This window comes from Pseudophryne corroboree, chromosome 8, assembly GCF_028390025.1.
Source record: "Pseudophryne corroboree isolate aPseCor3 chromosome 8, aPseCor3.hap2, whole genome shotgun sequence".
In the NCBI taxonomy this organism is placed as follows: Eukaryota; Metazoa; Chordata; class Amphibia; order Anura; family Myobatrachidae; genus Pseudophryne; species Pseudophryne corroboree.
This window is the reverse complement of record NC_086451.1, coordinates 239,233,812-239,522,169: the sequence shown is the minus strand read 5'-3', so window position 1 is coordinate 239,522,169 and position 288,358 is coordinate 239,233,812. Positions and strand designations below refer to the sequence as shown.

The window sequence follows — 288,358 nt, the reverse complement described above, 5'->3', positions numbered from 1 at the left end:
AATCCCTGGAGTTTCCAAACCTCTCTGATGCCAACCTATTCGGTCCGCAGTTTATAGAGGAGGTCAAAACTCTGCACAAAGCCTGGAAATCCTTTTCTGACCTTAAAAAGGGTGACACAAGCTTCAAGAGGCCCTTTCCCCATGGGGGTCGGACTTCAAAAGCCACAGGTCCGGCCCGAGACTTTCAAGGCACAAGAGGAGCCCATAGAGGAGGTTTCATCAACAGGCCTAGAGACAACTCTAGAGGATCAACCTCAGGCGCAAGAAGCAATGCCAGAAAAGGCCACAACTACGGTAAGTTTACCCATATGCCTTTCTCCCCACAGAACTCCCAGGGAATCATATCCAGAATGGTTGAACATAACCACAGACAGGCGGTTACTAAGAACAATCCAATCCGGTTTATGTCTCCCTATAATTCGATTTCCATACCAAATACAAATTACGGATTCAAGAAATTGCAGTCCTCTGTTAGACGAGGCACTGACAAAGCCCTAGAACAGGGAAAAATAGAGCTGGCAGACTCCACGGCAAAAGGCTGGACCAGCCACCTATTTCCGGTTACGAAACAGGATGCTTCAATAAGACCGGTTCTTAACATAAAAGCGTTAAATCGCTATCTAAAAACAAAGAGGTTTCATATGGAAGGGATAGCAGACATTCCCTATCTACTCACAAGGGACTGTTTCTGTATAAAAATAGATTTAAAAGAAGCCTTGCATTCTATTTCGGTACACCCCAATCACAGATGTCTTCTTAGGTGCTATTGTAGAGACGGAATATATCAATAGACGGTTATGGTATTCAGCCTTTCCTTCGCCCCTTATACCTTTACACGAGTTATGAAAGCAGTGGTACATCAACAGAGCGTTCATTGCATTGTCTACCTAGATGACATGCTACTCGTGCACTCAGATCTTGAGACCTTAGCGAGGCACAGACATTTAACCCTTTCCTTAATAACCAGCTTGGGGTTCATAGTAAATGTGCAAAAGTCAATACTGATACCAACCAAAACAATTACTTTCCTAGGGTTCGATCTAGATACCCATTCTTACTCACTAAGAGTACCAATATAGAAATGGCTAGAGACAAAAAACTACATACATATAATCTCCCAAAAAGCAGACTGTCTCTCTGCACTTTGGCAGGGATCATTGGAATAATGATTGCAAAGTCCCCAGGCTTTTGGCATGTTCCCCTCTTTTGCAGAGAATTGCTGAGTCTTCTCAGGACTCTAATTCACTCAAATTACTCCTGAACAGATACAATATGTGTTTCCTAAAGGGTAAAACAAGAACTGTCCATATAGAACAGTCTTCCCATTCCTCCCCCTCGCTCCCTCTTAGACGATGCACTCTCAATGATAATTACAACAGATGCTTCCTTAACCAGTTGGGGAGGTTCTCACAGGACAGAGCAGTGAGGGGCACCTGGTCAGACCAAGAATCCCGACTGTTTATAAACATTCTGGAATTACGAGCAGCAAAATTAGCTCTCAGAGCTCTGGTACCCAGACATATGAGGGGGTAGGCATCCAACTATGTTTGGACAATACTACCGCAGTATCCTACATAAATAAGATGCGGGGTACCAGGTCAATATCTCTATGCAGGGAAGCATTAGAAATCGAGTTGGGCAGTTCAGAGGGACATAATTCTGACAGCTACCTACATACCAGCGGAGCTGAACTAATTAGCGGATTCCCTATCTCGCGAAAAAATATCCCTGAATTCAGTAGCACTGAAAACACAATTTTTCCAGAAAATGGTCCAGTCCTTCGAAACCTTGGACATAGATCTGTTTGCCAACCCCACCAATGCGCAGACCCCTCGCTTTGTATCCAGAATATGGATGAAGGGAGTCTGGAAAATGGATGCAATGTCCTTTCCCTGGACAGACCTATCCTGCCCCTATGCCTTTCCCCCTCCTGCTCTTTACTGAAGGTCTTACAAAAGATCAGGGAGGACCGGGTTCCTCAGATTGTGTTGGTATATCCAATATGAACATCCAGAGTCTGGTTTTCCCTAATCAACCAATTGCACATAGGACCAAAAATCCCTTAGGATTATCCACAGAGTGCTTCCAGGGTACCATGGACATTCTTCAACACTTCTCCAGTGCATGTGGATGGCAATATTACTGGGTTGCTAACAGACGCTGCACTAGCATCTCCCACAAAAGCTCTTATCAATGCCTCCTTAAGGCCCCATATGAGAGTTAGATACTGCACAATCATCAATGAGTTTAACCACTGGCGATCACAAATCGCTTCTACCAGCCAACCATCGTTGCTACACATGGCACTAGACTTCTTAGCATCAAAATACTAGTCAGGTTTAGCCTCAGCTACTATTAAGTCATATGGGTCCACTCTGGCCCAAACTAACAGACAGTAAGCTGTATATCTGCCTTTTAAGAGGTATATACCTCTCCAGACTCATTTTACCCAAATACTCCCACACATGGGACATTGAGCTTTTCCTCTCCTTCCTAGCATCTTGGGAAGCAGATTCCAACATTTACCTCCTATCTCTTAAGTTGGCGTCCTTATTGGCTCTGGCCATAATGGCCAGCAGAGCCGTACTGGCTCTGATTCACATATCTGACCCATGGTTGTCACAGACCCCAACAGGCTTTCACATAATACTCAAGGGTCACACTAAAAATTCCTCTTTTAATAATCCTATAGTTGAATTCGACATTGTACAGGATCTTACAGAACCTCATCTATGTGTAGTCTCTTGCTTGTCCTCTTACTTGGCTCTCACAGCCCCTGTTAGAGACGAGATCACCCAGCTTTTCTTCACTTATAGAAAGCCATTTCGCCCCCAAGATCATTTACCATCAGAGGGTGGATTGTAGCATCCATGAAAGAGGCAGGAATAGATACTAACCAGTTCAAATGCTACTCCCTGTGGGGAGCAGCAGCCACAAAAGCAGCAGCTAAAGGAATACCTTTACAATCAATCATGCTTGCAGCAAGGGGGTCCTTAGCCTATACCTTTGCTAAGCATTATTGGATACCGACCGATCTGCAAAAGATCGAGTTTCTCAGAGCAATCACCAGGTATGTGGTAGTTTACCCACCTGCTGTTGCTAGGTGGCAAGCCTTCCCAAAGAATAAAAAAATAGTTTGGAGGAATCTATGACCTGCAAACTGGATTTGTTCTAGGGAACGGATTGCCACCTAGCAACAACTCCCACCATTTTCTCACCCTACTGTACTGTTTTCAAAAGACTGTTGTTTCCTCTGGTACACCTGGGTCAGTCTCTAATACCTTTCTTCTTTATTGCTCCCAAAAGTGCAGCAAAAGGTCAAAAGAAGCCTCAACCAACCACCAGTAATGAGCAGAAGTAACCTTCACTTCCCATCATTGGGACTACTTCGTGCAGTTTAAAGCCAACAATGTCTTCACAGTTCTTCTACCTTCCAGTTTGAACAAACATGCAATCTCAGTTCTTTAGCTTGCATTCAAAGTTTAATAAATGTTTGTTTTCTGCTTGCATACATGGTAGTAACTGTGTCCTTTCCTTCCTTCTGTCCTGGTAGACACACTCAGTAATGCGTCAATTGTCAGGCCAATACTTAACGTAGTTCTCTACTATCTCTGTAGGGGGAGGATTTGCCAACAGTGAGCTTTAGGAAAAATCTGATCAGCGGACCTGGCGTGCGCATGCACGTAGCCGCGAGTGTGCGTGCGCGAGTAGCCGCGAGTGTGCATGTAGCCACAGGCGTGCGTGCACGGTCCATTTTGTAGGCAGGGGGAGTGAATTTCTTTTTATTCACTCCCCTCTGCCTCAGCATATTCCGGGAAGGCTTGCTTCCTACCCACCTGCTGTTGCTAGGTGGCAATCCGTTCCCTAGAACAAATCCAGTTTGCAGGTCATAGATTCCTGCAAACTAGTTTTTTTTTTACAAATTCACAGTAATATGACATGGGAACAAATTATTACACTTTATATGACTCCAAATGTCACTCTTTTAGTAAACATTTATAGAATACAGTACACCCAAAAGAACAATGGAACTATGAAAGGAACAAATATCAGGGCAACTGAAGTTCAAAATAACAGAAATGAGAACAAAGGTAAAATAGTTTCCAAACATTTGCTTTGTACCAAACAAAAGATGGCATTTGTATGATAACAGTAATAAGTGGTGAGAGAGATGTGTGTTTCAGCAAAGCCTTCACAAAACAAGAACTTTAGTGAATCCTGCGGCCTGGAATAGACGATAGACCCCATGGCATAGACAATTATCTATGGAGGCAGAGAAGACTGCTAGTGGTAACCTTTACAATAGTTGCCAGGCAAAGTAATGAGCTATGCTTAATGGTGCATCTTGTTTAACTGGAGGCATTTTCTGAGCTGTGGATCAAATGAATGGATGTGAAGAATATGCCTGAGCTTCCTTGAACTGAGCCAGTTCTCATTATTCAGCCCCAAGGCATAAGTATTCTATCTTAATGCATGATATAACTGAGCTGTGCCAGTGCCCTAGGAACAGAAGCATATTGTATATATTAGGGCTCATACACACTGGTAATGAATAGCAATGCTACTATAAAGTATAGATAAAACCTTATATGTTGTCCTTGATTTAGAAGAGTGTTAGAAGCATCTTCATTACCGTATCGCAAAGCTTCCCTGCAGAATAGTGTACTCACTGTGCACTTAGATGAAGATTCAAATAGAATCCGATTATATTTGACTGAGTGCTTCTGCAGTCAGTTTTAAGTTGAAATTAATGTTTGTTCAGTATCAGTATCAGACTGGCCCACTGGTATACCCATGTTCATGTAGTGCACAGGATTGCAACACCCAGTCCCTGTAATATTTCTGTCCTGCTATCCCAGATCCCATTGTACAGTATCTCTCCCACATTGTGCCAGATCTCGCTGTGTCTGGGTAGGTCACCCCACAGCGTCAGTGAGACCCAGCCATTCATCTGTTCAGATGCTTGAAGCCACGGCAATACAATTACAGAGCTGAGTCAATGAATTGTTCCACATTAGTTTGACCATGTTCATGTGGGTTTACACTAGAGATGAGCGGGTTCGGTTCCTCGGAATCCGAACCCGCCCGAACTTCATGTTTTTTTTCACGGGTCCGAGCGACTCGGATCTTCCCGCCTTGCTCGGTTAACCCGAGCGCGCCCGAACGTCATCATGACGCTGTCGGATTCTCGCGAGACTCGGATTCTATATAAGGAGCCGCGCGTCGCCGCCATTTTCACACGTGCATTGAGATTGATAGGGAGAGGACGTGGCTGGCGTCCTCTCCATTTAGATTAGAAGAGAGAGAGTGAGATTGATTTGAGACAGAGACACTTGATTTACTGGAGCTTAGGAGTACTGTAGAGAGTGCAGAGTTTAGTAGTGACTGACCACAGTGACCACCAGACAGTGCAGTTTTATTTAATATAATCCGTTCTCTGCCTGAAAAAAACGATACACAGTGACTCAGTCACATACCATATCTGTGTGCACTGCTCAGCCCAGTGTGCTGCATCATCTATGTATATATCTGACTGTGCTCACACAGCTTATAATTGTGGGGGAGACTGGGGAGCAGTGCCAGTTATAGGTTATAGCAGGAGCCAGGAGTACATATTATTAAAATTAAACAGTGCACACTTTTGCTGCAGGAGTGCCACTGGCAGTGTGACTGACCAGTGACCTGACCACACTGACCACCAGTATAGTTAGTAGTATACTATATTGTGATTGCCTGAAAAAGTTAAACACTCGTCGTGTGACTTGTGTGGTGTTTTTTTTTTTATTCTATAAAAAACTCATTCTGCTGACAGACAGTGTCCAGCAGGTCCGTCATTATATAATATATACCTGTCCGGCTGCAGTAGTGATATATATATATTTTTTATATCATTATTTATCATCCAGTCGCAGCAGACACAGTACGGTAGTTCACGGCTGTAGCTACCTCTGTGTCGGCACTCGGCAGTCCATCCATAATTGTATACCACCTACCCGTGGTTTTTTTTCTTTCTTCTTTATACATACATACTACATCTCTTTATCAACCAGTCTATATTAGCAGCAGACACAGTACAGTACGGTAGTCCACGGCTGTAGCTACCTCTGTGTCGGCACTCGGCAGTCCGTCCATAATTGTATACCACCTACCAGTGGTTTTTTTTTCTTTCTTCTTTATACATACAAACTACATCTCTTTATCAACCAGTCTATATTAGCAGCAGACACAGTACAGTAGTCCACGGCTGTAGCTACCTCTGTGTCGGCACTCGGCAGTCCATCCATAATTGTATACCACCTACCCGTGTTTTTTTTTTTCTTTCTTCTTTATACATACATACTACATCTCTTTATCAACCAGTCTATATTAGCAGCAGACACAGTACAGTACGGTAGTCCACGGCTGTAGCTACCTCTGTGTCGGCACTCGGCAGTCCGTCCATAATTGTATACCACCTACCCGTGGTTTTTTTTTCTTTCTTCTTTATACATACATACTACATCTCTTTATCAACCAGTCTATATTAGCAGCAGACACAGTACAGTACGGTAGTCCACGGCTGTAGCTACCTCTGTGTCGGCACTCGGCAGTCCGTCCATAATTGTATACCACCTACCCGTGGTTTTTTTTTCTTTCTTCTTTATACATACATACTACATCTCTTTATCAACCAGTCTATATTAGCAGCAGACACAGTACAGTAGTCCACTGCTGTAGCTACCTCTGTGTCGGCACTCGGCAGTCCATCCATAATTGTATACCACCTACCCGTGGTTTTTTTTTCTTTCTTCTTTATACATACATACTACATCTCTTTATCAACCAGTCTATGTTAGCAGCAGACACAGTACAGTAGTCCACGGCTGTAGCTACCTCTGTGTCGGCACTCGGCAGTCCATCCATAATTGTATACCACCTACCCGTGGTTTTTTTTCTTTCTTCTTTATACATACATACTACATCTCTTTATCAACCAGTCTATATTAGCAGCAGACACAGTACAGTACGGTAGTCCACGGCTGTAGCTACCTCTGTGTCGGCACTCGGCAGTCCATCCATAATTGTATACCACCTACCCGTGGTTTTTTTTTCTTTCTTCTTTATACATACATACTACATCTCTTTATCAACCAGTCTATATTAGCAGCAGACACAGTACAGTACGGTAGTCCACGGCTGTAGCTACCTCTGTGTCGGCACTCGGCAGTCCGTCCATAATTGTATACCACCTACCCGTGGTTTTTTTTTCTTTCTTCTTTATACATACTACATCTCATTATCATCCAGTCTATATTAGCAGCAGACACAGTACAGTACGGTAGTCCTCGGCTGTAGCTACCTCTGTGTCGGCACTCGGCAGTCCGTCCATAATTGTATACCACCTACCCGTGGTTTTTTTTTCTTTCTTCTTTATACATACTACATCTCATTATCAACCAGTCTATATTAGCAGCAGACACAGTACGGTAGTCCACGGCTGTAGCTACCTCTGTGTCGGCACTCGGCAGTCCGTCCATAATTGTATACCACCTACCCGTGGTTTTTTTTTTCTTTCTTCTTTATACATACTACATCTCATTATCAACCAGTCTATATTAGCAGCAGACACAGTACGGTAGTCCACGGCTGTAGCTACCTCTGTGTCGGCACTCGGCAGTCCATCCATAATTGTATACCACCTACCCGTGGTTTTTTTTTCTTTCTTCTTTATACATACATACTACATCTCATTATCATCCAGTCTATATTAGCAGCAGACACAGTACAGTACAATAGTCCACGGCTGTAGCTACCTCTGTGTCGGCACTCGGCAGTCCATCCATAATTGTATACTAGTATCCATCCATCTCCATTGTTTACCTGAGGTGCCTTTTAGTTGTGCCTATTAAAATATGGAGAACAAAAATGTTGAGGTTCCAAAATTAGGGAAAGATCAAGATCCACTTCCACCTCGTGCTGAAGCTGCTGCCACTAGTCATGGCCGAGACGATGAAATGCCAGCAACGTCGTCTGCCAAGGCCGATGCCCAATGTCATAGTACAGAGCATGTCAAATCCAAAACACCAAATATCAGTAAAAAAAGGACTCCAAAACCTAAAATAAAATTGTCGGAGGAGAAGTGTAAACTTGCCAATATGCCATTTACCACACGGAGTGGCAAGGAACGGCTGAGGCCCTGGCCTATGTTCATGGCTAGTGGTTCAGCTTCACATGAGGATGGAAGCACTCAGCCTCTCGCTAGAAAACTGAAAAGACTCAAGCTGGCAAAAGCACCGCAAAGAACTGTGCGTTCTTCGAAATCCCAAATCCACAAGGAGAGTCCAATTGTGTCGGTTGCGATGCCTGACCTTCCCAACACTGGACGTGAAGAGCATGCGCCTTCCACCATTTGCACGCCCCCTGCAAGTGCTGGAAGGAGCACCCGCAGTCCAGTTCCTGATAGTCAGATTGAAGATGTCAGTGTTGAAGTACACCAGGATGAGGAGGATATGGGTGTTGCTGGCGCTGGGGAGGAAATTGACCAGGAGGATTCTGATGGTGAGGTGGTTTGTTTAAGTCAGGCACCCGGGGAGACACCTGTTGTCCGTGGGAGGAATATGGCCGTTGACATGCCTGGTGAAAATACCAAAAAAATCAGCTCTTCGGTGTGGAAGTATTTCACCAGAAATGCGGACAACATTTGTCAAGCCGTGTGTTCCCTTTGTCAAGCTGTAATAAGTAGGGGTAAGGACGTTAACCACCTCGGAACATCCTCCCTTATACGTCACCTGCAGCGCATTCATAATAAGTCAGTGACAAGTTCAAAAACTTTGGGCGACAGCGGAAGCAGTCCACTGACCAATAAATCCCTTCCTCTTGTAACCAAGCTCACGCAAACCACCCCACCAACTCCCTCAGTGTCAATTTCCTCCTTCCCCGGGAATGCCAATAGTCCTGCAGGCCATGTCACTGGCAATTCTGACGAGTCCTCTCCTGCCTGGGATTCCTCCGATGCATCCTTGCGTGTAACGCCTACTGCTGCTGGCGCTGCTGTTGTTGCTGCTGGGAGTCGATGGTCATCCCAGAGGGGAAGTCGTAAGCCCACTTGTACTACTTCCAGTAAGCAATTGACTGTCCAACAGTCCTTTGCGAGGAAGATGAAATATCACAGCAGTCATCCTGCTGCAAAGCGGATAACTGAGGCCTTGACAACTATGTTGGTGTTAGACGTGCGTCCGGTATCCGCCGTTAGTTCACAGGGAACTAGACAATTTATTGAGGCAGTGTGCCCCCGTTACCAAATACCATCTAGGTTCCACTTCTGTAGGCAGGCGATACCGAGAATGTACACGGACGTCAGAAAAAGACTCACCAGTGTCCTAAAAAATGCAGTTGTACCCAATGTCCACTTAACCACGGACATGTGGACAAGTGGAGCAGGGCAGGGTCAGGACTATATGACTGTGACAGCCCACTGGGTAGATGTATGGACTCCCGCCGCAAGAACAGCAGCGGCGGCACCAGTAGCAGCATCTCGCAAACGCCAACTCTTTCCTAGGCAGGCTACGCTTTGTATCACCGCTTTCCAGAATACGCACACAGCTAAAAACCTCTTACGGCAACTGAGGAAGATCATCGCAGAATGGCTTACCCCAATTGGACTCTCCTGTGGATTTGTGGCATCGGACAACGCCAGCAATATTGTGTGTGCATTAAATATGGGCAAATTCCAGCACGTCCCATGTTTTGCACATACCTTGAATTTGGTGGTGCAGAATTTTTTAAAAAACGACAGGGGCGTGCAAGAGATGCTGTCGGTGGCCAGAAGAATTGCGGGACACTTTCGGCGTACAGGCACCACGTACAGAAGACTGGAGCACCACCAAAAACTACTGACCCTGCCCTGCCATCATCTGAAGCAAGAAGTGGTAACGAGGTGGAATTCAACCCTCTATATGCTTCAGAGGTTGGAGGAGCAGCAAAAGGCCATTCAAGCCTATACAATTGAGCACGATATAGGAGGTGGAATGCACCTGTCTCAAGTGCAGTGGAGAATGATTTCAACGTTGTGCAAGGTTCTGATGCCCTTTGAACTTGCCACACGTGAAGTCAGTTCAGACACTGCCAGCCTGAGTCAGGTCATTCCCCTCATCAGGCTTTTGCAGAAGAAGCTGGAGACATTGAAGGAGGAGCTAACACGGAGCGATTCCGCTAGGCATGTGGGACTTGTGGATGGAGCCCTTAATTCGCTTAACAAGGATTCACGGGTGGTCAATCTGTTGAAATCAGAGCACTACATTTTGGCCACCGTGCTCGATCCTAGATTTAAAACCTACCTTGGATCTCTCTTTCCGGCAGACACAAGTCTGCTGGGGTTGAAAGACCTGCTGGTGAGAAAATTGTCAAGTCAAGCGGAACGCGACCTGTCAACATCTCCTCCTTCACATTCTCCCGCAACTGGGGGTGCGAGGAAAAGGCTCAGAATTCCGAGCCCACCCGCTGGCAGTGATGTAGGGCAGTCTGGAGCGACTGCTGATGCTGACATCTGGTCCGGACTGAAGGACCTGACAACGATTACGGACATGTCGTCTACTGTCACTGCATATGATTCTCTCAACATTGAAAGAATGGTGGAGGATTATATGAGTGACCGCATCCAAGTAGGCACGTCACACAGTCCGTACTTATACTGGCAGGAAAAAGAGGCAATTTGGAGGCCCTTGCACAAACTGGCTTTATTCTACCTAAGTTGCCCTCCCACAAGTGTGTACTCCGAAAGAGTGTTTAGTGCCGCGGCGTACGAGGTTACATCCAGAAAATGTGGAGAAGATGATGTTCATTAAAATGAATTATAATCAATTCCTCCGCGGAGACATTGACCAGCAGCAATTGCCTCCACAAAGTACACAGGGAGCTGAGATGGTGGATTCCAGTGGGGACGAATTGATAATCTGTGAGGAGGGGGATGTACACGGTGATATATCGGAGGATGATGATGAGGTGGACATCTTGCCTCTGTAGAGCCAGTTTGTGCAAGGAGAGATTAATTGCTTCTTTTTGGGGGGGGGTCCAAACCAACCCGTTATATCAGTCACAGTCGTGTGGCAGACCCTGTCACTGAAATGATGGGTTGGTTAAAGTGTGCATGGCCTGTTTATACAACATAAGGGTGGGTGGGAGGGCCCAAGGACAATTCCATCTTGCACCTCTTTTTTCTTTTATTTTTCTTTGCGTCATGTGCTGTTTGGGGAGGGTTTTTTGGAAGGGCCATCCTGCGTGACACTGCAGTGCCACTCCTAGATGGGCCCGGTGTTTGTGTCGGCCACTAGGGTCGCTTATCTTACTCACACAGTCAGCTACCTCATTGCGCCTCTTTTTTTCTTTGCGTCATGTGCTGTTTGGGGAGGGTTTTTTGGAAGGGCCATCCTGCGTGACACTGCAGTGCCACTCCTAGATGGGCCCGGTGTTTGTGTCGGCCACTAGGGTCGCTTATCTTACTCACACAGTCAGCTACCTCATTGCGCCTCTTTTTTTCTTTGCGTCATGTGCTGTTTGGGGAGGGTTTTTTGGAAGGGACATCCTGCGTGACACTGCAGTGCCACTCCTAGATGGGCCCGGTGTTTGTGTCGGCCACTAGGGTCGCTTATCTTACTCACACAGTCAGCTACCTCATTGCGCCTCTTTTTTTCTTTGCGTCATGTGCTGTTTGGGGAGGGTTTTTTGGAAGGGACATCCTGCGTGACACTGCAGTGCCACTCCTAGATGGGCCCGGTGTTTGTGTCGGCCACTAGGGTCGCTTATCTTACTCACACAGTCAGCTACCTCATTGCGCCTCTTTTTTTCTTTGCGTCATGTGCTGTTTGGGGAGGGTTTTTTGGAAGGGCCATCCTGCGTGACACTGCAGTGCCACTCCTAGATGGGCCCGGTGTTTGTGTCGGCCACTAGGGTCGCTTATCTTACTCACACAGTCAGCTACCTCATTGCGCCTCTTTTTTTCTTTGCGTCATGTGCTGTTTGGGGAGGGTTTTTTGGAAGGGACATCCTGCGTGACACTGCAGTGCCACTCCTAGATGGGCCCGGTGTTTGTGTCGGCCACTAGGGTCGCTTATCTTACTCACACAGTCAGCTACCTCATTGCGCCTCTTTTTTTCTTTGCGTCATGTGCTGTTTGGGGAGGGTTTTTTGGAAGGGACATCCTGCGTGACACTGCAGTGCCACTCCTAGATGGGCCCGGTGTTTGTGTCGGCCACTAGGGTCGCTTATCTTACTCACACAGCGACCTCGGTGCAAATTTTAGGACTAAAAATAATATTGTGAGGTGTGAGGTATTCAGAATAGACTGAAAATGAGTGTAAATTATGGTTTTTGAGGTTAATAATACTTTTGGATCAAAATGACCCCCAAATTCTATGATTTAAGCTGTTTTTTAGGGTTTTTTTGAAAAAAACACCCGAATCCAAAACACACCCGAATCCGACAAAAAAAATTCGGTGAGGTTTTGCCAAAACGCGGTCGAACCCAAAACACGGCCGCGGAACCGAACCCAAAACCAAAACACAAAACCCGAAAAATTTCCGGCGCTCATCTCTACTAGTAACACACTCCCCCCTTTCTCTGAAGCAACATATTTCCATTGTAAAAACCCATTCCCGAGCCACCCCTCCATACTATCACAATAGTACACTGACTCCCCTCTCCTCTGCATTTCCTTGCACATACATCTTACCTGTACTCATGGGCAGCAACAAAGGGGAGATTTATGAAACCTTGTATGAAGTTTGGAATTTTATGTTCGTAGCTCATGTTCCCGTTTCACTGTTCAAAATAAAAAATGCCAAAATCAATTAGAATTTAACGTTTTCAGACATATGCCATGTGTGTAAACTAGAGATGAGCGCCGGAAATTTTTCGGGTTTTGTGTTTTGGTTTTGGGTTCGGTTCCGCGGCCGTGTTTTGGGTTCGACCGCGTTTTGGCAAAACCTCACCTAATTTTTTTTGTCGGATTCGGGTGTGTTTTGGATTCGGGTGTTTTTTTCAAAAAACCCTAAAAAACAGCTTAAATCATAGAATTTGGGGGTCATTTTGATCCCAAAGTATTATTAACCTCAAAAACCATAATTTACACTCATTTTCAGTCTATTCTGAATACCTCACACCTCACAATATTATTTTTAGTCCTAAAATTTGCACCGAGGTCGCTGTGTGAGTAAGATAAGCGACCCTAGTGGCCGACACAAACACCGGGCCCATCTAGGAGTGGCACTGCAGTGTCACGCAGGATGTCCCTTCCAAAAAACCCTCCCCAAACAGCACATGACGCAAAGAAAAAAAGAGGCGCAATGAGGTAGCTGACTGTGTGAGTAAGATAAGCGACCCTAGTGGCCGACACAAACACCGGGCCCATCTAGGAGTGGCACTGCAGTGTCACGCAGAATGTCCCTTCCAAAAAAACCTCCCCAAACAGCACATGACGCAAAGAAAAAAAGAGGCGCAATGAGGTAGCTGACTGTGTGAGTAAGATAAGCGACCCTAGTGGCCGACACAAACACCGGGCCCATCTAGGAGTGGCACTGCAGTGTCACGCAGGATGGCCCTTCCAAAAAACCCTCCCCAAACAGCACATGACGCAAAGAAAAAAAGAGGCGCAATGAGGTAGCTGACTGTGTGAGTAAGATAAGCGACCCTAGTGGCCGACACAAACACCGGGCCCATCTAGGAGTGGCACTGCAGTGTCACGCAGGATGGCCCTTCCAAAAAACCCTCCCCAAACAGCACATGACGCAAAGAAAAAAAGAGGCGCAATGAGGTAGCTGACTGTGTGAGTAAGATAAGCGACCCTAGTGGCCGACACAAACACCGGGCCCATCTAGGAGTGGCACTGCAGTGTCACGCAGAATGGCCCTTCCAAAAAACCCTCCCCAAACAGCACATGACGCAAAGAAAAATAAAAGAAAAAAGAGGTGCAAGATGGAATTGTCCTTGGGCCCTCCCACCCACCCTTATGTTGTATAAACAGGACATGCACACTTTAACCAACCCATCATTTCAGTGACAGGGTCTGCCACACGACTGTGACTGATATGACGGGTTGGTTTGGACCCCCCCCCAAAAAGAAGCAATTAATCTCTCCTTGCACAAACTGGCTCTACAGAGGCAAGATGTCCACCTCATCATCATCCTCCGATATATCACCGTGTACATCCCCCTCCTCACAGATTATCAATTCGTCCCCACTGGAATCCACCATCTCAGCTCCCTGTGTACTTTGTGGAGGCAATTGCTGCTGGTCAATGTCTCCGCGGAGGAATTGATTATAATTCATTTTAATGAACATCATCTTCTCCACATTTTCTGGATGTAACCTCGTACGCCGATTGCTGACAAGGTGAGCGGCGGCACTAAACACTCTTTCGGAGTACACACTTGTGGGAGGGCAACTTAGGTAGAATAAAGCCAGTTTGTGCAAGGGCCTCCAAATTGCCTCTTTTTCCTGCCAGTATAAGTACGGACTGTGTGACGTGCCTACTTGGATGCGGTCACTCATATAATCCTCCACCATTCTTTCAATGTTGAGAGAATCATATGCAGTGACAGTAGACGACATGTCCGTAATCGTTGTCAGGTCCTTCAGTCCGGACCAGATGTCAGCATCAGCAGTCGCTCCAGACTGCCCTGCATCACCGCCAGCAGGTGGGCTCGGAATTCTGAGCCTTTTCCTCGCACCCCCAGTTGCGGGAGAATGTGAAGGAGGAGATGTTGACAGGTCGCGTTCCGCTTGACTTGACAATTTTCTCACCAGCAGGTCTTTCAACCCCAGCAGACTTGTGTCTGCCGGAAAGAGAGATCCAAGGTAGGTTTTAAATCTAGGATCGAGCACGGTGGCCAAAATGTAGTGCTCTGATTTCAACAGATTGACCACCCGTGAATCCTTGTTAAGCGAATTAAGGGCTCCATCCACAAGTCCCACATGCCTAGCGGAATCGCTCCGTGTTAGCTCCTCCTTCAATGTCTCCAGCTTCTTCTGCAAAAGCCTGATGAGGGGAATGACCTGACTCAGGCTGGCAGTGTCTGAACTGACTTCACGTGTGGCAAGTTCAAAGGGCATCAGAACCTTGCACAACGTTGAAATCATTCTCCACTGCACTTGAGACAGGTGCATTCCACCTCCTATATCGTGCTCAATTGTATAGGCTTGAATGGCCTTTTGCTGCTCCTCCAACCTCTGAAGCATATAGAGGGTTGAATTCCACCTCGTTACCACTTCTTGCTTCAGATGATGGCAGGGCAGGTTCAGTAGTTTTTGGTGGTGCTCCAGTCTTCTGTACGTGGTGCCTGTACGCCGAAAGTGTCCCGCAATTCTTCTGGCCACCGACAGCATCTCTTGCACGCCCCTGTCGTTTTTTAAAAAATTCTGCACCACCAAATTCAAGGTATGTGCAAAACATGGGACGTGCTGGAATTTGCCCATATTTAATGCACACACAATATTGCTGGCGTTGTCCGATGCCACAAATCCACAGGAGAGTCCAATTGGGGTAAGCCATTCTGCGATGATCTTCCTCAGTTGCCGTAAGAGGTTTTTAGCTGTGTGCGTATTCTGGAAAGCGGTGATACAAAGCGTAGCCTGCCTAGGAAAGAGTTGGCGTTTGCGAGATGCTGCTACTGGTGCCGCCGCTGCTGTTCTTGCGGCGGGAGTCCATACATCTACCCAGTGGGCTGTCACAGTCATATAGTCCTGACCCTGCCCTGCTCCACTTGTCCACATGTCCGTGGTTAAGTGGACATTGGGTACAACTGCATTTTTTAGGACACTGGTGAGTCTTTTTCTGACGTCCGTGTACATTCTCGGTATCGCCTGCCTACAGAAGTGGAACCTAGATGGTATTTGGTAACGGGGGCACACTGCCTCAATAAATTGTCTAGTTCCCTGTGAACTAACGGCGGATACCGGACGCACGTCTAATACCAACATAGTTGTCAAGGCCTCAGTTATCCGCTTTGCAGCAGGATGACTGCTGTGATATTTCATCTTCCTCGCAAAGGACTGTTGGACAGTCAATTGCTTACTGGAAGTAGTACAAGTGGGCTTACGACTTCCCCTCTGGGATGACCATCGACTCCCAGCAGCAACAACAGCAGCGCCAGCAGCAGTAGGCGTTACACGCAAGGATGCATCGGAGGAATCCCAGGCAGGAGAGGACTCGTCAGAATTGCCAGTGACATGGCCTGCAGGACTATTGGCATTCCTGGGGAAGGAGGAAATTGACACTGAGGGAGTTGGTGGGGTGGTTTGCGTGAGCTTGGTTACAAGAGGAAGGGATTTACTGGTCAGTGGACTGCTTCCGCTGTCGCCCAAAGTTTTTGAACTTGTCACTGACTTATTATGAATGCGCTGCAGGTGACGTATAAGGGAGGATGTTCCGAGGTGGTTAACGTCCTTACTCCTACTTATTACAGCTTGACAAAGGGAACACACGGCTTGACAAATGTTGTCCGCATTTCTGGTGAAATACTTCCACACCGAAGAGCTGATTTTTTTGGTATTTTCACCAGGCATGTCAACGGCCATATTCCTCCCACGGACAACAGGTGTCTCCCCGGGTGCCTGACTTAAACAAACCACCTCACCATCAGAATCCTCCTGGTCAATTTCCTCCCCAGCGCCAGCAACACCCATATCCTCCTCATCCTGGTGTACTTCAACACTGACATCTTCAATCTGACTATCAGGAACTGGACTGCGGGTGCTCCTTCCAGCACTTGCAGGGGGCGTGCAAATGGTGGAAGGCGCATGCTCTTCACGTCCAGTGTTGGGAAGGTCAGGCATCGCAACCGACACAATTGGACTCTCCTTGTGGATTTGGGATTTCGAAGAACGCACAGTTCTTTGCGGTGCTTTTGCCAGCTTGAGTCTTTTCAGTTTTCTAGCGAGAGGCTGAGTGCTTCCATCGTCATGTGAAGCTGAACCACTAGCCATGAACATAGGCCAGGGCCTCAGCCGTTCCTTGCCACTCCGTGTGGTAAATGGCATATTGGCAAGTTTACGCTTCTCCTCCGACAATTTTATTTTAGGTTTTGGAGTCCTTTTTTTACTGATATTTGGTGTTTTGGATTTGACATGCTCTGTACTATGACATTGGGCATCGGCCTTGGCAGACGACGTTGCTGGCATTTCATCGTCTCGGCCATGACTAGTGGCAGCAGCTTCAGCACGAGGTGGAAGTGGATCTTGATCTTTCCCTAATTTTGGAATCTCAACATTTTTATTCTCCATATTTTAATAGGCACAACTAAAAGGCACCTCAGGTAAACAATGGAGATGGATGGTTACTAGTATACAATTATGGATGGACTGCCGAGTGCCGACACAGAGGTAGCTACAGCCGTGGACTATTGTACTGTACTGTGTCTGCTGCTAATATAGACTGGATGATAATGAGATGTAGTATGTATGTATAAAGAAGAAAGAAAAAAAAACCACGGGTAGGTGGTATACAATTATGGATGGACTGCCGAGTGCCGACACAGAGGTAGCTACAGCCGTGGACTACCGTACTGTGTCTGCTGCTAATATAGACTGGTTGATAATGAGATGTAGTATGTATAAAGAAGAAAAAAAAAAAAACCACGGGTAGGTGGTATACAATTATGGACGGACTGCCGAGTGCCGACACAGAGGTAGCTACAGCCGTGGACTACCGTACTGTGTCTGCTGCTAATATAGACTGGTTGATAATGAGATGTAGTATGTATAAAGAAGAAAGAAAAAAAAAACCACGGGTAGGTGGTATACAATTATGGACGGACTGCCGAGTGCCGACACAGAGGTAGCTACAGCCGTGGACTACCGTACTGTACTGTGTCTGCTGCTAATATAGACTGGATGATAATGAGATGTAGTATGTATAAAGAAGAAAGAAAAAAAAACCACGGGTAGGTGGTATACAATTATGGACGGACTGCCGAGTGCCGACACAGAGGTAGCTACAGCCGTGGACTACCGTACTGTACTGTGTCTGCTGCTAATATAGACTGGTTGATAAAGAGATGTAGTATGTATGTATAAAGAAGAAAGAAAAAAAAACCACGGGTAGGTGGTATACAATTATGGATGGACTGCCGAGTGCCGACACAGAGGTAGCTACAGCCGTGGACTACTGTACTGTGTCTGCTGCTAATATAGACTGGTTGATAAAGAGATGTAGTATGTATGTATAAAGAAGAAAGAAAAAAAAACCACGGGTAGGTGGTATACAATTATGGACGGACTGCCGAGTGCCGACACAGAGGTAGCTACAGCCGTGGACTACCGTACTGTACTGTGTCTGCTGCTAATATAGACTGGTTGATAAAGAGATGTAGTATGTATGTATAAAGAAGAAAGAAAAAAAAAAACACGGGTAGGTGGTATACAATTATGGATGGACTGCCGAGTGCCGACACAGAGGTAGCTACAGCCGTGGACTACTGTACTGTGTCTGCTGCTAATATAGACTGGTTGATAAAGAGATGTAGTTTGTATGTATAAAGAAGAAAGAAAAAAAAACCACGGGTAGGTGGTATACAATTATGGACGGACTGCCGAGTGCCGACACAGAGGTAGCTACAGCCGTGGACTACCGTACTGTACTGTGTCTGCTGCTAATATAGACTGGTTGATAAAGAGATGTAGTATGTATGTATAAAGAAGAAAGAAAAAAAAACCACGGGTAGGTGGTATACAATTATGGATGGACTGCCGAGTGCCGACACAGAGGTAGCTACAGCCGTGGACTACTGTACTGTGTCTGCTGCTAATATAGACTGGTTGATAAAGAGATGTAGTATGTATGTATAAAGAAGAAAGAAAAAAAAACCACGGGTAGGTGGTATACAATTATGGACGGACTGCCGAGTGCCGACACAGAGGTAGCTACAGCCGTGGACTACCGTACTGTACTGTGTCTGCTGCTAATATAGACTGGTTGATAAAGAGATGTAGTATGTATGTATAAAGAAGAAAGAAAAAAAAAAACACGGGTAGGTGGTATACAATTATGGATGGACTGCCGAGTGCCGACACAGAGGTAGCTACAGCCGTGGACTACTGTACTGTGTCTGCTGCTAATATAGACTGGTTGATAAAGAGATGTAGTTTGTATGTATAAAGAAGAAAGAAAAAAAAACCACGGGTAGGTGGTATACAATTATGGACGGACTGCCGAGTGCCGACACAGAGGTAGCTACAGCCGTGGACTACCGTACTGTACTGTGTCTGCTGCTAATATAGACTGGTTGATAAAGAGATGTAGTATGTATGTATAAAGAAGAAAGAAAAAAAACCCACGGGTAGGTGGTATACAATTATGGATGGACTGCCGAGTGCCGACACAGAGGTAGCTACAGCCGTGGACTACTGTACTGTGTCTGCTGCTAATATAGACTGGTTGATAAAGAGATGTAGTATGTATGTATAAAGAAGAAAGAAAAAAAAACCACGGGTAGGTGGTATACAATTATGGATGGACTGCCGAGTGCCGACACAGAGGTAGCTACAGCCGTGAACTACCGTACTGTGTCTGCTGCGACTGGATGATAAATAATGATATAAAAAATATATATATATATCACTACTGCAGCCGGACAGGTATATATTATATAATGACGGACCTGCTGGACACTGTCTGTCAGCAGAATGAGTTTTTTATAGAATAAAAAAAAAAACACCACACAAGTCACACGACGAGTGTTTAACTTTTTCAGGCAATCACAATATAGTATACTACTAACTATACTGGTGGTCAGTGTGGTCAGGTCACTGGTCAGTCACACTGGCAGTGGCACTCCTGCAGCAAAAGTGTGCACTGTTTAATTTTAATAATATGTACTCCTGGCTCCTGCTATAACCTATAACTGGCACTGCTCCCCAGTCTCCCCCACAATTATAAGCTGCGTGAGCACAGTCAGATATATACATAGATGATGCAGCACACTGGGCTGAGCAGTGCACACAGATATGGTATGTGACTGAGTCACTGTGTATCGTTTTTTTCAGGCAGAGAACGGATTATATTAAATAAAACTGCACTGTCTGGTGGTCACTGTGGTCAGTCACTACTAAACTCTGCACTCTCTACAGTACTCCTAAGCTCCAGTAAATCAAGTGTCTCTGTCTCAAATCAATCTCACTCTCTCTCTTCTAATCTAAATGGAGAGGACGCCAGCCACGTCCTCTCCCTATCAATCTCAATGCACGTGTGAAAATGGCGGCGACGCGCGGCTCCTTATATAGAATCCGAGTCTCGCGAGAATCCGACAGCGTCATGATGACGTTCGGGCGCGCTCGGGTTAACCGAGCAAGGCGGGAAGATCCGAGTCGCTCGGACCCGTGAAAAAAAACATGAAGTTCGGGCGGGTTCGGATTCCGAGGAACCGAACCCGCTCATCTCTAAATTAGTTACAGGTTGAGTATCCCATATCCAAATATTCCAAAATACGGAATATTCAGAAATTCTGAAGTTATTGCGTGAGACTGAGATAGTGAAACCTTTGTTTTTTGATGACACAATGTACACAAACTTTGTTTAATACACAAAGTTATTAAAAATATTATATTAAATGACCTTCAGGCTGTGTGTATAAGGTGTATATGAAACATAAATGAATTTTGTGTATGTACACAGACTTTGTTTAATGTACAAAGTTATTAAAAATATTCGCCAAAATGACCTTCAGGCCGTGTGTATAAGGTGAAAATGAAACATAAATGCATTCTGTGCTTAGACTTAGGTCCCATCGCCATGATATCTCATTATGGTATGCAATTATTCCAAAATACGGAAAAATCCGATATCCAAAATACTTCTGGTCCCAAGCATTTTGGATATGGGATACTGAACCTGTGCATGTGTGTGTGTGTGTGTATATATATATATATATATATATATATATATTAGTGATGTGCACTGGCCATTTTTCGGGTTTTGTGTTTTGGTTTTGGATTCGGTTCCGCGGCCGTGTTTTGGATTCGGACGTGTTTTGGCAAAACCTCCCTGAAATTTTTTTGTCGAATTTGGGTGTGTTTTGGATTTGGGTGGTTTTTTTTACAAAAACCCCTTAAAAACAGCTTAAATCATAGAATTTGGGGGGTCATTTTGATCCCATACTATTATTAACCTCAATAACCATAATTTCCACTCATTTCCAGTCTATTCTGAACACCTCACACCTCACAATATTATTTTTAGTCCTAAAATTTGCACCGAGGTTGCTGGATGACTAAGCTAAGCGACCCAAGTGGCCGACACAAACACCTGGCCCATCTAGGAGTGGCACTGCAGTGTCAGACAGGATGGCACTTAAAAAAAATAGTCCCCAAACAGCACATGATGCAAAGAAAAAAAGAGGTGCACCAAGGTCGCTGTGTGACTAAGCTAAGCGACCCAAATGGCCGACACAAACACCTGGCCCATCTAGGAGTGGCACTGCAGTGTCAGACAGGATGGCCGATTTAAAAAATAGTCCCCAAACAGCACATGATGCAAAGAAAAAAAAAGGTGCACCAAGGTCGCTGTGTGACTAAGCTAAGCGACCCAAATGGCCGACACAAACACCTGGCCCATCTAGGAGTGGCACTGCAGTGTCAGACAGGATGGCCGATTTAAAAAATAGTCCCCAAACAGCACATGATGCAAAGAAAAAAAGAGGTGCACTAAGGTCGCTGTGTGACTATGCTAAGCGACCCAAGTGGCCGACACAAACACCTGGCCCATCTAGGAGTGGCACTGCAGTGTCAGACAGGATGGACGATTTAAAAAATAGTCCCCAAACAGCACATGATGCAAAGAAAAAAAGAGGTGCACCAAGGTCGCTGGATGGCTAAGCTAAGCGACACAAGTGGCCGACATAAACACCTGGCCCATCTAGGAGTGGCACTGCAGTGTCAGACAGGATGGCCGATTTAAAAAATAGTCCCCAAACAGCACATGATGCAAAGAAAAAAAGAGGTGCACCAAGGTCGCTGGATGGCTAAGCTAAGCGACACAAGTGGCCGACATAAACACCTGGCCCATCTAGGAGTGGCACTGCAGTGTCAGACAGGATGGCCGATTTAAAAAATAGTCCCCAAACAGCACATGATGCAAAGAAAAAAAGTGGTGCATCAGGGTCGCTGGATGACTAAGCTAAGCGACCCAAGTGGCCGACACAAACACCTGGCCCATCTAGGAGTGGCACTGCAGTGTCATACAGGATGGCACTTCAAAAAATAGTCCCCAAACAGTACATGATGCAAAGAAAAAAAGAGGTGCAATGAGGTAGCTGTGTGACTAAGCTAAGCAACACAAGTGGCCGACACAAACACCTGGCCCATCTAGGAGTGGCACTGCAGTTTTCTAGCGAGAGGATGAGTGCTTCCATTCTCATGTGAATCTGAACCACTAGTCATGAACATAGGCCAGGGCCTCAGCCGTTCCTTGTCACTCCGTGTCGTAAATGGCATATTGGCAAGTTTACGCTTCTCATCAGACGCTTTTAATTTAGATTTTTGGATCATTTTACTGAACTTTTGTTTTTTGGATTTTACATGCTCTCTACTATGATATTGGGCATCGGCCTTGGCAGACGACGTTGATGGCATTTCATTGTCTCGGCCATGACTAGTGGCAGCAGCTTCAGCACGAGGTGGAAGTGGATCTTGATCTTTCCCTATTTTACCCTCCACATTTTTGTTCTCCATTTTTTAATGTGTGGAATTATATGCCAGTAATATATCAATAGCAATGGCCTACTACTATATATACTGCGCACAAAACTTAAATGCACCACAGGTATGGATGGATAGTATACATGACGACACAGAGGTAGGTAGAGCAGTGGCCTACTGTACCGTACTGCTATATATTATATACTGGTGGTCAGCAAAATTATGCACTGTCCTACTACTATATATATACTGCGCACAAAAACTTAAATGCACCACAGGTATGGATGGATAGTATACTTGACGACACAGAGGTAGGTAGAGCAGTGGCCTACTGTACCGTACTGCTATATATTATATACTGGTGGTCAGCAAAATGATGCACTGTCCTACTACTATATATATACTGTGCACAAAAACTTAAATGCACCACAGGTATGGATGGATAGTATACTTGATGACACAGAGGTAGGTAGAGCAGTGGCCTACTGTACCGTACTGCTATATATTATATACTGGTGGTCAGCAAAATTATGCACTGTCCTACTACTATATATATACTGTGCACAAAAACTTAAATGCACCACAGATATGGATGGATAGTATACTTGACGACACAGAGGTAGGTAGAGCAGTGGCCTACTGTACCGTACTGCTATATATTATATACTGGTGGTCAGCAAAATTATGCACTGTCCTACTATATATATATATACTACGTACAAAAACTTAAATGCACCACAGATATGGATGGATAGTATACTTGACGACACAGAGGTAGGTAGAGCAGTAAACTACTGTACCGTACTGCTATATATTATATACTGGTGGTCAGCAAAATTATGCACTGTCCTACTACTATATATATATATACTGCGCACAAAAACTTAAATGCACCACTGGTATGGATGGATAGTATACTTGACGACACAGAGGTAGGTAGAGCAGTGGCCTACTGTACCGTACTGCTATATATTATATACTGGTGGTCAGCAAAATTATGCACTGTCCTACTACTATATATATACTGCGCACAAAAACTTAAATGCACCACAGGTATGGATGGATAGTATACTTGACGACACAGAGGTAGGTAGAGCAGTGGCCTACTGTACCGTACTGCTATATATTATATACTGGTGGTCAGCAAAATTATGCACTGTCCTACTACTATATATATACTGCGCACAAAAACTTAAATGCACCACAGGTATGGATGGATAGTATACTTGACGACACAGAGGTAGGTAGAGCAGTGGCCTACTGTACTGTACTGCTATATATTATATACTGGTAGTCAGCAAAATGATGCACTGTCCTACTACTATATATACTGCGCAAAACTTAAATGCACCACAGGTATGGATGGGATAGAAGTATACTTGACGACACAGAGGTAGGTAGAGCAGTGGACTACTGTACCGTACTGATATAATTCTGGTGGTCACTGGTCAGCAAAATACTGCCCTGTCCTCCTACTATATACTACAATGCAGCACAGATATGGAGCGTTTTTCAGGCAGAGAACGTATAATACTGGTGGTCACTGGTCAGCAAAACTCTGCACTGTCCTCCTACTATATAATACTGGTGGTCCCCAGTCCCCACAATAAAGCACACTGAGCACAGATATTTGCAGCACACTGAGCACAGATATGGAGCGTTTTTCAGGCAGAGAACGTAGATATTTGCAGCACACTGAGCACAGATATTTGCAGCACACTGAGCACAGATATTTGCAGCACACTGAACACAGAAACTGAGAGAACGCCAGCCACGTCCTCTCACTATCATCTCCAATGCACGAGTGAAAAATGGCGGCGACGCGCGGCTCCTTATATAGAATACGAATCTCGCAAGAATTCGACAGCGGGATGATGACGTTCGGGCGCGCTCGGGTTAACCGAGGAAGGCGGGAGGATCCGAGTCTGCTCGAAACCGTGCAAAAATGGGTGAAGTTCGGGGGGGTTCGGATCCCGAGGAACCGAACCCGCTCATCACTAATATATATATATATATATATGTACAGAATGGTAGAACCCAGCACCTTCTGTGTTATGCAAACTCCAAGTGCAAACTTAAATAGTTATATGCGTACCGCATCCCATGTGGATATCAAGCATGTGATATAAATCGTAGTTCTCCTGATGTCGGTCCTGTAGCTTTCCCACTAACTTTGTGGACGGTCCGTATGAAAATGAGAAGAATACCACAAAATAGTGTAATATTGCCAGCATATATGAAGGTGTGCATAAGTAAATTTTCTAATGTGATTAATAATGGTGCCTTTAAATAAACAGTGCACCCAGTGTCATAATGAAATGACTGTGAGAAAGTGCCCACCGCCTGTAGTAATATATATAAGTAAGCCTCAGGACTTGTAAAACTTGCATGTAGGAGTAACTTTGTATGGTTTTTCTCCTGTGGTTCTTGTTGGGGACCCTTAGAAATAAAATAGAGTCTCCCAAAATCGGGAAGAAGAGCCCATAGTGTAGTACTTTTGAAATTTAATATAGACAAAAACATATAAAACACATAAAAAAACATAAGAATTGGACCCGTACAATGTAAAAAATTATAAAAGCTTATCTGTAATCCTTTTAGAGGAGTGGATCATCTACCCAACGCGTTTCATCCTTTTGGTTTTCTAGGACTTCATCAAGGGGTAATTTGGGAGGCTCTGTATGTTCAGAGTATTTAGGAGGAATTAGAATATTGGGATGACTGGTTAATTACTGACCATATACTGGTATTCATCCTTGGTAACGATTCCCTTTTTTAATGCTTCCAAAAGTGAATCGTTACCAAGGATGAATACCAGTAAATGGTCAGTAATTATCCAGTCATCCCAATATTCTACTTCCTCCCAAAGATACATAAGAATCTGCAAAATCCTCCTGGGCGACCAATTGTCGCGGACATAGATTCTTTAACAGCAGCTATCTCTGAATATGTAGAGATCTTTTTGCATAAATACGTTGTTTCTCTGGAATCGTATGTCAAAGATACTACGACCATTTTACAAAAGCTCGAAGTCTTCCCCTGGAAAGAGAATTACAGATTGGTTACAATTGATGTACAGTCTCTGTATACCACCATTATACATAAGAAAGGAATAGAATCATGTAGGGAATACCTTCTTCAAGATCAAAGTTTAACAATTGAACATAAGGACTTTATATGCACATTAATAGAGTTCATTCTTCAACATAATTACTTTAAGTTTCTTGATAATTTCTTTCTCCAAACATGTGGGACTGCAATGGGAACAGTATTCGCGCCTAGCTTCACGAACCTCCATATGGGCAGCTGGGAAACGACAAACATATACCAGAATAACCCCTTTAAGAACAATATCGTTCTATATCAAAGGTACATAGACGATATCCTTATTATATGGCAAGGAGACAATACAACGTTTATGGAATTTATGGAATACATTGGACATAATGGATACAACCTTTCGTTCACTTATAAAATAAATGAGAATGAGATTGAATATCTGGATCTAGTGCTAACGACAGACCATGGACGGATAATAACAAAGAACTATGTGAAAGAGGTAGATAAAAACAGCTACTTGCACTTCAAAAGCGGACATCTGAACAGCTGGAAGACCAACATCCCCTATTCACAATTCTGCAGCATTAAAAGAAATTGTAGCAGAAGTAATGACCTGGAACAACAACTGGATTTGTATTCAAAGAGGTTCATAGAAAGAGGATACCCTGCAGACATTATAGACAGGGCACAAAGAAAAACACATGATACAGCAAGGAGCAAACTTCTGACATATAAAAGTAAAAAGAAAGTCGATAAAAATTTAGATTTCATTACTACATATAATGGAGGAGAAGACTACATCAAAAGTACCCTGAACAAGCACTGGAACATATTGAAAATGGATAATATTCTTTGGGGATTTACTACCGGAGAAACCTAAGATTATCTTCAGAAGAGCTCGGAACCTAAAAGAGATATTAGCACCCAGTATGCTGAGGCCAACCCCTAGGAGGAAAGAACCTATTTGGAAATCCGAAATTAAAGGCTTTTTCAGATGCAACCATTGTTGCATATGCAAATACACACACAAAGACACCAAACGGTTTACTAATTCTGATTTCACTAAAACACATATCATAAAAGAAATGATGAACTGCTCCACCACTAATGTAATCTATCTGTTAGAATGCAGCTGTGGTTTAAAATATATTGGTAAAACAAAGAGACCCTTGAAAATAAGAATTCAAGAGCATGTTCGATCTATCAAGAATAAGGTCTTAAACCATACGATACCGAGACACTTCAATGAATACCATCATGGCAATCCATCTGAATTAAGCTTTAAACCCATTGAACATGTTTTACCGCATGAAAGGGGTGGAGACCCAGAAAATAGACTTGCCAGGAGAGAAATGTATTGGATACATGTTCTGAACACCCTCACGCCAAATGGTCTAAATGACCACTATGAACTGGCCCCATTTCTTTGATCAGTTGGAATTAGAATAGGAAACTTCTCACTCCCCCCACGACTCTTACATTTTATCAATTAAGTGTACAGATTCATTATTAATAGATTTCATATATTTTTTCATTTATTTATTTACAATAATATAAATGTCTGTTCCAGATATAGGCAATGTTTCAACTCATAATTCACGGATCGCGACAGTGTATATTTACATGGATATATTTTTATACATATTTTCAAATTAATAATATCTTCTCTTGTCCATTTGTTCTATAATATGTTTAAATTAATTATATATTGTAACTCTATATCAGTTTATTTTAGAATATACTGTCATATATTAATATGTCCATCATCTATATGTATACTATGACTACTGCCAAATGTTATATTTCCATCTGTATGTTGGATTGTAAAAAGATGGCACCGCTGTACTTGAATGAAAGACGTCATCTTTCCCACCAATATGAATAGACCTGTCTTTCATTTCTTCTAAGTTGCCGCGCATGCGCGATGGGAAAATGGACGTTGGTTCCACGCTCGGACCCATCAGCGCATGCGCAGAGTCCGAGGCCGCTATCGCGGCACTCTAAGTTCTTACGCATGCGCGGGACATGCCGAGAACGGGATCAGCACCACCACTCTCGCGGGAACGGTAAACTCCCGCGCCTGCATACTGGGAAGTGCGGGAAAACACCCCACACGTGCGCGCAGATGAACACAAACCATTAGTCACTCTCCTATAAATACTCTGAACATACAGAGCCTTCCAAATTATCCCTTGATGAAGTCCTAGAAAACCAAAAGGACGAAACGCGTTGGGTAGATGATCCACTCCTCTAAAAGGATTATAGATAAGCTTTTATAATTTTATACATTGCACGGGTCCAATTCTTATGTTTTTTATGTGTTTTATATGTTTTTGTCTATATTAAATTTTCAAAAGTACTACACTATGGGCTCTTCTTCCCGATTTTGGGAGACTCTATTTTATTTCTAACGGTCCCCAACAAGAACCACAGGAGAAGAACCATACAAAGTTACTCCTACATGCAAGTTTTACAAGTCCTGAGGGTACTTATATATATTACTACAGGCGGTGGGCACTTTCTCACAGTCATTTCATTATGACACTGGGTGCACTGTTTATTTAAAGGCACCATTATTAATTACATTAGAAAATTTACTTATGCACACCTTCATATATGCTGGCAATATTACACTATTTTGTGGTATTCTTCTCATTTTCATACGGTTCGTATGAAAATGAGAAGAATACCACGAAGTTAGTGGGAAAGCTACAGGACCGACATCAGGAGAACTACGATTTATATCACATGCTTGATATCCACATGGGATGCGGTACGCATATAACTATTTAAGTTTGCACTTTGAGTTTGCATAACACAGAAGGCGCTGGGTTCTACCATTCTGTACATTTTATCTATTTGGAGTTTTGAAATAGAGTTCATACAAGAGGACCCTATTAGCAGCCCCCCTAAATAGGGAAGTGTTTTTGACTGTTTTAGTTATTAATGATACTAGTCTTGTAATTTAGGTAGTAGCACTATTTTGCACTATTGTTTCATATATATATATATATATATATATATATAAATCCATCCGCTCCATGTAACTCCAACAGGGGCTCAGGCACAGATCAGACCAGCACACTTGTTAATGCAAAAACGTGGTTTATGTTTAAGTTCATAACAGCAGCACATGAAAGGATTGCAGCATAGCATACTTTACATAACGATTTATCCCATGGTTTACATGCTGAGATAAGAAAACGAATGTGATGAAGTCAGCTCATCCCTACAGCTGTTTCGGTCTCACGCCATCATCAGGGGAGAGTCACATATACAATGCTCCAAGTGCCGGTATTTAACCTGTGTGCATTAGCACAATTACGTTCACCTGTCCAGTTGCTGCACAGCGGTCCACTCTCCCCCGGCCCGAGATAACACGTGCAAGATGCCAGTGCGACGCGGTCCACAGCTCTGATGACGTTATCGCTGAAATGACATCCCCAGCATCCGCGTCTCCAGGCAACAGCACCGCGCTTATATATACAAACAAATGGAAAACAACTGTGCTGATACAAATAATCACAATAATAGATTTACTGAAAAATTGATTAATATCTGAATGTTTAATAAAATTCTTCTAAAAACAATAATGGTCATGTAGGTGCATATACACACTTAAAATAAAAAACTATATAGGCCAATCTCTGACCAATATTTATAAACATATACTTAAAATCAAGCCATATAAGCCAATCTCTGACCGTAGTTAGTCTCTCTTAGGGCAGTCTCTGTACAAAAGCTACTGATGTGCAACCAGTGCCAATTGTGATGGAATTAGGTCCTGCAGGACAGATAATGTATGGATTTTTGTGACATCCAATTCGGAGATCAATAATTACCAAGTCCCTTGTGGTCTTTCTGCCGGGTATTCCACCTAGTGGGTGTTCGGAGTATCCCTCCTTGCTCCAACACAGTAGTGTGGTGGTTCTCCCTTTGTTAATATCCACAAAAAGGGTTTTGGAGTCTCCCAAGATGTATAGTAAGCAGAGTCCTGTGGAATTCTCAGCAATGCCCTGGTCAGAGATAAGGCTCTCTAATGCATTTCGCTGTCAATTGGCAGCTTTATCAAGGTAGCTAGAACTCTGCTTAATATACATCTTGGGAGACTCCAAAACACTTTTTGTGGATATTAACAAAGGGAGAACCACCACACTAATGCGTTGGAGCAAGGAGGGATACTCCGGACACCCGCTAGGTGAAATACCCGGCAGAAAGACCACAAGGGACTTGGTAATTATTGATCTCCGAATTGGATGTCACAAAAATCCATACATTATCTGTCCTGCAGGACCTAATTCCATCACAATTGGCACTGGTTGCACATCAGTAGCTTTTGTACAGGGACTGCCCTAAGAGAGACTTACTACGGTCAGAGATTGGCTTATATGGCTTGATTTTAAGTATATGTTTATAAATATTGGTCAGAGATTGGCCTATATAGTTTTTTATTTTAAGTGTGTATATACACCTACATGACCATTATTGTTTTTAGAAGAATTTTATTAAACATTCAGATATTAATACATTTTTCAGTAAATCTATTATTGTGATTATTATTTTATTTATTTTATTTTATTAACAGTTTCTTATATAGCGCAGCAAATTCCGTTGCGCTTTACAATTTGAAATAACAATTACAAACTGGGTGATAACAGTCATAGAGGTAGGAAGGCCCTGCTCGCAAGCTTACAATCTATAGGCATATGTACATAAGGAAAGGTGCTATCTATTGCATAGAATGAGAAGACATGTGAGGATATGTGTGGACTGTACAGAGTGGATGTAATTTGATAGCAAGGTTTATGAAAGTTATGTGGGCGGTTCAGGAATTTGATACGCTTGCCTAAAGAGGTGAGTTTTGAGGGAACGCTTGAAGGTTTGGAGACTAGAGGAGAGTCTTATTGTGTGTGGTAGGGCATTCCACAGAGTGGGTGCAGCCCGATGAAAGTCCTGCAGTCGTGAGTGGGAGCGAGTAATGAGTGTGGATGAGAGACGCAGGTCTTGTGAAGAGCGCAGAGGTCGGGTTGGGAGATATTTTGTGATAAGCGAAGTGATGTACGTTGGTGTAGTTTGGTTGATGGCCTTGTGTGTGAGTAAAAGTATTTTATATTGAATGCGGTAGAATACAGGTAACCAATGGAGGGACTGACAGAGTGGATCTGCAGACGATGAACGTCTAGCGAGGAAGATAAGCCTCGCCGCTGCATTCAGAATGGATTGTAGTGGTGAGAGTCTCGTTTTGGGAAGACCAGTTAGGAGACTATTGCAATAATCAATGCGGGAGATAATGAGAGCGTGGATTAGAGTTTTAGCAGTGTCTTGTGTAAGGTATGGTCGTATTTTGGATATGTTTTTTAGATGCATGTAACATGATCTTGAGACAGATTGAATGTGGGGAACAAAGGACAGATCAGAGTCAAGGATGACACCAAGGCAGCGAGCTTGTGGGGTAGGGTAGATAGTCGAGTTTTCAACAGTGATAGAGATATCAGGTTGGTGCCTACTATTGGCCGGTGGAAATATAATTAACTCTGTCTTTGAAATATTAAGTTTGAGGTGGCGAGATGTCATCCAGGATGAGATAGCAGAAAGGCATTCAGTGACACGGTCCAGTACAGATAGGGACAAGTCAGGGGAGGATAGGTAGATTTGAGTATCATCTGCGTACAGATGATACTGAAAACCAAAAGAGCTGATTAGTTTACCAAGAGATGAGGTATAGATAGAGAAAAGCAGAGGACCCAAGACTGAACCTTGCGGTACTCCAACTGAAAGAGGTAGCGAAGAGGAGGTAGATTCAGAGAAGCGAACACTGAAGGAGCGATTAGATAGGTACGAGAGGAACCAAGAAAGGGCTGTGTCTTTAAGACCTAGGGATTGTAGTGTCTGTATGAGAAGAGAGTGGTCTACAGTGTCAAATGCAGCAGATAGATCTAGAAGAATAAGTAGTGAGTAGTGGCCTTTAGACTTCGTAGTGACCAAATCATTAACCACTTTAGTCAGTGCCGTCTCTGTGGAATGTTGGGAACGGAAGCCTGACTGAAGTGGGTCCAACAGAGTGTATGAGTTAAGAAAGTGTGTGAGTCGAGTGTAGGCAAGTCTCTCAAGTAGCTTCGAGAGACAAGGGAGCTGAGAGATAGGGCGGTAGTTTGAGAGAGCATTAGGGTCAGAATTTTGTTTTTTTAAAATGGGAGTAATAACTGCATGCTTGAAGAGTGAAGGAAAAATACCAGTAGAGAGAGAGAGATTACAGATGTTAGTTAAGGTAGGGATGAGCACCAGAGACAGAGCTTTACTTATTTGTGAGGGTAAAGGATCAAGAGGAGAGGTAGTAGAGAAGCAGGATGAGAAGAGTGATGATACTTCATCTTCATTTGTGGGATCAAATGAAGAAAGAGTGCCAGAGGGTTCAGGTAAAGAACGGAGCAGGTCACTGGCTGCCGAAGAGCATACCATTTCATCTCGGATCTTATCAATCTTCTCCTTGAAGTAGGAAGCAAGATCCTGTGCCTTGATAGTGGCTGGTGGGGTAGGTGCGGGAGGATTCAGAAGTGATTTAAATGTATTAAAGAGTCGTTTGGGGTTAGAGGCTTGAGCAGAGATAAGAGTTTGGAAATATGTTTGTTTGGCAATGTCCAGGGCATTTTTATAAGAATGGTAGACTGTCTTATATGTGAGGAAGTCACTTGAAATACGAGATTTACGCCACTGACGTTCAAGTTTTCGTGTGAGTTTTTGTAGTTGTCTTGTTAATTTGGAGTGCCATGGTTGACATCTAGGCCTACGTGGAGTGTGATGGGTAGCTGGAGCCACTTCATCAAGGGCTAGTTCTAGAGTCTTATTAAGGTGTGATACAGCCATCTCAGGAGAGGTGAATGCAGAAATAGGTGAAAGCAGTTGTTGGAGTGAAGTGGAAAGTTCTTGAAGATTAATTGTGCTAATATTTCTGCGAGTTTGAGGAAGATTGGAGAACTTCCGCAACACAGGGTTTGAATTAACAGAGGAAAGCATGCAGGTGATAAGGTTGTGATCTGATAGGGGGAAAGGAGTGTTAGTGAGTTCAGAGATGGAGCATAGTCTGGTGAATATTAGATCAAGGCAGTGGCCCGCCTGATGAGTAGAGGAGTCAGTCCATTGGGAGAGGCCAAGAGAGGAGGTTAGAGAGAGTAGTTTGGAGGCATGCGCAGCAGATTTTGGACAATCAATAGCAATATTGAAATCACCCATGATAATGGTGGAGATGTCAGAGGATAGAAAGTGAGGGAGCCAGGCAGAAAAATCTTCCAAAAATTGTTTTGGATGCCCAGGTGGGCGGTAGATAGCTGCAACACGCAGAGAGAAAGGAGAGTAAACCCTAATGGAATGTACTTCAAATGATGTAAATGTGAGTGATGGAACCTGTGGTAGAACAGTATATGCAAAAGATTGTGAAAGTAAAAGTCCAACTCCTCCTCCTTTATGGTTATCGGGTCTGGAGGTGTGTGTAAAGTGGAGACCACCATGTGCCAGTGCTGCAGGGGAGGCTGTGTCAGATTGTGTGAGCCAGGTTTCTGTTATAGTCAGCAGATTGATGTTGTTAGATATGAAGAGGTCATGGATAGATGTTAATTTGTTACAAACAGAGCGTGCATTCCATAAGGCACATTTTAGTGATCTGGAGGGTGATGGAAGACATGTGATGTTTATGAGGTTAGCTGGATTTCTATGTTGCTGTGAATCAGGTGAATGCGAGTGATGCAAGTGGCTGGGTCCTGGATTTGGTGAAATGTCACCAGCTATCAGAAGCAGAAGAGAGAGATAAATGTGGGTGTCAGAGGTTTGTGAAAGTTTTTTATGGTGAGAGGTTGTAGAGGTTATTGTCAATGAGTATAGGGAAGTAAAAAGCTCATGAGTGCTAATAAGAGGGGAGTGTAGAATTGAGGGGGCAATATGTACAGAGGGCTGAGTTGCTGGGAGACTGAATGATGCAATGGCCTTTATGAATACTCCATGAAGAGCAATGCAGAAAATCAATTTGTGGAACATAGTTAGTTTGAGATGAAACCAGTGTTTTCTAGGCTGAGAGTGTAGGGTTTTACCTGTTCAAGTTAAAAGTGCAGGTGCCTATTTACTGGTTTATTTGTATCAGCGCAGTTGGTTTCCATTTGTTTGTATATATATGTTATGTTTTGAGGTGATTGACTACCACCCTATCCAACAGCGCTTTTGAGAACCAGCTCAATTACAGCGCCTGTACCTTTACCAATACTTGGTAAAAAATTCCTTGCAACAGCACCGCGCTTCCTGGTAACCAGATTATCTGTGAAATCACGGCTTGGCAACCATATATATATTACAAAAACACAGTATAGTGATCACGATTGGTTGCCCACACGTTGCCATATCACTCAATAGTATGTATAATGGTTATTAACTATGAATTATACCCCTTTTACACTCGCACACCCGGGTCACTCCCGGGATGCTTCCCGGGATGCGTCCCAGGATGCATTCCCGGGACTGACCCCTTCCACACTGCACTAAGACCTGGGATCGACCCGGGACAGCCCCATTTACACTGATCCCGGGATATCCCTGCAAATGCATATGTATGTCATTAGAAATGGCCTTTTTCTGGCTCACATAGATGAGGTCACAGTAGTCAACAAAGGGAGGGGTGGTGCCTGCTCACACCATTGCTGCAGTCATGGCCGACGGAGTATCAGTGTGTATGCCTGAGCTCATGATTCTTTCTGCTTTGCAGATGTTTCATACAGCCAGTGACAGCATGATGCAGCTTGTCACACTGTGTAGTATACTGCACATATATTTTATGAGGAGGAGGAGGGCGCAATTTATGGTGGATAGGGCTACTAGTCGCCGCCAATATTTGCGCAGGAGGAGAGCCCTCATATCATCCAGGATGAGTACCATCCTGAGCGTGAGTATGGGGCCTAACCGGTCATTTTGGTCCAGAGATCGCCGGCACGGAGAAGCCTTTATGAGGAGCGTGGAAGCTTACCAGGATGAGGAGTGGATGGCTAACTTCCGTGTGTCTCGTGCAACCTTTAACTACATCCTGGAATTATTTACCCCAGCACTTGACATGCAGACCACCAGGCTTAGGAGACCCATCGAGGCACGCAGGAGGCCTGCTATTGCATTGTGGTGGTATGCTACCCCAGGAGAGTACCGCTCAGTCTCATGCTTGTTCGGTGTTGCGATCTCCACCTGCTGTGTCATAGTCCACCAGGTGACTAAAGCAATTGTATCTACCTTATACAAGCGCTTCATATCTCTACCACAAGGACAGCGCTTACAGGATACCATCAAAGGATTTGTGAAGCGAGGCTATCCGCAGTGTGGAGGAGCGATTGATGGGACACACATCCCCATTATTGCCCCACGTGACAACCATGCTGACTATTTTAATAGGAAGGGCTGGCACTCCATCATATTACAGGCTGTTGTGGACCACAAATATTGGTAAGTGTTTATTTTTGGGGTGGTGGGATGAGTTGCATGTGTGAGTTTTACATTCTAACTTTTTTAAATTTTACTGTTCTTTAGTTTCCTAGATGTGTTTATTGGCTGGCCAGGCCGATCTCATGACTCCCGAGTTCTTGCCAATTCTGACCTGTACAACATCGTAGAGGAGAAGCAGGGAGGCTGGCTGTACCCCAAAGAGTGTGCAAAGATTGTGAATGGGGTGGAGATCCCTGTCCACATCATCGGGGATGCTGCATACCCTTTATGCCCCTGGATTATGAAAGGCTACACCCAACAGGTCCAGTTAACCCCAGAGCAACAAACCTATACTCACACCCTGAGTTCAGCAAGGATGGTAGTTGAGAACGCCTTTGGCAGGTTAAAAGGAAGATGGCGTTGTTTGATGAAGCGCAATGATGTGGACCTAAAGAATATGCCTAATGTAGAAGCTGCGTGCTGTATACTGCACAACATCTGTGAACTGAAAAATGAGGTATTCCTTCCTGAGTGGACTGTGCTGGAAGGTGCTTTGTTTGGGACTGCCTCAAACTCCGCTGCAGAACAAATACGCCACACTATTACATCCAACCTTGCAGCACTGGTACAATAGTGTTTAAGAATCAGCACAACATGTTTGGTGAATTACATTTTTTTTATTTTGTATTCCACCTTTGATCTTTGGTTTCAATATTTATGATTTTCAAAAAAAAACACATTGCCAGCAACTGTGTATATATGGAGAAACAATGTAGAAAACACTGAAAACATGGTCTACTGTTACGCACAAGTGGGAATGTTATGCATAGATTTGCAATCAAGTTTTGATTGGCATAAAAAAAAAAACACTGGTAGGCTTGTAGATACAACACCATAAACCACAGTGTCCCTGCAGTATATTATTACTGTGTAAAAAATAAATAAAAAGTGCTTTAATGTAGACACTATACAAAACAGAACATAGAAAAAAATTTAAAGAAAGCACAAACAGTTGTGCATAAACACTGACCACACTGTGGTTATTTAACAACAAATAACAACAATAAGAAATTCACTGTGTTTCACGGCAAATTGCGCAATACAGTAAACTCTGTGCTTTGCGCGCTAGATGGTGCAGTATTTGGGGCATAGTATGGGCCAGGTTTAAATGATGAAAAAACCCTGCTCAGGGTATTGTGAGTTGTGGTGTTGGATTGGTGCTCTTGAGGTATTGCTCATACGCTCATAGAACGCCATGTTCATTTGGTGCAATTCCCTGTGCCGGTCATACTGCTCTGTACTCATGCGTTCCTGCATTGTCATGACTTGGGAAAAAAATGCATCATGCATTTGGCGCTCTGCCTCTATAAACCTGTCGAGCCTTGCATCCTCCTGTGCGGACATTGTAGCGTCCATCTCTCGGAGTTGATCGACAAGGACATTGACATGGCTTTAGCCACTTGCTCCGCTCTGCTCAGTTTCTTCCTTCTAGGCGGTACGATGTAAACTGTGAAGAGAAGAAATACAAAATGAGCGTATATAAAAATAGCAGCGTTAGCAAACATGTGTTTGTGGCATTAATCCACCTACACACTAGCTACTCTGCAACATTGAACTATTTATAAAAATGCAAAGCCCCCCTGGGTGGGGGCAGAAATTGCAAAGCGTGCCACCGTGCCAGCAACGTGATGAGCGCAGTGATCCTGCAAGGGGCTCATTTGCGCTCGCCACGCTGCCGCCACACTGGCCACTCATACTACACACATAACCGGATGATTAACAATTGTGGATTTGTGCTATGAGTGTTAATTTCTAAACATGTACTTACTGTTTTTCTGTAAAGTTGGGGTGACGGTGACAGCACTTTGTACAGTCCCACTGTCACTGGTCTGAGCATCCACGACGTCTTCAATGGTTGCAGTTATGCTGTCGTCGTTTCTGGATGTGTTTATGGACGGCTGGGAGGATGTGTCGCTGTCCTCAGGTGTGTCGTCAATTAACAACGGTGATGACGGACAGATGTCACTGCTTGTCTGCGTCTCTTCTGGAGTGCCTTCTGTAGCTGTGTACTGTGAACTGGAAGACAGACTCACCGGACTGCATATAGCTGTGTTTCCAAAGATATTGGCGCAGATGTCATAGTACTGCCGGTCGATACGGCTAACCCCGCTCTTTTTCCTGTTGTTGTTGTTGTCATGCACCTTCAGGAACTGCTTTTTAAGAGTTTTTATTTTGTTTAACACTTGCTGCTGTGTGCGGATGATTCCTCTGGCTTCCAGCATCTTGGAGATGTTTTTATAAATCACTGCATCTTTAACTGTGCCTGTGATCTGCCTCATTATTTCCTCCTCTCCCCTAATGCTCAGCAACTCTCTAACCACCTGGTCTGTCCAGGTCGCCATGCTGCCTTCCTCACACGCATCCAGGACGCTCCCCAGGGCTCTGGAAGATGACATCATCTTTTCTGAGCCCATGAAAGCTCCAATCGGAGGCCTTTTAACAGTCCCGGGTAGTGAATCCCGGGACGGGCCCTTTCACACTACCCAGCTTCCCGGGACGGTCCTGGATTCAACCCTGGTCGAGACCTGGGTTGAAATCCCGGGATGCTCGACCCGGGAAATTGTCCCTGTACCATTTCACACTGACAAAAAACCCGGGATGATGCGCATTCACGTGCAATATCCCGGGATTTTCATGCGAGTGTAAAAGGGGTATTATTGGCCTTCAAAAAGAATAAGTTCAGAAAAGTTAAGGAGGATTATAGAGAGCATAGGGTTTATCCCTGGCTGACCACACAGTCTAATAGGCGTCCTTGGAGGACTACAAAAAATTTCCGTAGAAAGAATGAACGCCAATTCACTGATATAGATTCACATACTTCATTAAGTGACTCAGATCAATCTGGGAGCTATAGAAGCTGTTTTTTAGGCGAAAAGGTACATACAGCAAAGTGGCACTGGACAAGTTTAAAGAAACCCTGCAGGAGAGGGGGTGTCAAACACAAAAGGTTTAAAAATAAAAAATCCCAAAACAGGCAGGAGATAGTTGTGTTTAATCTATCAGATCATACTCTTACAGAATCTGAATCCACAGTTCTGGCGAGGGGGTCTGTCTTTTGTAGAGACCCATCGACAGAACACTTTTGATTATGAGACTGAATTGTTTAGATTCCATAGACAATTTCGGTTAAAAAACTTCTTTGGCAATAAGGAATCTGTTAAACAAAATAAGACACCATTCAAGGTACCGAATACTTTTGATCCACCTGTTACTAATGATTCAATAGAAACTTTTATGTGCTTGGTAAGAAGGGACACGCTCCCTATTTTTCAAAAAGCTAGAATACGTTACTCTAATTTGACAAATGATAAGAAAGCAGCAATTACCTCACTGTGCGAGAACAATGATATAACCATCCGTCCAGCTGATAAGAGCGGAGGGATGGTTATATTAAATAAATCGGACTATATATAGAAGAAGTGATGCACCAACTTTCTGATGCGAAAAACTATAAGAAGTTAACTTTTGACACTGACAGATTAAAAACGGAGATTGACTCGGTTATTCAACTTGGACTATCTAATGGTTGGGTAGAAGAACAGACAGCAGAATTTTTAAGCCAAGATTTCCCCAGAAATCCATTAATGTATATTTTATCTAAGATACACAAAAGTTTGATAAGACCACCAGGGAGACCCATAATTTCTTTGATGGGTTCCCTTGGTCAGCCATTATCGCAATTTGTGGATTACTATTTACAGCCTATTGTGAATAACACTTTGTTTTATATCAAAGACACATCTGATTTTTTGAAAAAACTCAGCAACTTTGGTAATCCTCCAGAAGGGTGTATACTAGTGACTATGGATATAACTAGTTTGTACACTAATATCAGTCATAGTGAGGGAACTAGAGTGGTGAGGGAAGCTATTTTAGCCAGTTCCAAATATGAGGGTTGACAAAGTCAAAAAGATATTGCAGTACACACATCACGTACAAACAACTCACAGATGGCCTCCGCGCATGTACTTGTTCTGCTGTGCGTGCACATATTCTCAATTTGCGTATGGTCGCTCCTGCGGTCGTACGCGTCAGCGCGTGGTATGGGTATTTACGGTAGAGTTTGTGAACGCATGGAGAGCTATCAAAACACATTACATATTTAATCCAAATAGTGCACAAAGTACACATAGTCCCCCTGCACCACATATGAAATTAACAACAGTTTAAATGGTTTCAGAACAAAGGGATTCACCTTTACTGAATAGGAGGGGACAGAACAAGGTCATAAGGTGGTGTTTGGTATCCAGCTGTAGGGTATTTTAAGGTTTAAAGTGTTTTATCATTGCATTGTATTACTGTGAAGGTTTAAAGTGTATCTCTGGGTGTGTGCGCGCTGTGTGTACTTTGTGCCCCCAGCACGGCGTTTGTACGCTAAATCCGTACGGTGATACGGGACTCCGTACGCAAACACTGTATAAAGTACGTAGCGTGTGTACTAAGTTTAGCGGCCGCAGCGGCTCCATGGTAAAGTGTATTCTTAGTGTGTATAAGGTATAGCTTTCTTTCATGTAAGATAATCAACATTATCAATTGGGGGCTCTCCGGTTTTCCACATACTCACTACCTAACAGGTCACAGCAGACGTAATCTATCAGCAAAGGGTGGGAAGTAATCCTACGTATCCTTTTCTTGGTCGATGGATGCACTGAAAACCCTACTTAATTGCTGATTAGATGGCGTCTGCTCTGTATGGTCTGTAGAGATGCTGGTAGAACTCGTAAGGTAAATAGGAAAAAAGCTATTTAAAATCTGTGAAATTTCTTTTGGTGCCAAAAGCGTACACAGCACCCATACTCTTTGCATACTCTCTCACAGTGTTGCCATAACATTCAGATTGCTAGATTCATTTAAACTTGTGTGAAACCGGAGATATTTGTTGCTATATAGTTAAAACTAAAACTAAAATAAATGTTAAGGAAGTAAGTGTAAGACACACACGCATCCTGGCCTAGTTATAAAGGTTTATACAGAAAGAAACTGTGTGTTGTGTTAAGTGAGCAATTATAGTTGGTATTGCCCACATTTATAGAAGTTGTGGAATTTGTTTAATTGCGGACGTACGGTTTTGTACATGTGTCTAGGACAAAGTACGGGACTGCGTACGCAGCGTAAGAAGACACGCACGATCGCGTGCTTACTCAAATTGCGTAAGAAATACGGTCGCTAAGTACAAATTACACAATAGTTCATTTAGTTTAAAGGTGGGACAGTAGCTACGCTACAATAGCTTCAAACTACCCGGTTTCTAAAGAAATTTAATATAAAAACAAAATTTAGTATAAATATTTTTTTTAAATTGCCTCTGGGGGTAAAGCTGCCAACTTGAATGAATCCTAATTTTCTGTACAGAAAAGAAAAATAACATGTACTTGAGTGAGCGAATGCAGGAGTGAGTGGATACTGAACCCAAGAACTAAGTGGTCTAAGTGGACACACTGGGTTACTAGAGGCCCGGTGGCGTAGGGTTCGCAACCCTGCGTTATTAACTAGGTGGTCTTAGTGGACTGAGTGGTATCCCATACAACTCTTAGTGGTCTAGGTGGTCTACAGCAATCGTAGGGCATATAGATAACTAGTATCTATAGGCTGTGCTTTTGCATCACATGTCCGTTTGTTCAGCACAGAGCAACGTGATATTATTGTGGAAGAGCATATGCAGACGTGATTGTATAGACAAAGGGGTTTTTCTTTGATAACTTCGGGAAATCTCCCTGGTGGGCTTCACTGGAAAGGGTGAAAGATAGTTATCTAATTTCTCTGTTTTTCACTCTACAAACAATTCCAGTTGAAAGATACCGAAAAGGAAATTTTCACTGCCTCTCTCAGGAAAATATTCCAAACAGAACTTCCACCGAATTAAATTACGGTGTAAGGTCTGATAGGAGCCCTAAGTTGGGTACATTGCGATCCGCTATCAACAGTGTATCGTTGTATTGGCCGGCATGGGTGAGAGCGAGTGGAAGGCGCTCAGGTATACTTCCACCGTCTACTTATATTGAGTATTTTGGTGTTTGTGGGAATTTTTTTTAAAGATATTAGAAGAGACCCACAAATATGGGAGCCAGTTGCTCAAGTAAAAGACGTTTAGACAGGGTTCAGGCAGAATTATGGCCAAAAGGCTCAGCAAGGTTATCATGTGTGATCGCAGTCCCCAATGGGAAGACTGACGCTCAGGGAGTAACTCCCGTCAGGAACATCGCCATGCATTGTCCCTGGTCCCGGACAGAATTAAGGTCAATTATGTCAGAATTTCCCGATCCCAGAAAAGATCTATTCGCATGCCAGAGGTTCATTAAAGAGTTAGGTAATGCCACCGAACCCACAAACAAAGATTGGCAAACAGTGCTACGGGTATGTTTACCCTCAAATATTGACCCCGCAAAATGTATAACTGATTGCAACTTAGACGCAAAAGTACCTCTCACTGATGAGTACACTCAGGAGAATGTACAAATCAATATGCAATTAGGAATATATTTCCCTACTGTTGTCACATGGAATAAAATCTTTTCCATAAGAAAAGGAAGGGGAAACGGCTTCCGAATATTTCCATCGAGCACTGCAGGAAATGGCTAGATACACTGGGATCGAGGACATTAGAGACAATGTACATCACAGGGAGGTAGCTGTTTCAGTATTAATGGACGGGTTGAAGGAGGCACTCAGAACAAGGGTACAGACTTCTCTACCAAACTGGAGAGGTATCTCGGTGGCTGCATTGAGAGAGTCCGCTATCGAGCACGATAGGAACGTCATTAAACACAGGGAGTCACAGGGGGAAAAACTGATGATGGTAAGTATACAGGCCCTTCCGGCAAAACCCCATCAGCTGAAAACCCGGACCCCTGTTGTTTTGAACAGACCTAGAACATGTTACACTTGTAGGAAGGAAGGGCATTTTGCCAAAGACTGTAAGAGTAGTAGAGCGCATAGCCAAGATAGACCCCTAGACAGAAAATATGAACCACACTACTACTCACATAATTGGGATCAGGGACCACATAGGAGAAGTTACGAGCCACATGCAGGGGAAACAAGGAGGTACCCACCAAGGAGAGATGGGCAGACCTCCGAAATTTCTCAGCTACCTCCCGCACATATCGTAGCTGCCAATGCGCTGCGGGAGGGTCTCACCACACAATAGGGGTTGGGCCACACCTGTAGTCTGCAGCCAGTGAAGTTGATTGCTAGCCTTGGTAGTGAACCTGAGGTCACGGTTGATGTAGCTGGTGTACCATTACCTTTTCTTGTAGATACAGGGGTGGCCAGGTCAGTGCTAAATTCGACTGTAGGTATAGAAACCACGGGTAAAACAATTTTGGCAATGGGAGTAACAGGAACGGTGCAACACTACCCTTTGAGTAGACCGGCAGAGATTACGATAGGGCCCCTGCAGACCAAACACTCTTTTCTGCTGGCTGCATCGGCTCCGACTAATCTGCTCGGCAGAGATTTATTGTGTAAAATGCGGTGTGTCATATACTGTACTCCTGAGGGTGTCATCTTGGATATACCCGAGAATCACGTTCAAGAAGTGCAAGATATATTAGACACCCCTCAAAGGCTAATGTCGCACTCTGCTGTTATAGACAAGTGTCCATCAAAGGTAGAGGAAATGATCTCACAAATACCGGGTTCCCTTTGGACCAAAGATGGACAAGACACTGGATTGATGGCGAATGTAGCTCCAGTAGTAGTGCAAGTAAAAGATGGTAGGATAGCTCCAAAAATCCCTCAGTATCCTCTAAAGCCAGAGGTAGAATTAGGAGTGTACCCCATCATAGAGCGGTTGCTACAACAGGGCATCCTAGTCATGACGTCCAGCACTGCCAATAGTCCCATCTTCCCTGTGAAAAAGAGTGGGGGGAGGGGTTACAGGCTAGTGCAGGATTTAAGGGGGATAAACAAGATAGTTGAGAGCCAATTCCCCGTAGTGCCCAATCCAGCTGTCATCCTCATGCAAATTCCCCCTATTGCGAAATTTTTCACTGTTATTGACCTCTGTTCTGCTTTCTTTTCTGTCCCTCTGCACCCTGACAGCCAATACCTCTTTGCATTTACATACAGGGGAGTACAGTACACATGGACTCGTCTCCCCCAAGGTTTCATTGACAGCCCAAGTATTTTCTCCTAGGCTTTGCATGACAGTTTACAATCCTTTCAACCTGAGAGTGGATCAGTACTAATACAGTATGTCGATGACTTATTGTTGTGTTCTGACTCACTCGAATCGTCCTTGAAAGACACGAAACAGCTTCTGTTTCATCTTTCCCAAACGGGACACAAGGTTTCAAAGGATAAGTTGCAGTTGTGCCGGACCAGGGTAAAATATTTGGGACATTGCTTGACCCAAGGACTTAGACACCTCACCGCTGATAGAATACAGGCGATTCGCGACATGACTCTGCCACAAACCCAGCAACAGATCCGCACTTTCCTTGGAATGTGTGGGTACTGCCGAAACTGGATCCCAGGGTTCTCCATACTGGCTTTACCTTTGCAAGAGATGGTCTTTTCGAACAAACCAGATCGGTTCTCGCACACAGATGAGTCCGAGCTGGCATTTGAGAGACTCAAACAGTGCCTATTGTTATGATTCCCGTACTCCAGACCAGAGGAGATCTTATGGCAGAGGTCTGAGTACAGGAAAGATATACTGGTTTGTGGGAGCAGGAGAGCCTAGTAACCCCTGGCGCCCTAACGCCGTTGTCTCGCCCGTGTTATCAGAAATCCCCTGCGAGACTATGGTTGCTTGAGCCCATGGCAGCCGCGTTCGAAGGGCGGATTATGTCTGCCCAACCCCGATGCCCCCTCAGGTCTTAATGGGAGACAAAGGGAAATCCGAGACAGGGTGATAACAAGGGGCCCTCTGACTAAGCAACCAGGCCAGGGGTTACAAGCTAACTAACTTAACCAAAGAAGTATGTGCGGACTAGCCGCCAGGGAAAAGGACAACCAAAGATCCACTGATCCGTCACTCCTATCCAGCACCGCTGGACACCAGAGTGGACCAGGGAGAGCGGAATCCTCCGCAAAAGCTCCAGAACACAAAGATACAAAATAATAAACAGTAAGCGGTCAAGCCGCAACACACGGCTATGCCGCGACTCACGAACACCACAGGATGTTAAAGGTGCTCGGTCAGACTCCAGGAATAGATGACAAACTTCCGAGTACAGGATCACTGAGGACAGGAACAACCGGATTGAGCAGGACTGGAAACTCTCTGTAACTGACACAGGCAAACAGGAAGCTATCACCGGCGTCTGTGAGAAGTCCAAAGGGTGCTTATAACTGTGAGCTCCCCAATCAGGAGCCAGACTGGGTAATCACAAGTAATGCCGTGCAGCTTGCATGCTGCACGGCCAGCACACCATTAATACAAATGAGAAAAGACCCAGCAACGGGGAACGCGGCCCGAGGTTTGTCGAAGTTTAATGTTGCGAGTCGACAACCATACCCTATCTCCTACTTTAAAAGTGCACGGCCGCCGGAGCTTGTCAGAAAATCTCTTTTCCTGAAATGCCGCTTTTCTGAGAGCCAGGTGCACTTTTCTCCAAATGAGCCTAAGATGAGAGGTCAAGGTCAGTGAGGAGACAGAGGAATGTTGAAAAAAGGAATTTGCTCTGGGGTGAAAACCAAAAACTGCAAAAAATGGAGACACATTGGTGGAGGAATGACAGGCATTATTGTAAGCGAACTCCGCCAATGGAAGAAACTCAGACCAGTCATTTTGGAGTTTGGCCGAGTACAAACGCAAATATTGTTTTAGTGATTGATTAACTCGCTCAGTCTGCCCGTTGGATTGGGGATGGTAGCCTGACGTTAAAGATAATTTCATCTTCAATGAGACACAAAAAGATTTCCAAAACTGTGCAATGAATTGTGGACCCCGATCAGAAACAATATCAGTGGGTAACCCATGGAGTCTGAAAACATGGCGGAGGAACAAGACTGCCAATCCCTGGGCAGATGGCAATCGGGGAAGAGCAATGAAATGGGCCATTTTGCTAAAACGGTCCACTACCACCCATATGACTCGGCATCCGGCTGACAGAGGGAGGTCCACCACAAAATCCATGGAGATATGAGACCATGGCCTAAGAGGAACATTCAAGGGCATAAGCTGACCGATAGGCAAAGAACGGGGAACTTTATGCTGTGCACAGACCTGACACGAAAAAACAAACTCTTTAATGTCAAAACAGTTGCTCTCAAAAACTCAGGGACAAAAAGACGACCAGCAGGAGTATTTCCAGGAGCTTGATGTTGAAGCAGCTTTAACTGGGTAAATAAATCCTGTGTGAGGCCTGCCCGAATGACTGAAGACGGAAGTATGGGAGTAACAGGACTGTTGTCTTGAACTGGAAGAAAACTGCGTGACAGGGCATCTGCCTTGGTATTCTTGGAACCTGGCCTGAAGGTGATAATGAATTTGAAACGAGTAAAAAATAAAGCCCAACGAGCCTGCCGGGCATTCAGTCGTTTAGCTGATTCAATGTATTGAAGATTTTTGTGATCAGTCAAAACTGAAATGATATGAGTCGCTCCCTCAAGCCAATGCCTCCACTCCTCGAAAGCCCATTTAATAGCCAGCAATTCCCGGTTACCAACATCGTAGTTGGATTCAGCAGAAGAGAATTTCCTGGACATAAAGGCACAAGGATGTAATTCAAGGGAATCCGGATCCTTCTGAGACAGGATAGCCCCTACTCCAACCTCTGAGGCATCAACCTCAACAATGAAAGGCAATTCTGGGTTGGGGTGTCTGAGGACAGGGGCTGAGACAAAGGCTTGTTTCAAGGCCTGAAAAGATAACTCAGCTTCACGTGACCAATTGGTAGGATCTGCTCCCTTTTTAGTCAGTGCCACAATGGGAGCAACTAGGTCAGAGAAAGAGTGAATAAATCTTCTATAGTAGTTCGCAAACCCTAAAAAGCGCTGAATTGCTTTTAAGTTGGTGGGTTGCGCCCAACTGAGGATGGCTTGGAGCTTTTTTGGTTCCATACGGAATCCCCGAGGGGAAATAATGTATCCTAAAAAGGATACCTCCGTGACATGAAATTCACACTTCTCCAGCTTGGCATATAGGTGATTTTCACGTAATTTTTTTAGAACCTGACGCACCTGGGTAACATGTTGTTCTACCGAGTCAGAATAAATCAAAATATCGTCTAAGTAGACTACAACGAATTTTCCAAGAAATTCACGGAGCACATCGTTAATGAGATCCTGGAAAACTGCCGGAGCGTTAGACAGGCCGAATGGCATAACCAGATACTCATAGTGGCCTGACTGAGTACTGAATGCCATTTTCCACTCATCCCCTGACTTGATTCTGATGAGGTTATATGCTCCTCTCAGGTCAATCTTAGAAAAAATCACAGCCGAACGTAGCTGATCAAAGAGGACAGAGATCAGTGGCAGAGGGTAAGTATTTTTTACTGAGATTTTATTCAAGGCTCTAAAGTCAATGCAGGGTCTGAGTGAACCATCCTTCTTCTCTACGAAAAAGAAGCCTGCACTTAAAGGGGATTTAGATGGCCTGATAAATCCTTTCCCTAGGCTTTCTTTAACATACTCATTCATGGCCACGGTTTCAGGTCCGGACAATGCATATAACCTTCCCTTAGGCAAAGTGGCACCAGGAATTAGCTCAATAGCACAATCATAAGGCCGATGGGGAGGCAGAATATCCGCATTGCCTTTGGAAAAAACATCAACAAAATCCTGGTATTCCACAGGAATGGGTGCGGGAATGGCAGCAGCTATTCTGATGGGAAGCGTAATACATTCTTTATTACAGATGGTACCCCATTGTGAGATCTCCCCCGACTGCCAATCAATGATGGGATTATGAAAGGCCAGCCAAGGGTGACCCAGAACCACTGGAACTGCTGGGCAATGGGTGAGGAAAAACTCAATTTTTTCAGAATGCAGAGCTCCTACCGAGAGTAGAACAGGAGGTGTACAGAGAGAAATAACCCCATTGGACAAGGGACTCCCATCTAAACCATGCATGGTGATACACCTACCCAAGGCTAACTGAGGAATACCTAAGGTCTTGGCCCATGTTAAATCCATAAAGTTCCCTGCAGCTCCACTGTCCACAAAAACAGAGACCGAGGAACAGAGGCTGCCAAAGGAAACTTTAGCTGGGACTAACAGTGAATTATTTGAGGAGATAAGCTGCAGACCAAAGTGAACCCCCTCACAATTCACTTGGTCGAGACGTTTCCCGACTTGTTCGGACAACTACGGGCAAAATGTCCCTTACCTCCACAGTATAAACAAAGACCAGAATTTTGCCTTCTGGTTCTTTCTTCAGGAGACAGTTTGGAGAGACCTATCTGCATAGGCTCCTCTATGTCTACAGGGATGGAAAAAACACAAGGAGTTGACCCGACAGATGCTCCTTTTTCAGCCCTCCGCTCTCTGAGCCGACGATCAATCTTAATAGAGAGCTCCATGAGTTTATCGAGAGTCTCAGGAGCGGGATACTGAAGGAGACTGTCTTTTATAGACTCAGATAAGCCGAGGCGAAACTGACTGCGCAGGGCTGGGTCATTCCATCCACAGTCATTCGACCAACGGCGAAACTCCGTACAATAATTCTCTGCGGGATTCCTACCCTGTCTGAGAGCACGCAACTGAGTCTCGGCGGATGCCTCTCTATCAGGGTCGTCATATAACAGTCCTAAAGACTTCAGAAAGGCGTCTACAGAAAATAAAGCCGGATCGTCTGTCTTTAAACCAAAAGCCCAGGTCTGAGGATCCCCCTGAAGCAGAGAAATAATAATTCCAACCCGCTGAGCCTCCGTACCTGAGGAGACTGGTCTCAAACGAAAATAAAGTTTACAAGACTCTTTAAAATTAAAAAACTGTTTTCTATCCCCAGAAAAACGGTCAGGCAGATGCATTTTTGGTTCAGGAATGACCCTTGGGGAAGTCCGTAACAGATCTTCCTGTGACCTCACCCGAAGGGACAGATCCTGAACCATCTGAGTAAGTTCTTGAATCTGGCTAACTAGAAGCTGGCCAGGATTTGGCCCGACACCGGTGGGATTCATGAGGCCGACAAATCTCCCAACTGAACAAGGGAAAAATTAACTCCTGTTAATTTTAAATTTTAGTCTGGCCGGTGATAATGTTATGATTCCCGTACTCCAGACCAGAGGAGATCTTATGGCAGAGGTCTGAGTACAGGAAAGATATACTGGTTTGTGGGAGCAGGAGAGCCTAGTAACCCCTGGCGCCCTAACTCCGTTGTCTCGCCCGTGTTATCAGAAATCCCCTGCGAGACTATGGTTGCTTGAGCCCATGGCAGCCGCGTTCGAAGGGCGGATTATGTCTGCCCAACCCCGATGCCCCCTCAGGTCTTAATGGGAGACAAAGGGAAATCCGAGACAGGGTGATAACAAGGGGCCCTCTGACTAAGCAACCAGGCCAGGGGTTACAAGCTAACTAACTTAACCAAAGAAGTATGTGCGGACTAGCCGCCAGGGAAAAGGACAACCAAAGATCCACTGATCCGTCACTCCTATCCAGCACCGCTGGACACCAGAGTGGACCAGGGAGAGCGGAATCCACCGCAAAAGCTCCAGAACACAAAGATACAAAATAATAAACAGTAAGCGGTCAAGCCGCAACACACGGCTATGCCGCGACTCACGAACACCACAGGATGTTAAAGGTGCTCGGTCAGACTCCAGGAATAGATGACAAACTTCCGAGTACAGGATCACTGAGGACAGGAACAACCGGATTGAGCAGGACTGGAAACTCTCTGTAACTGACACAGGCAAACAGGAAGCTATCACCGGCGTCTGTGAGAAGTCCAAAGGGTGCTTATAACTGTGAGCTCCCCAATCAGGAGCCAGACTGGGTAATCACAAGTAATGCCGTGCAGCTTGCATGCTGCACGGCCAGCACACCATTAATACAAATTAGAAAAGACCCAGCAACGGGGAACGCGGCCCGAACGTGGCGTCCCCGTTGCTAGGGTCTGAGCGGCTCCGTGCGCCCGGCGTCCAGCGTTGCCAGGGAGCCGGCGGCTGTACGCGCACGGCGTCCCTGGTTGCTAGGCGCCGGGCCGCACCGACGAGCGGACCCCGGCGCCTAACACCTATCACAGGCACTTGCATTAGGTATGCCAGATTATGGGAAACCCTTCAAATTATACGGTACAGAAAGTGCAGGGTGCACAGCAGGAGTTTTTAACCCAGAGACATGGTGATGCCAGCAGGCCGGTAGCTTACTACAGTGTACAGTTGGACACCGTAGCACGGTCTCTCCCCACATGCTTGCGAAGTGTTGCAGCGATAGCTTTGCTAGTAAGTAAAAGCGAAGACGTAGTGTTAGGTCACAACCTGACCATCCATACACCTCATGCTGTATCAGCCTTACTGAACTCCGCCCAAACCAGACATGTCTCATCCGCGCGGTTTACAAGGTGGGAATTATCACTGATGGCCCTAAATCCTGCAACTTACTTGCCAAGTGTGCCTGGACAGGCACAAAGGGTGGAGGATGAGAATGATGGTGAAGGAGGATTTAGTGCAGACACATACACATGACTGTATGGAATACCTGAATCAGACTTTCACTGCGAGACCTGACATTAGTGACAACCCACTGGAAGGCGTAGATTTTACCTTTTACACTTATGGTAGTTGCCTTAGACAGACGGACTCGGGAGACCTGTGTACTGGATACGCAGTTGTAGATGACAGAGGTATCATAGAAGCTGAACCCCTGGGCCCACCGCACTCAGCACAAGTTGCTGAGTTGGTCGCCCTAACCAGAGCGTGTGAATTGGCCAAGGGTAAGTCAGCTAATATATACACAGATTCTAGATATGCCTTTGGAGTGGTGCATGATTTCGGGGCCCTATCGCACCTCAGAAATTTCATGACGGCAGCTGGCACACCTGTAGCGCATGCGTCCCACATAAAAAGGCTCCTAGCAGCGATACAGGAACCAGACAGAGTGGCTGTTATCAAGTGTAAAGCACATACTTACAACCAAGACCCAATTTCACTTGGTAACAGCCGGGCAGATGAAGCAGCTAAATCAGCAGCCAGCACCCCCATACAAATGAACATCACATCACTGATGCATTTAACACGATCAATACACAACAATTAATTGAAATGCAAGATTTGTGTTCTTCACAGGAAAGGGCAGTCTGGAGATCAAAGGGATATGGCCAGGAACCTTCGGGACTGTGGACAGGTGGACAAGGTAAGCCAGTAGCCCCCAGAGCATATCTTCCAAGCTTAGCTGAGGCGGCACACGGTCTGACTCATCTGGGTAAAGAGGGTATGTGTAAGCTGGTGAGAGCCTACTGGTGTGCGCCAGGATTCTCTTCTCATGCAGGTAAGAGAGCAATGACATGTTTTACTTGCTTGAGGAAGAATATTGGAAAGTCAATACCAACAGAGCCATCCCATATCCCTCCGACAGACGGTCTTTTTCAGGTAATACAAATCGATTTCATATAGTTACCACCCTGTAGGAATTGAAGATATGTGTTAGTTTGTATTGACGTATTTTCAAATTGGGTAGAAGCGTTCCCTGCTGCCACAAATACCGCTACGTTCACTGCAAAGAAAATTGTGCAGGAATTTGTGTGTAGATATGGTATCCCTAGAATAATTGAAAGTGATAGGGGTACCCATTTTACAGGTGAAGTCTTTCAGGTGATGTGCAAACTGATGGGAATTAATAGCAAGCTGCATACTCCGTACCGTCCACAGGCGAGTGCAAAGGTGGAGAGAGTGAATAGCACTATTAAGAACTAGCTGAGCAAATTAATGGTTGAAACTGGATTGTTGTGGCCAGAAGCTTTGCCACTAGTGTTGTACAGCATCAGAACCACTCCCAGGTCTCCCCTTAACCTATCACCTGTTGAAATTCTTTTTGGTCGACAACCTCATGTAATGATAGACCCCCAGGATGATTTGAAATGTAATAATGTAGTGACTGTAAAATATTTGGTTAGGATGAGCCAGCAGCTGGAAAATCAACAAAGAAATTTAAAGCTGGTGATTCCTGACCTGCCGAACAGTTATTGTCATGACATTGAACCTGGGGATTATGTGATGATTCGAAATTTTTGACGCTCAGGTTGCCTTATAGACAGGTAGGAACGACCATATCAAGTATTGTTAACCAGCACAACAGCATTGAAAGTCGCCGAAAGAAAGACGTGGATCCACTCGTCCCACTGCAAGAAGGTCGCTGACCCGGAGAGAACCCGTGACAAAGAGCAGAGTGTAGAGAACACCGTATCACTGGAGTGTCTGTTCCGGGAAAGTTGAGAGGCAGGACTGTTAAAAGGCATCTGAGCACAGAGAGTAACAACAGCTAGAACGGTTGTCGTACCACTTTCTTTTTTTCACCTCCCCCTGCATTTTTCCTTTCTTTTCTCCTTCTTATTTTCCTCCTTTCCCCTAACGAAATGGATCGATCACAAGAGACTGCGTTTCGGGTTCTGTTAGTAATTCTGGTTTTGATAAGGACAGTTTGTTTTGGTGAGGGTCCCAGAGAGGTCGAGCAGGGATCTGGAATGGGTTCTGATGGCAAGTACGAATTTGTAGGATCTCAGGATCAGCACATCATTTTGGTAAAGGCTGGCATCAGTAAGCGCTCTGGTAGTCAAGGAGCTCGGAGGCACTGTGAGGGGTTATTGTCTGATGAATATTGTATTTGTAGGAATTGTGAGAATATAGTTGAGGATGGGTGCATCCAGAGATGTCAGTCCAACCTTAATATCGACATGGACCGGCATCCGTTGAGTGATTACCACTCACTAGTGGGTAAGGTCTTAAACCAGACAGAATGCTGGGTGTGCTCACAGGTACCTCAAGGTCAGAGCAAGTCAGGATTAGTACCGTACCCTTTAGCAATAGATGAGGTACTCGAATTGCGGGGTGGGAGACCGGTGGACAAGAAATTCAATATTTCTAGGCCCCCTAGTTTGAAGCTCCACCAGTATCATGTAGATAGATCCTTATTGTGTTTTAATATTTCCAATTACCGAAAACCGGGAAATTGGGAAGTAACGTGGAATAACCAGACAATGACCTTTTCACACAGAGCTGATAGGATACCCATAGACTCTGAACTTGTACGCCAAATAGCCAACAGTGGGAGGTATTTTCGGTATAGGCATACTCGTGGAAGCAAGACCATGTGGGTTGGAAAAGTATCGCCAGGGTATTGTGCTCATATCATCCAGCCTGATACTTGTACTGAGCAGATGGGAGAACTGGGGATGGGTTTCTTTACTTGGAAAGTTTGTAATATGGTGATGTTATATTTTGTCCCCTATGTTCTCCCAGATGATGCCTATTTCATATGTGGGAGGAAGGCGTACAAGTGGCTTGCCCCGAGCTCAGAGGGATTGTGTTATATTGGGAGAGTACTGCCAGAGGTCATGACCATAACCCATGATAAGATGAAAGACGTTCACCGCAGTGCTCAGGCTCCTTATACTCATACTCACTATGAACACATCGTCAAGAGACACCTCATAGGACAGAGCACGCAGCCTCTGATTTGATCCACGAATCCACCGGGATTCAATTCCTTCTCGCATTAGACATCACCCGTACTGCCAGAGGAATTATAAATTATAGGTATATCCATGCGCTAGCAAACTTGATAGATAATATCACTGAGATGTATGACGACACCTTCAGGTATACGGGAAGGGAGTTACAAGCTTACAAGAAGGAACTGATTCAGCACAGGATGGTCCTGAATTATATCACAGCCGTGACAGGTGGGTACTGTGTTACTCTGGCAACTCAATATGGGGTGAAGTGCTGTACGTATATTACAAACAGCACTGATGACCCAACGGAGATTATCGATCAAAAGATGGACGATATCTTACAGTTGAAGTGGGAGTTCAGGAGGAAACACAACCTTACCTTGGCGACTGTGAGTAATGAACTGACCGGCTGGGTCTCATGGTTGAACCCACGAAATTGGTTCTCAGGTTTAGGAGAGTGGGCTCAAAATGTTATGAGTGTAGGGAAGTTTCTCCTTTGTATCCTGGGAGTCGTCATAATTATTGGTTTGATATTTAGGTGTGTTCGAATTCTGACGCAGCGCAAGCACGGCACAAAATTGATGAGTCTAAGGAGCAAGAGTGCTGTAATAGCAGCAGATTTAATTTATGACCCATCCATAGAGACAGTGTTATGATAAGGATTGTATATGAATTTCATGGCCTGTTTCTTTCACCCGTTTCTCTTGTGTTTCCCCCTCTGCCCAGATACATCCATCCTGAAAAGACATCTGCCCTAATCAAAATGTTTATGTGAATGTATTTTAGATATGTGTGACTTATCTTCATCTCTGCAACCTCCAGTTAATAGCACACATAGTCGACAGGTGATATCCACATATACTAGCACTCACATATGTCTCCCCTCCGTGTATCATCAACTAAATGTGCACCCCATTTGTTGGAACAATCCGACAAGAGCTCGGTAGTGTTTGTTGGCCCATTTACAGACCCTTAGTATGGGATGAGAAGGATTTAATGTATACTTCGCAATACCTCGAAGCTTATTTAGAACATATACGGCACGATGATACATGCCCCTCAGACACGGATTCATACATACATGCTTTTTACTATCCCACTAGGTCATACATTTCCTACCTACCCCTCTCTCCCGACTATCCAAACTTATGTAGATACAGTATTTTGAAGATATTTTTCTGTTTAGTGATTAGATAGTGGCAGTTATTGGTGACTGCCAAAGGGTGGACTGTCAAAGTAAAAAAAAATATAGCAGTACACACATCATGTACAAACAACACACAGATGGCCTCTGCGCGTGTACTTGTTCTGCTGTGCGTGCACATATCCGCAATTTGCGTATGGTTGCTCCCGCAGTCGTGCACGTCAGCGCGTGGTATGGGTATTTACGGTAGAGTTTGTGAACGCATGGAGAGCTATCAAAACACGTTACATATTTAATCCAAATAGTGCACAAAGTACACATAGTCCCCCTGCACCACATATGAAATTAACAACAGATTAAATGGTTTCAGAATAAAGGGATTCACCTTTACTGAATAGGCGGGGACAGAACAAGGTCATAAGGTGGTGTTTGGTATCCAGCTGTAGGGTATTTTAGGGGTAACATACCGGTGTTGGTTTGAGGAAGATCGCATGTTCCTGCGGATAGTTATGTGCAGAAGCAGAATATAGATATAAACTGTATTTACTGTACATTATGTATGTGGCGGGAATCTAGAGGAGACCACCCACAAGAGCAGTTGGGAAAGACATCGCCTACCTATTCAAACCGACCTATGACCTCTCCTGTACTGTAAAAGTGCATTCCTGTGTCCAATGGACAAAGGGATTACAGTATCCATTGTATTGCTTTTGGAAGAAGTGTATAAAGAGAGCCTGCTTCTGGCCTGGAAAATCACAAGACTCACAAAGTTATCTATTTGATGACCGAGGACCGGACCAGGAAGCGCAAGCGAATCTACTCACGTATGTAACATTGACTGTAGCCATTTACTCTGTTATATTGTATTGTATTATTTGTATTGTAACCCCCTTTCAGCAATAATCCACTGTGGTGTCGGAACCCAGCGGTTAAATCACAATTGGTGTCGTGTCTTCTTTGCCCTGCTAAGGTTTAAAGTGTTTTATCATTGCATTGCATTACTGTGAAGGTTTAAAGGTTATCTCTGGGTGTGTGCACGCTGTGTGTACTTTGTACCCCCAGCGCGGCGTTTGTATGCTAAATCCGTACAGTGATACGGGACTCCGTACGCAAACAGTGTATAAAGTACGTAGCGTGTGTACTAAGTTTAGCGGCCGCAGCAGCTCCATGGTAAAGTGTATATAGTGTGTATAAGGTATAGCTTTCTTTCCTGTAAGATAATCAACATTATCAGGGTCCACCCAATGAATTTTTGCTGTTATTACTAGAAATTATTTTACATAAAAATTATTTTTCATTTAATAATTCATTTTATTTACAGCTCAATGGTACAGCGATGGGGTCAAACATGGCCCCATTGTATGCCAACTTATTTATATTTGAAAACACATTTGATGGCAGATATTGATTTTTCTAAATTTATTGTTTTTTATGTACGGTTTATAGACGATTTGTTCATGATAAGGACTGGTGGTGAAACAGCCTTGCATCTATTTGTTGATAGGTTGAATGCTAAACCAGGATATATCAGGGTCACCTGCAATCACAGTATCCACAGTATTGAATTTTTGGATGTTTTGATTATGAATGAAGGGGGAAGGTTCTCTACTGAAATATTTAGAAAATCTACAGATAAGAATACACTGTTATCAGCCGTGAGTTTCCATCCTCAATCCCTAAAGAAGGGGCTACCATTTTCACAGATGGTGAGAGTGGCACGTATCACTTCTGACATGGACAAACTACCAGGGGCTCTTTATTGAACGTGGTTACGATCCCAATGAAGTTCACATGGCAATTGAGAGATGTATGAAATGTGACCGCGAAGAACTTTTAAAACCACGAGCGAGGGATAATGAAGTAGAACATCTTGTGATTGCTAGCACGTTCTCCATTTCATCCGGATGTGTAAGAAAAGCTATTCTGCGACACTTGCACATTGTACAGACCGATCCTAGTATGAGTAGATTCTGCGAAAATACTCCATTGTTTTGCTATAAACGGAGCAGGAATCTTAAGGAACGGATCTCGAGCTCGGATATAAGCCCAAGGATACCTGCGAATAATAATTGGTTGGGCTTGCAAAATGGAGTATTCAAATGTGGCAGTTGTGTTAACTGCAGATTCATGTATACTGGAAACACGTTTGTGCATCCTACTCGTGGTAATAAATATCGATTACAGCACAGGATGAACTGTGAGACCAAGTTTGTAACATATGTGATCATATGCCCTGTCGTAGGCTGTATGTGTGCAAGACTATACGCATGGTCAAAGAGAGCGTGGCTATGCATCGGTCATCTATTAAAAAAGCAACATTAAAATTGGAGACCACAACTCCCCCTGTGGCGAGACACTTTGTTCAACATGGACATACATTAAAGGACTTTCTATTTATGCCAATAGACCATGTGCCACCACTGCGGAGAGGCGGTGACAGGCACAAATTATTGTTGAGACAAGAATCTCATTGGATATATTTACTTAAATCCATGGTTCCTGAAGGTCTAAATGAGGAATTTACACTTACAGCATATCTTTAGAACTTTTACTGTGATTAGAAAGAGGAATACTATGATGGCCCTGATAATAGATTTTATGTCTCTTTGCTTACATGCATCTATTTTGTATCCCTATTCTTTAACTTCATTTATTTGTTATGTATTGTTCATACTTGTTATGTCTATGAATTAATCTCTCTATGAGGTTGGTTTATAGGTGATAGATGATTGGCTGCCCCCAGGGCCATCTTAACAGCAGTATAGGCCCCTGGGCACAGCAATGCACTGGGACCCCAACCCATCCTCCAGTGGTAGGGGTGGGGGGTGCTATCAGTGGCAGCTTTGATGTCCTGCAGGCGGTAGGGGGTGTTCTATCTTTCGCTCAGCATGTAGGACCTGGAACAGTAATTTCTGCTAATTACTCCTTTACTGCACAGATGGGGCTAAACTGAAGAAGGGGGCATTGGGCTGAATGAAGATGCCCTGGTACATGACTTCCATGTTTGTAGGGGGTGTTTAATATGTAGGGGAGGGGTGGATAGTGGAGTGGGCTTAATATTTATCATTTTCCAGCGGGAGGGCAGTTTGCTTGACTGCAGATATCTCAAGTTCCTGAAAATATATTTCAAAGCATTCAAGGAGATACAAATCTAGAGAGTGCCACCTTTCAGGAGGCACTAGGGACTTGGGGATCAGTGTTCAGGAGCCAGAGCAATCCACCAATGACAATATAAAACTGCATACCAGGTGTGTTGGGCTGGAGCAGGGACCACGTGCTGGAAGGCTGATATCTCTGGTTCAGGGCATAGTAGAGACAAGCTGCCAGTGTCCAGCGAAAGGGAAGAGTCCCAGCTTTTGGACAATCTCTAAGTCAGACAGAATCCGAGATATCTGGCTCAGAAGAGCAATTAACAGGCTTGGATTGGGACCACTACTTTCAAGTCGGATATCTCCGGTTCCCCAGAGCCGATATTTAAAAATCTGATACCCCTGGAAAGAGGGGACCCCAAGCTATCTGCCTAAGGCCCTTATACTCCTGGGGTCCTTGGGCAAGAGCCCACTGAGCCCATATGAAAAGACAGCCCTGGCTGCCCCATGAACTGTTATATATTAATGTACGAGATAAATATAGTTAATAACCAATATAGATACTATTGAGTGATAGGGCTACGTGTGGGCAACCAATCGTGATCACTATGTTGTGTTTTTGTAATACATATATGGTTTCCAAGCCGCAAATTCAAAGAGAATCTGTTTACCAGGAAGCGCGGTGCTGTTGCCTGGAGACACGGATGCTGCGGACATCATTTCCGTGATGACGTCGTCAGTGGTGTACCGCGTCGCACTGGCGTGTTGCACGTGTTATCTTGGGCCGTAGGAGATTGGACCGCGGCGCGTCAACTGGACAGGTGAACGTAATTGTGCTAATGCACACAGGTTAAATACCGGCACTTGGAGCATTGTATATGTGACTCTCCCCTGATGATGGCGTGAGACCGAAACAGCTGTAGGGATGAGCTGACTTCATTACATTCGTTTTCTTATCTCAGCATGTAAACCATGGGATAAATCGTTATGTAAAGTATGCTATGCTGCAATCCTTTCATGTGCTGCTGTTATGAACTTAAACATAAACCACGTTTTTGCATTAATAAGTGTGCTGGTCTGATCTGTGCCTGAGCCCCTGTTGGAGTTACATGCAGCGGATGGATTTATAATATTTTTTTGACCTGGCACCTGCCTGTGACTTTTGAGTGTTGTGCGACCTTTTTCTGAGACTGTGTATATATATATATATATATATATATATATATAAAACCACAGTAATCTCCGCCAAACGGCAAAGTATGGGAGACAGCACACCATTTAGAAGTTAAAAGATTATCTTTAATTCAACAATGTGTTAAAAATCCAAGGTATAATAGGCCAGAATATTAAGGCATATAAAAAACATTAACAAACTGCAGTCATCAGAAGAAGGGTACATTATATTCACCCATTCAAATACAGTGCTTCAATATTGTCAGAGTCGACGGGACCGTTTCGGCGCAGCAAGCACCTTCATCCTGGACTGCCTAACTACAAGCTGTCAATGTCAGACATATATACCTGAAACAGCATGTGGAGGATATACAAAACACCTGTAAACATTTAACTAATGAAAAAACGGAAATGCTATATATGGGGTTCCGTTTGCCACATATAGAAAACCAGGATAGACCAAAACATACATATCTATATTGTGCTAGCTTGAATCCATACCAGGAAATGAGGCTGGCTTAATCATTTCAGGCAGCACAGCGGGTATAAACTCTGCTGATTCCCGCGGTCGTGTCACCTCTGGCTGCGTCATTCAGTCACCGGAAGTGACGCGGCCCGCCAACCATGCCAACCACCATAAGGGACTCCAGCAGTGGCGTAACTACTTCCTCCACAGCCACTGCGAAGGCTTGGAGGCGAATGGCTGCGGGGGCGCTGCCACTGATTCAGACTACAGAGCAGATTGTCAATCTGCTAAGTGTCCCCTCCAAAATGGCCGCTGCCATGGAGAAGACATGCTAGAGGTCATATTTGACCTCTAGCGTCTAGGAGGTGCCGGGACCCGCGGGAGCGCATAGCGCTGGCCGCAGCCGGCGGCACCCTGCAGCCCTGCCGCTCTGCTATCCTGGCGCAGCAGTGGCAGAAACAGCAACGGGGGATCAGGCAGCGGTGCCCGTGGCACACTAAACTGAGGCAGAGGCATAAATTAATCCCCGATGCCTGGAGGCAAGTTACAGTTTGGTGCCCCCCCCCCAAAAAAAGTGAAAGATGAGCCAGACTTGCCTACTCTCCCGGAATGGCCGGGAGTCTCCCGAAAATCGGGTGACCCTCCCGGCCCCCCGGAAGAGCAGGCAAGTCTCCCGATTACAGGGGTCCCCCCCTGCCCGGCCGCCCACTTAGCGAGTAAAGTGGGCGGTCCGGGCAGGCGATGACGCGTTTCTTGTTGAATCGCGTCATCATAGCCACGCCCCTGCTGTATAATGCTGGTAATAGCGGCATTACACAGCGGGGCTTACACGGGACGATCCCGTAGTCATGCCCCCGGCCCGCCTCCGACACGCCCCCGGCCCGCCTCCGTTCCGCCCCCCCTCTGCACTCACATCGCAGCCCGCCCCCCTGCCAAACCGACCTGGCTGCTCTCTCCCGGAGAGAGCAGACAAAAAGTCGGTAAGTATGAGATGAGCGCAATGCACTTACAAAGATCCCCCCCACATAGCTATCCCTTTTCCACACAGATGCCCCCCCACAGCACATTCCTTGTTCAGCTTCTCTCCAACATGCACAGCACACTGCACTAATGAAGAGCCCCCCCCACATAGCTGTCCCTTTCTCACTAAGTCCCCCCAAAAAACTCTGATGCCCGGCTCTCCCTGTAAGGTAATTGGACACCCGTATATAGCAAAATAGTTACCAATCATTCAAGAATGCAGCACTCCAAATAAGACACTGTCACTGTGCCGCTAATTATGGCACTGTGACTGTGCTCTGGCAGCTGCTATGTGTCCTGGGCAGCGGCTCTGGGTCACGCTTGGATGTTACATGACATCCGCGACCAGAGCAAAGCAGCAGGGAGCACAGAGAGGAGGAGCAAGCGCCACTGATGCTGGTAGGCGCTGCGCTCGCTTGCCGGCTCCTCTAGCTGCTCCTGCTGCACTGCAGAATGTGTACTGCAGACAAAATAGGTGACTACGGAGCAGATGCCGTGCCCCCTTCAGGGCCAGGAGCCCGGCGGCAACCAACTCTGTTCTCTCCGGCAGTTCCGCCCCTGAACGGAGGGGAGCGGTTTGGGCTGCATTACTCCCCATGACACCCAGTGCATGAAATCCCTGACAACAAGCATTACCCCCTGGCTATGAGCATTACCCCCTGGCAACGAGCTTGACACCCAGTGCATGAAACCCCTGGCAACGAGCATGACACCTTGAGCATGAAAACCCCTGGCAACGAGCATGACACCTTGAGCATGAAAACCCCTGACACCGTGCATGAAACCAAGATCATGAAACCCATGGCAATGATCAGGTAATTTAAAAGTAATTTGAAGCCTTACTGTAGGGCTTAATGTGTAATGGGCATTGCGGTGTGTGGCATAATATATAACAGGCATTGCGGTGTGTGGCATAATGTATTACGGACATTGTGGTATGTGGTATAATGTATACCGGGCATTGCGGTGTGTGTCGTAATGTGTCACAGACATGACGGTATGTGGTATACTGTATCATGGGCATTGCGGTGTGTGGCATAATGTCTTAGGAGCATTGCAGTGTGTGGTATAATGTATAACGGTCATTGCGGTGTGTGACATAATGTGTCACAGACATGACGGTGTATGGTATACTATATCACGATCATTGTATGTGGTATTATATCTCAGGGGCATTGTAGTGTGTAGCATAATGTATTACGGGCATTGTGATGCGTGGCGTAATGTGTCACAGGCATTACAGTGTGTGTCATAATGTGTCACAGGCATTACGGTGTGTGGCATAATGTCTAACGGCCATTGTAGTATGTGGCATAATGTGTTAGGAGCATTACTATAAGGAGGAATAATGACAAATAATGTAAGGGGCATGAATCAGGATTATTATTTTTTCCTGTGATCGCCAATGTCTCGGCGTGCATGTTGCAAAACAGGGGTATAAGGTAGTCTTTTCCTGCAACGCCACGCCACTTTCAGCAAAGCCACACCCATTTTAATGAAGCCACACCCCTGATTGGCGCATGCGCCTTCGGCACGCCCAAATTCTTCACTTTGCTAGTGCCAATTATGACAAGTGTGTGTGTGTGTGTGTGTGGGGGGGGGTTGGGGGGGCACAGAATTTTTAGATATGGATCCTGATTTTTGAGATTTGACTGGTACTAAACGGTTTCAAGAAAAGGACATTTTTAACTAGTCCTAAAATAAAACTGCATAGGAGACCACACACAGGTTGAACTCGATGGACAATTGTCTATTTTCAACCGTAGTTACTATGTTACTATGTTACATTACTAAGATTCTGTTCTCGGACACTGAACAATTGTCTCCTGTGGAGATTTATTCTGATTTACTAAAACTCAAGAAAAAATTGGTTGAACTTGAATTACATGGCCTTACCATCTCCCAATATCACAAAGAGAAATTGATCCCTCGTGGTTTTCATATTAGAAACCAACCAACGATCGGGAGAAATAACAAGGATTTCTGCAATCAATGGTGTATGATCTTGAACCAGTGTAGTTTTGACCTCATGGTGTTAGTGGTCCAACAAGTCAATACTGATATAGACGCTCTTAAGAAGGAAATCAATGAATGTGAAATTGGTGGTTTAGATGTCTTAAAGTCTGATGAACCTGGGGAGTGGTTGGCAAAGTTGGCTGACTGTGTTGCAATCTTTAAAAGTGAGTTGTTAGGCTTTAAAAGATCTAAATATAAGAAAGTGAGGGATGATTATAAGGATCTAAAGGTTTGACTGGTTGACCAGCCAGAATAACAGGCGACCGTGAAAACAGGGGCACAATACTAGAAGGAGATTTAAGAGACACTTTACAGACTTAGATTCACATACTTCACAAAGTGATTCCGATCATTCATCCTCTCAAAAGGGTCATTTTTCTTGGAAGTGCGTGTTTACATGCAGCAGGAACCGAGGTCAAAGAAACCCTGTAGGAGAGGTGGAGTCAAACACAAGAGGGCAAGATATGAAAACCAGAAAGGTGACAACCAAAATAGCTGTGATCAATTTATCCAATTATTTACCTACTACTGTAGAGATGACTGTATTGTCCAAAGGACTCTCTTTCATGCAAACCTTTAGACAAAAACCTATTGATTTTGAAGTGGAATTCTTTAAGTTTCAGAGACAACTCCATCTTCTTGATTACTTTAATAAACAAGGGACTGGTAGGAAAGAACAGCCGTGTGTCCCTTTTAAATCCAACAGTACCTTTGATCCCCCGAGTAACAATGCCTCAATAGAAATATTCTCTAGGCCGGTTAAACGTGATATTATGCTTCATTTTGATGGATTGCAGCGCAGTCGATCCAACTTGACCAAGGCTGAGTGTTTGGCTGCCAAATCCTTACACGATAATAAACAGATCATCATCCGCCTGCCGATAGAGGTGGGGGGGTGGTAATCCTAAATTATTGTGATTATGTTGATGAAGCTATGCAACAGCTCAATGATTTTGAAACCTATAAACTGTTGAAATTTGATCCTACACAGAGCTATAAAAAAGAAATTGCCGCGATTATCCAACTGGATTTGGTTAATTGCTGGCTTGATGAGCAGACTTTCCTGATTCAGGATTATCCCAAGATCCCCTTGTTCTATATACTACCTAAAGTTCATAAGTCATTGGTCTCCCAACCTGGGAGGCCCATTATTTCATCTAGGGGGTCTTTGGGACAAACCCTTTCCCAATACGTTGATTTCTATTTGCAGCCCGTGGTACAGACTACACCGTGTTTCATAAACGATACCACTGACTTTTTGAACAAGTTAGGTACCGTTGGTTCGGTACCTCCAAACTGTCTATTAGTGACTTTAGATGTTGGGAGCTCATATACCAATGTTTATAACTTGGGTGGCATTGATGCTATAAGAGAAACCATCACCAACAGTCCACATTATATAGGTCCTCCTGTTGATTAACTAATTTTATTAATAGAGGTGATTTTACATAAGAACTATTTTCTCTTCAACAACAAATTTTATTTGCAAATCAAGGGGACTGCGATGGGGTCTAATATGGCCCCATTTTATGCCATCCTTTACATGTACTGTTATGAAAGAAGACACATTATGGGTAATGACATCTTTTCTGAACATATCGCTTTTTACCAGCGATATATTGATGACCTTTTTATGATTTGGACTGGTGGAATGGAACGTTTACATATTTTTATACATTTTTTTAATAATCTGCCGGGATTGATCAGGTTCACATTTATCTGTAGTTCCATCTCAATTAACTTTCCTGATGTCACTATTGCAGTGAACAATGGGACTTTAACAACAATTATCTTCAGGAAGGAGACTGATAAAAATACATTACTCCTGTCTTCGAGTTTTCATCCCCAACCCCTCAAGAAGGGATTACCCTATTCACAATTAGTGAGAGTAGCCCACATTACGTCCGATAAGGAGCAATTACCTCTAGCTTTAAAGACCATGGGTGACAGATTTATCCAACGAGGCTATGGCCATAAAGAAATCTCAGAGGCTATTCAAAAATGTCTGGTGTTGAACCGTGAGGACCTATTGGTTACAAAAGTTAAAACTACTGAAAGTCCAAGGACTACTTTTTGCAGCACTTTTTCAATAACTTCTGAGGTATTAAAGAAGGCCATTCGTGAACATTGGCATATTCTACAATCTGATCCGACAGTGGGTCCTGATTGTCAATGGCCACCACTTTTTTGTTACAAATGCAGTTGGAACCTCAAAGAAAGAATTACCTATTCTGACATTAGCCCAGTGATGAACACCATTCAGAGCTGGTTGAGACAACAAAAAGGAGCTTTTAGATGCACTGGCTGTACCTACTGTATGCAGATATTGACAGGAAGCACGTTTGCACATCCTGGGACTGGACAGGAATACCCTATTCGACATTGTCTCAATTGTGAGACTAAATTTGTCATATATGTGATGTTGTGCCCCTGTTCAAAAATGTATGCATACAAAGCTATCAGAATGTTGAAGGAACGTATTGCAATGCACAGATCATCCCTCAACAAGGTAAAATTGGGAGTGCCTACAACAACACCTCAAGTAGCTAGACATTTTCATTCCGTTGGACATACGATCCGGGACTTTCGCTTTATGCCTGTGGACCATATACCGCCTCTACGTCGAGGTGGGGATCGTCATAAATTATTAATGCAGAGGGAGTGTCAATGGATCTATAAACTAAAAACACTAGCGCCCAATGGTTTAAACGAGGAATTTAGTTTGTCTCCTTTTTTGTGACAAGATACATTCAGTGATTATTTGATTTACTATGTATTACTATCATCTCTGTCCTTTAGTTATGCTTGTGTTTTTCAGGCTCTCGCTATTGAGGATGTATGTTGAAGACAGGTGTCTTTATTATCAGGAAGAGCATCAGAATTAGCATCAGAATTATGCTTCTTATTTATAATAATTAAAAAAAATCCATCTTTTTTTATTTGCTATATTGTATTTCCATGTATGTGTATTTTTGTAATTACGTTTGCCACTGTTGGAAGCCAGTTAATTAACATATTTTGGTTATCTGATTTACCAAGACATATGTGCTGTTAACTTAAGCACATACAAATATACTACAGGTTGGCAAGTGGGGGGCTATTATTCCCATACATTGGTTGGCAAATGTGTAATTTCCTATTTACATCCCTCTTAGTGAATCCCCAGAATGGTTGGCATAGTTGGCGGATTGCACCGCTTCCGGTGATTTGATGACACGGGCGGAAGTGACGCGATCATGGAGATTAGCGGGGCTGGCGTCCCTTATGGTGGTTGGCGGGTCACGTCACTTCCGGTGACTGAATGACGTGGCCGGAGGTGAGGTGACCACGGGAATCGGTGGAGTTTAAACCCGCTGTGCTGCCTGAAATGATTAAGCCAGCCTCATTTCATGGTATGTATTCAAGTTAACACAATATAGATATGTATGTTTTGGTCTATCCTGGTTTTCTATACGTATATACAGTATACTGTATATGGTATTTCCGTTTTTTCATTGGTTAAATGTTTACAGGTGTTTTGTATATCTTTCACATGCTGTTTCAGGTATATATGTCTGACATTGACACCTTGAAGGTGCTTGCTGCACCGAAATGGTTCAGTCGACTCTGACAATATTGAAGCACTGTATTTGAATGGGTGAATATAATGTACCCTGCTTCTGATGACTGCAGTTTGTTAATGCTTTTTGATATGCCTTAATGTTCTGGCCTATTATACCTTGGATTTTTAACACTTTGTTGGATTAAAGATAATCTTTTAACTTCTAAATGGTGTGCTGTCTCCCATACTTTGCTGTTTGGCGGAGGTTACTGTGGTTATTGATTTGAATTGGACTTGCACTCAACAATTGTTTTGACCATACGTGTGCGAATACTACAAGTTTGTGTATGTATATATATATATATATATCTATATATATATATCTATATATATATATATATATATATAGGTACAGTATTCAGAGGGCGCACAATATTATTAACTCAAAATATTAAAAACCAGCGTGATCCAAAGAACAGTGTTTTTAATCAAACATTAAATTAAAATAAAATAGATGTACAATATTTCATAAGTACATTGTTTGTTCATACAAAAACATAGTACTTCGTTAATATTTTCATAAAACCCAACGCATTTCGTCCGTTATGGACTTCATCAGGGGTACAGATCGTAGCTGGTGATGTGAAATGGAGGAAAATGAAGATGAGAGAGAACAAAAGAGCAGAAGAAAAGAACGTCAATTGATATCATATGACACATTTCATTTTAACATTCTTTTTTACAGCAATGAAAAAACGCAAGTGGTCATTCGGTTATTAATGAAGTACAATCCCAAGAAATTGAAAAATATTGTATTCATAAGATAATCATTACAAATGAAAAAACATTTAAAGGCTGAGACATTGAGAAAAAAAGGGATATTCTCTATGATCATATTAATTGTACTAATGGTGTAATTTATGAGAATGACTACTTACTATGAGTATGGTTTGAGGTAAACCCCTACGGTATTTCCACTGTAGGTTAGAATATTGTGGACAGTTCTAGAAAGGATAAATCTTATTAGATTTACAGTCTAATTTAAACCGCAACTGAACAATTATATAATAACATTTAACACTCACATTAGATTTAGAAGACTTCTCTCGTTGAGACTCCAATAGTCTTTTAATGTTAGGCATAGTGGAAAAGTCTAAGGGTGATAAATGTATCTATGTAAAGATCTATTTATTTTCTAATTCAACTATCTGTTATTATCATACTCACATCTCAATTCTAGGAGTGACAATGACGAAATTAAGAATTGCCTTCCAGGATTTAAGAAATACCGGAGAGTCTAAATAAATTAGATAGAACTGGATAAATGGGTATTCTAACCCTAAATTCAGGCTATATCAAAGGAAATAAAGACAACTTACTTTAGAAGCCAAAAGCAATTATACCGGACAAAAATTCCAGAGGGAGAGGGAATATCCAACTAAAAATTAAAAATTAAATATAAGTTTACATTTATTAAATAGAGAAATATTTTGATAGGGGAATATTTTAATATTTCAAGGTTGATAGTCAAAAGTACTTACAATGCAGAGTTCTGGACCTGTGTGGCTACCTCCTCTCCTTAATGTCAAGTGAACTGGAGAGTGGGGACCTAGTCTATTTATACCCCTATGGGTGTTACCTCACTTCCTTTAATTTACTGATTGGTCAAAATGATATAGAGAATAAAAGAGTGCCACACTGGAATAGATGGAAACTAGACTAATAGTGGAGATAGGTTCATTAATAAAAGGAGTCCAAAAAGAATGAATTAGATAGTTTATTTTCGAGGGAAATAGTTAATTTCCGCCATGCGTTCCACCTGTCGCATGGTGGAACGCAAGGACTTCCGCCCCGACGTTCCACTACCTATTAGGAAGATAACTTTATACTGGGCACAAAATTTATTAAGCCCAGAGGGGACACACTGTGCTGAGCGCTGTATTCATTAAGCCCAGAGAGGGTAAGCAACTCCGATCTGGGATCTCTAGATGTCCCGATCAGGAGAGGGGCTATCAGCTCGTGACGCATACTTCCGCAACACGGACCCGTGCGTTCCACACATACATGAGATGGAACGCAACGCGTCACTTCCTGGTTTCACTGTGCGTTCCACCGGTGCTAGTGGTGGAGCGCACTGGTATATATATACACCTCCCAACTGTCCCGATTTTCGTGGGACAGTCCCATTTTTTTGGAACTGTCCCGCCCACGGGCCACAGTGTCTCACGGTGGGGGGGCAGTTGGGATGCTCCTGCATTCGCTGTGAGCAGCGGTCAATAGACTCTGTGTGCATCTAAGCCAGGCGGATGCTGGTTAGCTGCACCAAAGCATCCCTCCTTCTCTCCTCTCAATGTTGGGAGGTACAGATGGGTCCACGGTTATCTTGGCTAGTTTGCTGCGCCTAGGCACAACATGGTTTATTAACATAAACCATTCATCTATTGTTCTCAGCTTCAATACAATACAGAGAACAATACAGCATGGGATTAAGTCATTACAGCAGGGGATTAAATCCGACTGCCCAGTCTCAGTTAATCCTATTACAGGAAGAGATAAACATGGACCAATCTGTATGTATATATACAGAATTTTAATATTTTAATAGCTCCATGGCAGGCAACTGACCTGGCCCTCTGATTCTGACTGCAACCACCCAGGCCCCATCCCAGTCCGGGCCTGGAGTACCCACGGCCCCTCCCCTTGATGGCAGGCCTGGGTTAAAATATTTAAGAAAACCTTTAATTCTCTTTCATCAGAACATAAAAAATACAAGTGGCGCACAGCAAAAGAAGCTTGCAAAAGAAACGATTCAGCTTTAAATATCACAGTCGCAAGAACAGGGTTGGATGAAGGTCTGTGGGGGCCCCTGGCCAACAAACTTGTGGGTAGGTAGCTATAGGTATACTAAAAAAATAGTCACATACTGTATGATCAATGATTATTATACTAATCTCTGCCCTGCAGTGTGAGTGTGCACTGCCACTGCACCAACACACTCTGAGTTAGTGTCCGTGACACTGACTAAAGGGCAGGCTCAGGCTGCAGTCCATAACAGCCAGGGGGAAACCGGCCACACTGAGCCACCACCTCTGCCGTTGAGGTCGTATGAGGTGGAGTAAATGGCGCCTCACTCAGCAGCTCTGTCGGCTCCCTGGTGTCAGGTCAGGCTAAGGAGAGAGATTCAATGAGCGGATCAGAAAAGAAGTAGAGACCACTAGGAGGGAGGAAGCGAGGAGGATGAATACAGTTCCCTTTCATGGGTACAAGGTTTCCTGAAGCGTGTGGATGACCTGGACACAGTGTGGTGTTTGTAAAGACTGGGTATCTGAATATTGAAAACATGAACTGCAGATTTCGATGAACTGAATAACTCTGACTAGAAAACATGGACTACAGAAGACTGGATACTGATTAAGTGTGACTTGAAGACACTTATTGCAGGAAGGCCTGGACACTGGGAACTGTGGCTTGGAAACCGGAACTATAGAAAACCTGGATACTGGATAATGTGGCTTGGAAACAAGAACTGCAATACTTGAGAACATGTCTGTGGAGCAGAGTACGCTGGAGCCAGGCTGGAACAGGGAAGCACTAAAACCGGGCTGGAACCGGATAGGTACCAGTGAACACTGAGACCGGGCTGGAACCAGTAATTGCTGGGACCGGGCTTGAACCAGTGTACTGAGATTCGGCTGGAACCATTAATTACTGGGACTGGGCTGGAACTGGTATAGAGTCAGTGGGTGCTAGGATGACACAGCACAGGAGTCCATAGGCAGGTAGCTATCAGAGATGCATAGGTGTCCATGTGGAGCTGATATTTGCCCGGGACGTGAAAGATCTACCCACTTTTCTTTAGGCACCTCTAATCCATAATCTGGTAGGAGGCCACCCTCATCATGTCCTGGATTGTATTATACTATAGATTTTTTATTTATATGATGTCCTTGCATGGAATTATTTTACTGGATTTGTATAAAATTTTCTCTGTTTAGAACTTATTCATCTAACCTGTTTGATTACAAACATATGAAGTTCTATAATTGCACTCTGATGGTGATTAAGCTTGATATTTGCTTGCTGTGAACATGTTTCACTAGATTGTTTCATTTATGTTTTTACATGTTCCATTGACCTTGTAAATTTTCTCTAACATTGCAAATAACTGCAAAGAATACAACTGATAACAACAAACTCAACAGAATATGCAATTGCAAGGTACTGCGAGTGTTTGTTCTGTTTTTGATTATCTCTAATTTGAGGCGCAGAATTGGGAGATACCCCATAAAATATTCTTGTTAATACGTTTGGGTGAGGTTAACACCCCTTGGGTTTTTACCCTTCAGCAGCGCGATCTGGCTGGTGCTCAACCATAAATATTTTCTGAGCTATCAGAGAGAATCCCTGCAGATCTGTGGATGCCAACAAAGCATTGACATCAGAAGTGCTTTTGCTAAATGTTTATACACCTGGGTGACTGCGGATTGGGTGGGAGTATCATGTGATCCCAGACTGGTTTCCAGTTGGTGTTAGACCGATCACCCAATCCAAGCTGTCATGGCTGTGTCCATCTCCAATTCTGTAGAAAACTCTGGTGTGGAATTCATTAAGACTTGCAAAGGGAATTGAGACAATACTGAAACAGGTAAGTATGGGTGAAGTGTTGTTGTGAATGCAGGTGTTGGTGGATGTACCTGGATTCTTCACCCGGAATCACCTCCTGAATCGGATCTCACTGAGGGAACCCTAGGCAGTGGGACGAGGAACCCCCACCCCAGATGACACAACACAATAGTCACCACACGTTAGGACGGTGACAGAAAGATTTATTACTCGGGATCAGAATGGTCACCGCTGTGGAATTAATTAGTTAAGAGGCAAAGCAATTCATAACATAAAGCAATATTTAATACTGTCCAGTACTCTTAATAGCTGTGTCTGCAAAGTAAAAGGAAGAGCATCTCTCTCTCTCTATCTCTTAACTGACCCCTATTCAGCTGTGTATGTGAAACTGGGTGACCCTGTGTTTCTAACTGAGGTTATTAGCTGGAGTGTCTGTGCATCAGAGGTAGGTATCTGCAATCAGTAGCCTCACCCACTCCCCTCTATCACTTGAGACCTTTCTCTGCAACTTCTCTCAGTACTGGGCAGGCTGGTGTCACTGCAGCAGCTGGCAGCTCTCACAGCAGTCTCAGCAGCAGCACCGCTCTACATGGCGTGGCTTCTCACAGCGGTCTCCTCAGCAGCGGCTTCGCTCTCCACAGCATGTCTCCTGACAGCGGTCTCCTCAGCGGCAGCTCCACTCTCCCCAGCGTGTCTCCTCTCACACACACTGGTGCGAACCCTGCCTTTTTTTCCCCACACTGCCACAGCCAATCAAAACTCCATCAGCCTTCATACTCCCTCCTCCATTATAAGTAAGTCCAAGGGTCCTAGTACCTGTCTGCTCACTGGTCCTGCTGGCGTCTCCCAGGCAACAGCAGAAGGGAGTGTTAACCCCTTCAGCATTAACAGGATGGGTAGTAATCGAAGCTCAGCAAGGGGAAAATTAGGGGACCTTACTCATGTCTTATCCAGTCCGACAGTTGCCTGCAATGCATACCCATTGTAGTACAAATTAAGGGGGTTCAGTTCAGAGTGTCACATTTTCCTCCGCTAAGAGCATGCGTGTCCTCACGAAAGTTGCCACAATCAAGAGTTCTGAGCCACAGTGCAAATCCTCACTCAAGTTTCTGAGGTGGCCGAATATTCATGAGCACAAGGAAAAAAAATCCTCAAAATAACCACATATACATTACATAATATACATTTTCATAAGTATGTATATACAGAAGCAGCGGTTAAAGAAGCATACTGCATTATATCATTTTAATAGTGGTACCTTAGAGGTTGCATACCTCTTATACTGCATTCTGGCCTCTTAGGAAATGGGGTTAGCGCCCCTTCTGCTGGATAGGGTACAATGCAAAGTGTTTCATCACATTCAATAGAAATCTCTTCCCCGGGTCTTGGGGCTACCGGTTTCATTGAGCTCGGAGTTGTGCTACCCATAAATAGTAAGAGCTCTCTGGGGTCATGGAATGGAATGCCCCCTGGGGTTCCCCGCCCTTCTGCCAGAGGTGAGTCTTTCTCTACTGCCGGGACTTCATCGGTGCAGAGCTTCACCTGGTCACAGGGAACGGTACTCAAATGTCCATCAGGTCTCTGGATTTGCTAAATATATAGTCCATCAGCTGGAACTCGGACAATAATATAGGGAACATCTTCCCACATGGCATCCAGTTTGCTTGATCTGTGATTTTTCCTTTTCCAAACTTTATCCCCGATCTTGAGAGGCGTTGGCCAGGCATCCAAATTGTAGTTTTTCTACTGACGGTGATGCACTGTTTCCATCCGTTGTTCCATCAGTAGCCGAGCAGTTTCTATCTGGTACTGATGTTCTTGCACCCAGTAGGTCCGCTCGGTGTCAGGCTCCTCCACCATTGGCATCAGCTCTAAATCCTTTGGGAGTTTGCCCTGTCTCCCGAACATTAGGTAGAACGGAGTGAATTCCGTGGAGCAGTGTTCTGTATTATTATAAAGGTAAGTCAGTTCTGGAAGGAGGTTAGGCCACTGGGTTTGCTTCTCTGCTGAAAGACATCGGAGCATTCCAATTAAAGTCTGGTTGGCTCTCTCACATAGGCCATTCCCCTGCGGATGATAGGCCGTAGTCCACGGTTTCCTGCAACCGTAGAGAGAATAGACTTCTTGAAACTACTGGGACTCAAACGCAGGGCCTTGGTCGGTAAGAACTTTATCGGGGTAGCTGTAAGGGCGTACAAAATGATTGAGGAACAGCTCAGCCATTGTTTTTGCTGTCAAGTCAGTGCTGGCACCACCACCAAGAATTTACTGTAGTGACCTGTAATGGTCAGAGCATACTGGAACCCAGCGGAGCTATGTTCAAGTTTCACATGATCTAACACAACAATTTCAAGTGGATGGGAACTCTGTATCGGATGTAGAGGATCTTCTTGGGATGAGTCAGCTGGTCTCTTCAGATTACATATCCTGCAATCACAAGGGTGTGGCAGTCAGATAATTCTTGAACTTTTTGGTGATGGCCCAGATGAGGGCAAGGAGCTCCAGTTTAAAGGTGCTATAGTTTTTGCTGTTTCTTTCAGTCTTCTTTAGACCTCTGCTGGCATAATCTAGAACTCTCATCCCTCTTGTATCTGAGAGAGTACAGTTTCCAGTCCATGGTGGCTGGCAGCTGTATAGACCTGGAAAGGTTTCTCATGGTACGGGTATGCAATAAGTGGGGCTTCCCTTAGTGACGACTTCAAACATTCAAAAGCATTCTGTTGCTCCTCTGCCCATGCGACCAGGTCAAAACTCCACCTTTCCTGACCTGATTTGCCACGTAGTAACTCATGAAGTGGTGCCGCCACATTGGAGAAATGCTGAATAAAGCATCTGTAATACCCAAAAGCTGCGGACGTCTTTCACCGTATGGGGTACAGGCCAGTCCTGCACCACCCGTATCTTCTCAGAGTCAGGCTTCACCTCATCAGAGCTAACTATATGGCCCAGATATTGCACACTTGGTTTTAAAAGATGGCACTTGGACAGCTTTAACTTTAGACCACATTTGGTCAATTGGACACAAACCTCCTCTAGATGTTTCATCATAGGACTACGAGAATATGATGACATCGTCAAGATACAACAGGACCATCTCGAAGTTCCTGTGCCCCAAACAGTGCTCCATAACTCGCTGGAAGGTGGCAGGAGCATTGCAGAGCCCAAATGGCATGTGATCAAACTCGAACAGACCACTGGGAGTCATGAACGCTGTCTTCTCCCTATCTTCTGGAGCCATTGGGATCTGCCAGTATCCGCTTGTCAGGTCAAGAATTGAGAAGTACTGAGCTGTCTTTAGCGCTGTTAATGATCCCTCTATTTGAGGCAGTGGATAAGCATCTTTGTGCGTCACCGCGTTCAGTTTTTGATAGTTGACACAGAATCTGAGGCTGCCGTCTTTGTTCTTCACAATCACTAATGGTGCCACCCATGGACTATGGCTTTCATGTATCAATACCAGCTTCTTTCATCTCATGTATCATGTTTCTCACCAGTTGGTACATGGCCGGTGGTAGAAGCCTGTGTCTTTCCTTCACTGGTGGGTTAGTTCCAGTAGGGATGTGGTGTTGGACTCCCTCAGCCTTCCCAAAGTCTGATGGGTTCTGACCAAAGGCCTTGGCAATCCTGCGCACAACCTGAAGTACGCCCTCACACTGACATTCTGAAGTTTCTGGACCGCCGATCTGTACTTCACTCCACCATGGAGCTTCACCAGTGGTCATACTTGTCTGGCCAGCCACCGCTCCCTCAGGAATCTTGGGCAAAGCCTCACCAAGGACGTCTTGAAAGTCTACAATCGGGCTGAATAGCTATGTGGGTTTAATATCCGGACAGGTACTCTCCCAAGTGTCACTTTAGCCAGCGTTTATGCCACCACGAATGGTTGCTATCCATTGAAGTTGCAGGGTTCCAGGATTGCCTCATAATCTCACCCCCCAAGGCCAATCTGGGCCTTGCACCACACTACATGCTCAGAATTTGGTTGCAGGATGATGTGTTGACGATCACACCTTTCCAACTTCTCCCCTTGTATTGGTGAATCTCTTTTGCCCCTCAAGCAACCTGACTGTCTGCTGTAGAGTCTTCAGCTCCATTGGGGTCGCGGACCGCATTTCCAACTTAAGAGCATCCACCAATGCATTCAGGTAGTTCTTTAAGACGTTCATCCCTAAGATGACAGGAGGTAAATATTCATTGTACGTAGTGGTGTCCAGACACCCTTGCCGCTCCATGTTAGCCTTACCGATAGTAAGGTCAGCCTCTCAATAGCCGCGGAACTTGATTTGCTGTTAATTACTGGTCAATGGGTGTAACCAGGTATTTGGTGGGCTTACTATCTTGGATTCATCCCAGTGTCGCTGAAACTCTGCAAGTTGGATCATCATCATCTGTGAGCCTGTGTACAGAAGAGCAAATACCTCCACCCCATTAACTGGAATATTTAGGTGAGGCCACCACCCCAACTTTGATGGACCTACTAATGCATCTACTTCCAAGGGTCGGTACCTCGCCTCGGGGTCAGGTTGTTTAAAGACTCATTGGGACACTGCCTCTCGATGTGCCCACTCTGCATCACCTGCATATAGGTCTTCCTTGGGCATCAAATTGATCCGTGGGCCATCGCCCCGATTCATGTGGCACATCCTACTGCTATCGTCCCTTTCCGCCTTGATCCCAGTGCCATCCCTTGCTTTTAGCTTCAGCCTGTTACAGCCATATTTCTTTTAGATCTTTCATCAACTCGTGGATGACACTAGTGAGCACCCCCACTTGGTCTTGACCAACCTTTAACTGTTGCACAGCAGTTCTCCTTGAGGCAAAAGATTCAGCAATCGGATTTAATTGTGAGTCTCTGTGCATTCCACTCTCAAATGGCCCCGACATAGTCCCATACTCAACATCTGTATTTTGATTAAGGCCTAAGATGTCAATCATTGCCTCCTTGAACTCTGAAAAAGTGCAAACAGGGTTTGACGCCTCCACATCCGCAAGTGAGCTATTGTTGCTTCCCCCCTAGCTCCTTCTATAAGCAAGTTTATCATGGTCTCATCCGCTTCCTCAGTCTCTTTTGGATCTCTGGTCTGTATCGCACGCATGGCTTCTTGTAGCCTCAGTGCAAACTCTCATAAGGACTCATGCGGTTGTTGCTTTCCGGGCATACAGACGACCCTTTAACTGTAAGTTGAAGATAACGGCCAACTTATTCAAGATGCCATCAGTTGACTATCTCTCTTCATCAGACCAGGATCTTACTTCACGTAATGCTGCACCTTTTAGTTGCCTGATGATGACCTCCGCTTTTTGTTCCTCATTAAGGGGGTACAGCCTGAACATAAATCTTAATTTTTCTTTAAATTCTTTAAAATAACTCGTTCCAGCTGTTTTAGTATCTCTCGAGTATATGGGAAGCCATGGGGCTCCAAAATAGTAAGGCATTGTGATTGGTGTAGGCTGTGATGTTGCAGCTGGTGGTGACTGGCCAGGTGAATCGGGTAGCCTCCTTCTGCTTGTGGTCAATGCGGGTGTCTGAGGTTCCTCTGGTTCCGGCATCCTGAATACTGTTCGTGGACGTCAAGTTGAAACAGGTATCGGTGAAGTGTTGTTGTGAGTGCAGGTGTCGGTGGACATACCTGGATTCTTCACCCGGAATCACCTCCTGAACCGGATCTCATTGAGGGAACCCTAGGCTGTTGGACGAAGAACCTTCACCCTAGATGACCCAACACAATAGTCACCACACGTTAGGACGGTGACAGAAAGATTTATTACTCGGGATCAGAATGGTCACCGCTGTGGAATTAGTTAAGAGGCAAAGCAATTCATAACATAAAGCAATATTTAATACTGTACAGTACTCTTAATAGCTGTGTCTGCCAAGTAAAAGGAAGAGCATCTCTCTCTCTCTTATCTGACCCCTATTCAGCTGTGTATGCAAAGCTGGGTGACCCTGGGTTTCTAACTGAGGTTATTAGCTGGAGTGTCTGTGCATCAGAGGTAGGTATCTGCAATCAGCAGCCTCACCCACTCCCCTCTATGACCTGAGACCTTTCCTAGCAGCTTCTCTCAGTACTAGGCAGGCTAGTGTCACAGCAGCGGCAGGCGGCTCTCACAGCAGTCTCCTCAACAGCAGCTCTGCTCTCCACGGCGTCTCCTCACAGTGGTCTCCTCAGCAGCAGCTCCACTCTCCACAGCATGTCTCCTCTCACACACACTGGTGCGAACCCTGCCTCCTTTTTTCCCCACTCTGCCACAACCAATCAAAACTCCATCAGCCTTCTTACTCCCTCTTCCATTATAAGTAAGTCCAAGGGTCCTAGTGCCTGTCTGCTCACTGGTCCTGCTGGCGTCTCCCAGGCAACAGCAGAAGGGAGTGTAAACCCCTTCAGCATTAACAGGATGGATAGTAATCGAAGCTCAGCAAGCGGAAAATTAGGTGACCTTACTCATGTCTTATCCAGTCCGACAGTTGCCTGCAATGCATACCCTTTGTAGTACAAATTAAGCGGGTCCAGTTCAGAGTGTCACAATACCACCATAAGAACTCTGCAGTTCAGGTCTAGCACTTCCAGCTGGACTTAAACTCTGCAATAATCAGGAGTCTCCTGAAGCTCATCAGTCAAAGAATCCTCAGGTGCATAATCAGTCAGCAGCTTGGAATACAAACACATGCTGTAGCATGGAAGCTGAAGTCTTCATGGAGTTTGAGAGAAATCCTGAAAACACTGCAGGATAGGAGGTAAGGCAAAAGGAACACTTAGTACATGGATGAAATAGGTCAGGATGGTGACACATGGGATACTGTGACTCATAGTATCCCAGAGGGCCACAAGCGTCTCTCTGTAAGGGAGTGTCTTGCGGGATTTGAGTTCTTGCGAGACTGTGCTGCAGCAACTCGGCGACTTCAATAATGGCGGCAACAAAGTATCAGGTTCCGGGTCTGATTCAGGGGGGGACAGAGTGTGGGGGGCGCTAATGTGTGTTGTCCCCAGAATGACCTCCCCTGTCTCCCCTCCTTTAATTAGCCCTGCGCAGGCAGGATTGCTTGTACATGAACTCTGGAGCCACGAGGCATTTCAGTTGCAATCAAGAGTGGTTTAAATCACTGAGCAAGGGTGACCCTATAACAGTCATAGGGATCGGAGACAAGGTTCTTACAGTCACAAAAGGCGGGACAATCATGATGTGCCTGAAACTCAAAGATTAATCCATAGTCATAGACATCCAATATGTTTATTTTGTACCAGATTTGAGGAGAAATCTCATTGTCATAAAAGCGTCCTAGAAAATAACATAGGAACAAGAATGTAACCATCTTCTAAAAAATATGGCATTGAGCACCAATTCACCATTGCATACAAGCCTGAACAAGATGGTGTTCTGGTTAAGGGCTGTCTGTTTATCAGTCATTTTCACATTCTGTCTGACACCTATTGTGACCCGTATCCAATATCAATATATAATCTCCTACTAGACTTGTAAGATAAGGCTGCCTAATGGGGTGACATTCCATTTTCAGTTAGTGGTGTGTAGAGGATTTTTATACTGGTAAGGGGGGTGAGGTTTGTGAATATTATACTTTACTGGGGCACTGTAGCATGGCATAAACTGAACTGGGGACACTGTAATGTAATGTGACATAATTTGAATTTAAGAGCACTATAATATGGCCCAATATGAACTGGATGCACTAAATTATAACATAATAAGAACTAGGAGCACAATAATGTGACAAAATATGAATGAGGGGCATTGTAATTAGGCACATTATGAACTGAAAGCATAACTTTCTGGCATAATATGAACTGAGGGTACTACATTATGGCATAATATGATCTGCAGACAAAGCAATGTAACATAAAATTAACTGGTGGCACAACAATGTGGCATAATATGTACTGGATACAAAGTGTGGCATAATGAAAACTGGGGACACTGTGTGACATAATGTGAATTGACAGCGGGGCTGCCATTAAGAAAGGACTGCCAGGACAGCAGTACCAGGCCTAGACAGAGAGAGGGCTCATCCAGCCTGTTGCCCCTACCCCACCAGAGCCAGCACCTGAAGAACGCTCTCACGCAGCTCCCGCAGTTCCAGGCTAACAACACCTGCGAGCGACCTGCTAGTCGGAGAGACGATTTGGTCCAGCAGACTTATGTAACAGCCCATTCCTGCAAGCAGTGTGAGCTGGCCTAGGCTGTTTTATAAGTTTGTTGGGCCAGGTCATCTGCTCCAGCAAGTGGGCACTTCCAGTGAACCGGGAGCTGCAGGAGCTGTGTGAGAGTGTTCTTCAGACACTGGTTCTGGTGGGGTGGGTGTGAAACCACTACAGCAAGGAGACCTATTGTGCTGCTTTAGATCCCCACTACATACAGGTGTTCTGCCATACCATCCCTGCTCTGCTTCTATCCCTGGTGGATTATTGAAGGTAGTTGAAAGGAGTAGAATGCACTCCTGGGTCCAGGTGTAATTAAAATGAAAAGGTAAGGAGTACAGCAGCATCACCCTCATATCCCTATTAGTTAGAGATGTGTGGGCTTGGATCTCAGAGATCTGAGCCCACCCGAACTTTGCAGATGTACAAATTGTGTGTGTGCTATATCCCACTGTGTTTATTCGCATACATATAAGCACTGTGATACCCCACAGTATGAGCTATCATTTGGAAAAAACTATACCAAAAAAATATATTTTTCTATTGTTTGCAATACTACTTCTGTGTATTGTACCCATTTGTTCTCATACATATAAGGGCTGTGATACACTGCAGTCTGAGCTGTCATTTGTAAAAAACTATTCAAAATAAATAATGTTGTTCTGTCATTTGCACTAATTCTTCTATGTATTATATCTGTTTGTTTGCATACATATAAGCAGTGGCATAACTACTGCCCCCGCAGCCCTCGCGGTGGCTTGGAGGCGCAGGGCTGCGGGGGCGCCACCACTGATTTAGCGCAGATTGACATGCGGACGAGCCGTCCGCATGTCAATCTGCTGTCTCCTCTCCCTCCTTCCCTCCGCTGCTGTGAAGGAGGGACATGGAGGGCACAGCGCGCGCCTCTCCAGTGTCCCTCCTGCGTCTCTGGTGGGTCTATTAAATTAAGTGCCATTCGTGAGCTCTGATTGGCTCATGAACCGGCACTTCATTTAACAGACCCGCCGGAGAGACACAGGAGAGGCGCGCGCTGTGCCCTCCGTGTCCCTCCATCACAAAACAGCGGGGGAGCGCGCGCGCGGGGGGGGGGGGGAGTTTAACTGGCAGTGGGGGAGCATATTCGGCACTGGGGGAGGAGGAGCCATATTTGGCACTTGGGGGGCATATGTGGCACTGAGAGGGCATATGTGGCACTGGGGGGTATATGTGTACCTGGCACATGGGGTGAGGGGCTATATTTGGCACTGCGGGCATGTGTGTACCTGGCACTGTGGGGGAATATTTGGCACTGGGGGCATATGTGGCACTGGGTGCACAGCCCTAGCAACAAGCATTACCCCCTAGCAACGAGCATGACACCTAGTGCATGAAACCCCTGGCAACGAGCATAACACCCAGTGCATGAAACCCCTGGCAACGAGCATGGCACCCTGAGCATGAAAACCCCTGGCACCGTGCATGGAACCAAGAGCATGAAACCCCTGGCAACGAGCATGACACCCAGTGCATGAAACCCCTGGCAACGAGCATGGCACCCTGAGCATGAAAACCCCTGGCACCGTGCATGGAACCAAGAGCATGAAACCCCTGGCAACGAGCATGACACCCAGTGCATGAAACCCCTGGCAACGAGCATGGCACCCTGAGCATGAAAACCCCTGGCACCGTGCATGGAACCAAGAGCATGAAACCCCTGGCAGTGAGCATGACACCCAGTGCATGAAACCCCTGGCAACGAGCATGACACCCAGTGCATGAAACCCCTGGCAACGAGCATGACACCCTGAGCATGAAAAACCCTGGCACCGTGCATGGAACCAAGGGCATGAAACCCCTGGCAGTGAGCAGGTAGTTTAAAAGTAATTAGAAGCCTTACGTTAGGACTTAATGTGTAATGGGTATTGCGGTGTGTGGCATAATGTATCACGTACATTGCGGTTTGTGTCAATGTGTCACAGGCATTGCGGTGTGTGGCATACTATATCACGGGCATTGTGGTATGTGGTATAATGTCTCAGGGGCATTGCAGTGTGGCATAATGTATAACGGGCATTGCGGTGTGTGGCATAGGGTATAACGGGCATTGCGGTATGTGTCACAGGCATTACGGTGTGTGGAATACTATACCACGGGCATTGTGGTATGTGGTATAATGTCTCAGGGTCATTGCAGTGTGTGGCATAATGTATCACGGACATTGCGGTGTATGTCATAATGTGTCAGGCATTACGGTGTGTGGTATACTATATCACGGGCATTGTGGTATGTGGTATAATGTCTCGGGGTCATTGCGGTGTGTGTCATAATGTGTCACAGGCATTGTATGTGCTATAATGTATCAGGGGCATTGCAGTGTATAGCATTATGTATAACGGGCATTGTGATTCCTGTTATAATGTGTCACAGGCATTACGGTGTGTGGCATAATGTGTCGGGGGCATTATGGTGTGTGCATATTGTGTCATGTGCATTATTGTGTGTGGCATAATGTCTAAGGGCTATTGCAGTATGGGGGGGGGGAGGCGCTAAAAAAAGAATTTTTTGGCTTGTGGGAGTAAAATTTCTAGTTACGCCACTGCATATAAGCACTGTAATATCCTGCAGTGTGACCTATCATTTGCGAATAACTATAAAAATATATATTGTTCTATTGTTTGCACTACTTCTGTGCATTGTACCGGTTTGTTCGAACACATATAAGCGATGTGATACCCTGAAGTGTGAGTGTTATTTGAGAGAAAAAGTAGTAAAAAATATATACAGTATATGTTTTTCTATTGTTTGCACTACTTCTGTGTGTTCATCGATATGGATAATGATTAGTTGAGAGATGAGCAGGAGCAGCAAGCAAATACTATCACTGCAGATGCTGCCATTGCCACCAGTCATGACAATACTAATTCTAGTTATCTACTACAGCAGATGCCCAAGGGCATAAAGGATTTAAGTCAGGGCATCTGAAATAAAAATATATATATTTTACAGTGGTAAAGATAAAAAAAACTTCTAATAAAGGGAAAAGTTTTGTGCAGAAAAATCATAAAATTCCCAACATGCCATTCTCCACATGCAGTGACAAGGAAAGGCTCAGGCCTTGGCGTTTATTTATAAGTGGTGGTTCTGCAACTGGGTCTGACTTTTGATGGTTAGGACAGGTTTACCTTTTCAGAAATACCCCTGTCCTAACCATCAGAAGTCAGACCCAGTGGAGCCAACATAGGAGATCAGGCTCATTAAGGCCGCCGCTACTACAGTCATCTTTGCCCAGCTGACATCTCAGGTGCTGAGGCTCCGGTTGCCTGATCCCGCTGGCGGCCAATTGCGGCGAGGCTGAGTTGGAGCCCTGTGTGCGTGTTCAGCCTTCACTCTGTCGAACACAGCGCAGCCGGCTCCTGCACACAGCCAGCATAGCACACCTGTGGCTCCACCATTATTGCCTTCAAGCATCAAGTGTACTACAGGGAGGCTCTTCTGAGCTGCCCGTGAGAGGACAGTCCAGCCATTCCCGGTAAGAGCGCAGTTACATTGTGCCGCACAGGTTACATCCAGCCGCCTGGGACTCACAGCCACCTCACGGCTACATTCCATCTCAGCCCGGCGGCGGGTGCGGGCAATGCTCCCCCTCCCTGGCGTAGGAGTGAGCGGCTGGTAACATCCATACCACTCTGGGATCTCCCTGTCAGCATCATTTCATCTTCTGGCTTTTCAACACCTAGTTCTTCCGAAACTACTGTGTCTATTTGAGGAGTATAACTCATTCTAAAGACTCCATCCACACTAGGATCATCGGAATTGATACGGGTTCATATGGAATAAGGACAATTTGGGACTTTCATGGACCAAGTGAGTCATATACTGGCACATAGACTTATCAGTCTATATTAACAGTTCTTAACTATTGTTGGTACCATAATTATAACAACATTTTTGGGATTAGATGCTGTAGAATAATAGGAAGTGTCTAATAAGAATTATATTACCAAAATTCACCTGGGAATAGGTATTTTATTTATCTTTTATATTTTATGTAATATTGATTTAATTTGAATGGCACTCCCGGGAGTATTGTTGTACTAATTTTATAAATAAATGTTTGTCCATTTTGATTGTTGAGCGCAACCTGGTTTCTTATTTCTTATAATAGAAATTGTGGATGCTTGTGTGGAAGTGAAACAGAATGAGGGGATATGCATGTTCTACTGCTATCTGACAGTGAGCATGAGGATGTTGATGATGTTATTTGTGTAAATAAGGAACCAGTGACGGCAGTTCTTGCCTGTGATGAAAAGAAAGTGATTGTGATGCTTGGGATTAGGCCAAAAAAAAACCCACCTTGGGTGTGGGATTATTTTTACAGAAATCTTGACATTTGTGAAGGCACCTGCTCTGTTTGTGAGGCCAAAGTTAGTAGATGTAGCAATGTTAACCATCTAGGCACCTCCTAAATGTTATGTCATTTCCAGAAAATTCATGAAATTTATTTTACAAGATTATAATGTAATTAACACCCTCATCATCAACCTCCTCATTCGCGATCATAGGTACCTCCTCATTAGCGATCATAGGTAGTCCTTCCAAAAAATTCGTTTGTGGGGGCCCAAACAAACCAAGCACTTCAGCCACAAATGTTCCAGTCCCCATCGCTGACATGATTGGTTTGTTAAACGGTGCACATCCTTTTTAATATCCACCGTAAAAGTGGAGGAAGGGCTCAAGGACAATTCCATCTTGTACCACTTTTCTTTTCATAATGGGCTGTATTTTTGGGGGGCATTGGGGATGGTCTTTGCATTTCTAATTTGCAACACATTTTTAAACAAATATACATGCCGAATGTTTGTGCCGCTGCTTTGTTGCTTGATTTAGCTAGCCAGCCTTGGCCAATATTGGTATACAATATTGTGAGATGTGAGGTGGTTAAAATTTAGTGTAAATTACTAGAAATTAATGTTATTGAGGTTGATAATACCAGAGCCGTTCCTAGGCATAGGCAAACTAGGCAAATGCCTAAGGCATTTGGTATGCCTATGGGCACAACCAGCTTCTGCTGATAAAAATGATATGTGGCATGCCTATATTCTGTGTGTGGCTGCGGATGTATCTGCATACAAAATGCTATGTTACAGTGTATTCCTGGAAACAGTCACAGTCGCACACAGAATATAGGCATGCCGCATATCATTTTAATCAGCAGAAGCTGCTTGTGAATCCTAGGCACATAGCAATGCAAATTAGACATATTTTCATCAAAAAAGGCACCCAACGTTAGCAGAGCTGCCAGCTGACTCACGCCATTCATCTCCTGCTGCATGGTGTATTGGGGCAAGATGTATGAGGACACACCTGTATCCAAGCAGAGGCAGAGGTCACACTGTTAGCGGCTGTGTGAGAGTGTGTTGGTTGTGCAATAGTGTTTGGCATATGTGTAAGGAGCATTATGTGTGTCATCTGTATAAATTCATTAATAATGTGCAGCAAATTTGTAAGGGGTACTATGTGTGTCATTATGTGTGTAAGGGCATTAATAATGTGCGGCATATGTGTAAGGTACATTATGTGTATAAGAGCATTAATAAAGGTTTCCATAATGTGTAAGGACATTAATAATGTGTGCCACATGTGTAAGGGTCATTACTGTGTGGTATTATGTGTATAAAGGCATTACTAATATGTAGCATTATGTGTATAAGGTGTACTACTGCGTGGTGTAACATATACAAAGGGCACTACTGTGTGGTCTACTATGAATAAAGAGCAATATGGTGTGGTATAATGTGAATAAGGAGCAATTCAGTGTGATGTAATGTGGATAAGGGGCACTACTATGAGGAGCAAGGTATATAAGGTAAAGTGGTACTACTGTGTGATGTAACGTGAATTAGAGACACTATCACATGATAAAATGTGAATAAAGTTGCACTAATGTGTAATTTGAATTGGCTGTACTATTGTGTGGCCATGGCCCTTCCCAGCAAGAACACGTACCGTTTTGGGCTGTGTGCCGACTGTACGCACTGTTCCTATTTAAAATATAGGGGATAAGAACACTAAAATGAGGACTGCTTTGGGTGAGTGGTGACGGTGCTAGGAAAGGGGTGCAGAGTCAGAGGCGGAACTAGTGGCGGTGCTAGGGGGCACCAGCCAAAATCTTGCCTAGGGCATCATATTGGTTAGGACCGGCTCTGGATAATAATGTAGGTACATAAAAGGCCCAAATGATGTGAGTTTAGCTGTTTGTATCAATTTTTTAAAATAAAATAAAAAACAGAACCAAAACATGTGAGGGCAGTTTTGGCAAAACCAAAACACGACATTAATACAGGTCCAAAAATAAAACATGGGGTTCGGAACACGTCTATTATTAATCACTGTGAGGTCCTACCATTTATTCAGAAAGGGGCTGTAAACATATTTTGAGTGTTTGTCTGTCCAACCTTTCACTGTTTAATTTTGTGCGCGCTTCTGTTTTTTTTTTTAATATTTTAGTTTTAGTTTTATTTATTTTACTTTTATTCTAGACAATCCACTACATGTGGTTTAGCTCTTCTCTTTCTTTACGTCATCATTACAGCTCTGAGTTTGCATTGGAAGCAGTAATTTAATTTATTTAGATGATTGTTATTTAACCAGTCCTACCCGCAGGTACATACAGTACCCCCACCCCCCCATCCCAGAGCATACCCCAACATCTGGCCTTCAAAACTACCACCTAGCCCAGGGACATATACTCTTCTGCCTACCCCCCTAGATACAGTACCATCCAGGCTGCAGGGACATACAATTGCTGCCCTACCCCCCAGACCCAGGGACATACACTGCTTGGAGGGAGGCTGCCTATTTTGTCAGTCCCGGGCCCCATAATTTCTGATGGCAACCCTGAATTTGATTGGCAGAAGTACAATGTGGCATATTGTGAACTGGGGGCCCTGCAATGTTGTATAATATGACCTGGGGCACTCTGTTGGGCATAACATGAACAACTGCTGTATGGAGAGGGGTGTCTCTAGAATCATTGTGGCAGGGGCCCATTTAAAATGTAGGTATGGGCCCACAAAGGTCTGGCTACGCTCCTGATGACAAGTATCCCTGTCCTCTCATATCCAAAAACACAAAGATGTAATCTCGCCTTACTGTATGCTGTGCCTCTGTGTAAACAAAAGCAAAACCTGTTCGGAAACAGTGCAGGAAAACAGTGCAAGGTGAGAAAAAGAGGCTGTGCAGGGGAGAGTGAGCAAGAGAGGTAGCCCAAGAGAACATGAGAGTGTGAAAGAAAGACATAGCGGAGATAAAGAGTATGCAAAAGAGGGGGTGCAATGGAAAGTGAGTCCGAGTGAGAGGCAGCCCACTAATAAGGGCCCCTTAGCTGTTTAGTGAGCTTCTTGTTTATGTACGCCTACACCCAGAGGCAGAACTCTGGGAGGCAATGGAGTCATCTGCCGCCGGGCTCCTGCTCTGAAGGGGGGCACCTCTCCTCCCATTCTGTGACACCATTGAATTAAGTTGATTGATAGCTGTCACTGTCTTTTCATTGGCCGGCTTCCTCACTGGTCCCTGCACCTTACAAATCACACCCTCTTTATTATACTGAATATACACATTTTACAAGTATCACACCCAGGATTAGAAACCACAACCTATTACACTGAAAGCAGACACCTTACTGATGAAGGTATTTGCTCCTGTATAGGAAATATGAGAATTTTAACTATATGAAGATACTTCTCTGACAATTACATGTAACTTCATATAGTTAGAATTCTCATGCTGCCTCTACAGGAGCAAATAGCTCCATCAGTAAAGTGTCTTCTGTTAGTGTAACAGGTCATGGGTTCTAATCCTGGGTATGACTGCTAAGAAATGTGTGATTTAAAATAAACGACAATTTAAAATAAAAGACAATTAAATGTATAAATACAGTATATAAATCTTTTTCAGAACACTCCATACACACACACACACACACACACACACACACACTTGTTTTTGTGACCTCATCGGGACCAATGTATGCAACATCCCTCACGGGGACACCATTTCCCTTAGCCCTGGAAGGGCCCAGCCTGGAGCCTGTGCAAGGGGATAGAGGGTGCGGGCATGCGTGGCCTGGGAGGGGACTATGGGGACATAACATATGGATCAATTTATGTGTGACACCCTCCCCCCAGGTGGCTACCGGGTGCAATGGCACCCACATTTATTATGTATTGATTGATTTATTTGTGTATGTATGCATGTGTTTGTTTACTTATTTTTTATTTATTTATTTAGTTCATGCTCTTTCTCATTATCGCAGTTATCCGGTTCTTTATGTAGAATTTAATTGAAAGCCAGTTCCGAGCCTTCAGTGCTTGGGTTTCAGCCCCTAGGCACGCATCACAATCCTTCTTGCCCGGAACCTTGCAGGAGTGGATGAACCGCATCATGGGTCTTTCAACGGCTCTGACTTCCGCTGGGGTCCATGGCTTCCTCTTAGCACCTCTGCGGTCACCTATGTGGGATAGGAAAGGTCAGTCACCCTGAAAGCCATCACCAGTCAAAGCCACCCCCCCCCCCCCCCACCAGCATGGAAGGTTGCACCCACCTTTAGGAGTGGCTCCCTCCACTGCCACACTGCTTCTTTCTCGGTGTGCACCACTGTCACCTCACTGGCTTGCCTCTCTGGCTCATTCCCAGAGTCATCACTTGCCACCTGGATTGGTTCTGGAAATAGAGATAGACAGTAAACCCCGTCACACCAGCTCACTTACAGTGTCAGTCCCTGGAGCCACTTGTCCAGTGATACTTACCATCTGGATCAATGGAGATCTCCTCCAGACTGCGGCCCCTGAACTCAGCCATTCCCCCTTGCTCCAGGGCCACAAAGAGCATGCTTAACTTGGCCAGCTGCAGGGTTCCTTCTGGAAGACGGTAATACTGCCGATGCACCCGGATGTCATGCCCGAGGAAATTGGCTAGCTGGTCCATCTCGGTGACGCTTAGGTTGAGGACCCTGGAAAGGGTGGCTACATGCTTCCGGAGGCGGGTGGAGGACAGTGCTTCGGGATGCTTTGCCCCACACTCCCGGGCATAGAGTCGAATGCAGTCGGATCCCCTGATGTGTGATAAGGCGGCTGGCCTGGCAAACATGTAGTAATTGTCAGGGGTGACACCACACTCTGCCCTCTTCGCGGTCAGGAGCTCCATGGCTTTTTGCATGCATGGGGATAACAGGACGGGAACCTTCCTACCTCTTTTACCAGGTATCTCAATACGGGTGAAGTGGTGACAGAGAGCCTTCTCCATCTCCGAGAGAGCCTGGGCCACGTCGCCCTGCAGGTCGGCTGTGTGCCGTGATTCAAATGAGGATAGCCGCATCTTGGACACCTCACCTTCCCTCCTGCGGTTGAAGAGGATCAACTGTGTGAGGGTGACCTTGACCAGCATTGACCACTGCTTTGCAGAAGGGTGGGCAGATAACCCATCCAAGTACTCCCGCTGCCGGTCAAGGAGGTACAGGTTCAATCGCTTCATGTCGTCAGTGAAGGGTAGGAGGAGTGGGGCATTCCATTTTATCTCTCGTAGGGTCTTCAGGGCAGCAGTTGAGATGAGCTCACTCCACCTCGCCTCGTACAGTTTCCTGAAGCTCTGTGCACTCTCCACTGTCAAGGCACTGCCCTCCATCAGCGCCTGGCACTCAACCATGGTGGAAATCTTTTGCAAGCTGTGGCCCACCTTCAGGGCCAGCGAGGGGACCCTATAGGTGTTGGTCTTGTCATCATAGCCAGCCAGGCTCCTGACGGCATGCACCACTTGGAAAAAGTTGGGTGGGCAGATGAAATCTTCCATGCTCCGCAATGGAGTGACCTTCATAGCATGCAGCAGGAGACGACCCACCTCTCGGAGCTTCTGGCGGATGTACTCGTGCTTGCCGACATCAGACCCCAGTCGGTTGTAGAGGTGCTGCCCGAACTGCATGATGCAGCTGTCCCCCTTGATCACAGGTACCACATCATCATAATTCATTTGGCTCAACAACTTCCACAGGCCGGTGCCAACACCTGGCGAAACGGGTGTGGCGTAAGTGCACAGGGACTTCACCCGAGTTCTACCAGGTTTGGGGTGGCCACCCCTTTTTCGAAGAGGGCACTTCTTCACATGTCGCCACAGGTGTCGCCTGGAGAACAGACCTTGGCAGTGTGCGCAGTGCATGAAATCTTGGAGAGCTGCAGCTTTGGCCGGCTGCTTGCAAGGTAGTAGGACACCGCTGCCCTCATGGAGAACACCTATATTATGTGCAAAGTTCCCCCGGTGGCGAATTAGGTCCAGCTGCACTGACCTTTCCCTGGAGTTCTTGTCAAAGCTCAGTGCCCTTGCTACATCTGGCTCACTGCGGTGGACGGCTTCCACGTGCCTTGCAATTTTGGAATATGGCCTCTCACACCATAGGCAGAAGTTTTTCTTCTTGTTATATGTTCTGGAACCATCCCCTTTTTGGGTGAGACCCTGGACTGACACGCCGTGATGTGTCCATCGGTTCAGGCTGCCGTCTGTGGAGGAAGCCTCGGCTTCTTCCAGCGCCTGTCTCCCATGAAAAGATGTCTCTTCCCCGCTGCTAACATTTGAACTGCTCAACTCAGATAAGTCGGGGAGATAGTCTTCATCACTGCCATCCGTTTTACTGTCTGCCCCATCCGCGTTCATTGTCTTACGGAAACAAGCCAGGGACTACCGAGAGTGGAAAACAGACCGAGGACTTCTGGGAGTGAGAGATATAATGGTGAACTTCTGGGGGTGGAAGACAAACGAAGGACTTCTGGTAGTGTGTGATGCTGTGTGCTTTGACCCTGCCCAGTTTAAAAAAAAAAAAAGTGCAGCTGGGTTGTCCAATATCCCCATCCACTGCTGCAGCACAAGGGGTAAAAAAAAACAAAAAAAAAAAAAACGCAAAACCAAAACGAACCCCCCTAATAAAAACACATTCAAAAATACAGAAAAACAACATTTTTTAAAACCACAAAAAGACCCGCCAAAATAAACAGTACGGGAAAAATACCTTGGCTGGCAGCAGGGTTTGTCCAGTATCCCCATCCGCCACTGCAGTGCCTGGGGCAAGAACAAGACACACACCCCCCTGCTACCCCCCCACCCTAAAAATACCCAAAACAAAAGAAAAACAACACACACAAAAACACCCCAAAACTAACAGACACTCCCCCCCCCCCCCAAAATAAACAGTATGGGAAAAATACCTTGGCCGGCAGCAGGGTTTGTCCAATATCCCCATCCGCTACTGCAGTGCATGGGGCAAGAACAAGACATCCCCACGCTACCCTCCCCCCACAAAAAAAACCCCAAACAAAAGAAAAACAACACACACAAAAACACCCCAAAACAAACAGACCCCCCAAAATAAACAGTACGGGAAAAATACCTTGGCCGGCAGCGGGGTTTGTCCAATATTCCCATCCGCTACTGCAGTGTATGGGGCAAGAACAAGACACACACACACCCACTACCCCCCCACCCAAAAAATACCCAAAATAAAAGAAAAACAACACACACAAAACACCCCAAAACAAACAGACGCCCCCAAAATAAACATTGCGGGAAAAATACCTTGGCCGGCAGCAGGGTTTGTCCAATATCCCCATCCGCTACTGCAGTGCATGGGGCAAGAACAAGACACCCCCCGCTACCCCTTTCCCACAAAAAAAACCCCAAAACAAAAGAAAAACAACACACAAAAACACCCCAAAACAAACAGATCCCCCCAAAATAAACAGTACGGGAAAAATACCTTGGCCGGCAGCGTGGTTTGTCCAATATCCCCATCCACTACTGCAGTGCATGGGGCAAGATCAAGACACCCCCCGCTACCCCTCCCCCACAAAAAAGACCCCAAAACAAAATAAAAGCAACACACACAAAATCACGCCAAAACAAACAGACCCCCCCCCCAAAATAAATAGTATGGGAAAAATACCTTGGCCGGCAGCAGGGTTTGTCCAATATCCCCATCCGCTACTGCAGTGCATGGGGCAAGAACAAGACCCCCACACAAAAAAAAAGAAAAAAGAAAAGAAAAACAACACACCCAAAAACAAAAAAAAGACACCCCCCAAATAAACAGTACTGGAAAAATACCTTGGCCGGCAGCGGGGTTTGTCCAGTATCCCCATCCGCCACTGCAGTGCCTGGGGCAAGAACAAGACACCCCCCCCAAAAAAAAAAAAAAAAAACAACAACCCAAAAACAAGAGAAAAACAGCACACCCAAAAACAAACAGACCCCCCAAAATAAACAAGAACAAAGCACCCCCCAAAAACAAACAAAAAAACAAAAGAAAAACAACACACACAAAAACACCCAAAAACAAACAGACCCCCCAAAATAAACAGTACGGGAAAAATACCTTGTCCGGCAGTGGGGTTTGTCCAATATCCTTATCCGCTGCTGCAGTGCATGGGGCAAGAACAAGACCCCCCCACAAAAAAAGAAAAAAAAGAAAAACAACACACCCAAAAACAAAAAGACACCACCCCAATAAACGGTACTGGAAAAATACCTTGTCCGGCAGCGGGGTTTGTCTGGTATCCCCATCCGCCACTGCAGTGCCTGGGGCAAGAACAAGACACCCCCCCCCCCCCAAAAAAAAAAGAAAAAAGAAAAACAACACACCCAAAAACAGACCCCCCAAAATAAACAAGAGCAAAGCACCCCCCCCCCGCAAAACCCCAAACAAATCCCAAAACAAAAGAAAAACCACATACACCCAAAAACAAACACACCCCCCATCCAAAAAAAAAAAAGTACGGGAAAAATACCTGTGGCAGCGTTGGGAATGCCAAGAATCCCCATCCGCTGAAGCTGCAATGCCTGCGTAGAGAACAAAGACACCCCCCCCCCAAAAAAAAAACCAACAACACGGGCCGGCAGCAGTTGTGTCCAGCCCATGGGGGGAAATAAAAACCTTCCCCCAATAATCCCCCCACCCCCACAAAATAATAATAATAGAAAAAAAATGGAGGGAAAAAATCCCCAGGCTAGGGCTGTCCAGTATCTGCATTCCGCCATTGACCCGCCGGCCGGCGGGTGTTCCCCAGATGTTCAGCCCCGGGGAAGGGGCAGCCCACCTCTGACTATTAAGCCCGGAGAGCGGGGGCGCCGGCCAAATATTAAGCCCAGGGAGGGACCAGCCACCGGGGACGGAAGGACCAAGGGAGAACCCCCTCCGCCGACCCGCCCGGCCGGCGGAGGCGCTGACTCTCGTGCCGAACGGATTGTCCCCGGCCAAGTTCCCGGAACGGGACACTGCGCGTGTCGCCGGCCCCGCCTGGCCGGCGGGTGTTCCCCGCTGTTCAGACCTGGGGAAGGGGCAGCCCGCCTCCGACTATTGAGCCCGGAGAGCGGGGGCTCCGGACAAATATTAAGCCCAGGGAGGGACCTCCGACTATTAAGCCCGGAGAGCGGGGGCGCCGGCCGAATATTAAGCCCAGGGAGGGCCCGGCCGGCGGAGGCGCTGACCCTCGTGCCGAACGGATTGTCCCCGGCCAAGTCCCTGGGACGGGACACTGCGCGCGCCGCCGGCCGGCGGGTGTTCCCTGGCTGTTCAGCCCCGAGGGAAGGGGCAGCCCGCCTCCAACTATTAAGCCAGGAGAGGCGCTGACCCTCATGCCGAACGGATTGTCCCCGGCCAAGTCCCTGGGACGGGACACTGCGCGCGCCGCCGGCCCTGCCTGGCCGGCCGGTGTTCCCCGCTGTTCAGACCTGGGGAAGGGGCAGCCCGCCTCCGACTATTAAGCCCAGAGAGCGGGGACTCCGGCAGAATATTAAGCCCAGGGAGGGACCTCCGACTATTAAGCCCGAAGAGCGGGGGCTCCGGCCGAATATTAAGCCCAGGGAGGGACCTCCGACTATTAAGCCCGGAGAGCGGGGGCTCCGGCCGAATATTAAGCCCAGGGTGGGACCAGCCACCAGTGACGGATGGACATGGGGAAAGGCCCCTCCGCCGACCCGCCCGGCGGATGTGCTGACCCTCATGCCGAACGGATTGTCCCCGGCCAAGTCCCCGGGACGGGACACTGCACGCACCGCTGGCGAGCAAGCTTCGGGTGCGAGGGCACTGGACGCCCCATATGCCCACCCCCGCAGTCAGCCAAATTTTGACTGACTTTGTGGCATTTGGTCATAATATCAGAGATGGTAGCTCAGGCTCCTCTAGATTCTCAGCTTTACACGTGCAACAAATGTCTGATCTTATAGTTACTCTCTTATAGAAAAGTTCAATGGTGACAACACATCATCAGTAGGCCGAAACAAACTTAACCACCAGCGCCCAATATCTCAACCTGACACCAAAGTGAGAAATGATGACAGCGGACCCCCCCCCCCACCTCCAAGGTGAAGGGGTTACGAAAACCTCCCACAGCGATGACATTCAATCATGGCCAATAAGTAAAGGAACCAGCAAACCTCTGAACCCTGCAGTGCTAGGCTGCAGGTAACGTAGCCAGAGGAGGTGACCCCTCTGTCACCATCACCACCCTGCAGGGCCTGTCACACACCCCACCACCTAAGTGGGGAAAGAGGTAGCTGTCACCCCTCTCCAGAATGGAGAGCCCCCACCCGTGCCACTCACCCACAAGCAGGCATCGGGAAATCCAGCAGCCCTCTGGATCCTGCAGTGATGCGGGAGAAAGCTTCAGACGGGGCGTAGAAGCGGTCAGTGTAGGTGACACCTCCGGCCAACATCACCACCCTGCGGAGCCTATCCCGCACCACACTGCCTAAGGTGGACAAGGATGGCTGTCACCTCCCCCCCTCCAGGATGGAGGGGGTGCAGACATCCTCAATCCATCCCCGACCCATGCTGTTCGGCCACCAGCAAGCATTGGGGAATCCAGCAGCCCTCCAGATCTTGCAGTGATGCGGGGGAAGGCTGCAGACAGGGCGGAGCAGCGGCCGGTGGAGGTGACTCCTCCGGCCGACATTACCGCCCTGCGGAGCCTGTCCCGCACCCCCACCGCCTAAGGGGGGATGAGGGTGGTTATCACCCCACCTCCGAGATGGATAAGGAACTAACAACCTCCCGCGACAACCCCCAGTCATGCCGCTCACTCCGCCTCAAGCAAGCATTGGGGAATCCAACAGCCCTCCGGATCCTGCGGTGATGCGGGGGGAGGCTGCAGGCGGTGTGAAGGCCAGTGGAGCATACCCCTCCAGCTGACATCACCGCCCTTCATTGCCCGTCCCGCACACCGCAGAATAAGGTGGACAAGGGTGGCTGTCACCTCCCCCCCTCCGGGATGGAGGGGGGCAGACATCCTCAATCCATCCCCGACCCATGCCATTCAGCCACCAGCAAGCATTGGGGAATCCGGCAGCCCTCCGGATCTTGCAGTGATGCGGGGGGTGGCTGCAGACGGGGCGGAGCAGCAGCCGGTGGAGGTGACCCCTCCGGCCGACATCACCGCCCTGTGGAGCCTGTCCCGCACCCCCACCACCTAAGGGGGGATGAGGGTGGTTATCACCCCACCTCCGAGACGGAAAAGGAACTGACAACCTCCCGCGACAGCCCCCAGCTGTGCCACTCAGCTGAGGGCAAGCATTTTGGGATACAGCAGCCCTCCAGATTCTGCATTGATGCGGAAGGCTACTGGCAGGATCAACAAGGTAGCTCTCGGTAGCCAGCGGTGACAGGGGGTGAGCCAGCCGCCGCCATCTCGAAAGCAGCAGGAAACCCCACAGAGAAGGAGCCACACACCAAGCAGGCACCAGCGAGTGGAGTAGGCCCGGTGGATGGCCGTCAGTGCGGGCCAAGTGAGAAGTTTGGAGGCGCCCTGTCTGCTGCTCCTGCAGGGGGCACGTGTGGCGCCCCCCGGTGGCCACCGGTCAGAACTGCAGTGGGGCCCCAAAAATTATGGGACTGCACCCCGGGTCCCCAAAATTATGGGTAGGCGCCCTGACTGCTGCTCCTGCAGGGGGCAGAGGGAGGAGGCACGTGCGGCGCCCCCAGTGGCCGCCGGGTGGAACTGCAGCGGGGCCCCAAAATTATTGGAAGGTGCCCCGGGTCCCCAAAATTATGGGGAGGCGCCCTGTCTGCTGCTCCTGCAGGGGGCAGATGAAGGGGGCACATGCGGCACCCCCGGTGGTCGCAGGCAGAACTGCAGCGGGGCCCCAAAATTATTGGAAGGCGCCCCGGGTCCCCAAAATTATGGGGAGGTGCCCTGTCTGCTGCTCCTGCAGGGGGCAGATGGAGGGGGCACGTGCAGCGCTCCCCCGGTGTCCACCGGGCAGAACTGCAGTGGGGCCCAAAAAATTATGGGACTGCACCCCGGGTCCCCAAAATTACGGGGAGGCGCCCTGACTGCTGCTACTGCAGTGGGCAGAGGGAGGGGGCACGTGAGGCACCCCCGGTGGCTGCCGGGTGGAACTGCAGCGGGGCCCCAAAATTATTGGAAGGTGCCCCGGGTCCCCAAAATTATGGGGAGGCACCCTGTCTGCTGCTCTTGCAGGGGGACACATGGCGCCCCCTGATGGCCACTGGGCGAAACTACAGTGGGGCCCCAAAATTATTAGAAGGCCTCCCGGGTCCCCAAAATTACAGGGAGGTGCCCTGTCTGCTGCTCCTTAAGGGGGAGGGGAAATGCACGGCACCCCCGGTGGCTGCCTGGTGGAACTGCAGTGGGCCCCTAAAATATATAAATCTATATTTTTTTAGAGAACCAATCCGTTGCTTTAACATATAATCTGCATTGCAAACACATACACACAGTATGGTCTGGTAAATGTGATTCTCGAGGACATGCCCGATTTTGATGCTCGGTAGTTGGGACATGCCCTTACTATCACCTCCTGGGGTCTGACTTGAGGGGACCTCATTTCAGGTCCCCACCATGTTGAAAGTCCCACCAGTGTTGGTGTGCTGTCCGGTCTGTGTCCATATAAGGATAGGAATACGAGTGCGCACACACACACACATATATACACACACACACACACACACACACACACACACACACAAACACGCACACATACATACATGTATTTATCTTAATATAGGAAATAGGGGGGCACCAATATTTATCTTGCCTCCGGGCAACTGTGACGAACTTACGCCACTGCCTACACCACAAGATTGTAAGCTCGCAACAGCAGGGCCTTCTCCCCTCATGTGCCTTTCCTTAGATGGCACCTAACCCCTGGTTTTCTGTAAATACCTTCTATTTTTACTATATTGTCTGAAACTGTGCTTTTTTTTTCTTGTTTTGCTCATTTGTTCATGTACTCTGTAATAGGTGCTGCGGATTCCTTGTGGTGACGTATATATAAAATATAATAATAATAATAATAACAATAACAATAATAATAACATGACACTGAAGCCTTGAATACAATGTACATGAACTTGCACTCTAATGCTCCAAAATTAAATTCTGCAAAATCTGTTTAATTCTCATTACTGATGTGCAGTAGTACACCAATGACTAATTCAAAGATTTAAAGGCCAAACACCAGTCATTTTCCCTATAGATTTTTTTAAGATAAAATACTTTAGCAAATTGAAAACGTAATTTGCTGATTCAGTAGCTGGAAAATATTCTGACTTTATCTACGAAACAGGAGAGGGCAGCAGTGCAGCATTGACACCAGAATCCCAACATTTCACATCTTTCCTTGCATACTGTATAATCTCCAGATATCATGGCATGGCCTCAGACAAGAAATAAAATACAATATAAATTGTTGTGTGTCTTGCATATCCCAAATTATGCACACAAAAAAAGCCAAAAAGAGAGATTGTGGATTATTTGTAAAAACCAAAACAAGCACAGAGCAAAAGTTGCATTTTAGTGGAGAAATGATTAAGATTTACAAATATATAAAGGGGCAATAAACGGAGGTATCAGGTGATTTGTTTTTTAATAGCCCTCTACACAAAACGTGCTTGAGGAGAGGAAATTATGTACTCAGCGCAGGAAGGGATTCTTCACTGTAAGGGCAACACGAATATGGAATTCACTGCCAGAGAAGGTTGTAATGGTGAACTCAGTCAATGCGTTTAAAAATGGTTTAGATACATTTCTGACAGAAAAAGATATACTAGGATATAACCTTTAACCAGAATACAATAGGGAATATAAAAAAATTCAGGTTGAACTCCATTGACTATTGGTCTTTTTTCAACCTCACCAACTATGTTACTATGTTATAAAGTAGCTGACTTCTGTACTTATGGCCTGATTCATGTTTTTAATACCCCTTTCAGATCGCCAATGCCAGATCCCACCCGGGAATTGGAAACGGGTCCTTCCCGGGTGGGATCCGGCATTGGACGCTGTTGCTGGCTTCCCCGACCCGACAATATGCTGGGCGGTTTGCCATAGCAGCGGAGGGCGGAGCTGGCAGTGCGGGCGGAGGCAGCGCTGGGAGATGAGCTCATCTCCGCGCTGCCTCTCCCTGTTGTAGTGAAGGGTGGAGCCCGTTTACACTGCCATTGACCCGGTATTCAACCCGGGAATATAACTGCTTTAATCCCAGGTTGAATTGCTGTGTCAGGCGACCCGGAATTTCATCTATGGCGCTTTCACACCTCACGCTGACCCGTGTCGACCCGGCAATATGCCAGGTCGATACCGGGTTATTTCTGCGGTGTGAAAGGGTATAAGTAAATAAATATAAAAATAAGCACATAACATAGTTCCATAGATGGTCATTCCGAGTTGATCGCTAGCTGCATTCGTTCGCTGTGCAGCGATGAGGCAAAAAAACGGCACTTCTGCGCATGCATATGCAGCGCAATGCGCACGCGCGAAGTAATATTACAACGAACCATGTGGTTTCACACAAGGTCTAGCGAAGCTTTTCAGTCGCACTGCTTGCCGCACAGTGATTGACGTGAAGTGGGCGTTTCTGGGTGTCAACTGACCATTTTTAGGGAGTGTTAAAAAAAACGCAGGCGTGCCAGGAAAAACGCAGGCGTGGCTGGACGAACGCAGGGTATGTTTGTGACGTCAAAACAGGAACTGAACAGTCTGAAGTCATCGCAAGCGCTGAGTAGGTATTGAGCTACTCTAAAACTGCACAAAAAATTATGCTGCCACTCTGCGATCCTTTCGTTCGCACTTCTGCTAAGCTAAAATACACTCCCAGTGGGAGGCGGCATAGCGTTTGCACGGCTGCTAAAAACTGCTAGCGAGCGGTCAACTCGGAATGACCACTATAGTTACATAGTTGTTGAGGTTGAAAAAAATGTCCATCGAGTTCAACCTGTATTATAATTTTTATATTAATTGAATGCTGTATCCTTGGATATTTTTTTCCGCTAAGAATTTATCTAATCCATTTTTAAACTTATTGATTGAGTCCACCATTACTACCTTCTCTGGAAAATAATTCCAAATCCTTACTGCTCTTACTTTGAAGAACCCTTTTCTCCATTGTGTATGTATTTTTTTACTTTTAACCTCAGGGGGTGTCCTCGTGTCCTATGTAGTGTTTTTTTGATAAACAAATCGTTTGATAAATCCTTGTATTGTCCCTTAATGTATTTATAAATATGAATAATGTCCCCTCACAGTCGCCTCTTTTCCAGTGTAGACATATCTAACCTTTTAAGTCTTTCCTCATAATCCAGTGCCTCCAACCCCTTAATCAGTTTAGTGGCTCGCCTCTGAACTCTTTCGAGATCCAAGATATCTTTTTATAGTGAGGTGCCCAGAACTGTACACAATATTCCAGGTGTGGCCACACCAATGATTTATACATTGGCAGGATTACACACTCATCCCTTGTCTCCATTCCCGTGTAATGCATGCTAACACCTTATTTGCTTTTGTTGCTGCATTTTGACGTTGCGTACTGCTACCAAGTTTATTATCGATGAGTACTTCCAAATCTTTTTCAACTACCGTTATCTCTTTTTCTCCATTTAGTTTATAGGCTGCCTGAATGTTCTTAGTCCCAAAGTGCATAACTTTACATTTGTCTGTATTGAACCTATTTCTCCATTTATCCGCCCAGAGCTCAAGTCTAGATAAGTCATTCTGTAGAGGCTCAACATCCTTGTCTGAGTTTTTTTTTTTCAAGAATGTTTTTATTGTAATTATCTTTTAAACATTTTAGTTACAATACCAATAAAGCAGTGTCTGAGTTAATTACTCTACATAATTTAGTATCATCTGTGAAAATTCACACTGTGCTTTCTAGTCCCTCTCCTAGGTCATTAATGAATATATTAAACAGCAATGGCCCGAGTACTGAACCCTGCGGTATTCCACTGAGCACTGAAACCCATTCAGAGTACATCCCATTAATCCCCACTCGCTGTACCCTATTGTACAGCCAATTACTCACCCAAGTACAAATAGTGTTTCCTACCCCAAGCTCTCTTAGTTTGAGAATTAGTCTCTTATGCGGAACTTTGTCAAAGGCCTTAGCGAAGTCCAAAAAGACCACATCCACTGCTTTACCCTGATCAATATTATCGCTCACTTTCTCGTAGAAGCTTATTAAGTTAGTTTGACATGACCCGTCCTTCACAAAACCATGCTGATTCCTAGTAATAACCTTGGAGGTATCCAAGTACTCTAGTATGCTATCCCTTAATGTACCTTCTAGTATTTTCCCCACTATAGATGTCAAACTTACTGGTCTATAGTTACCGCAGTGAGTTTTAATACCCTTTTTATATATTGGGACTACCTCATTGCCGCGGACCCCGCACTTCCGGCCTCCTCCTTCACCCATCACCGGAAGTGATGTCATCACACGGCCGGACGTCATCCCCGCAGCGGCTGTGGACACAGGAACATGGTGTGTTACCACGGAGACCATAAAAACAATAACAAAACCCTGCATGTATCAAGGAATCAAATAGATAAAACATTTGTAAAATGACACACACTATGAATAAAACCATGTGGAACGTGCTATATATTAAGACACACACTGAAAAAACAAAAGCGTGTGTGATGCAAGTGAGTAAGCGGAGACCATTTAGTCACTGCAGTGTAAAGTGCTGTTGTGTGCAGTAATGGTGAACCAGGGTTATATAACCCTGACCTAAATGCCACACATATGCAAACTAAAGCAACAAAAGGTGTTAGAAAATTTATATATAAGCACAATGCCATAAACCTACAGAGTGAGACAGAGAATGAGTGTGCTGAAACAGACACTGGGAAACATGTTGTAAAAAGTACTGGGTAAAAAATATATTCCTACCAGCTCTTACAGAAAACAACTTAAACTCGGGTTCTCGTTAAAAACCCTAGGGAATATTGTGTCGAGCTTATGGATCCAACGAGCTTCAAGCTGTAATAGTTTCTTAGGTCTATTACCTCAGCGTAATGATGATGGAATCTGATCTACAATTTTGTAGAGCAATGAGGTAAGACCAGGCTTACCTACTTTGCTGCCTCCTCCTCCGGGAGGAGGTAGCGTTGTAGGTGAATGGGGGCGTGACCGGCAGCAGGACGGGTGGTTCGGGGGCGTGGCCGGCAGCAGGATGGGCGGTCCGGGGGTGTTGCATCAGGGTCGCGTCATCGTGACTCCACCCCCTGCTGTGCTGTGCCGAGAAACGAGGCGCTGCATAGCGGGGGGCGGAGCTACGATGATGCGATTCAGCGCGAATCGCGTCATCGGACCCCCTCGGCCCGCCTACTTGTTCACTGCTGCGGGCGGCCGAGGGGGAAAGCGGGAGGCTTGCCCACCTTTCCGGGGGGCCGGGAGGGTCACCCGATTTTCGGGAGCCTCCCGGCCATTCCGGGAGGGTAGGCAAGTATGGGTAAGACCATGGCGCATCTGGCGAGCCACTGGCTGATTGCTGGAGCCCAACTGCAGTGCGGCCCTAATGGCCGACCTGTACTGAGCCATTCTCTCTTTAAATTGACACTGGGTTTTTCCAATGTAATACAGGCTACAGGGGCACACTAAAACATATATGACAGATGTCGAGCTACATGTGAGGGGACATCTGATTAATGCCTTCTGCCCTGTATGAGGATGGGAAATATATGCACCAGTAAACATGTAGCTACACTTAGTGCAGCCAATGCACTTATGGCAACCTGGCTTTCGGCTCAAAAAATGTGTGGCGGTGGGAGTCACTCTAAAACCAGTAACATGATTCTTAACCAGAAGATCCTTCAAATTAGCACTTTGTGTAAAACATGACATAATTTTACTCTGCTTCAACGCGGGCAGATTGGGATCAGACGTGATCATTGTGTGTCATTTTACAAATGTTTTATCTATTTTATTCCTTGATACATGCGGGGTTTTGTTATTGTTTTTATGGTCACCATGGTAACACACCATGGGGGTCATTCCGAGTTGATCGCTAGCTGCATTAGTTCGCTGTGCAGCGATGAAGCACAAAAACGACACTCTGCGCATGCGTATGTGGCGCAATGCGCACACGCGACGTACTATTACAACGAATGATGTCGTTTCACACAGGGACTAGCAAAGCTTTTCAATCGCACTGGTGGCCGCAGAGTGATTGACATAGGGGGTCATTCTGAGTTGATAGCTAGCTGAAAATGTTCGCTGCGCAGCGATGAAGCAAAAAAAAGGCACTTCTGCGCATGCATATGCTGCGCACGCGCGATGTACTTTCACAACGGCCGATGCAGTTTTACACAAGGTCTAGCGAAGATTTTCTGTCGCACTGCTGGCCGCACAGTGAGTGACAGGAAGAGGGTGTTTCTGGGTGTCAACTGACCGTTTATAGGGAGTGTTCGAAAAAATGCAGGCGTCCCAGGAAAAATGCAGGTGTGGCTGGGCGAACGCAGGGCGTGTTTGTGACGTCAAATCCGGAACTGAACAGTCTGAAGGAATCGCAAGCGCTGAGTAGGCCTGGAGCTACTCTGAAACTGCACAATATTTTTTTGTAGTCGCTCTGCGATCCTTTTGTGCGCACTTCTGCAAAGCTAAAATACACTCCCAGAGGGCGGCGGCTTAGCGTTTGCACGACTGCTAAAAACAGCTAGCGAGCAATCAACTCGGAATGACCCCCATGAAGTGGGCGTTTCTGGGTGTAAACAGCCTTAAATACACTGCTGAGATGGCGCGCCCACCGCACGTCTCTGATCACTGTAGATCCTCCGCCATCCGACCTAAAACGCCTCTACCACGCCGCTGTAAAGGAACCTTTTAAGGCTGTTAACTAATAGTCTCTTTGGCACATTTCTTATGCTGGTAGTTATCTGTCCCGCCTTACACCCGTTCTATTGGTGTTCGTGACTGTCAATCAGACTCTGTGAATCTCACATTTACACAGATTTTAGTAGTGCATTATGGGAACTCTCATTGATTAGGGGTTTATTCCCCACATATAATTATTGATATAGGTGTACAGTGTATAAAAATGTTTTCACAGTGGATAGGTGTTTGGCTTAGAGTAGTATGAGAATAAAATAACACATTTTAGGAGCTATTTAATTTATTTCATTGCGCCAATCACGTTAGCAAAGGATATGATGTCATCACTCTCCTCCTATGTAAATGTCGTTTTTGCCCCAGTGTCCCATTACATAGATACTGGGCTACCACTACAGAGTCACAAAGGGTAAGGATCAGTGATAATTACTGCACTTATTCATTAATTAAACTGAGGCACCATATGGAATAAGGTTCCATTTATTTTTATTCAATTCTTTGTATCTTGTATTTTTATTCTTTATGATAACATTATGCAGTGTGTTAGAAGTTACACCGTTTGTATCTTTATTAATTACTGATTAGCACTTTAACTGTTCTTATTGGATTATTGTGCATACTATGTGTAAGAATAGCATGCACAATGTTTTTTATATTATTTTTTGAAGTCTCTGTTATGTTATATATTAGAATAGAAGATAAAATTATAGGTGGAGGATATGTTCCCCGTTTATAACTATGGGGATTGTCTAGTCCATAAGAACACCTCTCAAATCTTGAATATGTTTTAACTTATATTGAGGGGTGAGGTTCCCACCCACTAATATCAATATTAAGTAGTATCTAGTAATTAATTTTTTTCATGCTAATTGATCTGCCAAATATGAATTTGCCAGGTTCCTTACCTATGTGAATTCCCTTCCATACCTGAGTATCTGATTTTCACGTTCAAGTAGTCGATTTACGAGGTATGTGTTGTAGTACCCAGTTATATAAATTTGTCCTCATTAATACCCCTTTCACACCGCAGCTTGTACCCGGTAATTTGCCGTTTTTACTGGCTTCCTAAACGGTTCGAGCTGCGATGTGAAAGGGTCACCTTCAATTTACCGTTTACAAAATACCGGTATTTTGAAGCGGTAATAAAGCAGGGTCCTACCCGTTTCAGACCCGTTTAATTGTGCAGTGTGAAAGGGTCTGAAATGGTATTTGCAAGCCCCAGAAGGTGATAGGCTGTCTCCATGTGTGATCTCACCAGGCAGAAGCAGGAAATAAACATTTAAAATGACAACCACTGTTTTGTATAGGTGAAATGGGTTCAGTGTGAAAGGTACCAAAACGGTAATGAAATGGTAATATACTGGTTACAACATGCAATGTGAAGGGGGTTTAACTGCTCAGACCCGTTTTAAGAACCGTTTATAGAACCGTTTCAAAAGCAGGATTTGTGATGTGAAAGCAGCATGTGTGTAATACTCTATAGTTAACAACTAAGAAGTATAAATAAAATATTTTTCAATTAGGCTTGACTGACCACACATTATATCCCTTTCTTCAAGAATTTTTTAACAAGTTGTTGAGTTGTTTTATCCATTCAATGACAATACTTACCAGTCAGTTGAGGTATGTTCTAAGATGTGATCATGATACTTCATGATGTTTTTTGTCATTGTTCTTCCTTTTTCTTTTCTTTTTGCTCTGTTATGCCATGTCCTGCATGTTCTTTTATTGTGATATGTTCCTCTTTTAGAATTTGTGATCTTTTGATTATACATGAGTACAATGTATTGATAAGTTCTCCTACAATTGTAGATGTTCCCTGATGAAGTCTTGGAATAAGACGAAACGCATTGGATTATCTTTCTATTTTTTGTGATGTTACCTCTGAATGTAAAGTAAGGAGAAGGAGGAGACTGTAGAGATTCAACTACAATTGTCCTCAATGCTTTAAAATCAATCTGTGTGAAGAGCTGAGATAAATATACCACACTTCTTTTGTATGAATACAGACATTGATTTTGTTTTTACAATAATAAAACTTTTTATGATGGAACATGTCACCATTATGTTTTAATGTATAAGTTGTGAAACCGACTAAGGGTTTTTATATATATTATTGGGAGTTGATATGACCCCTTGGTGCCAATTCTTCTATTGTCACATATATATATATATATATATATATATATATATATACACACACACACACACACACACACACACACACACACACACACACACAGTGTATATATACATATATATATATATATATATACACACAGCATATATATATATAAACAAAAAGATTCCCTTTTGGCCGCACTAACATCCAATATTTGAGCTGCACCTTTAAGGTAACCCCCTGCTACCTGCTAGTGCAGGTTAGAGTAACGAATGGATAAAGATGGGTACCTTAGATGGGCTAATATCTTGCAAATGGTCAATCAATGTTACAATATTATAAAAATTGGAAACTTAGCATCACATTGGATACCTGAAAATTTATTTCTGGTATAAAAACAGTGGTAATAAAATAAAAAAAATGTAAAAACATGATACAAACAATGCATGTCATTCTACATACACAGTAACGTTCATAACCTGTCTTGTCTTGTATCAAAAGGATGCTTTTTTTAGCTATCACCTCACCCTTACGGGTGTTACATTAGCTCTTTAGGTGAAATCCGCTTTTAACGGTACAGGTGATTATACAATAGATCCAAGAACAGGTCTTCCTGGGATAAACAACCATAAATACAAAATGTTCCAACTGGTGAAAACAGACTAAGGGGTATATTCAATTGAAGTCGAAGGGGTTCCGACCTATTCAATCCCCGGCTTTTTTATCCGACAAGTCGGGGAATTCAACTTGTCAGAAAGCACGTGGAAAGGCGGAGTAGCTGTCGATCTGAATGCTTCTGTTGGAAACTGGGCCAAATCCGACAGGTTTTGGCCCCCTTTCCAACCACCTCAATCCAACTTTAAAAAAAGTCGGGTGGGGCACCACCGCCACTCACGGCAGGGTCCTCCCAGCTCCAGCAAGCGAGGTCTCGCTTGCTGAAGCCGGGTGGATGTTGCTGTGAGGTCTGGCGGTGGTGCCCCATCCTCCGGCTACTGCTGTAGCCGCTGCTCTCCCCTGTCTCCCCGCTGCTCTCTGCACCCTCATCTCCATCTGACTTTTTTTTTTTTATCGGATTGAGATGGTCATTGAATAGGTCCTAACGGATCCATTCCGATAAATTCATGTCGGAATGGATTCGACTTGAATTGAATATAACCCTAAGGGGGTAATTCAGATCTGATCGTAGCAGCAATTTTGTTAGCAGTTGGGCAAAACCATGTGCACTGTAGGTGTGCCAGATGTAACATGTGCAGAGAGAGTCCGATTTGGGTGGGTTATTTTGTTTCTGTGCATAGTAAATACTGTCTGCTTTATTTTTACACTGCAATTTGAACACACCCCACCCAAATCTAACTCTCTCTGCACATGTTATATCTGCACACCCCGCAGTGCACATGGTTTTGCCCGTCTGCCTACAAATTTGCTGCTACGATCAGGTCTGAATTATCCCCTAAATCACTTGTGCTGTGTGTATCTCCCTCTGTTCAGCAGTCATTATAATGGTTGTTTATCCCAGGAAGACCTAATCGGCTTATTAGAGCATATTTGGGGATCCAGAATAAAAGATACGCAAGTGCGCAGCCAACAGCAGCAGGTATGAGGAAGGTCAAATCCTCAAATAAAAACTATACCGTAAAAAGAAATATATACCAGCGCTGGCTGAACAAATTGATACAAAGATGGCTTGCTTCATGTATAAAATCCAAAACAATTTATTAACATATTTTATGTAAAGCAATTAAAAAGAAAGGAATTCCTATAACCACTAGGTGGCAGTATAGATTAAGATTGTCTTATCTGGATAAACTGATTAAATGATTTTTCACTCTCATATAGTAGCAATGTCAATTCCTTAGGGCTAGGACAGTCTCCCAAAGTGCATTCACTGTATTAGGTAGATAGTTACCGGATCCACAAAACGATGTGCATCAGCATTAGGACAAGTCCATTTAAAGCTGCAGATGTGGATCAAACCAGTTAGGTGCAAATTGTCCAGTGATGGGAGAGGAGTCCAATTGTTGCCGGAGGACGACAGAAATCTCGTGGGTTAATTCAGAGAGTGGAGTCCAGATAAATATGGAATAAGCTCAACGCGTTTCACTGGTATAAGTGTAATCCAGCTTCCTCAGGAGCATAAATCCCATAAGCATTGGGTGCTCTATTTATACCCTTCTTAATGATTCAATAAGCACCACCTGTTTAATCACTAGAATACATAGAAGCAAACCATCCAAAAAAATAGCATAAAAACCTCACAATCAAGATCATAATAATAATATCTATTAATAAAATGAATATCATCTAAAAACGAGTATTATAACCCTGTTTATTAAGAAAGAACGTCTAATAGTATCAGTGTCCTAGCCCTAAGGAATTGACATTGCTACTATATGAGAGTGAAAAATCACTTAATCAGTTTATCCAGATAAGACAATCTTAATCTATATTGCCACCTAGTGGTTATAGGAATTCCTTTCTTTTTAATTGCTTTACATAAAATATGTTGATAAATTGTTTTGGATTTTATACATGAAGCAAGCCATCTTTGGGGATCCAACCTGTTCTGAGATTACTAATCTTCGTTCAGAGTAGATTTTACAGACCATTATGAACCATACCCCTGATGAAGTCCTGAAGGGACAAAACACGTGGGATTGTTCTCGGATCTATTGTATAATCACCTTTACCGTTAAAAGCTGAAATTACCATCAAAAGCAGATTTCCACTGACTCACTTCTCCACACTTTTCACTGCTTCATGAATAGACCCCATAGTGTGGAAAATAACACAAGAATCTATAAATATAAAAATGGACCTTTGTATGTTCCAGCATAACTCTGCAATGCCTGTAGCAATTTACACCAAACGGGGGGCAAGACACCCCTAGCACCCCTGGGGGTGGGAAGGGGGTGACATGTAAAAATTCATAGTTTTCAGGCATAACTCTGGAATGCCTGGAGCAATTTACACCAAACTTGGTACACATATGTCTTACAATATGGAAAAAAATACTGTGGGGGCAAGACACCCCTAGCACCCCTATGGGTGGGGGTAAGAAGGGGGTGACATGTAAACATCCATAGTTTTCAGCATAACTCTGGAATGCCTGGAGCAATTTACACAGAGGCACACATGGGTAGCGGCAGAGGCACCCACGTGTAAGGGCAGAGGCACCACAGGTAGGGGCAGAGGTACACACAGGTAGGGGCAGAGGTACACACAGGTAGAGGCACTCATATGTGTGGGCAGAGGCACCCACGGGTGGGGGCAGAGGCACACGTGGGTAGGGGCAGAGGCACACATGGGTAGGGGCAGAGGCACCCACGTGTAAGGGCAGAGGCACCACAGGTAGGGGCAGAGGTACACACAGGTAGAGGCACTCATATGTGAGGGCAGAGGCACCCATGGGTGGGGGCAGAGGCACACATGGGTAGGGGCAGAGGCACCCACGTGTAAAGGCAGAGGCACATATGGGTAGGTGCAGAGGAACCCGCAGGTAAGGATAGAGGCACACACGGGTAGGGGCAGAGGCACCCACAGGTAAGGATAGAGGTACACATGGGTAGGTGCATAGACATATGCGTAGGAGCAGAGGCACCTACGGGTAAGGGCAGACGCACACACGGATGGGGCGGAGGTATACTTTCGTTTTTAAACTTAGCAAGGAGACCTAGGGCCCTTTGACATAGATTCAGCCTGTAAACATTACATATTTAACATATAGTGGGCGGAGCTTGGCCTGTCGTCCCAGCATTTACAGCACTGAGCAGGGCATCATCAGAGGCGGGACGGGGCAGAGAGGGAGGCGGATTATTCTCCTCAGCACCAGCATTTTGACAGCATCAATCCGGGGAAGGCCATAAATGCGGTCTGACAAAGGCATTATTCCTTAAATTCCGTAGCGAAGCATGGGTATTAAGCTACTGTAGTTTCTTATAAAAATGATTAAAAAGTACAATAGGAAAACTTTTACAGTATCATTATATACACAGTAACTCTTCTCACTAGTAGGTTCAGTCGGGATCAGTAGGATATACCGGCTGTATTTCATTGGGTGCCGGGATTGCGGCATCGGTATCCTGACAGCCAGGATCTCGACAGCCGTCAAATTGAATGCACTAACTTGTCAGCAACACAACTAATTAAGATGATAAGGAAAAATGACTCCTGGTTAGGCGGTCCTTAGCCCACCACTGATGTGCCTGAGCAGGTGTCAGTTTGCGGATCAATTGCATGTCGGATTCTTCATATCCAGCACTATACAATCAGGATCTTCACTCACGGTGCAGAGTGGCTCAGTGTAATTGGGCTTCAAGTTGTCCACAGCTTCTTTGGATACTCCAAGCCACTCCTGTTGGAAAAAGGAATGTTAGGCTCAAATATTTTAAAAATATGATGCATCATACTTTCCGACTTTTTTTTCTTTCCTCATCAGGGGAAGTAAGGAGAGGAGATTCAGGTTGGCGGGGATGGGGTTGGGGCTGGACTATTCGCATCATTAGGCCCCCCTCCAGCTGCAATATGCAGTGAATCGTGCATATTTATATGGGAGGGGTAGGGCCTACCTGACATATTTACAATAGACCTGCATCACTGGGCTGCGCCCCCTCCTTGATGACTTTGGATTACTGGCATTTATCTCACCATTCTGCTAATTTCACTAGGAAGTGGGCGGGATGCATTAGGGGTGTCCACTCATCCATGGATATGTGGGACTATCCGATAAATCGGTTGTCTCCCGCAGGATCCAAATTTGTGTCTATATTGCAAGCATAAAATGCTCCCCAGCTTGACAGTGGCAGTAGTAAATGCTGAAGTTGCACTTCATAAATCATGCACAGGCTTTATTTAAAGGTGAGACCTGGATACAGTTATATAATTTGTTAGTACTGGGGATGTTATGGATCCATCTGATGTAGTTCCCCTGGACATGGTGAATGGGTTTACACTTTTGTCCAAATATGTGCTAAGAACTTCACTTATATTCCAAGTTTACTCTGTAAGAGTTTATCAGAATTATTTTGACTATCAGGATTCTTAGGGGCAGATGTATTAACCTGGAGAAGGCATAAGGAAGTGATAAACCAGTGATATGTGCAAGGTGATAAACGCACCAGCCAATCGGCTCCTAACTGTTAATTTACATATTGGAGCTGATTAGCTGGTGCGTTTATCACCTTGCACATATCACTGGTTTATCATTTCCTTATGCCTTCTCCAGGTTAATACATCTGCCCTTTAGTGCTTACAGAGGATCATTCAGATGTGGTTGGAGTTGCTATCACTGGTGCCTCCTTGGATACAGCAGTGATAGCTCTGTATGGAATGCAGCAGGAGGCGTCTAAAAGCAGGTGCCTCTTGCTGCAGTAGTGATCTGACCTGAATCCTAGGACGCAGCATTGGATCACTCACTCTCCATCAGGCGGCTTTGACACCCATGGAGACGCACAAGCTGCCGGTCACAGAGGCCCGGAAATCTTTGTGCAACCACAGAGATCCCTGGCCTGCCCTCCCCCCCCCCAAACGGCTGCAATCACTGACAGTCTGATGCCGTAGTGCCTCCGTCGTCTCAGGACCCGTTCGCACTTGCGCAGAATGGTTCCTGAGCATGTGCAAAGTACCAATAATCTCTACTTTGCTGCATGAACAGCAACTCCAACCACATCTAAATAACCTCCAGCACGGCCGCAATTATTGGGGGGCTAAGGGTTCACGTGCCCCAGGTGCCGGATTTGATAGGGTGCCGAGAACGCTGACTGCTCCCGCGGCTAGCTATTCCCCCCCCCCCCCGTCCGCAATCTCCTCCCGCCGCCGCAATCTCCTCCTGCCACCCTGTTATGTTAAGGGTCCCGCAGCTGCTGCAAGGCACCGACCGCCCACACCCCCCTCTGCCCAAACGCCCATCAGCGCCTCCTGCAAACACGCCTGCTGCCGGCCTGCTAGAGCCTCCCATACAGAAGGCGGCCATCTGAAGGGGAGAATTGGAGAAGACAGCCGGGTGACAAAGGTCATCCCCCTGAGCTGAGTCAAGTGAAGTGGGCAATGTGAGGGGGGTGGCCAGGCAGGAGAAGCAGCCTTTTATGTAAATGCAGTATATATATATATATATATATATATATATATATTATACTGTGTTTACGTATTACGTGTGTGTGGTATATATATATATATATATATATTATACTGTGTTTACGTATTACGTGTGTGTGGTATATATATATATATATATATATATATATATAGATGTCCACAGAGGTGGCGGGCGCACTCTCACAAATATATTCAAATTCTTTAGTTAATATCAACTGTTCTTTATTGTAGCCTCATAAATCGACGTTTCGATCCTTCCACAGGATCTTTTTCAAGAAAGGCAGTACGATATCTTTTATTCCATGGTATGCAATCATTAAACAATGCCTAAAAAGAATACAAAGATGAGAGAAGACTCAGCCTCCCAGGCCCCTTGATGATGGCAGAAAAACTATATGAACTGGGCTTCAATTACCCCATTCACATAGTGACTATAGTGTACAGTCAATCTAATTCTTATGATGCTCAATAAAACACCTTCAACCAAAGTGTGATTAGTCACCAAAGTGTTCAAGAAAGCCACCTTCGTCCCTGGAGCATAAGTTATACTTATCAACCAAAAAGTGCCTCACTATACCATTTGACCCACTGGTGGAAACACTATTGTAATAAAAACTCACACGGGAACCCGCGGTCACTTACAACGGGGCTTAAGAACGGAGTGACAGTGTCCAGGGCCGGAGAAATGCCAGCATCGTGGGGAGTCCTATAGCAACTGCATGTATAAAATAAAGACTATTAAACGACTCAAAGACTCCACAATTTCAAACAAGACGCAGGCAGGATCAATATGCTAATACCTATAGCGATCACAATCAAGGTGTAGTGTATCCTGGGGTCATAGTTGTTCACTGCAGCTGCTCAGCCCAACCTACTGAAACAATGTTTACTTTTCAGAGTGTGCAAATCTCACGACTCACCACAACATATGCACAAAAAACAGAGCTAAAAAACAGCGCTTACCGAGTGCTGGAACCTGCCATACTGTGTTTATACTGTATGTGTGTGTGTGTATATATATATATATACAAAAGATGTCCGTGTGTCTGTGCATGGAGAGACAGCACAAGTGTGGAAGTGTGCTCGGGTGCCATCAAGTAAAGTGTATACAGTCCACAGCAGGTTACCTGGCTTGTCAATGTTTCATTTATTCATATAAATTTTGTTTGAATTTGAAGTAATGAAACGTAGACAAGCTAGGAAAACCTGCTGCATACGGCTTACATTAGGATTCATGAGAGCCGCATCTCGTTTGATGAAATATATTTTATTTATATATATAAATATATATATATATATATATATATATATACACATATATACCTCTCCCTGCTCCGGCACTCTACAGCTTACGTTGTGAATACTGCGCCTGGTGCCCTCCTCAATACAGCCTATGCGGCTGCACAATACATATAGCTCCAATGACGGCACTCAGGTCTCCATACAAATGACAGTAAATGGCTTTCTGCATAAGTTCGATCTCTGTATTGACACTATCTAAGATCAGGGCCAGTTCTTGCCCTTGTGGGGCCCCGGGCAAAATATAGGGGCGTGGCTTCAAATGGGGGCATGGTCAGTTATGCCTCCATTTGTGCCCCCTGTAGCGCCGCTGAAAGAAAAAATAAAATAAAAAAAAGTATACTTACTATCCCCGTTCCTGATCCAGACCGCTGCAGACCTCCTCCGCCGGCGCCGCTCTTCTCTCCTCTCCTCGATCTATTGGAGAGACGTTATTACGTCTCTCCCATAGAACAGCATAGACACTAGAGGTCAATTATGACCCCTAGTGTCTGTGCCACTATGCTGTGCGGTGCGCGATGACGTCATCGCGCACCGCACAGCAAAGGTCCTCTCCATGAAGGGAAACTAAACCGAAACGTCTACTTTCCCTTCATGGAGAGGACCTTTGCTGTGCGGTGCTCGATGACGTCATCGCGCACCCCACAACAAAGGTCCTCTCCATGAAGGGAAACTAGACGCTACGCGTCTGGTTCCCTTCAAAGCGGGGGGCACAGCGGGGCACTGCGGGGGGCACAGCGGGGCACAGTGGCGGATCTTGCCATGGTGCAGCACCCTCCGGATGGTGCCGGCGCCCTCCGGAAGGCGGCACCCCAGGCAAAAGTCCTGCTTGCCCGTGGCAAGATCCGCTAATGTCTAAGATATATGAATGTATGATTTGAATTCTGCATCTTGATATAACTGTGATAAGTGCACACTACCTTTAATATGTCTATTAAACCTATTGGACATATGTGATAGCTGTAAACTTTGTTTATTGTATATATTATGTACACACTTTTTTTGTGATATGTTTTATTTTGTTACAACAGGTTGGAATTTTTTAAATTTTATTTATGAATTTTTTCTTACAATTTATTTAAAAAAAAATTTGGGGGGAGGGGAGGGCTAAATTACTGCCTTACCCCGGGTGCTGAAAATCCTAGTTTCAGTCCTGCCCCCAGAGTGTGCATTTGCCATTTTTCTGAGCGAATGGGGGCATGACGGTGACTTGATCATGGTGGCTGCGTGACATCACACACCGCCACCGCAATCACAAAGATGGCGGCAGGCCTCCTGCAGACGTAGCCAAGCTGCCCCGGCAGGAAGCAACCCTAATTTTTATGGTCAAGCAGAAATTGTGATGCGATCACAATTTCTGCTTGTTTGAGGTGGGGGGAGCGGCGGTCAGCATGCTGGGCAGAATTGCCCTGCGATCGACGGACCCCAGCATGCGATCACATTGATTGTAAATTCTGCTACTAGGAATCCAACCTGAACCAGGTCCTCTGTCCTTTCAACTTCAGTTCCTACAGATTTTTCAGAAACTATGTACCTGAAAGTCGCCTCTGTAGATATTGAAAAGAGCTTCAAATTTTCTCCCAGGGTTTGGAATTTGAGGAACAAGAATAAACCAAATCCTAATAAAAAAAAAAGGCTGAAATTAGGCACGACATACAGCAATAATTTATAAGAGACAATGAGAATGCAGGCATGACAATATAACAGTAGGAGCTACAGTATATGCTCCTACAAATAGCCTGCAGGCAACACTTCACAGAAACTCAAAGAAGCCATTACAGACCATCAGCAAAGGCAAAGCTACAAATAGCAAATTTCCCATAACTGGAATAATAAACATGGTTAAACATAATGCAAAAGAAATTCTTCACTCTGAGAAGAATAATTTGAAACCAACAGTAAGAGAATAACAAGTTGTTGTTACTTTGCTGTTGAGAACATGTTAAGCACTTACCTTTCCATCCTAATGAAGAGTAACAGAAGTAACAGCAACACACATGTTGAAATAATGGAGATAAGAACCGTTTTGGCAAGTTCTGTTAATGGCTGTCCATCTGAAACACAGGCATATGAGATTATATTAACAAAAATGAAATAAGATTGTAGACATGCAGAAAGCCACTAAAATGGAGAAAGAGAAACAATTTAGGATAGCTAGAATGTTCAGGTACTTTCAATATGGAAATTGATTGGAAAGCTTAGCAATACCCTGAAAAAAAAAAGATGTGGTGCCTGACATGCCTCCTGTGCAGTGAGGAGGCACTGTTTTCACTGATAGCAGCCATAACTGTTTGCACTCCAGAGTGATTTTGAAATTGAGATAATAATTTTAGGAGGATATAGGATAAAAATAGCATGCTTAAATAGAAAGTTGCTATATAAAGAAAATCCTTGTATTTGAGGTTTGTGAAAATTGACAGGCTTTTGTTTGCATTACTAAAGGCACAGACACATAGCGGTTTATGCAAGTTAGGCACAAAAAAAAGGAGCATTTTGCACTTTGGTAAAACCATGTTGCACTGCAGGTGGGATGGGGTGTGTCCTAGCCTAATCCTAAATTTCAGCGTAAAAAGCTACCCACTATTTGTTCACTACATCTAAAAGCAGCCAGTGTATTCCCGGCATGCATAGATAATTACACCACTTGCATTGCAACATGGTCTGTCCAGGAGCAAATTTGCTCCTTTTTATATTTGCTCCTAACTCTGCATAAGCTCCATAAAGTTTTCAGATGAAAAATAAAGACAGTCGTAAGGTGGGTACACACTAATAGATATATCTGCAGATATATCTATGGACGGATCGGGCAGTGCAGTGAGAATACACACTGCCTGATCCGTCGGGGGCTGACGTCATGAACTGGACAGGCGTGTACACACGCCCACCCAGTTCAGCTGTCAATCTTTGCCGGCCGCCGTAGCATGTGTACGGGCGGTCGCCCGACCGCCCCGTACACACACAGCGACGCGCCAAAATATCGGTACATATTGGCCGTCGGCTGTGCTGTGCAGCAGACGCGATACGTCTGTGAACGACGGAGTTCACAGACGTATCGGCCGTACACACTGGCCGACAGACCCGCGATATATCGGCCGTTCAAGAGAACGGCCGATATATCGCCCAGTGTGTACGGGCCTTAAGGCTGGGTACACACTTGACGATACATATAAGAAGCAACATCAGCAAGGAAAATGATGTTGGGCATACACACTGAACGATATCGTCACTGTCTTGTCCAATATCTTTAGATTTCAAGGATTGAACTAAAAATATTGTACATAATTAACGACCCTTGAGAGCGCGCATCGTTAACGATATATTGCATACACACACTGGGCGATGTAAACTATATATCGTCCGATTCGCCAGTTCAAAAGATATATAGGTGCATATCGTCAAGTGTGTACGCAGCCTTATACAGTGTGCTGAAAGCCAATCCATTTGTATTGTATTTAAAGTCCACACAGAGATAAGAAAGTACAAATAAATGTATACTTATTAGTCTGTACACCAGACTCAAAAGATGAAATTAGAGATGTGCGGCGGCACTTTTCGGTTTTGGTTTTGAATCTGGATCTCCGCTCGTGTTTTGGATCTGGATTGGTTTTGCCAAAACCACCATTTCGGGTTTTGGTTATGGATCTGGATGATTTTTAAAAAAAACATAAAAATAGCTAAAATCACAGAATTTGGGGGTAATTTCGATCCTGAGGTATTATTAACCTCAATAACAATCATTTCCACTCATTTCCAGTCTATTCTGAACACCTCACAATATTGTTTTTAGTCCAAAAGGTTGCACAGAGGTTGCTGGATGACTAAGCTAAGCGACACAAGTGGGCGGTACAAACACCTGGCCCATCTAGGAGTGGCACTGCAGTGTCAGACAGGATGGCAGTTTTCAAAACTAGGCCCCAAAGAGCACATAATGCAAAGAATAAAAAGAGGTGCAAGATGGAATTGTCTTTGGGCCCTCCCACCCACCCTTATGTTGTATAAACAGGGACATGCACCAATCATTTCAGCGACAGGGTCTGCCACACGACTGTGGCTGAAATGATTGGTTTGTTTGCACCCCCACCAAAAAAGAAGCAATTAATCTCTCCTTGCACAAACTCGCTCTACAGTGACAAGATGTCGTCCTCATCCTCAGATCCCCCCCCCCCCTTTAGTGTTTACATCCTCATCCTCACAGAGAAATAATATTCAAACAAAACCACATAATTTAGGTGTCAGTGGACTGCTTATGCTATTACCCAAAGTTTCTGAACTTGACAATGACTTATGATGAATGCGCTGCAGGTGACGTATAAGGGAGGATGTTCTTAGGTGGTAAACATCCTTACACCTACTTATTATGGATTGACAAAGGCAACAGATGGCTTGACACCTGTTGTCCGGATTTGTGGAGAAATAATTTCACACTGAAGAGGTGGATTTTTTGGTATTTTGCCCAGGCATGACAATGGGCTTTTTCATCCCATGGCCAACAACTGTCTCCACTGGTGCCTTATTCAAACAAACCACATCACCATCAGAATCCTCATCGTCAACTTCCTCCGCAGCGCCAGCTACACTCATATCCTTCTCATCCTGGTGTACTTCTACAGTGACATCCTCAATATCAGCAACTGGACTGGCGGTGCTCCTACTAGCACTTGCAGGGGGAGTGCCAGTGGTGGTAGGTGCCTCCTTTTCCCATACAGTGTTGTGAAGGTCAGGCCTAGTCATTGCAACCGCTGACAGTGCCAGCACCACTGTATTTTCACAACACACCTGTAATTTTCACTGCACCCTAGAATAATTACAGCATACAAGACAGGACTAGTGTAAATTGATTTTCACTGCACCCTAGAATAATTACAGCATACAAGACAGGACCAGTGTACATTGATTTTCACTGCACCCTAGAATTATTACAGCATACAAGACAGGGCCAGTGTACATTGATTTTTCATTGCACCCTAGAATTATTACAGCATACACGACAGGGCCAGTGTACATTGATTTTCACTGCACCCTTGAATATTTACAACATACAGGGCCAGTGTAATGTTATTTGAACAGCAACACCCCTATATTTTACAGCATACAGCAGTGTGCTTTTAATTTTAAACTGCACCCCTGAATTTTTACAACATACAGGGCCAGCAGCACCCCAATATTTTACAGCATACAGGAGCAGAGTGCTTTTAATTTTTAACAACTGCACCTATGAATTTTTACAACATTCAGAGCCAGCAGCACCCCTATATTTTACAACATACAAGAGCAGTGTGCTTTTAGTTTTTAACAACTGCACCTCCGAATTTATACAACATACAGGGCCAGCAGCACCCCTTTATTTTACAGCATACAGCAGTGTGCTTTTAATTTTTAACAACTGCACCCCTACATTTTTACAACATACAGGGCCAGTGTAATGTTATTTGAACAGCAACACCCCTATATTTTACAGCATACAGCAGTGTGCTTTTAATTTTAAACTGCACCCCTGAATATTTACAACATACAGGGCCAGCAGCACCCCAATATTTTACAGCATACAGGAGCAGAGTGCTTTTAATTTTTAACAACTGCACCTATGAATTTTTACAACATTCAGAGCCAGCAGCACCCCTATATTTGACAGCATACAGCAGTGTGCTTTTAATTTTTAACTGCACCCCTGAATTTTTACAACATACAGGGCCAGCAGCACCCCAATATTTGAATGCATACAGGAGCAGTGTGCTTTTAATTTTTAACAACTGCACCCCTGGATTTTTACAACATACAGGGCCAGAAACACTCCAATATTTAGCAGCATACAGGAGCAGTGTGCTTTTAATTTTTAAAAACTGCACCTCTGAATTTTTACAACATACAGGGCCAGCAGCACCCCTATATTTTAAAGCATTCAGGAGCAGTGTGCTTTTCATTTGTAACAACTGCACCCCTGAATTTTGACAACATACAGGGCCAGCAGCACCACTATATTTTCCAGCATACAGGAGGACAGTGCCCCTGCACCCTGGACAACACAGTGACAGCCAGGACAGCAACACCCATGTACAGCTGCAGCACATGAAACACCAGTGACAGCCAGGACAGCACCCCTAACACAGCACAGGTACACCACAGTGACTGCAGCAGCACCCCTACAAAGCACACACTAACCCCACCCAACGCCGCCACCCACAGAGAGAGACAGAGGTCTGTCTCCCTCACTCTCCAAGTCCGGAGTGAAAATGACGGTGATGGCATCCAAAATCCGCGAGATTCCGACAGCGGGATGATGGCGTTTTGCCTCGTTCTGGTTTCCGAGTCTGGCTGGAAGTCCAGAGTTAGACTCGGATCCGGGCTCGGAGCATAAAGTTCGGGGGGGTTCGGTTCTCAGGGAACTGAACCCTGATTAGAAGCCCTATGCAGAGTCATATACATCTATGTGACAGCACCTCCCTAAGGCCATCACTTTAAAAATACGTACCCCATGCTTGGTGCAGAAGACGAGGCTTAAAATGGCATGCACTATGTATATGCCAATCTCATAATAGGCTGCAAGTCTGATTACACGCCCACATCATCCCCACTGGACACTTTTCTTATGTGCCCTGTTGCCACCGAGTTGCCCATTTAGCCATCAGTGAGAAGCGACTGTGATCTGTAGACAGTTTGTAGCTGCTCTAAGCTGCATGTGTTGACTGTGACACATGTGCTATTTGCTAAAAATTGTGAAATGCGCCTGAAATCCTGAATGCACCATGCAACTGAGAATCAAGCCATTTGTGTCCACAGAGGGACTAGATCTCCAAAATACACAGCCCCTAACTTCCAACTTAAAGAAACAAAAATTATTATATCCTTCAGCTGTGACTTTTTTTATTTTTTATTCAGCAGACACAGTGCATGTGCGAATTTTCAGTTTCCCTGAGAGATGTTGCGTCCTACTGATAAATCCACTTGCTACATTTGACTTTTTCACTAGCTGAGAATGTTTACGTTTATACACCTTCCTATTTCATAGACTACAGATAAATAGACAGAGGACCAGGTCCAGGACATGCTGGAAATATATAGTATGTGCTACTACAATGCCTTCTGTTTCAGTAGTTGCCTCTTATTTAATATTTTCCTGTACAGCAGAGACAGCCATATTGTGGACTGAAGTTACAATCATACTGATGCAGTCCAAGTCAGAAAAATTCCAAAACTCAAACATACTTTAAGGAGGAGATCATTATTATTATTATTATTATTATTACTACATGTTTAATGAAACTGTATTTTTTGATACTGAAACTCAAATACACAAGAGTACATGAAAAGGCATAGGGCACACCATCAACAAAGAGGTATAATCACAAAATAAATAATAATTGACAATATGAGATGGACAAGCATTCTGTGTGGGTGACCTGTGTCACAAAAGGTAGAAGTAGTCAAACCTACACACATGTAGCTAAATACAGGGAAAGGAGAGGTAGGTAGAGAAAGGAGGGGGGGGTAGTAGAAAGAAGGAGGCCTAACCCAGGATGCTGGCATGCAGTAGTAAAGAAGAAAGAGCATTGTCAAAGAAAATATCGGTAGAGCGAAGCCCTAAATTACCTAGAGCAAGAGGTCCGAAAAGTGACAAGGAAGGGCACCCTGGGGCATAGAGCTATTATAGATAAACCAATAAAACACCTTACCTGGAAGAATATATGAGAGCCGTTATGCAAGTAAGCAGATATTTTCTCCATGGATGCCAAATGCCAGATTTTATTCAGGAGCTGTTGGCAGGAAGGAGGGTCTAGGTATTTCGAATTGGTAGCAATCTGCATCTAGCCGCATTCAGAATTTGCATGGAGAGTTGTTGCAGATTTATCCAAACCTTTCAGTAGGCAGTCAAGGTGACAAGACCGAGGAGACTTGGATATTGGTATTTAAAGGAAATGAGCAACCCCATCCCAAAATTGAGCAATCTTTGGGCAAGACCACCAGATATGCAAGAAAGAACACACACTGCCGCATCCTCTCCAAAACTAATCCAAGGTGGAGCCATACATTTTCCGCAATCGAGTGGGTACCACATACATCCTATAATAAATCTTATATGCATTCTCCTTAACCAAGGAGGAGATAGAAGAAGACCTAGAGACTCTTTCTTTCACTTTGGACCAAGTGTCTTCATTTGGTGGGCTCCCCAAGTCTTTCTCCCACTGAAGTTCATGATTTGGTGTGAGGACAGAGATGAGTAATTTCAGGAGAGGTTTATTTAGGCATGAAATCTCAAGGGGAGTCAAAGAGTGGTTGATGGAGCAAGAGGGAAGAGTCTATAAAGTGTCATAAGCAAAAGGACTAATAAGGGTATACCAAAATTGCAAAAGGTAAGTAAAATGACTAATAAGGGTATACCAAAATTGCTCTGTAAGGAACCCAGAGTGCACCCAGAGATCAGAAACCACCCTGACACCTCCTTCAATCCACAAGGAGAAGAAAGTTTGACATTAACCTGTGGAAAAAGCTGGATTTTGCCATAGGGGAGTAATGGGGGACAGGTGAGAAGCGGTCTCATAGTGTGTTTTGCAGTAGTCCCACATAGAACATAAAAAAGCAATGATAGGGTGGAATCTTCCAGATTCTGGCCTAAAAGGAGCTGAAACACAAGCAATAAATGACATAGAGGATACATTGCAGGAGCTAGCATCAAGGTGAACCCAGTAGTGGATCGGTGAGGTCACAAACCAGGTTACAGCATGGCTTAAATGGGTAGCAAGATAGTAAAGACAAATATCGGGGAATCCATTCCCACCATTAGTAGTTAGATGATGGAGAGTTTAAAAGCGAATGCATGGTGGTTTGAGTCTACATACAAACTGAACAAACCATCTATACCGTAGCCAGTGTAGACCTCAGAACTTTGATAGGGATGGTCTGAAAAAGATACAGTAGTCATGGAATGAAACTCATCTTAAGTCCCACTATCCTACCCAACCAAGAAATAATAAGGTTGCGTCCCCGAAGAAGATCTAGTTTAATTATTAGAAGAGGAAGTGGGGAGAGGAATTGCTGCATATGGGGATATCAACTCATAATGTACACCCCAAAATATTTGAGTTTAGAGGTGCACCAGGTAAAGTCATAATTGTGGTGCAGGAAATCCAGGATTGCAGGTGGCAAGTGATTCAGTCTTAGAGAGGTTTACTTTATAAAATAAAAGAATGCCATATACAGCCAAGGTCTGAAAGAGTTTGGGAATATACATATGGCGAGAAGTGAAACTCAGAAGTAGTGATGTGCCCCGGAAATTTTTCGGGTTTTGTGTTTTGGTTTTGGATTCGGTTCCGCGTCCGTGTTTTGGATTCGGACGCGTTTTGGCAAAACTTCCCTGAAAATTTTTTGTCGGATTCGGGTGTGTTTTGGATTCGGGTGTTTTTTTACAAACAACACTCAAAAACAGCTTAAATCATAGAATTTGGGGGTCATTTTGATCCCATAGTATTATTAACCTCAATAACCATAATTTCCACTCATTTTCAGTCTATTCTGAACACCTCACAATATTATTTTTAGTCCTAAAATTTGCACCGAGGTCACTGGATGGCTAAGCTAAGCGACACAAGTGGCCGACACAAACACCTGGCCCATCTAGGAGTGGCACTGCAGTGTCAGACAGGATGGCACTTAAAAAAAATTGTCCCCAAACAGCACATGATGCAAAGAAAAAAAGAGGCGCACCAAGGTCGCTGTGTGACTAAGCTAAGCGACACAAGTGGCCGACACAAACACCTGGCCCATCTAGGAGTGGCACTGCAGTGTCAGGCAGGATGGCACTTCAAAAAAATTGTCCCCAAACAGCACATGATGCAAAGAAAAAAAGAGGTGCACCAAGGTCGCTGTGTGACTAAGCTAAGCGACCCAAGTGGCCGACACAAACACCTGGCCCATCTAGGAGTGGCACTGCAGTTTTCTAGCGAGAGGATGAGTGCTTCCATCCTCATGTGAATCTGAACCACTAGCCATGAACATAGGCCAGGGCCTCAGCCGTTCCTTGCCACTCCATGCCGTAAATGGCATATTGGCAAGTTTACGCTTCTCATCAGACGCTTTCAATTTTGATTTTTGGGTAATTTTACTGAACTTTTGTTTTTTGGATTTTACATGCTCTCTACTATGACATTGGGCATCGGCCTTGGCAGACGACGTTGATGGCATTTCATCGTCTCGGCCATGACTAGTGGCAGCAGCTTCAGCACGAGGTGGAAGTGGATCTTGATCTTTCCCTATTTTAACCTCCACATTTTTGTTCTCCATTTTTTAATGTGTGGAATTATATGCCAGTATCAATAGCAATGGCCTACTACTATATATACTGCGCACAACTGAAATGCACCACAGGTATGGATGGATAGTATACTTGACGACACAGAGGTAGGTAGAGCAGTGGCCTTCCGTACCATACTGCTATATATACTGGTGGTCACTATCAGCAAAACTCTGCACTGTACTCCTCCTATATAATATACTGGCGGTCCCCAGTCCCCACAATAAAGCAGTGTGAGCACAGATATATGCAGCACACTGAGCACAGATAAGGAGTGTTTTTCAGGCAGACAACGTATACTGGTGGTCACTGTCAGCAAAACTCTGCACTGTACTCCTCCTATATAATACAGCTGCTCCCCAGTCCCCACAATTAAGCAGTGTGAGCACAGATATATGCAGCACACTGAGCACAGATATGGAGTGTTTTTCAGGCAGACAACGTATACTGGTGGTCACTGTCAGCAAAACTTTGCACTGTACTCCTCCTATATAATATAGCTGCTCCCCAGTCCCCACAATTAAGCAGTGTGAGCACAGATATATGCAGCACACTGAGCACAGATATGGAGTGTTTTTCAGGCAGACAACGTATACTGGTGGTCACTGGTCAGCAAAACTCTGCACTGTACTCCTCCTATATAATATACTGGTGGTCCCCAGTGCCCACAATAAAGCAGTGTGAGCACAGATATATGCAGCACACTGAGCACAGATATGGAGTGTTTTTCAGGCAGACAACGTATACTGGTGGTCACTGTCAGCAAAACTCTGCACTGTACTCCTCCTATATAATACAGCTGCTCCACAGTCCCCACAATTAAGCAATAAGCACAAATATTATTAATAAACGGAGAGGACGCCAGCCACGTCCTCTCCCTAACATTTCCAATGCACGAGTAAAAATGGCGGCGACGCGCGGCTGCTTATATAGAATCCGAATCTCGCGAGAATCCGACAGCGGGATGATGACGTTCGGGAGCGCTCGGGTTAACCGAGCCATACGGGAGAATCCGAGTATGCCTCGGACCCGTGTAAAATGGGTGAAGTTCGGGGGGGTTCGGTTTCCGAGGAACCGAACCCGCTCATCAGTACTCAGAAGTGCATCATCAGCAAAGAGGTGCACTTTGTATTCCTCAGTGCCGAGTAGAATCCCTTTAATATCTGGGTCAAGACGGATCTGAGCCGCCAGCAGCTCTATGACCTGGTTAAAAATCAAGGGTGTCAGAGGACACCCCTCTATAGTGCCATATGTTATAGAAGAGGAAGATGATAAAAGTCCATTCACTGAGACCGTGGTTGAGGGAACAGATTATAGTGCTGGAATACCCTGGAGAAACCCATCGCCAAGACCAAATGTTTGCAACGTTTGTATCATGAAAGGCCAGATAATTCAGATAATAGAGTGGATAAGGCTAATCACCCGTCTGGTATCCCAGGCCTGTCTGCGATGGATAAAACCAACTTGGTCATTATGAACCAAGCTGGGAAGAACAGTATTCAGGTGGTTTACAAGGATCTATGAAAATCTTGATATCAGTGTTCAGCAATGAGATAGGTGATTAGTGGGCACAATTAGAGGTATCCTTCCTCTCTTTAGGGATAACTATGATCCTGCCTTCAAGAGCCTCCTTGGAAAAAGAGCCATCAGACTTTGGCAAGATAATGGAAGAGTATGGAGTGAAAGGTTTTAAAATTAGTGGCTGTAAAGCCATCGGGACCAGAAGCTTTATTAGCTTTACGTCAGAGATCTGCTGCATCTTAATTTTGGCACACATCGATTTAAGTGCAGTGGAGATTAGTTTAGGTAGGTGGCAGTGGGCCATACAAACCTGTATAAAGTCTACAGAGTCTTCCTAGCATGAGCAGCAGCTTTAATCAGATTCCTCCGAATCCCTGCCTTATGGTCATCCCAATGCAAAATGAAAAAGAAGTAATGGGAGCGCTGAGAGAGTCTATTAAAATGGATTTTTATTAATGAAAAAACAGTGTGGTCTAAACTACCATATTATAGAAACCACATATAATTAATGACCTAAATAGAAGGCACAATGAATCAAGCTGCTGGCAACAAAGCTTGATTCATTGTGCCTTTTATTTAGGTCATTATTATATGTGGTTTCTATAATATGGTAGTTTAGACCACACTGTTTTATCATTAATAAAAATCCATTTTAATAGACTCTCTCAGCACTTCCATTCCTTCCTTTTTTTTTTCTTTTTCTTTTATGGTATAACATTTTTTATTAAAACATTGCTTCATGTTACAGAGGTGGTTGCATCGACAATAAACAGATACATACAAATAGCGTCATAACACGATGAGATGAGAACATAGAACGTTCGTTAATGAGTCTTCTCATATATATTATGTGATCTCACAAACATCATGTAAAAGAAAGTGCAAAACAAAAGTATATACTAAAGACCTGCCAGTCTAACCGTAGCAGAGATATGAGGAGGCCGGCGTCTTGCGGCATCCTTAACCCCTAGTCTGTCAGTACTATGGGAGGATCCCCAACTGCCATTCGTGTTTCAAACCACTCAGTGTTTTTTAGTGAAGTTTGAATTCTAATCTGGAAATCTATCGGAAGGGTAGCCACATAGCTTTCCCAGGACTCAAAAAATTGCCCTACCAGCTTGTCTTTTTGCAAAGATGTTTCTATCCAGTGCCTTTGAAATACATGATATAGTTTCCCTTTGAACAAAGATAAAGTAGGAGGATCTTTATGTATCCAGGACTGTAGGATTGCCTTACGTGCAGCTGCACTGATTTCCAGCAGCAGCCGTCTACCCCCCTTCGTTATCCTTTGCCTAGTCGGGATTATTCCAAAAATTGCCCATTCTGCTGTAAAGGGGATGAAATTTACCAGATGTTCCATAGCATATTGACTACCTGAAGCCAAAAGCGGCGGAGATGTGGGCACGACCAAAAACAAAGTAATAAGTCCGCTTTAGGAGCGTGACATTTCAGACATTTGTCCGAATCTGTCATACAGTACCTGCCTGATATTGTTTATATGGGCAAAAGTAAGCTCTTTGAACTATATTATAAAACATCTCCTGGCATTGTGCTGAGGGCAAAAGTTTGCAGGAATGTAGCAAACTTTTCAATAGAATATCACATGTTAGTTCAGGAAAGTCTGATAGCCATTTTCGTATTCTCGAGTCTGATTGAGAGTGATCTAGCGGAGTGCTTAAACGTTTGTAATGTAGTGAAAGGGCTTTCGTTGTGGCTGGTGGGGTTCATAATAGGGTATCTAGCGAATTATTCAAATCCTCCTTCGACAATGTTCTAAGTACCGAACAAGTGTGCAACTGGAGAAAAGCCAATGGATAATCGCGTAGAAATGGAAATTTTTCTTGCGATTGAGTGAATGTGAGAGGTTTCCCTGTTTCTGTATTAACTATTTGTCCTATGTCCTGCAGGCCCTCATTATGGAACACCGTAAAGGGGAACCCCGCCTCCCCATGCTGGAAGTCAAGATTACACAGAAACCTCAGAAACAAGGATGTGTGTCCCCCCAAGTTTCTGGATCATCTCAAGGAGTGCCAAAGGCGATAGACCGACCAAAGAAGGGGATTATCTTTCAGATCCTGATCACAGTCCGCCTCCATACAGTGGAGGAAGTTTATCAAATTTTTAGATTTTATTAATTGTGCCTCGAGGTGTGTATTTGCATATGTGTCCTTATCGTTTAACCAGTCTCTCAGGAATTTCAATAAAGATGCGTGGTTATAAAGTAAAATGTTTGGGAAGTCAATTCCGCCATTAGCTTTTGGTTGTTGTAGTTTATGCATCGCAATACGAGGCCTCTTGCCTTTCCATATAAACTGCCGAAACAGTTTAGTTATGTGGGCCAGATCCGATCTATTGAGTAACACCGGTAGGGATTGTAAAATATATAATAACCGTGGAAAGGTACACATTTTTATCAAAGCAGCTCTCCCCAAATACGAAAGCATTAAATGGTTCCACCATCCTTCCAGCTCTTTCGTTATGAGGGTTATTGCCTCCTTTACATTCAACCTATATAAATCTGAGGGATATTTCGGAAGTTTAATGCCCAGATATGTTATGTGAGTGTTAGCCCAGTTTATAGGAATCGGTCTCCCCCATCCTGGGCGTTTTATTCCGTGTTTTAAATATTAATTTATCTAATATATCTAAAATATCCTGCAATGAATCTTTGGGGTTCCCAATGTAACCTAACACATCGTCAGCGAATGCCGACAGTTTTATCTCTTTTTCCCCAATTGGGATACCCTGATAAATCATCGAATTCTGTAGTACTCGGAAGAGGGGGTCAATGGATAAATTAAAAAGAAGGGGTGACAGGGGGTAGCTCTGTCTCGTACCTTTTTGCATAGAAATCCGAGGACCCCGTTTGCCGTTAACCAGCAAAGAGGTCGTCAGAGCTGTGTAGAGATACTTAATAATATTTACAAAATTCTCATTAAACCCTCTGTAATGTAATACACTAAACAGGTGATGCCATGACACGGTGTCAAAGGCCTTGTGTTTGTCCAGGCTTAAGAGCATGTGTTTCGAATTAGGGGTATTTCTGGATGCCACTGTCGCCGCTATTGCTGTACGGATGGCCTTGACTGACTGGTGGCTACTGGGCCTATATGAATCCGCTAACAGTGGATCTTTGTCTGGTTTAAGGAAGAGTAGTATACGCCAGAGAGAACATCGGATAAGTGGGATGTTCCCGATAAATTTTGTTATAAAGTTCCAATAACGTCGGCATGAGTTCTTGTTGTAATAGTTTGGAATAAGTCCCAGTAAACCCATCAGGTCCCGGTGATTTATTGGTTTGCAATGATGCTATGACCGCTCTAATTTCCTCTTCTTTCTTGTTGTTCTGAGCTAAGTGCGGGTAGATTCGCCAGAGACAGAAAATCCCTCTGTATCTCCTCCTGCGGGGATATAGGACTATAGAGTTCAGTGTAAAAGTCACTAAGATGTGCCAAAATATCGGTAGTTTTAGTGTGGGTTATATTCCGTCCGGTATCCCTCAGGGCCGCAATAAAGGAACGCTTCCTCCTTGCTTTGGACATAGTGGCCAACAACTTCCCAGTTCTATTTCCCCATTTGTAGTAATGAAATTTAGTAAAATCTAAACGTTGTTGTGCCTGGGCCATTAAAAAGGCATCAAGTAATTTTTTATCACGTAAATATATTTCCAGAAGAACCCCAGAAGGTTGGTTTTGTAAGCATTAAAACTATGGGATATGGCTGCATTCAATACATGATAATGTTTTGAGCTGTCTTTCCTTTTTTTTGCTACGTATCCAATTATGTGACCTCGCAGCACTGACTTTGACGTCTCCCAGAACAGCACAGAGTTATCCCAATGCTCTATATTATCGTCCACAGAATTGTTCCAAGAGTACAGTAGAAATTTCTTGAAATCATCCGTATTGGACAGGTAATCCGGGAAACGCCAAAGGCAGTCCACACCCGCACGGGAGCCCGCATATATCTCCAGTCGCACCGGTGCATGGTCCGAGATAATTATGTCATCTAAAACAGCGTTTTTGGTCTGATCCAGAAAGTGGTCAGCTAACAAAATGTAGTCTATCCTTGACAATGAACCATGCACCCTGGATAGATGACTATAGGATCTGTCAGTCTGGTGTAATAGGCGCCAAGGATCACTCAAGTGTAAAGTGTCCTTCATTTCCTGTAAATATTTCCAACATGGGGAGGACGGCCTCACGATGTGAGAAGATTTATCTAATGCAGGATCGTCTACTGTATTAAAATCCCCACCCACCACCAGGGTGTAGTTAACCCTGCTAGCCAAGACCTGAGTGAGCCGGCGTAAAAACTCTCCAGTTGCCACATTAGGTGCATACAGGTTTACTAGCGTAAATTTGTTACCCTCAATCAGTGTATCTAATATTAAATAGCGACCCTCAGGATCCGCTATAGAATGCAGGATTTCATATCTCAGTTTTCTGTGGAATACAATCGCCACCCCTCTAGACTTAGAAGAGTAAGAGGCTTGTACACACTCTGCTATCCAGGGGGCACGTAGTGTAGACTCATCACTTAGATTCCAATGAGTTTCCTGTAAAAAGGCTATAGAGGGGCACTTCCTACGGAGGTGGGTGAGAATCGTTTTCCTTTTAATCGGGTGTTCAGTCCTCCCACGTTCCAGGATAGTATGGAACAATGGGAGTTATCTCTAACATTAGGGACGTCAGGGGTATCACCCGCCATCAGTATAGAAAATAGGAGGGGAATAGCTATGACCCAACCCTCTTCTTGTGGTCACAAGGAAAAACTTCCCCACATCCAAGAGGGGTATCGGGTGGGCCCCAAGTACCAGGAGACACGAGCCCCAGCCTCCTCCCTCCACCTCACATCTCTGAGTCCCTGACATATAAACAAGGCAGGTCAGTACAGTCTGGTTATGAAATTGAAGCAATACATTAACTTTTTTTGTATAAACATTTGAATCCGGGTCAACCAACAGACCCAAAATAAATAACTGAGGATCCCCAACTCCATCGGAGGGGATGCTCCGTCCTGTCAAAAAGCATAATATAAGTAACAAGGACCACATCAACGCTTTGTAAAATTGACAAAGTAACATCAAGTTAAAGAAAAAAATGAAAACAAATTAGAAAACATAAACATTCAAGGTCATATGTTGTGACTTAGCTTTATAATAAGACTCAGTAACAGGGTCTCGAGGACTTATTCGGACACCTCCAAGGGAACCCTTTAGGGAGCATAGCAGCAACGGAGCTGATGATAACGATAAGTGCAACTCTCCCCGATGAGGGGGCCACAAGGCACCCAGACCCCTCAACTGGTAACATTCCCACACATCATGGAAAACCCAAGAAATTAATCATCAGCGCTAATGTTAGAACGGGCTGGTGAAGGAGGGCCATTTCTTAAGAAATGTGATTTCGCTTGTTGAGGGTCAGTGAATAGCTGGCCGGATAAAGCAGTGCAAATTTTATCTTTTTGTTTACCAAGAATTTACAGACCTCCGAGAAGGCCTTGAGGTTTTTGAGAGACCATGACTGAGAAGTTCTGGAACACTAAGCTTTTTTGGCCTTCCACCCTAAGCTCAGGGGCAGCGCAATATGCTTGTAACAATTTCTCTTTGTCTCTATAGTTGAGGAATTTGGCAATAGTCGGTCTGGGCTGTGCGCCCCTGTCCCTGCGCTGTGAGCCTAATCTCTGTGCCCTTTCCACCGGCAATGGAGGATCCGTATCTGGAAACCCCAGCGCCACCGGAATAAGAGTGCTGACATAAGGCTGCAACTGTGCATCTGAAACCGACTCAGGTATGCCTATAAAACGCAAATTACATCTTCTATTTCTATTTTCTAAATCATCAAGTTTCTCCATCATAACGTGGATAGTTTGAGCCTTAGAGGCAAATTCCTGTTGCAAAACATGTATGGAGTCTTCGGTGTCACTGGTCCTCTGCTCCAGAGTGTCAAGTCTAGCTGTATTTGCTTCTATCTTAGCCAAAGAAGTAACCAGCCTAGCATGTAAGTCCTCAAATTTCTTATCAATAAGGTACATTAGCATGTTAATAACCTCTTTAGCATTCTCAGCTGGCGATGGAAAGGTAATATTGCGAGGATATGACTGGGAAGCAGATTCCTCCCCTCTGGATAATGGAGAGGGAGGAGTAGGATGATGGGTTGCACTCCCCTTTTGGGCAGTTTGGCGTTTATAGGTTGATTTCGCATTAGAAGTAGGCATGTCTGCTGAGGAATTCTGATGTCTTTCTAAAAATTTGTCCATAACACTATGGACCAAAATAAAGAAAAGCTGCAGGGCAGGCACACATGCACGGTCAGGCGGAGGAGCCCAGAAGAATGTATTATAGTCTTACTAAAATGTGCAGGTTAGACCTTGTAGTTCACCCTAACATCTATATTCACATGAAATCACGACTTGACAGTAAGCGGTACCTTTTAGAAAAGCAAAACGGAAGAGGGACCAATCGCTGCTCTCCAGAACACTGTAAGGATCACGGGCAACTCAACACCTCAACAATTGCAGCATATTAAAATAAAGAATCATTTGAATACAGAAATGGTAATATTGGTAAGTAAGCCGTGAAATCAGATTTTGTGATACTTATGTGATAATATATGCAAGAGATATATCTATGTAAATAAAAAAATAAAAAAATGAAAGGCAATATGAGAAATTCACAATCTAACCACCAGGTGGCAGCGCAGGTATCAAAAAAAAATAAAACTAATTAAGACTCAAAGGTGATGCAGTTCCAGTACCACCACAAGGTGGCAGTACAGACACAGGGATGAACTACACTAAGGGGTATATGCAATTGCGGTTGAATTGCCGCAAATGTCAAAAAACTGGGAATTTTCTACAAAAAAAAAATTCGGCAATACAGTACTTTTCGACAAAAAAACTGACTTTTCAGATTCGACTTTTGGAAATTCGACAGAATTGCCGCAAATGTCAAAAAACAGGGAATTTTCTACAAAAAAAAAAATCGACAATGCAATACAGTACTTTTCGACAAAAAAACTGACTTTTCAGATTCGACTTTTGGAAATTCGACAGTTGAAATATTTGACATTTCTGCAATGGTAAAAATGCAGCTTTTTGACAAAAGTATATTCAATTGAAAAATGTCGAATCGACAACAGTGGTTTTCGACAGTAAATTTGTCAATTTCATTCTGCCTCACTTTGCTGGCGAAATCTAATAAAAAAAAATTTAAACATGTTTTTTTTTGTGTTTTTTTATTGCTAATAGCATATCTATTTATATTAGAAGGGATTAGGTACTTTGTTTGTCTATTAGGATTTACAGCTATTATTTATATATTTTTTAAAATAATATTTTTTTTTAACTGACTACAATAGAGAGAGCATGGTTTTCAGTGGGAAGGGGTGGGAATGGGTTAAAATCCAGGAAAAAAAATGCGTGGGGTCCCCCCTCCTAAGCATAACCAGCCTCGGGCTCTTTGAGCCGGTCCTGGTTGTAAAAATACGGGGGGGAAATTGACAGGGGATCCCCCGTATTTTTAGAACCAGCACCAGGCTCTGCGTCCGGTCCTGGTGCAAAAAATACGGGGGGAAAAAGACGTAGGGGTCCCCCGTATTTTGAACACCAGCACCGGGCTCCACTAGTCAGAGTGATAATGCCACAGCTGGGGGATACTTTTATATCGGTTCCTGCGGCCCTGGCATTAAATCACTAACTAGTCACCCCTGGCCGGGGTACCCTGGAGGAGTGGGGACCCCTGTCACAGCGGGTCCTTTCAGGCAATCAGGGAGCGCCACGTCATGGCACTCTCCTGATTGCCTATGCGCGTCTGAGCTGGCAGGCAGCGCATCGCACAGCCCCTCCATTATATTCAATGGTGGGAACTTTGCGGTCAGCGGAGAGGTTACTCTCCGTAGGGGGAACCCTACGACTTTTGTCCCACGTATTTTTTGCACCAGGACCGGACGCAGAGCCCGGTGCTGGTTCTAAAAATACGGGGGATCCCATGTAAATTTTTTCCCTGTATTTTTACAACCAGGACCGGTTCAAAGAGCCCGAGGCTGGTTATGCTTAGGAGGGGGGACCCCACACAATTTTTTTGGTTTTTTTTTAACGATTTTTGTGCCGTCGGAAAAGTCGAATCCAGGACGCACTTATCCGTCAATTGGTCCATTTTTTCCGACAGCGGGACTGTCTAATCCGTTTTTTATTGAATATGTCGAATTCCGGCACCCTCCGACCGGAATTCGACGATCGAACTGTGTCGAATTTAAAAACGGGCGAAAAAATGCCGCAATTCGCCCGGAATTGCATATACCCCTAAGTCTTCAAATCAATATAAAAAAGAATCAAACAAGCAAATAATAAAGAGTCAGGGGAAGTCCATAAGTGTGGTGAGGAAAGAAGATTCAACAGTTACTGAATGCATTTGAGTAAATACAATCCTCTCCAGTGTACCAGATTAGTTACGTGTACAACAGCCGTACAGATATACGTAGGAGAAGACCGGAGCCGTCTCAGAAGCAGTCAGTAAAACAGCCAGATGCAGTTCATTTTGCAGCTCCCTGCGAGTTGCTGAACGGGAGACGGTATATCTCTGGTCACTATTCAAATACTATTGTTCAGAAGTTACAAAGAAAGCAGTAAAAGTGGGACACCAAGCGGGAACAAGGATGTGGTAGGGAGAGGAAGGGGGGGGGGGGGGTCAGCACGGGACACACACCAGGGGGGTACGGAACAAAGTATTGGGAAGTTTGCGTAAGAGGTGTTAGTGGAAAGGTGGAAAGGAGAAAGGGGTATACATACAAAGTTAATGCCAGGTGGGGAGAGATCTTTATCGCTGTGGTCAGCGTGCTGAGGTTGAGGAGATCCGGGCAGTGGGGTTGTGCCGCTGCGAGACTTGTTAGCAGAATCCAGGCACCCTTTACTCGTCGTCACCCCTGCAGAGCACCAGGTAGGGATCGATCTCCCCTCAATCCTCAGCATTCTGTGTGTGGCCGTACATCCCCGCCACGTAGCACCGCCAGTATCAGCCGCCACCAAGCTCCCTCAGTGTAGAAAGGGCCCCGCCGGACACCGTGCCGCATGGGCAGAGTCAGGTCGGTAAGTTGTTCGTACTCCCGCTATAGGTGGACTGTATAGCGTCCCCCAGTAGGCAGCTCTTCGTCCGCCGCCCCCCCCAGACAGGAACTGTCACTTTAGCGGCTAAATGGATTCTACCTCACGGGGGATGCCCCCGGACTGGAGAGCCGCGCACTCACCCGATCCCGCTTGGTTAGCCGGGAAGTCTTCTGTCACTGCCTCTCTCGACACAGCCGCTCACGCCGGCGGTCTCCCCCTGAACAAGGAAGGTTGGAGGACGAGGGATCGTCGTCCCCAATCGAAGAGAGGTAGTCTTCAGTGTCTTGGGGCTACAAGTGTCCCGTTCCACCGTCAGTCACCATTTCACGCCAACGCCATGTTGGCGGTCACACAGTGTTATGCACACCAGTGCCTGCAGGAAAGTACTGGTGTCAGAACTGTTATGCACTCCAGTGTCTGCAGGAATGTACTGGTGTTTGAACTGTTATGCAAAACAGATGGACTCACAGACAAACTGGGGGATATGACATAATGTACACAGAAGGTGATAGGGTAACAAAATACACACAAAGTGAACAGAGAAGCCCAGAGGCTAAGGAACTGGGTATCTCCCTTGTATTAGAACTGCTCAGATGGAAAAGCAAGATGTTGTGTTTTAATACGTAGAGAACCCGAAATGCTGTTGCTAAGGGCAACAGCAAAACCCTAAAGGGTTACCAACGGGTGTGGCAGTAAACTCCTTGGTCAGAGATGGAATGATAGACACAAGGAGAATCTCCACAATCCTAATTCTCACTTGCAGTGCACAGGTTTTAGCTTACTGCCACTAAACTGACCCCTGACACCTAGCACAGTGAGACAGGATTAGACAGGCAAGTCTTAGAATACAGCCGCAAACTTGCTAAGTTCACAGAGTAGTAACAGAACCCCAGCAAGCTAAACGACTGACTCCAGTCTTACTGCTAGGTCTGGATTGGCAGAGTGTAATACCAAATCCCCAGGCCTATTTGCAGTAAGCAACAAACAAATACAAAGCTACACAGTACTGGCTAACTTTCATGAACTGACTAACCAACAAAGATTCAGCAGCATCTGCTTACCCTGAAAAGAGGCCTTATAAAGCAGGTGCTGTCCACGCCCCACTCAGACCTCACAGACTGTGAGCACAAAAACCAGCACCGGATCCCCTGCCGTGCACAGAGCCTATAACCACTGCACAGCAAAAGACCCGAACCGGAGTATCAGCTGCGCTCAGGTTACTCCACTAGCACTTGTCTCCCGGTTGCCATGACGACGTGGCAGCACAGGGCAGGAGACCCTAACAGTACCCCCCCTCTGACGAGGGGTCAAAGAACCCCTACCACCGGGTTTATCGGGGAACTGCGAGAAGAAAGAGCGTATCAGTCTGGGGGCATGAAGATCACAACTGCGCACCCACGACCGCTCCTCCGGGCCATACCCCTTCCAGTGCACCAAAAATGACAGCCGACCCCGAACCACCTTGGAGTCAAGAATCCTTTCAACAACAAACTCCCTCTGGCCACGTATCAGAAGAGGGGAAGGTCTTCCACTGGAAGAAGGATTACTAATCGCCCGTTTTAAAAGGGAACAATGAAATGTTTTATTGATACCCAAAGAACGGGGCAGATCTAACTGAAATGCCACCGGATTGATAACCCTGGTGATCTTATAAGGGCCGATGAACCGGGGCCCTAACTTATGAGATGGCTGTCTCAACTTCAAATTCTTGGTAGACAACCAGACGAAGTCTCCTAATTTGAAGCTGCAGGGTCTTTTCCGCTTATCAAAAACCCTTTTGGTCACTAATGACACAGACACAAGGGCTTTCTTCACTTTCCGCCAAATACCTCTAAGGACCGAAACCACAGAGGAACCACCAGGCGTGGAGTCCAGGGGGTCAAAAGAATTGGCCTTAGGATGATGCCCATACACACAAAGGAAGGGAGAGATCCCTGTAGCAGAGTGAGCCGCGTTGTTATAGGCAAACTCCGCCATGGACAGATGAGCAACCCAGTCAGTCTGACACTTGGAGACATAACACCTGAGGAACTGCTCCAAGGACTGGTTCACCCTTTCAGTCTGCCCATTAGACTGCGGATGGTAGCCTGACGACAAGCTGACAGAAATCTGGAGATCGGAACAAAATGCCCTCCAGAATTTGGCCACAAACTGGGATCCGCGGTCAGAGACCACATCAAGTGGCAACCCGTGGAGATGCACAACATGCAGCATAAATAATTCAGACAGGCGTCTGGCTGATGGCAGCCCAACCAGTGGAACGAAGTGCGCCATCTTCGAAAACCTGTCAACGACAACCCAGATGGCTGTCATCCCTGAGGATTTGGGCAAGTCCACCACAAAATCCATTGAAATGTGGGTCCATGGCTTAGATGGGATAGAGAGTGGATGTAATGGGCCAACAGGATCCCCTCTAGGAGTCTTATTTCGGGCACAGATGTCACATGCCCGAACCCACTGATCCACATCCTTAGCCACCGAGGGCCACCACACCACCCTAGATAGCAACTCCCGAGTTCTGGCAATACCCGGGTGACCTGCCGACTTCTTGGCATGGAATTCCAGGAACACTCGCTGTCTTAACCTAGGAGGCACAAACAAAAGACCTACCGGAAGGTCTGGAGGAGCCTGCTCCTGTGCTCTAAGGACTAATGATAAGAGGTCCTGGGTAATCCCCACTTTAATACATGATGGGGAAACAATGGGCAACGGCTCCTCGGTGGTCTCCTGGATTGGAGCAAAACTCAGCGAGAGCGCATCAGCCTTGATGTTTTTTGACCCAGGGCGATATGTTATCAAAAAATTAAAGCGAGCAAAAAACAAAGCCCATCGTGCCTGCCTGGCATTGAGACGCTTCGCTGACTCTAAATATGCCAGATTCTTATGGTCAGTGAGAATTGAGACCACAAACTTAGCCCCCTCAAGCCAGTGTCTCCACTCCTCGAGTGCATCCTTAATAGCCAACAATTCCCGGTTACCCACGTCATAATTCATCTCGGCAGGCGAAAATTTACGGGAAAAGTAAGCACAGGGATGAAGGCGATTATCAGACACTCCCATCTGAGAAAGCACTGCCCCAATACCCATCTCAGAGGCATCCACCTCCACCACAAAAGGACGCTCTGGATCTGGGTGTCGCAGCACCTTGGCCGAAACAAATGCCCTTTTGAGACGGGCAAAAGCCGCTTTAGCCTCACAAGACCAGTGAGCAACATCCGCCCCTTTCTTAGTGAGTGCCACCAAGGGCGCCACTATAGACGAAAATCCAGCGATAAATCGTCTATAAAAATTCGCAAAGCCCAGGAAACGCTGAAGCGCCTTCAAACTAGTGGGCTGCACCCAATCCAGGACTGCCTGTACCTTGGAACCCTCCATTTGGAAACCTTCTGGGGAGATAATATATCCTAGAAATGCGATTTGCTGAACTTCAAATTCGCACTTCTCCAGCTTCGCCCCAAGCCGGTGGTCTCTGAGTTTCTGGAGGACTAAGCGTACATGCTTCCGATGTTCCTCCAGGGAATGGGAGAAGATTAGGATGTCATCTAAGTATACAACTAAGAATCTATCCAAATATTCCCTGAGCACATCATTCATGAAATCCTGGAAGACTGCCGGGGCATTACAGAGCCCAAAAGGCATCACCAAATATTCATAATGCCCTGAGTGGGTATTAAAGGCAGTCTTCCATTCATCCCCCTCTCTTATTCGGATTAGATTGTACGCACCGCGTAGGTCAATCTTAGAAAAAATGGTGGCAGTACGAAGCTGGTCAAACAAGACCGAAATGAGAGGCAGTGGGTATGAGTTTTTAATCGTGATACGGTTCAATTCCCTGAAGTCGATGCAGGGTCGCAACGAACCGTCCTTTTTACCCACGAAGAAGAACCCCGACCCAACTGGAGACTGTGAAGGTCTGATAAATCCCTTAGCCAAGTTCTCCTGAATGTACTCTGCCATAGCCTGAGTCTCAGGACGTGACAGGGAGTACAACCTGCTCTTGGGAAGCTTAGCATTTGGCAACAAATCAATGGCACAGTCATAGGGGCGATGGGGAGGTAGTACCTCTGCAACTTTTTTGGAGAACACGTCCGCAAAATCTGCATAACACCCTGGCAATCCTGGCAAACTTAGCTGCGAGAGCCTGACTGGAAGGCTCAAGCAACTCCTGAAACAATCAGTACCCCAACTAAGAATCTCCCCAGAGACCCAGTCAAATTGAGGATTGTGGGCCCTTAACCAGGGTAACCCCAACACCAATGGAGCAAAAGTACAGACAGTCACATAAAAGGACAATTTTTCAGAGTGTGTGGCTCCAATAAACAAAGAAATCTGGCTAGTGCAAGAGGTAATTTTACCTTGGGATAATGGTTCCCCGTTTAACCCACAAATCTCAATTTCCGATGCCAAGGGTACTAAGGGAACAGAGTGTTTCAGGGCGAATTGGCGGTCCATAAAAACCCCGTCGGCCCCACTGTCCACAAAGGCCTCAGTCTTGACAGTTTGACCGAGGATCTTCAAGGTCACCGGAATGATAAAAGTCTTCTTGGGAAATTCTGACTTCTGGCCTGACAGGATATTTCCCATCACCCTCAGGCCCTGAAGTTTTCCGGCTTTTCTGGGCATGATACTACCACATGACCTTTATTCCCACAGTACAAACACAACCCCTGCTGTCTCCTCCGCGTCTTCTCACGCGAGGAGAGGCGGGTAGCCCCAATCTGCATAGGCTCCTCAGAAAATTCCTCAGAGTCTGAGGTTCCCTTGGGAAGGAAGGAAATCTCAGTCTCCCTTTCAAGCCTACGCTCTCTCAGCCGTCTATCCACCCGGATGGATAACTGCATGAGCTGATCCAAGCTATCAGGCAAGGGATATTGTACCAGTTGGTCCTTTATCTGGTTAGAAAGACCTCTTCGGTACTGGTGTCTCAGGGCTGGGTCATTCCACTGGGTATCATGGGCCAACCTCCGAAACTCCGTACAGTAAACCTCAACTGGCCTTCGCCCTTGCTTAAGGATCGAAATCTGAGCCTCGGCTGAGGCCGTCTTGTCAGGGTCATCATACAACATGCCCAGTGCCGTAAAAAAAGCATCAACACTTTTAAGCGACGGACAGTCAGGCTGCAACCCATATGCCCAGACCTGTGGGTCTCCTTGTAGCAAGGAAATCACTATGCCCACCCGCTGAATCTCCGACCCAGAAGACTGAGGCCTAAGCCGGAAGTATAGCTTGCAACTCTCCTTGAAACAAAAGAACTGCGAGCGATCTCCAGAAAAACGATCCGGGAGATTTACTTTCGGCTCCTTAACCCCTGCAGGTGCTGCTGCTGCGGGAGCTCCGCCAGCAGCCTGGGAGGTGTGCATTTTAATGGACAAATCATTAAATTGTCGAGTCAGGACCTGCACCTGCTCGACCACCTGTTGCAACGTATTTTGAGGTGTATGCTCCATATTCCCACAAAATTTCAACAGGAGTATTAGGCTGCTGAATATGTTATGCACACCAGTGCCTGCAGGAAAGTACTGGTGTCAGAACTGTTATGCACTCCAGTGTCTGCAGGAATGTACTGGTGTTTGAACTGTTATGCAAAACAGATGGACTCACAGACAAACTGGGGGATATGACATAATGTACACAGAAGGTGATAGGGTAACAAAATACACACAAAGTGAACAGAGAAGCCCAGAGGCTAAGGAACTGGGTATCTCCCTTGTATTAGAACTGCTCAGATGGAAAAGCAAGATGTTGTGTTTTAATACGTAGAGAACCCGAAATGCTGTTGCTAAGGGCAACAGCAAAACCCTAAAGGGTTACCAACGGGTGTGGCAGTAAACTCCTTGGTCAGAGATGGAATGATAGACACAAGGAGAATCTCCACAATCCTAATTCTCACTTGCAGTGCACAGGTTTTAGCTTACTGCCACTAAACTGACCCCTGACACCTAGCACAGTGAGACAGGATTAGACAGGCAAGTCTTAGAATACAGCCGCAAACTTGCTAAGTTCACAGAGTAGTAACAGAACCCCAGCAAGCTAAACGACTGACTCCAGTCTTACTGCTAGGTCTGGATTGGCAGAGTGTAATACCAAATCCCCAGGCCTATTTGCAGTAAGCAACAAACAAATACAAAGCTACACAGTACTGGCTAACTTTCATGAACTGACTAACCAACAAAGATTCAGCAGCATCTGCTTACCCTGAAAAGAGGCCTTATAAAGCAGGTGCTGTCCACGCCCCACTCAGACCTCACAGACTGTGAGCACAAAAACCAGCACCGGATCCCCTGCCGTGCACAGAGCCTATAACCACTGCACAGCAAAAGACCCGAACCGGAGTATCAGCTGCGCTCAGGTTACTCCACTAGCACTTGTCTCCCGGTTGCCATGACGACGTGGCAGCACAGGGCAGGAGACCCTAACACACAGGCCGTCTTCACCGATGGCCGGACTCCGGGGCAAATATCGTTTTTCCTCTGCAGTTTTCACCTCCACTTGTTCCTTGTAGTGTCTGCAGCAACTATAGATTATTCAGATGTCAGAATAATTGCTGAGAACAGAGGATTGCTGGAGATAGTGCAGCAGCTCAAGGGAGCTGTGTTAAAAAGCAGCCATGCTCGCTGGCTCCGCCCCCGGAAGTCCCATTCCTTCTTTTTCATTTTGCATTGTTCTGTTGGGGCAGCCCGCCCATATCCGGTGAGCAGCTTTCAGAGTCTATTTGGTTGTGTGCCTTTGTGGAGCCAATTCTCAACATATTTTATGGTCATCCCATAGCAGCATGGGAAAATGTCAGGGTTAGCATTGACAGAGACGTAGTTTTTAACATCAGCATCTATCTGTAGTCGTAATTAGCTGTTTAGGAGCAGTACAAGTGATCCAACCAAATGCTGGGGTGGATAGTCACATCTAAGAGCAGTTGTGCAGGGTCAACACCGAGGAAGGTCATATCCAGTCTCATATGGACATCATGAAGGGGGGAGTAGAAGGTGAAGTCTTTGGCATTGGGTTCTTTCACCAGCCATGTATCAAATGAAAGGTGCTGAGAGAGACCAGTCTCGTATGGAAATCATGAACGGAGGAGTAGAAGGTGAAGTCTTTGGCGGTAGGTTCTTTTACCCACCCTGTATCAAATAAAAGTTGCTGAGTGAGAGTGAGAGAGATAATTATTTTAATATATTAGACCAGCGTTATTTTCGTGGTTTGTGGAGTGCTTTCATTCTGATTATCTCCTGGTGCCTACACAAGTATGGAGCTGCTGTTATAACCATTTTTCTATTTTGGAAATGTCAATGACAAGCTCAGAAAGAATGTGTACCAACAACAACAGAATAGTGTAGAGGAGTGCCATGTCCACCAGTTTGGTCAGTAAAATGTGTATTTACTATAATTTAAGAAAGAAAAAATAATACCTCTTTTCTATTCATGTTACGCCTTCAATATCATTGTTTTAAAACTGAGCCCACCAGAACTTCTGGGATCCAAAGGAATCCAAGCCATGGGTCGGGTTTTCACGCCAGGCTCGGATTCCAATCGAGACAAAACATCATAATCCCGGTATCAGATCTCGCAGGTTTTAATTCAATATAATTCCCTCCCATGGTGGTTCGGGCGCCATTTCACATCAGACGCCGGAGTGAGAGCACATCCACTAGACGGAAATTAATATATTATTATTGATAAATATATAGTATTCATTTTAGATTATAGTCCTTTAGAAGGTACAAAGGGCCTAATTCAGCACGGGTCTTTATTGCTGCTAAAAGTGTGATTTTTTTTTTTTTTTACAGACTCAATTACAAAGAATCGCATAGGTAGTTGCCGCCCATAAATGGAAAAAGACGCCCACTCGCAATCTATACGCAAATTCTGGAACATCAAAGGAGTAAATTCAATCTATGCCAAGCCAGAGCATTCACAAATCTGCACATGCTGTTGCATGCAAGTGATCACAGATGATGTTAGGGACCCGCCTGCCAAATGGCTATGAGATGCCTGCGTTTTTGCCACCATTCTCACAAAACGCAATGTTACCCCTAAACGCTCACTTCCTGCCAATCACTGTGTGATTGCTTCACTTTAAGATTGTGAACACATCACAATCACAATGCGTCTCTGGCGCATGCGCATTGCATATGCAGTACATACGCAGTCTTTCAAAAACCGGACAAATGGCAAAAAAATATGAACTTTGATCCATGCTGAATTAGGCCCACAGTTCAGAGCTCCCAAGGACAGTGTTACGGTTGTTAACCATCATTATCATAGCACTGGTGCACTCAGAGCCGGGCCTATGCCTAGGCAAACTAGGCAAATGCCTATGGCATTTGGTATGCCTAGGGGCCCAAGCAGCTTTTGGTGATTAAAATGATATGCGGCATGCCTTTATTCTGAGTGTGACTGTGGCTGTATCTGCATACGAAATCCTATGTTACAATGTATTCCTGGAAATCATGTAGCATTTCGTATGCAGATACAGCCACAGTCGCACACAGAATATAGACATATAGAGTGAAGCTTAGTAACATCTATAATATTACTTGCATTATAGTCACACTGGTGCTGTAACTTAACTGCAGCACTTTGGTACACAGCATACTGTTGGTGTTTTCTTTTGTCACTGCCAGGCAGGGGTTAAAGTGGGGGAAACGAGGTGGAAATGAGTACCACCACCTGTAATGGTAGAGGGAACTAGTTCCACCACCTCCATTACCCTGCACAGTAATTCCAACAGAAAACCTTGCCCCATCACCTACATCAATAGATGATGCAGGCAGTGCTAGTGTTACTGATGAGCTGCAGCCACCTCCCCCTTCCTCAGGTACTGGTGGCTCCATGGTCCTCCTCCATTTACTGCCCAATCCTTCTGGTACTCACACACGCTGTATCTATTGGACACCATTCATCCCCCCCAGGTCCAAGTGGCTTAATTTTCCATCATGGCGTTTATGTCATGATGTCACCGCTGTTGAAGTGCAGAAGAGCCATGAAGAGAAGCAGGCTCTGTTCATCTTGAAGACAAGATGAGAGGGGGCTGGAGGGACAAGAGAGGTGGGGAGACACAGGTGATGGGCTGCAGGAGTGACAGAGGAAGAGATGTGCATAAGGGGCACTACTGTGGTCATTATGTGTAAGGGGCACTACTATTGTGGGCATTATGTGTAAGGGGCACTACTACTGTGGGAATTGTGTATAAGGGGAACTACTGTGGGCATTGTATATAAAGGGAACTACTGTGTGGCATATCATGTATAGAGGGTACCATTGTGATGTGCAGGCATGTCCAAACTGCGGCCCTCCAGCTGTTGTGAAACTACATATCCCAACATGCCCTGAAACAGTTTTGCTGTCAGAGAATGCAAAAGCTGTGTCAGGGCATGCTGGGATGTGTAGTTTCTTAACAGCTAGAGGGCCGCAGTTTGGACATGCCTGGTGTAGTGCAATGTGAATAAAGGGCACTACTAAGTGACGTAACCTGAATAAGGGGCATTACTATGTGGTGTAATATGAATCAGGGGCACTACATGCAGATTGGAAAGCATGCTGTTCCTTGTAGTGCCAATGGGAGATCCTGGGGGTGGCTCCCGGGTAAGTCGGCTCTCTGTCTGGATGTGTTTTAGTAATAGCCTTTATCATGAGGCCTACTGTGACAAATTACATGGCCCTATGTGGGCACTGCTATTATGTAGTGTTAGGACTGCTGATATCAGAGAAGCCGTGAAGTGGCTCAGCAGCTTAAACATGCGTTTGCAAACATGTGTGACTAATTCTCTGAATTTCTATTACCAGATAGGTTCAGGTATGGTTACAGGTCATTTTTAGTGTGCTGAAGGGAAATTTAGGGGTGGGGATTTGCACCCCCGCCCCTGTCTGTTGTTTGCTGGTGACCCCTCCCCCTTTCCAGCACCTGATACATAATTATCTCCAGGAATGACCGAGCAACTACCATTGTTTGCACTACATGCAGTGTAATGTGAATGAGATTGTGCTACTGTGTGGTGTAATTTGATTTAGGGGTACTATTATGCGACTAGACTGCTTCTTTGTGAGATCAATGTCCCTTTATAAAGTATGGGAAGCAGGGTACTAAGTAACAGTTTGCAGGGGGTTGTCGAAAACACTTGCACTGGCCCTGGCTCCGCTTAATGTGTGGGGGAAGGGGGGGAGGGGGTGAGGGGGGAGAGTGTTAGGTGGTGGGGTAAATGAGTTCCACCACCGCTACAGGACCACTTTAAGCCCTGCTGCCAGGTCCTCCATCCAAATACACTAGCAGGGTACACTGGTGTTTTTTGGTCATTGCCATGCCTACACTGAAGCCCAGAATTCCATATAGTGCAGCATTAACCCTTGACACACACTAGTGTTTATTGTCCTTGCCTAGTATACATTGCAGTCCAGAGCTCCTAATACAGGGTAGCAGCATTAACACTTTTTTGGTGCACAGTGCACGCTGGTGCCTGCAATTTTTTTTCATTGTACAACTTGTGTGTGCCATTGGTGCTGTACCCCGCTGCGTTCATATAAATATAAGCACTGTAACTCCACAGTGTGAGTTGTCATTTGTGGAAAAAAAATATTGTTTTTTTTGTACAACTTATGTGTGTCCAATGATATGGATCAGAATCAGTCGAGAGAAGAGCAGGAGCGTGAACTAAATACTAGCGATGCAGCTGCTGCCAGTCCTGATAGTATGACAACATCTACTAAAGGTGGTCCAGGGAGCAGAAAGTTTAGGAAAGGGCACCTGAAATCAAAATTTTTCATAATGTTAAAAAAATGGAGTAGAGATATCACCTTAAAAAGCAACAAATTATAGCCCCCCAAAAAAGAATACTAAGGCTGAAGGGCAAACTGTGTGTTCACACATCCCTGGGGAGAGTCTAGGTGTCCACATTAGCTTGTGTAAGTTTGACATTTTAGCATTTCTGCACCATCTGCACATGGGGAGATGAGCAGTATAAGTAAAGATGGTGATGTTGACATAATAGAAATTGAGGATGCTAGTGTGGAAGTGGTACAGGATATTTGTGTCCTATCTGACACTAAGGCAAATTACATGGATGAGGAGGTTGATTGTGTAAGTGAGCCACCAGTGGCAGCAGTCCTTACCCATGATTAAAAGAAAGCCATTGTGATGCCTGGGCATATGACCAAAAAAGCCACCTCTTGGGTGTGGGATTATTTTTACCCAAAGCCTGACAATGTTTGTGAAGGCATCAGCTCCATTTGGGAGGCCAATGTTAGGAGTGGTAGACTAGTTAACCATCTAGGCATCTCCTCTATGCTATATCATTTGCAGCAAATCCATGAAATGTATTTTACAAAATTATAATGTAATAAAAACCCTCATCAGCAACCTCATTAGTGATCGGAGGTAGTCCTTCCAAAAAATTGGTTTGTGGCAACCCAAACAAACCAAGCACTTCAACCACAAAAGTGACAGTCCCTGTCACTGAAGTGTTTGGTTTGTTAAACTGTGCATATCCTTTCTAATAGCCAACATATGGCTTGGTACGAGGGCCCAAGGATGGTTCCATCGTGCACCCCTTTTCTTTTCTGACACTGCTGTGAGGCAATGTTTCATAGATGTACTAAAAACTGCTGTGAGTTTGTGCCGCTGCTCTGTTGCTTAGTAACCGGGCAGCTTTCTGCAGCCTTTGGTCTAAACTGGATGAAAACAATATTGTGAGCTGTGAAGTGGTCACAATTGATTGGAAATTAACGATATGGAGGTTAATACTGTTGGAACAAAACGAGAGAAAAAATGCAGTTTTTATCTAAAAAAAAATTAAAATTTTTAAATACAGAGACAAATCCAAAACACGCGAGGGCAGTTTTGGCAAAACCAAAACCAAAATACAAAGTTAATATAAATCTGAAACCGAAACACGAGGGTCGGCACACATATACAAATAACAGGCCCATTTCAGCAACATTCCCCCATAAAATTTTAATAACAGGTGTAAAAATATCTGTACATGTACAGTATGACAAATGGGGAAAGAAAGTGGCTAGGCCACCAACACCAATTTTTCTACCTACCACTGACTGTGGCATTCCTTCCCCAGGTGACACCTTCACTCCACTCACTCCATATATTAGAACTTATACAATTTGTGTTTAACTGGCTTCTCACATAGAAGGTATAGGTTTCCCGAGGGTCAAAACTTGGCAAGGAAAACTTTTTAGAAGAGGCATTCTTCACCTAAAGCAAAAAAAAAAAAAAAAAAGAGGTACTTTTGTGGAGAGTAAAAGAACAATACACATGTAGAAAAGTTAATGCAAGTTACTTATGAAGTAAATAAATGACAGTGATGTAGTACAGTACATTTGTTCATGAATGAATACATGTATATTTCATACATTACTTGCCTCTGTCTCCCTGGCCCCCTTTTGGATGGGGGGCTTGGCACAGAGATTTAGATGTAAAGTGCATGTAGGTCTGCAATTACACATATGTGTGCACACTCTTGCTGAGCGAAATCAGGCAAGATATCCTAAGCCCATTAACCATAAGGGCAGGATGCAGCAATACTCGGCATCCTGCCAATCTAAGCATGCATAGCAGTGTTTACTAATGCCATATCCATGAAGAAAACCATGAAGCACAGCTCTTGCTGTGAGAGCTGTCCTTTACAAAGTGTGGACTTCCGGATTTATTACCCGGGAGTAAATCTGCGGACATGGCATTTTCTGAGGTTTGCCTGCAGCTCGCCCTAACTCTACATCAGTCCCTGTTTGCAAAAAAAAAAAAAGGTTCTGTGGACATCTGCGAAAACAGGAGCATATTCTGCGAGCTGTCCACACCTCAACAATTAATATCAAGTTAATTGTATAATTGCGTTCAGCCCATATTCTTCATGAAAAACTGTAACCAGTTCATGTCTGGACTCCTGCTTTTACCATCAGGAGGACAAATAATTCCCCCCCCCCACACACACACAATGCTATTGTACTGTCCGATACCATACATTTGTGTGTGTTGTGTATCTTTCATATATATATATATATACACACACACACACACACACACACACACACACACACACACACACACACACACACATGCACATTTTATATATGCTTCTGTACATTTTATATATCCTGTATATATAAAGAATATATTAGAAAAGGGACCTCTTTCTGCACCCCCCCCCCACCCTCAAAACCACCATGCCCCCCACCCACCATTAACATCCTCACCCCATTCAGGAGGCCTGACATATCTTCCTAGAAGTGGGAACCATTGAAGGGGCAGCTAGCTTACCTCCAGACCCTACACAATTATTATTATATAGGTAAAACACGAATAATAGAGAAGAAGAAAGAACTATTTAATTTGATTCATGGATGAAAAGGAAGAGGCATCTAAAGGATGGAACCAAAGGTGAGTAGAATCTTTTGCACACATGAGCTTATATTACCGTCCACTTGTCACTGCCCATACTCCGATGCCGCACTTGATAAGAGATACAGAGCTCACTGAAAACTCCAAGGGATTGCTCCCATGTGAGACGTAACTCCAAACTACTAGTATTCACAACACTTAGGTTTGCTGGAGGATCCATCTTCACTGCAAAATGCAACATAAGAAAGTACTTTGCATACTTTTGCATATATAATATATATATATATATATATATATATATACAAACTCTAACACATTTTAAATACTGTATATATAAATATATATATTTGTTACCAAGCTCTTGTAAGTTGTGAAATGTTTTCTGGATTGGGGGTCCCATGCTACTGCTGTTCAGCTTCACATTGAACGTTTGGAAAGTCTTGCCTTCAGGGAAATGGCAGCCTATAGTTATATGATTGGCAATCACATATTGCGGACAAGGGGCTGTATGCCGTACCGAAGATTCCTGCATGCCGTACCTAAAAACGTACAACAATTTAAAAAACTAAAGATCAGTGACTAAGTCATATAGCTTGTAGACTAGTACATGGCATGCATTCAGCTACAGCAAGGATGGGGAACCTTTGGCCCTCCAGCTGTTGTTGAACTACACATACCAGCATGCCTTACTACAGTTTTGCTATTTGGTCATGCTAAAACTGTTGCAGGGCATGCTGGGATGTGTAGTTCAACAACAACTGGAGGGCCAAAGGTACTCCATCCCTGATTTACAGCATACATTAAGGAACAATTGCCCCCAATAGCTGTTAAAAGGAGACAGAGGGGGTAGATTTACTAAAGCTTCTAAAACAGACAAGTGGATGTGTTGCCAATAGTAACCAAACAGATTCTCGCTTTAATTTCTCTTTCTAAGTTTTAGTAAATCTAACAGGTAGCAGTAATAATGGAGTAAATAAAATCCAAAAGTTTTACTATAGATTCCATTGCTTAGTTAATCTTTTTCTAGAACAATATTGTATCATAGATTTTGTATCCCTATTCATCTTGAAGTTTCAATGATCCCACCACACTAAGCAGAGATTAAACTTGTTATATGATGTAACCTACTGGCTACTGCTAATCTAGTTTTGGGTCATTAGGGTACATGGCTTTGTGGCTTATGTACCTTTTCCTGGTATGTGTATGAGGGGACTGTCACAAATCATTATTTGTAGAGGGTCACAGGGTCTTTCCCGAGTCTACCCCTTGTGGACAAGGCAAGATCTACGGGTGTGGATCATAGGGTCATGAGGGTCATGACTGGGAACTCCAATTAGTTCACCGAGGTGGTCATTCCGAGTTGTTCGCTCGTTTCCGTTTTTTGCAACGCAGCGATTTGGTGGAAAATGCGCATGCGCATGGTACGCAGCGCGCATGCGTTAAGTAATTTTACACAAAACTTTGGAGATTTACACAAGCTCGAGCAACGTTTTTTCAACGCTCGAGTGATCGTAGTGTGATTGACAGGAAGTGGATGTTTCTCGGCGGAAACTGGCCGTTTTCAGGGAGTGTGCTAAAAAAACGCAGGCGTGTCAGGTAAAAACTAGTGATGAGCGGATTCGGTTTTACTCGGTTTTACTCGGTTCTCAAAACCGAATCTTATTGGCTCACTGATGTCACGTGTTTTGGATAGCCAATAAGATTCGGTTTTGAGAACCGAGTAAAACCGAGTAAAACCGAATCCGCTCATCACTAGTAAAAACACAGGAGTGGCTGGAGAAACGGGGGAGTGGCTGGCCGAACGCAGGGCATGTTTGTGACGTCAAACCAGGAACTAAACGGACTGAGCTGATCGCAATCTAGGAGTAGGTCTGGAGCTACTCAAAAACCGCAAGGAATTATTTAGTAGCAGTTCTGCTAATCTTTCGTTCGCAATTCTGCTAAGCTAAGATACACTCCCAGAGGGCGGCGGCCTAGCGTGTGCAATGCTGCTAAAAGCAGCTAGTGAGCGAACAACTCAGAATGACCATAATAAAAAAACACAGCAGTGTAAATTCCTGGCGCAAAGAGTTGTCAGCCCAATCTAGATCCTCAACGGATCTGTCCAAATAACAGATCAAAACAATATTCAAGGAAAAAACAATGAGAGGATAGATCAAAGGCGATAACAAATGGAATAAATTTTGATATACGTCACATGTTATGATGTCCTTTTGGATATTCACTCTTTCAATTGTCTCATGATATCCAGATGTCAAACATGAAAAAAAGAGAGATGGTACACATACATGGGTGGTATTTCTTTAAACACTGATTGAACAACCTATAAGTGTCCAGAAAGAGGAATCCTAAAGTGTCGGACCCAATTTGATAGTAGATGAGGATAGTATCTCGCCACCACTCTACCGATATTTGTGGACGTACCGAAACTCACATCATAATATGTAAGAACAGGTGTATAAAGGTATCTTTAAAATGCTGTATCACACGTGATGTAAGACAGAAAGAAAGCTACTTCAGAAGATGTACCCCACTCACTTTGGAGGGGGATTGTTTCCACGTATAAAGGTATCTTTCAAGCCAGGATCAGGAATGACATCCACGATAATTTAAAAGGTTTTATTAAAAATTCATAAAACAGCAATCTGATGTTTTTCTATGTGGTTTCCACTCTCTGGTTTGTACAGAACATGCAGGTCAGACGTAATAGACAAAAATGATGTAATCCGGTTTTACACCAGTACTGTCATGTTAGACATACTCCAAAAGTGGTGTCCCATAAAAAGAACAAAAAAATTAAATAAAAGAATGATGAAAACTCACTCCCTGGTTTCACCAACGACGTTTCGACCTCCTGGGTCTTTTTCAAGGTGCATTTTATTTAATTTTTTTGTTCTTTTTATGGGACACCACTTTTGGAGTATGTCTAACATGACAGTACTGGTGTAAAACCGGATTACATCATTTTTGTCTATTACTTCTGACCTGCATGTTCTGGACAAACCAGAGAGTGGAAACCACATAGAAAAACATCAGATTGCTGTTTTATGAATTTTTAATAAAACCTTTTAAATTATCGTGGATGTCATTCCTGATCCTGGCTTGAAAGATACCTTTATACGTGGAAACAATCCCCCTCCAAAGTGAGTGGGGTACGTCTTCTGAAGTAGCTTTCTTTCTGTCTTACATCACGTGGGATACAGCATTTTAAAGATACCTTTATACACCTGTTCTTACATATTCTGATGTGAGTTTCGGTACGTCCACAAATATCGGTAGAGTGATGGCGAGATACTATCCTCATCTACTATCAAATTGGGTCCGGCACTTTAGGCTTCCTCTTTCTGGACACTTATAGGTTGTTCAATCAGTGTTTAAAGCAATACCACCCATGTAAGTGTACCATCTCTCTTTTTTTCATGTTTGACATCTGGATATCATGAGACAATTGAAAGAGTGAATATCCAAAAGGACATCATAACATGTGACGTATATCAAAATTTATTCCATTTGTTATCGCCTTTGATCTATCCTCTCATTGTTTTTTCCTTGAACTCGGAATGACCACCTGAGTCCCCTCGCATGGCTCGCTTTGCAAGGTTACTATTCCCAATCGTAGGCCACGTGGATCGTAAAGTATGAAAAAGTTAAAAAAATAAAAAAAATTGAAAAACTCATGTCGTCCTTTTTTTGTGTCAACCTTAGCCATGTTGGCCTAATTACCATGTCGCCCAATAGTGGTCGACCTAATGAGTGTTGACCTAAGTGCTGTCGACCTAAAGACTGGATAAATGATAATACCCTAATTAACAGATCTACTGGTGCACGCCAGGGGCTTATACTACTCAATGCATGCATCATACATGTATTTGAGTGTGATGAGGTCTTCGGTGTTACATTTTATAACTGACGTGTGTGAGTATGACTATCAGTTCTAAAATCAGACATCAGCAACTGCCCAATCAGAATATTAAACAGTAGTTTAGTCTTTATTTCTAATTTTGGTTAAATATGTACTAATTTGTTGTAATAAATCTATTGTTAGGGTTTTTTTTCCACCTTGATAGCTATCATTTAAGTTCATTTTAAGCATTGCCCTAATGGGATGAATTAAATTTTTACTCATGTTCGCCACCTACTGTACAGTATAATGTATTATGAATTCATGTGCGTAACCTTTCAGCAATTGGTCAGTATATGTACTGGCTGCTACTGAGTGTATGGCCCAAAATAACCTTTTTGTGTAATGGGTGCATAATAAGATATAATACAGGAGCTGATTCTCAGGTGGGAGCATAAATAGCAAGTAACCTTGCGCCTGAAACAAACCAAGGCCCTCATTCCGAGTTGTTCGCTCGGTATTTTTCATCGCATCGCAATGAAAATCCGCTTAGTACGCATGCGCAATGTTCGCACTGCGACTGCGCCAAGTAACTTTACTATGTAGAAAGTAATTTTACTCACGGCTTTTTCATCGCTCCGGCGATCGTAATGTGATTGACAGGAAATGGGTGTTACTGGGCGGAAACACGGCGTTTCAGGGGCGTGTGGCTGAAAACGCTACCGTTTCCGGAAAAAACGCAGGAGTGGCCGGAGAAACGGTGGGAGTGCCTGGGCGAACGCTGGATGTGTTTGTGACGTCAACCAGGAACGACAAGCACTGAACTGATCGCACAGGCAGAGTAAGTCTGAAGCTACTCTGAAACTGCTAAGTAGTTAGTAATCGCAATATTGCGAATACATCGGTCGCAATTTTAAGAAGCTAAGATTCACTCCCAGTAGGCGGCGGCTTAGCGTGTGTAACTCTGCTAAATTCGCCTTGCGACCGATCAACTCGGAATGAGGGCCCAAGTTGCATTGCCAGGGGGGAACAAACACATGTTTATTCAACGTAGGATAAATGCTGGCTACTTTTGCTTGTAGCCCACCAAAGGGGAACAGCCAAACTCGCCCCTCTCACATGTAAATCTCTCTGCACATTGTACATTTCCCCTACCCGCAGTACAACATGGTTTCTCCAAAGTACAAAGTTACTTGTATAGTGTTTAATGTAATTATTAGTTTTTATATAGGGGATACAATATACAGTATTTTAGTGTTACAGTGCAGTATTCTAGTGTTACAGTACAGTATTCTAGTGTTACAGTGGAGTATTCTAGTGTTACAGTACAGTATTCTAGTGTTACAGTGGAGTATTCTAGTGTTACAGTGCAGTATTTTAGTGTTACAGTACAGTATTCTAGTGTTACAGTGGAGTATTCTAGTGTTACAGTACAGTATTTTAGTGTTACAGTGCAGTATTCTAGTGTTACAGTACAGTATTCTAGTGTTACAGTGGAGTATTCTAGTGTTACAGTGCAGTATTTTAGTGATACAGTACAGTATTCTAGTGTTACAGTGGAATATTCTAGTATTACAGTACAGTATTCTAGTGTTATAGTACAGTATTCTAGTGTTACAGTGCAGTATTCTAGTGTTACAGTGGAATATTCTAGTATTACAGTACAGTATTCTAGTGTTACAGTGCAGTATTCTAGTGTTACAGTACAGTATTTTAGTGTTACAGTGCAGTATTCTAGTGTTACAGTGCAGTATTCTAGTGTTACAGTGGAATATTCTAGTGTTCCAGTACAGTAATTTAGTGTTACAGTATAGTATTCTAGTGTTACAGTGCAGTATTCTAGTGTTATAGTACAGTATTCTAGTGTTACAGTGGAGTATTCTAGTGTTACAGTGCAGTATTTTAGTGTTACAGTACAGTGTTCTAGTGTTACAGTGCAGTATTTTAGTGTTATAGTACAGTATTCTAGTGTTACAGTGCAGTATTCTAGTGTTACAGTGCAGTATTCTAGTGTTACAGTACAGTATTTTAGTGTTACAGTGCAGTATTCTAGTGTTACAGTGCAGTATTCTAGTGTTACAGTGGAATATTCTAGTGTTCCAGTACAGTATTTCAGTGTTACAGTATAGTATTCTAGTGTTACAGTGCAGTATTCTAGTGTTATTTATAGTACAGTATTCTAGTGTTACAGTGGAGTATTCTAGTGTTACAGTGCAGTATTTTAGTGTTACAGTACAGTGTTCTAGTGTTACAGTGCAGTATTTTAGTGTTATAGTACAGTATTCTAGTGTTACAGTGCAGTATTCTAGTGTTACAGTGCAGTATTCTAGTGTTACAATACAGTATTTTAGTTTTACAGTACAGTATTCTAGTGTTACAGTACAATATTCTAGTGTTACAGTGCAGTATTTTAGTGTTACAGTGCAGTATTCTAGTGTTACAGTACAGTATTTTAGTGTTACAGTACAGTATTCTAGTGTTACAGTGCAGTATTCTAGTGTTACAGTGGAATATTCTAGTGTTACAGTACAGTATTTTAGTGTTACAGTGCAGTATTCTAGTGTTACAGTACAGTATTCTAGTGTTACAGTGGAGTATTCTAGTGTTACAGTGCAGTATTTTAGTGATACAGTACAGTATTCTAGTGTTACAGTGGAATATTCTAGTATTACAGTACAGTATTCTAGTGTTATAGTACAGTATTCTAGTGTTACAGTGCAGTATTCTAGTGTTACAGTGGAATATTCTAGTATTACAGTACAGTATTCTAGTGTTACAGTGCAGTATTCTAGTGTTACAGTACAGTATTTTAGTGTTACAGTGCAGTATTCTAGTGTTACAGTGCAGTATTCTAGTGTTACAGTGCAGTATTTTAGTGTTACAGTGCAGTATTCTAGTGTTACAGTGCAGTATTCTAGTGTTACAGTGGAATATTCTAGTGTTCCAGTACAGTATTTTAGTGTTACAGTATAGTATTCTAGTGTTACAGTGCAGTATTCTAGTGTTATTTATAGTACAGTATTCTAGTGTTACAGTGGAGTATTCTAGTGTTACAGTGCAGTATTTTAGTGTTACAGTACAGTGTTCTAGTGTTACAGTGCAGTATTTTAGTGTTATAGTACAGTATTCTAGTGTTACAGTGCAGTATTCTAGTGTTACAGTGCAGTATTCTAGTGTTACAATACAGTATTTTAGTTTTACAGTACAGTATTCTAGTGTTACAGTACAGTATTCTAGTGTTACAGTGCAGTATTTTAGTGTTACAGTGCAGTATTCTAGTGTTACAGTACAGTATTTTAGTGTTACAGTACAGTATTCTAGTGTTACAGTGCAGTATTCTAGTGTTACAGTGGAATATTCTAGTGTTCCAGTACAGTATTTTAGTGTTACAGTACAGTATTCTAGTGTTACAGTGCAGTATTCTAGTGTTATAGTACAGTATTCTAGTGTTACAGTGGAGTATTCTAGTGTTACAGTGCAGTATTTTAGTGTTACAGTGCAGTATTCTAGTGTTACAGTACAGTATTCTAGTGTTCCAGTGCAGTATTTTGGTGTTACAGTGCAGTATTCTAGTGTTACAGTGGAGTGTTCTAGTGTTACAGTGGAGTATTCTAGTGTTACAGTGCAGTATTTTAGTGTTACAGTGCAGTATTCTAGTGTTACAGTACAGTATTCTAGTGTTACAGTGGAGTATTCTAGTGTTACAGTGCAGTATTTTAGTGTTACAGTACAGTATTCTAGTGTTACAGTGGAATATTCTAGTGTTCCAGTACAGTATTTTAGTGTTACAGTACAGTATTCTAGTGTTACAGTGCAGTATTCTAGTGTTATAGTACAGTATTCTAGTGTTACAGTGGAGTATTCTAGTGTTACAGTGCAGTATTTTAGTGTTACAGTGCAGTATTCTAGTGTTACAGTACAGTATTCTAGTGTTCCAGTGCAGTATTTTAGTGTTACAGTGCAGTATTCTAGTGTTACAGTGGAGTGTTCTAGTGTTACAGTGGAGTATTCTAGTGTTACAGTGCAGTATTTTAGTGTTACAGTGCAGTATTCTAGTGTTACAGTACAGTATTCTAGTGTTACAGTGGAGTATTCTAGTGTTACAGTGCAGTATTTTAGTGTTACAGTACAGTATTCTAGTGTTACAGTGGAATATTCTAGTATTACAGTACAGTATTCTAGTGTTATAGTACAGTATTCTAGTGTTACAGTGCAGTACTCTAGTGCTATAGTACAGTATTCTAGTGTTATAGTACAGTATTCTAGTGTTACAGTGCAGTATTCTAGTGTTACAGTACAGTATTCTAGTTTTTTACTCACCAGTAATATAAGGTGTAGTTCTCACTCAGGTGTCCCTTCTGATTCCAAAGGCATGTCACGTTTTTGTACTTATTCATTGTACAGTGCACCTCTGCATACATAATGAACATAGTATGAGATTTTGGCCACAAAATGTCATCAATATATTCAAATAGAGCTAAGAAAACATTATGCATGAAACATTATTATATACTAAAACAACAGATTTTTTTTAAATGTGAAATTTTTTGTTATTATTATATCTATAATGTAATACAACATGTTATTTTGTTCTAACTAATGTTCATACAGGACTATAGCTTCATGTAGCTTATATATTAAATGAACACCTTGCTCCACTTTTTTGCACATATACCACTGCTTTCAGGTTTTATTACAAACAACAAAGCCATACAGATGAATTATATAACTAGGCAAAATCAATAGTCACTGGCTGCTCTCAGAATGATCAATTTCCACCATTAGAGGATTTTTTTTTTAACGCTTATGAATGAACTTCATTGTATCAATGAGGCACATTTATAAAATTAATCAATGTAGCTCATTGACACAATGAAGTGTAGTTGAGTTCTAGCAAGGAGTTTTAACAAATAACCAATCAGAGTGGTTTCTCATATTCAGAAAAGCCTCTCTTGCTTGATATTTGCGGTAAAGCCCCCAGTCTGGAATTTGTTTCATATTTTTTCAAGTGGCAGTATAAGTGGGGTAACTTCATCGCAGTCACCCAGAGGCAAGATAAATGTTGAACCCCTCCCCCCCCCCAACACCACCCATTCCAACTTGTAAAATGAATGACATTCCCATGACAGCCCATTTTCTGATAACCTGTTACCGCTCACTTTGTTCATGGCTGCAGATACATGAGACTTTGGGCTGCAGATTTGAAGCATGAGTAAAATGTTAGTCAATGACGAATGTGCAGTAGCATAAAAATAGCTCATTCCATTTGCATTCTTTGTGAGCCCCAGGCGACACAGGGAACATTTTAGTGACCGCCAGACAATACTGAGAGCAATTTAATAACCACCATACAATACTGAGAGCATTTTAGTGACTGCTAAACACCACTGAAATTTTTTTTTGTGATCGCCGGACAATACAGAGAACATTTAGTGACCATTTTAGTGACCACCATATAATACAGATAATGACTCAGAACACCAGACAATACAGAGCATTGCAGTAAGAGCTATTTAATACAGAGAGTGTCACAGTACTTGTCATATAATGCAGAGTGTGCAGACTGCCATATAATGAAGAGTGGCACAGTGACTGCGATATTCTACAGAGAGCATTGCATCCTAATATAGAACCACAAGAGTTCTCCCTATGGTTGCAGACACATGCAGAATATACAGAGTTATACAAACACACATATACTCAGGTACATACTGTATACACAGGGCCTAATTCAGACTGGATCGCTGCAGCAGCAGTGATCGCAGTCTGTCTCCCTGTGTGGAGTGCGCTCGATTGACAGGCAGAGGCGGTCGCAGGGTTGGAGGGGGCATGCCAATGGCGTTAGAATGCCTTTGCGGGGCGCAGTCCGGACACCGGAGCACAAGAGCTGGCAGGGAGCTACTCAGTGGGTGCAAAAGCATCACTGATGTGCAATGCTTTTGCACCCTTGCGGTGGGGTAGGGCCAGACATGCAGGGAGGACGAGCCCTGTGCTGGGCATCCCTCTGCATGTCTAAATTTAGCACATCTATGATCAGATCTGAATCACCCACACAGACACATATACACGTATACAATTATATAGACACATACAGTATATTACAGTTAGGCAGACACATATAAGGTTACACAGACACATATATACACAGACATATATAGTACATACAGTAGGCCCAAATTTATCATGCCTTGGAGTGTGTTAAATTGCAGGTAGCTAACTGCCGTGTTACAAGCTGTGTTTGAAAAATGACAGCTAGGAGCTGATTAGCCGGTACTTTATCACTGTGCAATTTATCATTCTCCAAAGCTTGATAAATCTGGGACATAGTTGAACAGACACATATCTGCACAGACACATACAGTACATAGTGACAGTGTCATATATAAATATATATATATATATTTCTCTGACGTCCTAGTGGATGCTGGGAACTCCGTAAGGACCATGGGGAATAGACGGGCTCCGCAGGAGACTGGGCACTCTAAAGAAAAGATTAGGTACTATCTGGTGTGCACTGGCTCCTCCCTCTATGCCCCTCCTCCAGACCTCAGTTAGAATCTGTGCCCGGCCAGAGCTGGGTGCTCCTAGTGGGCTCTCCTGAGCTTACTAGTAAAGAAAGTATTTATTAGGTTTTTTATTTTCAGTGAGCTTCTGCTGGCTACAGACTCACTGCTACGTGGGACTAAGGGGAGAGAAGCAAACCTACCTGCTTGCAGCTAGTTTGTGCTTCTTAGGCTACTGGACACCATTAGCTCCAGAGGGTTCGAACACAGGCACCTGTCCTCGATCGTCCGTTCCCGGAGCCGCGCCGCCGTCCCCCTTGCAGAGCCAGAAGAACAGAAGCTTGAAGACGACGAAATCGGCGGCTGAAGACTCCTGTCTTCATTAAGGTAGCGCACAGCACCGCAGCTGTGCGCCATTGCTCCCAGCACACTTACACACTCCGGTCACTGTAGGGTGCAGGGCGCTGGGGGGGGGCGCCCTGGGCTGCATTTGAAGTACCTTTGGCATAAAAACATACATATACAGTCTAGCACTTTATATATGTAAAAACCCCCACCATTCTTTTACATGGAAAGCGGGACAGAAGCCCGCCACTGAGGGGGCGGGGCCTTCTTCCTCAGCACACCAGCGCCATTTTCTCTTCACAGCTCCGCTGGAAGCAGCTCCCCAGGCTCTCCCCTGCAGTATCCAGGTACAAGACGGCTTAAAAAGAGAGGGGGGGCACATAAATTTAGGCGCAAACAATACAAAAAAAAGCAGTTATTGGGTAAATCACTTATTAGCAGTAAAAATCCCTGTGTTATATAGCGCTGTGGTGTGTGCTGGCATACTCTCTCTCTGTCTCCCCAAAGGACTTTGTGGGGTCCTGTCCTCAGTCTGAGCATTCCCTGTGTGTGTGCGGTGTGTCGGTACGGCTGTGTCGACATGTTTGATGAGGAAGGTTACGTGGAGGCGGAGCAAGGGCAGATAAGTGTGGTATCGCCCCCGTCGGGGCCGACACCTGATTGGATGGATATGTGGAAGGTCTTAAATGACAATGTAAACTCCTTACATAAAAGGTTTGATGACGCTGCAGCCTTGGGACAGCCGGGGTCTCAGCCCGCGCCTGCCCAGGCGACTCAGAAACCGTCAGGGGCTCATAAACGCCCTCTATCTCAGATGGTTGACACAGATGCCGACACGGAGTCCGACTCCAGTGTCGACGATGATGAGGCACATTTACAGTCTAAAATGACCAAGGCCATCCGATACATGATTATTGCAATGAAAGATGTATTACACATTTCTGAGAGTAACCCGGTTAATACCAAGAGGTTTTATATGTTTGGGGAGAAAAAGCAGCCAGTGACTTTTCCCCCATCTGATGAATTAAATGAATTGTGTGAAGAAGCGTGGAGTTCCCCTGATAAGAAATTAGTGATTTCTGAGAGGTTACTGATGGCGTACCCTTTCCCGCCAACGGACAGGTTACGTTGGGAAACATCCCCTAGGGTGGACAAGGCGCTGACACGCTTATCTAAAAAGGTGGCCCTGCTGTCTCAGGATACGGCCGCCCTAAAGGAGCCTGCGGATAGAAAGCAGGAAGCTATCCTGAAGTCAGTGTATACACACTCTGGTACTCTACTGAGACCTGCTATTATGCGAGATGCTCAGAGGGACATTTGCCTGCTGGGCTCTAGAATTAATGCTATGTCCATTTCTGCCAGGAGGGTCTTATGGACTCGGCAATGGACAGGAGATGCTGATTCTAAAAAACACATGGAGGTTTTGCCTTATAAGGGTGAGGAATTGTTTGGGGACGGTCTGTCGGACCTCGTGTCTACAGCGACAGCTGGAAAGGCGACTTTCTTGCCTCAGGTTTCCTCACAGCCTAAGAAAGCACCGTATTATCAAATGCAGTCCTTTCGTTCCCAAAAAGGCAAGAGGGTCAGGGGCGCATTCTTTCTTGCCAGAGGCAGGGGTAGAGGTAAGAAGCTGCACCATGCAGCCAGTTCCCAGGAACAAAAGTCCTCCCCTGCTTCCACTAAGTCCACCGCATGACGTTGGGGCTCCACAGGCGGAGCCAGGTGCGGTGGGGGCGTGTCTCCGAAACTTCAGCAGCCAGTGGGTTCGCTCACAGGTGGATCTCTGGGCTATACAAATTGTATCTCAGGGATACAAGCTGGAATTCGAAGCGACTCCCCCCCCCCCCCCTGCCGTTACCTACAATCAGCCTTGCCAGCTTCCCCCATAGAAAGGGAGGTAGTGCTGGCGGCAATTCACAAGCTGTACCTCCAGCAAGTGATTGTCAGGGTCCCCCTCCTTCAACAGGGAAGGGGTTACTATTCCACAATGTTTGTGGTACCGAAACCGGACGGTTCGGTGAGACCCATTCTGAATTTAAAGTCCTTGAACACTTATATAAAGAAATTCAAGTTCAAAATGGAATCGCTCAGAGCGGTTATTGCAAGCCTGGAAGAGGGGGATTTTATGGTGTCGCTGGACATCAAAGATGCTTACTTGCATGTCCCCATTTACCCACCTCACCAGGAGTACCTCAGATTTGTGGTTCGGGACTGTCATTACCAATTCCAGACGTTGCCGTTTGGCTTGTCCACGGCACCGAGAATATTTACCAAGGTAATGGCCGAAATGATGATACTCCTTCGGCAGAAGGGAGTTATAATTATCCCGTACTTGGACGATCTCCTCATAAAGGCGAGGTCCAGGGAGCAGTTGTTGATCAGTGTAGCACTCTCTCAGGAGGTGTTACTACGGCACGTCTGGATTCTGAATGTTCCAAAGTCGCAGCTGATTCCTACGATGCGTCTGCTTTTCCTGGGCATGATTCTGGACACAGAACAGAAGAAGGTGTTTCTCCCGGTGGAGAAGGCCCAGGAATTAGCATCTCTGGTCAGGGACCTCCTGAAACCAAAACAGGTATCGGTGCATCACTGCACGCGAGTCCTGGGAAAGATGGTGGCTTCATACGAAGCCATTCCCTTCGGCAGGTTCCATGCAAGGATTTTTCAGTGGGATCTGTTGGACAAGTGGTCCGGATCGCATCTTCAGATGCATCGGCTGATCACCCTGTCCCCGAGTGCCAGGGTGTCTCTTCTGTGGTGGCTGCAGAGTGCTCACCTTCTCGAGGGCCGCAGGTTCGGCATACAGGACTGGGTCCTGGTGACCACGGATGCAAGCCTCCGAGGATGGGGGGCAGTCACTCAGGGAAGAAACTTCCAAGGGCTGTGGTCAAGTCTGGAGACTTCGCTACACATAAATTTACTGGAATTAAGGGCTATTTACAACGCCCTGAGTCAAGCAGAGCCCCTGCTACAAAACCGGCCAGTGCTGATTCAGTCAGACAACATCACGGCAGTCGCCCATGTAAACCGCCAGGGCGGCACAAGAAGCAGGATGGCAATGGCAGAAGCCACAAAGATTCTGCGATGGGCGGAGAATCACGTGCAAGCACTGTCAGCAGTGTTCATTCCGGGAGTGGACAACTGGGAAGCAGACTTCCTCAGCAGACACGACCTCCACCCGGGAGAGTGGGGACTTCATCAAGAAGTCTTCCAACTGATTGCAAACCGTTGGGAACTGCCACAGGTGGACATGATGGCGTCCCGCCTCAACAAAAAGCTAAAAAGATATTGCGCCAGGTCAAGGGACCCTCAGGTGATAGCTGTGGACGCCCTAGTGACACCGTGGGTGTACCAGTCGGTATATGTGTTTCCTCCTCTTCCACTCATACCAAAAGTACTGAGAATAGTAAGAAAGAGAGGAATAAGAACAATACTCATTGTTCCGGACTGGCCAAGAAGGACTTGGTACACGGAACTGCAAGAAATGCGCACAGAGGACCCATGGCCTCTGCCTCTCAGACAGGACCTGCTGCAACAAGGGCCCTGTCTGTTCCAAGACTTACCGCGGCTGCGTTTGACGGCATGGCGGTTGAACGCCGGATCCTAGCGGAAAAAGGCATTCCGGATGAAGTTATTCCTACGCTGATAAAGGCTAGGAAAGACGTGACAGCAAAGCATTATCACCGTATATGGCGGAAGTATGTTGCTTGGTGTGAGGCCTGGAAGGCCCCTACAGAGGAATTCCAACTGGGTCGTTTCCTGCACTTCCTACAGTCAGGGGTGACTATGGGCCTAAAATTGGGGTCCATAAAGGTCCAGATTTCGGCCCTATCCATTTTCTTTCAAAAAGAACTGGCTTCACTGCCTGAGGTCTTAACGTTGTGTTGAATTTCCTGAAATCCCACTGGTTTGAGCCACTTAAGACCGTGGAACTAAAGTATCTCACGTGGAAAGTGGTCATGCTGTTGGCCTTAGCATCGGCTAGGCGTGTGTCGGAATTGGCGGCTTTGTCATGTAAAAGCCCATATCTGATCTTCCATATGGACAGGGCAGAATTGAGGACTCGTCCCCAATTTCTCCCAAAGGTGGTGTCATCGTTTCATTTGAACCAACCTATTGTGGTGCCTGCGGCTACTCGGGACTTGGAGGACTCCAAGTTGCTGGACGTAGTCAGGGCTTTGAAAATATATGTTTCCAGAATGGCTGGAGTCAGGAAGACTGACTCGCTGTTTATCTTGCATGCACCCAACAAGCTGGGTGCTCCTGCTTCAAAGCAAACTATTGCTCGCTGGATCTGTAGCACGATTCAGCAGGCTCATTCTGCGGCTGGATTGCCGCATCCAAAATCGGTGAAGGCCCATTCCACAAGGAAGGTGGGCTCTTCTTGGGCGGCTGCCCGAGGGGTCTCGGCTTTACAGCTTTGCCGAGCGGCTACTTGGTCGGGTTCAAACACATTTGCAAAGTTCTACAAGTTTGATACCCTGGCTGAGGAGGACCTTGTGTTTGCTCATTCGGTGCTGCAGAGTCATCCGCACTCTCCCGCCCGTTTGGGAGCTTTGGTATAATCCCCATGGTCCTTACGAAGTTCCCAGCATCCACTAGGACGTCAGAGAAAATAAGAATTTACTCACCGGTAATTCTATTTCTCGTAGTCCGTAGTGGATGCTGGGCGCCCGTCCCAAGTGCGGATTTTCTGCAATACGTGTATATAGTTATTGCTTAACTAAGGGTTATTGTTATGAGCCATCCGTTGAGTGAGGCTCAGTTGTTGTTCATACTGTTAACTGGGTAAGGTTATCACAAGTTGTACGGTGTGATTGGTGTGGCTGGTATGAGTCTTACCCTGGATTCAAAATTTCCTTTCCTTGTAATGTCAGCTCTTCCGGGCACAGTTTCCCTAACTGAGGTCTGGAGGAGGGGCATAGAGGGAGGAGCCAGTGCACACCAGATAGTACCTAATCTTTTCTTTAGAGTGCCCAGTCTCCTGCGGAGCCCGTCTATTCCCCATGGTCCTTACGGAGTTCCCAGCATCCACTACGGACTACGAGAAATAGAATTACCGGTGAGTAAATTCTTATTATAAAACATATCAAACAAAATACTCCTAGTTTGCGCTGTGATATAGCAGCACTAGAGATGGAACCCTTGTTAGTGGGAACCTTACAAATCACATAAAACAAACAATACACAAGTGCGCTAATACTGTATATTAGAGATGAGCGGGTTCGGTTTCTCGGAAACCGAACCCCCCCGAACTTCAGCCTTTTTACACGGGTCCGAGGCAGACTCGGATCTTCCCGCCTTGCTCGGCTAACCCGAGCGCGCCCGAACGTCATCATCCCGCTGTCGGATTCTCGCGAGGCTCGTATTCTATCGCGAGACTCGGATTCTATATAAGGAGCCGCGCGTCGCCGCCATTTTCACACGTGCATTGAGATTGATAGGGAGAGGACGTGGCTGGCGTCCTCTCCGTTTAGACTGTAGACTAGAGAGAGAGTAGAGAGTGACACTTGATTTACTAATTTTGGGGAGCATATTAGGACGGAGTACTACTTGCTGATAGTGTGACCAGTGACCACCAGTTTAATCCGTTCTCTGCCTGAAAAAAAACGATACACAGTGTGACACAGGCACATACCATATCTGTGCTCAGCCTCAGTGTGCCCTCAGTGTGCTGCATCATCTATGTAATACTGTATATCTGACTGTGCTGAGTGCTCACTGCTCACACAGCTTAATTGTGGGGGAGACTGGGGAGCAGTTATAGCAGGAGTACATATTTTTAACAGTGCACACTTTTGCTGCCAGAGTGCCACTGCCAGTGCCAGTGTGACTGACCAGTGACCACTACTACTTGCTGATAGTGTGACCAGTGACCACCAGTTTAATTAATCCGTTCTCTGCCTGAAAAAAAACGATACACAGTGTGACACAGTCACATACCATATCTGTGCTCAGCCTCAGTGTGCCCTCAGTGTGCTGCATCATCTATGTAATACTGTATATCTGACTGTGCTGAGTGCTCACTGCTCACACAGCTTAATTGTGGGGGAGACTGGGGAGCAGTTATAGCAGGAGTACATATTTTAACAGTGCACACTTTTGCTGCCAGAGTGCCACTGCCAGTGCCAGTGTGACTGACCAGTGACCACTACTACTTGCTGATAGTGTGACCAGTGACCACCAGTTTAATTAATCCGTTCTCTGCCTGAAAAAAAAACGATACACAGTGTGACACAGTCACATACCATATCTGTGCTCAGCCTCAGTGTGCCCTCAGTGTGCTGCATCATCTATGTAATACTGTATATCTGACTGTGCTGAGTGCTCACTGCTCACACAGCTTAATTGTGGGGGAGACTGGGGAGCAGTTATAGCAGGAGTACATATTTTAACAGTGCACACTTTTGCTGCCAGAGTGCCACTGCCAGTGCCAGTGTGACTGACCAGTGACCACTGACCACCAGTATATTGTGATTGTCTGCCTGAAAAAGTTAAACACTCGTCGTGTGGTGTTTTTATTCTATAAACGCATTCTGCTGACAGTGTCCAGCAGGTCCGTCATTATATAATATATACCTGTCCGGCTGCAGTAGTGATATATATATATATTTTTTATATCATTATCATCCAGTCTATATTAGCAGCAGACGCAGTATGGTAGTCCACGGCTGTAGCTACCTCTGTGTCGGCAGTCGCTCGTCCATCCATAATTGTATACCACCTACCCGTGGTGTTTTTTTTTTTTTTCTATCTTCTTGATACTAGTAGCTTACTTTAGGAGTCTGCAGTGCTGAGCTGACAGTGTCCAGCAGGTCCGTCGTTATATAATATATACCTGTCCGGCTGCAGTAGTGATATATATATATATTTTTTATATCATTATCATCCAGTCTATATTAGCAGCAGACGCAGTACGGTAGTCCACGGCTGTAGCTACCTCTGTGTCGGCAGTCGCTCGTCAATCCATAAGTATACTAGTATCCATCCATCTCCATTGTTTACCTGAGGTGCCTTTTAGTTGTGCCTATTAAAATATGGAGAACAAAAATGTTGAGGTTCCAAAAATAGGGAAAGATCAAGATCGACTTCCACCTCGTGCTGAAGCTGCTGCAACTAGTCATGGCCGAGACGATGAAATGCCAGCAACGTCGTCTGCCAAGGCCGATGCCCAATGTCATAGTACAGAGCATGTAAAATCCAAAACACCAAATATCAGTAAAAAAAGGACTCAAAAATCTAAAATAAAATTGTCGGAGGAGAAGCGTAAACTTGCCAATATGCCATTTACCACACGGAGTGGCAAGGAACGGCTGAGGCCCTGGCCTATGTTCATGGCTAGTGGTTCAGCTTCACATGAGGATGGAAGCACTCAGCCTCTCGCTAGAAAAATGAAAAGACTCAAGCTGGCAAAAGCACAGCAAAGAACTGTGCGTTCTTCGAAATCACAAATCCACAAGGAGAGTCCAATTGTGTCGTTTGCGATGCCTGACCTTCCCAACACTGGACGTGAAGAGCATGCGTCTTCCACCATTTGCACGCCCCCTGCAAGTGCTGGAAGGAGCACCCGCAGTCCAGTTCCTGATAGTCAGATTGAAGATGTCAGTGTTGAAGTACACCAGGATGAGGAGGATATGGGTGTTGCTGGCGCTGGGGAGGAAATTGACCAGGAGGATTCTGATGGTGAGGTGGTTTGTTTAAGTCAGGCACCCGGGGAGACACCTGTTGTCCGTGGGAGGAATATGGCCATTGACATGCCTGGTGAAAATACCAAAAAAATCAGCTCTTCTGTGTGGAAGTATTTCAACAGAAATGCGGACAACGTTTGTCAAGCCGTGTGTTGCCTTTGTCAAGCTGTAATAAGTAGGGGTAAGGACGTTAACCACCTCGGAACATCCTCCCTTATACGTCACCTGCAGCGCATTCATCATAAGTCAGTGACAAGTTCAAAAACTTTGGGCGACAGTGAAAGCAGTCCACTGACCAGTAAATCCCTTCCTCTTGTAACCAAGCTCACGCAAACCACCCCACCAACTCCCTCAGTGTCAATTTCCTCCTTCCCCAGGAATGCCAATAGTCCTGCAGGCCATGTCACTGGCAATTCTGACGAGTCCTCTCCTGCCTGGGATTCCTCCGATGCATCCTTGTGTGTAACGCCTACTGCTGCTGGCGCTGCTGTTGTTGCTGCTGGGAGTCGATGGTCATCCCAGAGGGGAAGTCGTACTCGTAAGCCCACTTTTACTACTTCCACCAAGCAATTGACTGTCCAACAGTCCTTTGCGAGGAAGATGAAATATCACAGCAGTCATCCTGCTGCAAAGCGCATAACTGAGGCCTTGGCATCCTGGGCGGTGAGAAACGTGGTTCCGGTATCCATCATTACTGCAGAGGCAACTAGAGACTTGTTGGAGGTACTGTGTCCCCGGTACCAAATACCATCTAGGTTCCATTTCTCTAGGCAGGCGATACCGAAAATGTACACAGACCTCAGAAAAAGACTCACCAGTGTCCTAAAAAATGCAGTTGTACCCAATGTCCACTTAACCACGGACATGTGGACAAGTGGAGCAGGGAAGGCTCAGGACTATATGACTGTGACAGCCCACTGGGTAGATGTATGGACTCCCGCCGCAAGAACAGCAGCGGCGGCACCAGTAGCAGCATCTCGCAAACGCCAACTCTTTCCTAGGCAGGCTACGCTTTGTATCACCGCTTTCCAGAATACGCACACAGCTAAAAACCTCTTACGGCAACTGAGGAAGATCATCGCGGAATGGCTTACCCCAATTGGACTCTCCTGTGGATTTGTGGCATCGGACAGCGCCAGCAATATTGTGTGTGCATTAAATATGGGCAAATTCCAGCACGTCCCATGTTTTGCACATACCTTGAATTTGGTGGTGCAGAATTATTTAAAAAACGAGAGGGGCGTGCAAGAGATGCTGTCGGTGGCCAGAAGAACTGCGGGACACTTTCGGCGTACAGGCACCACGTACAGAAGACTGGAGCACCACCAAAAACGCCTGAACCTGCCCTGCCATCATCTGAAGCAAGAAGTGGTAACGAGGTGGAATTCAACCCTCTATATGCTTCAAAGGTTGGAGGAGCAGCAAAAGGCCATTCAAGCCTATACAACTGAGCACGATATAGGAGGTGGAATGCACCTGTCTCAAGCGCAGTGGAGAATGATTTCAACGTTGTGCAAGGTTCTGCAACCTTTTGAACTTGCCACACGTGAAGTCAGTTCAGACACTGCCAGCCTGAGTCAGGTCATTCCCCTCATCAGGCTTTTGCAGAAGAAGCTGGAGACATTGAAGGAGGAGCTAACACAGAGCGATTCCGCTAGGCATGTGGGACTTGTGGATGGAGCCCTTAATTCGCTTAACAAGGATTCACGGGTGGTCAATCTGTTGAAATCAGAGCACTACATTTTGGCCACCGTGCTCTATCCTAGATTTAAAACCTACCTTGGATCTCTCTTTCCGGCAGACACAAGTCTGCTGGGGTACAAAGAACTGCTGGTGACAAAATTGTCAAGTCAAGCGGAACGCGACCTGTCAACATCTCCTCCTTCACATTCTCCCGCAACTGGGGGTGCGAGGAAAAGGCTCAGAATTCCGAGCCCACCCGCTGGCGGTGATGCAGGGCAGTCTGGAGCGACTGCTGATGCTGACATCTGGTCCGGACTGAAGGACCTGACAACGATTACGGACATGTCGTCTACTGTCACTGCATATGATTCTCTCCCCATTGAAAGAATGGTGGAGGATTATATGAGTGACCGCATCCAAGTAGGCACGTCAGACAGTCCGTACTTATACTGGCAGGAAAAAGAGGCAATTTGGAGGCCCTTGCACAAACTGGCTTTATTCTACCTAAGTTGCCCTCCCACAAGTGTGTACTCCGAAAGAGTGTTTAGTGCCGCCGCTCACCTTGTCAGCAATCGGCGTACGAGGTTACATCCAGAAAATGTGGAGAAGATGATGTTCATTAAAATGAATTATAATCAATTCCTCCGTGGAGACACTGACCAGCAGCAATTGCCTCCACAAAGTAGTACACAGGGAGCTGAGATGGTGGATTCCAGTGGGGACGAATTGATAATCTGTGAGGAGGAGGATGTACACGGTGATATATCGGAGGATGATGATGAGGTGGACATCTTGCCTCTGTAGAGCCAGTTTGTGCAAGGAGAGATTAATTGCTTCTTTTTTGGTGGGGGTCCAAACCAACCCGTCATTTCAGTCACAGTCGTGTGGCAGACCCTGTCACTGAAATGATGGGTTGGTTAAAGTGTGCATGTCCTGTTTATACAACATAAGGGTGGGTGGGAGGGCCCAAGGACAATTCCATCTTGCACCTCTTTTTTCTTTCATTTTTCTTTGCGTCATGTGCTGTTTGGGGGGTGTTTTTTGGAAGGGCCATCCTGCGTGACACTGCAGTGCCACTCCTAGATGGGCCAGGTGTTTGTGTCGGCCACTAGGGTCGCTTAGCTTACTCACACAGCTACCTCATTGCGCCTCTTTTTTTCTTTGCGTCATGTGCTGTTTGGGGAGTGTTTTTTGGAAGGGCCATCCTGCGTGACACTGCAGTGACACTCCTAGATGGGCCAGGTGTTTGTGTCGGCCACTTGGGTCGCTTAGCTTAGCCATCCAGCGACCTCGGTGCAAATTTTAGGACTAAAAATAATATTGTGAGGTGTGAGGTGTTCAGAATAGACTGAAAATGAGTGGAAATTATGGTTATTGAGGTTAATAATACTTTGGGATCAAAATGACCCCCAAATTCTATGATTTAAGCTGTTTTTTAGGGTTTTTTGAAAAAAACACCCGAATCCAAAACACACCCGAATCCGACAAAAAAAAATCGGTGAGGTTTTGCCAAAACGCGTTCGAACCCAAAACACGGCCGCGGAACCGAACCCAAAACCAAAACACAAAACCCGAAAAATTTCCGGTGCTCATCACTACTGTATATACAATACTGAAAATTCATTACAAAGTTAAAGGTGTGGTCCAATCCAATGTTGACTGTACCAAGTTTCTTTGTTAGCTGAATACATTCTGGAATGAACCCTCTCACCAGAAATATCACCCAAGAAAAAAAGAATAATCAAACATTGTTTTATTGATACAATGTAAATCTTAAAATATTGTATAAAATTCGTCTTACACCAATATTAGTGTATAAAATTTGTCTTACACCAATATTACAGTGAATATGTCATTGCACAGTAGATGTAAATATGACCCACCCTCACCTTAGCAAAGGTGTGAGCTCTGAGAGGGACAATGCAAGTACAGAGCTGTAATACAATGTAGATTAGTGAACCCTACGCGCTTTGTCACGATGATTTCTTCAGGGATATTAGGACTTTTGGGGTGATACAGATAAAGGGAGAGGAATAAGGACAATTTCCAGTACAAATGGTTGTAAATGCATTAAATATACTTAAGTTAACATACCAATTTGACTTAAAATCGGATGATTGGAATTACTCATCCATCCACTATGAGCTTGACAATTGTAGCGCTATCTGAATGCAATGGGTTCCAATTACCAATTAATTATAATTTAGTGTGTAAAAAAATTCAATAGCAGAGGTACATACCACTTAGTGGCTGGAATATATATTCCCTTGAACGTAATCTCCTATTTCATTTAAAAGGTGGCATCCAAAAAATGACATGTCCTACAATTAATTGGAAATACTAATTAATGGCTCATGTTCAAATGGTTAACAGGTGACCAATTAGCGAGTAACTCAACTCATAAGGTTCAACAGTAGAGACCGCATAAAAATACATACAGTATCTATAACAATGAAAAACGCTCTCATTGATGACCAATACACTCACTGAAATCTATTGTAAGCCTTAAGAGAAAAAAGGAATCTCATATATCTGCTTTACATATATACTGTAGGTCAGTATAAACATACCTTATAGTTACTTGTCTAGTAAAATTCGATTTCTCTATCGTCCTAGTGGATGCTGGGGTTCCTGAAAGGACCATGGGGAATAGCGGCTCCGCAGGAGACAGGGCACAAAAAGTAAAGCTTTAGGATCAGGTGGTGTGCACTGGCTCCTCCCCCTATGACCCTCCTCCAAGCCTCAGTTAGATTTTTGTGCCCGGCCGAGAAGGGTGCAATCTAGGTGGCTCTCCTAAAGAGCTGCTTAGAAAAGTTTAGCTTAGGTTTTTTATTTTACAGTGAGTCCTGCTGGCAACAGGATCACTGCAACGAGGGACTTAGGGGAGAAGAAGTGAACTCACCTGCGTGCAGGATGGATTGGCTTCTTGGCTACTGGACATTAGCTCCAGAGGGACGATCACAGGTACAGCCTGGATGGTCACCGGAGCCTCGCCGCCGGCCCCCTTGCAGATGCTGAAACAAGAAGAAGGTCCAGAATCGGCGGCATGAAGACTCCTCAGTCTTCTTAAGGTAGCGCACAGCACTGCAGCTGTGCGCCATTTCCTCTCAGCACACTTCACACGGCAGTCACTGAGGGTGCAGGGCGCTGGGAGGGGGGCGCCCTGGGAGGCAATGAAAACCTATTTTTGGCTAAAAATACCTCACATATAGCCTCCGGGGGCTATATGGAGATATTTAACCCCTGCCAGAATCCGTTAAGAGCGGGAGACGAGGCCGCCGAAAAAGGGGCGGGGCCTATCTCCTCAGCACACAGCGCCATTTTCCCTCACAGAAAGGCTGGAGGGAAGGCTCCCAGGCTCTCCCCTGCACTGCACTACAGAAACAGGGTTAAAACAGAGAGGGGGGGCACTAATTTGGCGTTAGAAATATATAAAAAAGATGCTATAAGGGAAAACACTTATATAAGGTTGTCCCTATATAATTATAGCGTTTTTGGTGTGTGCTGGCAAACTCTCCCTCTGTCTCTCCAAAGGGCTAGTAGATCCTGTCCTCTATCAGAGCATTCCCTGTGTGTGTGCTGTGTGTCGGTACGTGTGTGTCGACATGTATGAGGACGATGTTGGTGAGGAGGCGGAGCAATTGCCTGTAATGGTGATGTCACTCTCTAGGGAGTCGACACCGGAATGGATGGCTTATTTAGGGAATTACGTGATAATGTCAACACGCGCCAAGGTCGGTTGACGACATGAGACGGCCGACAAACAATTAGTACCGGTCCAGACGTCTCAAAAACACCGTCAGGGGTTTTAAAACGCCCGTTTACTTTAGTCGGTCGACACAGACACAGACAGGGACACTGAATCCAGTGTCGACGGTGAATAAACAAACGTATTCCTTATTAGGGCCACACGTTAAGGGCAATGAAGGAGGTGTTACATATTTCTGATACTACAAGTACCACAAAAGAGGGTATTATGTGGGATGTGAAAAAACTACCGTAGTTTTTCCTGAATCAGATAAATTAAATGAAGTGTGTGATGATGCGTGGGTTCCCCCCGATAGAAAATATGGGCGGTATACCCTTTCCCGCCAGAAGTTAGGGCGCGTTGGGAAACACCCCTTAGGGTGGATAAGGCGCTCACACGCTTATCAGAACAAGTGGCGGTACCGTCTATAGATAGGGCCGTCCTCAAGGAGCCAGCTGACAGGAGGCTGGAAAATATCATAAAAAGTATATACACACATACTGGTGTTATACTGCGACCAGCGATCGCCTCAGCCTGGATGTGCAGAGCTGGGGTGGCTTGGTCGGATTCCCTGACTAAAAATATTGATACCCTTGACAGGGACAGTATTTTATTGACTATAGAGCATTTAAGGATGCATTTCTATATATGCGAGATGCACAGAGGGATATTTGCACTCTGGCATCAAGAGTAAGTGCGATGTCCATATCTGCCAGAAGATGTTTATGGACACGACAGTGGTCAGGTGATGCAGATTCCAAACGGCACAAAGGTGTATTGCCGTATAAAGGAAGAGGAGTTATTTGGGGTCGGTCCATCGGACCTGGTGGCCACGGCAACTGCTGGAAAATCCACCGTTTTTACCCTAAGTCACATCTCTGCAGAAAAAGACACCGTCTTTTCAGCTTCAGTCCTTTCGTCCCTATAAGAGTCATATCTGCCCAGGGATAGAGGAAAGGGAAGAAGACTGCAGCAGGCAGCCCATTCCCAGGAACAGAAGCGTTCCACCGCTTCTGACAAGCTCTCAGCATGACGCTGAGACCGTACAGGACCCCTGGATCCTACAAGTAGTATCCCAGGGGTACAGATTGGAATGTCGAGACGTTTCCCCTGCGCAGGCTCCTGAAGTCTGCTTTACCAAGGTCTCCCTCCGACAAGGAGGCAGTATGGGAAACAATTCACGAGCTGTATTCCCAGCAGGTGATAATTAAATTACCCCTCCTACAACAAGAAAAGGGGTATTATTCCACACTATATTGTGGTACTGAAGCCAGAAGGCTAGGTGAGACCTATTCTAAATCTAAAAAAATTTGAACACTTACAAAGGTTCAAATCAAGATGGAGTCACTCAGAGCAGTGATAACGAACCGGGAAGAAGGGGACTATATGGTGTCCCGAGACATCAGGGATGCTTACCTCCATGTCCCAAATTTGCCCTTATCACTAAGGGTACCTCAGGTTCGTGGTACAGAACTGTCACTATCAGTTTCAGACGCTGCCGTTTGGATTGTCCACGGCACCCCGGGTCTTTACCAAGGTAATGGCCGAAATGATGGTTCTTCTTCGAAGAAAAGGCGTCTTAATTATCCCTTACTTGGACGATCTCCTGATAAGGGCAAAGTCCAGGGAACAGTTGGAGGTCGGAGTAGCACTATCTCGGATACTGTTACAACAGCAGGGGTGGATTCTAAATATTCCAAAATCGCAGCTGATCCCGACAACAAGTCTCCTGTGCTTAGGGATGATTCTGGACACAGTCCAGAAAAAGGTGTTTCTCCCGGAAGAGAAAGCCAGGGAGTTATCCGAGCTAGTCAGGAACCTCCTAAAATCAGTGCATCATTGCACAAGGGCCATGGTAAAAAAATGGTGACTTCCTTCGAAACAATTCCAGTCGGCAGATTTCATGCAAGAACTTTTCAGTGGGATCTGCTGGACAAATGGTCCGGATCGCATCTTCAGATGCATCAGCGGATAACCCTATATCCAAGGACAAGGGTGTCTCTCCTGTGGTGGTTACAGAGTGCTCATCTTCTAGAGGGCCGCAGATTCGGCATTCAGTTTTGGATGTTGGTGACCACGGAGGCCAGCCCGAGAGGCTGGGGAGCAGTCACACAAGGAAAAAATTTCCAGGGAGTGTGATCAAGTCTGGAGACTTTTCTCCACATAAATATAGCTAAGGGTAAATTTATAATGCTCTAAGCTTAGCAAGACCTCTGCTTCAAGGTCAGCCGGTATTGATCCAGTGGGATAAAACATCACGGCAGTCGCCCACGTAAATAGACAGGGCGGCACAAGAAGCAGGAGGGCAGTGGCAAAAACTGCAAGGACTTTTCGCTGGGCGGAAAATCATGTGATAGCACTGTCAGCAGTGTTTCATTCCGGGAATGGAAACTGGGAAGCAGACTTCCTCAGTAGGCACGACCTCCACCCGGCAGAGTGGGAACTTCATGGGGAAGTTTTCCACATGATTGTAAACCGTTGGGAATTACCAAAGGTGGACATGATGGCGTCCCGTCTGAACAAAAAACGGGACAGGTATTGCGCCAGGTTAAGAGACCCTCAGGCAATAGCTGTGGACGTTCTGGTAACACCGTGGGTGTACCAGTCGGTGTATGTGTTCCATCCTCTGCTTTTCATACCTAAGGTACTGAGAATTATAAGACGTAGAGGAGTAAGAACTATACTCATGGCTCCGGATTGGCCAAGAAGGACTTGGTACCCGGAACTTCAAGCACAGAGGACTTATGGCCTCTGCCGCTAAGAAGGGACTTGTTTCAGCAAGTACCATGTCTGTTCCAAGACTTACCGCAGCTGCGTTTGACGGCATGGCGGTGGAACGCCGGATCCTAAGGGAAAAGGCATTCAGGAAGAGGTCATTCCTACCCTGGTCAAAGCCAGAAAGGAGGTGACCGCACAACATTATCACCACATGTGGCGAAAATATGTTGCGTGGTGTGAGGCCAGGAAGGCCCCAAAGAAGAAATTTCAACTCGGTCGATTCCTGCATTTCCTGCAAACAGGAGTGTCTATGGGCCTCAAATTGGGGTCCATTAAGGTTCAAATTTCGGCCCTGTCGATTTTTCTTCCAGAAAGAATTGGCTTCAGTTCCTTAAGTCCAGAAGTTTGTCAAGGGAGTATTGCATATACAACCCCCTTTTGTGCCTCCAGTGGCACTGTGGGATCTCAACGTAGTTCTGGGATTCCTCAAAACACATTGGTTTAAAACCAGTCAAATCTGTGGATTTGAAGCATCTCACATGAAAAGTGAACATGCTCTTGGACCTGGCCTGGACCAGGCGAGTGTCAAATTGGTGGTTTTTTTCTCAAAAAAGCCCATATCTGTTTGTCCATTCGGACAGGGCAGAGCTGCGGACTCGTCCCCAGTTCTCTCCCTAAGGTGGTGTCAGTGTTTCACCTGAACCAGCTTATTGTGGTGTCTTGCGCCTACTAGGGACTTGGAGGACTCCAAGTTGCTAGATGTGGTCAGGGCCCTGAAAATATAGGTTCCAGGACGGCTGGAGTCAGGAAAACTGACTTGCTGTTATCCTGTATGCACCCAACAAACTGGGTGCTCTTGCTTCTAAGCAGACTTTTGCTAGTTGGATGTGTAATACAATTCAGCTTGCACATTCTGTGGCAGGCCTGCCACAGCCAAAATATGTAAATGCCCATTCCACAAGGAAGGTGGGCTCATCTTGGGCGGCTGCCCGAGGGGTCTCGGCTTTACAACTTTGCCGAGCGGCTATTTAGTCAGGGGCAAACACGTTTGTAAAATCCTACAAATTTGATACCCTGGCTAAGGAGGACCTGGAGTTCTCTCATTCGGTGCTGCAGAGTCATCCGCACTCTCCTGCCCGTTTGGGAGCTTTGGTATAATCCCCATGGTCCTTTCAGGAACCCCAGCATCCACTAGGACGATAGAGAAAATAAGAATTTACTTACCGATAATTCTATTTCTCGGAGTCCGTAGTGGATGCTGGGCGCCCATCCCAAGTGCGGATTATCTGCATTACTTGTACATAGTTACAAAAATCGGGTTATTATTTGTTGTGAGCCATCTTTTCAGAGGCTCCGCTGTTATCATACTGTTAACTGGGTTCAGATCACAGGTTGTACAGTGTGATTGGTGTGGCTGGTATGAGTCTTACCCGGGATTCATAAATCCTTCCTTATTGTGTACGCTCGTCCGGGCACAGTATCCTAACTGAGGCTTGGAGGAGGGTCATAGGGGGAGGAGCCAGTGCACACCACCTGATCCTAAAGCTTTACTTTTTGTGCCCTGTCTCCTGCGGAGCCGCTATTCCCCATGGTCCTTTCAGGAACCCCAGCATCCACTACGGACTCCGAGAAATAGAATTATCGGTAAGTAAATTCTTATTTTTTAACATTAAGACAAATGGATATTGCTGAATGACAAACAGCCTCCTAGATTTGAACCATTATGTCTTATTTGATCAGCTATTAGCTTCACATTAATAAGTTGTTTATAGACAGTATAGAAAATATATAAAAAAGATCAATATATAGTTTGAATCAATGTCTGCACTGCTTATTCCATAGAGAATTGGTATTTTAGTCACATCACTGCTTACATACATATGTAAAGCAGATATATGAGATTTCTTTTTTCTCTTAAGGCTTACAATAGATGTGGTCCAACTAATTTCAGTGAGTGTATTGGTCATCAATGAGAGCGCTTTTCATTGTTATAGGTATGTATTTTTATGCGCTCTCTACTGTTGAACCTTATGAGCTGAGGTACTCACTAATTGGTCACCTGTTAACCATTTGAACATGAGCCATTAATTAGTATTTCCAATTAACTGTAGGGCATTTTTTGGATGCCACCTTTTAAATGAAATTGGAGATTCAGTTCAAGGGAATATATATTCCTGCCACTAAGTGGTATGTACCTCTGCTATTGAATTTTTATAATTAGGACCCATACCATTCAGATAGCGCTACAATTGTCAAGCTCATAGTGGATGGATGAGTAATTCCAATCATTCAATTTTAAGTCGAATTGGTATGTTAACTAAAGTATATTTAATGCATTTACAACCATTTGTATTGGAAATTATCCTTATTCCTCTCTCTTTATGTTTATCACCCCAAAAGATCTAATACCCCTGAAAAGGTCATAGTGACGAAACGCGTAGGGTTCACCAATCTACATTGTATCATAGTGTAAAACCCCACTGGTACTAGGTTTGCAAAAACTGCAGTCACTGTGTATAGTGCCTCACATTTACTCTGCCCCAGCTAGTCATGGGTTCAGGCACAGATACCAGAGGGTCCCCTGAATAATCAGGTGTTTAATTACTGTTGCATTGTGGGAGTGGACTACAGGTGTCGGTGCAGCGCATAAATAATTAGGTGCCAGGCCATCTCATAAAACAGCATAAAGTTTATTTTAACATCAAAGCAGGGATATAGCAGGGATAATGTCTTAACACTCCTCCAGCACAAAGCATAACGGTTACATTAGATCACATATCAGGGCACCTCCTCCAGTGCATCACTTAATTGCAGCAGCATGAACATGGCGAACAGCATTACGTACCAGGGCATTCTGTGACCAGTAGTGCTACACATACCAGGTTACCATCTCTCTCTCTGTCATAGCGAGGACACTTGTCCATGGGGGGCTTCTAATCATGCCACGTGGCTTCCGACCACTCCCCAGATACATCCTCTCTCGAGATGGACACCTGTAATGCACATTCTTCTCCTGGGATCACCCTTTCACTGGATTCCGAGTACTGCTGCTCTCACACTGTGATCACTCCCTCTGTTTGGTGCCTTGCTGTGGCTGGCATCTCTCCCCACATAAACATGTGAGGAGCCCTCACTAAGACTACATCTTTCCAGCTCACACACCACGCTTCTCTCCTAGCTAAAACACGTGCTTCTCCTGCTAACACTTCCTGCTTCTGGGCTGCAAAGACACCAGGCTGCAAAGACCATGCTGCTGCTGCATGACAGCCTTTTATAACCTTTTATTCCCAGGGAGACATTCTATCTGGGATTTCCCACCCTGATCTCATCTGGGATTTCCCGCCCTGAGCTGCAACTTAGTGAGTCCTGCATTTGCTTTTTGCAGGCTGATCTGTGTTACTGTGAGTTGGGCTATTAACCCCTTCTGTGCTGCAAGCTGTAGGCTGCTGGCTCAGTGCTATGCAACTCCAGCAAACATTTTACTTTTATTACAGTCATGCTGGCACCTGTAGTGCCACAGTTGATTTGTGCTTGCAGTTCCAGGGTATTACAATAGCTCTGTACTTGCATTGTCCCTGCCAGAGCTCACAGCTTTGCTAAGGTGAGGGTGGGTCATATTTACAACATCTACTGTGCAATGACATATTCACTATAATATTGGTGTAAGACAAATTATATACTCTGTAATATTGGTGTAAGACGAATTTTATACCACATTTTAAGATTTACATTGTATTAATAGAACAATGGTTGATTATTATTTTTTATTGGGTGATATTTCTGGTGAGAGGGTTCATTCCATGTATCCTGAATTTATTCAGCTAACAAGGATGCTTGGTACATTCAACATTGGATTGGTTCACACCTTTAACGCTGAAGTGAATTTTCAGTATTGTATATATTAGCACACTTGGGTATTGTTTGTTTTATATATATATATACATGCACCTTGACAAAGGGGCGGCTGAGCCCCGAAATGTTGGAACTAGCATGGTGGCTTGTTGAAATATATTCTTTCACATTTAAGTCTCCGAGTGCCCTAGTACTTCTTACCGTATACTACAATATTGATCCTGGGGGCACCGTATCCGAGACGCCGATGTGTGGGAGTGCCAGTCTGATTGCATTGAATATATATATATATATATATATGTACAGAGAGGCATGCTGGTGACCCGGGCTGGAAGCTGGCTGGAGGCAATGGAGGAGAGGTGCCCCCTTCTGGGCTGAAGCTTGGTGGCAACTGACTCCATTCACTCTGGCAGTTCCGCTCCTGGGCAGTATACCCAAACATTTATACCCCAGCACCTCTTAGACAGTGGTGTTGAGATTAGGCCAAGTGCTATGGGCATGGTCTTTCCTTGGGTTTAGGGATGTGCATTTTTTTTTTTGCAAACTTGTTTTCTCTAGGCAATTTAGATCCATGCTAAGGATGAGACTGTGCACCTATGACAAGGAGATTGCCCTTTCTACTATTACCATCCAGTTGTCACAGCCTGGGGCTGGCTGTAGAAATTGCACGGGAACGATACACTATTCACTCCCCAACATTAGCAGTAACCAGCCCACAGGGTCGGACTGGCCTACAGGGATACAGGGGAGATACCGAATGGTCCCCACTACCTGAGGGCCCCTAGACTCTTGTCATGTTACTATTGAATTATACATAGTTACTCTAATAAGGGGTCAGTTTTCTGTTAGAGCAGGAGCATGGATGAACATGGGTGCTTGGTTTCATTCTATAGAAATTATACCAATATTTGCCCTCCTGTCAAGCTGTTGGGTTAACTGATCTAATATTTTCTTATGTGACCTTTTAAATATAACGTAATGTAATGTACTTAAAAAAAAAAAGTAACCAACACTTAACACTTACAAAATTGAACCTTTTTTTTTTTTTTTTTACAGTTTGTGCTCTTTATTATTATCCACATAGATCTTTCCTTCTGGGGTCGAGCAGAACGGAAGAGAAACATGTTCTGGAAACCACCTCTAATCATAGTTGCCTACCATCCCTCATTCTGCAGGAGACTTCCCCGAAATAATAACAATCTCCCTGACTCCCTGAATAGTCCAGCAATCTCCCTGATTGTAACTTACCCCTTTTATATATCTGTTACATTCTTGGGGGGAAAATAAATTAGAGATATATCCATTCAAATGGGATCATCAGTGCCATTTCCCTGCATTGGTTATAAGGCACAATGATCCCTATGGCTACATGCATTTTTAATAAGATTTCTGATGGCCACTTCCAGTATATGTATATACAGTATACTAACTTTGGGGTTCATTTACGTTTGGATGTAAGTCATTTTCATGACTCGCCTCTCATATATAGCAAAACATTTTCATGCTGATAGGTGTTACTTTCCCAATCTCCCTGAAATGCTTTTTCAAAAGTAGGCAAGTATGCCTCTAATTATATCATTATTATGCAATCGCAGTCATACTATATCCAACCCTGGACAACCCATACATACTGTAGTAGTATATGCAACACAACAGATTCAGAAATATGCATCCGCATTATAATATTATAAGTATAGTATGTATAAAGTAACTGCACAGTTTGGAACTTGATCACTGGGGGAGGAGATTGGGCCCCAGGTAGTGGGGTCTACCAGGGGTTTTCCCTGTTCCCCTGTGTGACAGTCCAACTCTGGGTTCCCCTGAAATAGCAGTACACAACCACAATCTGTATGGCTGAATTTCCAAGGGAAATCATATCCTCCTGTGGGGAAAAAAAAATCCAGTTCTGTGCTGCTAGCACTGGGGCTCTTCCCAACAACCGGGGTAATTAGTGTTTTAGGCTAAAATTAAAGGTTTAAGTCACCTAAATAGGAAGTTTACAGGAAAGGGAAATCCACCATAACCCTACTGCTGTCTGAAGCAGCCAAGTAATAGCAGAGCCGGATTAAGAGGGGGGTCCCGGGGATAAGTACCCCGGGCCCCCTTTTTTCAAAGGGCCCCCCGTCGCCGCCGCAGATCGGAACAGAGATCCGATCTGCGGTATTGCGCTGCGCTCCCGGGAGCCGGCGCCACACGCAGCGGCAGGGCAGCTCAGCGATTGCTGTCCCTGGCGGCTCTGGCTCCCGGCGGCGGCTCCACTGACTTCACTGCCTGTGTGATGGGACAGCTGAGCGACGGCTCAGCTGTCCAATAACATGAGGAGCAGCAGCCTGCGGCTCAGACATTGGCTGCCGCTGGGCGCGCAGGCTGCAGGGAAGGAGGAGAGAGGACAGCCGCGCGTGGAGGCAGCAGCCAGCCCAGCACCCATTCTCAGCCAGCTCTCAGAACGTAAGGCTGATTTACAGTATGTTATGGGTTTATATATATATATATATATATATATATGTATATATATATATATATATGTATATGTATGTATATATATGTATATATATATATATGTGTGTGTGTGTATATATATATATGTGTGTATATATATATATATATATATATATTGTGTGTGTATATATATACATATATATATATGTGTATATATAAAGGTGTGTGTGTATATAATATATATATATATATATGATTTTAATTTTAAATCTTAGGGCCCCCCTGTCTTAAGTACCCCAGGCCCCCCGAGGCCTTAATCCAGCTCTGAGTAATAGTAAAATAAAGCTGAGGAGTACATGACTATATTTAGGTCTCTTTGTTATGTTCTTACTAAAAAAAAGACATCCTAGAAATAGAAATAAAAAGGCTACTAGAAATAAAAAGGTTGAAAGAGGTGGAGTTGTTTTGGCAGTCTCAGGATAAAATAATACATGTGTACTGCATTGCTGTACTGTAAGTGTATTTCTCTTACGTCCTAGAGGATGCTGGGGACTCCGTAAGGACCATGGGGAAAAGACGGGCTCCACAGGAGACATGGGCACTAAAAAAAAATGTAGGTATGGGTGTGCACTGGCTCCTCCCTCTATGCCCCTCCTCCAGACCTCAGTTTAGGAGAACGAATTGACAGAATAGGAGAGGGGTGGGTTAAACCTTAGCTAGTCTGGGGGCAGGATGGTAAGGCATTATGGGAGTTTTATTGTTAGCCAAAAGGAATGAATGTTGGGGGTAGGTGGAATGGGTTCTTAAGCCTGAGAAAGGGGCTGGGTCAGCCTCTTCTGCTTTTGTCGTGGTGAAGGTGAGTGCTCTACCCCCCTTTGTCTCTTGCTGTGCTGCATCTTATTTTTGAGTGCTCTTGTCATAGGTGCTGTTGCTGTGCCCCCTCTGTCCTCATTGCCTGGGATTATACATTAGCCTGACATGCCCCGTCCTCGCCGCTCCTCTGCCCCCCCTGCCCGCTTCCTTGATGCGGCCCCTACTCGGGAGCCGGCCTCCGGTGCAACGGGCCGGAGCGCTCTGCTCGCGGCCGGGTCTGTGCCTGCTGGCGCGCGCAGCGGCGCGTGCGTCCGCCCCATCGCCGGCTAGGCCGCGGCCGCCGGGGGATCCCTCCGGCGCGCCGGTGGCTGAAGTTGGGCTGGGCGGCGGACGTGTGCGGGGTGCAGCGGGCAGCCGGCGGGGAGAGTCAGCCGGGGAGCCCGCTGGCATGGATTCTCCGCCGGCTGCTGTGGCGCGGGGACGCGTGCACGCGCGTTCCCTGCGCTCTCCACCGCTGAGAGTCACCAGAGGCTCCCCAGAGCATGAGGGGATTGCCTCTATGGAGGGGGACGGTGAACCTTCCACGGGCCATCCGGTGAGGCTGGCGGGGGGCCGGAGGGGAGGGGTCTGGCTGGTGGCAGAAGGCAGCGGGTTCTCCCGGTGGGCGGGGCCTGTGGGGGCCGGAGCGGCTCGGTGGCTCGAGATGCACCGCAGGAGGGAACGGGGGTTATTGGGGCGGCTAGTGCAGGTTCCCGGCAGGGCCGACCTGGGCGGCGTGCCGGCGCGGTTCTACCCATCCCGGCTGTGGACCCGGGGGCTGGGGGGACCTCTGGAGCTGCGGCTGCGGCTCCCTCTGCCGTTGCGTTAGCACTGTCGGCCATGACGGTGCCGTTTGCGCCGTTTTTGTCGGCTTTGTCTCCGGGTGGCGTTTCATCGGTTCCCGCTTCGGGCGACGCGGCCGTTCCCCCAAGTGCGTCTGACCCAGCCATGGCGCAGTTTCTACAGGCGTGTCGCAGTCTGGGCTCCGCCGCTGCATTGCTGGGTAGCACTACCCCATCGCCCGTGGGGGCGTCTGCTTTCATTCCCGCCAGGGGGGCTTCGGCGCCGGGGGCGGTTGTCCCTTCTTTTTCAGGTGCGGATCCGGATAGCGATCGGAACGAGGAGCCGGACGTGGCCGTCGTATCGCCTTCCGGAAGCGGGCTCGTCGGTGAGTGGGACGCCGATACTGTTGCTATGTCGCTGGGGTCCTCTTCTTCCTCGTACGGCAGTACGTCGAGTAGATCTTCCTCTTCTTCGTCGTGCCAGGCTGCGGTTAGTAGCACCGCAAAGGCTAGGAAGACGGCTATCAAGTACGCGCGGCGTGAGGCGCGGCATCGGGATAAGCGGTCTCGGAAGAGTAGTGGTAGTTCTTGATGGGAAAGGAGGAGGCGTAATTTGCCGGGCGTGGTTCACTGCGGGTACACGGCAGTCTTGCGGGATTGCGGGAGAGTTGCAGGAGGAAGATTAGACGGGGGGAATACGTCGACCTCTTTACGTTGACGGAGGACACCAAGAGGGAAGGTAAGGAAGCGCTCGCGAAGGGCGGTATTGGGATGGAGGCCTTTCGAACGTATGACAACTGGTTGGTGGGTTTCTGTGTTTTCGCGGCGTGCTACTTGGAGGATCGCCCTGATGAACACATGATGAACACATGAACGTCATCAGGTATATTCACCTCGTGCATGACATGCAGCATCAGTCTAAGGACGATTTGTGGCTGCAGTACGACAAACAGTTCCGTCAGAAGCACGATTGCCTACACGTCATTGACTTCGGATGCATAGACGTGGAGGTATGGCTTCGGGTCACGCGAGCGCAGGATGTGAAGACGGTGGCTAAGGGAGCGTCGGTGGCGCAGGCCGCAACGACGAGTCAGTTTCGACCAGCGATTGAGGGTCCTCCGCGCCGCCCTTGGAACGCGGCCCGTTCTCCGCAGCAGACGCCGGCGAAGGGGAAGTGTTTCGCGTTCAACAATGCCAAGCGCCCTCTGGGGCAACGGTGTCATTTTCGACACCTTTGCTTGCGATGTAACGGATCCCACCCTGCTTCCAATTGCTTCCGCGGGGGGCGACCCGGTGCCAAGGCGGCCGCTGGCCCTGCCAGAAGAGCAACGGGCGGGCTTGCCGCTAGTTAGGGCGCCGACCCCGGTTCGTTTGGGGGCCATGCTAAAATGGTTAGGATGGTACCCAAACACAGACGACGCAAGATTTCTGCGGGGGGGTTTTGCGTTGGGTTTTCGTTTGCCTGTGGTGGGGGATGTTTTAGTTCGGGCCGCCAGGAACCTACAGTCTGCCCGGGATTTCCCTGACGTGCTTCGAGGTAAAGTGGAACAGGAGGTTCGCCTAGGGAGAATGGCGGGCCCCTTTGCGCAGCCACCTATCGAGGATTTGATTATTTCCCCGGTGGGGGTTGTGCCCAAAAAGGCTCCGGGTAAGTTTCGGCTCTTTCAGCATTTGTCTTATCCATCGGGGTCCTCGGTGAACGATGCGATTTCGCCGGAAGATTGTTCGGTGGTGTATCAGTCCTTTGAGGATGCTCTGGGCTTGGTCCGGGAGTGTGGCCCGGAGGCCCTCATGGCTAAGCTGGATGTTGAATCGGCTTTTCGCTTGCTCCCTTTGCACCCGGAGTCGTTTCGATTCATGCGTTTCCGCGTCGGGAAGGAATACTTCATTGACAAGTGTCTGCCTATGGGGTGTTCCGTTTCGTGTGCCTTTTTCGAAAAGTTCAGCACCTTTTTACATTGGTGTGTGAAGCTTTCTTGCGGAGGTAGCGGGATTGCACATTACCTGGATGATTTTTTGTGCATGGGGCCCGCGCATTCTCCTCGCTGTGGTTTCCTGCTGTTCTCGCTGCGTGCATTGCTGGGGCATTTTGGCGTCCCGGTGGCCGAGGATAAGACGGAGGGGCCCCTCTCCTGCTTGTCCTTTTTAGGTATTGAGATCGATACGGTCGCGGGGGTATGCCGGCTGCCTCAGGACTAGTTCGTGCAGCTATGGGAGTCCATTGCGCAGTGCTCGGAACGAAGTAAGGTCACGTTGCGGGAGGCGCAATCCCTCTTAGGTCGGTTGAACTTTGCCTGTCGGGTGATTCCCATGGGCAGGGTTTTTTGCCGGAAGTTGGAGCGGTCCACGGCCGGGGTGTCCAGGCCGCACCATTTTGTCCGTTTCTCGGCAGAGATTAGGCGGGACCTCGCTATGTGGGTTTCGTTCCTGGCGGATTTCAATGGTGTACGGATCTGGATGGCCCCGCTCGTTGACAGTTTCGAATTGCAGTTGTTTACAGATGCGGCGGGCTCCTCGGGGTTCGGTTGTTACCTGGACGGGGCTTGGTGCGCAGCTTCTTGGCCCGAGTCTTGGTCGAGGGAGGGGCTGACCGGCGACCTGTTGTTGCTGGAGCTCTTTCCCATCATGATGGCCTTGGAGGTTTGGGGGGAGCGACTGCGCGATCGCAGTATTCTCTTCCATTGCGATAACTTGGGGGTCGTGCACGCGGTTAACAACCAAAGGGCTAAGGCCCTGCGGGTCCTCCGAGTGTTGTCACGGCTCGTGCTAACCTGTTTGCTCTGCAATATTCTGTTTCGGGCGCAACACGTCCCCGGGGTAGATAATGGTATAGCCGACGCATTGTCCAGGGGGCAGTGGGATAGGTTCCGTTTGTTGGCCCCGGAGGCTGATTCGGTAGGTTTGCCCTGCCCTTCTTATGTTTGGCAGGTCATCATGGCGGATTGGAAGGGCTAGCAGAGCTGTCTTTGGCTCCGTCCACTCTCGCTGGATACCGTCGGGCCTGGAAGGAGTGGGAAGACTTTTCCCGTGACCAAGGGCCTAGAGGTAAGAGGGGTCAGAGCTTGTTTCTAGACTTCGTTTGGCAACTCTTCGTAACGGGGAGATCGAGGGCCGCGATGTCTCGGTACCTCGACGGGATATCCTTTTATTCTAAATTGAAGGGTATGCCGGATTTTACGAAGGGTTTCCTGCTGGCAAGGGTGCTTAGAGGTTGGGCGCATTCGGCTCCGGTGCCTCCCGATGGCCGACGCCCTATTGATGCGTCCCTGCTTTCTTCCCTCTAAGGGGCGGGGGTGGCGGACTCCCATTTTGAAACGCTCCTGTTTCAGCTGGCCTTTTCCATGGCGTTCCATGGTGCATTCAGGCTTTCTGAGCTGGTTGCGGCTTCTAAGAAAACCGAGGCCTTTATGCGGCGCGCGGATGTTATTGTGGGTGGGGGGTCCGTGCTGTGCAGGCTGCGCCGCTCCAAAACTGATCAGATGGGTAGAGGTCATTGGCTCACTTTGACACCATCGGGTGGTGGGGACTGTTGTCCGGTGGCATTGGCTGGTCGGTATGCGGAGGTCAGGCCCTCGTCTGAGGGGTCTTGGCTCCTGCATTACGACGGGTCGCCATTGACGAAGTACCAATTTACATGGATGATGCGGCGCTGCCTGTCCAGTTTGGGCCTCTCGCCTAGGGACTTTGGTTCCCATTCCTTTAGAATCGGGGCTGCCACTTCCGCAGCATCTGCAGGTCGCGCTGTGGACGAAATTAAGGCTTTGGGCCGCTGGAAGTCGGCGGCTTATAAGCGTTACATTCGGCCCGTTGTTGCGTAAGCGAGTTTGTTCTACTAACATGTTGTTTGTGTTACTGCGTTGTGTGTTTCAGTTCAGTGTGTTCGTGCTGTATTGTTTGTCTCCCCTGTCCTCCCTACTCGGATGGCTAGCTACTCGCCACTGCTGGCAGTGGGGGTCTGGAGTGCTTCGCGATTTTTTGCCTGAACTGACGAACTGATTTGGCTTAATTTATTCAATTCGGCTAATTGGCATCTAATTACAAGTTCCTCAGCAGGTTTTTACGTTTCACCTCCAGCCGAGTTATTCTGTGTTCCCCCCAAATCCCCCCCCCTCCCAGCTCTAACCTTCCCCCTCCCCCTTTTTGTTATTTTGTTTTTTCCTTTTGTTTCTTTCTGTTGCTTCGATTGGCCTGAAGCTTGTTCAAGAGGAAAGTTATAGTCCTCTATTCAATTTTTTCTTTTTGGCAGCTCCTCGTTCTAATAGTTGGTTCCTGTTCTGGACTGGGTTTGGTTTTATCTCCCATATTCACATTTGTTTATCTGTTTTTTCCATTTTAGGTTGGCAGGAGGATGTGTGTGATGTGTGGGTGATTGGCCATTCCTATGTTTATTGGGCAGCCAATTTTTTGGCTACGGAAGGGGCTCCTTGCTTTGTGGGTTCGGATGATATGCGGTGGATAGGTGTTCGTGGTATGCTTTGGCATGACCTGAAAGCGAAGCTTATGGAGCAGGTTCGGCGGTTTGGCATCCCCAAACTGTTGGTGATTCACTTAGGAGGGAACGACCTAGGTAGGAGGAAGGCAGTGAATCTTCGATTGGCCATTATTCAGGATCTGTAAGTGATTTCGGGCGCTTGGCCAGGCTGTAGGCCTATCTGGTCTTGTATAGTGCAGCAGTTGTGTTGGCGTGGAGTGGTGGATTGTCGGGCGATCGATGTGGCTCGCCGGAAGGTGAATGCTGCGGTGGCTAAGTTTGTGGTGGCCCATGGCGGTGCTGTGGTTTGGCATCAGCGGATCAAGTTTCGGTACTTCTACTTGTTTAGACCTGATGGTGTGCACTTGACAGGACAGGGACTATCTATGTTTTTGGAGGATATGTTTTCGGTGGTTGGTTCGGTAGGTTAGGGGTATGGTGGCGGGGCGTAGTTTCTGTGGAACAGAACTTCGCTGTTGGCGGGAAAGAACGGCAAGTTAACATTTGTTGTATTAAAGAGTGGATTGGAGGTCGTTTGGTTGTTGATTTTTAGCTGTGCTCTCCTTTGCTGACTGGTTTACATCTGCTGGACCGCCTTCTCGGGTGGCAGCCTCATCACCTTCACGGGTGGGTAGTCAGGATGGAGGTTGAGCGGATACCTATTTGTTTGTTGGAAGGTTTATGTCAGTTCTTTTTTATAAGATAGTTATCTATGGGATAGGGTTGTTTAGCCGTTCTTTCTGGCCACCATACTTTAGTTTAATTAATTCACAGTTAATGGTTCACTTAAATAAATAGCTAACAATTTCTGCCAAAGTCAAGTCTCCGTGTCTTTATTTATTATAGTTAAGTGTTAAGATGTTATGGTTTATGTTACGGACAATCCTCAGACTATATGAGGTTTAGGAGAACGAATTGACAGAATAGGAGAGGAGTGGGTTAAACCTCAGCTAGTCTGGGGGCAGGACGGTAAGGCATTATGGGTTTTTTATTGTTAGCCAATAGGAATGAAAGTTGGGGGTAGGTGGAATGGGTTCTTAAGCCTGAGAAAGGGGCTGGGTCAGCCTCTTCTGCTTTTGTCGTCCCACCCTCCCTCCCTACTGGTGGTGTTTGCTTTATGTTGTTGCGTTGGCTATTTTCGTGCTGTGGGTTGTCACGGTTTGGTTGTGGCAGGAAAGAACGGCAAGTTAACATTTGTTGTATTAAAGAGTGGATTGGAGGTCGTTTGGTTGTTGATTTTTAGGTGCGCTCTCCTTCGCTGACTGGTTTACATCTGCTGGACCGCCTTCTCGGGTGGCAGCCTCATCACCTTCACGGGTGGGTAGTCAGGATGGAGGTTGAGCGGATACCTATTTGTTTGTTGGAAGGTTTACGTCAGTTCTTTTTTATAAGATAGTTATCTATGGGATAGGGTTGTTTAGGCGTTCTTTCTGGCCACCATACTTTAGTTTAATTATTCACAGTTAATGGTTCACTTAAATAAATAGCTAACAATTTCTGCCAAATTCAAGTCTCTGTGTCTTTATTTATTATAGTTAAGTGTTAAGATGTTATGGTTTATGTTACGGACAATCCTCAGACTATATGAGGTTTAATACTGTGCCCAGAGGAGACTGGGTGCACTGCAGGGAGCTCTCCTGAGCTTTCTGAAATAAAGTATTTTGTTAGGTTTTTTATTTTCAGGGAGACCTGCTGGCAACAGGCTCCCTGCATCGTGGGACTGAGGAGAGAGAAGCAGACCTACTTCTGTGAGTTTCAAGGCTCTGTTTCTTAGGCTACTGGACACCATTAGCTCCAGAGGGAGTCTCCCCTTGCGGTTCGTCCCGGAGCCGCGCCGCCGTCCTCTTTGCAGAGCCGGAAGATAGAAGCTGGGTGAGTATAGGAAGGCAGAAGACTTCAGAGGCGGCAGAAGACTTCAGATCTTCAGTGAGGTAACGTGCAGCGGTAACGCTGCGCGCCATTGCTCCCACACAGAGACACACACAGCACACACTGTTGGGTGCAGGGCGCGGGGGGGGCGCCCTGGGCAGCAATGTTATACCTCTTGGACTGGCTATATGGGTATTTACACTGTATTGTATTTACTTATGAGTATCCCCCGCCAGGTTTTAAAAAAGAGCGGGACCGAAGCCCGCCACTGAGTGGGCAGGGCTTCTTCCTCAGCACTCACCAGCGCCATTTTCTCCACAGCATACGCTGAGAAGCTGGCTCCCCGGACTCTCCCCTGCTGATCACCGGTGACAGAGGGTTTTAAAGAAGGGGGGGGGGCACATAATTTGGCGCAGTGAATACATATTACAAGCGCTATACCTGGGTAAATTTTTTCTCCAGGGTTATTGGCGCTGGGTGTGTGCTGGCATACTCTCTCTCTGTCTCTCCAAAGGGCCTTGTGGGGAAACTGTCTCCAGATAGAGCTTTCCCTGAGTGTGTGGTGTGTCAGTACGTGCGTGTCGGCATGTCTGAAGCGGAAGGCTCTCCTAGGGATGAGGTGGAGCGCATGAGTGTGGTGTCGCCGTCGGCAACGCCGACACATGATTGGATGGATATGTGGAATATTCTAAATGCAAATGTGAATTTATTACACAAACGTTTGGACAAGGCAGAGTCCAGGGACAGTTCAGGGAGTCAGTCCCTGCCTTTCCCTGTAGCACAGGGGCCTTCTGGGTCTCAAAAGCGCCCGCTTTCTCAGGTGGTTGACACAGATACCGACACAGATTCTGACTCTAGTGTCGATTATGATGATGCGAGGTTACAGCCAAAGTTGGCAAAAAGTATCCATTATATGATTATTGCTATAAAGGATGTACTGCATATTATTTATGACCCCACGGTGCCTAATCCTAAGATCCACATGTTTAAAGAAAAGAAGCCTGAGGTTACTTTTCCACCCTCCATTGAATTAAATGAATTATTTGAAAGTGCTTGGGAAACTCCAGATAAGAAACTGCAGATTCCCAAGAGGATTCTTATGGCGTATCCTTTCCCAATCAAGGACAGAATACGGTGGGAATCCTCCCCAAGGGTGGATAAAGCGTTGACGCGCCTTTCCAAGAAGGTGGCGCTACAGTCTCAAGATACCGCTACCCTCAGGGATCCTGCTGACCGCAAGCAGGAAACTACCTTGAAGTCAATTTACACACATACAGGTACATTACTCAGACCGGCAATAGCGTCGGCCTGGGTTTGTAGCGCGGTCCTGGCGTGGACAGATACCCTATCTGCTGATATGGATACAATGGATAAGGAGTCTATTTTATTGACCCTGGGCCACATTAAGGATGCAGTCCTTTATATGAGAGAGGCTCAGAGGGATATAGGCGTACTGGGGTCCAGAGCAAACGCTATGGCGATTTCTGCCAGGCGAGCACTGTGGACCCGACAATGGACGGGTGATGCCGACTCAAAGCGGCATATGGAGGTTTTGCCGTACAAGGGTGAGGAGTTGTTTGGGGAAGGTCTCGCGGACCTAGTTTCCACAGCTACTGCTGGTAAATCAACTTTTTTACCTTATGTTGCCTCACAGCCTAACAAAGCGCCACATTATCAGATGCAGTCCTTTTGGCCGCATAAATCCAAGAGAGCTCGGGGATCTTCCTTTCCTGCCAGAGGTAAGGGCAAGGGGAAAAAGCTGCCAGCTACAGCCAGTTCCCAGGAACAGAAGTCCTCCCCGGCTTATACTAAATCCACCGCATGACGCTGGGGCTCCGCTGGGGCTCCGCTGGGGGAGTCCACTCCAGTGGGGGCACGTCTTCGTCTTTTCAGCCAAGTCTGGGTTCACTCTCAGGTGGATCCCTGGGCAATAGACATTGTTTCCCAGGGGTACAAGCTGGAATTCGAAGAGGTGCCTCCTCGCCGGTTTTTCAAATCGCCACTGCCGACTTCTTCCCCAGAGAGGGAGGTAGTTTTGGCAGCTATTCAAAAATTGTGTCTCCAACAAGTGGTGGTCAAGGTTCCCCTGCTGCAGCAGGGGATGGGCTATTACTCAACCCTGTTTGTGGTCCCGAAACCAGACGGTTCGGTCAGACCCATTCTAAATTTAAAATCCTTAAACCTATACTTAAAGAGGTTTAAGTTCAAGATGGAGTCGCTCAGGGCGGTCATTGCAAGTCTGGAAGAGGGAGATTATATGGTGTCTCTAGACATAAAGGATGCATACCTTCATGTCCCCATTTATCAACCTCATCAGGCGTTCCTGAGATTTGTGGTGGAGGATTGTCACTACCAATTTCAGACGTTGCCGTTTGGGCTGTCCACGGCCCCGAGAATTTTTACCAAATTTATGGCGGAGATGATGGTGCTCCTGCGCAAGCAGGGGGTCACAATTATCCCATACTTGGACGATCTCCTGATAAAAGCGAGATCGAGAGAACAGTTGCTGGTCAAAGTATCACTCTCCCTGAGGGTGTTACAACAACACGGTTGGATTTTAAACCTGCCAAAGTCACAGTTAGTCCCAACAACCAGATTGCCTTTCTTAGGCATGATTCTAGACACGGAACAAAAGAGGGTCTTTCTCCCGACGGAAAAGGCCCAGGAACTGCAGGACTTGGTCAGGGACCTGTTGAAGCCAGACAGGGTGTCGGACTGTCGGTACATCACTGCACGTGAGTGCTGGGGAAAATGGTGGCGTCTTACAAGGCCATTCCATTCGGCAGGTTCCATGCCAGAACCTTTCAATGGGACCTTCTGGACAAGTGGTCCAGGTCACATCTACAGATTCATCAGATGATCCGCCTGTCCCCCAGGGCCAGGGTATCTCTCCTGTGGTGGCTGCAGAGTGCTCACCTTCTAGAGGGTCGTAGGTTCGGAATCCAGGACTGGGTTCTGGTGACCACGGACGCGAGTCTCCGAGGATGGGGAGCAGTCACACAGGGAAGAAACTTCCAGGGTCTGTGGTCAAGCCAGGAGGCTTGTCTATACATCAACATTCTGGAATTAAGGGCCATATGCAACGGCCGTTGTCAGGCGCAGACATTACTTCAAGGTCTACCGGTTCTGATTCAGTCAGACAACATCACAGCAGTGGCTCATGTAAACCGCCAAGGCGGCACAAGGAGCAGAGTGGCAATGGCAGAAGCCTCAAAGATTCTTCGATGGGCGGAGAGTCATGTAAGCGCTCTGACAGCAGTCTTCATTCCGGGTGTAGACAACTGGGAAGCAGACTTCCTCAGCAGACACGATCTGCATCCACGAGAGTGGGGACTTCATCAGGTAGTCTTCGCAGAGATTGCAAGTCAGTGGGGTCTGCCTCAAATAGACATGATGGCTTTACGCCTCAACAAGAAACTTCCGAGATATTGCGCCAGGTCAGGGGACCCTCAGGCGATTGCAGTGGACGCACTGGTGACACAGTCGGTCTATGTGTTCCCTCCTCTTCCTCTCATCTCAAAGATACTGAGAATCATAAGACGAAGAGGGGTTCAGGCGATTCTCATCGTTCCAGATTGGCCTCGAAGGGCCTGGTATCCGGATCTACAGGAAATGCTCTCAGAAGATCCGTGGCCTCTTCCTCTCAGGGAAGACCTGTTACAACAAGGGCCCTGTCTGTTCCAGGACTTACCGCGACTGCGTTTGACGGCATGGCGGTTGAACGCAGGATCCTAGCGGAGAATGGCATTCCGGAGAAGGTCATTCCTACCCTGATAAAGGCTAGGAAGGAGGTGACATCGAAACATTATCACTGTATCTGGAGGAAGTATGTGTCTTGGTGCGAAGCCAAGACTGCTCTTCCGGAAGAGTTCCATCTGGGCCGTTTTCTCCACTTCCTGCAAACAGGAGTGAATTTGGGCCTAAAGTAAGGCTCCATTAAGGTTCAGATTTCGGCCTTATCCATTTTCTTTCAAAAGGAATTGGCTTCTCTTCCAGAAGTCCAGACTTTCGTGAAAGGGGTGCTGCATATCCAGCCTCCTTTTGTGCCTCCAGTGGCAGCATGGGACCTTAACGTGGTGTTACGGTTCCTTAAGTCTCACTGGTTTGAACCGCTTCAAACAGTTGGATTGAAGTATCTTACTTGGAAGGTGGTCATGTTATTGGCCTTGGCTTCGGCACGGCGAGTGTCAGAGTTGGCGGCTTTGTCTCACAAAAGCTCTTATCTGATTTTCCCTGTGGATAGAGCTGAGTTGCGGACTCGTCCCCAATTTTTGCCTAAGGTGGTTTCTTCTTTTCATATGAACCAACCTATTGTGGTGCCTGTGGCTACAAGGGACGTGGAGGATTCCGAGTCCCTAGATGTGGTCAGGGCATTGAAAATTTATGTGGCCAGAACGGCTCGGGTTAGGAAAACAGAGGCTCTGTTTATCCTGTATGCAACCAACAAGGTTGGTGGTCCTGCGTCTAAACAGACTATTGCTCGCTGGATCTGTAACACGATTCAGCAGGCTCATTATACGGCTGGATTGCCGTTACCGAATTCGGTTAAGGCCCATTCCACTAGGAAGGTGGGCTCTTCTTGGGCGGCTGCCCGGGGCATCTCGGCAAAGCCGCGACTTGGTCGGGTTCAAACACTTTTGCTAAATTCTACAAGTTTGATACCCTGGCCGATGAGGACCTAATGTTTGCTCATTCGGTGCTGCAGAGTCGTCCGCACTCTCCCGCCCGTTTTGGAGCTTTGGTATAATCCCCATGGTCCTTACGGAGTCCCCAGCATCCTCTAGGATGTAAGAGAAAATAAGATTTTAAACCTACCGGTAAATCTTTTTCTCGTAGTCCGTAGAGGATGCTGGGCACCCGTCAGTGTGCGGACAGCATCCTGCAGGACTTGTATATAGTTGTTGCTTACATAAGGGTTATGTTTCAGTTGGATCATTTTTGGACTGATACTGGTTTTGTTTCAAACTGTTGACTGGTTCGTATATCCCATGTTATACGGTGTGAATGGTGTGGCTGGTATGAATCTTGCCCTTGGATTTACAAAATCCTTTCCTCGTACTGTCCGTCTCCTCTGGGCACAGTTTCTCTAACTGAGGTCTGGAGGAGGGGCATAGAGGGAGGAGCAAGTGCACACCCATACCTAAAGTTCTTTTTAGTGCCAATGTCTCCTGTGGAGCCCGTCTATTCCCCATGGTCCTTACGGAGTCCCCAGCATCCTCTACGGACTACGAGAAAAAAATTTACCGGTAGGTTTAAAATCTTATTATTTACTAGAGAAATGGTAGTTCTAAACAAACACACAGTCACTACTAGAGAGAAACAACAGTTTACTTTTATATAAAAAAAAAAAGGCAAACACTGTGATTTCCAATTCCATGCAACAGGCAAGAGAAAAATGTGCAATTCATTTAATTTGTAGAGATGAGCGGCCCAGATTCCAAGTAATCTGAACCGCTCCGAGCTCCCAGGATTTGAGTCCACCCAAACCGCGACTCTGGTGTTCCCACCAGACTCGGATCCCAGCCGAACGTTATCCTTCCGTCGTCAAATTCTTGAGGGATGTGGATTCTATGGACGGTATTCAAATGATATAACATGTCCAATCTCCTTTCTAAAGTGATCCCGTTATCACTCATATCGCGCCTATAGTAATCAGGTTTAGCTGCATAAAGGGTTGGGCACCTCACTATCCCGGGGGTAGTGAGCTGAAATGATGATACCATGCCCATCAGCAGAAAAAGAAGGGGTGTGGAAGGGGGTGGAAATAATTGAGTACCGCCCTATATATGGTGCCGCGGATATGACTCAGCGCCAGTTTACTTTCACACACGCTGCTGAATGCTGTGCAGTACTCAATACTCTGGGAACAAAAAAAAGGGCCAAATTATGTGATTTTACCTTTTTTCAGATTTTTTTTTTTTAAAGAAAATTTTAAACCGGACAACAAATCAGAACCAAATCCAGCAAAAATGGTGCAGCGCACATCTCTATTTTTAAGATACACAGCTTAGCAGACTTGTGTATATGACTTGAAGAAAACATTGTTTACTGTACATAATTACTGGTATCAAAAGCCTTAAAAGCACAATACACTGAGCAGTATGTTGTGTAGTTCACAACAACTATAAAAGCCAGTAACATGGGAGCAGTTGTTACAGGAACTGCAGCCGACAGTCATCCATATCCCCTGTTGTCATATCCCGCTATTGTTCAATATTTTGATTAACGACCTAACAGAAGGTCTAGAGAGCATGGTGTCAATTTTTGCAGATGATACCAAATTGTGTAAAGTTATAAATGCGGAGGGGGATGCTGAGTCGCTTCAGAATGACTTAGTTAAATTAGAAGCTTGGGCAGCGAAATGGAGAATGCGCTTCAATACAGACAAGTGTTAGGTAATGCACTGTGGTAACAAGAACAAAAATAACAGCTACCTACTAAATGGGGTAAAATTAGGGGATTCTGTACTGGAAAAGGACTTAGGTGTCCTCATAGATAGCAAACTAAACAGTAGTACCCAAAAAAGGACTGCAGCAAAGAAGGCTAATAAGATATTAGCATGCATAAAACGGGGAATTGATGCTAGGGACGAGAGTATTATACTCCCGTTATATAAATCACTTGTGAGGCCACACCTTGAATACTGTGTACAATTCTGGGCACCTTACTACAAAAAGGATATCCTGGACTAGAAAAGGTTCAAAGGCGGGCGACCAAACTAATTAAGGGTATGGAGACGCTGGAATACGAGGAAAGGCTTGCAAGACTAGGCATGTTTACACTGGAAAAGAGGAGATTAAGAGGGGACATGATCAACATTTACAAATATATAAGGGGACAATATACAGATCTTGCGCAGGACCTGTTTTTGGTTAGATCAACACAGAGAACTCGTAGACACTCGCTCAGGTTAGAGGAGAGGAGATTCCACACAATACGGCGTAAAGGCTTTTTTACGGTAAGGACGATACGTGTTTGGAATTCCCTGCCTGAGGGAGTTGTAATGGCCAACTCAGTCAACACCTTTAAGAATGGGTTACATAAATTCCTAATGGATAAGGATATCCAGGGTTACGGGACATAGTCATGCACTATGGTTATTATAAAAAAGAGGGGTTAATCGGAACGGCAGTCAGCAACTTCAGTCAAAATTTTATACAAAATAGTCGTGCATAGGAGACCACAAATAGGTTGAAACCGATGGACAATTGTCTTTTTTCAACCTTAGATACTATGTTACTATGTTACTATGCATCATTACACAGTTATGGGTGTAATAGCAGTGCTTATTGCTGAGTATATCATGTACAGTTGACATTATCATCCCATCAGGCAGGGGCGGATTGGAATCGAAAACCAGCCGGGGAAATTTATGGAAGCAGCCCTAACAGGGGTGGGGTCTGTTGAGGGGGTGGAGTCTGTCAAGTGGGCAGGATTACTGCTCAGAAGGCCTGATTAAAGGGAGGCATGCAAACTGCGCGCCGCAAAATTTTAGGGGCATGGCTTCGTGGGGAAGTGGCGTGGCCACATAATAATGACAATTCCCATTACACCACACAGTAGTGCCGCTTATACACACTGCACCAGGTAGAACCTCCTATACACACTGCGCCAGGTAGAGCATGTCATACATATTGTGCCAGATAGAGCACATTCTACACTTTGCGTCAGGTAGAGCACGGTGTACACTTTGTGCCAGGCAGAGAACATTATACACATTGTACCAGATAAAGCACAATATACACATTGCACTAGGTAGAGCACGTCATACAATTTGCACCAGGCAGAGTACATTATACACATTGGACTAGGTAAAGCACATTATATACCCTTGCGCCAGGCCGAGCACATTATACACATTGCACCAGGTAATGCACATTATACACATTGCACCAGGTAGAGCACGTTATACACTTTGCGCCAGGCAGAGCACATTATACACATTAGACCAGGTAAAGCACATTATACATATTGCACCAGGCAGAGCACGTTATACACAATGCACCAGGTAGAGCACAATATACGCATTGTACCAGGTAGAGCACATTATACACATTGAATCGGGTAAAGCACATTATACACATTGCACCAGGTAAAGCACATTATACATATTGCACAAAGCAAAGCACGTTATACACATTGCACAAGGCAAAGCACGTTATACACATTGCACCAGGTAGAGTACGTCATACACTATGCGCTAGGTAGAGCATGTTATACACATTGCACCAGGTAGAGCACATTATACACAGACGTTACAACGGCCCTTGGTGCCATTATAAAGAAGTTGGACAGGCAATATGTTAGAGGCGGCACTCACTGGACTTATACATACAAATAAAGATATTGCACTACCACCAGCACAGTACTAACATTTCAGAGTTTAATCGATTAAACTTGCTGGTGGTAGTATAGTGTCTTTATTTGTATGTATAAGTCCAGTGAGTGCCGCCACTAACAAACTGCCTAATATATATATATATATATATATATATGTAACATGTCCAAATGCCGGCACCCTCCTTCACATGTAACATCTGCCATGCTGCATATCACACAATAGCTACCAATTCCAGAAGATAGCACTCGTCGGAATTCATATAATGATGCTCAAAGACACACAGGCTCAAAAAAACTGTATCTTTGAGCATCATTATATGAAGTCTGATGAGTGCTATCTTCTGGAATTTGTATATATATATATATATATATATATATATATATATATACAGTGGTCGAAGTGGAAATTTTGAAGTGGGGGTATGCAAAAGTCAAGGATGTAATTATGCGCGCGCCTTTGCCGCGCGCGCTCCAGAAAATGGGGCGTGGTCACCCAAAAAGGGGGCATGGTCATCCAAAAGGGGGTATGTCCTGTGTAGTAGAACCCCTTATACTATCAAGTACTGATGCCCCTTTCACATTATAGAACACTGAATGAGCCGAAATTCACATTGTATCACACTGAATGAGCCAAAATTCACCTTGTAGCACACTGAATGAGCCGAAAATTCACATTGTAGCACACTGAATGAGCCGAAATTCACATTGTAGCACACTGAATGAGCCGGAATTCACATTGTAGCACACTGAATGAGCCGAAATTCACATTGTAGCACACTGAATGAGCCGAAATTCACCTTGTAGCACACTGAATGAGCCAAAATTCAACTTGTAGCACACTGAATGAGCCGAAATTTACATTGTAGCACACTGAATGAGCCGGAATTCACATTATAGCACACTGAATGAGCCGAAATTCACATTGTAGCACACTGAATGAGCCGAAATTCACATTGTAGCACACTGAATGAGCCGAAATTCACATTGAAGCACACTGAATGAGCCGAAATTCACATTGTAGCACACTGTATGAGCCGAAATTCACATTGTAGCACACTGAATGAGGCGAAATTCACCTTGTAGCACACTGAATGAGCCGAAATTCACCTTGTAGCACACTGAATGAGCCGAAATTCACATGATAGCACACTGAATGAGCCGAAATTCACCTTGTAACACACTGAATGAGCCGAAATTCACCTTGTAGCACACTGAATGAGCCGAAATTCACCTTGTAACACACTGAATGAGCCGAAATTCACCTTGTAGCATACTGAATGAGCCGAAATTCACCTTGTAGCACACTGAATGAGCCGAAATTCACATTATAGCACACTGAATGAGCCGAAATTCACATTGTAGCATAATGAATGAGCCGAAATTCACCTTGTAGCACACTGAATGAGCCGAAATTCACTTTGTAGCACACTGAATGAGCCGAAATTCACATTGTAGCACGCTGAATGAGCTGAAATTCACCTTGTAGCACACTGAATGAGACGAAATTCACCTTGTAGCACACTGAATGAGCCGAAATTTACATTGTAGCACACTGAATGAGCCGGAATTCACATTATAGCACACTGAATGAGCCGAAATTCACATTGTAGCACACTGAATGAGCCGAAATTCACATTGTAGCACACTGAATGAGCCGAAATTCACATTGTAGCACACTAAATGAGCCGAAATTCACATTGTAGCACACTGAATGAGCCGAAATTCACATTGTAGCACACTGAATGAGGCGAAATTCACCTTGTAGCACACTGAATGAGCCGAAATTCACCTTGTAGCACACTGAATGAGCCGAAATTCACATGATAGCACACTGAATGAGCCGAAATTCACCTTGTAACACACTGAATGAGCCGAAATTCACCTTGTAGCACACTGAATGAGCCGAAATTCACCTTGTAACACACTGAATGAGCCGAAATTCACCTTGTAGCATACTGAATGAGCCGAAATTCACCTTGTAGCACACTGAATGAGCCGAAATTCACCTTGTAGCACACTGAATGAGCCGAAATTCACATTATAGCACACTGAATGAGCCGAAATTCACATTGTAGCACAATGAATGAGCCGAAATTCACCTTGTAGCACGCTGAATGAGCTGAAATTCACCTTGTAGCACACTGAATGAGACGAAATTCACATTGTAGCACACTGAATGAGCTAAAATTTACCTTGTAGCACACTGAATGAGCCGAAATTCACATTGTAGCACACTGAATGAGCCAAAATTCACCTTGTAGCACACTGAATGAGCCGAAATTCTCCTTGTAGCACACTGAATGAACTGAAATTCACATTGTAGCACACTGAATGAGCTGAAATTGTGACAGCAGGGACAGCCAGAGTGACGACAGGGAGAGAGACAGTGACGACAGGGAGAGAGACAGTGACGACAGGGAGAGAGACAGTGACAACAGGGAGAGAGACAGGGAGAGAGCGTGACGACAGGGAGAGCGAAACAGTGACGACAGGGAGAGTGATGACAGTGACAACAGGGAGAGTGACGACGGGGAGAGTGACGACAGGGAGAGAGAGTGACGACAGAGAGACACAGTGACGACAGAGAGAGACAGGGGGAGAGACAGGGGGAGAGAGAGTGATGACAGGGAGAGAGTGACGACAGGGAGAGAGTGACGACAGGGAGAGTGACGACAGTGATGACAGGGAGAGTGACGACAGTGACGACAGGGAGAGTGACGACAGTGACGACAGGGAGAGTGATGACAGTGACGACAGGGAGAGTGACAACAGTGACGACAGGGAGAGTGATGACAGTGATGACAGGGAGAGTGACGACAGGGAGAGACAGTGACGACAGGTAGGGTGACGACAGGGAGAGTGACGACAGGGACAGTGACAACAGGGACAGTAACAGCAGGGAGAGAGGTGACAGCAGGGGAACATTACCTTATTTGTTGCTGGCAGCAGTGAGCTGGCGCCAGGCGGCTGGGGGCTGGTGGCGGGCGGCTAGTGAGCGGGAGCGGCAGGTGGCTGATGAGCGGGAGCTGCACTGTCATGGGCTCATTTCCAGGTCAGTGGAAGAAGTGGCGGTATACCATACTGCTACTTACCGCCCCACTTCGACCACTGTGTATATATATATATATATATATATATATATATATAGTATTTGTGGAAGGCGGCACTCAAACCGACTCCTGATTGCAAAGATTTAGGTCATTTATTGGACCAACACGGCCGTGTTGGTCTAATAAATGACCTAAATCTTTGCAATCAGGAGTCGGTTTGAGTGCCGCCTTCCACAAATACTCTATATAGTGACCCAGAGTCACCAGGAGGGCACCGCAGCACTTATTTTATAAGGTTCACGGGACATTTTTATATATATATATATGTATATATACATACATAATACAGCATGGGGAATGACAGCGGCCATGGAGGGGACGTCCAGACTTGCCAAACGGAATCTGGTCCGCCGTCCCAGCGTGCCAATCCACCGCTGGTGGTACCCATCCATACTATGCAGCCAGAAGCCCCTCCACCCACACCATGCCCACCTGAAGCAGTACTCATGCACAGGGTCCCTGACCAGGGGCAATAGCTGGCCCAGGTAGAGGCTACACATATATGGGGAAAGAGAAGGATAAAAGAATTCCTTTTTGGGAGCACTCTTATTTGAAAATGACAGTCAATCAAAACAGTATAAGGTAGATAATGTGATGATGAATAATCTAAAACATAACATTTATTCTGTTCCTTTAAAATATCGACCTGTATGGTCCAAAATAATTTGAATCTCTATCTTAATTTCTAAATAAGAGATAGAAAGGTGAAATATAGATTAAAATAGTGAGAGTGGGCAGCATAGGTATGTTCCACCAGTGTTGTCAGGTGAAAATATAGGTGATCATCTTGGTGATATCCACAGTGCCTGGTATTCCTAAGTGGTCTCCCCTCAAAGTACTAGCCAGGTCTATCCTATCAGCTTCCGAGATTGAAGATCGGGCTACTTTCAGGATAGTACGACCTTGAACAGCGAAGATGATAAATGAAGGAAGAAAGAACCCACTTCTGCTGTCTGTACTCTGCCTGCTATACGTCACTAAATAAATTGGCCCCAGGCTTTTCCAGATGAGAGAGTGTTGGAAAAGAGAGCCATAACCAGTCTAGGAGTGGAATAATTCACTGGATATCACGGTCATGTTCCACTTTCAATATAAGAAAGAAGAAGGAAAGAGGACACTTCTGCTTTCTATTGTGACAGCAAAATGTACACTGAAAAGGACAAAGCCCTTGCCAGCACTGCTGTCAGCCAGATGAGAGAGTGATAGAAAAGGTAAGAAGAGGTACAGATCAAATGAGAATAAGTATTTGAGATGTTAAATATTAATTATATTGATTCATTCATTTGAAGACATAGAGAAGAACAACATCCCAGTCACATATATAATTGATCACCTCTAAATATGGAAACCAAGTGTACACACTGACATCAATAAATACGCTAATAATTCTGAATGGCAAATAAGCTGGAGTTCTAGCACATTAGTTCAATTGCGTGTATTATATCCTGAACATTTAGGCATTCAACATATCATAATAATTCCGGTTAAATGATCAAACCGGAGTAACAGTGTCTGTGGAGATAAACAGAATCCTATTCACCTGAAACACATAATTAAATGATGGGTCATTAGTAACATAGTAACCTTGATCTCTCACATAAAAAGGCTAAAATGAAACAATGTTGCAAAAGAAATCATCAAACAAAAATCTTCAGAATCATTCAAAGATTCATGAATTTTCTATCAAACGAACTGTAAAATGAGCCTATATCCATTCTGACAGGTTGAAATAATAATCATTGATACTAAATTTTCATAGAGAAAAAGGGGTGATAACTGCACATATGATTCCTTAGATATACTCATAACTGTTGCAAGATTACAGATGGTATGTCATCAGAAAAAAGGAAGGAATTCATAAGAATAATTCAGAGAATCAATTTCTGCTGATAGAGCTATATATTAAATTCATAGCAGTTCTGACACATTGAATTACTAATCAATAGTGTAAAGCAGTCGTGGATCAGACCTTTTTACAGAAAGGTAAATTGCAACAAATGTAACAAATATACCAAAGCACCTCCATGATAATTTTTTGATAATTTATAGGGAACAGCAGGGAAATGTTCTTAACTGACACGGATACTGAGTATATGTACTAATAAATTCAAGTGTCAAACCTGCAGTCAGGTATATATATATATATACATATATGCATCCCCGGTAAATGGTCCTCAAATATTGGTGTGAAAATGTGAGGGGAAGGAGGGGGAAACAGGACAAATGTAGCCGAAGGTGAGCACTAACAGATAAGGAGCATTACATTACCAAACGCCGCTCCAAACCAACTTGGATGCCGGCGTTGTCAGTCTCCTCTGCCGCTCCCGGCCAGCCTGCTTCCACTCTCCGTATACACCTCACACACACCGAGGTGCAGCGGCCGCCCGCACTAGGAAGGGGGGCATGGCCGCACGACGTCCTTTGATGACGTCAGTCCCGGCGTACGTTTCACCGCTGGGCTTGTTCACGGGAGCCTCAATCCCACAAGCCCAGCCACAAGTTTATAAGGGGATGAACTCATGATCACTGGTAATTAGAGTCAAAGAAATTAACCGGATAAACGATTTTCACTTCATAAGTAATGTACTTTTTCCATAGTACCAAGATAATGAATTCAAATAGCGCTACATTTTATCCTAATAGCTAATACAAATCCAGAGTTCATCCACCCTAATTGATTGATAAATTGATATAACAATTATATTGACAGGTGAATCTGAGTTGCTTAATGTGATAGGGCCAAAAGGCCAGGAAAGCAAGAATTTAATTGTTAAATAAACCCAATTCAAAAGAGAAGAAGAAGGAATACACAATTCAATATATAGAGCCAGGAGATTGATACAAAAGATTTAGACACACATATACAAGTATATGTGTAAAACTTTTTGGTACAATAAGCATTGATGTGTATAGATAAATGTCTACAAGATACGTATCAAGGTAAATTAATCAATTATAAAGAAGAAGATTCTGTCTTATATCTATTTCTTTTTAAATCATGTCTATTTTAGGGCATTCTAATAATAAACAAAATACACATATATATATATATATATCTTCTCCGCAACTTCTGTATTGGGTCTGACAGAATCTTCTTCTTCTTTATAATTGATTCATTTACCTTGATACGTATCTTGTAGACATTTATCTATACACATCAATGCTTATTGTACCAAAAAGTTTTACACATATACTTGTATATGTGTGTCTAAATCTTTTGTATCAATCTCCTGGCTCTATATATTGAATTGTGTATTCCTTCTTCTTCTCTTTTGAATTGGGTTTATTTAACAATTAAATTCTTGCTTTCCTGGCATTTTGGCCCTACCTTATACTGTTTTGATTGACTGTCATTTTCAAATAAGAGTGCTCCCAAAAAGGAATTCTTTTGTCCTTCTCTTTCCCCATATATGTGTAGTTAATCTACAAAAGTGTTTTGGGAGCACCACCAATAGCAAAGTGCTATCCAAAATTTGGCTATTAGCACTATTTACATTGGTTATTTTCATATCTGCTTATATTTTAGTGTGGCCCTACAGCGCACTGTTTGTGCGGAACCAACAAACTATATTGTCCAGGTAGAGGCTAGCCTGAGTCACACACATCCAGACAGCAGGTGAGAGAGATGGGCTACTCACCGACATGAAGCGTGTCCTGGTACTATAGGACAGTGGCTGGCTTGCTAGACGTCCACATTGGTCGGGGGCAGGACATGGCTCGTCTGCCCATAGAGTTGGCCCTCTCAGGAGACGCCAGCCCCTCTTCTTTGCTATCGCTGAGGATGACGGCGCTGGAGGCAAACCTGAAGTCGGACCAGAGCTGGATTAAGGCTTCGGGGAGGCCTGGGTTACGTATCACAGGGGGCCCTAAAGTCTACCCCACTAATTTAACCAATTTGCTTGCAAACATATTATATATATGTGTGTGTAAATATATATTAGAGATGTGCACCAGACATTTTTCGGGTTTTGTGTTTTGGTTTTGGATTCGGTTCCGCGGCCGTGTTTTGGATTCGGACACGTTTTGGCAAAACCTCCCTGAAAATTTTTTGTCGGATTCGGGTATTTTTTTTACAAAAAACCCTCAAAAACAGCTTAAATCATAGAATTTGGGGGTCATTTTGATCCTATAGTATTATTAACCTCAATAACCACAATTTCCACTCATTTCCAGTCTATTCTGAACACCTCACACCTCACAATACTATTTTTAGTCCTAAAATTTGCACCGAGGTCGCAGGATGACTAAGCTAAGCGACCCAAGTGGCCGACACAAACACCTGGCCCATCTAGGAGTGGCACTGCAGTGTCAGACAGGATGGCACTTCCAAAAAATAGTCCCCAAACAGCACATGATGCAAAGAAAAAAAGAGGTGCACCAAGGTCGCTGGATGGCTAAGCTAAGCAACCCAAGTGGCCGACACAAACACCTGGCCCATCTAGGAGTGGCACTGCAGTGTCTGACAGGATGGCACTTCAAAAAAATTGTCCCCAAACAGCACATGATGCAAAGAAAAAAAGAGGCGCACCAAGGTAGCTGTGTGACTAAGCTAAGCGACACAAGTGGCCGACACAAACACCTGGCCATTCTAGGAGTGGCACTGCAGTGTCAGGCAGGATGGCACTTCAAAAAAATAGTCCCCAAACAGCACATGATGCAAAGAAAAAAAGAGGTGCACCAAGGTCGCTGGATGGCTAAGCTAAGCGACACAAGTGGCCGACACAAACACCTGGCCCATCTAGGAGTGGCACTGCAGTGTCAGAGAGGATGGCACTTCAAAAAAATAGTCCCCAAACAGCACACGATGCAAAGAAAAAAAGAGGCGCACCAAGGTCGCTGTGTGACTTTGCTAAGCGACACAAGTGGCCGACACAAACACCTGGCCATTCTAGGAGTGGCACTGCAGTGTCAGGCAGGATGGCACTTCAAAAAAATTGTCCCCAAACAGCACATGATGCAAAGAAAAAAAGAGGCGCACCAAGGTAGCTGTGTGACTAAGCTAAGCGACACAAGTGGCCGACACAAACACCTGGCCATTCTAGGAGTGGCACTGCAGTGTCAGGCAGGATGGCACTTCAAAAAAATTGTCCCCAAACAGCACATGATGCAAAGAAAAAAAGAGGCGCACCAAGGTCGCTGTGTGACTAAGCTAAGCGACACAAGTGGCCGACACAAACACCTGGCCCATCTAGGAGTGGCACTGCAGTGTCAGGCAGGATGGCACTTCAAAAAAATTGTCCCCAAACAGCACATGATGCAAAGAAAAATGAAAGAAAAAAGAGGTGCAAGATGGAATTGTCCTTGGGCCCTCCCACCCACCCTTATGTTGTATAAACAGGACATGCACACTTTAACGAACCCATCATTTCAGCGACAGGGTCTGCCACACGACTGTGACTAAAATGACTGGTTGGTTTGGGCCCCCACCAAAAAAGAAGCAATCAATCTCTCCTTGCACAAACTGGCTCAACAGAGGCAAGATGTCAACCTCATCATCATCCTCTGATTCCTCACCCCTTTCACTGTGTACATCCCCCTCCTCACAGATTATTAATTCGTCCCCATTGGAATCCACCATCTCAGGTCCCTGTGTACTTTCTGGAGGCAATTGCTGGTGAATGTCTCCACGGAGGAATTGATTATAATTAATTTTGATGAACATCATCTTCTCCACATTTTCTGGAAGTAACCTCGTACGCCGATTGCTGACAAGGTGAGCGGCTGCACTAAACACTCTTTCGGAGTACACACTGGAGGTTGGGCAACACAGGTAGAATATAGCCAGTTTGTGCAAGGGCCTCCAAATTGCCTCTTTTTCCTGCCAGTATACGTACGGACTGTCTGACGTGCCTACTTGAATGCGGTCACTCATATAATCCTCCACCATTCTTTCAATGGTGACAGAATCATATGCAGTGACAGTAGACGACATGTCAGTAATCGTTGCCAGGTCCTTCAGTCCGGACCAGATGTCAGCACTCGCTCCAGACTTCCCTGCATCACCGCCAGCGGGTGGGCTCGGAATTCTTAGCCTTTTCCTCGCACCCCCAGTTGCGGGAGAATGTGAAGGAGGAGCTGTTGACGGGTCACGTTCCGCTTGACTTGACAATTTTCTCACCAGCAGGTCTTTGAACCTCTGCAGACTTGTGTCTGCCGGAAAGAGAGGTACAACGTAGGTTTTAAATCTAGGATCGAGCACGGTGGTCAAAATGTAGTGCTCTGATTTCAACAGATTGACCACCCGTGAATCCTGGTTAAGCGAATTAAGGGCTACATCCACAAGTCCCACATGCCTAGCGGAATCGCTCTGTTTTAGCTCCTCCTTCAATGTCTCCAGCTTCTTCTGCAAAAGCCTGATGAGGGGAATGACCTGACTCAGGCTGGCAGTGTCTGAACTGACTTCACGTGTGGCAAGTTCAAAGGGTTGCAGAACCTTGCACAACGTTGAAATCATTCTCCACTGCGCTTGAGTCAGGTGCATTCCCCCTCCTTTGCCTATATCGTGGGCAGATGTATAGGCTTGAATGGCCTTTTGCTGCTCCTCCATCCTCTAAAGCATATAGAGGGTTGAATTCCACCTCGTTACCACCTCTTGCTTCAGATGATGGCAGGGCAGGTTCAGGACTGTTTGGTGGTGCTCCAGTCTTCGGCACGCGGTGGCTGAATGCCGAAAGTGGCCCGCAATTCTTCGGGCCGCCGACAGCATCTCTTGCACGCCCCTGTCGTTTTTTAAATAATTCTGCACCACCAAATTCAATGTATGTGCAAAACATGGGACGTGCTGGAATTTGCCCAGATGTAATGCACGCACAATATTGCTGGCGTTGTCCGATGTCACAAATCCCCAGGAGAGTCCAATTGGGGTAAGCCATTCTGCGATGATGTTCCTCAGTTTCCGTAAGTAGTTGTCAGCTGTGTGCCTCTTATGGAAAGCGGTGATACAAAGCATAGCCTGCCTAGGAACGAGTTGGCGTTTGCGAGATGCTGCTACTGGTGCCGCCGCTGCTGTTCTTGCTGCGGGAGGCAATACATCTACCCAGTGGGCTGTCACAGTCATATAGTCCTGAGTCTGCCCTGCTCCACTTGTCCACATGTGCGTGGTTAAGTGGACATTGGGTACAACTGCATTTTTTAGGACACTGGTGACTCTTTTTCTGACGTCTGTGTACATTTTCGGTATCGCCTGCCTAGAGAAATGGAACCTAGATGGTATTTGGTACCGGGGACACAGTACCTCAATCAAGTCTCTAGTTGCCTCTGAATTAACGGTGGATACCGGAATCACGTTTCTCACCACCCAGGCTGACAAGACCTGAGTTATCCGCTTTGCAGCAGGATGACTGCTGTGATATTTCATCTTCCTCGTAAATGACTGTTGGACAGTCAATTGCTTACTGGAATTAGTACAAGTGGTCTTCCGACTTGCCCTCTGGGATGCCGATCGACTCCCAGCAGCAACAACAGCAGCGCCAGCAGCAGTAGGCGTTACACTCAAGGATGCATCGGAGGAATCCCAGGCAGGAGAGGACTCGTCAGACTTGCCAGTGACATGGCCTGCAGGACTATTGGCTTTCCTGGGTAAGGTAGAAATTGACACTGAGGGAGTTGGTGGTGTGGTTTGCAGGAGCTTGGTTACAAGAGGAAGGGATTTAGTGGTCAGTGGACTGCTTCCGCTGTCATCTAAAGTTTTTGAACTTGTCACTGACTTATGATGAATGCGCTGCAGGTGACGTATAAGGGAGGATGTTCCGAGGTGGTTAACGTCCTTACCCCTACTTATTACAGCTTGACAAAGGCAACACACGGCTTGACACCTGTTGTCCGCATTTGTGTTGAAATAATTCCACACCGAAGAGCTGATTTTTTTTGTATTTTGACCAGGCATGTCAATGGCCATATTCGTCCCACGGACAACAGGTGTCTCCCCGGGTGCCTGACTTAAACAAACCACCTCACCATCAGAATCCTCCTTGTCAATTTCCTCCCCAGCGCCAGCAACACCCATATCCTCATCCTGGTGTACTTCAACAGTGACATCTTCAATTTGACTATCAGGAACTGGACTGCGGGTGCTCCTTCCAGCACTTGCAGGGGGCGTGCAAATGGTGGAAGGCGCAAGCTCTTCCCGTCCGGTGTTGGGAAGGTCAGGCATCGCAACCGACACAATTGGACTCTCCTTGGGGATTTGTGATTTAGAAGAACGCACAGTTCTTTGCTGTGCTTTTGCCAGCTTAAGTCTTTTCATTTTTCTAGCGAGAGGATGAGTGCTTCGATCCTCATGTGAATCTGAACCACTAGCCATGAACATAGGCCAGGGCCTCAGCCGTTCCTTGCCACACCGTGTCGTAAATATCATATTGGCAAGTTTACGCTTCTCATCAGACGCTTTCAATTTTGATTTTTGGGTCATTTTACTGAACTTTTGTTTTTTGGATTTTTACATGCTCTCTACTATGACATTGGGCATCGGCCTTGGCAGATGACGTTGATGGCATTTCATCGTCTCGGCCATGACTAGTGGCAGCACGAGGTGGAAGTGGATCTTGATCTTTCCCTATTTTAACCTCCACATTTTTGTTCTCCATTTTTTAATGTGTGGAATTATATGCCAGTATCTCAATAGCAATGGCCTACTACTATATATACTGAGCACAACTGAAATGCACCACAGGTATGGATGGATAGTATACTTAACGACGCAGAGGTAGGTAGAGCAGTGGCCTACTGTACCGTACTGCTATATATTATATACTGGTGGTCAGCAAACTGTGCAAAACTTAAATGCACCACAGGTATGGATGGATAGTATACTTGACGACACAGAGGTAGGTACAGCAGTGGCCTACTGTACCGTAATGCTATATATTATATACTGGTGGTCAGCAAACTGTGCAAAACTTAAATGCACCACAGGTATGGATGGATAGTATACTTGACGACACAGAGGTAGGTACAGCAGTGGCCTACTGTACCGTAATGCTATATATTATATACTGGTGGTCAGCAAACTGTGCAAAACTTAAATGCACCACAGGTATGGATGGATAGTATACTTGACGACAGAGGTAGGTACAGCAGTGGCCTTCTGTACCGTACTCCTATATATTATATACTGGTGGTCAGCAAAATTATGCACTGTACTCCTACTATATACTACAATGCAGCACAGATATGGAGTGTTTTTCAGGCAGACAACGTATACTGGTGGTCACTGGTCAGCAAAACTCTGCACTGTACTCCTCCTATATAATATACTGGTGGTCCCCAGTCCCCACAATAAAGCAGTGTGAGCACAGATATATGCAGCACACTGAGCACAGATATGGAGTGTTTTTCAGGCAGACAACGTATACTGGTGGTCACTGTCAGCAAAACTCTGCACTGTACTCTTTCTATATAATACAACTGCTCCCCAGTCCCCACAATTAAGCAGTGTGAGCACAGATATATGCAGCACACTGAGCACAGATAAGGAGCGTTTTTTTCAGGCAGAGAACGGATAAAACTGGTGGTCACTGATCAGCAAAACTCTGCACTGTACTCCTCCTATATTAATATACAGCTGCTCCCCAGTCCCCACAATTAAGCAATAAGCAAGCACAAATATTTGCATCAACAATAAACGGAGAGGATGCCAGCCACGTCCTCTCCCTAACATTTCCAATGCACGAGTGAAAATGGCGGCGACGCGCGGCTGCTTACTGTATATAGAATCCGAATCTCGCGAGAATCCGACAGCGGGATGATGACGTTCGGGCGCGCTCGGGTTAACCGAGCCATACGGGAGAATCCGTTCCGAGGAACCGAACCCGCTCATCACTAATTATTGGTAGAAATCACTGGAAGAAAATGGAATGGATGGATACTTGCAGTGACACAGAGCTGCAAGATACAGCAATGGCCTACTGTACACAACTATATACTGTTGGGTCACCAAAATGCTGCACTGTAATACTATATATACTGCTCACAAAAATGCCGCACAGATATGGAATGGACACTTGCAGTGACACAGAGCTGCAAGATACAGCAATGGCCTACTGTACAACTATATACTGTTAGTCACCAAAATGCTGCACTGTAATACTATATATACTGCTCACAAAAATGCCGCACAGATATGGAATGGATACTTGCAGTGACAAAGAGCTGCAAGATACAGCAATGGCCTACTGTACTGTACTACTATAATTATTATATACTGGTGGTCCCTAGTCCCCACAATGCAGCACACTGATCAGATATTTGCAGCACGCGTAGCACAGATATGGAGCGTTTTCAGGCAGAGAACGTAGATATTTTCAGCACACTGAGCACAGATTATTTGCAGCACACTGAGCACAGATATTTGCAGCACACTGAGCACAGATTACGGAGCTTTTCAGGGAGAGAACGTAGCCACGTCCTCTCCGTTCAATCTCCAATGCACGAGTGAAAATGGCGGCGACGCGCGGCTCCTTATTTAGAATACGAATCTCGCGAGAATCCGACAGCGGGATGATGACGTTCGGGCGCTTTCTGGTTAACCGCGCAAGGCGGGAAGATCCGAGGCTGCCTCGGAACCGTGTAAAATAGGTGAAGTTTGGGGGGGGGGGTTCGGATCCTGAGGATCGTTCGGGCGCTTTCTGGTTAACCGCGCAAGGCGGGAAGATCCGAGGCTGCCTCGGAACCGTGTAAAATAGGTGAAGTTCGGGGGGGGGGATCCGAACCCGCTCATCTGTAATATATATATATATATATATATATATATATATATATATACCTGTTATGGTTGATACTCCATTTACTTTTAATTGATAAAAAAATAAAATCAGTGCTGTCTTACTTTTTGTTCTTTGATGATGCTCAGCTGATCTAACTGGCTGCACTGTGAACACTCTAAAGTACCTGCCTGCTATAGCATGCTCCTCTCCTGACGTTGTCCATTTATGCCCCTGTGGCCAACCCCGCTTCCTTCCTTAAAGCTCACACGACGCCGGGCCCACGGACAGTCAGTGAAGCCACACTGAAACCTGCGCAGGTGCAAGATTTCACTTTGTATGCGTCCAGCCACCGGCGCTTGCACTGTGATGCTGTCACGGTATGACGGCTGTTAGTGGCTGCAGTGCTGAGGATCGGTCATTAAGATCCAATCTGCGGCGGGTGGCAAGGGGCCCTTGCAGAGCAGGGACCCGGGAATACATACCCACTGTGCCTCACCCCGTAATCCGGCTCTGTGGCGGACCCGTCAGTGGTGACTGATGCGCTCCTCAAAGGATTATGGACGTCTGGCCTTGCGCAGTAGATCCCCGTCGGCCATGCGCAGAAGCTGTCCATTAAAACTGCTTGTGGCAGCCAGCCGGCCAGCGGTGGGGGGATAAATGGCAGCTGAGGGGGCAACGGGCCAGCCCACCGGCAATCCATCCCTGAGTCCGGGTGGACCAATCCGCCCCTGCCATCAGGGATTCCCTGCAGTGGAACTACAGTAGCGAAAGGAGTGCAATTAACTTATAACAGGGTCTGCAGCCATGGGTAGTCTACCTCACCCACAATACTCCATGTAAACATTTGTTTTCTGTGCTTTGGCGGCCATGAGGGCCTTCACAAAATGTTGCTATGGCATTGAGACACGTAATGTCAGTATACCCAGGACTGAACCTATTGATCACAGCAGCATGGAGTGGTTTTCATTAATTTGTGGTGCTGCTGATCATCATCATATCCAGTGCCTGTAGTATATGCCTCCATCCTGACAGACAGGTGTATACGGGTATGCATCCAGGTCTGTCTCAGTCACAATTAATTACATGCTTGGACTATGCTTGTACGCTCCTTCCTTTGCCCGTTCCACCACTCCAATGGTAAACAGACAGAAGTGTAAATCTATGTGCAGCCTGTGTACACATTTTGGTATACATGTACAGTATGGAAATGTGTATTAAGCAGTGGTGCTTCCAACTGTACACAAACTCCAGTGGGTATAAGGTTAACGTTACTCACTCTGTAGCCATTGTTACTGTAAATTTTAATACTGCTTATACAAATGGAGCCTCCCTCATTGTTGCAGTTTCTCCGCCTAAACTGAGTATTTGTGATGCCTTGGCTATAGCTCAGGCTGTTGAGGTGTTGCACATAGAGGCTCATTGAGGTGCGATAACATACAGAGCATGCAATACACATCTTCACCACTGGATGGCTAATGCTCCACTAATCCAGTACTGTAGAGCGAATAGCGGTGGATGGATATACAGTACAGTAATCATACAGTAGTAGTGTACTCTTAGCAAGCCCTGGATCTGTGGATGCTAATCTGTACACAGATATACAATACAAGTGTGTCCTTTGCGGGAATTGTACCCTAGCTCACGGGCATGACAACCATCGGTGATACCACTATGCCAAGCTGTGTAGAACTCTTAACTGTGCTTTTCTGTGTGTACATTGGAGACCCTAAGCCAATCTACATATGTGTCCTCTTACATCCTTGCTGCAGTCACGCTAAACAGCTCATGAAGTCACACCATGCCGCAGCGGGACTCAGTAACGTTGATCGTCTTTGTATCTATTTTCCTGCATGAATGCAAAGTAATGTAATAGGACACACAAGCAGCTTCTGCTGATTAAAATGATATGTGGCATGTTTATATTCTGTGTGTGACTGTGACTGTATTTGCATCCAAAATGCTCTGCTACAGTGTTTTCCTGGAAAACACCGTAACGTTTCATTTCAGATGCAGATAGAGCCGCTATTACACACACAATATAGTATGCTGCATATAATTTTAATCGGCAGAAGCTGCTTGAGCATCCTATTTACATAGTGATGAGCATAAGATGCATTTACGGCAAAAAAGATGCCCGATGTTAGCAGAGCTGCCTGGCAACTTACGGCTCACTCACACCAGGTATCTCTTGATGTCTCGGTGCATGCACACTGCTAATATGCCTTACATATGAATGTGGCTTCTGTGTTCCCTTCCTCCAATCAAAGCCAGCAGGAGCCATTCATGTACATACAGTAGTGTACCGGCTGCGTTGTGTTTGTCATTTACTAATCAGTACACACAGTCTGTGAAATCACAGAGGGAGGGATTAGTGGTGGGGGAGGCTGCCTATTAAAGCAATGAGGAGACCCAGGAAGAAGTATAGTAAACTCAGTCTCATAAAGATAACATTCATAATTTGAAAAGCCAAACTTGTATATTTGTGTAATAAGTAGCATTATATCTGTGTAAAGATTAGCATCCACAGTTTTTTTATAATTTTCCCAAAACAAGTTCTGTCATACTTTGTATGTAGACTCAGACATGCACACAGATATACAGTCAAAATTAGAAAAAAAGGTAGGTGCTACGTATTACACAAATATACAAGTGTGACTTTTCAAATTACAAGAGTCTTACAGTACCTTTATGAGACAAAGTTTACTGTATTTCTTCCTGGGCCTCCCCATTGCTTTAATAGGCAGCTTCCCCCACCACTGATCCCACCTCCTGTGAAACTCGTTATTACATGGATTGGGTGCACTGCTTAGCAAATGAGAAACACAACACGGCCGATATACTACTGTATATAAATGAATGGTTCATGCTGTAATTTACTAAGCAGTACACTCAATCCGTGAAATCACAAGTCTCACGGGGGTGGGATTGGAGGTCGGGGAGGCTGCCTATTAAAGCAATGGGGAGGCCCAGGATGAAGTACAGTTATCTCAGTGTCAGAAAGTTAAGACTCATAATTTGAAAGGTCACACTTGTATATTTGTGTAACAAGTAGCACCTACCATTTTTTTCTAATTTTGACTGTATATCTGTGTGCATGTCTGAGACTGTATACAAAGTATGACATAACTTGTTTTGGCAAAATTAGAAGAAAACTGTAGATGCTAATTTTTACACAGATATAAAATACAAGTGTGTTCTTTGTGAGAATCAAACCCTAGCTCACGGGCATGGAAACCATCAGTGATACCACTATGCCAAGAGAGCTATGGAAACAGGTGACTGGCACCTGCAGTGACATAGTGATGTTGCTCATTGCCATTTTTTTTACAGTGCTGTAGGACCCAACTCTATTGCTGATTGTAATGATTTTTTTTTTCTTTTAAAGAGCTGTGTAGAACTCTGAACTGTGCTTTTCTATGTGTGCATTGGAGACGCTGAGCCAATCTACAGATGTGTCATCTTACATCCTTGCTGAAGTCACACTAAACAGCCCTTGAAGTCACACCATGCCTCAGCGAGACTCAGTAGCGCCGATCATCTTTTTTACCTTTATTTTTTTGCGAAAATGCATCTTAGACGCAAAGTAATGTAATAGGATGCACAAGCAGCTTCTACTGATTAAAATGATATGCAGAATGCCTATATTCTGTGTGTGACTGCGACTGCATACAAAATGCTCTGCTAAAGTGTTTTCCTGGAAAATACTGTAATGTTTAATTTCGGATGCAGATAGAGCCGCTGTTACACACAGAATGTTGAAGTGCATGGTAACCATCAGCGATACCACTAGGCCAACATAGCCACCGATATGTACAGTAAAGTAGTTCTTGCGCTAAAGTGTATTTCAATGGACACCTCACGCATGTGCAATGGTGATTCTTGCACTATAGTATTTTATTGGACACCTCACTCATGTGCAATGGTGATTCTTGTGCTATAGTATTTTATTGGACACCTCACTCATGTGCAATGGTGATTCTTGTGCTATAGTATTTTATTGGACACCTCACTCATGTGAAATGGTGATTTACAAAAGCGACAACTGGTGGATAATCGCTGGTATTACACTCACTGGTAGCACCATACGCCACACTAAGCTTTATGCGCCACCTTGTGACCAGGCACACTGCGACTCTGTGATCGGGATAAACTGTAATGGTATAGGTGAGCGAGGCTCCATCTGTACTGATTAGATAGATTAGATAGATAGAAATATTTTACTCTGCAGGTCATTGGAAATAAATGTTCATTCTCATTCCACATACAAGTGGCAGATTTGCCTTGATGACACTCTCTGGAGCATGTTATTTAACTTGTGATATGGGGGGTCATTCCGAGTTGTTCGCTCGTTGCCGATTTTCGCTATACTGCAATTAGTCGCTTACTGCTCATACGCAAGGTTCGCAGAGCGCATGCGCTTAGTTATTTTACACAAAAGTTAGGTATTTTACTCACGGCATAACAAAGCTTTTTCATCGCTGTGCTGATCGTAGTGTGATTGACAGGAAGTGGGTGTTTCTGGGCGGAAACTGGCCGTTTTATGGGAGTGTGCAGAAAAACGCAGGCGTTCGAGTTGCAAAACGCAGGAGTGGCTGGAGAAACGGGGGAGTGGTTGGCAAACGCTGGGTGTGTTTGTGACGTCAAACCAGGAACGAAAAGGACTGAGCTGGTCGCAATGGCTGAGTAAGTCAGGAGCTACTCAGAAACTGCAGGGTAATCGTTACGAGAAAATTAGCGAAGCTTTCGTTAGCAATTCTGCTATGCTAAGATACACTCCCAGTAGGCGGCGGCTTAGAGTGTGCAATGCTGCTAAAAGCAGGTAGCGAGCGAACAACTCGGAATCACCCCCATAGAACGGTAGTCGCTATACTATCCCCAAAGAGCAGCCTTGTTCTTAAGTATGGAGGCGTAATATCCTGTTTATGCTCAAATGCTGTATGCTTGCTGTTTCGCCTTTTTTGTACATTGTAATCTCTACCTTTGGCCCTATATTCATTTATGTTTCACATATATGCCATGGTGTATGATCATAACACGTTATTGTTAAATAGAATTTGTATCCATGTCTATTTTGTATTATAGTTCTTGTTAATTTTCCTGTAATTGCTTCACTTTGTTGTGCTTCAATAAAGGAGAAAAAAAAATACAAATAAAGTCTCCACAGACCCAATAAAAAAAATTTTCAAACATATTTTCTCTGAAGCTCTCTGCAGAATTTTTGGCACAATTAATTTTATTCAGTGTGTCAGCGGTCTGGCACCAAAACTATACTTTGTTCTGTAGTTATTATTAACTTCTACAGAAATAAATAACTCAGCCTGAAGTTGAGAAAAATGTCCAGGGTGACCGTTCTCGAATAATTACAAACATTTTGTCAGAAAAGCAAGAAAGCTGTAAAACATGGAAATAAAATATGTTCACGCTTTGCTTGGCAGGGAAGTCACTTGTTACCTGTCAGACCCCAGCAGAGAAAAGAAACTTGTCCCAAATAATTTCTTGGATCGTTTCTGTGCATAGTAGCAGGCAAGGCTACGTTTTACCCTGTTTGCTACACATATGTATTATCATTCTTCTTCTACAAACAGCTGTACTGACATCTCAAGGTTTCTTGTCCTATGTCTAGACCACGATTAGTTCGCTGTCACTAGTGTGTGTGCGTATATATATATATATATATATATATATATACACACTGCTCAAAACAATAAAGGGAACACTGAAATAACACATCCTAAATCTGAATGAATGAAAAATTCTTATTAAATACTTGGGCCCTCATTCCGAGTTGTTCGCTAAGAGTCATCGCATCGCAAATTTACGAAATGTAAGTATCTGCGCATGCGCAAATGCGTGATTACGCATGCGCGAGTACATACGTACGACAACTGTGCAAAATTACTTTTAAAAAAAAAAGCCGTAACTGGCAACCGAAAACGAGGAGTGGCGTGGGCGTTGCGGAGGCGCGACTTCGCAATGCTCCGACATGGGCGTGAAAGTGGGCGTACAGTGTGGGAGTATGCAACTCGCAATGGGCGTGTTTTTAGCAAATAAACATTGTCGCTGTTAAAACTAACATAGGAAACCGTACCAACATTCACGCAGCAGCAGAGTAGGTCTGCAGTTACTCTACATTTGCGAAGTACTGGTACAAGTGTGTATGCAGTAATTAGCACTTAATTGGATATCACATTCATCTGATGTCCAATTACTTGTTAATTAATGAGCAGATGAAAGTTACCAACCAGCAATTGTCTGAACACACATTACATGTTTAGTCTACTCACATAGAAATCTCACACACTGCCAAATAAGGGTTTTTGTTTTTTTGGAAATTGTTGTGTAAGCCTTTTAAAAATTGTTTTAATGTGTGTAAGACTCCCAAATACAAGCAAATGAAAATTTTTGTGAAAGTGTTTGAAATCTGCATAATTGTTTAAAAATAAACCAACACCAACATAATGCAGCATACACTTTAATTTAGCCTTAAAAGTCACAATAATATTTGATTATAATATCTGACAATGTTTGAAATGATGTCCTGTTGACCCTAGATATTTATAAAAAGCGTCGTGTCTGTTTACTTAATATGGACATTAAAGTGTGGTGCAAAGCATACCTTTTTTTTTTTTTTTTTTTCAATTTTTAAGGAGAATTAGCAGATTGGTCTACAAGTGTCTATATGCTGACCTAATCTTTCTGGAACTGCATTACCTGGAAGAAACTGCTCAAATTTTTGTAATAATTTTTTTATTACTATATAATTTTTGGACAACATTTAAACATGGCTCCACATGAGTCGCACAGGCAGAGATGGACCAAGCAGCAAGCAGATGGCACTGCCAATCATTAGATAGCAGAACTCAGTACTCTGCAAAAGTCTGCTTCTGGCAAAAGTATATATTTAAAGCATAAATAAAACATGACACACCCTGCCACACACACATTTTCAACCAAATGAGAAAGAATTAGGATCCACCACACAAACACAACAATACATAGCACACTAGTAAGAGGAAGATGGCTCTGGTGTTTATACACATAAACTCACAGGCTACAATACATCCAAACAGAAAAAATACATTTCACTAAGAGGGAGTTATCCATTCTGGTCACACAAGCCAACTCCAAAAATACAGAGAGGCAACATCAAAAACATGGGTGCTGCCCATCTGGAGAGACATCATTTTCTTCTTTTTCTCCCCGCCTGAGGCTGTTCTTCTTTGGAAGGTCTGCGGAGCGACCTTCGTTGGGCCTGCCCAGTGGGCTGTTCTTCCTGGGCAGGGGCAGGGGAGGGAGCCGATGTGGGTGGCTCTCTGCCACTGTGGGCAAGGGAGACAGCGATGGCCTGGAGCCCTTGCAAGATGTTATTTGCAAGGGTTTGGAATGAGGAGGCAAGTTGTTCTTGGCCCTGCCTGATCTCTGCCAGACCTTGGCAGAGTTGAGCAACACCTTGCTCAACACAGGTTCGGTGCTCAGTGAGCCGGACAGCTATCTGGCTTACCTCCCGGATGACCCCGTCTTGAAACCGATTTAGGCTCTCACCATACCTAGCGATTTCAAGCAGGATCTCCGGGATAGCAGAGGGTTGGGTGGGGGGGCCAGTAGGAACCTGCAGAGGTGGGATTTGTGGGCCCACACTGGCAGACTCACTAGGTCCCTCCACCTCAGCCTCAACCACATAACCGTCCTGTGACTCAAACGGATCACCCCCCTGTGCTGTGTTTTGTGGCAAGCAAATAGAAGAATGTGTGGGAAAAAAGTAGGATACAAAATTAGTTTATTATTATAAATACTGTCAAAATTACAGACAACTAAATGTGTAAACTTACCTTCCAAGTCATGTCCCGTCAGGATCTCAGGCAGGTCCGTGTCCATATGAGACACCCCTTGGCCCTCCTCATAACTGACACAGGGCATCGCCATCTCCTCCAAGTCAGTATACTCCACAGCGACAGGTGCTCCTCCACCTGTAGCCCTTGAGGCATTCCACTCCGCAGCCCTCTTTGCCTTCAGGCGGGATTTGAAGTCGGCCCACCTACATATGTATTGTGAAAGAGGGACAAAGTAGAGTCTTATTATTTGTCTAAGCTAATATATAGGACACGTGTTCTGCTTGTGTTTGCTAGACATAACATCACATGTAACTACATTTTTTAGTCAACTTAGCACACAAAAAGGACTGTCAATATGCACTTACCGTCGTCTCACTTCCTGTGATGTTCTGACGACAGAGCCAACTTCATTCACAGATTTTGTGATGTCTCTCCAGATTCGTTCTTTTGAAGCAGCCCCCATGTTTTTTGGCCCTCTATGGATTTTGGACATGGCCTGCGTGACCAAGACACGCAACTCCCTCTTAGTGAATGCAGGCTGTCTTTTCTTCCGTCTGGAGGTAGCCTGTGAGGTTTCTTGTTGTTCATCACCATCTTCCTCCTCACTAGCAGCTTCTGTCTGTTGTGTTTGTGTGGCTAAAGCCAATTCTCCCTCAGTTTGGTCACTTTGTGTGTGTGGCAGAGTATCCCCAGTCAATTGTTGTGGTTCAGAAGCAGACATTTGCAGAGTACTAGGTCCTGCCTCTTCAACATCCGCAGAGGCGTATTCCAGCATGCGGCGTTGGCAATCTATGCGTCTTTTGCGCAATGCCATCTCCTGCTCTGCAATGCGGTCCATCTCTGCTGCGATTTGCTCACGAGAAGCCATGTTTGTGATGAAGTGTGTACGGCCAGGTGTGTGCTTATATACCTACGTGCGAATCGTTAACTCACACAGCTGTACACTGTTATTCTGGTTAATGATTGCACTGCTTATTTAAGGGCCTACTTTGCACGCTGTGAGTGTAGGTAGTTTGGAGTTTCAGTTGTTTGTTGGCTTGTGCGTGAAGGTGCTTGTGGAATTTGCAGAGTGAGTAATTGTCTAGCATACCTTTGTCATTTTGTTTGCGTTTTGAATCTAGACAGTGTTGCATTTGTTATGCGTTTTTTCGTTTGTGAGTATTCTTGGTTGTTGTTTTTTTGGAGTTTTGTCAAAATTTTTATTTTAATTTTTTAGGTTTTAAATATTTTTTAAAAATAACTATTTTGCTAGTCCATTTGTGAAAATAAACCTGTGCTTCTTTGTTTTGACTGTCATTTGTGTTCTCTTGTAGGTGTTTGCTTTTGGGAGAAATATCCCTGGTTTCATTTATTTTCTGGGTGTGCTACTGAACACCAAGTCTTTCTTTTTTTTGGAGCAGGTAAGTGCCCTTGGCCTGTGTTGGTGCCTGTTTAGTTTTAATGGTCTGTATGCTGTTTTTTGACTGTCATTTGTGTTCTCTTGTAGGTGTTTGCTTTTGGGAGAAATATCCCTGGTTTCATTTATTTTCTGGGTGTGCTACTGAACACCAAGTCTTTCTTTTTTTTGGAGCAGGTAAGTGCCCTTGGCCTGTGTTTTGGTTTGCTGTTTGTGTTTCTTAAAAGTGTGGTGATTCTGTTTGTTTTCCATTTTGTCTAAAATAGAATTTTTGTTTCCCAGGATTGATCTGCAAAGTAGTGTTTGTGTTTCCTGGACTAGCTACTAAATGTTTTATTTATTTTTGTTTGTTTTTTTAATTGGTGTTTGTGATGTATTTGATGCTCAGAAATGGTTTTTTTTTTTTTTTTTATTTGTAAAAATAACATATTTTTAAAATTTTTCTTTTTATTAATTTCACATTTTGGCCATGAATTCCACACAGAAAAAATGTACGCTCCTGCAGTAAGTTTCCACAACATTTTTTACAACATTTATTGTTTGAATATTTTTTAGAAGTTGTTTTTGTATTTTTCACCTCGTTTTTTTTCTTTTTAAAAAAAGTGTGTTATGTCAATATTTATTGCTGCAGAAGCCCTACCTCCCCAACCCACGCCAGCACTCCCACCCCAACCGCCAGCCCCACAACCACAGCCGGCTCCTCATCAACCAAGGCAACGGAGGCGTGCTAGGCCACCAATTTTCCGAACCCGTGTCCTACTTTTTGGTATGCCAGATGATGTGGTGGTGCGTAGATACAGGCTGCCACCACATCTAATCCTAGACACTCTCTCCATAATAGAGAGTGATCTGGAGTCTGAAATTCGGTATCCTACAGCAATACCACCATTGACACAATTCCTTGCAGTGTTACATTTTTTGGCTACAGCCTCATATCAGCATGTTGTGGGAGACCTGGTTGGCATGTCGCAGGGCCAGTTCAGTAAGGTCCTGCGGCGTGTCTGCCAGGCTTTCCTAAAGCGGGTGAAGCAATTCATTGATATGCCTTTGGATGTTGGTGCCCTAGATGTGGTGAAGCGGCAATTTGAGGAAGGTGGTAGTCGCTTCCCACATGTTATTGGGGTTGTGGATGGCACACATGTTGCTATTCAGCCACCAAGACATAATGAAGAAATTTATAGAAACAGGAAACTGTTTCATTCTCTGAATGTAATGGTTGTTTGTGGGCCATCCCTCCAGATCCTTTCCCTGAATGCAAAATTTACTGGAAGTTCACATGATGCATATGTCATTAGACAATCAGGGATATGGCAGAGATTAAGATCAAGTCAACGAGCAGACATGTGGTTATTGGGTGAGTTGTTGCTCAAATATTTGTTACTAAAAACAGTAACTTGACAAATTTAATATTACAAAATTTTGCCTTCTCTTCCAACAGGAGACCGTGGATATCCTTGCACCCCCTGGCTCATGACTCCTTACCGTAATCCCAGGCCAGGACCACAGATGGCATTTAACTCCGCGCTTACTGCCACTAGGCAGCTGGTGGAGCGCACAATTGGTGTCCTTAAAGGGCGGTTTCGTGTGCTCCACCGCACTGGTGGCGACATCATGTATTCGCCGGAGATGGCAAGTAAAATAGTGGTCCTGTGCGCAATACTACATAATATCGCGGTAAGGAGTAGTGTAGAGCTTCCTCAGGCAGAGGAATTGCCTGATGAGGAGCCAGGGGTTGTTCGACATTTCGGTGGGGGGAGTGTTACACGGAGGGGGAGCCAAGTGAGGGCAAGGATTGTTGCCGAATATTTCAGGTATAGTGTTTTGATATTTTCTAGTTTTATAAATTTTAAAACACAGTATGCTTATGTTTTTTTAACAATGATGACATTTTGTATGATATTGTAAAGTGATTGTGTAAGGCTTTTGTTGTGTTGGAATGGGTAATTTTTGTTGGCGTCAAATTCCGCAAACACGTTAAGTTTACAATGTTTAGTTAGAAAACCAAATAATGTAATGTTGCTAAATAGTGTCCTTATTTGTTTTATATCCTCAAATCCTGATTATGTAAACAAACACACAAACAAATGATACTCAATGTTTCCCACTTTGTGACTGTCCAGCTGAATGATCACACGAACTGTGGTGAGTACACAGATATGTATAGTAATTTTAAATAAACTGTGTCTCTGTGTCTGTGTTTTTATTTAAATTTTGTTTATGATAAATATTTGCTTCTGCGAATGCGTATTTCCGCTCGTGCGAAATAACACTCTGCTCTTCACAGCATTGCAAAGATTAATAAAGTTATTAGAAATGACAACATAGATTTTGGACCAATCACATGCTAACAGACACTATAAATATATGCCCAAATAAGGAAAACGCCATTGCCATGATGCGTGCAGCACCGTTCACCAGGCGGGAGCTCCGCGTGCTGGTTGCGGTGATGGACCGCCGCGTAGGCCGCGTTGGGCGCTTCATCCCCAATCGGGTGAAGCGCGAGGCCTACGCGGAGGTCCGCCGCCTGCTGCGGACTCGCGTCCGCAGCAGGCGGACAATCATACAACTTGAGAGGAGGTGGAGTGATCTCCGCAGGAGGACTCCCGATCTGTTGGCGGAGATCCGCCAGCAAATCCGAACTATGCATACACGAAGTAAGTTACATTACATAAGATTATTAGCATAAATTGTGCTAATGGGGGAAATTCCAAGTTGATTGCAGCAGGAATTTAGTGAACAATTGGGCTAAACCATGTGCACTGCAGGGGAAGCATATGTAACATGTGCAGAGAGAGTAAGATTTGGGTGGGGTGTGTTCAATCTGCCAAATAATTTGCAGTGTTAAAATAAAGCAGCCTGTATTTACCCAGCACAGAATAAAATAAGCCACCCAAATCTAACTCTCTCTGCACATGTTATATCTGCCTCCCCTGCAGTGCACATGGTTCTGGCCAATTGCAAACTATATTCCTGCTGTAATCCCCTTGGAATTACCCACAATTTACACTAAGTGGTAGGCTAATTGCAACCTTGAGTGTCCTTTTTTGGAAAATAGGACAGTGTGTGTGGTTAGGGCAAACAGTACTGACTGTAGCAAACTGTCACCAAACAAGTGCATGTTTTCAAGAAATAAGAACCAGCCAGGAAACTGTACACAAATACTTGATCAGTGCTGGCTATATAATAAGGTGCCTTGAATAGTGATCTGGTGATGTTGCCTAGACCAATCACTATGACTCAATGGACTAGATGAAGGAATGAGCTTCAAAGTAAAAGTTTGGACTCATTTTGTTTGCTGTGGCCAACATGAAGAGGATCTTAACATGTTTGCTTTTCTATTTTTATAAACACTGAATTTTACATGGAACAGAACATTGATAAATTCAAAGTGTTTACTATGTAATTTCTCATGTAAACTAAATGTTGTCAATAATATCATTATAGGACAACAACAACGGCACAACTCTCCGCCCCCTTCCCCTTCCCAGTCCCCCTCCCCTTCTCACTCCCCCTCCCCTTCTCACTCCCCCTCCCCTTCACAGTCCCCCTCCCCTTCCCAGTCCCACTCAGCTTCCCAGTCCCCCTCAGCTTCCCAGTCCCCCTCATCTTCCCAGTCCCCCTCATCTTCCCAGTCCCCATCAGCTTCCCAGTCCCCCTCAGCTTCCCTGGCCCACTCCACTTTCCACTCCCCTTCTCACCACACCTCTCCATCTCTTTCTGGGACCCCTTCTCCTCCTTCCCATACCCCTTCTCCTTCAACTTCTACATCACCATCTCAACCCCCCTCACCCTCTATTGCATTAACTTTCTCTCCGCCCCCCTCGCCCTCTCAATCAGACCCCCCCTCTGAAATTGCAGTCCAAATCCAGCCTCCTTCCCCCATCCAGCCTCCTTCCCCAATCCCTCCTCCTTCCCCAATCCCTCCTCCTTCCCCCATCCAGCCGCCTTCCCCCATCCAGCCAACATCCCCACCCAGTGAATGGGCAGAGGAAGCCCCTGAAGACCATTCAGGGAGTCTTCAGGTTGCCGTGGAAAGTAAGTTTTTTTAAAATTTTTACAAATTATTACCCACTTACACTTACAATGACAAAACATGCAGTGTTGTACTGTTTGAATTCTTGGGCCAAGGACAAATATTTGTGTTTTTCTTCATGGTGTACATGTTGCCTTTACATATTTGTGAGTGTCATTATATGTACAGTGTGTATGTGTGCAATGTTTTGTGTGTCCACTCTAGGTTGACACTCATTAGGTAGCCAGGGTTGCCAGGACAACAGGGTTTATATGTGTTAGATTTTCTGCTAAACAGTTAGACCTGAGTGGAGTTTAGTATGTTGTTGGTCTTTGACACTTGTGCCTGTGTAGTCTTAATATTTGCACTTACAAATCACATGCTTCACTTTGTTATGCAGCCTAATGACACACTGATTTGTGGTGTGAAAGTTACATTCACAAAATGACTAATTGTTCAAGTCAAACCTGTTTGCACTTATTTAGTAAGGGCAGCTTTCAGGGAGTGTGGGAATGCTATGATATGTTGGCCTTCTGAAGATGTTGATATGCAGTGTGATGAGGCAGGACCAAACCCCTTAAAAAAAAAAAAAAAAAAAGATGAGAATGAATGCCAACATGGTGTAACAGTGACGAAGATGGAAGTTATCTTTAACATGGGATGTCGCCCATAACAACCAATACAATTAATCTTTACAATTGGGGAACCACTTCTACAAGATAATAATCTTATTTTGGCTTGTTTGCTATGGGCGACGCTACATCTTAAAATGAACTCACATAGTAGTAAATGTACCCCATGGTCAAGAAAACTGTAATAAGTAACAAAAAAAGCCTGAGCAGGCTTGTGTGTTTTTCGGCTAATGATTGTACCATAAAACAGCCATGATGTATCAACTTTGCCATTAAGCAGGCCTGTCCAAACTGCGCAACTGCAACTGTTGAGAAACTACACATCCCAGCATGCCCTGACACAGGTTTGGCATTCCCTGGCCCCAAAACTGAGTCAACGCATGCTGGTATATGTAGTTTCACACAAGCTTGAGGGATGCAGTTTGGACCTGCCTGCATTAAAGTGTGCTTTGTGCCTTGCTTGGATAATAAGCAATGTGAGTAAGTTAGTAATGTTTATGTTATCTCTTAATTTCAGATGTTGCCGTTGGAGATCCCACATCGTTGCAGGAGATTGTTTCCAACATGAGGCTCCATCTCCAGGCCTTGTTGGGTCTTGTGGACGCAATTGAAAAATTTTGTTAATTTTGTGATTTAAAAAAAAAAAAAAAAAAAAGGATATTATCATTATTACAGTAAAAAAAAAAAATAAACTACTAAATTTAAATACTTCAGCGGCTCTTTATTATTTATTAATGCAATAAAGGAACAGCAGATTGCAGAACAAACATTTTTTACCTTAAACATTTCAAACATCTAACGTAAGTTATTTTAAAACACCAAATAAAACATGTTATTGGCTAAATAAACATGCAAACACCTTCATTCACATACAAAAACTCTACTTTAATAAATTCAGAAAACACATTAGACCAAGCACATTGCAAACATCTATATTTATATTAAACATGTAAATAAAAGGAGGCTCTTTTATGGCTACAAAGTGCACTTCAGGTATTTAAACAAATACTTAATTGATCATGAACATTTCAAATCATTCACTAATTGGATTTGTTATTGAGGAGGGCTTGTGGACTTTTAATTGGAAGGTGTTAGTCCACTTAATAGTATAAAAACAAATTGTGCTGCGTTTCTCAGCAAAAGTGAGCACTTTAACTGAAAAATGTGTAAATCTACTACAACTTAGTATTTTTACGAAGAAGTATGTGTTAATGCGATGGGTTCGCATTGCTGCGAGGATTTCGCATTGCTGCGATGTCATTTGCCGTACGCCCACTTTGTGTAATAATGCGTGCGAATGAGCAAAAATACGTTGGGGGCGGATGTTCGCAAATTTACCACATTAACGCAACTTTACTGATAGGTTGTGCGAACGAAAAACTTAGCGAACAACTCGGAATGAGGGCCTTTGTTCTTTACATAGTTGAATGTGCTGACAACAAAATCACACAAAAATTATCAATGGAAATCAAATTTATTAACCCATGGAGGTTTGGATTTGGAGTCACACTCAAAATTAAAGTGGAAAAATACACTACAGGCTGATCCAACTTTGATGTAATGTCCTTAAAACAAGTCAAAATGAGGCTCAGTAGTTTGTGTGGCCTCTACGTGCCTGTATGACCTCCCTACAACGCCTGGGCATGCTCCTGATGAGGTGGCGGATGGTCTCCTGAGGGATCTCCTCCCAGACCTGGACTAAAGCATCCGCCAACTCCTGGACAGTCTGTGGTGCAACGTGGCGTTGGTGGATGGAGCGAGACATGATGTCCCAGATGTGCTCAATTGGATTCAGGTCTGGGGAACGGGCGGGCCAGTCCATAGCATCAAGGCCTTCGTCTTGCAGGAATCGCTGACACACTCCAGCCACATGAGGTCTAGCATTGTCTTGCATTAGGAGAAACCCAGGGCCAACCGCACCAGCATATGGTCTCACAAGGGGTCTGAGGATCTCAACTCGATACCTAATGGCAGTCAGGCTACCTCTGGCGAGCACATGGAGGGCTGTGCGGTCCCCCAAAGAAATGCCACCCCACACCATTACTGACCCACTGCCAAACCGGTCATGCTGGAGGATGTTGCAGGCAGCAGAACGTTCTCCTTGGCATCTCCAGACTCTGTCACGTCTGTCACATGTGCTCAGTGAGAACCAGCTTTCATCTGTGAAGAGAACAGGGCGCCAGTGTCAAATTTGCCAATCTTGGTGTTCTCTGGCAAATGCCAAACGTCCTGCACGGTGTTGGGCTGTAAGCACAACCCCCACCTGTGGACGTCGGGCCCTCATACCACCCTCATGGAGTCTGTTTCTGATCGTTTGAGTAGACACATGCACATTTGTGGCTTGCTGGAGGTCATTTTGCAGGGCTCTGGCAGTGCTCCTCCTGTTCCTCCTTGCACAAAGGCGGAGGTAGCGGTCCTGCTGGGTTGTTGGCCTCCTCCACATCTCCTGATGTACTGGCCTGTCTCCTGGTAGCGCCTCCATGCTCTGGACACTACGCTGACAGACACAGCAAACCTTCTTGCCACAGCTCGCATTGATGTGCATTCCGGATGAGCTGCACTACCTGAGCCACTTGTGTGGGTTGTAGACTCCGTCTCATGCTACCACTAGAGTGAAAGCACCGCCAGCTTTCAAAAGTGACCAAAACATCAGCCAGAAAGCATAGGAGCTGAGAAGTGGTCTGTGGTCACCACCTGCAGAACAACTCCTTTATTGGGGGTGTCTTGCTAATTGCCTATAATTTCCACCTGTTGTCTATTCCATTTGCACAACAGCATGTGAAATTGATTGTCAGTGTCGCTTCCTAAGTGGACAGTTTGATTTCACAGAAGTGTGATTGACTTGGAGTTACATTGTGTTTTTAAGTGTTCCCTTTAATTTTTTGAGCAGTGTATATATATATATATATATATATATTAGTGATGTGCACCGGAAATTTTTCGCGTTTTGTGTTTTGGTTTTGGGTTCGATTCCGCGGCCGTGTTTTGGATTCGGACGCGTTTTGGCAAAACCTCACCGAAAATTTATTGTCGGATTCGGGTGTGTTTTAGTTACGGGTGTTTTTTTTTTTCAAAAAACCCTAAAAAACAGCTTAAATCATAGAATTTGGGGGTCATTTTGATCCAGTAGTATTATTAACCTCAACAACCATAATTTTCACTCATTTCCAGTCTATTCTGAACACCTCACACCTCACAATATTATTATTATATTTTTAGTCCTAAAATTTGCACCGAGGTCGCTGGATAGCTAAGCTAAGCGACACAAGTGGCCGACACAAACACCTGGCCCATCTAGGAGTGGCACTGCAGTGTCAATCAAGACAGGATGGCACTTCCAAAAAATTGTCTCCAAACAGCACATGATGCAAAGAAAAAAAGAGGCGCACCAAGGTCGCTGTGTGACTAAGCTAAGCGACACAAGTGGCCGACACAAACACCTGGCCCATCTAGGAGTGGCACTGCAGTGTCAGGCAGGATGGCCCTTCCAAAAAATAGTCCCCAAACAGCACATGATGCAAAGAAAAATGAAAGAAAAAAGAGGTGCAAGATGGAATTGTCCTTGGGCCCTCCCACCCACCCTTATGTTGTATAAACAGGACATGCACACTTTAACGAACCCATCATTTCAGCGACAGGGTCTGCCACACGACTGTGACTGAAATGACTGGTTGGTTTGGGCCCCCACCAAAATAGAAGCAATTAATCTCTCCTTGCACAAACTGGCTCTACAGAGGCAAGATGTCCACCTCATCATCATCCTCCGATTCCTCGACCCTTTCACTGTGTACATCCCCCTCCTCACAGATTATTAATTCGTCCCCACTGTAATCCACCATCTCAGGTCCCCGTGTACTTTCTGGAGGCAATTGCTGCTGGTGAATGTCTCCACGGAGGAATTGATTATAATTCATTTTGATGAACATCATCTTCTCCACATTTTCTGGAAGTAACCTCGTACGCCGATTGCTGACAAGGTGAGCGGCTGCACTAAACACTCTTTCGGAGTACACACTGGAGGGAGGGCAACTTAGGTAGAATAAAGCCAGTTTGTGCAAGGGCCTCCAAATTGCCTCTTTTTCCTGCCAGTATACGTACGGACTGTCTGACGTGCCTACTTGGATGCGGTCACTCATATAATCCTCCACCATTCTTTCCATGGTGAGAGAATCATATGCAGTGACAGTAGACGACATGTCAGTAATCATTGGCAGGTCCTTCAGTCCGGACCAGATGTCAGCACTCGCTCCAGACTGCCCTGCATCACCGCCAGCGGGTGGGCTAGGAATTCTTAGCCTTTTCCTCGCACCCCCAGTTGCGGGAGAATGTGAAGGAGGAGATGTTGACGGGCCACGTTCCGCTTGACTTGACAATTTTCTCACCAGCAGGTCTTTGAACCTCTGCAGACTTGTGTCTGCTGGAAAGAGAGATACAACGTAGGTTTTAAATCTAGGATCGAGCACGGTGGCCAAAATGTAGTGCTCTGATTTCAACAGATTGACCACCCGTGAATCCTGGTTAAGCGAATTAAGGGCTCCATCCACAAGTCCCACATGCCTAGCGGAATCGCTCTGTTTTAGCTCCTCCTTCAATGTCTCCAGCTTCTTCTGCAAAAGCCTGATGAGGGGAATGACCTGACTCAGGCTGGCAGTGTCTGAACTGACTTCACGTGTGGCAAGTTCAAAGGGTTGCAGAACCTTGCACAACGTTGAAATCATTCTCCACTGCGCTTGAGTCAGGTGCATTCCCCCTCCTTTGCCTATATCGTGGGCAGATGTATAGGCTTGAATGGCCTTTTGCTGCTCCTCCATCCTCTGAAGCATATAGAGGGTTGAATTCCACCTCGTTACCACCTCTTGCTTCAGATGATGGCAGGGCAGGTTCAGGAATGTTTGGTGGTGCTCCAGTCTTCTGTACGCGGTGCCTGAATGCCGAAAGTGGCCCGCAATTCTTCGGGCCACCGACAGCATCTCTTGCACGCCCCTGTCGTTTTTTAAATAATTCTGCACCACCAAATTCAATGTATGTGCAAAACATGGGACGTGCTGGAATTTGCCCAGATGTAATGCACGCACAATATTGCTGGCGTTGTCCGACGTCACAAATCCCCAGGAGAGTCCAATTGGGGTAAGCCATTCTGTGATGATCTTCCTCAGTTGCCGTAAGAGGTTGTCAGCTGTGTGCCTATTCTGGAAAGCGGTGATACAAAGCGTAGCCTGCCTAGTAACGAGTTGGCGTTTGCGAGATGCTGCTACTGGTGCCGCCGCTGCTGTTCTTGCTGCGGGAGGCAATACATCTACCCAGTGGGCTGTCACAGTCATATAGTCCTGAGTCTGCCCTGGTCCACTTGTCCACATGTCCGTGGTTAAGTGGACATTGGGTACAACTGCATTTTTTAGGACACTGGTGAGTCTTTTTCTGAGGTCTGTGTACATTTTCGGTATCGCCTGCCTAGAGAAATGGAACCTAGATGGTATTTGGTACCGGGGACACAGTACCTCAATCAAGTCTATAGTTGCATCTGAATTAACGATGGATACCGGAACCACGTTTCTCACCGCCCAGGCTGCCAAGGCCTGAGTTATCTGCTTTGCAGCAGGATGACTGCTGTGATATTTCATCTTCCTCGCAAAGGACTGTTGGACAGTCAATTGCTTACTGGAAGTAGTACAAGTGGTCTTCCGACTTCCCCTCTTGGATGACGATCGACTCCCAGCAGCAACAACAGCAGCGCCAGCAGCAGTAGGCGTTACACTCAAGGATGCATCTGAGGAATCCCAGGCAGGAGAGGACTCGTCAGACTTGACAGTGACATGGCCTGCAGGACTATTGGCTTTCCTGGGTAAGGAGGAAATTGACACTGAGGGAGTTGGTGGTGTGGTTTGCAGGAGCTTGGTTACAAGAGGAAGGGATTTAGTGGTCTGTGGAATGCTTCCGCTGTCACCCAAAGTTTTTGAACTTGTCACTGACTTATGATGAATGCGCTGCAGGTGACGTATAAGGGAGGATGTTCCGAGGTGGTTAACGTCCTTACCCCTACTTATTACAGCTTGACAAAGGCAACACACGGCTTGACACCTGTTGTCCGCATTTGTGTTGAAATAATTCCACACCGAAGAGCTGATTTTTTTTGTATTTTGACCAGGCATGTCAATGGCCATATTCCTCCCACGGACAAAAGGTGTCTCCCCGGGTGCCTGACTTAAACAAACCACCTCACCATCAGAATCCTCCTTGTCAATTTCCTCCCCAGCGCCAGCAACACCCATATCCTCATCCTGGTGTACTTCAACAGTGACATCTTCAATTTGACTATCAGGAACTGGACTGCGGGTGCTCCTTCCAGCACTTGCAGGGGGCGTGCAAATGGTGGAAGGCGCAAGCTCTTCCCGTCCAGTGTTGGGAAGGTCAGGCATCGCAACCGACACAATTGGACTCTCCTTGGGGATTTGTGATTTTGAAGAACGCACAGTTCTTTGCTGTGCTTTTGCCAGCTTAAGTCTTTTCTTTTTTTCTAGCGAGAGGATGAGTGCTTCCATCCTCATGTGAAGCTGAACCACTAGCCATGGACATAGGCCAGGGCCTCAGCCGTTCCTTGCCACTCCGTGTCGTAAATGGCATATTGGCAAGTTTACGCTGCTCCTCAGACGCTTTTAATTTAGATTTTTGGGTCATTTTACTGAACTTTTGTGTTTTGGATTTTACATGCTCTCTACTATGACATTGGGCATCGGCCTTGGCAGACGACGTTGATTGCATTTCATCGTCTCGGCCATGACTAGTGGCAGCAGCTTCAGCACGAGGTGGAAGTGGATCTTGATCTTTCCCTTTAACCTCCACATTTTTGTTCTCCATTTTTTAATGTGTGGAATTATATGCCAGTATCAATAGCAATGGCCTGGTGGACACTGTCAGCAAACTGCAAAACTGTCTAAAATGCACCACAGGTATAGAATGTAGATGGATAGTATACTTAATGGATGACGAGTGACGACACAGAGGTAGGTACAGCAGTGGCCTACCGTACTGCTATAAGTATATATATAATAAACTGGTGGACACTGTCAGCAAACTGCAAAACTGTCTAAAATGCACCACAGGTATAGAATGTAGATGGATAGTATACTTAATGGATGACGAGTGACGACACAGAGGTAGGTACAGCAGTGGCCTACCGTACTGCTATAAGTATATATATAGTATACTGGTGGACACTGTCAGCAAACTGCAAAACTGTCTAAAATGCACCACAGGTATAGAATGTAGATGGATAGTATACTTAATGGATGACGAGTGACGACACAGAGGTAGGTACAGCAGTGGCCTACCGTACTGCTATATATAGTATACTGGTGGACACTGTCAGCAAACTGCAAAACTAAAATGCACCACAGGTATAGAATGTAGATGGATAGTATACTTAATGGATGACGAGTGACGACACAGAGGTAGGTACAGCAGTGGCCTACCGTACTGCTATATATAGTATACTGGTGGACACTGTCAGCAAACTGCAAAACTAAAATGCACCACAGGTATAGAATGTAGATGGATAGTATACTTAATGGATGACGACACAGAGGTAGGTACAGCAGTGCACTCTGCACTATACTCCTCTTATATAATATTAATTATACTGGTGGTCCCCAGTCCCCACAATAAAGCAGCACACTGAGCACAGATATGGAGTGTTTTTCAGGCAGACAACGTATACTGGTGGTCACTGTCAGCAAAACTCTGCACTGTACTCCTGCTATAGCTGCTCCCCAGTCCCCACAATTAAGCAGTGTGAGCACTCAGCACAGATATATTATGCAGCACACTGAGCACAGATATGGTATGGAGCATTTTTTTCAGGCAGAGAACGGATAAAAACTGGTGGTCACTTATCAGCAAAACTCTGCACTGTACTCCTAACAGCTGCTCCCCAATCCTCCCCACAATTAAGCAATAAACAACCAATGAATAAAGTTCTGTCTTCTACAATAAACGGAGAGGACGCCAGCCACGTCCTCTCCCTATCATCTCCAATGCACGAGTGAAAATGGCGGCGACGCGCGGCTGCTTATATAGAATCCGAATCTCGCGAGAATCCGACAGCGGGATGATGACGTTCGGGCGCGCTCGGGTTAGCCGAGCAAGGCGGGAAGGTTCTAACCTGCCTCGGACCCGTGTAAACAAGGTGAAGTTCGGGGGGGTTCGGTTTCCGAGAAACCGAACCCGCTCATCACTAATATATATATATATATATATATATATATAGCAGTCAGCAGCACTCACAGCTCCCCAGAGGGAAATGACAGAGACTCAGTCGATTGTAGTCAACGTTTCAATGTTATTATAGTAACATTTTTATCAGGACATCATAACAAATACAAACAACATATCTTTATACCACTCCGTGGCTGTCTATGCCACCCGCCGTCTGCCGCATCTCAGTCCCTCAAAAATGACGTCACAGAGCTGCACTGGCCTTAGACGGGGAACTCCAATTAGTGCACAGCTTCGCTCGCCATGCTTCGGGCAAGGTGCCTCGCTCCACTACCGCTGCGCTTGGCACAGATTACCGTTCCCATTAGTAGTCCATGTGGATCGTAAAGTATGAAAAAGGTAAAAAAATTAAAAAAATCGTGAAAAACTCATGTCGACCTTTGACCTGTCGACCTTGCGCATGTCGACATAATGAACATGTCGACCTAGACACCCTGTTGACCTAGTGCATGTCGACCTTTAGTGGTCGACCCAATGCTTGTCGACCTAATGCATGTCGACGTAACGACCGCAACCCCATGTAAAATATTATAAACGCTACATTGATGACCTGCTAGTATTCTGGCAGGGACCCAAGGATGACCGTGTCAAACTGTGGGATAACCATTATGACACACAGCATGTAGTGAAGTTCACTTACGATATTGATGAAACCGCCATTAATTACTTGGATGTTACGATAATTCATAAGAGTGATAGACTCACCACTTCCCTATATGTCAAATCCACCGATGGGAATACCCTGTTGAACTATCAGAGCTTTCATCAGTTAGCATCATAGAAGGGATTACCGTACTCGCAATTTTTGCGGGTTCGGCGTATTACCTCAGACCCTGATGACATGTGTATAGCATTAGACAACACGCTAAGAAAATTTGCAGAGCGAGGTTACCCCATTAGGGAGTTGGACCGATCTAAAGCTAGAGTATTGAAGCTAACACGAGAGCAGACCTTGAGTCCTAAAGTTAGGAATATTGAAGTAGCCAACAAAAAATTACCATGGGTTAGTAAATATACTACTACCACAGCTAGTTCTGTCAAGAAGGCTAAGCAAATGTGGCCGATTATACAAATGGACATAGCATTGTCTATCCTAGCAGATACTAGCCTATTACCAAACTACACTAGTGGCAGAAATATATACCACCATGTTATTACGGGTGTAGTATGGTATGCCGGCGCTCGGGCTCCCGGCGACCAGCATACCGGCGCCGGGAGCCCGACCGCCGGCATACCGACAGTGTGGCGAGCGCAAAGGAGCCCCTTGCGGGCTCGCTGCGCGCGTCACACTATTTTATCCTCCCTCCAGGGGGGTCGTGGACCCCCACGAGGGAGAATAGTTGTCGGTATGCCGGGTGTCGGGATTCCGGTGCCGGTATACTGTGCGCCGGGATCCCGACATTCGGCATACAGAAGACCACCCGTTATTACGTTAGACGTTACTAATTTGACTAAGAGTAACGATTCACATTTTTTAAGACAAAAGAAAGGCTGCTTCAAATGCCTTGGTTTTGCAACTTGTAACACGTAACTTACTGGTGCCACCTTTAACCACCTCCATACAGGTAGAAAATTGCAGATTAAGGGGTCTATTTACTAAGACTTGGACGGAGATAAAGTGGATGGAGATAAAGTACCAGCCAATCGGCTCCTTACTGACATTTTTAAAACCGATCCTGTGACATGGCAGTTAGAGTCGATTGGCTGGGACTTTATCTCCGTCGACTTTATCTCCATACAAGGCTTAGTAAATAGACCTCTAAATATTGAATGTCTTGCACTATTACACATGTGGTGTATCTGCTTACGTGTCCGTGTGGTCTTGCCTATGTGGGCAAGACCATAAGGTAATTTCGTGAGAGGATGGCACTGCATCGTAGTGCCATTAAAAAAGCACACGAAAAAGGCCACAGGAGTGGCGAGTATCAGGGCTATCCTTATAGACCATGTTCCATTCTCTTTGAGGGGTGGGAATAGAGATAGGTTGCTCTTACAAAAGGAATCACGGTGAATGTATGCACTGGGGACGTTGTTCCCCCGGGGTTTAAATGAAAACTTGGGGTTGCAGTGTTTTTTATGAGCTGTCTTGGAATCTCACTGTAAATAGCTCACATGGGGTATATATGAAATGTTAAGTAACATAGGAGGATTCAGTTTTAATCTTTAACCTTTGAGCTACGGTATGTCTTCAGATATAGTGTACATTTTTCCATTTTTGACTCATTGCGGTTTTCTGTCAGATTGATCATGACCGTGGTGTGCTGCTTTGTTAGAGCAGTCCTTGTCCGCAAGCTAATCCTTTATTGATTATTACGTTATGCTTGTATTTGCTATTTATCTTATGTATGATTTATGTTTTCCACAGATAATATCTGTGGTGACTATTGGACAGTTGATATAATGGATTCTATGGTAACTCTCCTTGTGTGTGTATGTATATATATATATATATATATATATACATACAGTTTCATTGACAAACTGATAAAATTATCAATGAAAGGATATTATATATATGAGCTGATGGGATTTATTGCTTAATAAGTTTGGTGTGGCAAAACTGCCTCATTAACTTTTGTTTTGACCCCCCTAGATCCTTAAGGGCAGGTTCCATAAAGCTCTAGAGCTGGCTACTGCACGTTAACTCCAGAAGACTGACAGTCATTTCATTTATATAACTTCTGCATATATATTAAGTTGAAATGCACATTAAAGATATTCCTAAATTGTATGTTCAGTAACATTACATCTCCAAATCTTTGGATGAAATGAGTCATATGGATTGTGTTGTTTCTAACAACTCCCTTGATATATTTCTTCATCTGGTTAATAAATATTTTGCCAACATTTTGGATGTATTAATAATGGCAAGAATATACAACTAATCTTTCTTTTGCTGATAGGTGAGTTTTGGCATCATTACAAGAAATCACCGTTATATAAGATTAGTGAGGTGGCATAATATTGCAAGACAATGTGCAATTTGTCCGTGAGCATTTATAACAAGTTGATAAAACTGACAAATAATTGTAATAGAGCATTGGCCCTTATCTAGCGTTTCAGAAAAAGACACAAAGAGTTTATTGAATTTGAACATTTTAGTATTTCTGTGTTGTGTAGTTCATCTAAAGGCCATAAGAATGACGGAATCATTATGATATGCCGGTTGTCGGGATACCGGCGGTCAGGAGACCGACACAATGTTCCCGACAGCTGCAATTCTCACAGCGAGTGCAGTGCGCTCCCTCATGGGCTCGCTGCGCTCACCACGCTTCGGGCCCGGTGGTGACCTTCGCTCACCACAGGGTTGTATTCGCACTTGGGTGGTGGCGTGGACCACCATCCAAGTTGGGATTCTGGCCAGCAGTTGGAATTTCACCGGGTATCGGGATTCCGGCGTCTGAATCCCCACAGCCGGCAAAATTACTGCCTCCCAGAATTACTGTACAGTACAGTATATTACCTGGAAGATGTCATATCATACATTAAAGGATCAATACTAGTCTCTTAAAGGATCAATACTTGTCCAAATTAGTCGAGGACCCAACTAGAGGTAAAACTATTCTGGACCTAGTTATTACCAATAATGTGGACATTATATCAGACACTAAAATTGGGGAGACCTTGGGAAACAGTGATCACTATATGATCACATTCGACATCAGTTTCAAGAAACATAGTTATAAGGGAGCAACCAAAACATTTAACTTTAGATAAGCTAACTTCAATATGCTGAGACCGGCACTAAATGGCATTGACTGGGAAGTTTTGTTTCATGGTAAAGACACATCGGAAATGTGGGTAGCTTTAAAAGGGTTGCTTGATAGCAATATTCACAAATTCATTCCCATGAGTAGTAAACAAAGGAGTAATAAACATAAGCCTATGTGGCTTAATAAGGAGGTCAAAGAAGCAATGGCTAAAAAGAGGCGTGTTTTCAAAACATTTAAATCTAATGAAGGGGAGGAGTCATTCCAGCACTATAAGGAATGCAATAAAAATGCAAAAAAGTAATAAGGGCAGCTAAAATTGTAAATAAAAAGCAAATTGCTATAGAGAGTAAAACCAGTCCTAAAAGGATTTATAAATACAGAAACAGTAAGAGGTTAAAGAAGGAGAACGTAGGCCCATTAAAAGCTAAATTGGGAGCTTTGATAAACGATTATAAAATAAAAGCTGAAATACTGAACAATTTTTTTCCTAAGTATTCATCAGGGAGGATCAGACGGTAAGACTAGTGCATAACGATAGTGAAGGTAATGACTTTTGGCTTGATGCTTGTTTAAGTGAGGAAGTAGTCCTGGAGAGACTAAGCAACATAAAGATTAATAAATCACCAGGCCCAGATGGTTTTCATCTAAGGGTTATTATGGAGCTTAGCAAAACCCCTATACTTGATTTTCCATAGTTCAATTACATCAGTTATGGTACCAAAGGATTGGTGCATAGCTGAGGTAGTGCCTTTATTTAAAAAGGGAACTAAAAATAATCCTGGTAACTATAGACCCGTTAGTTTAAACTCTATAGTGGGTAAAATATTGGAAGGAATTTTGAGGGATAGCATAGAGGATTATCTGCAGGTTAACAAGATTATTAGCAAATGTCAGCATGGGTTTGTAAGGGGCAGATCATGTCTAACTAACTTAATTAGCTTCTACAAGGAAGTGGGTGAGAATCTTGACCAGGTAAAATCACTGGATGTGGTGCATTTATATTTTGCAAAAGCTTTCGATACAGTGCCTTACAGGAGACTGATCATCAAATTAAGGGAACTTGGCCTAGAAAATACTATTTGTACATGGATAGGTAATTGGCTGGATAACAGAGTACAATGAGTAGTGGTCAACGGGATGTTCTCCAGCTGGGCACCAATAGTCAGCGGAATACCACAAGGGTCCATACTTGGCCCGCTACTGTTCAATATATTTATCAATGATCTAGGAATAGGCCTGGAAAGCACAGTGTCAATCTTTGCAGATGATACTTAACTGTGTAAGGTGATTAAGTCAGAAAGCGATGTGGAGTCTCTACAGAATGACTTATTTAAACTTGAAACCTGGACGTCTGTATGGGGAATGAGGTTCAATATAGAAAAATGCAAAGTTATGCATTTTGGGACAAAAAACACACACATGCATCCTATACTCTTAATTGGGAAAATATAGGGGTAACTGTGGTGGAAAAATATTTTGGCGTGCTCATAGATAATAGGCTTAATAACAGTACACAATGTCAAAATGCAGCAAAAAAGGCAAGTAAAGTGCTTGCGTGTATAAAACGGGGCATTGAGACAAGGGACGAAAATGTAATCCTGCCACTGTACAAATCATTGGTATGTCCACATCTTGAATATTGTGTTCTGTTTTGGGCACCGTATTATAAAAAAAGATATCGGGGAACTAGAAAGAGTTCAAAGGCGAGCTTCTAAATTGATTAAAGGGTTAGAGACACTGGAGTATGAGGAAAGGCTTACTAGGTTAAATATGTATACACTAGAAAAGAGGCGTAGAAAAGTCCAGTCCATTGCAGTGGTGCTGTGTTGTCCTACATTAGTACAGTGGTAGTGTCTTGTGCTGCATCAGTCCAGTCACAGTGGTGGTGTCCTCTGCTGCCATATGTCCAGTGCTGCTGTATAAGTCCAGTCCATTGCAGTGGTGCTGTATTGTCCTGCATCAGTACAGCGGTAGTGTCTTGTGCTGCATCAGTCCAGTCACAGTGGTGGTGTCCTCTGCTGCTAAATGTCCAGTGCTGCTGTATAAATCCAGTCTATTGCAGTGGTGCTGTGTTGTCCTGCATCAGTCCAGTGATGGTGTCCCTGTGCTGTGTATATGTCCAGTGGTACTGCCGTATATGTCCAGTGATACTGCCGTATAAATCCAGTGATACTGCCGTATATGTCCAGTGGTACTGCCAAATAATTCCAGTGATACTGCTGTATATGTCCAGTGATACTGGCGTATAATTCCATTGGTACTGGCGTATAAGTCCAGTGATACTGACATATAAATCCAGTCCAGTGGTACTGCTGTATCAATCCAGTGGTACTGCCGTATAATTCCAGTGATACTGCCGTATAAGTACAGTGATACTGCCATATAATTCCAGTGGTACTGGCATATAAGTCCAGTGGTACCGCCATATAAATCCAGTCCAGTGGTACTGCTGTATAAGTCTAGTGGTACTGCCGTATAATTCCAGTGATACTGCTGTATAATTCCAGTGATACTGCCGTATAATTCCAGTGATACTGACGTATAATTCCAGTGGTACTAGCGTATAAATCCAGTGATACTGCTGCATAAATCCATCCCAGTTGTACTGCCGTATAAATCCGGTGGTACTGCCATATAATTCCAGTGATACTGCCTTATACTTCCAGTGATACTGCCGTATAATTCCAGTGGTTCTGGTGTATAAGTCCAGTGATACTGCCGTATAAATCCAGTCATGGAGTACTGCCATATAAATCCAGTGGTACTGCCGTATAATTCCAGTGATGCTGCCGTACATCTCCAGTGGTACTGACATATAAATCCAGTGGTACTGGCGTATTAATCCAATCCAGTGGGGCTGCCGTATAAGTCCAGTCCAGAGGTGCTGTCGTATAAATTCAGTGGTGCTGTCCTGTGCTGTATATTATTTACTCCAAATAAAGGGGTTATTAATATTGAATCCTAATAATTTTCACAGGGTTTGCCCTGTGTGCGGTGCAGAAGTACGCTCTCCTGTACCACATATTGTTATATAACTCCAGAAAAATAATGGAGAACAAAAATTTGGAGGATAAAATAGGGAAAGATCAAGAACCTCTTCCTCCTAGTGCTGAAGCTGCTGCCACTAGTCATGACATAGACAATGAAATGCCATCAACATTGTCTGCTAAGGCCGATGACCAATGTGATAGTAGCTGGTATGTAAAATCCAAAAAGCCAAAGTTCAGTAAAAAGACACCAAAAAATAAATTGAAATGGTCTGAGGAGAAACGTAAACTTGACAATATGCCATTTACGAGACGGAGTGGCAAGGAACGGTTAAGGCCCTGGCCTATGTTCATGACTAGTGGTTCAGCTTCACATGACGATGGAAGCCCTCATCCTACCGCTAGAAAAATTATAAGAATTAAGCTGGCAAAAGCACAGCAAAGAACTGTGCATTCTAAGATGGTATCACAAATCCCCAAGGAGAATCCAAGAGTGTCGGCGGTTGCGATGCCTGACCTTCCCAACACTGGACGGGAAGAGGTGGCTCCTTCCACCATTTGCACGCCCTCTGCATGTGCTGGAAGTAGCACCCACAGTCCGGTTTCTGATATTCAAATTGAAGATGTCACTGTTGAAATACACCAGGGTGAGGATATGGTTGTTGCTGGCGTTAAGGAGGAAGCTGACGATGAGGATTCTGATGGTGATGTGGTTTGTTTAAATCAGGCACCGGGGAGACAGTAGTTGTCCGTGGGATGAATAAGCCCATTGTGATGCCTGGGAAAAATACCAAGAAAGCCACCTCTTCGGTGTGGAATTACTTCTCCACAAATCCGGACAACAGGTGTCAAGCCGTGTGTTGCCTCTGTTAATCCGTAATAAGTAGAGGTAAGGACATTAACCACCTAGGAACATCCTGCCTCATACGTTACCTGCTGCGCATAAATCAGAAGTCATTGTCAAGTTCTGAAACTTTGGGTAAGAGCGTAAGCAGTCCACTGACACCTAAATCCCTTCTTCCTCTTGTACCCAAGCTCCTGCAAGCCACACCACCTCAACTCCCTCAACGTCAACTTCCTCCTTAGTCAGGAACATCAGTAGTCCTGCAGGCCATGTCACTGGCAAGACTGAGGAGTCTTCTCCTAACTGGGATTCCTCCGGAGGATCCTTGAGTGGTACGCCTACTGCTGCTGTTGCTACTGCTACTGGTGTTGCTGCTGCTGGGAGTCGATCGTCATCCCAGAGGAGAAGTCGTAAGACCACTTGTACTACTTCAACTAAGCAATTGACTGTCCAACAGTCCTTTGTGAGGAAGATGAAATATGACAGCAGTCATCCTGTTGCAAAGCGGATAACTGAGGCCTTGACAGCTATGTTGGTGTTAGACGTGCGTCCAATATTCACCATTAGTTCAGTGGGAATAGAGAATTGATAGAGGTAGTGTGTCCCCGGTACCAAATCCCATCTAGGTTCCACTTCACTAGGCAGGCGATACTGAGAATGTACAGAGACGTCAGAAAAAGTGTCTTCAGTGTCCTAAAAAATGCAGTTGTACCCACTATCCACTTAAAAACAGACATGTGGACAAGTGGAACAGGGGAGACTGTGACAACCCACTGGATAGATGTTTTGCCTCCCGCAGCAACAACAGCAGCGGCACCAGTAGCAACATCTCGCAAACGCCAACTTGTTCCTAGGCAGGCTATGCTATGTATCACCGCTTTCCGTAAGAGGCACACCACTGACAACCTCTTACGGAAACTGAGGGACATCATCTCACAATGGCCTACCCCACTTAGACTCTCCTGGGGATTTGTGATATCGGACAACAGCACCAATATTGTGCATGCATTACATCTGGGCAAATTCCAGCACATCCCATGTTTTGCACATACAATTAATTTGGTGGTGCAGGTTTTTTTGAAAAATGACATGGGCGTGCAGGAGATGCTGTCGGTGGCCCGAAAAATTGCCGGCCACTTTCGACATTCAGCCGCTGTGTGCCGAAGACTGGAATGCCAGCAAACACTCCTGAACCTGCCATGCCATCACCTGAAGCAAGAGGTGGTAACAAGGTGGAATTCAAAGGAGGGGGAATGCACCTGACTCAAGCGCAGTGGAGAATGATTTTCGTCTTGTGCAAGGTTCTCCAACCCTTCGGACTTGCCACATGTGAAGTCAGTTCAGACACTACCAGCTTGAGTCAGGTCATTCCCCTCATCAGGTTTTTGCAGAAGCAGCTGGAGAAATTGAAGGAGGAGGTAAGAGCAATTCCTTAAAGTATGTGGGACTTGTGGATCGAGCTCTTCATTCGCTTTGCCAGGATTCAAGGGTGGTCAATCTGTTGAAATCAGAGCACTACATTTTGGCCACCGTGCTCGATCCTAGGTTTAAAGCCTATGTTGTATCTCTCTTTCCGGCAGACACAAGTCTGCAGAGGTTCAAAGACCTGCTGGTAAGAAAATTGTCAACTCAAGCGGAACGTGACCCGTCAACAGCTTCTCCTTCATTTTCTCCCGCAACTGGGGCTGCAAGGAAAAGGATAAGAGTTCCTAGCCCACCCGCTGGCGGTGATGCAGGGCAGGAGCGAGTGCTGACATCTGGTACGGACTGAAGGACCTGCCAATGATTACTGACATGTCTACTGTCACTGCATATGATTCTGTCATCATTGAAAGAATGGTGGAGGATTATATGAGTAACAGCATCCAAGTAGGCATGTCAGACAGTCCGTACGTATACTGGCCAGAAAAAGGCAATTTGGATGCCCTTGCACAAACTGGCTTTATTTTACCTAAGTTGCCCCCCTCCAGTGTGTACTCCGAAAGAGTGTTCAGTGCAGCCGGTAACCTTGTCAGCAATCGGCGTAGGAGGTTACTTCCACAAAATGTGGAGAAGATGATGTTCATCAAAATGAATTATAAATTCCTCCGGGAAGACCTTTACCAGCAATTGCCTCCAGAAAGTACATAGGGACCTGTGACGGTGGATTCCAGTGGGGACGAATTAATACTCTGTGAGGAGGAGGATGTACACAGTTAAAGGGGTGAGGAATCAGAGGATGAGGATGAGGTCGACATCTTGCCTCTGTAGAGCCAGTTTGTGCAAGGAGAGATTGATTGCTTCTTTTTTGGTGGGGGCCCAAACAAACCAGTCATTTCAGCCACAGTCGTGTGGCAGACCCTGTCCCTGAAATGATTGGTTTGTTAAAGTGTGCATGTCCTGTTTATACAACATAAGGGTGGGTGGGAGGGCCCAAGGACAATTCTATCTTGCACCTCTTTTTCTTCTTTGCATCATGTGCTGTTTGGGGACTAGTTTTTTAAAGTGTCATCCTGTCTGACACTGCCGTACAACTCCAGGGGTACTGCCGTATAAGTCCAGGGGTACTGCTGTATAAGTCCAGTCCAGTGGTGCTGTCTTGTGCTGCATCAGTCCATTGGTGGTGTCTTGTGCTGCCATAAGTCCAGTGGTGGTGTTTGTGCTGTATATTATTTACTCCAAATAAAAGGGTTATATACATTACTTATATTATTATCCAAATAATTTTCCTGTGTGGTGTAGAAGTACGCTCGCCTGTGCTGCATATTATTATAATAGCTCCAAATAAAAGGGTTATTATTATTCAAATTAATTTTACAGGCTTTGCCGTGTGTGTGTGTGTGTGTGTGTGTGTGTGTGTGTGTGTGTGTGTATGTGTGGTTTAGGGGTACTCTCTCCTGTGCCATCAATATTGTGCGTGTATTACATCTGGGCAAATTCCAGCACATCCCATGTTATTTGTGCTGCACACTTGTGTCACTTATCTTAGTCATACAGCTACCTCATTGCACCTCTTTTTCTTCTTTGCATGATGTGCTGTTTGGGGTCTAGATTTTTTAAGTGCCATCCTGTCTGCAACTGCAGTGCCACTCTTAGATGGGCCATGTGTTTGTGCCGCACACTTGTGTCGCTTAGCTTAGTCATACAGCTACCTCATTGCACTTCTTTTACTTCTTTGCATGATGTGATGTTTGGGGCCTAGTTTTTTTAAGTGCCATCCTGTCTGCCACTGCAGTGTCACTCCTAGATGGGCCAGGTGTTTGTGCTGCACACTTGTGTCACTTATCTTAGTCATACAGCTACCTCATTGCACCTCTTTTTCTTCTTTGCATGATGTGCTGTTTGGGGTCTAGATTTTTTAAGTGCCATCCTGTCTGCAACTGCAGTGCCACTCCTAGATGGGCCATGTGTTTGTGCCGCACACTTGTGTCGCTTAGCTTAGTCATACAGCTACCTCATTGCACTTCTTTTACTTCTTTGCATGATGTGATGTTTGGGGCCTAGTTTTTTTAAGTGTCATCCTGTCTGCAGCTGCAGTGCCACTCCTAGATGGGCCAGGTGTTTGTGCCGCACACTTGTGTCATTTAGCTTAGTCACACAGTCAACTCGGTGCAACCTTTTGGCCTAAAAACAATATTGTGAGGTGTGAGGTGTTCAGAATAGACTGGAAATGAGTGGAGCACCCGCTCCTCCCCCACCCGCAGCACCCCGCAACTGCTCTTCCCCCACCTGCGGTGGCTCCGGACCCCCTCTCCCACCTGCGGCACCACTGCACCAACCCCTCCCCCACCCACACCACCCCCGCAAACCGCCCCTCCCCCACCCACGTCTCCCCTGGACCCCATCTGCATCTCCCCCGCACCCACCACTTCCCCAACCACAGCACCTACTAGGTGATTCATCAGGCCCTACGTACGCTGTTCACGCCATTGCACGACCCCTTAACCATCGCACGCCCTTTGTCCGTGCAATATTTAACCACTCACACATTTATGATTGGAGGTAATACTCCATATAATAAAAATATTGCATGCCACAAGGGCGTGCAAGGGTTAAGGGGGTGTAGCCCCTTGTGGCGGTGTGAAGAGGGCCTGTAGGGCGCGATGAATCACCTAGTAAACTTATAAGTACTGTTAGTATCCTCATGGACACTATCTCAAGTAACCTGGAAATGAGGATCAACCTCTAATTTCTTATACATAATTATCTCCTTTTACCAGCTAGAATAATTGTAATCCTATTTATGTAGGCTACATTATGGTCCTATTATCACATACTAAAGGGCTGTACTGACGGGGAGATTTCCCCCAGAGATGTGTGCTGAACAGTCTAGCACAGACCACTCAGCACACATCTCTCCCCCTGCTCACACAGCGCGATGTGCTAAGCAAGGGGGGGGGGGGGCAGACACGGGGGGCCTCTCATTTCACCCAGCGGTGAAATGGGCGACCTGCTACATTGTGCCTGCATGCAGGCCAATCTAGCACCGGCGATAGCGACGCGCAGGACCACGCATCGCTGTCGACGGCACCCCTACACACAGCGATATTCAGCTAATTTCTAAGCAATCTAGTCAGAAATTAGCTGAACATCGCTCCGTGTGTACCCCCCTTAACATCAGGGACGTGCAGTGAGCTAAAGGGCTCAGGGGTCACTGGCTAGCACCAGAGCCAGATTTACACGCGAGTTATGAGCCAAACGGTACATCTGGGCATTATACACAGGTGCAGCAGTATAAACTCCTGGAATTTTGGTGAGTTTTTTTCTGAGATGTGCGGAAAAGATAGACAGGTGAGGCTATAAAAATTAGAGATGAGCGGGTTCGGTTTCTCTGAATCCGAACCCGCCAGAACTTCATGTTTTTTTTCACGGGTCCGAGCGACTCGGATCTTCCCGCCTTGCTCGGTTAACCCGAGCGCGCCCGAACGTCATCATGACGCTGTCGGATTCTCGCGAGGCTCGGATTCTATCGCGAGACTCGGATTCTATATAAGGAGCCGCGCGTCGCCGCCATTTTCACACGTGCATTGAGATTGATAGGGAGAGGACGTGGCTGGCGTCCTCTCCGTTTAGAATAGATTAGAGAGACACTTGATTTACTAATTTTGGGGAGCATTAGGAGTACTCAGTACAGTGCAGAGTTTTGCTGATAGTGACCACCAGTTTTATTTATAATCCGTTCTCTGCCTGAAAAAAGCGATACACAGCACACAGTGACTCAGTCACATACCATATCTGTGTGCACTGCTCAGGCTGAGGCCAGTGTGCTGCATCATCTATTATCTATATATAATATTATATATATCTGTCTGACTGCTCAGCTCACACAGCTTATAATTGTGGGGGAGACTGGGGAGCACTACTGCAGTGCCAGTTATAGGTTATAGCAGGAGCCAGGAGTACATAATATATTATATAGTGAGTGACCACCAGACACACAGTGCAGTTTATTTAATATATCCGTTCTCTGCCTGAAAAAAGCGATACACACAGTGACTCAGTCAGTCACATACCATATCTGTGTGCACTGCTCAGGCTCAGGCCAGTGTGCTGCATCATCTTTATATATTATATATCTGTCTGACTGCTCAGCTCACACAGCTTATAATTGTGGGGGAGACTGGGGAGCACTACTGCAGTGCCAGTTATAGGTTATAGCAGGAGCCAGGAGTACATAATATTATATTAAAATTAAACAGTGCACACTTTTGCTGCAGGAGTGCCACTGCCAGTGTGACTAGTGACCAGTGACCTGACCACCAGTATATATAATATTAGTAGTATACTATCTCTTTATCAACCAGTCTATATTAGCAGCAGACACAGTACAGTGCGGTAGTTCACGGCTGTGGCTACCTCTGTGTCGGCACTCGGCAGCCCGTCCATAATTGTATATACTACCTAACCGTGGTTTTTTTTTCTTTCTTTATACATACATACTAGTTACGAGTATACTATCTCTTTATCAACCAGTCTATATTAGCAGCAGACACAGTACAGTGCGGTAGTTCACGGCTGTGGCTACCTCTGTGTCGGCACTCGGCAGCCCGTCCATAATTGTATATACCACCTAACCGTGGTTTTTTTTTCTTTCTTTATACATACATACTAGTTACGAGTATACTATCTCTTTATCAACCAGTCTATATTAGCAGCAGACACAGTACAGTGCGGTAGTTCACGGCTGTGGCTACCTCTGTGTCGGCACTCGGCAGCCCATCCATAATTGTATATACCACCTAACCGTGGTTTTTTTTTCTTTCTTTATACATACATACTAGTTACGAGTATACTATCTCTTTATCAACCAGTCTATATTAGCAGCAGACACAGTACAGTGCGGTAGTTCACGGCTGTGGCTACCTCTGTGTCGGCACTCGGCAGCCCGTCCATAATTGTATATACCACCTAACCGTGGTTTTTTTTTCTTTCTTTATACATACATACTAGTTACGAGTATACTATCTCTTTATCAACCAGTCTATATATTAGCAGCAGACACAGTACAGTGCGGTAGTTCACGGCTGTGGCTACCTCTGTGTCGGCACTCGGCAGCCCGTCCATAATTGTATATACCACCTAACCGTGGTTTTTTTTTCTTTCTTTATACATACATACTAGTTACGAGTATACTATCTCTTTATCAACCAGTCTATATATTAGCAGCAGACACAGTACAGTGCGGTAGTTCACGGCTGTGGCTACCTCTGTGTCGGCACTCGGCAGCCCGTCCATAATTGTATATACCACCTAACCGTGGTTTTTTTTTTCTTTCTTTATACATACATACTAGTTACGAGTATACTATCTCTTTATCAACCAGTCTATATTAGCAGCAGACACAGTACAGTGCGGTAGTTCACGGCTGTGGCTACCTCTGTGTCGGCACTCGGCAGCCCGTCCATAATTGTATATACCACCTAACCGTGGTTTTTTTTTCTTTCTTTATACATACATACTAGTTACGAGTATACTATCTCTTTATCAACCAGTCTATATATTAGCAGCAGACACAGTACAGTGCGGTAGTTCACGGCTGTGGCTACCTCTGTGTCGGCACTCGGCAGCCCGTCCATAATTGTATATACCACCTAACCGTGGTTTTTTTTTCTTTCTTTATACATACATACTAGTTACGAGTATACTATCTCTTTATCAACCAGTCTATATTAGCAGCAGACACAGTACAGTGCGGTAGTTCACGGCTGTGGCTACCTCTGTGTCGGCACTCGGCAGCCCGTCCATAATTGTATACTAGTATCCAATCCATCCATCTCCATTGTTTACCTGAGGTGCCTTTTAGTTGTGCCTATTAAAATATGGAGAACAAAAATGTTGAGGTTCCAAAATTAGGGAAAGATCAAGATCCACTTCCACCTCGTGCTGAAGCTGCTGCCACTAGTCATGGCCGAGACGATGAAATGCCAGCAACGTCGTCTGCCAAGGCCGATGCCCAATGTCATAGTACAGAGCATGTCAAATCCAAAACACCAAATATCAGTAAAAAAAGGACTCCAAAACCTAAAATAAAATTGTCGGAGGAGAAGCGTAAACTTGCCAATATGCCATTTACCACACGGAGTGGCAAGGAACGGCTGAGGCCCTGGCCTATGTTCATGGCTAGTGGTTCAGGCTTCACATGAGGATGGAAGCACTCAGCCTCTCGCTAGAAAAATGAAAAGGACTCAAGCTGGCAAAAGCAGCACAGCAAAGAACTGTGCATTCTTCGAAATCCCAAATCCACAAGGAGAGTCCAATTGTGTCGGTTGCGATGCCTGACCTTCCCAACACTGGACGTGAAGAGCATGCGCCTTCCACCATTTGCACGCCCCCTGCAAGTGCTGGAAGGAGCACCCGCAGTCCAGTTCCTGATAGTCAGATTGAAGATGTCAGTGTTGAAGTACACCAGGATGAGGAGGATATGGGTGTTGCTGGCGCTGGGGAGGAAATTGACCAGGAGGATTCTGATGGTGAGGTGGTTTGTTTAAGTCAGGCACCCGGGGAGACACCTGTTGTCCGTGGGAGGAATATGGCCGTTGACATGCCAGGTGAAAATACCAAAAAAATCAGCTCTTCGGTGTGGAGGTATTTCACCAGAAATGCGGACAACAGGTGTCAAGCCGTGTGTTCCCTTTGTCAAGCTGTAATAAGTAGGGGTAAGGACGTTAACCACCTCGGAACATCCTCCCTTATACGTCACCTGCAGCGCATTCATAATAAGTCAGTGACAAGTTCAAAAACTTTGGGTGACAGCGGAAGCAGTCCACTGACCAGTAAATCCCTTCCTCTTGTAACCAAGCTCACGCAAACCACCCCACCAACTCCCTCAGTGTCAATTTCCTCCTTCCCCAGGAATGCCAATAGTCCTGCAGGCCATGTCACTGGCAATTCTGACGAGTCCTCTCCTGCCTGGGATTCCTCCGATGCATCCTTGCGTGTAACGCCTACTGCTGCTGGCGCTGCTGTTGTTGCCGCTGGGAGTCGATGGTCATCCCAGAGGGGAAGTCTTAAGCCCACTTGTACTACTTCCAGTAAGCAATTGACTGTTCAACAGTCCTTTGCGAGGAAGATGAAATATCACAGCAGTCATCCTACTGCAAAGCGGATAACTGAGTCCTTGACAACTATGTTGGTGTTAGACGTGCGTCCGGTATCCGCCGTTAGTTCACAGGGAACTAGACAATTTATTGAGGCAGTGTGCCCCCGTTACCAAATACCATCTAGGTTCCACTTCTCTAGGCAGGCGATACCGAGAATGTACACGGACGTCAGAAAAAGACTCACCAGTGTCCTAAAAAATGCAGTTGTACCCAATGTCCACTTAACCACGGACATGTGGACAAGTGGAGCAGGGCAGGGTCAGGACTATATGACTGTGACAGCCCACTGGGTAGATGTATGGACTCCCGCCGCAAGAACAGCAGCGGCGGCACCAGTAGCAGCATCTCGCAAACGCCAACTCTTTCCTAGGCAGGCTACGCTTTGTATCACCGCTTTCCAGAATACGCACACAGCTGAAAACCTCTTACGGCAACTGAGGAAGATCATCGCGGAATGGCTTACCCCAATTGGACTCTCCTGTGGATTTGTGGCATCGGACAACGCCAGCAATATTGTGTGTGCATTAAATATGGGCAAATTCCAGCACGTCCCATGTTTTGCACATACCTTGAATTTGGTGGTGCAGAATTTTTTAAAAAACGACAGGGGCGTGCAAGAGATGCTGTCGGTGGCCAGAAAAATTGCGGGACACTTTCGGCGTACAGGCACCACGTACAGAAGACTGGAGCACCTCCAAAAACTACTGAACCTGCCCTGCCATCATCTGAAGCAAGAAGTGGTAACGAGGTGGAATTCAACCCTCTATATGCTTCAGAGGTTGGAGGAGCAGCAAAAGGCCATTCAAGCCTATACAATTGAGCACGATATAGTAGGTGGAATGCACCTGTCTCAAGTGCAGTGGAGAATGATTTCAACGTTGTGCAAGGTTCTGATGCCCTTTGAACTTGCCACACGTGAAGTCAGTTCAGACACTGCCAGCCTGAGTCAGGTCATTCCCCTCATCAGGCTTTTGCAGAAGAAGCTGGAGGCATTGAAGAAGGAGCTAAAAGGGAGCGATTCCGCTAGGCATGTGGGACTTGTGGATGCAGCCCTTAATTCGCTTAACAAGGATTCACGGGTGGTCAATCTGTTGAAATCAGAGCACTACATTTTGGCCACCGTGCTCGATCCTAGATTTAAAGCCTACCTTGGATCTCTCTTTCCGGCAGACACAGGTCTGCTGGGGTTGAAAGACCTGCTGGTGACAAAATTGTCAAGTCAAGCGGAACGCGACCTGTCAACATCTCCTCCTTCACATTCTCCCGCAACTGGGGATGCGAGGAAAAGGCTCAGAATTCCGAGCCCACCCGCTGGCGGTGATGCAGGGCAGTCTGGAGCGACTGCTGATGCTGACATCTGGTCCGGACTGAAGGACCTGACAACGATTACGGACATGTCGTCTACTGTCACTGCATATGATTCTCTCAACATTGATAGAATGGTGGAGGATTATATGAGTGACCGCATCCAAGTAGGCACGTCACACAGTCCGTACTTATACTGGCAGGAAAAAGAGGCAATTTGGAGGCCCTTGCACAAACTGGCTTTATTCTACCTAAGTTGCCCTCCCACAAGTGTGTACTCCGAAAGAGTGTTTAGTGCCGCCGCTCACCTTGTCAGCAATCGGCGTACGAGGTTACATCCAGAAAATGTGGAGAAGATGATGTTCATTAAAATGAATTATAATCAATTCCTCCGCGGAGACATTGACCAGCAGCAATTGCCTCCACAAAGTACACAGGGAGCTGAGATGGTGGATTCCAGTGGGGACGAATTGATAATCTGTGAGGAGGGGGATGTACACGGTGATATATCGGAGGGTGAAGATGAGGTGGACATCTTGCCTCTGTAGAGCCAGTTTGTGCAAGGAGAGAATAATTGCTTCTTTTTTGGGGGGGGTCCAAACCAAACCGTCATATCAGTCACAGTCGTGTGGCAGACCCTGTCACTGAAATGATGGGTTGGTTAAAGTGTGCATGTCCTGTTTTGTTTATACAACATAAGGGTGGGTGGGAGGGCCCAAGGACAATTCCATCTTGCACCTCTTTTTTCTTTTCTTTTTCTTTGCATCATGTGCTGATTGGGGAGGGTTTTTTGGAAGGGACATCCTGCGTGACACTGCAGTGCCACTCCTAGATGGGCCCGGTGTTTGTGTCGGCCACTAGGGTCGCTAATCTTACTCACACAGTCAGCTACCTCATTGCGCCTCTTTTTTTCTTTGCGTCATGTGCTGTTTGGGGAGGGTTTTTTGGAAGGGACATCCTGCGTGACACTGCAGTGCCACTCCTAGATGGGCCCGGTGTTTGTGTCGGCCACTAGGGTCGCTAATCTTACTCACACAGCTACCTCATTGCGCCTCTTTTTTTCTTCGCGTCATGTGCTGTTTGGGGAGGGTTTTTTGGAAGGGACATCCTGCGTGACACTGCAGTGCCACTCCTAGATGGGCCCGGTGTTTGTGTCGGCCACTAGGGTCGCTTATCTTACTCACACAGCGACCTCGGTGCAAATTTTAGGACTAAAAATAATATTGTGAGGTGTGAGGTATTCAGAATAGACTGAAAATGAGTGGAAATTATGGTTTTTGAGGTTAATAATACTTTGGGATCAAAATGACCCCCAAATTCTATGATTTAAGCTGTTTTTTAGTGTTTTTTGAAAAAAACACCCGAATCCAAAACACACCCGAATCCGACAAAAAAAATTCGGTGAGGTTTTGCCAAAACGCGTTCGAACCCAAAACACGGCCGCGGAACCGAACCCAAAACCAAAACACAAAACCCGAAAAATTTCAGGCGCTCATCTCTAATAAAAATGATTAGAATAATGCAAAGAATATATTTCTAACATATTCTTGGTATTTTTCATATACTTTATACAGTCTAAACTCTGGCACAAACGTTAGTATGACAGGAAATGCTCTGACTCACCTGCCTCACCCCACCGCACGTCACTGCTTAACATCTACTCACATATCATCACAGTATCATAATAATAACAGTGACCATTATCAATGATACATATTACCACTGTATATATTTTATAGCTTATCTTATTTTTAATGCACCTATAATATTTATAAAATTCTTTGTTATTATTTGATACCCACCGGTGACCTCCTCTTATCAATCACACGGTACACTAATTTTAACTAATAAATACACACACAACTAACTTTTTTCAGCTTAGCACTTTGGGCTCTTACTTATAAACTTCATCACTTTTTTGTTTTTTAATCTGTTTGCACACTATGCCCTCTACTTTGTTAACAATCTTACATACACTGTGTATTCACTTTCGGTCATTACTTAAACTTCACATTAATTAAATTGGTCATTATCTTAGTTAATCACCAGGGAAGTATAATTAATATTTAATTCATCAAGTATAAATAACAACAATTTTTTATTTTAACACACTTGCAGCTCTGTGCTTCAATATGGCTAAATATAAGCCAGACAAACAACCTAATAGCCTTTAAATTCATTAATTGGCTTAAGGATTGTCAATCAATGGGGATCCACCAATTGTAAATGATACAGCTCTAAACACACTGATAGGCTCAGTACCTATCAATCATAATTAGGCACCAATCAAGGATCCACATCTCTACTATAAGCCTAACCCACATCTCAGACTGCATGATGCTCTGTGATCAAGCTAATTTAGCAAAACGTACATCAGGCACCACCAGTACTGTCACCTGGTGCGCACACGTGACCGGAACAGCCGGCCACGGCTAGTCCACGATTGGTTGTATCTATTTCCTAGTGTATTAAGGGACATTTGTCCAACGTGACACGCAAGAGAAGGGGAGGAGCAAGTTCGGCAAAGGGTCCAGAAATGGACCCTCGCAGGCTCGCTTCGGGCTGATTACTAATGGTAATTGTTGGTGTCGTGGATACTGAAAGTAGTATCCTGCAGTCCTTGCTCCGCCCCTGACATCACAGGTCCCTTAGCCCACTAGGATTTAGCATCTACTGTCCACGTTTAGGAAACACCAGGCAGCCACGCTATCTCCACGGCACCACCGGAGCCGAATCTCAAGCAGGAGTGACAGCACTGCCACACTAAGGGGTACATTTACTAAGCAGTGATAAGAGCGGAGAAGTGAGCCAGTGGAGAAGTTTCCCCATCAACCAATCAGCAGCTCTGTATCATTTTATAGTATGCAAATTATAGATGTTACTTCAGTGCTGATTAGTTGATGGGGAAATTTCTCCACTGGCTCACTTCTCCGCTCTTATCACTGCTTAGTAAATGTACCCCTAAGTAGCAACTGTGTGTCACCTTCTGTATTACCAGAGCTTCTCTCCGGTTAACGTGACACCAGTATACCAACAATACCAGACAGGGGACCATCCGGATATTGGTATCGTATACACCACTGTACAACTATAGGTGTTTTCAAAAAATCCAGCATTTATCTCCAGCAGCACTTTAATTTATTTAAGGAAGAGATCATTTAGCACTGTCTATATATTCCTTTTCAGCATAAACAGTGTGAATCAGTAACCGTGTGGTTCACCTTTGGCAACACACGTAATATTTTTGACATAGTCTTACCCTCCTGTCTTATTTACTTAAATCACTTAAATCACTATTTGTGTGATACTGGTATTAGTATAGATAGATAAGAGAGACATACGTGTGTCTTTGATGTATGCTTCTTGTATGCTGCTCATTTTGATACTTGGAAGGAATTTGATGCACATTATGGTACACACCTTGCCTTGTTATATATTCTTTTTATGCTGCTTATAATTTACTGATATTTGGCTGCAATTCAATGCATAGTGTGTTACACACTTTTTTCCGGCATATAACATATGTCAAGGCATGTTACTGCTATATCCATTGCTCACATAACTCATATTGCAAAAGCCTTTTAATGTTTAAATAATAAGATTTTTTGCGCAAGTTGACACATAATTGCCAACTTTATCTTTTTTCTAACCTACAGCTGATTCTCACTTATTTAATTTCTACCCCATATCGAGTGGTATGAAACATGATGAAAGTGAGACATAAGTGAACCAGTGAATTATTGTGAATACACACATGCTTTATGACACTTTGCTGCTTACTGGTGTTTGAGGCAGACTAACCGTATTTCCTAGTGGGTATATATTATTGGTCTTCTTGTACGAATTTTAGTTTTGTGGTATCTATTGTGATAAAAAAAAATTCCACATACAAATGATGGTCATTTGTATGTGGAAATTTCAGCTCTAGAATTTGTGGTCTATACTGTCACACTTACTGTGAGTACTGATTATCCTTTTCCAAATGCTCAACTGTTTACCAAAATAGAGTGACAACAGAGGCAAGCATAATACCTGTGGACATACCCCACTGGAGATGCCCAATCTCATCTGACCTTGGATGCCAAGCAGTGGAGGGCCGGGTCAGTTCTTGGATGGGAGACCACCTTGGAACACCCCGGTACTGCAACTAATTGCTGCCTGTTTACTTGTCACCATCTTTGGCACTTCGGCTTCTGTGACCTATGATTCAACTTCCTGCACTAATGTTTCCCTATGGGATTTATGCAGAATAAATGATGGTCATATATCGTACAATATAAGGACATTACCATAGCCACATTGTGACTATATATTGACCACAATTATACCCTATCTGGCTTGTATTGTAGCGTTTGAGCTATAAATTGTATATTTTTATTGCTTCCTTTCATAGTTTTGCTTTGTTATTGATTTACATATATCAACGGCATCTATGGAACTCCCTTAAATAAATTTTAAAGAGACATTATTAAATTTGTTTTTGATCTTATCAGTTATCAGTATCTAAACAAAATAATCTGTCTGTATTAGAGTGCTCCCTAACAAGAGTCTTCTACTTTCTAGTCCTCCTGTGTTCACATTGATACTCTCTGACTCAGGGGAGCACAACTGATGGTAACCTTATATACACCATATAAAGGATGATACATCCTTAGGCGCATGGTTGCCAAAATAAGAAATACATTCTTGGATAAAAATCAGTTTTACAGATGACAACTACTAGTACACACTACTATTCCTGACCAGTGCGGTTTCTCTTACTGTTTTTCACATTCTGGCACATACTAGTACACAATGGGAAGGCTGACACTACCATTTGCATATTATCACATTGAGAATCTAGCAATAGGCGCTAGAGCGAGCACAGCACTGTCCATCTCTGAATCAGGCCAGTGTGAGGTTGGATCATTACACATGAACTTTTCAAAGTTCCGATCTTGAAACAGCCACCTGTCATTAACCACCTGCCCTTCACCAGCCACTAACCACCTGCCTTTCACCAGCCACCTACAAATAACCACTTGCCCTTCACCAGCCACCTGCCAATAACCACCTGCCCATCACCAGCCACCTGCCATTAACCACCTGCCATTCACCAGCCACCTATTATTGACCACCTGCCTTTCATCAGCCACCTGCCGTTAACCACCTGCCATTAACCACCTGCCCTTCACCAACCACCTGCCATTAACCACCTGCCCTTCACCATCTACCTGCCATTAACCACCTGCCCTTCATTATCCACCTGCCATTAACCACCTGCCCTATATCAGCCTCCTGCCATTAACCACCTTCCCTTCATTATCCACCTGCCATTAACCACCTGCCCTTCACCATCCACCTGCCATTAACCACCTGCCATTAACCACCTGCCCTTTACCATCCACCTGCCATTAATCACCTGCCCTTCACCATCCACCTGCCATTAACCACCTGCCCTTCACCATCCACCTGTCATTAACCACCTCTCCTTTTACCAGCCACCTGCCATTAACCACCTCTCCTTCACCAGCCACCTGCCATTAACCACCTCTCCTTCACCAGCCACCTGCCATTAACCACCTTCCCTTCACCATCCACCTGCCATTAAACACCTGCCCTTCACCAGCCACCTGCCATTAAACACATGCCCTTCACCAGCCACCTACCATTAACCACCTGCCCTTCACCATGTATGTTTAACAAATCTCATTCAGAGTAGGTATTTTTAGGCCAACTACAGTGATATGTGCTATTTAGTTTACTGATGAACACAGGCTGGGATATTTTTATGATGATTGAAGGAAAGTAATATCTGTAGACAAAAGCATGCACCACACAGGGCATTACAGACAAGCAACTCTGAACCCATTCACTGCAAACTAGAGATGAGCGCCTGAAATTTTTCGGGTTTTGTGTTTTGGTTTTGGGTTCGGTTCTGCGGCCGTGTTTTGGGTTCGAACGCGTTTTGGCAAAACCTCACCGAATTTTTTTTGTCGGATTCGGGTGTGTTTTGGATTCGGGTGTTTTTTTCAAAAAACACTAAAAAACAGCTTAAATCATAGAATTTGGGGGTCATTTTGATCCCAAAGTATTATTAACCTCAAAAACCATAATTTACACTCATTTTCAGTCTATTCTGAATACCTCACACCTCACAATATTATTTTTAGTCCTAAAATTTGCACCGAGGTCGCTGTGTGAGTAAGATAAGCGACCCTAGTGGCCGACACAAACACCGGGCCCATCTAGGAGTGGCACTGCAGTGTCACGCAGGATGTCCCTTCCAAAAAACCCTCCCCAAACAGCACATGACGCAAAGAAAAAAAGAGGCGCAATGAGGTAGCTGTGTGAGTAAGATTAGCGACCCTAGTGGCCGACACAAACACCGGGCCCATCTAGGAGTGGCACTGCAGTGTCACGCAGGATGGCCCTTCCAAAAAACCCTCCCCAAACAGCACATGACGCAAAGAAAAAAAGAGGCGCAATGAGGTAGCTGTGTGAGTAAGATTAGCGACCCTAGTGGCCGACACAAACACCGGGCCCATCTAGGAGTGGCACTGCAGTGTCACGCAGGATGTCCCTTCCAAAAAACCCTCCCCAAACAGCACATGACGCAAAGAAAAAAAGAGGCGCAATGAGGTAGCTGTGTGAGTAAGATTAGCGACCCTAGTGGCCGACACAAACACCGGGCCCATCTAGGAGTGGCACTGCAGTGTCACGCAGGATGTCCCTTCCAAAAAACCCTCCCCAAACAGCACATGACGCAAAGAAAAAAAGAGGCGCAATGAGGTAGCTGACTGTGTGAGTAAGATTAGCGACCCTAGTGGCCGACACAAACACCGGGCCCATTTAGGAGTGGCACTGCAGTGTCACGCAGGATGTCCCTTCCAAAAAACCCTCCCCAATCAGCACATGATGCAAAGAAAAATAAAAGAAAAAAGAGGTGCAAGATGGAATTGTCCTTGGGCCCTCCCACCCACCCTTATGTTGTATAAACAAAACAGGACATGCACACTTTAACCAACCCATCATTTCAGTGACAGGGTCTGCCACACGACTGTGACTGATATGACGGGTTGGTTTGGACCCCCCCCAAAAAAAGAAGCAATTAATCTCTCCTTGCACAAACTGGCTCTACAGAGGCAAGATGTCCACCTCATCATCACCCTCCGATATATCACCGTGTACATCCCCCTCCTCACAGATTATCAATTCGTCCCCACTGGAATCCACCATCTCAGCTCCCTGTGTACTTTGTGGAGGCAATTGCTGCTGGTCAATGTCTCCGCGGAGGAATTGATTATAATTCATTTTAATGAACATCATCTTCTCCACATTTTCTGGATGTAACCTCGTACGCCGATTGCTGACAAGGTGAGCGGCGGCACTAAACACTCTTTCGGAGTACACACTTGTGGGAGGGCAACTTAGGTAGAATAAAGCCAGTTTGTGCAAGGGCCTCCAAATTGCCTCTTTTTCCTGCCAGTATAAGTACGGACTGTGTGACGTGCCTACTTGGATGCGGTCACTCATATAATCCTCCACCATTCTATCAATGTTGAGAGAATCATATGCAGTGACAGTAGACGACATGTCCGTAATCGTTGTCAGGTCCTTCAGTCCGGACCAGATGTCAGCATCAGCAGTCGCTCCAGACTGCCCTGCATCACCGCCAGCGGGTGGGCTCGGAATTCTGAGCCTTTTCCTCGCACCCCCAGTTGCGGGAGAATGTGAAGGAGGAGATGTTGACAGGTCGCGTTCCGCTTGACTTGACAATTTTGTCACCAGCAGGTCTTTCAACCCCAGCAGACTTGTGTCTGCCGGAAAGAGAGATCCAAGGTAGGCTTTAAATCTAGGATCGAGCACGGTGGCCAAAATGTAGTGCTCTGATTTCAACAGATTGACCACCCGTGAATCCTTGTTAAGCGAATTAAGGGCTCCATCCACAAGTCCCACATGCCTAGCGGAATCGCTCCGTGTTAGCTCCTCCTTCAATGTCTCCAGCTTCTTCTGCAAAAGCCTGATGAGGGGAATGACCTGACTCAGGCTGGCAGTGTCTGAACTGACTTCACGTGTGGCAAGTTCAAAGGGCATCAGAACCTTGCACAACGTTGAAATCATTCTCCACTGCGCTTGAGACAGGTGCATTCCACCTACTATATCGTGCTCAATTGTATAGGCTTGAATGGCCTTTTGCTGCTCCTCCAACCTCTGAAGCATATAGAGGGTTGAATTCCACCTCGTTACCACTTCTTGCTTCAGATGATGGCAGGGCAGGTTCAGTAGTTTTTGGTGGTGCTCCAGTCTTCTGTACGTGGTGCCTGTACGCCGAAAGTGTCCCGCAATTCTTCTGGCCACCGACAGCATCTCTTGCACGCCCCTGTCGTTTTAAAAAAAATTCTGCACCACCAAATTCAAGGTATGTGCAAAACATGGGACGTGCTGGAATTTGCCCATATTTAATGCACACACAATATTGCTGGCGTTGTCCGATGCCACAAATCCACAGGAGAGTCCAATTGGGGTAAGCCATTCCGCGATGATCTTCCTCAGTTGCCGTAAGAGGTTTTCAGCTGTGTGCGTATTCTGGAAAGCGGTGATACAAAGCGTAGCCTGCCTAGGAAAGAGTTGGCGTTTGCAAGATGCTGCTACTGGTGCCGCCGCTGCTGTTCTTGCGGCGGGAGTCCATACATCTACCCAGTGGGCTGTCACAGTCATATAGTCCTGACCCTGCCCTGCTCCACTTGTCCACATGTCCGTGGTTAAGTGGACATTGGGTACAACTGCATTTTTTAGGACACTGGTGAGTCTTTTTCTGACGTCCGTGTACATTCTCGGTATCGCCTGCCTAGAGAAGTGGAACCTAGATGGTATTTGGTAACGGGGGCACACTGCCTCAATAAATTGTCTAGTTCCCTGTGAACTAACGGCGGATACCGGACGCACGTCTAACACCAACATAGTTGTCAAGGCCTCAGTTATCCGCTTTGCAGTAGGATGACTGCTGTGATATTTCATCTTCCTCGCAAAGGACTGTTGAACAGTCAATTGCTTACTGGAAGTAGTACAAGTGGGCTTAAGACTTCCCCTCTGGGATGACCATCGACTCCCAGCAGCAACAACAGCAGCGCCAGCAGCAGTAGGCGTTACACGCAAAGATGCATCGGAGGAATCCCAGGCAGGAGAGGAATCGTCAGAATTGCCAGTGACATGGCCTGCAGGACTATTGGCATTCCTGGGGAAGGAGGAAATTGACACTGAGGGAGTTGGTGGGGTGGTTTGCGTGAGCTTGGTTACAAGAGGAAGGGATTTACTGGTCAGTGGACTGCTTCCGCTGTCACCCAAAGTTTTTGAACTTGTCACTGACTTATTATGAATGCGCTGCAGGTGACGTATAAGGGAGGATGTTCCGAGGTGGTTAACGTCCTTACCCCTACTTATTACAGCTTGACAAAGGGAACACACGGCTTGACACCTGTTGTCCGCATTTCTGTTGAAATACCTCCACACCGAAGAGCTGATTTTTTTGGTATTTTCACCTGGCATGTCAACGGCCATATTCCTCCCACGGACAACAGGTGTCTCCCCGGGTGCCTGACTTAAACAAACCACATCACCATCAGAATCCTCCTGGTCAATTTCCTCCCCAGCGCCAGCAACACCCATATCCTCCTCATCCTGGTGTACTTCAACACTGACATCTTCAATCTGACTATCAGGAACTGGACTGCGGGTGCTCCTTCCAGCACTTGCAGGGGGCGTGCAAATGGTGGAAGGCGCATGCTCTTCACGTCCAGTGTTGGGAAGGTCAGGCATCGCAACCGACACAATTGGACTCTCCTTGTGGATTTGGGATTTCGAAGAATGCACAGTTCTTTGCTGTGCTGCTTTTGCCAGCTTGAGTCTTTTCATTTTTCTAGCGAGAGGCTGAGTGCTTCCATCCTCATGTGAAGCTGAACCACTAGCCATGAACATAGGCCAGGGCCTCAGCCGTTCCTTGCCACTCCGTGTCGTAAATGGCATATTGGCAAGTTTACGCTTCTCCTCCGACAATTTTATTTTAGGTTTTGGAGTCCTTTTTTTTCTGATATTTGGTGTTTTGGATTTGACATGCTCTGTACTATGACATTGGGCATCGGCCTTGGCAGACGACGTTGCTGGCATTTCATCATCTCGGCCATGACTAGTGGCAGCAGCTTCAGCACGAGGTGGAAGTGGATCTTGATCTTTCCCTAATTTTGGAACCTCAACATTTTTGTTCTCCATATTTTAATAGGCACAACTAAAAGGCACCTCAGGTAAACAATGGAGATGGATACTAGTATACAATTATGGACTGCCTGCCGAGTGCAGACACAGAGGTAGCCACAGCCGTGAACTACCGTACTGTACTGTGTCTGCTGCTAATATAGACTGGTTGATAAAGAGATGTCTATGTAACTATGTATGTATAAAGAAGAAAGAAAAAAAAACCACGGTTAGGTGGTATACAATTATGGACGGACTGCCTGCCGAGTGCAGACACAGAGGTAGCCACAGCCGTGAACTACCGTACTGTACTGTGTCTGCTGCTAATAATATAGACTGGTTGATAAAGAGATGTCGTAGTAGTATGTATGTATAAAGAAGAAAGAAAAAAAAACCACGGTTAGGTGGTATACAATTATGGACGGACTGCCTGCCGAGTGCAGACACAGAGGTAGCCACAGCCGTGAACTACCGTACTGTACTGTGTCTGCTGCTAATATAGACTGGTTGATAAAGAGATGTCTATGTAACTATGTATGTATAAAGAAGAAAGAAAAAAAAACCACGGTTAGGTGGTATACAATTATGGACGGACTGCCTGCCGAGTGCAGACACAGAGGTAGCCACAGCCGTGAACTACCGTACTGTACTGTGTCTGCTGCTAATATAGACTGGTTGATAAAGAGATGTCTATGTAACTATGTATGTATAAAGAAGAAAGAAAGAAAAACCACGGTTAGGTGGTATACAATTATGGACGGACTGCCTGCCGAGTGCAGACACAGAGGTAGCCACAGCCGTGAACTACCGTACTGTACTGTGTCTGCTGCTAATATAGACTGGTTGATAAAGAGATGTCTATGTAACTATGTATGTATAAAGAAGAAAGAAAAAAAAACCACGGTTAGGTGGTATACAATTATGGACGGACTGCCTGCCGAGTGCAGACACAGAGGTAGCCACAGCCGTGAACTACCGTACTGTACTGTGTCTGCTGCTAATATAGACTGGTTGATAAAGAGATGTCTATGTAACTATGTATGTATAAAGAAGAAAGAAAAAAAAACCACGGTTAGGTGGTATACAATTATGGACGGACTGCCTGCTGAGTGCAGACACAGAGGTAGCCACAGCCGTGAACTACCGTACTGTACTGTGTCTGCTGCTAATATAGACTGGTTGATAAAGAGATGTCGTAGTAGTATGTATGTATAAAGAAGAAAAAAAAACCACGGTTAGGTGGTATACAATTATGGACGGACTGCCTGCCGAGTGCAGACACAGAGGTAGCCACAGCCGTGAACTACCGTACTGTGTCTGCTGCGACTGGATGATAAATGATATAAAAAATATATATATATCACTACTGCAGCCGGACAGGTATATATTATATATTATATAATGACGGACCTGCTGGACACTGTCTGTCAGCAGAATGAGTTTTATTTTTATAGAATAAAAAAAACAACAACACACAAGTGAAGTCACACGACGAGTGTTTAACTTTTTCAGGCAATCACAATATAAGTATACTACTAACTATACTGGTGGTCAGTGTGGTCAGGTCACTGGTCAGTCACACTGGCAGTGGCACTCCTGCAGCAAAAGTGTGCACTGTTTAATTTTAATATAATATTATGTACTCCTGGCTCCTGCTATAACCTATAACTGGCACTGCAGTGCTCCCCAGTCTCCCCCACAATTATAAGCTGTGTGAGCTGAGCAGTCAGACAGATATATAATATATATAGATGATGCAGCACACTGGGCTGAGCCTGAGCAGTGCACACAGATATGGTATGTGACTGAGTCACTGTGTGTATCGCTTTTTTCAGGCAGAGAACGGATATATTAAATAAACTGCACTGTCTGGTGGTCACTCACTATATAATATTATGTACTCCTGGCTCCTGCTATAACCTATAACTGGCACTGCAGTGCTCCCCAGTCTCCCCCACAATTATAAGCTGTGTGAGCTGAGCAGTCAGACAGATATATAATATATATAGATGATGCAGCACACTGGGCTGAGCCTGAGCAGTGCACACAGATATGGTATGTGACTGAGTCACTGTGTGTATCGCTTTTTTCAGGCAGAGAACGGATATATTAAATAAACTGCACTGTCTGGTGGTCACTCACTAGTAAACTCTCTGCACTCTCTACACTTCTACAGTACTCCTCCTAGTCCTAAGCTCCAGTAAATCTCTCTCTCTTATAATCTAAATGGAGAGGACGCCAGCCACGTCCTCTCCCTATCAATCTCAATGCACGTGTGAAAATGGCGGCGACGCGCGGCTCCTTATATAGAATCCGAGTCTCGCGAGAATCCGACAGCGTCATGATGACGTTCGGGCGCGCTCGGGTTAACCGAGCAAGGCGGGAGGATCCGAGTCTGCTCGGACCCGTGAAAAAAACCATGAAGTTCGGGCGGGTTCGGATTCAGAGAAACCGAACCCGCTCATCTCTACTGCAAACATCAATATATCATGATATAAGCAGATAGCATAATAACACAACATCTACTAATAACTTCAGAGGCTGGGTCCATGTAAGGGGATTGTTCGGGCTCCAGTGTCTCTCTGGAGGTCTGTCGTATATAATGTTTGGTTAGAGCTGCTGGAATATTGAGCTTGGTTTCCTAAACCTCTGCAGCAACAGGGAAAAATATTTTACACAATATGACTTATTTTATTAAAATGATAATATTTCCTTTGGGAAAGGAGAGACAGTACTGATAGGCAGATCGGGTATGGTTATAGTGCAATGGGTCTAGCAATAAGTAACAGACATGTGAATTTAGTAGTACAGTACATGTTATGTTGAATTAAATGTTAACCCCAACATATGGTAGTTTTTTGTGTCTAAAATAGTGTGCATATTACATTATTCAAAAGGCCTATAAAGAAAATAAACTTGTACAGTTATGAATCCTATAACTGAACTGTCCTATAAATGGACTGACCTGCCACATGCTCCTGTGCAAGACACACACTGATTCTAAATTTATGATTTTATCAGGTTATTGAACAACTAAAACATATGGAAGGAATATGTGACAGTAAGAAGCCTTTAAGGCTGATTATGAAAAAGTGGTGGCACTGGACAAGAAATATTATTTCCTCCATATGAGACCATTATCCAGAATCCAAAAAAACATTTATTTTAATTGTTCTTTTTATTATATTTCTACTTTCCCATTCAAGTGAGACACACACAAGTCTTGTATAATCATTTAAGAAGCAACTATCAAATAATATCTAACATCCTGTCTTCGGAACTGGTTCAAAGGGCTTGGACCCTGAGGTGGAACAACCATTGGTGCCACAGGGCCCCTGAGGACTAAGGGGAGTGGGGACCACTGCTGGCCAGATTAGCAATGACTTATCCCCTGGACCCCCCCCCCCCCTCTCACCATTTTAAGTAATGTTGGATAAATAGTCCTGTGCAGAGAGCAGGGTGGGCCCCACTGCCTGAGGGACCTACCCTTACCTTAGGTAAGTAGGGCTGACCTTGTATGTGCCGGACTGATAAAGGAGTCCTGACACCTATAAGCGCTGATGATCACAGCCACATACAGCCTCTAATTAACAGACAGCTGAACATTTTGTCTGATTCAATGCTATCTGTGAATTAAAGGCATCGCACAGCCGGTGTATCTGGCACTGTCAGTGTCTACCTGACCGAGTACCAAACTGAGGAAAGCACAAGGGGCAGGGATGCCTATCACAGACAGAGCAGAGGCCACTGTGTTCCTGCCCCACCAAGGTACAAGCTCCCTGTTCTATGAACTGTGCAGGACATTGTGCTTGTACCCCTGTCACTCACTGCCTCTACCTGTCACCCTCTGCCTCCCATTGCCTTCCGTTGTCACCCCCTGCCTCCTCCTGCCTCGTCTTGTCACCCACTGCCACGTGGCATATTATGAATGGAAAGCGGTTAAAATACAAGTCAAGATCCCGGCGGTCATAATGCCAATGCCAGAAAACCGACACAGTGAAATGTCCCTGCTGGAATAACGGCGACACAGGATATTCTCCCTCTGTGGGTGTCCACAACACCCATAGAGGTAGAATAGAACCTGTGGCAAGCGCAGCGAGCCACCGTGCCCTCAACGTGGTGTGTGCAGCAAGCCCGTAAGGGGCTTTCTAGTGCTCGCCCTGTGGCCGGCATTACGTTGGATGGGATTCCGCTGTCAGTATCATGATAGCCGGGATCCCGTCCGCCAGCATTTCATACCGATCCCTTATAAACTTGGGTTTTGGTGGAGGAGGGGGACCCAAATTATATTGTTGCTCCTGGACCCACCAATCACCAATGTTCATGTTTGAGTTGTACATAATTGTCATATTACACTTAAAAATGGATTGCGAGTATGATGGTAGAAAGAGCACAGACGGGTTGGCTGTGCAGTGGGAAACAATCATACTCTATGTACAGGTGCGTCATCCTTCCCTCACACTGTCCTTCACAAACGGGTTGCGGTCGTTAGGTCAACATGCATTAGGTCGACAAGCATTGGGTCGACCACTAAAGGTCGACATGCACTAGGTCGACAGGGTCATTAGGTCGACATGTGCAAGGTCGACAGGCCAAAAGGTCGACACGAGTTTTTCGCGATTTTTTGACCATTTTCATACTTTACGATCCACGTGGACTACTAATGGTAACAGTAATCTGTGGCGTGAGCCATGCGAGGGGACGCGGTGCACTAATTGGGGTTCCCCGTCAATCTACGAAGAAAACGACACATAAAAAAGGTTAAAAAACCATGTCGACCTTTTGACTTGTTGACCTTGCACATGTCGACCTAATGACCCTGTCGACCTAGACACCCTGTCGACCTAGTGCATGTCGACCTTTAGTGGTCGATCCAATGCATGTCGACCTAATGTGTGTCGACCCAAAGACCCATACCCTCACAAACATATGAGAACCAGTGGAAGGAGCAGAAAATAGAGTTTTATTTTATCAGAATTTATTTCAATTATTCTGTCTTTCCCTTGAAGCAAAGAGCTGGGTACATATCAAGTTGACTAATATTTAGTAAATTAATATTACAAATTGAAATCTTAATGCTGTAAATACCAGGCACTATAAAGTCCTGTATGGATGAAACAGTCTATACCTCTCTCCATGACAATATGTATACTTCAGTGGCGCCACCGTGTATAAGATGTTAAACTGCCATTCAGTACACTTTTCACTAGAACTATTTAAGACACGTTTACCTGGTTCCTCGCTGCATTGAACATGGTATATCAGGGCTGACAGCATGACGATAAGATAGAAGGAAGGTCCTGTTGCCAGTAATGTTCTCCAGGCAAATACAGGGCAGAACATGTTCATCATCATTCTTATCTTGTCCACAACTTCTTTTCTAGAGCAGTCCGTGTACTCTGTGTGATAAAAAATACAACCTTTAAATTATATAGACCATGTAATAGGTTTATTAGAGAGCCATTGAGCTTACAGCATCGACAGATCAGCCGAAACTAGACCTACAGTATTGAGTTCTGGTACTTTTATCTTTAGGTCAATGTGGATCTATCACCTTCATTTTATCTTTCAGTCTCCATGCCGTTCTGTCACTGATTCTCAGTTTCCTGGCTATCTTTCTTCCTGTCACAAAAACAACTTTATGACAAATTTCCTGTAAATGTTTCCGTTTCTCTCTGAATTTATACTTTGTATATTAAAGTGAAAATGCTGCCCTTCATGTGTTTTATTCTGCATAGTGTTTTGCGTCATGTACAGTATTGGTTCCAGTGCCCTGTTTTATGTATACACCACTTCGAACGCACTGTTTCAGTAACCAATGTCCGCTCAGTGTATTAAATAATATTAGATACATTTTTTATTGTATATAGTCACAGAACAATCTACATATGATTTTGAATGTGCATATTTAAAAATAATACACAGGGGGGGATGTGTCAAGCCTTGGAGAGAGATAAATTAGAGAAGATGCCCAAAGAAATTAATCCGCTTCTAACTGTCATTTTTAAAGACTGCAGCGGCTTCTATGCCGACCACATAGTGCAGAGGGCTGGGGCGCTTAGCACATATAAACATCCATGTTATGCTGTATGTAATATATGTCCTTGCTGGTTATCTCGGGGATCAGCAGGAATGTGTGTATTAATCTGCAGTGCGGCACCCGATACTCAGCATTATGTTTCACTGTCCTTCTAAGCCCGCCCCAAGACTCCTGTTTAACTAGCCAATAAGAGTCTGGGGGTGGGCTTAAAGTGAAGCCTAATGCTGAGTCCTGGGTTACACACCCGAGTGGTGGATCGGCCTCGCACCTAATGTGGCCACCGATCCAACAGTTGGTAAATGCTGTGCACACACTTACTAATATGCCATCCGACATGTCTGTAGTCACGCAATTGTTGGCGGATCCTGGGCTAGCATATGCTATCATATGCTCAAATTCGATCACGGTTCTCCTTATTACACAAGGAGTTCTATAAATTTCTACAATTAAGACCCTGGCTAATAGAGGCCACACAATACCATCATAGAATTTCCCTGCTCGCTAAATATATCCGAGAACTAATGACAAAAAAGATAGTAGAGGAGGTATTAGCAGGTGGTACAACCTTGTTACTAATTCTCAAACTCCACAGAAACTCCCCTTCCAGGCGAAGCGGGAGGCTGATCTTTCATGCACCGTTTCAGAGGATGAGTGGAGATTAGTTTTCCAAACTTGTTTCCGTCTTTCAAGGTGTATCTCCCATATGGAATCATTCTACAAACTTCTACACCATCTATATTTTACACCTGTGCGGTTACATACTATGAAACCATCTTATTCCAATCTATGTTGGCGCAACTGTGGTGGTGTAGGAACTCTGTTTCATTTGTTTTGGGTTTGTCCTTGAAATCTGTGTTTTCCCTTCTCTCCAGAGTTTTAGGATTGTATGTGGCCTCACATCCAAAATTAGCTTTCCTCCACCTATACTGTGGTAGTCTATCATCCAGCGACCAGTATGTGATATGCCATATCCTCATATCAGCAAAACTATTGATCGCCCGCCATTGACGCACACCTTAGTTCCAACTATGGAAGTTGTTGAAAATGCTGTACACTCTCACCATGAGTTTGAAACAGCCGGGGCAGTTTATTACTCCTCAGCTTCTTGCCCTCTACTGCATTAATCTCCTTGGAGCAACTACAGGCTTCTTAGATCTAATTTGACAAATGATAATACCTCTTCACTAGATTTAAACACTTAAGCTATTATGGTGTAGCCTGTTCCTGGATTTTTGGGGTATATTGGTTATCAATTTATATACAAAGTTTATACACAACTTTTTCTAATTACAAGCCTGTACTTGACAATTTTTGTTGACTGATTTATAAGTTTTGTTCTCCCTGATATTATCTAGTATGGACCTTGGAACTTTGAACAATTTCATGTTAACATATGTGTACCCACATTCCTGTCCCCTTCCTCCCTTTATTTCAGCTTAATTGCAAAACCTTCATAAAAATCATTGGGCCAAATGTAATAACCCTCAGCATTCAGAAAGTGCAGAGATTTTATTTTATTTTTTACTTGATAATTTTTATTAGAAATTTTGTTCCGTTCAAACTCGGAACGGGGAGGGGGTACAGAAAAAATAAGAGGGAGCATGGGGGAGGGGGGTACAATGGGCGGGGGGGGGGGGGGGGGGTGAGGAAGTCCAGGCATACAAAGCATTAGCATAAAATCACACATAGTATCGTTCACTATACTGTACAGCAACCATATATAGCCAGAGAAATAAAAAAAGAAGAAGAAAAAAATAGAAAAAAAAAAAAGAGTCAGTTAGTCCGACTCAAATAGCACGTTCGCCCCGGATTCCGAAGCCACGTACTCTTGCCAACGAGCCCACTTACCCACTGTAGGGTTAACACCAGAAGAGGGAGGCATGCCCATGGTTTCCATTTGGAAGGCATACTGTATTTTCCTTATAATTTTTGAGAGTAAGGGGGAGGGGGTGAAGGCTGTTTCCAGTCTTGTGCAATGGCTGCTCTAGTGGCAATAAAAATATGTCCGAGAACATATCGGTCTCTAGGTGGTAATTCTATAGGGTAAGTATGGAGTAGGGCCAAGGAAGGGGACATCTGGAGGGGAGTATGAATAACACTAGAAGCCAATGCGAACACTTCCCTCCATAAGTGACGTATTTTCGCACAGGACCAAAACACATGTAAAAGGTCAGCCCTCTCCGAGCAGTCTCTCCAGCACAAATCGGAGACCGAAGGCCAGATTCTATGTAATTTAACCGGAGTGTAGTAGAGGTTATTCAATATTTTATAATGCATCTCTATATGGTTCGTACACTTAGACATCTTGTGGGATGAAAGCAATATCGCCTCCCACTGCTGTATGGAAAATGTGCATGCTAAATCCACCTCCCATTTAGAGTGTGCCGCTGATTTTCCCCGGTTCTGGCTTTCCTGTGCTATAGAATACCAAAAACTAATCGCTCCCTTACAATTACCCTTCGCCAATCTCAATAAAATGCAAATGCATTGGACCCATAGATGTAATAGAGGACTTCAACCAGTGGGTAATACGCATATAGGTAAACAATTCTACTGGAGGTAGGCCAAATTGACCTTGCAAGGCACTAAATGGAGTGATCATCACTCCATCAACCAATGGTGCGATAGAGGCTTTACCAGATGTAGTCCATTTCGTAAGGCTTAAGTCAGGAATCAACTTGGAGAGGGCCAACATAGACAGGTTACGGGCTGGGAGAGAGACCACCTTAGCAGAGACCACAATGGTGTCCCACGCCACATGGGAGTCTGAAATGGATCGGAGTGGGATACCATGAGGGGGTCTCTGTTGGATTGGAATCCACAGCAGATCAATCAAAGGGGTACGAGCATACAACTCCCTTTCCAGGTCCACCCAACATTTCCGGCCTGTCGGCAGAGACCAATCGCTCATCTGGGCTATCAGGCAGGCAAATTGGTATTGTCTAAGATCTGGAACTGCCAAACCTCCTTGGGATCTAGGTTTAGATAGGTGTTTATAAGCTATGCGAGGGGGTTTCTTCTTCCAGATATATTTCAGTATTACTGAATGTATACAGCCTATGATTTGTAAGGGGACAATGTAGGGGATTGCTCTGAAGAGATACATCAATCTGGGGAGAATTGACATTTTGAACGCGGCCACTCTACCCAACCACGATATTTCTAAGCCAAACCAAGATTTACATAGGGAGTCTATGTATTCAATCATAGGGCCATAGTTAATCTCCGCTGTTGTGGACAGAGAGTAAGGGATAAGAATCCCTAGATATATAAGGGAGTCTTTCTTCCAGTTATATTTATACCCTATCTGGAGCTGCAATAGCTTATCCGGTTCTAGGTTGAAAGGTAGGGCTTCAGTTTTGGACGTATTCAGTTTGTAGAATGAGGCCGCACTAAATCTGTCAATGATCTTATGGAGGGCCGGGAAGGTGGAAACGGGGTTGGTAATGAAAAGTAGCACACCATCAGCAAATAAACTAACTTTATGCGTAGAGGATCCCACCACTATACCAGAACAAGCGGGGTTCTGGCGAATCGCCAAAGCAAGTGGTTCAATAGCCAGCACATACATGAGAGGGGATAGGGGGCACCCCTGTCTCGTGCCATTAGAGATTTTAAAAGGAGAAGTTGTGAAGCTATTACTAAACACTGTGGCGTTGGGTGCGCTATAAAGCGCTGAGATAGACGACAGGATGGGACCACCTATCCCAAACTTATCCAAAGTGTTATATAGAAAACCCCAATGTAGCCTGTCAAAAGCTTTCTCAGCGTCGAGAGAAAGAAACACAGCTTCCTCCCTCTTAGTAGATATATATTCAGCTAAATCAAAGACCCTCCTCGTGTTATCAGATGCCTGGCGTCCTGTCACAAACCCCACTTGATCTGGATGGACTAAAGCTGGAATAAGGGGGGACAGTCAATTGGCAATGAGTTTGGAGTACATTTTCAAGTCTGTGTTTAAAAGCGCTATTGGCCTATAGTTCTGGCAGTAAGTAGGGTCTTTGCCGGGTTTATGTATTGTGATAACACGGGCTTGCAGTATTTCCTCTGGCAGGGAACCGATAGCAGTAGCATAATTATAGAGAGCAGTAAGTGAGGGTTCAAGATCTAAAACATATTTCTTATAAAGGAATTAGTGAAGCCATCAGGGCCGGGGGCCTTCTCCGATGGAAGTAACTTAATAACTCAGATTATTTCTTCTGAGTCCCATGGTTTATTAAGAGAAACTAACTGATCTGGGGACTGCTGAGGAAACCGTAAGTCTTCCAGGAAGGAAGATATCAAAGCGGGAGTTGGTTGAATAGTAGCAGTATCTGAGGCTAAATTATACAGGTTATCATAGAACTTAGCGAAGGCGTTCGCTATATCAGCTGGGTTTAGCAATTTCTGTCCCGTTGGGGTTTGAATACATTTAATTCTATTTCTAGTGAGGCGTGATCTTAGTTTCTGGGCCAGAAATTTGCCAGATTTAATGCCTAGGGAGTAATATTTCTGCTGGAGTTTAGCATAGGCCCGTTGCATACGTTGTAGGAACATTTTCTGAAGTTGATTCTTAAGGGATACTATCTCCCGTTTCAAACGACGGGAGGGTCGTGCTCTGTTAAGAGACTCCGCCTGTAATAGCTGCGTTTCCAAGGCTTCTTGTAAGCTCAAGAATTGTCTTTTCAACCTAGCCCCCGTTTGGATAATTGTCCCCCGTATCACTGCCTTCAGTGCACACCAATGTGTCGGAATGGACGTGTCTGATGGGGAGTTCGTCACGAAATACGTAGATAAGGAGTCAGCGATAGCTGAGGACGCTTCTTGGGACTTTAAGAGATATTCTGGTAATCTCCACGACCTATGTGTTGACTGGAGCTGGGTGCTCTTCCATAGCCATGTCACTGCCGCATGATCTGACCAGGAGACTGGAAAAATATGTGAGCTATGTGTAAGTTGAAGGGACCATTTATCCACCAAAATCAGATCAATACGTGAGTACGTGTTGTGGACATGAGAAAAAAAGGTATAGTCTTTAACCGAAGGGGAATATACGCGCCACACGTCGTCAGATGTCATATTCCGCCAATAGTCGGGCTAAGGTAGTCTGGGGTCGAGGCCCTCTTTGGGTCCTATTGGGGGGGAATGTTTTATCTAGTTTCTCATCAGGGACCAGGTTGAAATCTCCCATCACTATTAATCTGCCTTTCTGCAGCTTTTGGATAGTAGAGAATAATTTACGGAGAAAAGGCAGTTGGTTAGTGTTCGGGGCATACAAGGAAACCAGCGTGACCTCAACATCATCCATTTTCCCCACTAAGACCAGGTATCTGCCCTCCTTATCTGAATATTGAGAGTTTAAATCAAAATGCACAGAGTTATGGAAAAGGATAGCGACACCATTTTTCTTAACAGAACTATTTGCAAAATAGGCCAGCGGGTACCGAGAGTTGTGGAGGGTCGGTGGAGCAGAGGCCATGAAGTGAGTCTCTTGGAGGGCAACAACTGTAGCTTTTTCCCTATAGAAAGTGTCTAGGGCTTGGTGTCTCTTACAGGGGAATTAAGCACTAAGAGATATGTCTGGAAACACACAGCAAGTAAACGAACATTATCACACGTTAAGAAGAAAAAAAGAAAAACATATTTAGCATAACATCAAATAAGAAGAGCTATATCAAGGTGAACAAGAAGACCCAACAGGCATGTGAGTCTGGGGTACCATACCAACCAACCCGCTCTATCATCAAATGCGTATCAAAAGCAACAAAGCAAAAAAAAATACTCTAAACAGCGGATCAGCATTTCAGGGATCTGTCACCGTAACAGGCGCAGCAGACTTTGGCTGTGCAATTGGAATGTCCCAGTCGTCGAGTAGTTTCACTCCAGCTTCATAGGAAGAGACGATGAAGGAAGAAGAATCATAGCTGGTAATCAACTTGACCGGGAAACCCCACTTATAAAGGATGTCGTTGTCCCTGAGAGCCAATGTGATCGGGCGTAATGCACGCCTTTTATCCAAGGTGTATTGAGAGAGATCTGGGTATATTTGCAGGCCACCCATAATGTCAGAATCTTCCGCTTGTCTGGCAACTCTAAGAATGTCCTCCTTGAGGACTTCCGGGGGCGGAGCATCGCGCATGGCCGCTTCTTACTACAGCTCCCTCTCGATATCTACAATCCACTTCCATCCAGCCTCCAAACTGATTATATTTGGAACAATCTCAGATAAGATTACTCCTGGAGGTACTGAGTATTGGACAAGCTGTCTAAACTGAGAGGAGCACTTTTTATTCCCCGGATTTCAGCCTTTGCTATGAGGCGTCTATGATCGCCATGCTGAATGGCGTGATCTCAGGCTCTCCACTGCTCTGATGGAGCCTACACACCAACGAGACCTTACCACAGACTAGATTGGCTCTCCTTCACACTGGTGGGGAGGATTTACGATGACGGGAGCGGCTACCGGGACCTAGCTGGTGTGCGGCGCGCTACCGCTGGAGCCGTGTTCTGATTCTGTGGCCTTGGCTTTGCTGATTGGGAGGGTTCACCCTGCAGACTAATCCCTGTTGGCGCTGTGTGACTGGAAAGATCGGGAGTCTCACCTGAGCGGCAGTGACCAAGCATTAATAATTTGCTCAAGGAGCCAAAACACACCTTCGCCCGCTGATATCGGGAGGCTTGGGGAACCAGGTGCAGTATTCAAATCTGCTCAGTGCTGCCTTGCAAGTCTGTGGTCCTGAAGATAAGCGGGGTTTGCCACGTGCTTTAAATAGAACAGCGGGGACGGAACGCACCTTGGTCCGCTGTTGATACAGGACGATCCAGACGCGGTGTTTGGATCTGCCTAACGCCACATTACACACTTGTGCCTCTGAGGATTGCCTGGCATACCACGCACTTTGGACAGGTATCATTATCTGGTGTTTGCAGCCGGCTCTGTCCCGCTCTCACTTCTGGACCTGTTCTCCTTTTATCCTGCTGCAGTGCTGAACTGTCTCCCTCCTGCTGTATTGCGGTATTGGCACATATGCGAAACTCTGGACACATCCCTCATCCTCTTTAAGTGGTATCTTACAAATTATACAGTTGTCCTTTTTGAGATATACTCACTATTGCAAATTGGGATCTGTGTACTATTACATTGTTTGCTACACCTGCTATATCTGCATATAAGTTTTGAGACACTGCACTCTCTTATATCGTAATAGCATAACTGTACATTTCTGGGTAATACAGCATATATGTTCTTAGGAGTGTCTTCTTGCACATATTACTGGTATACAAAGCTATTATTGATGATTGCTACTGTACATATTTTGGTGTTGTAGTCCGTATTCAGTTATCTGTACCCCTGTTTAGCTATGAATGCCTTGTCTACATTTTCCATTTCTGCCATGTCACAACTAACATGTTTAACATCTCAATCTCAGCTCTATAACAAGCCGGATGTTATTTGGGATTCCCTCCAAGAAGTATTATTACGAGTAAGCTCTATCACACCACTCGTTCCCAATTCCCAACAAAATCTAGACGGGAATAGTGCCTTGCTTGTACCGAAAAATATTGTTCAATCTCATCCTCAGACACATGTCTCTACACACATGGATCTCGGTGATCATAATGTCTGTTCTACCCTTGGAGTCTTCGATGTGCCTGGGGAAGTAGGGAACTCTATACTGCTCAATTTGTCTATGGATGATTTATTTGTTCCCACAGTTTCCATTTCTGGCCCTGAAAACAGGCTTCCTGTTGCTGAAGTCTTCTTGGGGCTTCCCAAGTGGCAATCTGGTTTTAGATTTTTTTTGGTTACCCAGGGCTATAATAGCTTACTTACTCACGATGGATTAGTTGCTCCCAAAATGGCTGCAAGCAATCCCGTTCTTTACTTAAATTGCTTCTTTATCTTTCCTAGAAGAGGTATGGGGTGATGCCAAATTTTGTTAGTCTATCATTAGATGATTGATTGTCACACAGGACAGTTACTTGACTCCATGCTGGACACATTTACACTACGATTTATATCTCCACAAACTCTACTAAAATATCTGTTATAACGGTTATCTCCTAGCTTATTACATTATTTGTAATCTGTATCACACATGATTATAGGCTTGTTCTGTATTAATATTTTATTTGTTGTTATTGTTCCCCTTCCATACTAAGCTTAAGACTGCTTTCCTAACATTAACTTTCCTAATATTCTTACAACTTCTATAATATGTGATTATCTAGTTCACCACATGTTAAAAATCGATTCTAGTACCTTCTGCTAGATAGGGAGAAGGTTGACGCATAAATTGGCTTGCTTACTTATCGATATCCGGCCGGAAATTTTTTTGGGGGGGAAACCTTGTTGGTTTTCCTTAAACCCTTCTTATACACACACAACTGAAGCCTCTCTCTTTAATGATTCAATGTATAAATATTTCTCTAATTTTATACATAACTATTACATACCACGTGACACTTACTATCCAGTTCAGATATGTGTAGTGGTTCCGGTATGAATGGTCGACCATGTTATGGTCGACAGTCATTAGGTCGACCACTATTGGTCGACATTGACATGGTCAACATGGACACATGGTCGACACATGAAAGGGGTCGACATATGAAAAGGTCGACATGAGTTTTTTAACTTTTTTGGATGTCGTTTTTTGCGTAAAGTGACTGGGAACCCCAATTAGTGCACCGCATCGCTTTGCTCGCCATGCTTCAGGCATGGTGCCTTCGCTCCGCTACCGCTTTGCTCGGCACACTTTACCATTCCAATCGTAGTCCATGTGGATCGTAAAGTATGGAAAAGTTCCCCAAAAGAAAAAAAAGTTAAAAAACTCAGGTCGACCTTTTCATGTGTCGACCTTTCATGTGTTGACCATGTGTCCATGTCGACCATGTCAATGTCGACCAATAGTAGTCGACCTAATGACTGTCGACCATAACATGGTCGACCATGTGAACGGATACCATGTGTAGTACCTATATGGTGTACTGTTCCTTATATACACAATAATTCCTTATTATTTCTGAAATCATAGTGTTATCCTTTCATACTGGTTGGAAAAAGAGAAAATGGATGTCAAAATCTTTGCTTTGATATCGTAAGATAGACATTGTGCTTGTGTATTTGATGATACCTAAAGACCGTGAAGATGGACATCATTACAATTTGCTTGTTTTTTCTCACCTCTCATCACTGTATGTCACAAAAAATTGTGTAACCTAACTTATATGTTGATGTTCTCTGTTTATTGTACTGTCACTCGCACTCGATTATGGCATGTCTATAATACCTTGTACTATCTTTTGCTTGACTTTAATAAAAACATTATTGAAAAAAAAAAAAGAATGTCCTCCTTGACGTGAAAAAAGTGGACTCTTAATAGAACATCTCTCGGAAAGCTGAGGAATAACCGCTTTTTGGTTTAGGCAATCGGTGGACTCGGTCGATCAGCAAATCCTGAGTAGATGCCGTCGGAAGAAGAGTCTGAAACAATTTATTGACATATACCCGCAATTCTGACAGAGCCACAGAGTCTGGTATACCACGAATTTTGAGGTTGTTCCTCCTCGATCTGTCCTCCAGGTCAGCAAGCTTCTCTCGCATTAAAACGACATCATTTTGTAGGTCCGAGTGGGATACCAGAAGATCATTATGCGAATAGACCAATTCCTGCATTTTTTCTTCAAGATGCTCGGTCCGCCCTGTTATGCCACTAAGATCAGCCCTAAGTGTTTGGATTGAAGAATCCACCCCTGATAGAATATCTTAACGAAACGCTGAAAACATCTTAAGCATCGTTTGAGTGGTAAGGGGCGCTTGGGGGTCCAGATTAATATCTAGGTCAGATGATGGCTGAGGTGCCAAGGATTTCGGCAAGGACATGGGCGACCTAGTGTTTGCAGCTGATGGGGAGGTAAAGGGCCGGTTAGGATTGGAAGCTTTGGGAAACTGCATAGGTGCAGGCTTCATGGGGGTCTTTCCCCCTCTTTTCGGAGGCATGATGATAAGACTGGACTTCTCGGGAGATCGATTGAATATGAAGACAGAGCAGAGCGGTTATGGTCGTCAGAGTATGGTGGTTATTGCATAGGTAAGCTAAGCTGCACGCTATGAGGTAGCCATTTCTAGTGCATTTCAAACCTCCATCTGCACTGCGGGCATAATTTGAACAAGCAAAGAGGACTGCGGTGCATATATATAGTAACACACAGCTGGAAACATTGGTGAGAAGCAGAGAACGGATATTGAAAAAGAAGCCGACTTCTCTCTATGAGAGCACTCCCTGTGCATCGACACTGTCACTGCCACACAACTGCTCTCAGTCCCCTCCAGTCAGGCACAGACTTCCCCCCCGCTTGAGCAGGTCCTCCCACAGTACCTCTTTCTAGGGGTGTTGCTGATGATAATGATGCAGGGATGCCTTTGAGGTCAGTGGACCCCCCACAGCCTCTGTAAAATCAACAGATAGCACTGGAGTAGGGTGGGAGGGCAGCACTTCCACTTTATTGACAGGGGGCCCAATGCTGCTTAGAGAGTGGAGCGGGTCCCAGGTCAGCCGTGCGGGGCGTAGTGGGGCTCAGCTGGCACTTCCAGAACGCACAGCTGGGGCCACAGCAGTGGGCACAGTTACAGAGGGCTTGCGGGGAGGTGGCGCACTAAGGGCGCAGCAGCACAAAGGTCCGGCGGGCAGCAGAGAGGAACGAGCGCCTCCTCGAGCGGCAGCCCCTGTCTGTCCCTGGCCGGATACGTAGCGGGCGGCGAGCGGCACTGCACACTCCACCCGATCCAGCCGCTGAGCCGCTTGCGTGTAGTACGGGACTTTCGGTCTCGGGCACTTCCGGAAATTGAGTCCTCGGCTCCCGTGCACAGGCCAGGCCGCAACCTGCTGAGGGGAATATAACCCCCTCCCGGCTCCGCGGACCCGGTTCCACACTAGGGGGGGGGCAGGTGAGCACTCTGGCAGTATATTGGGATCGAAGGAAGGGGATATAGCACAGTGCAGCTGTAAGTTGACCTGGCCAGGGCTGGAGCACTCAGGATCCACATCTTTCCTGAATGGCTGCCAAGCCACGCCCCCTGAAAGTGCAGAGATTTTGTTGATTAACTCAACAATCTAAAGTGGCAATCTTTTTTATACAGAAAATAAACCTGCATTTGCCTTTAAAAGTTTTCAATTTTAAATCTCGTCACTAAATTACCGAAACCCCACAGACAAGTGAGTATAGCACGGCAGCCATCAGGGGGGACTAGTGTCCAGGGCCCTTACAGAGAAGGAGGCCCACGCCTGGCTCCTTCCGCCAGTACCTGTAGAGCTGCACCAGTCTGTGAATCATCAGCAGTCTGATGCGCAAAGAGGACTTCTTAAAACACGCCCTCTGTAAACCGTTCCTGTAGATCTGCAATACTCCACCTATATGTTACGTCACAATGTATGACATCATATAGGGGTGGGGCAAAGCGGCAGAATATTTTTTTGGGGTGGGGTGGGGTGGGGAGGGGCCCTGTCTATTTTGTCAGTCCTGGGCCCTACAATTTCTGATGGCAGCCCTGGAGGGTGGTATCACCCAATGTGCCTAATAAGTTCACATGGGGTGTGACCTCATGAAGAGGGGCATGGCCTCATGGCACATCCTTGTTTCATCACTCTGAGGACATGCACAGCACTCCTGGAAACTCTCCCTGCACTGCCAGTTCCTCTCCAGATTTAGCAGGTGTTAATGTAAATCTAAATGCTGCAGCAAAGCCAATAATGATTTCATAGCCTACGTCAGAAGACTTAGAATACTTTGAGCCTGAGTCGCATGTAATGTGAGCGCAACTATAAGACTGGCGAGTTGTATGCATCTAAGTGATTGCACCACCACACTCTTTCATCCACAGGAGTAGCCATTACATCATTGGCACTTACACCTCACCCATGCCAGATGCAGGACAATTTGGAATCCACAATGTATACGCACAATCAGCGGCATATAAAGAGAGATGAGGGGCATGTGCATTCTGTGTCTGGTCCCCTTCTCTCTAGCAGATGGCGCAAGTGAGCAGACTCTTGCACTTTTACAACTGTACATGCAGAGATTGCCAGGGCAAATGGCCAATGCGTCATTTTCCCGGTGTTTTGTGCTGCGATCTAACTACGGGACAACGGAAAGGTAAGTATTGAAGAATATGGAAGCAGGTTCTGCAGGGTGGGCCCTATCTGAACCTAGAAGACTGTGTGCCCCATTCGTCCTGCACCCACTATAGCTACACCACTACGCACAACTCTGAATTCTACATAACTCTGGAAGCATTAAATGGTTCTCTTGCATGCGTTCACATTGTTACTGCCCAGTTGCCACCCAGGAATGCTCATCTAGCAGCTGTAGTGAAGAAGCTGAGATGCCTATGATTTTAAATTGCTCAGAAGTATGCAAAGATGCATATGCAACCCGTGATGCATGTGCAACATGCCAAATATTGGTGGATGAGGCTGCATTTGGACTTGTGTGTGATTCAGCATCAGGCACTTAGGCCTAGATTTATCAAGCCTTGGAGAGTGATAAACTGTACGTAACACACATCACCTCCTTCATACATGGAGGAGAAGTGATATCAGTGCACATAACAGTGCTCATACCTCTTCTCCCCCATACTGACATACAATACATCTACCCAGGGTCAGCGACAGGGGGGGGGGGGGGGGGGGAAGGGGACACCTGTACCAAGCCCCAAGGGTCAGAGGGGCCCCAAGGATATGCCACTTAGTGCCCGGCAGGCATGTGAGCCGTCCTGTCCAAATAGGACAGTGAGCTGTAGGCGGTGTGGGCTCAGCCTCAGAGTGACAGGAGCCTCTCACACACAGTGACTGTGCGGCACGAGTGTGCATCTGCTCTTCTAGGTCCAGCTCTGTTGCAGGCAGTTACGGGACATGGCATCAGCTCTGCTGGCCAGGATTCCCGTGTCCTGTGCCAGCCTCTACTGGTGGGGAGTGAGGGTTGCTGTGCGGTGTTTGGGTCTGGATACTGGGCTGGGGAGTGCAGTGCAGGTGAGTCTCTCCCTGGGGTAAGAATGGCTTGTTGAGGACATACAGGACTTTGGGATTGGGTGATGGAGCTAGGAAAGCTGAATGAGTCATTGGGAAAACATAGACTGTAGGGTGTGTGTGGGAGGAAGGAGACATATACATATTTATATATATGTGTAAAGATAAATAAATATATATATTTATTAATTTATTAACAGTTTCTGTTAATGCTTCTGCCTGTGCTTCCTCTGCCTCAGTCTGCAGTTGGGCTTTATACTCTCACTTTCTGTTTACGCAGTGAGCACCCACTCTGCTCCGAGTCCTGCAGCACAATTTCCTGCTTAAGAGATTTTACAACCGCATGTCTGCTACTGTTTCCTGCAGCTCATAGCTATACTGATTATCTACATGTTGTATCTGGTTCCTTGAATGTGTTATTATTAGGGCATTACCTAATCTGTATTTTGGATCTCTGCTATTAATATTAGAGATGAGCGGATTCGGTTTTACTCGGTTTTACTCGGTTCTCAAAACCGAATCTTATTGGCTCACGGATGTCACGTGTTTTGGATAGCCAATAAGATTCGGTTTTGAGAACCGAGTAAAACCGAGTAAAACCGAATCCGCTCATCTCTAATTAATATAGGGCCTAATTTAGACCTGTTCGCTCGCTAGGTTTTTTTTTCAGTCCTGCGTTCACATAGTCACCGCCCATAGGGGAGTGTATTTTCACTTTCCAAGTGTGCGAACGCATGTGTAGCAGAGCTGTACAAACAGATTTTGTGCAGTTTCTGAGTAGCCCAGGACTTACTCAGCCACTGCGACTACTTCAGCCTATCGGGGACCGGAATTGACATCAAGAACCCTCCCTGAAAACGCTTGGAGATGCCTGTGGTTTTCAAACACTCCCAGAAAACGGTCAGTTGCCACCCACAAACGCCTTCTTCCTCCTTGCGAGTGTCCATGCGAATGGATCCTTCACACAAACCCATCGGTGCATACGCATTAGAGCCTTCACTATATTATATAATACAGGTTGAGTCTCCCTTATCCAAAATGCTTGGGACCAGAGGTATTTTGGATATCGGATTTTTCCGTATTTTGGAATAATTGCATACCATAATGAGATATCATGGTGATGGGACCTAAATCTAAGCACAAAATGCATTTATGTTACATATACACCTTATCCACACGGCCTGAAGGTCATTTCAGCCAATATTTTTTATAACTTTGTACATTAAACAAAGTGTGTGTACATTCACACAATTCATTTATGTTTCATATACACCTTATACACACAGCCTGAAGGTCATTTAATACAATATTTTTAATAACTTTGTGTATTAAACAAAGTTTGTGTACATTGAGCCATTAAAAAACAAAGGTTTCACTATCTCACTCAAAAAAGTCAGTATTTCGGAATATTCCGTATTTCGGAATATTTGGATATGGGATACTCATCCTGTATATATATTAGAGATTAGCGGGTTCGGATCCTTGAGATCTGAACCCTTCCGAACCTCCCTACCCGAGTCCGGATCCAAGTCAGGCCCGGGTTTTCATGCCTGACTCGGAAACCAGAACGAGGCAAAACATCATCATCCCGCTGTCGGATTCTCGCGGGGTTGGATTCCATATAAGGAGCCGTGCATCACTGCCATTTTTACTCTGGCATTGGAGAGTGTAGTGAGAGGACGTGTCTTAGTGTAATAGCTCCCCTGTGTGTGTGAGTGCAATCGTACCTGCTTTCTTCAATCGACACCTGTGGCTCTAAGACTTCTCCTGACTTCTTCTTTGGGAGCCTGTGGCAGAAGAATGATCACCCCCAGTAGGACCCCACTGATAAAAGGAAGGCAAATGGGCGGAAACAACACATTTATTTAAGCAAAAAGGACAACCACCTTTCAATGAACTCGTGTGCCGGCTAGTGCGTCAATTGTACTTCAGAAGGCGCACTGCATAACATTTGCATAATGAGCATAGGCGTTATCACATATCATTCGCATAATGGCCATAGGTGTTATCACATATCATTTGCATAATGAGCATAGGTATTATCACATATCATTTGCATAATGAGCGTCAGTGCTCTTTAGAACTCAGAATGAAATAAAACCATAACATGATACACAATCCGGAGAAGTCCATCGATATACGTTTAAATGAACCACCAGAGTCACCTTTTATGTAGGGGTTAGTTGTATATACCCAGAGTGGTAGCTGGCATGAGTCAATGTAATGACGATCCAGGAAACAAAACAAACACTGTGGGCGAGTACTAACCGAGTTATTATGTCCCTGTTTGGTCTCCCTTTTAATTGGTCCTGGTGTTGTTTGCTACGGCACTATTAGTGCTGGTTAGGCCGGGAGTCCTTGACCTTATTAGGGCCCATGGGCGGGGAATGAGGGCTTAGCCGGCTTGGGTGTCAGTACGTGGGGTATTCCCCTGGTTTACCCCGAGTCTTAGACAGGCAGATGGCTCTAAGCTTGCAGCTGCAGCGTCCGACCGGGCAGGGCTCCTTGCTGTAGCCTCTCCTGTCTGCTGCGTACTGATGCCTGACACTGTGGGGAAACCCCTGCTCACCTTTCCCTGAGCAGCTAAGTGGCCCGTTCAGAATGTGTGTCCTAGCAGCCTCATTGATCCAGGCTTCTCCAGTTATAATACAGATTGTGAGGGTACTTTAGGGTAAGGAATGCAGCAGCCTCTCCGGTGTATCAGTCTATTAGAGTGGGGATAGGTGAGGGTACCTGCTGTTACGTCCCCGCACGCTGCCTCCCTCCTCCACGATTCTGTTCTCTTTCCATGCAGCGGCTCTCCCCGGCGGCGGCTGCTGACAGCGCTGGTCCCCGTCGCGTCTCTCCCGCACTCCTGCAGCACAGCACTCCCGTCTGCGCCTTTCAGTAGCGACTCTCCCCGGCGGCGGCTGGCGGCTCCCGGCACAACAGTGGTCCTCCTCTCCATCAGTGCAGAGGGCAGTGGGCAGCAGCGCAGGGCTCTCGGATGGGTCACCTCCCTCACAGCGTCTTGCTACCGCTCTCCACAGCGGCTTCTCCTCACGCAGGTCCGTCCCACCTCTCCTGGTAGCGCGGCAACTCTTCTTTTAAAAGACCCCTCCTCCTCTCTTTGCCGCGTCTCGCCCTCCAATCAGGCGACTCTCAGGCTTCCCGCTCTGCAGGGACAGGGTCAGTTGTCTCTGGGTCCCAGAGCCATCCTAGTTTCCCCCCAGCGCTGTGGTTGCCTAGCAACCGGGATCAGGAGATTAACCCCCGCAGTCTCTTCCCTGAGGGCGCCTCAGTAGGCTGCTCTGGTGTCCATGGTGGCTCAAATAATTACATTAGGGGTACCCCAAAGGCAGGGTACCACATATCTCCCTGCTGGAATTATGCGTGTCCTCACGCATTTTCAGTGTAGCTCAAATTCCTGAACAGCAAGTCTCTTGACAAGAACTTTAACAATTAAAAGGTACGCAACGTAAGCATGAACATATCTACATTTAGCACATTATTATTCTATTCTCAGTAGCGCAAGGGCAGAACGCCTTTAGTGCTGCGTTCTGACCTCCTGACACCGATTACATTGGGTTCGCTTTCAGCATCAGAAACACCTGAAGGAGAACATTGGCCGTTACTGGTGAGTCCGTCATCAGACGATTCTGGAGCCGTGCTCCGGGCAATGGGGTAGGGAATGGCGCTCCCCATAAACATTAGCAACTTAATGGGGTCATCAAGTGGTATCCCTACCTGGGGCTCCCATCCCTCCGCCACAGGACTCCTCTCCCTCTGCGGCACAGGTTCTTCGGAAGTGCACAACTTCAGTTGGTCACGAGGTACAGTACTGAGTCGACCATCTTCTCCCTCGATCTGGTAAGTATACCTGTCATCAGTCGGGACTCTTGTGATGGTGTAAGGCACAGCCTCCCACATGGTGTCGAGTTTACTGGTTTGGCGGTTTTTCTTTCTCCACACTCTGTCGCCTATATGTAGAGGCACCGGCCGTGCGTTAGCATTGTAGTTTCTCTCTTGCCGGGTGTGTACGACTTCAAGTCGCTTTTCCACAACTTGTCTGGCGGTCTTGATGCGGTGCTGGTGCTCTTGCACCCAGTCAGTTTGCGGAGTACTGGGTTCGTCCACCTCCGGAGTCAACTCCAGATCATTGGGGAGTCTGCCTTGCCTTCCAAACATCAGATAGAATGGCGTGAATCCTGTTGAACAGTGTTCTGTGTTGTTGAATAGGTACGCCATTTCTGGTAGGAGAGTGGGCCACCGGGCCCTAGTTTCTGCCGAGAGGCTTCGGAGCATCCCTATAATGGTCTAGTTGGCTCTCTCGCAGAGACCGTTTCCCTGCGGGTGATAGGCTGTGGTCCTCAATTTCCGGCATCCATACGTCGAGCATAGCTGATGGAACACTTGAGACTCAAAGGCAGGGCCATGATCCGTCAGGACCCGGTCAGGGTATCCGTAAGGCCGGACAAAATGCTTCATGAAGAGTTCGGCTATCGTCTTTGCGGTTAGATCGCGTGAGGGGACTACCACCAAGAAGCGGCTATAGTGATCCATGATCGTGAGGGCGTATTGGACACCGGTGGAGCTTGGTGCCAACTTTACATGGTCTAATACCACCAATTCGGCCGGACGGCTGCAAAGAATCGGGTGAAGGGGGTCTTTCTGGGTGGCTTCGGCCAGGCCCTTCAGGTTGCAACTCGCGCAGTCACGGCACCATCTTTCTACATCAGCCCGCATTCCAATCCAGAAGTACCGCCTCCTCAGAGTTGCCTCAGTTTTCTGTGTCCTGAAATGGCCGGACTGGTTGTGAAGCGCTGTGAGTAAGGAGCGGGCTTGTTCTTTTGGTACCATGATCTGATGAATGGGCTGATGGGTCCCTGGGTCAAGACTTGTGCGAATGACAAGTCCTCGTCGAAGACTCAGGCGATCACGGTGTCTCAATAGTTTGACGAACTCTTGATCTGTGTTAGTTCTCTGTACTCTGGTCAGCCGACCATTCCGGCGGAGAAGTGCTTTAAGGTTTCGAATCACAGAACTTTCTTCCTGGATTGACTCCCAATCGAATCCTCCCTTGTCTTGTAGACTTGGTTCAGGTGAGGGGTCTGTGGTGACAACAACAGGGTCGGAGGTGACCATGCGTCTCTGTGTTTTGGGAACCTTGAAGACTGGAGTCTCGACGTCCTCATCCCAATCTTGTTCTTCCTCCTCAACATCCGCTGTGGGCAGACGGGACAGGGCGTCCGCATTGCCATTGGATTTCCCACTGCGATAGGTCACTGTGTAGCGGAAGTTGGCCAAGCGTGACAACCATCTTTGCTCCATTGCGCCCAGCCGGGCTGTGGATAGGTGGGCCAAGGGGTTGTTGTCAGTGACAATCACGAAAGGGGTGGCAGCCAAGTAATTTTTGAACTTTTCCGTCACGGCCCAGATCAGGGCGAGCAGTTCCAGTTTGAATGTGCTGTAGTTTTCGTTATTGTGTTCTGTCTTCCTGAGGCCCCGACTGGCGTAGGCAATCACCCTTTCCCGGCCATTCTGTATTTGTGATAGCACAGCTCCCAGGCCGCGGTGGCTGGCATCAGTATAGACCCGAAAGGGTTTCTCGTAGTCAGGGTAGGCTAGGAGGGGTGCTTCGACAAGTGACTGCTTCAGCTGTTCAAAAGATGCTTGGTGGCCTTCAGTCCAGGCGACCACTGTTGTACTTCGCCTCTCCTGGCCCGATTTTCCATGCAGGAGCTCATGCAGAGGGGAGGCTACTTTAGCAAAATTCTCAATAAAGCGTCGGTAGTATCCAACAAACCCCAGAAAGCTGCGTACGTCTTTGATGGTCTTTGGTACTTGCCAATCGCGCACCATGGAAATCTTTTCTGGGTCTGGCTTTACCCCTTCAGCACTCACAATGTGTCCGAGGTATTGCACTTTTGGTTTCAGGAGGTGGCATTTTGACGGCTTCAACTTCAGGCCACAGCGAGTCAGTTGTCCGAACACTTCCTCCAAGTGTTTCAGGTGGTCCTCGTACGTTTTTGAAAAGATGATCACGTCATCAAGATACAGGACCATCTCAAAGTTGCGATGGCCCAAGCAGTGTTCCATGACCCTCTGGAAAGTGGCAGGGGCGTTGCAGAGTCCGAACGGCATTCTATCAAATTCGAAGAGGCCCATGGGGGTGGTGAAAGCCATTTTCTCCCGGTCTTCTGGGGCCATCGGTATCTGCCAGTACCCGCTGGTCAAATCCAAGGTCGAGAAATAGACAGCGGTCTTCAGGGCAGTTAGGGACTCCTCAATTCATGGTAATGCATATGCGTCCTTGTGGGTGACTGCATTCAACCTCCTGTAGTCGACACAGAAACAAAGGCTGCCATCCTTCTTCTTTACAATGACCAGCGGGGCGGCCCACGGACTGTGGCTCTCCTTGATTATGCCGGCCTCTTGCATCTCGCTGATCATGGTTTGTACTGGTTGGTACATGGCCGGTGGGAGCGGTCTGTGTCTCTCTTTGATTGGCGGACTCACTCCGGTGGGAATGTGGTGTTGCACCCCCTCTGCTCTACCAAAGTCAGCTGGGTGCTGGCTGAAAGCCCCGGCATTCCTGCACATGACTTGGATAACACCCACTCATTGGTCCTCTGGTGTATCCGCATCTCCAACTTGGATCTCGTTCCACCATGGGGTGTCCGTGGTGATTAGGCTGGATTGGCTGGTCACTGTCCTCTGTTGGGTTCCGGGCATGGTTTCTCCCAACACATCTTGGAAGTAAACCCACACCACGCTGGCCACGGGGCAGTTTCGAAACAGTCGGATCGGGTAATTGTGCGGATTGAGTACTCAGACTGGAACTCTTCCACGTTCCACTCTCGCTAGCGTCCTGGCCACCGCGAATGGTTGCTGCCCATCGGGGTCACAGGCTTTGATGACTGCTTCATAATCCCGCCCACCTGGGCCGATTCTGTCTTTACACCATATCACGTGTTCAGCATTGGGTTGAAGTACAATTGGTCGGCGGTCCGTGATTCTGGCCTTGCCCACCTCTCCTTTGGGATTAGTGAACCGCTTGTGTCCTTCAAGCAGACGCATTGTCTGCTGCATCGTCTTCTGTACTCTCGGGGCTGCGGACTTCATCTCCATCCTGAGGGCCTCCACCAACTCGTCGGGACAACCTTTCAGCACGTTCATCCCCAAAATGACAGGCGGTAGGTGTTCATTGAAGGAAGTCATGATCAAACAGCCTTGATGTTCTAGCCGTGCTTCACCAATAGATAAATCGGCCTCCCAGTAGCCACTGAACTGAATTGGTTGACCATTGCTGGCCAGTAGACTGAGACAGGTGGTAGGTGGTGTAACGATCTCGCTCTCCTTCCAGTGTTTCCGGAACTCGGTGAGTTGAATGGTCGTCACTTGGGATCCGGTATGTAAGAGAGCTGACATTTCTATTCCGTTGACCCTAATCTTCAAGTGGGGACACTTGCCCACGTATTGTGGCCACCATCCTGGTGCCGGTGGACCTATTTGCGAGGTTCTTCCCGAGGGTCGGTCCCTCGCCTCGGGGTCACGTCGTTTAAAGGCTCGACTTCACATTTGCGCTCAACATGCCCACTCAACTTGCAGCGCCGACAGATGGGTCTCCCCTGTGCATCGAACTGATCGTGTGCCGTCGTCCTGAGCCTCGCGGGACTCCCCATTGTCGTCTGCTTCGTCCACCCGAATCGCGCCACCAGCCTCCGCGTTTATTCTCGGCCTGTTCCAAGAGGATGTCTCGGATTACTTTCATCATCTCTGTGATGGCACTAGTGAGAGCTCCAATCGGATCTTGGCTGGCTTGGACCTGCTGAGTGGCGATACATTTAGGCTTGCTGGGTTCAGGCATCAAATACAGTTGTGCCTCGTCACCCTCTTCATCCTCAGTGAGTTCCGAGGTCGCCCCATATTCTGCGTCTGTGTTCTGATTCAACCCCAGTATGTCCATGGAGGTTTCCTTAAATTCGGGGAATGGGCAATTGGGCTTCTGTTTTCTCCACATTCTCAGCTGGGCCCTTGTTGTTTCACCCTGGGCTCCTTCAATAAACAGGTCCGTCAATGTTTTGTCGACATGTTCCACTTCCCTTGGAGCTCTAGCTTGGATCGCCCGCATCGCTGCCTGTAACCCCAGAGCAAAGTCTCGCAATGATTCTTGCAGTTGTTGTTTTCGGACATATAATCTCCCCTTCAGTTCTGCGATGGATTGAGAGTTATAGATGTCGGCCAGTTTCTTTAGGATTCCTGCGCCCGTATTTTGGTCTGCGTCCGACCACGATCGTGCCTCCTGTAGCGCAGACCCTTTAAGCTGGCCGATGACGATCTCTGCCTGCTGTTCCTCACTCAGCGTGTATAACCGGAACATGGAGTGTAACATTTCCTTGAATTCCCTAAAAGAACTGGTCCCCCGGACGCGGTTGTCACCTGAGTATGTGGGAAGCCAGGGGGCCCCAAAGTAATATGGCATGGTGATTGGTGCCGTCGGCATTGGTGCTGTCGGTATTTGTGCTGTCGGCATTACTGTCACTGGAGGTGCTGGGTTGGGTGCATCAGGCGCTCTTCTGTGGCTCGGGGTAGAATCTGCCGACTACGGTTGGTCTCCCGTGTCTGGTGCGTCTTGCGACTGCGACATCTCGCCGTTCACAGGGGTATCTGTAATCCTGTTTGTGACGCCAAGTTGTAATAGCTCCCCTGTGTGTGTGAGTGCAATCGTACCTGCTTTCTTCAATCGACACCTGCGGCTCTAAGACTTCTCCCGACTTCTTCTTTGGGAGCCTGTGGCAGAAGAATGATCACCCCCAGTAGGACCCCACTGATAAAAGGAAGGCAAATGGGCGGAAACAACACATTTATTTAAGCAAAAAGGACAACCACCTTTCAATGAACTCGTGTGTCGGCTAGTGCGTCAATTGTACTTCAGAAGGCGCACTGCGGCACATTGCATAACATTTGCATAATGAGCATAGGCGTTATCACGTATCATTCGCATAATGGGCATAGGTGTTATCACATATCATTTGCATAATGAGCATAGGTATTATCACATATCATTTGCATAATGAGCGTCAGTGCTCTTTAGAACTCAGAATGAAATAAAACCATAACATGATACACAATCCGGAGAAGTCCATCGATATACGTTTAAATGAACCACCAGAGTCACCTTTTATGTAGGGGTCAGTTGTATATACCCAGAGTGGTAGCTGGCATGAGTCAATGTAATGACGATCCAGGAAACAAAACAAACACTGTGGGCGAGTACTAACCGGGTTATTATGTCCCTGTTTGGTCTCCCTTTTAATTGGTCCTGGTGTTGTTTGCTACGGCACTATTAGTGCTGGTTAGGCCGGGAGTCCTTGACCTTATTAGGGCCCATGGGCGGGGAATGAGGGCTCAGCCGGCTTGGGTGTCAGTACGTGGGGTATTCCCCTGGTTTACCCCGAGTCTTAGACAGGCAGATGGCTCTAAGCTTGCAGCTGCAGCGTCCGACCGGGCAGGGCTCCTTGCCTCTCCTGTCTGCTGCGTACTGATGCCTGACACTGTGGGGAAACCGCTGCTCACCTTTCCCTGAGCAGCTAAGTGGCCCTTCAGAATGTGTGTCCCAGCAGCCTCATTGATCCAGGCTTCCCCAGTTATAATACAGATTGTGAGGGTACTTTAGGGTAAGGAATGCAGCAGCCTCTCCGGTGTATCAGTCTATTAGAGTGGGGATAGGTGAGGGTACCTGCTGTTACGTCCCCGCACGCTGCCTCCCTGCTCCACAACTCTGTTCTCTTTCCATGCAGCGGCTCTCCCCGGCGACGGCTGCTGACAGCGCTGGTCCCCGTCGCATCTCTCCCGCACTCCCGCAGCACAACGCTCCCGTCTGCACCTTTCAGCAGCGACTCTCCCCGGCGGCGGCTGGCGGATCCTGGCACAACAGCGGTCCTCCTCTCCGTCAGTGCAGCGGGCAGCGGGCGGCGTGCGACAGCGCAGGGCTCTCGGATGGGTCACCTCCCTCACAGGGTCTTGCTACCGCTCTCCACAGCGGCTTCTCCTCACGCAGGTCCGTCCCACCTCTCCTGGTAGCGCGGCAACTCTTCATTTAAAATACCCCTCCTCCTCTCTTTGCCGCATCTCGCCCTCCAATCAGGTGACTCTCAGGCTTCCCGCTCTGCAGGGACAGGGTCAGTTGTCTCTGGGTCCCAGAGCCATCCTAGTTTCCCCCCGGCGCTGTGGTTGCCTAGCAACCGGGATGAGGAGATTAACCCCCACAGTCTCTTCCCTGAGGGTGCCTCAGTAGGCTGCTCTGGTGTCCATGGTGGCTCAAATAATTACATTAGGGGTACCCCAAAGGCAGGGTACCACATTAGTCCTCAGTACCCTGCATCAGTACAGTGGTAGTGTCTTGTGCTGCATCAGTCCAGTCACAGTGGTGGTGTCCTCTGCTGCCATATCTCCAGTGCTGCAGTATAAGTCCAGTCCAGTGGTGATGTTGTCCTGCATCAGTCCAGTGGTGGTGTCCCTGTGCTGCATCAGTTCAGTGGGGGTTTATTGTGCTGCATCAGTCCAGTCACAGTGGTGGTGTCCTCTGCTGCCATATGTCCAGTGCTGCTGTATAAGTCCAGTCTATTTCAGCGGTGCTGTGTTGCCCTGCATCAGTCCAGTGGTGGTGTCCCTGTGCTGCTGTATATGTCCATTTGCAGAGGCAGAACTACCGCCAGTGCAACCAGTGCGTTGCACTGGGGCCCGCCACTGTCCAGGGTCCCAAAGCATGTAATGAGTCAAACTGACTCATTACATGCCACTGTGTGCTGCGGGCTACCGCTGCCCACAGCACACAGCCGCCCGGACAGAGAGGAGAGGAGCACAGCGGTACAGGGAAGAAGGAGGAGGAGGAAGGTGGAGGAGGGAGCCGCAGCAGCGCTTTGCTACTGGTTGAGGCGCTGCTGCTGCTGCTGTCCCTTTGCTTCACTATAGGCTGTCTTCCGAGAACAGCCTATAGTAAAGCAGAAGGACAGCAGCAGCAGCGCCTCCACCAATAACACAGCGCTGCTGTGTCTCCCTCTTCCACCTTCCTCCTCCTCCTTCTCTCCTGCCTGGAAATCATGATGTGCCAAAAGCTGCACCGAGGAGCCTGAGCCAGCGGAGAGGGTAAGAATAATTTGTTCTTTCTTTCTTTCTTTCTTTCTTTCTTTCTTTCTTTCTTTCTTTCTTTCTTTCTTTCTTTCCATGTGCAAAAAGGGGGACTGTCTTCCGCAATGTGTAAAAAGGGGGAATCTGCCTGCCGCAATGTGTAAAAATGGGGAATCTGCCTGCCGTAATGTGTAAAAAGGGGGAATCTGCCTGCCGTAATGTGTAAAAAGGGGTAATATTTGCTGCAATGTGTAAAAAGGGGGACTCTGCCTGCCGCAATGTGTAAAAAGGGGGAATCTGCCTGCCGTAATGTGTAAAAAGGGGGAATCTGCCTGCCGTAATGTGTAAAAAGGGGGAATATTTGCTGCAATGTGTAAAAAGGGGGAATCTGCATGACGTAATGTGTAAAAAGCAGGAATCTGCCTGACGTGATGTTTAAAAAGGGGGAATCTGCCTGACGTGATGTGTAAAAAGGGGGAATCTGTCTGCCATGATGTGTAAAAAGGTGACGCTGTCTGCCGCAATGTGTAAAA

General features: G+C 45.3%; 2 protein-coding genes across 3 annotated transcripts; one reads left to right on the top strand and one right to left on the bottom strand.

Moving 5' to 3' along the window:
- Positions 1-105,802: 105,802 nt before the first annotated feature.
- On the bottom strand, positions 105,803-263,265 carry IL2RG (interleukin 2 receptor subunit gamma). 2 transcript variants are annotated; one of them, XM_063935629.1, is made up of 9 exons: positions 263,221-263,265; positions 262,898-263,065; positions 153,083-153,173; positions 145,276-145,460; positions 144,998-145,146; positions 143,616-143,778; positions 112,626-112,725; positions 112,206-112,290; positions 105,803-107,633 (listed from the first exon to the last, which is right to left on the bottom strand). In XM_063935629.1, the coding sequence occupies exons 2-9, from the start codon at positions 263,019-263,021 to the stop codon at positions 107,508-107,510; spliced, it is 1,023 nt and encodes a 340-aa protein (XP_063791699.1). In that variant the 5' UTR covers positions 263,022-263,065; positions 263,221-263,265; the 3' UTR covers positions 105,803-107,507. The 2 variants fall into 2 exon arrangements, with proteins under 2 accessions (XP_063791699.1, XP_063791698.1); XM_063935628.1 differs by having other exon boundaries at positions 263,172-263,244.
- Positions 217,581-220,927, top strand: LOC134947656 (putative nuclease HARBI1). Its single transcript, XM_063935627.1, has 5 exons — positions 217,581-217,597; positions 217,697-218,447; positions 218,532-218,904; positions 219,214-219,235; positions 220,538-220,927. Exons 1-4 carry the CDS (start codon positions 217,583-217,585, stop codon positions 219,215-219,217), a joined length of 1,143 nt encoding a protein of 380 aa, XP_063791697.1. The 5' UTR covers positions 217,581-217,582; the 3' UTR covers positions 219,218-219,235; positions 220,538-220,927.
- Positions 263,266-288,358: the final 25,093 nt, after the last annotated feature.

What these genes read in the sequence shown, in the direction of transcription:
- IL2RG (XM_063935629.1), bottom strand. Translation starts at nt 263,021, where the DNA reads ATGATGATGAACATGTTCTGCCCTGTATTTGCCTGGAGAACATTACTG. An exon ending in TCACAACTTACAAGAGCTTG is followed by an intron (nt 145,147 to 145,275) that starts GTAACAAATATA and finishes TGCATTTTGCAG; the next exon opens with TGAAGATGGATCCTCCAGCA. An exon ending in TGGGCAGTGACAAGTGGACG is followed by an intron (nt 143,779 to 144,997) that starts GTAATATAAGCT and finishes TTTTTGCTTTAG; the next exon opens with GTGAAGAATGCCTCTTCTAA.
- LOC134947656 (XM_063935627.1), top strand. An exon ending in AGCAGACATGTGGTTATTGG is followed by an intron (nt 218,448 to 218,531) that starts GTGAGTTGTTGC and finishes CTCTTCCAACAG; the next exon opens with GAGACCGTGGATATCCTTGC.